The 284,033-nt window shown below is 50.2% G+C and overlaps 4 protein-coding genes across 6 annotated transcripts; all 4 read left to right on the top strand.

Annotated features, from left to right (window-relative positions):
- The first annotated feature begins 49,841 nt into the window (after nucleotides 1-49,841).
- Nucleotides 49,842-63,446, top strand: CLN8 (CLN8 transmembrane ER and ERGIC protein). 3 transcript variants are annotated; one of them, XM_068971299.1, is made up of 3 exons: nucleotides 49,842-49,987; nucleotides 56,109-56,721; nucleotides 62,651-63,446. In XM_068971299.1, the coding sequence occupies exons 2-3, from the start codon at nucleotides 56,194-56,196 to the stop codon at nucleotides 62,948-62,950; spliced, it is 828 nt and encodes a 275-aa protein (XP_068827400.1). In that variant the 5' UTR covers nucleotides 49,842-49,987; nucleotides 56,109-56,193; the 3' UTR covers nucleotides 62,951-63,446. The 3 variants fall into 3 exon arrangements, with proteins under 3 accessions (XP_068827400.1, XP_068827398.1, XP_068827399.1); XM_068971297.1 differs by lacking the exon at nucleotides 49,842-49,987 and adding an exon at nucleotides 50,809-50,957; XM_068971298.1 differs by lacking the exon at nucleotides 49,842-49,987 and adding an exon at nucleotides 50,809-51,100.
- A 25,350-nt stretch (nucleotides 63,447-88,796) lies between these two features.
- Nucleotides 88,797-170,425, top strand: LOC138078562 (CUB and sushi domain-containing protein 1-like). The gene is made up of 9 exons (XM_068971402.1): nucleotides 88,797-88,839; nucleotides 91,502-91,675; nucleotides 92,439-92,582; nucleotides 97,249-97,425; nucleotides 98,053-98,232; nucleotides 100,732-100,905; nucleotides 101,362-101,561; nucleotides 105,398-105,509; nucleotides 170,238-170,425. Exons 1-9 carry the CDS (start codon nucleotides 88,797-88,799, stop codon nucleotides 170,423-170,425), a joined length of 1,392 nt encoding a protein of 463 aa, XP_068827503.1.
- ARHGEF10 (Rho guanine nucleotide exchange factor 10) lies at nucleotides 169,936-232,284 on the top strand. Its single transcript, XM_068970311.1, has 29 exons — nucleotides 169,936-169,997; nucleotides 182,250-182,400; nucleotides 186,017-186,277; nucleotides 186,854-187,120; nucleotides 188,684-188,747; nucleotides 190,179-190,255; nucleotides 192,008-192,064; nucleotides 194,274-194,437; nucleotides 196,694-196,810; nucleotides 199,310-199,424; nucleotides 200,346-200,452; nucleotides 203,230-203,307; nucleotides 203,519-203,698; nucleotides 204,363-204,479; nucleotides 205,306-205,398; nucleotides 206,095-206,265; nucleotides 207,963-208,108; nucleotides 208,306-208,481; nucleotides 213,232-213,347; nucleotides 213,710-213,837; nucleotides 213,996-214,096; nucleotides 214,270-214,391; nucleotides 215,039-215,125; nucleotides 215,772-215,974; nucleotides 216,509-216,666; nucleotides 219,204-219,346; nucleotides 225,096-225,270; nucleotides 228,428-228,550; nucleotides 230,739-232,284. Exons 2-29 carry the CDS (start codon nucleotides 182,364-182,366, stop codon nucleotides 231,248-231,250), a joined length of 4,095 nt encoding a protein of 1,364 aa, XP_068826412.1. The 5' UTR covers nucleotides 169,936-169,997; nucleotides 182,250-182,363; the 3' UTR covers nucleotides 231,251-232,284.
- Nucleotides 232,285-254,846: 22,562 nt separating this feature from the next.
- KBTBD11 (kelch repeat and BTB domain containing 11) lies at nucleotides 254,847-256,772 on the top strand. The gene has a single exon (XM_068971401.1). It carries the CDS (start codon nucleotides 254,847-254,849, stop codon nucleotides 256,770-256,772), a length of 1,926 nt encoding a protein of 641 aa, XP_068827502.1.
- Nucleotides 256,773-284,033: the final 27,261 nt, after the last annotated feature.

Genomic DNA, 284,033 nt, shown 5'->3' with positions numbered 1-284,033 from the left:
TGATTCTAGATCCCAGATTCTCTGATCCCTTCTTAAAAGTACTCACTGAATTTGGATTAATGTTTTTATGTTTTGTATATTCATATTTTTATCTTAAAACCCCCCAAACTCTTGACCTGAACCATCCATAGGTGAGCAGATTCACCTAAACTAAATTTGCATCGGTTGTTGGTTGGAGGTGGGGAGCGTGTACGAGCCCTATTTGATCCATATTGTTCCAAAGAAGGTTGTGGGAGGTGGGGGCGGTGTGCGTGCAGCGGTGTCTGATAGAGTGCCACCGTGTGTGCAACATGACCAAGTGCAATACAGCCGTTCTCGTGGTGACATCCCGTCATGAAAGGCAGACGATAAGCCATGTTTACACGTTGTACATGTAAAGAGAAATAAAACTGTTTATACTACTTGTGTTCCTGCATCACACGAGCTGTTACAGCCACACCTGCGGGCACAGAGCACACAGCTACCCGCGATCAATTTTGTCATGTCGTGGGTGCAGTTCATCAAAAGACGATCTTCAGGCTTGATAATATGGTTGAAAACAATAACACACTGCATTCTAGGAGCATCTGTGATGGAAAGGAAGTGCCACGTTGTCTGTGATCACACACTTCCCTTCCCTGGAGATACGGCCCGTGACCATCATAACCAGGTGCCCTTTAGAATCATTTTCCTCACAACCAACACATGGATGTTGCTGTGCTGATGGCCCTACGTGACTTTCCAAATCAGAACACAAGTATGATAAACAGGGTCCTTCTTAGTGTTTAAGAAAACCCAGAAAAGGCAAGTCTCACTTGTTCACAAGTGTGCTTTCAATGTGATTCATCTCATACATCTTCACTGGTTATAGTTATCTTTAACGTGAGAGCAGTTGCTAGTGACAGTTGTTCCCACTGTTTCTCAGCAAATCGATGGGACCATCCTAGAATGAGGGATGAAGAGTTGAACTGTGGTATGATACCAAAATATTTCATTTTTGTTTGAAAGGAAATGTTGTTGATGTTTTCACCTCAAGGTTGATACTAAAGATGTCCAGCATTAAATAGGGAAGTGTGTGATTGGAAAAAAATATCAGGCTACATTGACGATTCCCTCTTTAAAGAAAAATAACCACCAAGTCAGTGGCCTTGCAAGGAGAGACTGTCCCTGCTGATGCCTACAGATAGAAGTGGCTACATTTATGGCCAGAAGACAGCACGATCCAGGGCCCACAGATGTGGGGCTGGTATGTTTCTTTTGGGGGTCTGTGTTCCTGTTCACCTTTCCCAAGTCTGTGTGGGGCAGCCACCTCTCCATCACCTTCACTGGAAGATCCCACATTGCACTTTCATGCAGGTCTTCAGCCAGGTCCAGGATGGACTTTTCTGGAAAGAAAAGGCATGGCGCAGGCATCCAGTCCAAGTGCCTGCGGGGGCACCAAGGACAGCTGTTCAGAGCAGCTGCCTGGTTCGGGCCGAAGCATCCGGTGGTGCAGAGGAAGCAGGAGAAAGGGGAAGGCCCTGCGAGAAACCCTCTGCCGTCGGCAGTACCTGGGTCCAGTTACGGGGACTGCGAGCACCCCGAGGAGCGACCCGGGAGACCCAGCCGAGGCTTGAGATGCTTTGGCTGGAGAGCCTCAGCTCCTCCAGAGTCCTGTCCACTCCCGAAGGCCCCAGTGCACGTCTGGAATCAGTCGCCAGCTCCCAGTCCAGGGGAATGGAGGCCCTGCAAACCTTTGCCATGGGGCAGGGACGTGTCCCACCGAGGGTGCAGAAAGGCAGCCCTGATGGCTCAGCCTGTGGAGGGCGTGGGACGTGGGCCTCCTGCCCTTCTAAGAAGCGGCACCTTCCTGCCATGCCCCCCAACGTCAACCAGATGGCTCCACACACACCTTTAATCCCACGTGTTTCTCGGGCACCTCCTTTCTTCTCAAAGCCTGAACTGCTGATTTTTTTTTTTTTTAATTGCATATTTAACATACGAATCAGTTGGAGACACTGGTTTTCAAACACCCGCCGCTTGGGACACCTTGAGATTCTCCTTTGTTTTTATCTGCATATTTGTTTACACTTGTTTGAAAGTTTTGGTAGAAGACACTGTTCCAAAATTTGGAAATAAAATAGAAAACCTCAAGTATAAGTGACCAAGACTACAGCTGCTGCTGGTTAGCAGGAACATTTTCACCACCGGGGCTAGAGCAACGGGTGCGGCCCTGTCAGCATCCCCTGCGCTGTTTGTCACCCACCCGTGGCACCGGGTCACATCAGAGCCCTGTGCCTTCACAGCAAGAGCTCCACCTTGTCACTTTACCCCACTGACAATTGCAATAAATGAGGGCAGTGGACATGATGCTGGGGAAGGTGCGCTTTCATGCTTAGGGAAGTGCCCTTTAGCACAGAGTGGCTGCAGAGGGCCCTGCAGTCGAGAAAGACACCCTGGAATCTCCAGTCGGCTGGCCGAGCAGCCTGGCTTCTGTTCCTGCGTCATCCACAACTTGTCTTGACCCCATGTTCCCGTCTCTCCTGTTCCTGTCATCCTCACTGACATTCTGCGAAAGACTGACGCCCCTGACATCTTCTGAGCTCCCTGGAGTCAGGCTGTGAAAGTGTCCTCATTCTTGATAAAGCGGGTCCCGCCTGCTCTGTGTGGGGTGCCTGTGGAGTCCAGTCAGATCCTGAGTCCCAGCCTCGGCGGTCCCCTCCCAGGAAGGCCATCTGGGCCCAGCACGAGGCTATCACGAGCTTCTTGAGGGCCCAGAAGCGGAGTGAGCACTGAGGGGACCTTTCTCTGTCTTCTCGGGCTTTGACAGCAAGTGTTTTTGAATGTTTCCCTGAACAAGGACCAGGTACTCCCCAGAATGAGACCGTGTTGTCACCATTGCTTGGGCACACCTGCATCTTAGGGAAAATGACAAGATCTTAACTGAAACAGGAAAGTGACAAAGAAAAAACCATTTGGAAGCAGAAAACAGCATGTGGGACCGTGCCAGGGACGCTGGAGGCTGGTGAGGGCGCCACCCCCTCGCCTGGCCTTGGCCGTGCGTCCTGACCCCTCTGTACCTCAGAGAAGGCCGGGTGGTCCGGGAGAACTCTCCGAGCAGCTGCCACTTTTTCATCCTTTCAGCATCGAGAAATTCCCGTGATTTTCCCGGTTGCTGTCCTAACCCTGGCATTCTGATCCAGCATTAAAAAGAATTATTTCAAGTTTCAATCTAAACTCTTGAAGCTGACTTCCTTGCAGAGGAAAGTTAGTTACCTACCACAACACCACTTTTTAAAAGATTTTGTATACACACACACAGAAATAACAGGGGTTTACCTCCCTACTTTCTTAGATTTTATGTGACTCTTCATTATGGGTGCTTATTCTGAACCTGAAAGCCTTGGAAACACGAGCTTTCACGTCCTCGGTGATAAAGGACCGGGCTCTGCAGCGTGTGTACACGGTTCCGTCTCTCCAGCAGACGAGATGAGAGGTCAGTCTGTGCTGGCAACCGGGAAGCAGGGACCCCCGAGGCTGTCTGTGATGCCGCCTTCTGGAGGCCACGCACCTGCTCTTCGGTTACCCCTCTCCCCGCCCCCCACGGCCCAGCCCATTGCTTTGCCATGACCACATCACTTTAAAGGGCTCAGCACGTCCGTCTCTCTCCCTTCACTTCACACCTGGTTTACCAAATTCAAAAAGTTTCCCCTCGCCAGTAGTGAACCCCAGGCTACTTTCGAACTCTGATTTCCAAATGCTGTCTCCTCCGTACGGGTCCTCCCTGCCTGGAGAGCAGTCTACACGCCCACCCCCCACGTCACATGCCAAAATACCCAGCTGTGGCCTAAGGACTAAAGGAAATGCCTCCTACAGAAATTCAAGGGATGTTAGAACCAGGAAACTAGCTGTTTTAGTTAACGTTTTAAAAAAAAGTATATATATATATATATATAGATGATATATATACATATGGAATCATATCAACCACAGAGCGCCAAATATTCTACATCTGTACAGAATCATTCTTCCCTGGAATTAAACTATTTTAGGAATTCTCCTTCTCCGTGCTTTTCTGGTTCTTTTGATAAGTCCTCTTCAGGAGCATGCAGGACGCGTGCTCTCGATGTCCAGGGAGCTGTCCACACCACACTCTCTTCCTTCTTGTGGATAAGCTCTGATCAGATGTTGGTCATCACTTCAGGGCATTGACGGATGGTGTTCCTTGGGTTCTTTTCTCTCCTGACTCTTTTTTCACGCTTTCCTAGCTTCTTCCAGGATAATGCCTCTCTCATCTGATTTCGGTACTGCTGATGCTCACCTCCTGTAAATAGTTCCGCAATTAAATTTTTCGAGAAAAGAAATGTTTACTTTTCATTGGAGTGAATCCTCGTGTGGTTTTTAAACTCAGAATCTTTATATAGACCAAAGAGTTTTATCCAGAAAACTGCCCCCTTCCCCTCAGGATATATATTTCCTTGTTGGAACAGCGTCGTCTCCTCTATCTGCTAAAAAAAATTGGACGTTTATTAAGGCGACAGGTTTCAAATGTACGCGAAAATGGCTCAGATTAAAATGAGTTTCAAACGAATCAATCTGGCGGTACTTGGTCGGTGCTCGTCTTAGGTTCCCTGGAGGGGCAGGAGCAGCGGCGGCCAGGGCGCGGGAGGGTCCGCGGCTCAGCGCGCGGGGCCGAGGCCCGGAGGGCGGCTCCTCGCCGTCAGCGCTGCGACCGTACATTCACCTGCCGGCCCCCAGAGCCCCCCCCGGCGCCACCGGCCCGCGGGCCCCCGGGAGCCCGACAGCGCTGCCCGAGCCTCCCTGGCCTCCCGCCGTCCTCCCCGCGTCCCCAGGTGAGTCCGCGAGGCGGGTGGAGCGCCTCCGGCCGGATGCGCAGATGGCAGGTTGTGCCGGGAGGGGGTGTGGTGAGAACCCCTGCGGTTCGGGGGTTCTGGGCTAGGGGATGACGGACAAGCTGACCCTTTACGGATCCCTGCAGTAGGTCATTGCAGAGCACGGTGGAGTTCCCTGTGCCAGACGGTAGGTCCTTCTTACTTACCTTTTTAAATAGTAGTGTGCATATATCAATTCCAGTCTCCCAGTTTGCCCCTCCCCGCTTATGTCCCTGGTAACCATGTTTGTTTTCTCCATCTGTGACTCTGTTTCTGTTTTGTAAATAAGTTCTTTTCTACCATTTTCTTAGATTCCACATACAAGCAGTGTCCCAGGACAGTTGCCTGTCTGACCTCACTCAGTATGGCAATCTCTAGGAGCATCCACGTTGCTGCAGGTGGCCTTACATTGTTCTTTTAATGACTGAGTGATGTCACATTGTACCATATCTTACTTACCCATTTGTCTGTTGATAGACATTTAGACTGCTTCCATGTCTTGGCTATTTTAATAGTGCTGCAGTGAACATTGGGTTACATGTATATTTTCAAATTATGGTTTTCTCTGGATATTTGTCCAGGAGTGGGATTGCTAGGTCATATGGTAGTTCAATTTTTAGTTTTTAAAGGCGCCTCCATACTGTTCTCCATAGTAGCTGTACCAATTTACATTCCTTTCAACAGTGCAGGAGGGTTCGCTTTATTACACACCCTCTCCAACGTTGTTTATTGAATTTTTGATGCTGGCTATTCTGTCAGGTGTGAGGTTATACCTCATTGTGGTTTTGATTTGCATTTCTCTGATAAATTAGTGATGCTGAGCATCTTTTCATGTGCTTTTTAGTCCTCCTTATGTCTTCTTTGGAGAAATCTCTATTTCCATCTTCTGCCCACTTTTTTGATTTTTTTTTTTTTTTTTTTGAGCTGCATGAGCTGTCGGTATATTCTGGAGATTAATCTCCTGTTGGTCACTTTGTTTGCAAATATTTTCTCCCAACCCCATTCTGTGGGCTGTCTTTTTGTTTTATGACTTCCTTGGCTGTTAAGCTTTAAAGTTTACTTAGGTCCCGTGTGTTCATTTTGTTCATTTTCATTACTGTAGGAAGTGGGTCAAAAAAGGTACTGCTGCTATTTATGTTACAGATGTTCTGCCTATACTTTCCTCTAAGAGATTTATAGTGTTTGGTCTTGCATTTAGGTGTTTAATGCATTTTGAGTTTGTTTTTGTGTGTGGCATTAGGTAATGTTCTATTAATAATTTCATTCTTTTACATGTAGCTGTGCAGTTTTCCCTACACCACTTACTGAAGAGATGGTCTCTGCTCCATTGTGTCTTTTCACCTCCTTTGTCACAGATAATATCATCACCCTTTCTTTCTAACACACCTAAGCAAAAAGAAAGCTTTATACATTTTTCTTTTTTAATCCTATAATCCTTCCACGAAAGCTTTCATTCACTTGGCATGTCATTGAAAACTTTAGGCTTTAGCCACATATGGTTTAGCAGTTTTCCCAGGGCTCAATAAAAGTGTATGGCAAGCTGTACGGCATTCATTTTCGATGTGTTGATTACTGGTTCATCAGTTGTGACAGTGTACCATGTCCATGAGGTTGTGAGCAGCTGGGGAGCTGGGAGGAGCAGCGAAAAGCTACACGTGAGCTTCTTACTTTAAACTCCACTCTATTTTTCTGTGAACCAAAATGTTTCCAAAAATAGCCTATGAACTAAAACATGAAGGCAGGCTGCTGCTGCTGCTGCTGCTAAGTCGCTTCAGTCATGTCCGACTCTGTGCGACCCCTGAGACGGCAGCCCACCAGGCTCCCCCGTCCCTGGGATTCTCCAGGCAAGAACACTGGAGTGGGTTACCATTTCCTTCTCCAATGCATGAAAGTGAAAAGTGAAAGTGAAGTCACTCAGTCGTGTCCGACTCTTCGAGACCCCATGGACTGCAGCCTACCAGGCTCCTCCATCCATGGGATTTTTCCAGGCAAGATCACTGGAGTGGGTTGCCATTGCCTTCTCCAATGAAGGCAGGAAGCAATGACAAAAAGTCAGATGCCACAGTTTGGATGTTTTCAGCTTGTTTTCCATTATTTGAAGTTTTAAATGAGTTGCCTTGTGAAAAGTAGGACTTTGGAAAATTTTCTGCACCTTTATTTTTGTTTAGTGAGCTCTTAAGTTATCATCCCTTAATATGTTCAGATAATTGTAACTTGCTTTGTAATTAAAGTGAAAAGCAGACAAAGATGCTGTGTCAGGAAAGAAGCGAAGGTTTGCGAAGCTTCAAGCTGTGGCCCCAGACAAGTAACACCCCTCGAGTTCCTAGGAGTGCTCCCTAGACCTGTGGCGCTTTAGAATCCACTGATGGATTTCCCCCAAACAGTTAGAGTCCAGGGCCCATGAAAATCCATTTCCAAACCGTCTCATTACACTGCTATGGTCTTCTACGATTGAGTGTGAAAAATTCAATTTTATATCCACAGCAAGCTGTGCAAAGCTGTGATTCAGTGACAATGCAGAGCACGTTCAAAACACAGGGACTTCGTCCCCAGGGTCCAGCCTGGTGACAGACACCCCTGTGCTGAGAAACCCCCAGGGGCCTCCCTCTCCAGCCCAGGTCCTCTGGCCCCTTCCCCCTCCACCCCGCCAGGCTCTCCACACGCAGCCCCCGCAGGAAGCCCCCAGCCTGCTTGGGAGCTGGAGTCCTTCCTGCCCTTGTCAACACCACATTTCTGCCCTGGGCACCGAGCTGGAGATCCGATTAAAAGAGAGAAAGTCATGGACCTGGCCCTTGTGCTCAACTGCAGGCCATGGATTTTCCTTTACTTTGCCTATAGGCTGGCAGCTAGCCTGTTGCTGGTTCGGTGGTGCTGGTCAAATGCGAGGCTTCTAGGTTAGAAAAGCCCATTACTCCCACACAGGAGATGCGTGGGCACTGGGGTGCGGCTCCGTCACCACCTTCTGCAGGGCTGTGCAGGGCTGATGGTGGAGGCTGTGTGTGCTGTGCTGGCTGCATAGCTGGGGACAGTGAGTGAGGGGCCTGGGCTCCATCAACAGCTCAGGAGTGAAGCCCTGGGCAAGTAGGAGCACCTGCCTCGCCCTGGAGACCGTGGACAGCGGGCCGGGCCCTGAGTGATGGCCCCGGAAACGGCAGTGGGCATCATTGTCTTGGCATACCCGACACGGGGAAGGCAGGGGCATGGCTGGTCCCCAGGGTGCCTTCACAGCTTTCAGTATTGTTTTGAAACAAGACACTCAGGGTACATGCTGAGGTCATTTAGCAACAGGGTTTTTTTTTTTTGCTCTGGTTATTCCATTTCCTTTTTTCTGTGTCAAACCACACTTTTCCCCGTGAGTTCCTTCCTGTGGTCACAGACAAGATCAAGTCTCCTGGGCCACGTGATCTGAGCCGCAGGGGAGTCTGGACCCTGCCTGGTCCACTGGCCAAGCCAGCAAGGCCCCCCACCCCCTGCACCACGCAGCTGAGAGAGCGCCCGGGATGGATACCCTGTGTTTGCAGGTGACTTTCCTGAACCAGCATTAGAATCTCATTGTCAGGGGTCTCTGACCTTCTGTGGTCCCCTTCCCCAAATTCTCCACCTCCAGCCTTTCTAGGTGATCCTTCGCTCACTACGGCTATTGGATATTGTAATTCTGTAAAATCTTAGGGGAAAATTCAAATGTTTAGCTCTAGTAAGAGCTTCTCTGATAGCTCAATTGGTAAGGAATCTGCCTGCAATGCAGGAGACCCCAGCTCGATTCCTGGGTCAGAAAGATCCACTGGAGAAGGTCGACTACCCACTCCAGTCTTCTTGGGCTTCCCTGGTGACTCAGCCGGTAAAGAATCAGCCTGCAATGCGGGAAACCTGGGTTCGATCCCTAGGTTGGGAAGATCCCCTGGAGAAGGGAAAGGCTACCCACTCCAGTATTCTGGCCTGGAGAATTCCATGGACTATATAGTCCATGGGGTCGCAAAGAGTTGGATATGACTTGAGCGACTTTCACTTCACTTCAGTAAAAGCTTGTTTTAACTGTACTCAAAGAAGAAAGCAGTTTTGTAAGATATTAAACCACAGAAAGTTGTAGAACCTCCCGCAGCCCTCACCCCACAGCAGCTTCCCCAGGAAATAGTGTCAGGTCGTCTTCACTTGAAACGGGACGATGAGGCATCCAGGGCTGAGACAGGGGCCTGGTGTTGGAGCTTAGCCGTTGCCTGCACGGCTGTGCCCACATCCAAGGCTGTGCCCTCCATGATAACCACGAAGAGACAGGACAGGCACCTTCATTTGAATTAAGTAGCCGAGGCCCAGCAAGTCTGCTTTGCATATTCATGCATAAGGAGCTGCCCGGGGCCAGCAACTTGAGCAACAACTCGTCACAGTAGAGAGGGCTACAGGGGTATTTTTGGCTGCAGGCAGATGGAACTGGAGTCACCAGATCATAATGATGCAAAGAACTGACTGATTGGAAAAGACCCTGATGCTGGGGAAGACTGAAGGCAGGAAAGGGGGACGACAGAAGGTGAGATGGTTGGGTGGCATCACTGACTCAATAAACATGAGTTTGAGCAGACTCTGGGAGTTGGTGAAGGACAAGGAGGCCTGGCATGCTGCAGTCCTTGGGGTTGCAAAGAGTCAGGCTCAACTGAGCAATGAATGAACAAAAAAGGTGAAGAGCATTGCAATTCGAGAATAGTCCGCCAGAGGGCAGTAGCCCCCTACCCAGGGCTCAGCTGTAAACACAGGTTAATCTGATCTTTAAATTAAACACGGGAAGCCAGGGTCATTTTTATATTGATCTTTGTTCAAGGATGTTGAATAAACAGGGATTGGTAAAACAGTGTTATACTTCAACATGTAAACAGTTTGAGACAAGCTGTCACAAAGTTACTGTCACCCTGGAAGCAGGAAATGAGGTTTATATTCTGTAACCAGCAGTTGTCTGATCTAACGGGAGAAGTGAATCCCATGTTGGATTAGCAAGGACATCCGTAGCTTTGGGTTACATATTTAAGATTTAATTCTTGTTTTAACTCAAACTATTTTATTCTTTCAAGTTCACATTTATGTTTCAAATGTCTTAGCCATTCTACACATCAGGAAAGAAAAGGAAATAGAGAAAGAGGGGGTGATTTAGGCACAAAATGGGAAAAGTAATGAGAACCCCAGTCCTGCCGCACCATAGCCCACGCTGGTCTCGGGGCAGGAGGGTAACAGGGACCTTTTCTCCTAATGCAGTTGCTTTGTTCCTGTAGAAGCGGAAAGATCAAAGCTCTTGAGGGATTGTGCTGGGCCTTCAAGTAAGGTGACAGAGCTGAGGGAGGCCCCTGCAGGTGCTCAGCACACCCCCACAGCTGGTCCTGAAGCCTCTCCCCCCAAAACCACCTCCTCCACCATCTGAGAGCCTGCACACACGTGTGCGCACACAGACACACACCCCACACCCCCTCCCCCAGGGCTCTGACAGTGCAACCAGGACTGAATTGTTACTGACGACTGACTTGCTACTCACACATCTCTAGTCAGTTTGAAGCAAGTGTACAAAGTAATGTCCAATTCACCATTCTAAACACAAAACCTATGCTCTATTCACTGTCTGATTTAGAGGCGGCTTACCAAAAACAAAAAACCCCCGAAACCCAGCCCCTGACTGGATTCAAAGGATTTGCCCAACCCACACGCCAGCCAAGAGTTAAAGAAAATACACCCAGCTCCTCAAATCGTCTCTGCAGTATCTTTCGGTGCAATAATCAGCATCCAGTTAAAAACCTGTTGGCAGAGATAATAACAGGAAAAAGTACCAAAACCCAGGAGATAAGAACAGACGCTAGAAACAGTTCCATGGGAATTCCAGAAGTCAGAGTTAGGACACATGTTCCCTAAAAATACACGTGATTCTGTGTTCAGAGCAGATGGAACCTCACTAGAGAAGTGAAAATCATATATATGGAACTCGAAATTCTAGAAAGAAAACATGTAATGACCCAAACTGAGAACTCGAAGCAGATCACACGTTACAGAGGAGAGGAATTTATAGAAAGGGAGACGCGAGAAAAGAGGATGTGGGGCAGAGAGGAGAGCAGATTGAACCCTCCCAGAACTGGGGTCCCTCGAGAAGAGGCAAAAACGACTCCGCAGAAGCCAATCGAAGATGTGGAGCTTCAGGAAGCGCCTGGGGCGAGGAGCCTGTGAATGCGGAGCAGCAGCAGGCTCCCTGCAGGACCCCAGGGCGCAGAGCTGCCGCTGCTGGGGTCGGTGCCAACAGAGAAGGCGGGAGCAGAAGGTACTGGGGGGCCCAGGAGGGGCCCGCTAACGTGCTTCCTGTCCCCCCACCCCAAGGCCGGCTCTTCAGGGGGAGCTGGGGGTGTCCCTGCTGGAGGTGAGCCACCGGCCCCCAGCAGGCCTGCGCGCCCCTGGGCGGGGGCGGGTGGGGGAGGCTTTCCAAACACTGGCCTTGCCTTGCTGCCTCCTGCTCCCGGGCCCCACCCCCGCCCCGCCGCGCCCCGCACAGCGGTCTTGCTGGCGCTTCCCTCTGGGGTGCGGAGCTCGTGCACCCAGCAGTTTGATCACAAAGCAAAACTACTTTAAGGTTCCCTGTTTGCCAGGGGCTGAGGTTGGGGGGAAGTGAGTGTTTCAACGGGGGAGAGGGTCCGTTTGGGAAGATGGAAAGTTCTGGGGATGAGGCTGGTGATGGATGGCACGTGGGAGGGGCGCGCCATGGGAGAAGATGCAGAGATGGGATGGGGTGTGCGGAACTTTGTGAGGAGCCCAGGCCGCAGGAAGGCGGGTCGGTGAGCAATCAGATGCCCGTTCTGACAGCCCGCCCAGGGAGAGAAATGCAGGGTGACCTGTGAGCGCAAAGGCTCTCTCTAAAGCCTCAGGAGAAAACATCTCCGGGAAAACCAAACGTCTGCACGGCCGGAGCCTGGCACAGGAGGTGCCCAGTATCCTGGATGAAGCGCTGGTTCTCGAGGTGGTCCAAGGGCGGATGGGAAAGGATGTCCAGACGCAGGGCCTTGCAGATGGGAGTGAGTTTACTCGGAACAGAGAGCAGAGATAGTGTGGGGGCTGCAGGCACAGGGGGCTGACCCACTGAAGGGCCAGGGGGAGGCCCAGGTTCCTGGATTGGTAGCCTATTTCTGTAGCCTCAACACAAAGAAAATTCCTGCTTAAGGATAGCGTTTCTTTCATATGTATGGAACTATCTGGGGCCACTCCTGCTTTCTTTATTGTTCACATGCTAATCCCCTGCTTACCAGAAGAGAAGGCAGATGGGGGAATGGCTGTCTCACTTCCTCCCAGCTTCTCAGTGCTTACTGGGCAGAAGGTAGCTGATGGCTCCCAAGGAGCTGGCTTGCTTTCATCTGGGCTCAGAAATTTGCATTTGGAAGAGGCATGTTTACTGGTAGAGCATAGAGCAGAAAATATTTCATTTCACATTCCCTCCCCATGGTCGGAAATTCGACCACATTGGGAGACATTTCATGACCACTGTTTGTTTTTATCCCAGGGCACTGGGAGGCTCCTCCCAGATCAGGCGAAAGTTCTGCACTGGTCTGTCACTCTAGATGTTAATTTCCAGATTAGGCCCATTGGTAGAGAATGAAAGACTCTCTGAATCCTCTTTCTTCTAACCTAGTAGGATCCAAGAGTGTTTCCCTTGTTGCCTCTTCCCATACCTAGAATCACACTATTGCAATTATTCCGCTATTATAAACACGATCTGGTTTTTCAAGATGTTTAGCCTTATAAAATAAACAGATTACAACAGCTAATAATGTTGTTAAAATTACAAGTAGGATTTTAAGCCATGTGCTTCCATAACCAAACCATCTTCCTAAGAGATCACCAAGGCTAGGAAGTGAGTCATCAGGCAGCAACCTGCTTTTTCACGTGAGTCATTAAGTGTGTTACATCAGAGGATCATCTGGTATGTAAACACAACATTCAATTTGAATTATAGCACAGTTGCCTCCCTGAGATGCTGTAAGAATATCAAGGGCCATACGATTTTGTAATACAGCTTTTCTCATCATAAAGACCTCAGAATTTAGTAGGCTAGTAGCCTAGTTGCTATCATTTAATGTCTTTTGCGGAGAAGGCAATGGCACCCCACTCCAGTACTCCTGCCTGGGAAATCCCATGGGCGGAGGAGCCTGGTAGGCTGCAGTCCATGGGGTCGCTAAGAGTTGGACATGACTGAGCGACTTCACTTTCACTTTTCACTTTCATGCATTGGAGAAGGAAATGGCAACCCACTCCAGTATTCTTGCCTGGAGAATCCCAGGGATGGAGGAGCCTGGTGGGCTGCTATCTATGGGGTCGCACAGAGTCGGACACAACTGAAGTGACTTAGCAGTAGCAGCAGCAATGTCTTTTGAGTGAATTTTTAAGTCTTCAGTGTAAGAAATAACATTTTCCAATCCTACTGAAGGCACAAAAATAGCTGCTAAGTGATCATACCAGTGAAATACAGATCTCTGGGTCCATCGGGCTCATATTGACGGTAAATATACTGGAGTCACATCTGAGTTTGTACATAAGTGGCCTTGAGCCCAAGGGAATCCTAAAATACACCTTCCTAGCCAGCCTGGTTGGTGCAAGCCAGGGTCATAGATTGGACCCACAAAACCACTGAGTCCCGATAGGTGCCAGCCAGTATATTTCTGGACATCTGACCCAATCTGTTCCATACCAATCACCGTCTTTAAGAGAAATGGTAAATTGGTTGTTTTCGTAAGGTACCTAGCCTAATTTTCTAGTGTTATTAGATTGATCATCCTTGGTATGGTTTAATTGTTCCCAGCATGTAGGGCCTTTAGGCTTAGACTACCATAGCCTGGTGTTAGCCAGATAAATACATTCCAAAACTGAGGAAGTGTCCCCCCTAATAGTCTAGAGTTTACTTTTTTTGACTGGAATTTAGCCTTTGTTCTGACTGAGCTAGAGTAACCTTAAGGGAAAATTCATATTTATGGCCAGGGTTAGAATAAGTATGTTTGATTGGCCAAATGAGTGGGCCCCATCTAGTGATGTCAGTACCAGCCCAGACAGAACTATAATTTCTTTCTTCCAAAATAAACTTTATAAGAGCCATCCAATCAGAGCCTTGGAGGAGAGAAACCCATCAAGGTAAACCAGAAGTATTGGATGCAGGTAATTGACCCAACAATTTGACTGATCTCTAAAATTTGCACAAGATCATTCCCATGATAGAAAAACATTTGATTCATGTGCAAGAGTGCAGAAAACTAAGGAGAAAACTTACAAACAATCATACAGGTCAGGTGCAGGGTCACTTGGGTCAGCTGGCTACTTCTGATGTCATCTTCTTCTCATCCTGGTGATGGCGTGTCCTTATTATCAGAGTGTTGTTTTCAGGTGGGTTTGAGGTTAGCAGTTCTCTCTATAAACCAGTCTGGTGCAGGAGCCCTTTTGAGGTGGGAGATATCAATCCAAGGGTCAATTCCCTTTAGTTTTGCTGCACGTGAGATAGTTAAAAGAACCTAATAAGGGCCCTTCAATCTAGGCTGGAGGGAGTCATTTGAATGATATCTTTTTTTAATATACATAATCTCCTGGTTGTAGGTCATGGGACATCTGATCTTCATTTGAGGATAGATTACTACAGTAAATTTCAGAAACAAATTTAGAATGATTTGTCAATACTTTGGCTAAGCCCTTTCAATAATATATCTCCCTTAAGTAATATAGAATCATATTCATCCAGTCTCATTGGTCTCCCTGTAATTGTCTCAAAGGGAAACAAATGATGTTTGCCAAAAGGAATAGCTCTGAGGTTGAAGAGAACCCATGAAATAGCCTTAGGCCAAGGGAAGGAATAAGCAGCCATCATTTTAGCCAACTGAGTTTTCATTGTTCGTTTACCCTTTCCACTAACCCAGAAGACTGGGGGTGATGGAATGGAATGGAACAATGGAAATGTTGCATAATTGACCAAATTTTACACATTTCCTTAAGTTTGTCCAGAAAAATGTGTCCCTCTGTCACTGTGTAATTCAGAGAGGATTCCCCAGATGGGAATCACTCTTTCTAAAAGCAGCTTCCCTACTGATTGTGCCTTGGCCCTTCTTCATGGTTGAAGATTTGAGTACATCGTAGTTAAGAAACTTGGAATATATAACATTTTAGTATAATCTCTAGAATTATGCCTGATAACATTCTATCAGGACTTGTCAGATGTTGCTGCTGCTGCTGCTAAGTTGCTTCAGTCGTGTCCGACTCTGTGCGACCCCTGAGACGGCAGCCCACCAGGCTCCCCCGTCCCTGGGATTCTCCAGGCGAGAACACTGGAGTGGGTTGCTATTTCCTTCTCCAATGCATGAAAGTGAAAAGTGAAGTTGCTCAGTCATGTCTGACTCTCAGTGACCCCATGGACTGCAGCCCACCAGGCTCCTCCATCAATGGGATTTTCCAGGCAAGAGTACTGGAGTGGGTTGTCAGATGTTAGGGATTCCATGTAAATTATGAAATATCTGAATTACTGGTATTTATCTATCACAACCTAAAATTTAATTTCAATCACTTGACAATGTTTTTGAATTAAAAATATCAAATAAACGTAGCTTAACATTTATCTCTGAGTTTCCTCAGAGGTACTTCCTTGAAGCATCCATCACAGTCAGCTGGAGGCTAAAAAGCCTAGTTCTATTTTGATATTTGGGAAGTTTGTTAGAAATATCAAAAGGATTTTAAAACACAGGCTCAGAGGTCACCGAAACAATACCTCTCCATTTAACCAAGTTCACAAAGAAAATAAATACGCGTCATTTAAGGCACAGAAACTGAGTTCATTCAGTCCTTTTGTTAACCTTTGTGAAGTCAGATTTTCCATCAGAGTCCTTTAATTTCTTACTCAGTTCAGAAATTTTTATTTATCCAAAAGTCCTTTCTATAAATTTTCTTGAAAAGGAAGCATTTTTGCAAAAAACTTGGTTAGTGCTGTGACAACTCTTTAAGATAGTAACTCGAATTATTACTGATAACATTTTACCCAGACATACCAGAATTGTAGGAATTCCGGCTTCCCTGGTGGCTCAGAGTTTAAAGCGTCTGCCTGCAAGGCGGGAGACCTGGGTTCAGTCCCTGGGTCGGGAAGATCCCCTGGAGAAGGAAATGGCAACCCACTCCAGTATTCTTGCCTGGAGAATCCCATGGACGGAGGAGCCTGGTAGGTTACAGTCTACGGGGTCGCAGAGTCAGACACGACTGAGCGACTTCACTTTCCCTTTCACTTTCTTTCTAGGATATTTATATTAGTAACATTTACCATACAGTGTAACCCAAGATTTATTACTTGACAATACTTCCCATGTATTCTGCATACAAAATGAACCTGCTGCTGCTGCTGCTAAGTCGCTTCAGTTGTGTCCGACTCTGTACGACCCCATAGACGGTGGCCCACCAGACTCCCCCATCCCTGGGATTCTCCAGGCAAGAATACTGGAGTGGGTTGCCATTTCCTTCTCCAATGCATGAAAGTGAAAAGTGAAAGTGAAGTCGCTCAGTCGTGTCCGACTAGTAGCGACCCCATGGACTGCAGCCTACCAGGCTCCTGTCCATGGGATTTTCCAGGCAAGAGTACTGGAGTGGGGTGCCATTGCCTTTTCCGCAAAATGAACCTAATTAGTGTTATATCTCTCTTTGGGATGTTTTAGGAACCCTCTGAAGTTTCCCAAAGTTAGCTGGAAGTCAAAAGGGCTTCATTAGAATGATTTAGGAAGTTTTGTCAACAAATACCAAAGAGCTTTGGAACACTCAGTCTAGGTCATTGTGAAACAATAGCTGTTCACTTAGCCAAAGTAACAATAAAGAATTTTAGAGGTAAATGCATCATGCATCATTTAAGAGGTAAATAAACAAATCTATTATCAAAGGCAGTTCAACATCTGAAGAATCTGTGTCCCTTAACAGAGAAAAGTCAAATTCTCTCTGAAAAGTTTTTGCACCAGCTTACTTTTAAATTCATTTAAAGGTGAACCTAATTAAATTTATTTTAAACTTCGTCCTAACTCTTCTCAAGGTCCACGTTCCACACACCTTCTTATCACTTTTTTACCCATTACTTTGATCTCCCATCCTGAAATAGCCACCTGTCAGTCAGACCTGCTTCCTTTTCCCTTCATAAAATGCAATTCCATTCTTCATACCTTCTTTACTGAAAACACACATCCTAGTTTCCTTAAGCAACCAACCACTGACCTTTATATTAGCATTCTATAGATTGGTGAGCATAAATACCAGTGATAATTTCTAAAAACATTTGCTTTCTTATAGAGAACATCTCAGGTGATAAACATTTTCATTAATGTTCTCAAATACTTTTAATTTTTTTTATTTTTAAGTAACTGATACATCTTTTAAATAAATAAACTTTCATCACTTAGCTTAAATTGGCACAGCTTTAGAATCTTAGGTTACCGAACATCTGGAAAGATCATTTTACTTAGACATTTCTAAAATATGCATACTTTAAAGTTTTTATCCCAAAGTTTTTATCTTATTTACATTTACCTTGAAGTTTCTTCATGTCCAGTTATTTTCTTGCAAGAGATTAGTAAGGTCTTCTTTATTAAACCTAGGAACAATAAAGTATTATACTTAAATTTGATGACTCTTAATAACATCTATATTAATTTAGATCCACAGACTTAAAAATTAATATCAGGTTTCAACTTAATATTGAATATTTCCCAGTCCACGTGAACCTGAAAGCCATCTTGGCCAGTTTTCTTCAAATGTAAGCATTTTTTATTAAAATTAAATAGAGCTCTTTATAAATCCAATTCTAATAATATCTTTTAGAAGTAGAGATATCATATATGTATAATGTGTACACAGACAAAAGCAAATGAGATCTCATGGCTTTAGCTATGAACCAGGTATTAAACGATATTAACGATATAATATCGTTAATATATATAAATATATAATGATATTATAATATATTATAATATATAATATATTATATATTATATCTTTGACGATATAAACGATATTAATATAAACTTACTAGTTAACAGCTGGAAGACCTTAAAGTTGCTTGTTCAGATGATTAAGGCTTACTTTCTATAAGGTTTGGCTGAGGGAACATTCTCAGCAGTTTTGATTTAAAACTGCCATTTTTTTTCTTGGTTTCCCAGGACTTGTCTGTTTAACTGGGCTTAGTCTCAGCTCCTGGAGGCCTGTATTCATATTCTGGTTTACATACTTTCAAGACAAAGACAGTTATTTAGTTTTTTCAAAGAACAGTTCTGTCACCTGAAGTTACTAGAAGTTACTTCAGTTCTGTCACCTGAAGTAGCAAGATTTTTAATAAAACTGAAATTTAATTTACAAAGTTCTGTTTTATAACTTTCGAGTTTTAATTTATCATGTCTTCAAAGGTTTGTATAAGGCATTTCGCAAAGACTTTTCTGAGTTTATAAATTAAACCAAAGCAAAAACACTTTTTTTAAATTAACCCTTGCCTGTTAATTCCCAGTTTACTTATTTTATATGACTCAGATACCTGTTGGTATCCTCAGCACATTTAGTTAATATTTCCTTAGTGGCAAACTATATGCCTTGTCTTTCCCACAACATAATTAAATAAGAGCAGTAACCACCTTATATAAAGCCCATTTAAATATACCAATTTATATATATTTATCTAAATTCCACCAACTTCTGTACCTTTGACTTTAGTTTTCACAAGGATCCAGTCAACAAGCTTTGATCTTCAGACAGCGTTTAGAAGCTTTTGTTGTTGTTTTTTGTCTGTTTTGCCTGCTTCTGTGTATAAGGCTCTTCTATCCCCAATCAGGTAAAGCCCAGGAAGTCAGGCCCTTTGGCCTAACTGCCCCAAAATAATTGGTCAGATATCTCAATGTAAATTTTTCTGGCCCCTTAAATAGATAACTTAAAACTGGGATAAATAGAACAGGCTTGTTTAGCTTTTAATGTTAGAGACCAGTAGGGGGTTCCTCACGGTTCATTAACTTTGTTGTTGTTCTATCCTTCAGTCCACACGGATTCTCTGCAACCACACGGACTGCAGCGTCAGGCTGCCCTGTCCTTCACCATCTCCAGAGTTTGCTCAAACTCGTGTCCTTTGAGTGGGTGATGCCATCCCACCCTCTCATCCTCTGCCCCTCACCCCCTTCTCCTCCTGCCCTCAGTCTTTCCCAGCATCAGGGGCTTTTCCAGGGAGTCTGATTTGGGATGCAGTAAGCAGCAGGGAGCAGTAGCCGGAAGCAAGGTCGTAGTTTCCCAGCCCCAGAGTCCTAACCACTGGGCCACAGGAGCCAGCACTTAGGGTTAAGGTCCCTAGTCTTGCCTGCCCAGTCGAGAGGCAGAAGGTAAAGAGTAAAGTAAAAAGTTTACTGAAAACAAAACCATATTCAGAAATGAACACTGTGAGCTCAGAGAGAGTCTCACCCTTGGGAAGTTTAAGTCCTTTATAAGCCGGCGGTTTCCAGGTCTTTGTCTTCCCTCAGGCCAATAAGCATGCTTTGTCTGCGCCTCTCCACCCCCAACCCCGTCAGTTTGTCTCAGGACCTTCCCCAGGGTGGATCTCCAAGCAAGGCTTCTGGAAGGAGCAAGACTCACTGTGGCCTGGCATCATCCTCTGACTTTTGCCTCCAGCAAATCTTTCTGTGCTTGTATAGTGTCTCCCTTATCCTAAAAAGAGGGAAACGGTGTTCCCTTCATCTTTACTCAGACAGGGTTTTGCCTCTCTTTGTCCTTGCCATGATTATTTCCTTGAGATGTTTGCAAGACTGGCTATTTACCCTGATTCTACTGTTTCTTCCATTTTGGAGAACAAACAGGAAGCTGTAAATTCCTCAACTGGACCCCACCTATCTCTTGCCTCAGGAAATGCAAAAAGGAGGTTGGCTGATTGCAAATGTCCAACCTAGAGCCACTATCTACCAAGTCAGCTCCTGGGATCAGGTGGCCAAAGTACTAGAGCTTCAGCTTCTGCGTCAGTCCTTCCAATGAGTATTCAGGGTTGATTTCCTTAGGATTGACTGGTTTGATCTCCTTGGAGTCCAGGGGATCCTTGAGAGGCTTCTCCAACAACAAGGTTCAAAAGCATCAATTTTTTGGTGCTCATCTTTCTTTATGGTCCAACTCTCACATCCATACCTGACTAGTGGAAAACCATAGCTTTGACAATATAGACCTTTGTTGGCAGTGATGTCTCTGCTTTCTATTGTCATAGCTTTTCTTCCAAGGAGCAAGCGTCTTAATTTCATGACTGCAGTCACAATCCACAGTGATTTGGGAGCCCAAGAAAATAAAGTCTGTCACTGTTTCTGATGTTTCCCCATCTATTTGCCATGAAGTGATGGGACCAGATGCCATGATCTTAGTTTTCTGAATTTTGAGATTTAAGCCAGCTTTTTCACTCTCCTCTTTCACCTTCTTCAAGAGGCTCTTTAATTTCTCTTCAATTTCTGCCATTAGGGTGCATATCTGAGGTTATTGATATTTCTCCTGGCAATCTTGATTCCAGCTTGAGCTTCATCTAGCCTGGCATTTCGCATGATGTACTCTGCATATAAGTTGAATACGCAAGGTGACAATATACAGCCTTGACATACCCCTTTTCCTATTTGGAACCAGTCTGTTGTTCCATGTCCAGTTCTAACTGTGGCTTCTTGACCTGCATACAGGTTTCTCAGGAGGCAGGTCAGGTGATCGGGTACTCCCATCTCTTTAAGACTTTTCCACACTTTGTTGTGATCCACACAGTCAAAGGCTTTAGTGTAGTCAATGAAGCAGAAGCAGATGTCTTTCTGGACTTGGCTGGCTTTATCTAAGACCCAGTGGATGTTGGCAGTTTGATCTCTGGTTCCTCTGCCTTTTCTAGATTCAGCTGAACATCTGGAAGTTCTCAGTTCATGTACTGGGTAAAGCCTAGCTCCCAGGATTTTGAGCATTACCTTTCTATTGTATGTGAACTGAGTGCAATTGTGCAGTAGTTTGAACTTTCTTTGGCATTGCTTTTGTTTGGGATTGGGCTTCCCTGGTGGCTCAAATGGTAGAGAATCTGCCTGCAATACAGGAGACCTAGGTTCAGTCGCTGGGTCGGGAAGATCCCCTGGAGAAGGAAATGGCAACCCACTCCAGTTTCCTTGCCTGGAGAATCCCCATGGACAGCGAAGATGGCAGGCCACAGTCCATGGGGTCAGAAAGAGTCAGACATGCCTGAGGGACTAAGCACAAACATATAACAGTTACAGGAAGAGACCTTTAAAAAGTAAGGTTTAATCACCTGCTCCTAGCAGACTTTGTTTTTAGAATGGCTGATGGCATGCTAAGTCTGACGCAGCTCAGAAAACTCAAGTTCTTAACAATACAAGGACTTGTCTGCAATCACACCATGGTACTGAAATGTGAAAACCAATTCTATTCACAGAGCCAAAGAATGAATTCTGCAAACTCGCAAACTCTCACACAGGAAAAGTTTATTTTTAAAGGCTGGAGATACAGAGCTCTCAACATAGACTCTGAGAGGGGGTGAAGAGCCCCAAAAGGCGGGCATTACAGCAGGTTTATATCTCTACTAGAAATGATCTGTATAACTTTGATTGCTTGCGACTTTAACGTGTATCATTTTTGACCAATCAGTTTGAATGTCGCAATGTCCAGCTTGTCATTGTTATGGCTTTTTTGGACCCTGTTTCTCAGTTTCTGCAGACATTGCAACACCATCACTTGACCTTTTCTCAAGACCCCAGACCATTATTTAGGGACCAAATATATGTTTAAGAGCTAATGGTCTTCTTGGAGTTTTTTCCCCTTGAGAAACTGGACAACAGTTTATGATTATCTTGTCCTGGTGTTGTAGGAGGGGGGCCCCTCCAGGGCCCCAAGAGAGCGGGCTCTTGTCTAACAAGCGGAAAAGAATTGTCTGAGGAGACACGTGTAGACAAAGCAAGAGATTTTACTGGAAGAGGGCTCCCGGGCGGAGAGCAGCAGGGGGAGGGAACACAGGAGACCCGCTCTGCTGCGTGGCTCCCAGTCTCGGGTTTTATGGCGCTGGATTAGTTTCCGGGTTGTCTTTGGCCAATCATTCTGACTCAGAGTCCTTCCTGGTGGTTCACACACTGCTCAACCAAGATGGATGTCAGAGAGAAGGATTCTGGGAGGTGGTCAGACATGTGGTGTCTCCTTTTGACCTTTCCCGAACTCTTCCGGTTGGTGGTGGCTTATTAGTTCCGTATTCCTTACCAGGACCTCCTGTCGTAAAACGGCTCATGCAAATGGTTACTAGGGAGCCTGGCCAGGGTGGGCGATTTCAATCAGTGTGCTTCCCCTAACATGGGGTCTGAATGTTTTATGACCCTCCAGACCAGGGAGGCATTTCTCTGAATGCCTAGAAATTAGAACGAGTGAGATGCTTACTTAAGAGAAAAAATATTGAAATTAAAAAGGAACTGAGGTCTCATAATCTTATACTGTCTAGCAATTTCTGCCTCAGTGTCACCTAATTATTTCCATATCTATTCTATTTTTACTTTGCTGTAAAATTTTTAACAGTCAAAGTGGCTGTCACCATCAATGATGTTAGTGTTTCTCTAGGTATGAGAAGATATAAGAATCAGGGGTCATAAAAATCTCCTCCCAAAACTCGCATTTCAGAATGTCTGGCTGTAGGTGAGTGATCGCAGCATCGTGGTTATCTGGGTCATGAAGATCTTTTTTGTGTAGTTCTTCTGTGTATTCTTGCCACCTCTTTCTAAGGTCGTAAAGTTATAAATCATGTTTCATCAGTAAATTCAGTCCCATGTAATTGAACTTTGACTCTTAATGGCCTGCCTATATTGATTAGATCAGCAAGCTTAAACAATACTAGTATCAACTTAATATTGAATATTTCCCAGTCCACATGAACCTGAGTCATTTGGTCAGTTTCTTTAACTATATGAGCTTTGGTCTTTAGGGTGGGATTTTAGAAGGGTTTTTCTTTTTGTTCCCTGTTTTACCTACTGTTATAGGAAAGGCTCTGTGATCCCCAGAGTTGGGTAAAGAAAAGGAAGTCAGGCCCTTTGTCCTTCTGGGAAGATTAGAGCTGGGATTAGAGCAATGAGCTCAGCTTTCTGTGCAGAGTGGGGTCAGGAGGGGGCTTTGGCCACAGTCATCGGTTGCTCCATAGCTACTGCCCGCCACTAACCCTCCCTCCCAGAATCACTGCCGTCAGAAAAAGGTCCCAGCCAGCCTTGCTCAGGGGCTTATCTGACAGACCCAGTCAATCAAGGTGGACAGTCTCCAAACCTCCAGGTGTCTTGGAGGATCTCCTGCTCAGGGAGTGAGGAAGCATGCAGAAGGAAGTAAGAACTGCTCACTCTGTGGTGACACTGGGGGTTGTCCCGGCCCATGCACAGGTGGGTCATTTCTGGACATGAGGCCAAATGAGAAGAGAATGAAGTTTATTAGAGTGGGAGACACTGTTAGAACAGTGGGCCAGCTCGAGGGAGAGCAGAACCCTTTCACAGACAAGTAGCCAAGTTTTACAGCCTCAAGACAGAGAAAGTTCCTACTGGAAGGGTGGCAGTAGGTGATTGGTTAGGATATTATAGAGTGGGCTTCCCTGGTGGCTCAGACGGTAAAGAATCCGCCTGCAATGCGGGAGACCTGGGTTCGCTCCCTGGGTTGAGAATATCCCGTGGAGAAGGGTATGGCAACCCACTCCAGTTTTCTTGCTTGGTGAATCCCCATGGCTAGAAGCCTGGTGGGCTACAGCCCATGGGGTCGCAAAGAGTCAGATACGACTGAGCAACTAAGCGCAGCACAGCACAGCACAGGGTGGATAGTAGGGTGGGTGTTTTACCTAATATGGGATCAGGGAGCTGGCCAGTCTAGGTCTGGAGGCTCGTGGCAACAGTTGCTATGGGGCTTGGTGAGTTACAGAGATTTTACCCTGTGACTTTGGTTCAGGGCTCCACAGGGGTCATCAAGGAGGATTGCCTGATTCTCCCCATCCTCCCTGAGGCCATCCAGCATCCACCCCGTCGTTCAAGCAGGACTAGGGCCTTCTGTGGGAAGGACACTGTGGCTGGCTTGCCCAAAGTGAACCTCACTGCCTCTTTTAGCAGTTCACAGGTGGCGGCTACTGCTCATAAGCAGCGGGGCCGGCTGGCGGCCCTGGTGTCCAGCTGCTTTGAAAGATAAGTTATTGGTCAGGGATTCTCTCCCACCACACCCTGGTCCAGCCCCTACTTCTCCTGCACATACAATTTGAATTCTTTCTGGAGCTTGGGCAGGCCTAGGGCCATTTCAGTCATGAGATTCAGCTTCAGAGTCTCATAAGCCTTTTGCCAATCTCCCATTCAAACCAAAGTTTCAGAATCTGTACCTTTCAAAGCATGGTGTAATGGCTTTGCAATTAGCCCAAAGTTGGGGTATCCATATGTGACAAAATCCTGCAGTTCCTAGGAAACCCCAGTTTTGGCAGCTTTTTGGTCTGTGCTCTAGATTTAATTAGTTAGTTTCTCTAATTTTAAATCAGTCATTTGGCCACCACTAAATTATACTTTCACTTTTCACTTTCATGCATTGGAGAAGGAAATGGCAACCCACTCCAGTGTTCTTGCCTGGAGAATCCCAGGGACGGGGGAGCCTGGTGGGCTGCCGTCTATGGCGTCGCACAGAGTCGGACATGACTGAAGTGACTTAGCAGCAGCAGCAGCAAATTATAAAAACACCTCTTATAAGCCTGACACAAACAAACACACAATAGAACTACTTAGGAAGATCAGATAGAATATTTACATCTCAAAGACACCTAGAAATGTAACTTTAAAAAGAAAAAAGTAATTTTCACCCTGCTGCTGCTGCTGCTGCTGCTAAGTCGCATCAGTCATGTCTGACTCTGTGCGACCCCATAGTCGGCAGCCCACCAGGCTCCCCCATCCCTGGGATTCTCCAGGCAAGAACACTGGAGTGGGTTGCCATTTCCTTCTCAATGCCAGAAAGTGAAAAGTGAAAGTGAAGTTGCTCAGTCGCGTCCGACTCAGCGACCCCATGGACTGCAGCCTACCAGGCTCCTCCATCCATGGGATTTTCCGGGCAAGAGTACGGGAGTGGGGTGCCACTGCCTTCTCCAAATTTTCACCCTAAGAGGTCTTAAAAGAGTTTCCTCAAAAAAAAAAATTTTGTTTTTTTTTAATGTTTCTGATCATCTTTGTTGTTGTTCAGTAACTAAATCGTATCTGACTCTCTACAACCCCATGGGCTTCCCTGTCCATCACCAGCTCCCGAGCTTGCTCAAACTCATGTCCATTGACTCAGTGATGCCATCCAACCATCTCATCCCCTGTCGTCCCCTTCTCCTTTCGTCTTCAATCTTTCCCAGCATCAGGGTCTTTTCTAACCAGTCAGTTCTTCACATCAGGTGGCCAAAGTATTGGAGCTTCAGCTTCAGCATCAGTCCTTCCAATGAACATTCAGGGTTGATTTCCTTTAGGATTTATTAGTTTGATGTCCTTGCTGTCTAAGGGACTCTGAAGAGTCTTCTCCAACACCTCAGTTCCAAAGCATCAGTTCTTTGGCGCTCAGTCTTCTTTATGGTCCAGCTCTCACATCCATACATGACACTGGTAAAACCAGAGCTTTGACCAGACGGACCTTGTTGGCAAAGTGATGGCTCTGCATTTTCATACACTGTCCAGGTTTGTCATGGAGGCTTACCCTCATAGCTCAGTTGGTAAAGAATCTGCCTGCAGTGCAGGAGACTCTGGTTCAATTCCTGGGTCGGGAAGATCCCCTGGAGAAGGAAATGGCAACCCACTCCAGTATTCTTGCCTGGAGAATCCCATGGACAGAGGAGCCTGGTGGGCTACGGTCCATGGGGTCGCAAGAGTCAGACACGACTTAGCGACTAAAGAGAGAGAGAGAGATTTGTCATAGCTTTTCTTCCAAGGAGCAAGTGTCTTTTAATTTTGTGGCTACGACCACCGTCCGCAGTGACTTTGGAGCCCAAGAAAATAAAATCAGCCGATGTTTCTACTTTTCCCCTAGTTGCTTGCCATGATGTGATGGCATAGTATTCCATGATCTTCATTTTTTGAATGTTGAGATTTAAGCCAGCTTTTTCACTCTCCTCTTTCACCTTCATCAAGAGGCTCGTTAGTCTCTCTTCACTTTCTACCATTAAAGTGGCCTCGTCTTCAATTTCCTATTAAGTCACTGCTCATCATAACTGATTCAGGTTGCATGATGCAGTCAGCAGCAGTGAGCAGTAGCTGGAACCAAGGTCCTAGTTTCCCAGACCGGGAGTCCTAACTGTCAGGCGAGTGCACAGAAAAAGAGACCCCCGAGCCAGGCAGTCAGGCAAGAAAAGGAAATTTATTTGAGAGAAAAGAGAGGGTAACTGTCTCTTAAGGAGAACCAGTGTTCTCCCTTTCTGACAGAGTCCTTCAGTTCACTTCAGTTGCTCAATTGTGTCTGACTCTTTACAACCCCATGGACTGCAACACGCCAGGCCTCCCTGTCCATCACCAACTCCTGGAGTTTATGACTCCTGTGCATTGAGTCAGTCATGCCATTCAACCATCTCATCCTTGGTCATCCCCTTCTCCTCCCACCTTCAATCTATCCCAACATCAGGGTCTTTTCCAAGGAGTCAGTTCTTTGAATCAGGTGGCCAAAGTATTGGGAGTTTCAGCTTCAACATTAGTCCTTCCAGTGAATACCCAGGACTGATCTCATTTAGGATGGACTGGTTGGATCTCCTTGCAGTCCAAGGGACTCTCAAGAGTCTTCTCTAGCACCACAGTTCAAAAGCATCAATTCTTTGGTGCTCAGCTTCCTTTATAGTCCAACTCTCACATCCATACATGACTACTGGAAAAACCATAACTTTGACTAGATGGACCTTTGTTGGCAAAGTAATGTCTCTGCTTTTCAATATGCTATCTAGGTTGGTCATAACTTTTCTTCCAAGGAGTAAGCGTCTTTTAATTTCATGGCTGCAATCACCATCTGCAGTGATTTTGGAGCACGAAAATATAAAGTCTGACTCTGTTTCCACTGTTTCCCCATCTATTTCCCGTGAAGTGATGGGACCGGATGCCATGATCCTAGGTTTTGAATGTTGAGCTTTAAGCCAACTTTTTCACTCTCCTCTTTCACTTTCATCAAGAAGCTCTTTAGTTCTTCTTTGCTTTCTGCCTTAAGGGTGGTATCGTTTGCATATCTGAGGTTATTGATATTTCTCCCGGAAATCTTGATTCCAGCTTGTGCTTCTTCCAGACCAGCATTTCTCATGATGTACTCTGCATAAAAGTTAAATAAGCAGGGTGACAGTATACAGCCTTGATGCACTCCTTTTCCTATTTGCAACCAGTCTGTTGTTCCATGTCCAGTTCTAACTGTTGCTTCCTGACCTGCATACAGGTTTCTCAAGAGGCAGGTCAGGTGGTCTGGTATTCCCATCTCTTTCAGAATTTTCCAGTTTATTGTGATCCATACAGTCAAAGGCTTTGGTAAAGTCAATAAAGCAAAAATAGATGTTTTTCTGGAATTCTTTTGCTTTTTCAATGATCCAGTGGATGTTGGTAATTTGACCTCTGGTTCCTCTGCCTTTTCTAAAACCAGCTTGAACATCTGGATGTTCACAGTTCACGTATTGTTGAAGCCTGGCTTAGAGAATTTTGAGCATTACTTTACTGGCATGTGAGATGAGTGCAATTGTGCGGTAGTTTGAGCATTCTTTGGCATTGCCTTACTTTGGGATTGCAATGAAAACTGACCTTTTCCAGTCCTGTGGCCACTGCTGAGTTTTCCAAATTTGCTGGCATATTGAGTGCAGCACTTTCACAGCATCATCTTTTAGGATTTGAAGTAGCTCAACTGGAATTCCATCACCTCCACTAGCTTTGTTCATAGTGATGCTTTCTAAGGCCCACTTGACTTCACATTCCAGGATGTCTGGCTCTAGGTGAGTGATCACACCATGGTGATTATCTGGGTCGTGAAGATCTTTTTTGTATACTTCTTCTGTGTATTCTTGCCACCTCTGCTTAATATCTTCTGCTTCGGTTAGGTCCATACCATTTCCGTCCTTTATTCAGCCCACCTTTGCATGAAATGTTCCCTTGGTATCTCTAATTTTACTGAAGAGATCTCTAGTCTTTCCCATTCTGTTGTTTTCCTCTATTTCTTTGCACTGATAACTGAGGAAGGCTTTCTTATCTCTCCTTGCTATTCTTTGGAACTTTGCATTCAAATGGGTATATCTTTCCTTTTCTCCTTTGCTTTTCGCTTCTCTTTTTTTCATAGCTATTTGTAAGGCCTCCTCAAACAGCCATTTTACTTTTTTGCATTTCTTTTTCTTGGGGATGGTCTTGATCCTCATCTCCGATCTTGATCCTCATCTCCTGTATGATGTCACAAACCTCCATCCATAGTTCATCAAGTACCCTTGTCTGTTGGATCTAGTCCCTTAAATCTATTTCTCACTTCCACTGTATAGTCGTAAGGGATTTAATGTAGGTCATACCTGAATGGTCTAGTGGTTTTCCCTACTTTCTTCAATTTAAGTCTGAATTTTGAAATAAGGAGTTCATGATCTGAGCCACAGTCAGCTCCCGGTCTTGTTTTTGCTGACTATTGGGCTTCTCCATCTTGGGCTGCAAAGAATATAATCAATCTGATTTCGGTATTGTCCGTCTAGTGATGTCCATGTGTAGAGTCTTCTCTTGTGTTGTTGGAAGAGGATGTTTGCTATGACCAGTGTGTTCCCTTGGCAAAACTCTATTAGACTTTGCCCTGCTTCATTCTGTACTCCAAAGCCAAATTTGCCTGTTATTCCATGTGTTTCTTGACTTCCTACTTTTGCATTCCAGTCCCCTATAAGGAGTCCTTCTTATACCCCACCAATGAAAAATTCTCTGAAGGAATGGTCATGTGGCCAGAGGTCTGGAATCTGGTAGTCTCACAGCTTTGAGAAGTTAGGCGCTAGTGAGATACCTGGATGCCATTTGGGCAATTTGGTCAGTCTCACAGATCACCGTGATTTATTCTTTGTTTGTGACCCCATGTGGGCCCTGTCACTAACCACTGGACCAAAGACCAAAGGAGCCAGCAGTTAGGGCTGATGTCCCTAGCCTTGCCTGTCCATTCAAGAGGCAGAAGGTAAAGAGTAAAATGGAAAGTTTATTGGGAAGAAAAGTACATGCAGAAAGGCACACTGGTGAGATCAGAGGAAGTCTTGCCTTTGGGAAGTTTAAATCCTTTATAAGGAGGCAGAGACATTACTTTGCCAACAAAGGGCTGTCTAGTCAAACCTATGGTTTTTCCAGTGGTCATGTATGGATGTGAGAGTTGATCTATAAAGAAAGCTGAGCACTGAAGAATACCAGTGCTTTTGAACTGTGGTGCTGGAGAAGACTCTTGAGAGTCCCTTGGACTCCAAGGAGATCCAACCAGTCCATTCTAAAGGAAATCAGTCCTGAATATTCATTGGAAGGACTGATGCTGAAGCCTAAACTCCAGTACTTTGGCCACCTGATTCGAAGAACTGACTCCTTGGAAAAGACTGTGATGCTGGGAAAGATTGAAGGTGGGAGGAGAAGGGGACAACAGAGGATGAGATGGTTGGATGACATCACTGACTCAATGGACATGAGTTAGAGCAAGCTCCAGGAGCTGGTGATGGGCGGGGAGGCCTGGATGCTACAGTCCATGGGGTCACAAAGAGTCGGACATGATTGAGTGATTGAACTGAACTGAAGGAGGCAGAAAAAACTCCTTTCTGTGTCTTTGTCTTCCCTCAGGTCAATCATCTTGCTTTTTTCCCCCCTCCCCCCTACCCCCTGCCATTAATTTATCTCTGGACCTTCCCCTGGGGTGAGCATGCACACCTTAGCCAAGATGGATCTTGAAGTGAAGGCCTCTGGGAGGAGCAGGACTCATGAAAGTGAAGTGAAAGTCACTCAGTCGTGTCCGACTCTTTGCAACCTCGTGGAATTATCCTCTGACTTGGACTCCAAGGAGCCTTTCTGCACTGTGTAGGATCTGTGGTATCTCCCTTATCCTAAAAAGGAGTCAGGGGAGATCCCTTAAACCTTTGCTCACACAGGATTTTGCCTCCTCTTTGTCCTTTCCATGACTCTTACAGTAAGGTGTTTACAAGAGAGAAAGACTGGCTGTTTACCCTTATTCTGCTGTTACTTCCATTTCGGATAGCAAACAGGAGGCTGGTTGTAAATTCCTCAACTGTAGCCCACCTATCTCTTGCCGCAATAAATGCAAAGAGGAGGCTGCCTGGTTGTGAATGGCCAAGCTGAGCCCGTTTATCTCCAGCCTCAGGTCAACCAGGGTTTGGTTGGGTTTTCCCTAGGGCACTCTGAGATGGACTCTCAGAGAAAGCGCCTCCCATTGTAGTTCAGGCAGTTTGTGTCAGAAGTCTGCAGCACAAGCCAAAGGAAACAAAGCAAACCAGTCCTCGCTCGTGGGAAGTCACGGAAGACAAAGCGGACGGTGAAGAAATGCCCAGAAATTCAAAACAGATGGCAGGACTGCCCCAGACAGGCCTTCCAAGTCTCACTAAGCCTGTGACCCTTGTCCAAAGCAGCACCTTACAAACAGGCCCCCCACTTCCATAGGGAAAAACACCCAAACTGAAACTGCATCAGTTTCCTCCAAAGGAAAATGTCAAGAGGCCTTGAGGTGTACCTTGGGGGACTTAAGAAAATGCTAGCAGGTGTCACAACGACGTACCAGACGCCCTCTCTGGTCCTCCAATATTTAGTGTTTCTCGGAGTGGAAGTTAAGGTGGAGTGGACAAGAGAAGAAAAAGTGCTCTCAAGGCAAAAGAAGCCTTGGCAGCTGCAAAAGGCAGCCTCTGCCCTGTTCTCTGCCACAGTCCCAGGCTTCCCCAGTGAGTCACCAGGCAGGCCGGAGCCCCTGGCTGGCTGTTGGGGCTACCTGCCGGCGACCAGATCATGGACGGGATCCCAGAATGGTTGCCGGCCAAAATCTTGTCTTTCTCTGCCCACCAAAGCCAAGTGAAAAATACGGAGACCGAGTCTGGAGGAAATAGAAAGCTGGCTTCAGTTCTCAGCCAGTGGAGAGGAGCACACAGCAGGCTCCTGCCTCAGGAACTGTGCCCCGCCCCCGCCCCGCCCCATGAGGAGTCCAGGGCTTATGTAAGCTGGGGGCTTGCACAGGAGATGGGGGAACAAAAGGAATGGGGTCCTGATGTCTTCCTCTTGCGTTGTTTCAAAGACAGACAGAAACTGGCGTCAGTAACCCAATAACTGAGTCTGGCGGTTAGGTGGTGGCTCTGAGACCTCCTTTCTGGTATGTAACTGCAAGGGGAAGGGTGCTGTAAGTGTCAACACCGGATAGTATTTAGCACAGAGTCAAAGAAATATAGGTGTGAATTGTAGCTCCTGCTGAGCTAGGGGGCAGAAAAGCAAACTTAGTTTCAGACATTCAGAGTCAGGAGCAGTTAAAGGGAAAAAAAAGAAACTAGACATCTTCAGGCCTGTGCAGGGCTCTTTTTATCATCTTTGCTCTCAGGAAAGGAAAGAGAAAAGCTCCTTCCTCTTTTTCTCCTTCTCACGGCAACCCTTTCTGCTCACAGCCACTTGACCTTTTCCTCTCCTTCTGCCTCCAACTCCAAACAAAGGGAGCTGTCTGCAAAGGATGCCCACCAAGGCCAGGAAGGGGCAGAGGCCGGGCTCCCTGCCGTCCCCAGAGGAGGGGTGCAGGACGACAAGCAGAATTGGGCCTCCCCTCCCGGGCAGACTGCAAAGGGCCCCACTTTCTGAAGCAGCAGAAATCACTGCCCCCTCCCTGTCTGCAGCGGTGGACACGCAGGAGCCGCCTCCTCCCTGACCTGAAGGCCGGCCCACAGCAGGCAGGGCTTCCGCCCCGGCGTCTGAGCCTGAGTCATGTGTCTGCTGACGGCTCGGAATCAGCCCGAGGGGAACATGCCTTCCCTGCAGTCCTGCCTGGCGGCCCAGCTGGGTGTGCCAGGCCCTGGTGCTCGCAGCAACCCACACCAGTGTGCTCATTTTTCAATTATTTTCAGAGAAAATGTCAACTCCAAGGGTCCTGGGAGTCGACGTAAATGTGTATGAGCTCTGTACAGGCCAAGGGTGCGGCGCAGCAGTGAAGTGTCCCGAAGGCACAGCCATGCAGCCCTGACGCTTGTCAAGTTGGTCACGTGTGTGCAGTGTGAACACTCAGTGAGCAGCTGGTCTCCTGGCTCCAAAGCTTTGCTCTCAGCATCATCTAGTGATGAGTGTGATGCCACCAACATCTTGGCCTTGAAAAATACAGAGAGTTTGGAGGAGACGGAAAGGTGGCTTTAGTCCCCAGCCGACAGAGGAGAGACTCAGCAGGCATGTGGCCTCAGGAGCTGGCCCCCGCCATGCGGAGTCTAGGGGATCATACAGATGAGGGCCTGCGGCCGGGGCAGTGATGAAAATCAGTGGCGTAAGGATCTTGCGTTCTTCCTCTGGCGTTGTTTCTTGCAGGGTCACGGGCTGGTGTTAGGTAGCAGGGGGGTGGGTCTGGCAGTCTGGCAACCTGGTAGCTGGATCCATTGGCTTTTGTATTGTACCATGGCCTTCCTTCTGTAATGCAAAAAGAGAAAAACTGGGCGGGGAGGGCTTAGAAGAGTGTGCCAGATAAACGTAAAGGTCAAGTTCCAGAGGTAAAGGCAAGCTCAGTTCAGTTCAGTCGCTCAGTCGTGTCCGACTCTTTGAGACCCCATGAATCGCAGCACGCCAGGCCTCCCTGTCCATCACCAGCTCCCGGAGTTCACTCAGACTCACATCCATCGAGTCGGTGATGCCATCCAGCCATCTCATCCTCTGTTGTCCCCTTCTCCTCCTGCCCCCAATCCCTCCCAGCATCAGAGTCTTTTCCAATGAGTAGGTAAAGGTGAGCACCAGGTACAGGACATAATTAGCATGGAGCCAAAGGATGATGGGTGTAAATGTACCTCAAGCAGAGTTACAGTCCACAGACCAGGAACCTTTAATCCACCTGCAGCGCGGGAGAGCTGGGTCTGGAGACTCCCAGGGACAGAAGAGCCTGGCAGGCTACAGTCCACAGGGTTGCAGAGTCAGACACGACTGAGCTACTAAGCACATACAACAAAGTGATCTAGGAGTGATCAGGCCTGCTGACTATTCTCTGTATCTTCTTTGTTCTCAGGAAAAAAAGAAAAAGTCATTTCTCTCTTTTTTTTTCCTTTTCACTGCCACAAATTCCCCCCCATCAGTTTATTCGCTCTGTATCAGTGGAGGAAGGGAAATAGGGGTGGTTCTTGTCCAGCTGAGGAAAAAAACCTTAGTTTTGTTCTGTTTGACAATCACCAGTTGTCCAGCTCAGAGGCCCTCGTGGGTGTCCCGGAGCTTTATCAAGGGGCCCGAGGGTAAATTTTCTGATTATTCCTGCAGGATCTGTTCTGAAGAGGGCTGTAGTCTCCGCATCATAATTACGTTGATGTAAACCTGTTGTCATCTGGAGGAGATAAAACTTAACAAGTAATTTACAAAACAGAGGCCAAATATCCGAAAAAGGATTATTTTAACTAGGGGTCAGAGAAGGAGTAAGAACCAAGCTACATTTGATAGCAGTTTTGTTTGTGGTGTGCTTCCGGTCAGTGCCTGGGTCATCCTGTCCAAGGAATGGAGTCGTCTGGACTCAGAAGTAGTTGGAAGAATGACAGCCTCAATAATATTAGACCAAATAGATCTTATCTCTTTTTAGGAAATTAAGCTTGAATCCTAATGTAGACTTTACACTTCGAGAAGACTTGTAGCCAGGTAGCCAGTTGTCTAGGTTTATTTAAGTAGGTCCTAAACTTTAATGTGGCTGTTGGTCATTCAGTTCAGCTCAGTTCAGTCGCTCAGTCGTGTCTGACTCTTTGTGACCCCAGGGACTGCAGCACGCCAGGCCTCCCTGTCCATCACCAACTCCCAGAGCTTACTCAAACCTGTGTTCATTGAGTTGGTGATGCCATCCAACCATCTCATCCTCTGTCGTCCCCTTCTCCTCCTGCCTTCAATCTTTCCTAGCATCAGAGCCTTTTCAAATGAGTTAGTTCTTCGCATCAGGTGGCCAAAGTATTGGGAGTTTCAGCTTCAGCATCAGTCCTTCCAATGAATATTCAGGACTGATTTCCTTTTGGATGGACTGGTTGGATCTCCTTGCAGTCCAAGGGACTCTCAAGAGTCTTCTCCAACACCACAGTTCAAAAGCATCAATTTCTTGGCACTCAGCTTTCTTTATAGTCCAACTCTCACATCCATACATGACTACTGGAAAAACCATAACTTTGACTAGATGGACCTTTGTTGGCAAAGTAATGTCTCTGCTTTTTAATATGCTGTCTCTGCTTTTTAATATGCTGTCTAGGTTAGTCATAACTTTTCTTCCAAGGAGCAAGCATCTTTTAATTTTATGGCTGTAGTCACCATCTGCAGTGATTTTGGAGCCCAAGAAAATAAAGTCTCTCACTGTTTCCCCTGTTTCCCCATCTATTTGCCATGAATTGTAAATGGGGACTGGGTGCCATAATCTTAGTTTTCTGAATGTCGAGTTTTAAGCCAGCTTTTTCACTCTCTTCTTTCACCTCATCAAGAGGCTCTTTAGCTCCTGTTCACGTTCTGCCATAAGGGTGGTGTTATCTGCATATCTGAGGTTATTGGTACTTCTCCCGGCAATCTTGATTCCAGCTTGTGGTTCATCCAGTCCATTACACTTGTGCTTTTTTCTTCTTGTCAACATATGGTCTTAAGCAATTTCATTTTCTAAGCATATAATGGTGACAAGAAGAGACTTTTTAAAACGGAAGGTCTAATCACCTGCTGCTGGCTGACTTTGTTTTGAGAATGGCTGATGGCATCCTAAGTCTGACACAGCTCAGAAAACTCAAGTTCTTTACAATACAAGGACTTGTCTGCAATCACACAATATTGTCTCCTAGATACCATGTCCTTGGGTGTCAGAGCCACAGCTAGTCTATTTTGAGTTCAATTGAAATTTTTCCTTAATAGCCAAAGCATCTGTCAGCATCAGGCATGTTAGTGTTTCACTAGGTATGAGAAGATACAAGACTCAGGGCTCATAAAAATCTCCTCCCCAAAGTGTCTAACTATCTAAAGGCCTGTTTTGCCAGTTTTTTTCAGAGCAGAGAGTGCCTCATTCCTGACCCTGAACTCTTTTCAGGGGGTGTTGAAGGTCAGCAGCTGCAGTGGCCATGATTTCACCTTTGGAGAGGTAGATGGCGAGTGCCATTTTCCAGTTGGCAGAGCCCCTTCAGGGTCATGAAGCTGACCGTGGTTTGGGAGCAGTACATGACCATTTTGTCCCACGGTCCTAGGAATGCTCATTCCCAGGTCTTGTGAAGATTTCTTTAACAGGCCATTCAATGTGCTGTTACTGGACTGGATCATAAAACAGTACTCAGAATTCTCTGGATTACTTGTACGTACTTGTCTCTTGTGGTCCAGGAAAATATTCCCTTTTGTTGCTTCTTCCCATATCCAGAGTTACACCGTTACAATCAAAGATCTTATACAGAAGTACATATCTGATCAACCGCTTCAAGTCACCTAGTCATCATCATTTTTGTTGGAGGCCTGTTTACACACTTGGAACGATAAGAGAAAACAGTCTTATAAAATAGGATATAAGTAATACAGCTAGTAACATTGACAAAGTCATAGTGTAGTGGGGAAACAAAAGCACAAACAATTTGGAAAGAGAACAAATTAAAACAATGATTAGTGTGATTAGTGTAACTCGTTGTAATCTGTAGTAAACCATCAAATCCAAAGGAGAGCCATCTGGAGAAGCTAAATTCTGGCAGGGTCAGATAGAAAAAGATAAATATTTCATCTTTGTTTACAGAGGCATACTTTATTAACTTGTTGTAGGTCATAGCATAAGAGAAAAAGTTTTTTTGAAAAACAAAGATTTAAGTTAGGGTATTTTCCAAAGTCATAAAGTTATAAAATATATTCATCATATTCATATAAATCACATTCATTCTGTCCCATGTAACTGATTCCGGTTGATCTGCATGCATAATCAGGTTTTCCATCAGAGTGCTGTCATTTGTTACCCAGTTCAGTGGCATTGTCTAAAGGCCATCAGAAACTTATATTTGTTTAAAAGATTCTTTTTATGAGTCTTCTTGGAAATCTTCATTTTGTAAAAACTATAAAATCATGACTGTCTATAAAGGACAAACCTTGAAATAGTGTGATTAAAGATTTGAGTACAGTACAATTAGCAGAAAACTTGGATGTTTTTGCAACATAAAATATTTTAGGGTAATCACTAGAATTATGACTGATAACATTTTATCAGGACATATCAGATGTTAGAGACTACATAGAAATTCTCAAATATCTATATTAATGACATTTATCCATACACTATAGTTTATAGTTTAGCTTAAGTTGTCTGATAGTTTCTGAATTAAAAATACCAAATGTACAGTTGGACATTCCTCTCTGAGATGTCTCAGAGAGGTTTTCTTTGATGCATCCATCCCAGAGTCAGGGGGAGGCTAGAAGAGCTTTAGTTAGATTTTGGTATTTGGGAAGTTTGTTAGAAACATCAAAAAGGTTTTAGAACACAACAGGATCATAGGTCATTGAAACAACACTTATTTAACCAAAGTCACAAGACAAAGAAAACAAACACGGATCACTTAAGGGCACAGGAACTCACATGATGTATTATCAAAAAGGAGCACTTCTAACACAGAAAGAAACTAATTCTAGTCTTGCAGAAGCTTACTGAACAAAATCTAAATTTAGTAAATCCTGATTATACATAAAGCTTTTCCCGCAGTCTCTCATCAGTTTCTGTATCCAGATCAGCCTCTCATTTCCCATCTAAATAAAACCAAGCAGCTCACAGTCTTGTCTCCTCAATAAAATGCAATTCCATTCCTCATGTCGTTTTTACTAAAATCATATATTTTACTTTCTTACTGTATACTGAAATGTTTGTTATTTCGTTTCTTTAATTGCATGTTTAAATTAGGATCCTTAATTATTGAACACCTTAATTTTTAGTAAAAACTAAGAAATAAGCAATTATGAACTGTCTTTTATATTGTCATTTTATGGGCAGGTGAGCATGAACACCAGTGATAATTTCCAAAAATATTTAGTTCTTTATAGAGAACATCTCAGGGTGACAGCAAACACTTTTGTTGGTATTTTGAAATATGTTTATAATTTTTATATTACCTTTACTATTTCTAAATACATTTTTGTTATATTTTAAAATACCTTTATAAAGCTATGACAAACCTAGCAGTAGTAGTTAAGTTGCTAAGTCGTGTCCGACTCTTGCGACCCCGTGGACTGTAGCCCGCCAGGCTCCTCTGTCCATGGAATTCTCCAGGCAAGAATACTGGAGTGGGTTGCCATTTCCTTCTCCAGGGGATCTTCCCGACCCAGGAATCGAACCCAGGTCTCCTGCACTGCAGGCAGATTCTTTACCAACTGAGCTATGAGGGAAGCCCTGTGACAAACCTAAACAGCGTATTAAAAAGCAGAGCCATCACTTTGCTGAGAAAGGTCTATATAGTCAAATCTACGGTTTTTCCAGTGGTCATGTGTGGATGCGAGAGTTGAACCATAAAGAACGCTGAGTGCTGAAGAATTGATGCTTTTGAACTGTGGTGTTGGAGAAGACTCTTCAGAGTCCCTTGGACTGCAAGGAGATGAAACCAGGAAGGAAAGGAAATCAGGCCTGAATATTCATTGGAAGGACTGATGCCGAAGCTGAAGCTCCAATACTTTGGCCACCTGGTGGGAAGAGCCAACTCATTAGAAAAGGTGCTGGGAAAGATTGAAGGCAGGAGAAGGGGACAACAGAGGAAGAGATGGTTGGATGGCATCACCGACTCGATGGACATGAGTTTGAGCAGGCTCCGGGAGTTGTTGCTGGGTGCTGCAGTCCACCGGGTCGGAAAGAGTTAGACACAACTGAACAGCAATGAAAAATACCTTTAGTTTTTTTATTTAGTAATTGATGTCTCAGTGCTTTTTAGCTATTTAATAAACTTTTCTCATTTAATGTAAATTAATACAACTTTATAACTTTAAGTTACCAAGTACCTGGAAAGATTGTTACCGAGTCCAAGCTCATTCTGCTTGCTGCAGGTCAGGTCAATGAATTGAGAGATGAGGTGTTGAGGCAAGGAAGAGACTTTAATTGGGGAGCTGGCCGACTGAGAAGATGGCAGGCTGGTGCCTCAAAATAACCATCTTATTGGAGTCTGGATGCCAAGTTCTTTTATAGACCAGAGAGAAAGAAGCAACAAGGAGCTAAAGTCAAAGGGCAGAGTAGAGAGGGGAAAGTGAAAGCATCTTCAGTCTTGTGAAACATCCCCAAGGGAATGGCCAGCCTTCAGAAGGGGGTGTTAATCTCTTCTGTTCACAAGTGGGTAGGGACAAACTCTCCGAGAGCTGAACAAAGGCGCTTTAGTTTACAGTCAAGCAGAGAGGCAGGGTCCATCGAGTATACGAGTATAGTATTAAAAGCAACAAAAAAGCAAGTCAAGGAAACAGTTTGCAACATGGAGTCAGAATTGGCTTTCTCCCTGCAACCAGATCATTTTAAGTAGACATTTAAAAAATATTATTTTAAAGAGTTTATTCCAAAGCTCTTATCTCATTTACATTTAAAGTTTTATTATATGAAGTTATTTTCCATGTAACAAATAAAATATTTATTAAACCTAGGGGCAATAAAATATTATACTTAATTTTGTGACTCTTAACCACATGTCAATTAGATCAGTGAACTTTAATACCAGATATCAACTTTATATGAAATATTTTCCAGTTCCTGTGAATCTGAAATCAGTCATTTACGCCACTTTCTTTATATTTAATTTGTAAGCGAACACTTCTAAATTTAATAGAGTTTTTTATACATTTAATTTTGATACTCCTTTCCAAAGGTAGAGATATCTCATATGTATAATGTATACAGAAGCAGGCAAAACTAGAGATCTCAGGGCTTTACTTTAAAAACAAAGACTTAGTTATGAACCAGATGTTACATTATAAGTTTAGTATTTTACAAAGAACGGTTGAGATACATTAAAATTGCTTGTTCAGATGACTGAGGCTTATTATTTTTTTAAAGGTTTTGTAGTGACCCAAGGAGGAAAGAGCAGATGAAACCAAGGAGGGTCTTGGAAGCAGGAGCGGAAAGACCAGACCTGTGGTGTCCCTCCCGCCCCCATGCTGTAACTGTTAACGGATCTCAGGTCCTCCTGACCAGTGTAACCTGTCTCCCCTCCTACCCCACAGGGAGAAGGCATTTGCCTTACTCTTCCCCACCCAGTATACTTGCCTCATCGGAAATTCTTTTCCAACCCGCACCCGGACCACGACAGGTTTGGCTGAGGGAGCAATTCCAGCGGTTTGAATTTTAAACTTGTCACTTTTTTCCCCCTTGGTTTTAGGTCTTGTCTGATTGAGTTAATCAGGCTCAGTCTCAGGTTCTTGTGGCCTGTATTTATATTTTCGACCAAAATACCAAAAATCTTCTCTTCAAGATTTCTAAGAGAAAGTTGTTTGTAGTTCCCCAAAGAACTGGTCTGTCACCTGAAAGATTTTATCAGCGACAAGATTTCTAATTAGATTGAAATTTATTTTATGAGTTTTATGTGTGATGATTTTAGAGTTTATCATATCTTCAAAGGTTTGTATGAGGCATTTTGCAAAGACCTTTTCTCTGTGTTACAAATTAAGCTCAAAGCAATGTCACTATTTTTATTTTTATGAGCCCTTGAATGCTAGTTTCCACTTGCTTCCAGAGTTCTCAGTATGGTGGAGACTTGCCCAAACATGACTTCCAAGTCCCACTCAGCCTGGACCATTGCCCCAGAGCAGTACTTCTCGTCAGGATCTCCTTTTTCAAGAAGACCTCTAAACTGAACCGTAGTCCCCTTAGCCGGTGGTCAGAGGTCAAGGTGCAGCTCCGGGAGACTCACCGCAGGGGCTGGGGGTGTCTTGACTTCCTTAGCCCGGTAATTGGCTCCATTGTCTTTTGTGTTATTGTCCTGAGGCCTGCTTTCTGTAATGCAAAAAAGACAAACTAGAAGGGGTGGTCTGTGCAGAGAGTGCTGAAAGGTGAGCACCAGATATGGGATGTCATCAGCACAGAGGCAAAAGCCTCATAGGAGCGTATGCAGAGTTAGAGGGCAAAAAAGCAAACTTAGTTACAGTCTACAGGTTAGGAACAAAGTGAAAGCCGGGAGCAATCAGGCCTGCTCTCTTTTCTCCATCTGCTTTGTTCTCAAGAAAGAAAAGCAAAGCCCGTTCCTCTTTGCCTTCCATCTCTCTGTGACAGATGAGTGGAACGAGGCCTTGAGAGAGGAGACCTGGATGAGGTGGGATCCATGTGTTTCAGAGAAGGGTCCCATTTCAGGTTGGATTGCCCCCTCCCCAAATAGACATGATGGGTCCTAACCCCAGCCCCTCAGAATGTGACCTTATTTCAAAATAGGGTCTTTATAGTAGTCATCAGGTTAAAATGAAGTCTGGGGGGGGGGGGTCCTAATGGGCTATGACAGGTGCCCTTATGGAAAGGGGGGTCCGGGAACAGTGCAAGGGGAAGGGAGACGCGGGGACACGCTGGTGGGAACCAGGGGGCCGCTGCCACCCCCAGAGGGAAGCCGGGAGCAGACCTGCCCGAGCCTTCCCAGGGGGCTTAGTCTTAGATCTGTGAGAAAACAAGCTCCTGTTGCTCTAGGCTGCCCGACATGTGGTGCTGGGTTACAGAGGTCCCAGGACGCTGACGCGACCCCGAAGTGAGAGGGACCAAGTCGTGAGTCAGGCAGGCGAGCGCGTGCTGGTTTCCCAGTGGGCACCTGTCAGTGGGGTGGACACAGTTTCTCTGTGCTGCTTCCACATCACATACAACTAAATGTACACATTCTGAGTAGAGTCACAGCTGCAGACAGAGGTAACTCACGGGCACACAGTGGCTGCACCGTTGCCCCAGCTCCAGCGGTTGCAGCAGACTCCCAGGGGCTGGGGGCTTAATCCCCCGATGTTTATTTCTCACACGCTGCAGACTGGACGTCCAGCTCCCATGTCTGCTGAGGACAGGCGGTTCCTCCCCAGCTCCATCGGTGGCATCTTTTCCCCATGTCCTCACCTGGCATCAGAGCCCGGATGCCATCCAGAGGTTCCACCCTCGTGACCTCCCCCCGAGGCCCTCCCAGCACCTGCCCTCACCCAGGGTTAGGGTCCGCGTGTGCGCTGGGCACGCGCCCGCCCTCTGGAGCAGGCTGTTTACGGGACGAACTGGCTGAGGTGTGTCGTCTTCTCTGTTGAGACAGCCAGAGTGTGGGTTGGAAGGGAATTTCTAAACAGAGCATTTCAGAAGGGAGTGAGTTTATTAAGAGCAAAGGGCAGATGAAGTGGACTCTGCGAGTGCAGTGGGCCGACCTCCCGACAGACCAGGTGGAGCTGACAGTTTTCTTAGCTTAGTAACTGGTTTTATAGCCTTAAGACAAAATAAGGCTGGAAGGCTGGCCTTAGGTGATTAGCTGGGGCACTGTAGGATGTTTTCTAGAGTGGGCGTCTTTGCGTAAGTGGGAGTCAGGAAGTTTGTTAGCAGTAATTAGTGGGCTTTTGACAACAGTCACAAAGGGACTCCGTCAGCTTGGGAGGTGACCTTGGCTCTGGGTTCTGTTTCTGTGGCTGGTGCCAGGCGCACCTGTGGCTTTGGGGCAGGACTCCACATCCTCCTGGACCAGGAGCTCCTGGGGCAGAGCAGAGATGCCGCATCGTCACTGCCTGTCCCACCCCAGAGACGGCCTTGCTGCACACAGAGGACAGCGAGTGAGGCTCTGCGACGTGGGTTCCAGGGCTGCCGGGCTCACACGGAAACCCCCACAACGCACCCCTGTGCCCGGGGCCGGCCGGGAGCCTGCCCGCACATTCCGCACGGGCCCCGAGATGCTTCAGCCTCGTTTTTGACAAAATAACAGACAAGACTGTGCAAAATTCTGTACAAAGGTCACAGTTTAAGCCGTGCCTCCCATGGCTAAGCTCAGATTGGCCTAAACAGAAGTCTCTCTGGGGTTCATCCAGGCAGTCCCTGCCCTCCCTGACCCCTCTCCGAGCCCTCGCATCGCCCCACTTTCCCAGCTACACCCCAATTCCAGCCCAGCCTCGGGTCCCCCGAGTCCGCCCCTGCTCCCTGCCCTTTGCCCTCGGTAATTCAGCATCTGTTGCCACATTGGTCATCTGGAAGCTAAGCGGAAGCCTGTGTCTGAGACGGTGGTGTCGGTGTCCAAGCAGCACCCGCCCAGCGATGACCCCTTGTCTCAGCGGCTCATGGGCTCTAATTCCCAGCAAATCGTCGAGGTGGCTTGACTTGAATTTACAAGTCGTGTTTCAGCAGAAGACACGAGGACAGCAGCTCTTCAGACCTTATTTGTTTCCTCTTTTCAATTAACTTTTCATTATGCACTTCAGTTAAGAACTTAATCACTTCAACAGTAACCTTCAGCCTCGGCTCTTATAGTACAAACAAGACTGGGTACCCAGGCATCTGCGAAGGAGAATGAGAGCAAGAGTAGCCACACTTCCCAGCGCGGACTGGCCGCTGCTGGTCTGAGGGCCTTGGTCACCTAGGAGATGACCTTGACCATCTCACGGGGCCCTGTGAGGGAAGCAAACGTCACCCAGGTGTCCAGCGAGCAGGTCAGCGCTTCAGGCCCTGGACACAGGACCTCCAGGGGCAGCTCAGGAGCCAGCTCTTTACTAACCAGCCGGGGAGGACTTAGACTCCGACCCAGGAGAGCCACCCTGGTGCAGCCCCCTGCAGGTCTGGGTGGCAGGGAAAATTACTAGATGCGTTTTAAAGAAACAGAAGCAATGGGAGAAAATAATAGCAAATGAAGCAACTGACAAACAACTAATCTCAAAAATATACAAGCAACTTATGCAGCTCAATTCCAGAAAAATAAACGACCCAATCAAAAAATGGGCCAAAGAACTAAATAGACATTTCTCCAAAGAAGACATACGGATGGCTAACAAACACATGAAAAGATGCTCAACATCACTCATTATCAGAGAAATGCAAATCAAAACCACAATGAGGTACCACTTCACACCAGTCAGAATGGCTGCGATCCAAAAATCTGCAAGCAATAAATGCTGGAGAGGGTGTGGAGAAAAGGGAACCCTCCTACACTGTTGGTGGGAATGCAAACTAGTACAGCCACTATGGAGAACAGTGTGGAGATTCCTTAAAAAATTGCAAATAGAACTACCTTATGACCCAGCAATCCCACTGCTGGGCATACACACCGAGGAAACCAGAATTGAAAGAGACACATGTACCCCAATGTTCATCGCAGCACTGTTTATAATAGCCAGGACATGGAAACAACCTAGATGTCCATCAGATGAATGGATAAGAAAGCTGTGGTACATATACACAATGGAGTATTACTCAGCCATTAAAAAGAATTCATTTGAATCAGTTCTGATGAGATGGATGAAACTGGAGCCGATTATACAGAGTGAAGTAAGCCAGAAAGAAAAACACCAATACAGTATACTAACACATATATATGGAATTTAGAAAGATGGCAATGACGACCCTGTATGCAAGACAGGAAAAAAGACACAGCTGTGTATAACGGACTTTTGGACTCAGAGGGAGAGAGAGAGGGTGGGATGATTTGGGAGAATGGCATTCTATCATGTATACTATCATGTAAGAATTGAATCGCCAGTCTATGTCTGACGCAGGATACAGCATGCTTGGGGCTGGTGCATGGGGATGACCCAGAGAGATGTTATGGGGAGGGAGGTGGGAGGGGGTTTCATGTTTGGGAACACATGTAAGAATTAAAGATTTTAAAATTAAAAAAAAAGAAAAAGAAGCAGAAGCAGATACTAAACCTCACCCTACGCCTTAAATTCAGCAGAAAGTTCAAAGCGTTCTTGCTCTCACTGGCTTTGTTTCGCTCTTGGGTCTTTTTGTTGTTAGTTTTTCACAGGGTTGAAAGAACTGACTGTCCACCTGAAAATGTAGGTGTGAACTCTGGCAAACTGCCTCAGATGTGCCCTGGGTTTGTTCTGCGCAGGTCAGACAGGCAGCCTGGGAGGTGCTGTGGTGGCGGAGGACAGCTGTGTTCGCACAGCCCACGGACAGGAGGTTGGGCCCCCCACGGGGTCACGCGGGGAGACAGAAGGAATGGGGACCTTTATGGTGGTCCTCCTGGGAAAGGCAGGGCGGGCAGGGGGTTGCTGAGTCTGAACCACTTTGCTGGATCTGGCTCCGGGCAGGGGCCCCCACCGTCTGACACGTCTGTCCTGCTGATTAGGGCGCCTGTCTGGGAAGCTAGTGTCACGGGAGAGCCGGATGGAGCGGGTGGGGGAGTTGTGTAGTTTATTCGTGGTCTCCTTAGTCTGGGAGGGGCGGTCCTTCCTGGTCAGACACGCCCCAAGGTATCAAAGTGTTATAAATACAGAAAAAAGAAAACATCCTTAACACACAAACATAGCTTTAAACCAAGACTTACTTTCTCAACCGAGAATACATTCTCTTTTATCGCAATATCTCTTCTCCCTCCGGAATGGACCGCGGTTGACTGAAATGGCCGTGGTTACTTGTTCACTTGGAGCACATACTACAAAAAATGCTTGGACTTCCCTGGTGGTCCAGTGGCTCAGAATCCACCTGCTAATGCAGGGGACACGGCTTCGCTCCCTGGCCCAGGAAGACTTCACACGCCACAGAGCAGCTAAGCCCATGCACCACAACTGCTGAAGCCTGAGCGGCCAGAGCCCGGAGCCCGCGCTCTGCAGGAGGGAAGCCACCGCAGTGAGCAGCCTGCACGCTGCAGCTGGAGCAAGCCCGAAAGGCAGTGAGGACCCAGCACAGCCATAAAGAAATAAATACGTTTAAAAATGCTGATGAAACAAACTTGATGAAAAGCATCTCTGTATGGGTGTTCTTGCTTTCTGTGATACAGTGACTGCCCTAAGCTTAGGCCCTGTCTTTTCTCTTGATGCTTGTAAACACAAGTTCAGACCATCCTGTTATTTTCTTAAGTGAAAGTGAAAATCACTCAGTCGTGTCCAACTCTGCGATCCCACGAACTATTCCTTGGAATTCTCCAGGACAGAACACTGGAGTGAGTAGCCTTTCCCTTCTCCAGGGGATCTTCCCGACCCAGGAATCGAAATGGGGTCTCCTACATTGCAGGCGGATTCTTTACCAGCTGAGCTATCAGGAAAGCCCCTTTTTCTTAAGTGAATTGTGTACTAACAGGAAGGTTGCTCCCAGGTGCTTGGAGGTTGGGAGCTCGTTGATTTTCATGGTTAATATTTATTGGTAGAAAAGAACAGAAGACCAGTTGGCAGTGTCCAGACATAAAGCTGCCCTGTCTGCAGATTTTAGGGTTTTTTAGTTTATTAAAGTTTTATTCGTTATTTTGGCTGCCTCTGTGTCTCTGTGCGGGCTTTTCTCTGGTCGTGGGGAGCCGGGGCTGCTCTCCAGCAGCACGGGGCGGGCTTCTCATCGCCGTGGCTTCTCTGGTTGCGGGGCACAGGCTCTGGGGCACGCGGGCCCAGGGCTTGGGGCGCGTGGGCTTTCTTGCTCCGTGGCACATGGGATCTTCCCGGATCAGGGATAGAACCCATGTCCCCAGGTTGGCAGGCGGATTCTCATCCACTGAGCCGTGAGGGAAGCCCTGTCTGCAGTCTTGTTTGGGAAACATGACTCTGAGGTCAGTGCGTGTCATTTCACCCCAACCTGGTGAGTCCTCCCTGGTGAAGGCAGAAGCAGCCCCTCTCGGACCGTCTGGAGGCTTCGTCCTCCGTTCTGCTGCTTGTCTTTATCCTGGAATGACTCACACTAAACAGGATTGCCGGCTGGGCTCCAGTTTGGCCGTGGGGCCAGGCCACCTCGCCCCCGCTAGGCATGACCACGACCACGAGTGGCGCTTGGGCATCCCCCGGCCCTTGTGCTGGGTGACTTTCGTCCAGAGTGACTCAGACCTTGCCTGTGACACTCCCCCATGCCTACCAAGTAATTATGGAGACCAGAGTCACTCTGCCCTGGTCTCACTGAGCAGAGGACTTTGTCAGAGGATGGTGGTGGTCGTGAGCGGGACAGCTCTGATGGCTTCTCTGGCTCGGTGACTGTAAAAAGAGAGAAAGGCCTGCGAGTAGGGAGTCTGTCTCCTAATTGTGGCTGTGGTTTCTGCTCAGCTGACCCCAGTCTCACATCCTTGTCTCTGCGTCCAACACTGCAGTTCCCAGGGGAAAAAACTGAAAACTCTCGGGTGGGTTTTTGCTGTTTGGCGATTTTGCACATCCTGTCTCAGTGGGTTACTTTTGGGATTTGCCTGCTTACAATATTCTACCTGACATTGGGAACACTCAATCCTGTTTTCTTTATGTGCCTGTGTATTTGACCTGTGTATCACCTTGTGCTCTGTTTGGCGGGGGATGGAGGGCAAATTTTGAGTCTGTAAATTTGTCTGTAAAATAATAACCGAGGTGAGAGATCAAGGTCATTAATCTCTCTGTGGTATGAATCGAGCATTTCTCACAGTTGCGCTTGACCCTCCAGGTCACCTGATTTCCATCTGGTACCAACCCGAGAGGTGGAACTGGACCGACTGGTTGGGGGGCGTCTCTCGCAGGGTTTCTGTTTGTAACTAGGGCATCTCCACCCCCAGCCCCCGCAGGGCTGACGTTTCCTGTGCTTCATCTTCCTGCGAGTACAGCATCCAGGGCACGCTCCCCCACGCCGTGACAACCCAGACTGTCCAGACTTGGCCCTGAAGGGGGGTGTTCCAGCTGAGGGTGTACTTCAGTTGGCCCCAGACGCAGCCTGACTCTGCAGCGCTACAACCAGCAGTTTTCTCGAGGCGGTTTTGTTGTTACAGTGGTGTGTTTGGCCAGGGGAGACTTAAGGATTGTTTGTAAGCCAAGATAATGACAGCCATTAGCTTCCAGCTTGTCATTTGCACCAGAGCAAACCGGCTTAGCTGACACTCAAGGAGCAGAAGCCTGGATGCCCAAAGAAACTTTTTTTTTAATATTTATTTTTATTTTACTTATTTGGCTGTGTCGGGTTTTAGCTGCAGCACGCAAACGTAGTTGCAGCATGTGGGGGTCTAGTTCCTGGACCAGGGATGGATGGAACCCTGGGCCCTGTGTTGGGAGCACTGCGTCTTAGCCACGGGACCACCAGGGAAGTCCCTGGAAAAGACTTTAGACCAGTCTCATCTTCTCCTGTCTGTGGCTCAGAGGTTAATCAAGCCTTCCGAGGTCCCGGAGCAGTAGGAGTGAAACTGGCGAGAAAGAGTTGAGACCCCAGCCTGAGCCTTTAGCATGTTTTCAGACTCTTGGATCCAAGCCATAGGCACCGTGGTTGGTGGTTCAAAAATATGCTTTGCAGAGAAAGAAATGGACATAATGAATACTCAGGAGCAGGAATGACTCTGCTGCTGCTGCTGCTCAGTCACTTCAGTCGTGTCCGACTCTGTGCGACCCCAGAGACGGCAGCCCACCAGGCTCCCCCAACCCTGGGATTCTCTAGGCAAGAATACTGGAGTGGGTTGCCATTTCCTTCTCCAATGCATGAAAGTGAAAAGTCAACGAGAAGTCGCTTAGTCGTGTCCGACTCTTAGCGACCCCATGGACTGCAGCCTACCAGGCTCCTCCGTCCATGGGATTTTCCAAGCAAGAGTACTGGAGTGGGGTGCCATTGCCTTCTCCAAGGAACGACTCTAGGAAGGTACATTTTTCTGTGATAAATGTCTTTTGTTTCCAGGAAGTTTTTGTTTTGCCACAGTTGTTAAGGAGCTAGTATTCATGAGACTTAAACCAAGTGGGTGCCGTTTCGGGGGCTTCAAAGAGCTCCCGTACACAGTCCTTTATGTTTCGGAGCAGAGAGAATGGGGTGAGAGGCAAGGTGGGAGGTAAGAGGTGCTTTATTAGAATAGGAGATGCCCTGAGAACGCACTGGCTACAGTTTTACAATCGGAGGAAAAGTGGGGAGGGGAGGAGACCTTCTTTGTCTTTCTTGAGTAGAGGTCATGGTTCCATCATCAGCTCTTCCTCCGGTTTGAGCAAGGGAGTCTTCTTGACTCTACATGGTCAAGCAAGGTCCACAAATTACTGCTTTTGTGTGTGCAGAGAGCACGTCCTGGGGATCGCTAACTTGCTGAGCATCACGGGCAGGATGTGGGTCTCACGTCACCGCTGTTTTGTTGTTGGGGGCATGTCTCGTGTGTCTCTCACACGGTTCTGCTGCTCAGCAAGCCTGCTCTCTTGAGAGATCATGAACCTACAGGGGTCTCCCGTATTGCTCTACTCACAGCCCTCGAGTGGGATGAATTATTTAATTGCCCACTTTGACCCTTCACTCTGACCCTGTCAAGACTAGTTACTGAAACACAGTGACCAGCTCCAGTTCAAGGCACCACGAGACCCGTGTGGGGACCTGGAGGCCTGCGTGGTGGGGGCGGTGGGGAGGAGACTGGGCTCACCTTCAAATACAACAGGGGCAAGTGGGGTCACAGCCAAGGAGCAGGATGGCTGTGGGGGCTGGGGGACCGGATGTTCCTGGGAGGAAGCATCAAGGTCAGGGCATTCTCACTGGACACTTAACAGGGAGGCCCAGGTGATAACATGGGGAGGTGGGGCTGAGGAATCTGATAAGATATCCAGTGTGGGGGATTTTTGCTAAAGCTGAACTAAAGGTGCAAGGACAGACCCGAGGGCGGGCCTTGAGGACAGAGGGCAGCCTGGCTCGAGCTGGGGGGGCCCCCCGATCGCCAGCATAGCCAGAACCCACAGTCTGTGCTTGTTTCTGACTCAGCACAGGTCCAGTGCTTGCAGCTGTTGATTGGCAGCAGGGTGTGGGGGTGCCACTCTCCAGTGTAACATTCCAGAGTCACTCCACTCACGAGAGTGACTCCCGGGTTTAAAACTGCAGAGATCGCTCCCTCCCTCCCTCCCTTGGTTCTTAGGAAGAGAGGAGAAATCCACCCCCACCCCTCCTCGGGTCTGCTACGGTCTTCTAAAAACCTGTCTTTTTCTTGATTAAACAATGAGCGTGTACTGCTTATATGGTCAGAAAGATGCCGCCCTGGCCTCCTCCTCAAGTTGTATTTTCAGTCCTCCTCTCTATACCCTCACAGCTTGGACCCCCAAACTCGGCCTCCCCGAGCCCTGTGGGAAATGGGACCAGTCAGTCAGTTACCCTCACCCCAGCTTGGCTTCCTTACCTACAACACATGGGGAGTGTGCCTGCAGCTGAGATACAAATTGACCATTTACAGAAAGGACTTAGCTTGGTCACACACACACACACACACACACACACACACACACACACACACACACGACCATTTACAGAAAGGGCTTAGCTTGGACAGATCCAGGGCAGGAATCAGGGGCATTTCATTCAGTCTCAATTCCCCCGGTTATTTATCACTAGTTACACCTGTAATTTTTGGAAAACATGACTGCTTTTATCAGGATGCTTCAAAGATAGCAGAGCAGATGACAAGACCCTTGAAGGTGCAGCTCGCGGGCCGAGGTCGGGAGGCGGAGGCGGTGGCTCCCCCAGCGGTTCACATCTATTTCCACAGGACAGGTAGGACTCGGGGTTCAGCCTAAACTAATGAGCCAAGCCCGAGTGTGAGCGGAAACCTCCGGTGTGCTGGAGGGATACAGTGATCGCTGATACTTTCAAGGGCGGTGATCATTCCACGTCTCATTTCGTCCTCAGAGAAGTTCTGAGAGGTGGCTGAGGCCGTGGTTCTCCTCACGGGTTACCGGGGCAGGAAGACTGCAGAGTCTGCGGGCTGGGCGGCCTTCCTGCAGCTCAGTCAAGCGACCGCGGGCGCCTCAGGCAGCGGGTCAGGATGGGGCGGGAGGGCAGAGGCCGCTTCCCACGGGACCCCACGGGCTCTTTCTGCCGCACCTGCACTGGTCACCGCGAAGGTGCAGGGCACGGGCCCAGGAGCTACTTAACACCGCAGTCAGAAAATCAACAGCGAACTAGGACAAACGCATGAGAGCACAGGATGCCCAGCGGTGACAAGTGTCCTGGAGGTGGCCTCGGGGGTGAGACTGCGGGGAGGGCGCTGCTGGGGACATGGGAGCACGCAGGCGGCCAGGTGTGAGCGGGGTCTCACGGGCTCCCCCCGCTGCTCCATCCGGGGCGCAGGGCTGCCTGGCTGCAGGCCGGGAGGTGGTCCCGGCGCTCCTGAGCCCGGCCCCGTGCGCCCGGGGCGAGGCCCCCACGCTGGGCGGGGGCCAGGCGCGGGAGAGAGGCGGTGTTCACCTGCCGACCTCACGGCCCCACGAGCCGCCAGGCAGCAGTGCGGTCCCTGCCCCGGGCACGCGCGCCCGGCCGGCGCCCGGACCCGGCTGCCCCGGCGCGCGCGGGGCCAGCCTGTAGGGAGCTGGTCACCTGCCCGCCCGAGTGGAAGCGAAACTGCGCCCGCGGCCTCTGCCGGGGGTGGGGGGGGGGCGGTCACTGCGGGCCGCCGGGGCTCCTACGGGTGTCTCCGCCGAGTGTCTCCGCGGGGCGCGGCGGGGGAACCGAGGCGTGGCTGGGCCGCGTTCCCGGCGAGTGCGGGACGGCGGCCCTTTCCTGGTCCATCTCGGTTCGGGGAACCGGCCTGGGCCATGAAGGGCACATCCGCAGCTGGTTCCCTAGAGGCCAGAGAGCTCCGCCCCACCCTACGCTTGTGGTACGGCCCGCGCCCCCTGCATGCGGTGGTACGGCCCGCGCCCCCTGCATGCGGTGGTACGGCCCGCGCCCCCGCCCGGCTTGCACCCTTGGTATCGCCCACAGCCGGGAGGCCACGCCTCCGGACGCGCATGCGCGGCGCCGGGCGCGCGGGTCGTGACACCTCGGTGATCTGGTGGGCGCTGGGCGGGGCCGGGTTCTCCAGTCGGTCCGCGTCTCCTCGGCGATCTGAGAGCCCAGCGCCGCGCTGAGGATCCCCGCGCCCACCAGGTGCGGCCAGCGGTGCTTGACAGCCAGGCCTGGACTTGTGGGGGCGGGATCCGGCTCGCCCGTCCTCAGGTGAGCGCGCAGGGGGTCAGGTCGTCCTGTTCTCAGGTGGGCCGGGCAGTGGTCAGGTCGCTCCGTCCTCGGGTGAGCCGCACGGGGGTCTAATTGCCCCTTGCGCAGATGGGCCGGCAAGGATCAAGTCGCTCCTTCCGCAGGTGAGCATGGAGAGGGACAGGTCAGCCTGTCCGCAGGTGGGCCGGGAGTGGTCAGGTCGCTCCGGCAGCTGCTGAGCCGCGCGGGGCTCGGGCCGCGGTGGGAGGGGTGCAGTCCGCGGGCGGTCCGAGAGGACACTGGCAGGCCAACCGAGACCAGGTCGTGCTGGCTGTAGGACTTGTTTATATTTTTTGAATTATGTTCATTGAGAGTGTTTTCTTACTTACTTTTTGTATGTCAAAAATTAAGTTTATTCTGCTTTAAATGTTGACATAAAATGGGTTGTACCACTTTAAAACTTGGAGAACACCTCTTTCACACTGCAGATTAAAGGGATGCAATTTTGTGGGTGGAATAGGGAATAGGAGCTTTTTTAGGAGATGAAAAGTACTGAAAAGTAAAAGAGGAGAGCTGCACAGGTGAAATGGAAATTGACCAGTTTTTTAAAGACTTGGCTGGTTCTCTCCAAGCCATCAGTTGCTGCCACATCCCATCTTTAACTCTGTGGGATCTTCCTGCATGTCTTCACACAAGCTCTGCTCTGCATCCTCAAATCAGTGATATTCTTTTGTGTGTGTGTGTGTGAAGTATGATTGCTTTACCATGTTGAGCGTGTCTTTAAATTTTGGGAAGAAAATGTTTAAAAGCTGCTGAAGTATAATTCTCAAAATACAGAGGCGTAATTCCTGAGCAAACAGGGAGCACAGATCAGGTTGGACTAACTCACTGAGGAAAGACCTTCAGAGAGGACAGAACCAACTCTGGGTCCGCGGTTGGGGCGGGGGATAGTCCAGGAATGCTGCACCTCATCGGTGCCTCTGGCTGACCTCACAGCACAGTCCCTGCCGAACAGACCTGCTGTGTGCCCTGGAAGGTCAGGTGACCCTCAGGGGCCTGCAGGCAACCCAGGGTGCCTTAAGAAAGCCTACTTCTCTCTCTCTTCTGACGTATTTCCAAGTTTTGGATCAGTGTAGCCTCCAGTGAACAGCGGGAGCTGACACCTGCTCTGATGGCAAGACCCCGGTCCCCGGGACAGGGCTGTGGAAACCCTCCTCTTGAGTTTCCTAAAACGCCTGGTCCAGTGCAAGGAAGCGGCCAAAACCACTGAATCTTGTGAAAGAGTGAGACGAAGTTTGTACATAGATTGATTTCCCGAAGAAACTGGAGGCCTGTGGGCAGAATTGGGCTTTCCAGCCCCGGAGCCCCTTCCCCTCGGCTGCGGGGCCTTGGCTGCCCAGAAGCAGGGGCTGCAGTGGGGTGACTCCAGAGCCCCCCAGGATTGAAAGAGCAGGGGGTCCATGCTCCTGGGTGTGGCTCTGCAGGGGGAAGCAACAGTGACCTCGAGCTGGGGCCTGAGGTAAGGCCAGCCTGCTGCCACAGGACCAGCTGGCCCCGGGTCCCCTTGCCTAGAAGGTGAGGGGTGTGGTGGGGTGGGGGGCAGGCACTGAGCCACTGGAGCTCTGCCCGCCGCCCTCTGGTCTGTGCTGCCTTCCTGAGCAGGGCCCGGCTGCACCCTGGGGAGCCGCTTGCCAAATGGCAGCAGTGCCACCTCGGGGTTCTGGGGGCTGTCTGGCCGCTGACTAGGTTCCTGCAGACCACCTCCAACCCAAGGCCTGGACTTGTCCCCTCATAGCTCAGATGAGTCACCTCACCTGTGTGTCCCTGAGGCCCAGGTGACAGGTTGGACCTGCCCAACCTGCCCAGAAGCTCTAAGCAGGCCGCTGTGCAGGAGGGTGTGTTCGGGGAGGGCTTGAGCAATGACCAGGGTGGGGTGGATATATTGGGATCGAGTCCTGGGGGTGGAGTATGGGGGTCGGATCCCAGGGGTTGAATCCTGGGGTTGAGTCCCTGGGGTGGAGTACTAGGGGTCAGGTACTGGGGTGGAGTACTGGGGGTAGAGTACTAAGGCCAGGTACTGGAGTTGGGTACTGGGGGTGGAGTACAGGGGTTGAGTACTGGGAGTGGAATACTGGGATCAGGTACTGGGGTGGAGTACTGGGGGTGGAGTACTGGGGTTGGGTACTGGGGTCAGGTACTGGGGGTGAGTCCTGAGGGTGAAGTACTGGGGTTGAGTACTGGGGTCGGGTACTGGGGGTGGAGTACTGAGGTTGGGTACTGGGGGTGGGTCCTGGGGTTGGGTACTGGGGTGGAGTACTGAGGTCGGGTACTGGGGTGGAGTCCTGGGGTCAGATACTGGGGTGGAGTACTGAGGTTGGGTACTGGGGGTGGGTCCTGGGGTCAGGTACTGGGGTTGGGTCCTGGGGGTGAAGTACTAGGGGTCAGATACTGGGGTCGGGTACTGGGGGTGGAGTACTGTGGTTGGGTACTAGGGATTGGGTCCTGGAGTCGGGTACTGGGGTGGAGTACTGAGGTTGGGTACTAGGGGTGGGTCCTGGGGTCGGGTACTGGGGTGGAGTACTGAGGTCGGGTACTGGGGGTGGGTCCTGGGGTCGGGTACTGGGGTGGAGTCCTGGGGTCGGGTACTGGGGTGGAGTACTGAGGTCGGGTACTGGGGGTGGGTCCTGGGGTCGGGTACTGGGGTGGAGTCCTGGGGTCGGGTACTGGGGTGGAGTACTGAGGTCGGGTACTGGGGGTGGGTCCTGGGGTCGGGTACTCGGGTGGAGTTCTGGGGTCGGGTTCCAGGTCTGCACAGGGAGTTGCGTCCGTGTCTCTGATAGGTCCCACCTCGGCTCTGTCTGGCCTGGGAGCTTGTGTCTGCCTTGACTGCAGCACAGATCCTGGAAGGCCTGAGGACCTGGAACCAGGCTAAGGTTGCCCGTCAGTGACTCTGGAGGCCGGTGGTTTCCCTGGTTCCTGGGTGCTAGGAGCCGCCCTCCCCTCCACCCTGGCTTTTCCTGTGTCCTCAGAGGTGGGTGGTCGACTCTGCTGTGGCCTCACGTCTCCACTTCCCACCCTCCCGGGCCCTCTGCCCGGCCCCTCAGGACTGCACGTCTCCGTGTGCTGCCTGCTGGGCAGCAGGGAGGTCAGAGCCGGGGACGTGGCATGGGAGGTGCTGGTCCGTTCCCGGCTTTCTCTCCAGGATGACCAGGTTTGGTTTGGTTTTTAACTTGGCTCACAGTTAAAACCACCTGCAGCACACAGGAGACGTTCACACGCTTTCAGTTATGTTCCCTTGGTTAGGAAAAGGAAGCCACTAAACCACCACTTCTCAGGGTCTCAGGGCCCTAGAGCTGAGGGTACCGGGCATGTTCAGTGGTTCCGCACCTGCTTAGGGCACCTGGGCATGTCAGACACGCCCGCAGCTGGCCCTTCAGGGCAGTGAGGGCAGGCCCTGGACAGGTGCCCGGGGCGCCCTGCGTGATTGAAAGGAACAGGTGAGCCCGCGGGCGGTCTGAGCCCCCGGCCCAGCTCTGAGGACCTGGACACGGCGGTCTGGTGAGCCGGGCAGACCCCCAGCCAGCAGCCCCGCGTCGGCTCCTGCCCTCCTCTTGGCCGACCTCTGTCCTGACTCTGGCTCTTGGTTCCCGCTCCTCAACAGTGGAGCCAGGGTCAGAACCTACCGCCCTGTCCCTGGTTCTTTAGTCCCGGGGCCCCAGGGTCCGCCAGCCTTGGAGAAGGGGCCTCTGTATGAGCCACTCCCCTGGCGAGCTCAAGTTGTTTAGTCAGAGCTTTTCAGGGTCACAGGGGAAAGGGAACCCCCATTTCAAGACAGAGCTCCATGAAGTGAGGTGCTGGCTTGGAGCGCAGTGCCCAGGGGACAGGGTGAAGGCTCGAGAGGGGCTGCCTTTCAGCAGAGCTCAGGGTTGTGCAGCCCCTGCGTAGGGCTTGGCTCTGGACGGTGAGGCTTCTTTCCATCTGCCTGGCCCACTCCTGTCGGAGCTGGTCCTCACCCTGTGGGGCTGGAAGCTGACCACTGCGGGACCAGATGGCTCCGGGCTCTGTTCTGAGAGGGTCGTGCAGGTGTGGCCACGGAGGACGACAAAGCCCGTGGTGCTCACAGGGCCTGGAGGCGGGGCCCGGTGGTCAGGGGGCAGAGGGCAGGACAGAGGGGGACAGAGACCACGGCCTGTCCTTGGGTTTGTTGGCAAAGGAAGGCAGGGTGGGGTGAACATGAGACTGGCCTGTTCTAGTGATCTCTCTGGGTTTTGGGCGACAGGGGTGTTCTGAGCTGCCGGGCACCCATAGTGGGACTAGTTCAAGAACAATTGGCATGAAACTATGATTTGATCCGCAGATCTCTGAGCATCTGCCATAGTATCCAGGCAGAAGAGTGTCCCCTCTGGGGGCAGGGCAGGTGGTGGAGGCTGGGCCTGGCCAGGGGGGTTGGCACAGGTCGTGGGCGGCTCCTGGTGGGCCCTTAGTTGGTGGGGTGGCGTCTGGGGAGTCCAGATGTCAGAACATCACAGTAGACAGAAATACAGATATATACACACACACACATGTGTACACCCACAGATGTGTACACGCACAGATGTGTACACCCACAGATGTGTACACGCACAGATGCACATACAGATGTACACAGAGATACACACAGATGTGTACACACACAGATATACGTACGCACAGAAATCAGAGAGATACACGCACACACAGATGCACACACATAGATACACATACAGATGTACATACAGAGAGATACATGCACACACAGATACACACAGATGTGTACACACACACATACATGTATGCACAGGGATGAGAGATACACACACAGATGTACACACATAGATACACATACAGATGTACATACAGAGAGATACACACACACGGATGTACACACACAGATACATGCATAGACGTGCACACACAGATGAGTCAGGCCCGTGTCGTTCCCTGCCCTGTCCACACCCCCTCCATCTGTCACATCACTGTCTCTCGCACGTCTGTCCCTCCAGTGGAAGCTTTCTTGCTGTGTGTGCGTGTCACCCAGACGCAGGCGCACAGGTTGGGGCTTGTTGCCCGTGCCGTGACCCTCTCCCTGGCGTGGGCGTGGCCTGCGTGCCGCTCTGTCCGGCCAGCAGAAGGTCAGGCTCTGTTCTTCTCCAGGCTGAGGACGGGCGCATGAAGGTCCGGGGGCTGCGGCCCTGGCGCAGCGTGTGGACCCTGGCCTGGCTGAGACAACGCAGGCAGCATGAGCCTCCTGGGCGCTGGTGCCCTTGACCTGGACTACACCTCCGGGCAGGTCCGCGGGGCACTGGTGGCTGCGGGCTGTGCCTTCTACCTGGGCGTCTTCGTGGTCTGCCACTGGCTGTCCTCCTTCCTGAACGCCACCTACTGCTCGCTGGCGGCCCGTGAGCAGGTCTTCTGGAACCTGGCGGCCACACGCGCGGTCTTCGGCATCCAGGGCACCGCGGCGGGGCTGTGGGCGCTGCTGCTGGACCCCGTGCTCCAGGCCGACAAGGCGCTCGGCCAGCAGGACTGGTGCTGGTTCCACATCACCACGGCCACAGGCTTCTTCTTCTTCGAGAACCTCGCCCTTCACGTGTCCAACGCGCTCTTCCGCACCTTCGACGGCTTCCTGGCCGTGCACCACCTCTTCGCCTTCCTGGGGTATCTCGGCTGCACAGTCAACCTCCAAGCCGGCCACTACCTGCCCATGGTCACGCTGCTCCTGGAGATGAGCACGCCCTTCACCTGCATCTCCTGGATGCTGCTGAAGGTAGGCCCCCACACCTGCTCGGCCTGCTCCTCCACAGCCTCTGCGCCCGGCCACAGCCCCTTCACCCCTGATGCCCCTGCTGCTGGCCCCTTGTGGCCTGTGCTGTCCCCTGGCTGGGTTAGAGCATAAAGGCAGTAGGAAGCTCATTCTGATCGAATTCCATTTTAATAATTTTAAGCAGGCTTCCAGCCCATGGCAAAAGAAGACGTGGTGGGCGGCGCGTCTGCCGTAGTGGACAGGGTATTTTGGTAGATGCTCACTTGTCTCCTGTGTTTTCTTCATGGCGGCCTTGTGGCTCGGTAGTTGGGGCTCACAGGTGTAGTTGCAGTTGCCCCCTGATGAGTGGGATCAAACCTGTGTCCCCTGCATTGGAAAGTGGATTCTTAACCACTGGACTGCCAGGGAGGTCTCAGTAGACAGTATTTGTAAGCCCTTGAAAATGTGCCTTTTCTGTGTGTCTATATGCATCTCTTGAAGGTTCATTTCACGTTGCGTTATTTTACACACATCTTGGTGGCCAGCACAGCATTGTCAGCCGTAGGGCACGCGTGCAGCGGGCTTCTGCAGCTTACTCCTCTCCTTTGATTGAAGCCTGCTGCCTGTTGATGGGCACCTCCCCGCCGCCCCCAGCAGCCACCGTCCCCGTCCGATCTCGGGCTGCCGGACGCCTGGTCCTCGTGCACTGGTGCCGTCTTTCCCGTCCTGGTGGATGTCACCGGGTGAACGTCCTCCGGGTCCAGCCGTGCTGTCGCGCACTGCCGAGCTCCCTCCTTTTCTCGGGCTGGGGGTTCCCATTGCGGGTGTGGGCGCGTTCTCCTCGCCCGCCGTCCGTCAGGGGGCGCTCGGCGGTGCTTCGGCCTCAGTCACGGTGACTGCTGCGGTGAGCACGGGGCGCTGAGGCCCTTCCAGATCCTGGTTTCGGTTCCCTTCCTGGGCCCTAAGGCAGTTCCGGTTTTAGAAACGAACCCCCCTGCACTGTTCCCCCGGTGACCGCGCATTCTGTGTTCCCACCAGCAGCGCAGAGTTCGAGGCAGAGTTCGAGGTTCTCCACGTCCTCACCAGTGTACGTTTCCTTTGTTTCTTGGATGTTAGCTCACTGGCTTCGGTCTTGCTTTTCCCTGATGACTGGTGACAGGGAGCATGTTTTCATTTCATCTGTCGGTTGGCTGTTTATGTGTCATCTTTGGAAAACTGTTCAAGTCCTTGGCCCATGTTTCAATCAGAGTCTTTGTTATTCTTTTACTGTTGAGTGTAGTCCTGTTTTTAAAAACAATTAAAAAAAAAACAATTTTATGTATTTATCTGTTTTTGGCTGTGCTGGGTCCTCGTTGCTGCTCAGACTTTCCTCTCGTTGCAGAGAACAGGCTCTGCCCTCCAGTTGCCGTGGCAGGCTTCTCTTGTTGGCTTGTGGGCGCTGGGGCTCATGGGTCAGTAGCTGTGACTCCTGGGCTCCACAGTGTAGGCTCAGTAGATGTTGCTCAAGGCATAATTGCTGTGCAGCACATGGGGTCTTCCTGGATCAGGGGTCAAGCTTGTGTCTCCTGCAGTGGCAGGCGGCATTCTTTACCGCTGAGCCACCGGGAATCCCTGGAGTTCATGTGTCCAAGGTTAGTCTCTTATTAGACATATGGTTGGTAAATATTCTCCCGCACTTTGTAGGTTGCCTTTTCACTCTGTTGTTTCCTCTGCTTTGAAGAAACTTTTTAGTTTGTCGTCCCAGCTGTTTGTGTTTCCACTGTCTTTGCTTTTGCTGTAATGTTCGTCAGAAGATGTGGTGTCTCCAGCTTTGCTCTTTTCTTTCAAGATTGATTCGGGTATTTGGGGTCTTCTGTGGTTTCGTGTGAACTTTAGATTTTTATTGTTAAAAATGCCATTGGAGTTTTGGCAGGGGTTACACTGTACACCTCCCATGTGGCTCAGATGGTAAAGAATCTGCCTGCCGTGCAGGAGATCTGAGTTCAATCCCTGGGTCGGGAAGATCCCCTGAAGAAGGAAAAGGTAACCCACTCCAGTATTCTTGCCTGGAGAATCCCATGGACAGAGGAGCCTGGTGGGCTGCAGTCCAGGGGGTTGCAGAGAGTCGGACTCGACTGGGGAACTGACACGCTTTACACTGAACCTGTGGATGACTGGGGGCCTCCCTGGTGACTCTTCCAGTTCAGTTATTGTGTTCTTCAGCTCCTTGGTTTCGTTGGGACTTTTTTACATTTCATCTGTTCACTAATTTCCATTTTTATAAACCGTGTGTTTCTCTTGGCCACATGGGGTCTTTGCACGCAGGCGCTCTTTGGCTGCCATGTCGGGCTTCTCGTCACCGTGGCTTCTCCTGTTGCAGACCATGGGCTCCAGGGCACTCAGGCTCAGGCGCTGTGGCACGTGGGCTCCGCTGCTCTGCGGCGTGTGGGGTCCCGGACCCAGGGTCAAGCCCTGTCCCTGCACTGGCAGGCGGATTCCCAGCCCCTGGGCCACTGGGGAAGCCCAGTGTCCCACTCTGTCCGTGTGTCCTCCTGACCCTGGGGAGCATCCTGTGCCAGTCCCAGGGCCTCCCCTCAGCAGGGCTGGGGATGGGTCCTGCCCCTCTGTGTGGAGCAAAAGGTTGTGCCTCATCTCCGGGCCTCTGTTGGAGTCCGTGCGTTAGACGGAGCTGACCTCTGTCCAGCTCGCAACCAATTGGCTCAGCTGGGGCCCTGGGGCTTCTTGGCAGCATCCTCCTGGGGAAGGGCGGAGGCTATGGCTTTTGTCTGCTCACCTGTTCGGAGCCCCACGAACAAGTTGGGTGCTGGACGCCCCAGGCCCTCCCTCTTTGGCGTGAAGCAGGGAGCTGGGGTCTCCTCCTGACCCCAGGGTGCTCTGGGACATGGACCGTCCTGTTGCTCCAGGAGGCCTGTCCTGGCGGCAGGGCGCTTTCTGTGGGTCCCTGATTCCTCACGATGGAGTCTGCCAGTGGCCTGCAGCTCACACAGGCCTCCCCCAGCGCCCCTCACACGTCAGGCACTGGGGAAGGGATCTTTGGTAGCTCCTCCCGAGGTGGGGCAGCCCCCCTCCTTAGGAAGCGGACAGACCCCAGCTGTGGGGGGGATCCCAGCGGGAGAGGCACTCTGTTTGTGGTCTTTTTCCTCTGAAGTGTTTGGATGCCATTCACGTAGGATGGAAATGAAAAAGGGGGTCCGGGGATGGGACCCCCTTCTTGCAGCCTTGCTGTGTTCACCACGTGGCCAGCGGCCCCACAGCAAAGCTGTCCCGTCAGCTAGGACAGCTCAGAGCCAGCGTGTCCAGGCGGCGTGTCCAGGTAGACTAGTTCTTCTAGTTTGGGTCCTGTTGAGCCTTGGGAGTGAATGCCGCTCAGATGCTGAAACCCCTCTAAGCCTTTCGCAAAGCTGCCGAGTTCTTGCTTGGTAGGGCTTCGGGGTCCAGGCACTCTCGCCATGGACTCTGGTTTGATGAGATGCAGGTGGGTGTCAGGACCAGACGTCACCACCAGTGTGATGTAGTTTACACCCCAGATGGGCTCACACTTCTGTTTCCTCCTTCAGTTTGGTTCTGAAATGCTGTTTATAAATAATAACAAATGAATTACACACTCATACATCTAAGCTGGTTCATCCACAGAGACACTGATCCAGGTGAAGATGAATTGATATTAAAAAAAAAAAGTGAATTTATGTGTAAATATATACCAGGCACACTACCTGCTGGGACCCAAGCTAGACAAAGGAACCTTGCATGGTTAAGTCTTAGATTGTTACTGACCCAGCTTTTCTCAGAGCATTTGGTGATGATGAACGCAAAAATTTTAGTGCCCGAGTAACAGCAAAAATGCTCAGTTCCCAAGCTTGAAGTTTTCTGAACTTAATGCAGTTATTGTAGAAGTAAAAGTTCATGCTTCTGGTGTGGATATTAGTGATTTAAGATGACTGCTTTCAGCACGTGGGGAAACTGTGGAAAAGAGTACCTTTAGTGAACTTTGGAGGAGACAGCTCAGTGGATGGAAGGTGGCTTGCTGGCCGCTTGGGTGGAGAGGATGAGCAGTGGCCCCCATCCCCCAAGCATTCACAGCTCACTCTGCACTTCGTGTGTGCACCCCAAGGCACACTTAGCTCACATCCCCACTCTACAGTTTGTACATTTAATGTCCTCGGGCCAAGGCAAAGGCTAAATCTTTCTCATGTAAGGAATCTATCATTGAAAGCCTCAAACCTTACATGTTTTGGTGTTTGAGAAGCACTCTTTTCTGTCTGATCGTACAGTTTAAGGAATTTTACTTGTGTGAGTCACGATTCTGACGTAAAATGGAGAATGCCTGCCCCACACACTGGATATAAAACTGTTTCTATAGAACTGTGGTGTTTCCCTAGTACTCTGTGGTTTTCTTTTTCTTTGAAATATTGACATTTAATCCATATGAAAAAAAAGTATTTTTAAGTAAGGTGGGAAGTGAGATCCCACTGGATTTCCCAGGAAGCGAGCAACCATCCTGATGTAATTACATCATCCATCCTTTCCCTGGGGAGTCAAAATGCTGCCCAGTATAAGCTCTCCATATATTTTACTTATTTCTGCATTTTGTGTTGTTTATTTCTTGCACTGCAATCACCTTATTTCTTAAGCGTCACCACATTTCATCCTTTACTGAGGCACCTTCCATCCTCCTGGTGCATTTACTGCATGGGTGGAATTATTTAGAGTTATTTTAAAGCGATAAAATATGGAGGGAGGTATTCTCTTATTTAGACTAAATCTGGATGGATTCTAGGAGGGAAGAATGTAATGTCTTTTGAGTGTTTTCCATCCAAGAACATAATGTGCCTCAATTCATCCAAGACTTTTTCTGAAGACCTGTTAGGGATCCTGGGCTCCCTGCTCCCTGATGTTTCACTCTACCTCGTCCTTCTGCTTTTCTTCACACTCATTTCTTAGTCTAGGCTTGACAGAAGCTAATGTAAATGGAGTTTTTAATATTTAAAACTGCCGGAATAAATAGGTTGTTTCTCTGGGTATTATCTGCAGATGATTTAAACATCTCTGGCAGTAGAAGAGGACACGGTCATGTCTGGCCTAGAAACAGCAGGCAACTCAAATTTTCTGTGAAGTTATTTTTGGAAGTTCACAGTACTTCAGACAAGGAAGAAACTCATGTTTTTCCACTGTTTTAAGTTGGCCCTGGGTCACGGGTCCTGTTTCTTCTTGTCTTTCCATGTCAGAGCTGTGTGAACACCTTCTGCAGCTCCCAGAGGTTAGGGTCTTCCTGTTACAGTGTGGTCGCTCCAGAGGTCGGTGTCCGTGTCCCTTCAGGACTCGGCAGGTGCAGCTGCAGTGAAGCCACCCTGTTCCCAGGGTCAGCAGGCAGCTGCCTGGCCCGCGGCAGTGCCTCCCCAGGCCCCTCTCCTCCTGTGCGTTCCAGACGGGCCCTCCCCTGGGAGGGGGCCCAGGACGAGCCCCAGCCCCAGTGCGGCCCAGAGCAGCGAGGAGAGGCCGGGGTGCACAAGCTCGTGGGTCTGCGGTGTGCGGGCCGTCCAGGTGCAGCGAGATCCCCACCACAAGCCACAAAGTCCTGTCTCTGTGTGCCCGGTCCGCTGTGCAGACTCTTCAGGTTCCCTGTTGGGTTTTGGCTGCAGCTAGTTTTACTATGAATTTAGAATAATTTTAGGGCAAGTTCGCTTGGGCTTGTGTCCATGGGCTGCTGGGGTGACAACGCCAGAAGACAACCGGGGATACCTCTCATCCCGGGGCCTGGGAAGGTTGGTCACGGGGGATGGACGCGTCTCCCGGCGTCACTTCATCACCGGCTGTGTGCAGTGCGTGCCCGGCCCGGGGCGGGGGGTGGGGTGCGGGGGTGGGGCAGGCCCAGGGAGGGAGGCGGGGCGGCTGTGGGCGGGGCGGGCTGCGGGAGGCCCGCGGCCCCGCCCCTGACCGCACTCTGCCCCCCCAGGCTGGCTGCGCGCACTCGCGGCTCTGGAGGCTGAACCAGTGGGCCATGGTGCACCTGTTCCACTGCCGCATGGTGCTCACCTACCACATGTGGTGGGTCTGCCTGGGCCACTGGGGCCGCCTGGCCCGCAGCCTCTTCCTGCCGCACCTGGCACTCTTCGTGGTCGGCTTGGCCCTCCTCACGCTGCTCATCAACCCCTACTGGACCCGCAAGAAGACGCAGCAACTGCTCAACCCCGTGGACTGGAACTTCGCGCCTGGCCGCCCCAATGGACCGGTGCAGCCCAAGAAGGCCAGGTAGCAGCCTCGGCCCCCAGCCCGCGGCCTGCGGCCGCCCCCCAACACCAACCCCAGGCGTGTGTGCCCGCCGCGTGGTGCCGGATACCCTGGAGCTGACGTGCCCAGGGACAGCGTCCCGCCCGGCCTGTGCGAGGTCTCCCCAGGAGGGCCGTGGGGCAGCCCCCGAGGCGTCCCTGCTACCTGCTCACGGCCCTGCTGGCGTGGGCAGGAGAGAAGGCCCCCAGCTCCTTACCCCGACACCTGCCGAGGGGGCGTCTCCCGGGCGAAGCTTATCCAAGCGAGAATTTTGCTTCCCCTTTCCGTAGCTCTGCTGACACTGGAGGGAGACGTGAATAGTCACTTGTCTAGATGTGAGAGCTGCTTTTAACCGCGTGTGCAGCCAGCCCATTTCTCCTAATCGCTGTAGGTTTCGAGTCAGGGAGCCGTCGGGGGATCCGCCCCGGCAGTGCTGGGCTGCAGGCCCCGCCGCCACCCTCATGTGTTGGCCCCACAGTTTAATTGACAGTGCTGACATCTTTTTCTTGCCACGAATGTGCAATTAAAATGAAAAGCTTGTATCTGTTGAAAGTGCCCTTGAGTGTTTTTGGAAAACACGTTTATTGGTCGTGAGTCTCGTGTGCCCTGGGGAGCGCAGGGGCAGGGGGCGCACACAGGTCAGGAGGTGTAACGCTTGCATCAACTGGAGAGGCGGTTTCAACGTTAAACACACCGGGCAAACCGCGTTCCTCCTAGGGCTCCTACCCCTCGCACAGACCCTGGGGCCCGAGGCTGTTTCCACCGCCCAGAACTTGAATAAAGTGACCGACGTTCACAGAACCTGAAGGCACGTCCCTGCGTATCTCTCAGTGCTGCTCACCTTGCTTCGGAGGTTTTCTGTCTTGGAGATGCAGCTGTGATGATGTCTTCACGTGCTCAAACTCAGGTTAAGATCTGAAAAGGTCAGCTTGAGTCCCACGTGACCCTCACTGGGACTTTGACCTTCTGGGTTCGGTGTCTGCATCCCGTCCTGGCCAAGCTGGTGTTGGCTCCACCCCTACTGACTTCCGGGAAGACACAGCTGGGCATTCAGGCAGAGAGAGCCTCCTGAGATGATGAGCCAGCAGCCTGGTGCCTCTGCTGCCCGACAGCTTTTGCCCTCCTCCACCCCAAGCATCCCCTTGCTCGGCTTTGCCAGCGTTGCTGCTCTGGGTCCTGGGGCTTTCACAGTCACAGCGCTGGATGCTGAGGGTGTCTCGCTCTCTGGCACGAACCCATCCGGGGGATTGGCACCGTCCATCTTCACAGCGGGGCCTGAGGCTTGGGTGGCGGCCAGCTGGGCAGTGGCCTCACAGCGGAGGCCCGTGAACTGCGTGCAGCACAGCAGCGTCCCGCTGACCCCGGCCATCAGGCCCAGGTGCATCCCTGGTTTGCAGAGCACTGAGCGGCCGTGTCTGCCTGTCCAGGACAGGCCCAGGGTCCACCAGGAAGGGCAGTGTTAGTAGTTTGGGGTTGAGAGCAGCCCCCAGCTCAGCCCTGTGGCAAAGCCGCGTGGGTGTGGCCGGGCGCCCTGTAGGTTCAGCTGGCATCAGGGCTGGTCCGGCGATGGGCTGACGGCTGACGTTTCCTTTCAATGTGTCCGTGTTTAAAGAAGCTCAGTGGGGAGACTGGCTCCTCTCCCTCCTGCATGTGCACCTTGGAGGCTGGTCCCTGTGCCTCACGACGGCCAGAGGCTGCCCCAGGACAGGGTGCGGAGCGGGTGGACGGGGGCGGGGGCCCCTCTGGGGTCCCCCGGGGTCCTCTCCTTAGGGCCCCAGGCTCTCACCTGATCTGCCCGTCTCATGGAGGCCCCGTGAGGTGGGCAGGACCCAGAGCTGGGGGGAGCAGCTCCAGGAGGAGGGGAGCGGGTCCGAGTGAGCCGGCAGCCCAGGAGGTCCGACAGGTTTCTAGTTGTACGAGTCACGTTTGCAGCTCATCCGGAAGAGTGGTGCGCACACCCCCGTGGGTGCTTTCAGTTCACCTCCCTTTACCAAGCTTCTGCTCTAGTGGGAGAACTTGCTAATTCAACATTTCTCTTTCTAGATGAAAGTTTCCCCCTTTTCCATAACTAAACTCTACAGTGTACACACGGTTTTGCCAGATCATGTTTAGTGATGTGAAAACCCAGAAACTTGTCATTTTTCTCTGACAACTGGGAACCCAGAGAGCTCGGCGGGGACCCCAGTTGAAGCCCCCACTGGAGCGGAGACGCCACACCTGCCTCAGCAGGGCCCGGCCTCACAGCGGCAGGAGTGGGCTGGGAGCCACGTCTTGACTTCGCCTGGCGTGTGCATTCTTTCTGCTGTGCAGTTGCAGCGTCAGGCGCCGGCCTTTGCAGGCCTGGACGTTGTGCTCTGTGTGTGTCCCCACGCCTCCGCCCCGGCCACACGCTGGCACTCTGACCTCAGTGCCACCCCCAGAGGCCCTGCTGGTGACACGGGCTGTGTGCAGAATGCGACATCAGAGCTCTCCTCCATTGCATAGTTTCCTGGGGTGTGTTTTACAGAACTGGGTCGTTTTCAGTGATACTCCCACGTATAGGAAGAAAATGTGATTTTACTGTAACGTTGCTTTCTCCAAGATTCCTTGGGATCCTGGGAGAAACGGCCCCAAGTGGCTCTCTAAATGACAGCACCACAGTCCAGACTAATCTGTGAATGGGAAGCGGGACAGCATGAAATTCCTTAGCTTTTAAGCCGCTGAATCCGAGTGAGCCTTCTGGACTGGGTTTGATTATCGTCTCAGGGGTGTGTGTCTGTCTGTCTGTCTCACTATGTGAGTCCACACCCTGCTCTCTCTTCCTGGTTTTGACCCTTGTTAGTGGTCTGGATCCTGGTTTGAGGGGAGACCCCCCTGATTAGGAAAGAAAGGAAGTGGAAAGATTGAGTGTTCTCAGAGACCTCCTGAGAGGGCCCTGGTAACTGCATGTGGCGAAGACGCTCCTCGAAACGGATCGCTTAGTTTGAAGTCTGTTTCAGAGCCACCTGCAAGCTCATCTAGAAGTGCAGGGGGTGAGTGCTGTGTGCCACGCTATATCAAACCAGTCAATCCTAAGGGAAATGAACCCTAAATATTTATTGGAAGGACTATGCTGAAGCTGAAGCTCCAGTACTTTGGCCACCTGCTGTGAAGAATCAGCTAATTAGAAAAGACCCTGATGCTGGGAAAGATTGAAGGTGGAAGGAGAAGGGGACTACAGATGAGACGGCTGGATGGCATCACTGACTCAATGGACACAAGTTTGAGTAAACTCTGGGAGTTGGTGATGGACAGGGAGGCCTGGTGTGCTATGGTCCATGGGGTCGCAAAGAGTCGGACACGACTGAGCGACTGAACAACTGTCTGCTAGTTTAAGCTAAACTGGCTATTTGGGTACTGAAGCAGATCTTATCTTGAAAATGGCCAAATGGGGCTCTCTTATGTTCTAAAAACTGGTTTTTGCCTGTCCACTGAGAGGAAGTGGCTTTCTAAGAGGAACCTGCTTTTCTCCCCCAGTGCCTTTGAGCTGTACACATTCTGATGGTTCCTGAGACTGAAGGGAAAAGAGGGAAAGCAGGGAAACAGGTCTCTGTGTGGGTGTCTGTCACAAAGGCATGTCTTCAGATGGTATCAGAATTATTCAGAATTATTCAGCAATTATTCAGTGTGCAAACGAGCTCTGTGACTTGCTGAAAAGAAACTAAAGTGAAAGTGAAGTTGCTCAGTCGTGTCGACTCTTTGCGACCCTATGGAGTAGCCGACCAGGCTTCTCAGTCCATGGGGTTCTCCAGGCAAGAATACTGGAGTGGGTTGCCATTGCCTTCTCCAGGGGATCTTCCCGACCCAGGGATCGAACCCAGGTCTCCTGCATTGGAGGCAGACGCTTTAACCTCTGAGCCACCAGGGAAGCCCTTAAAGAAATTAAGTGCTTACTAAAAATACAAAAGGAACCTACCTAAATGAATTTCAGGTTCGTGTGACCTGGGAAATACTCAGTATTAAATATCTGGTCTGAAAGTTTAAGCTTGTTAAACTTAGTTAATGCAGACATGTTTCAAGAGTCAACAACTATAATTTTATTATACTTAAAGTTAATAAGATCTTATTAATTCTGTTACAAAATTCTTGAGCAAGGAAAGCAACTTGATACAATGACTTAAGTCAAATATAAATGAGATAAGAGTTTTGGGAGTTGAGCTCTTTGGGAATAACTGTTTTAGGAAATCTACTTAAAAAAAGTCTCTCCAGATTTTGGCAACTTAAAAGTTTTGTTATTAAGCTAAATAATGGGGAGTCACTGTCTGAATTGCTAATTGCTAAACAAGTCTAAGTTCACCCACTTTTTTTATGAGAGAAAAAACTAAATGTGTTTGGGTTTATTGGAGACATATCACACCACAGCGAGGGTAGAAATTTATTATTCTACGAGATGATGTGTGTCTGAAGGCTGTAGAATACATAAGTTTTCCAATCAGGAAGCATTGGTATGATCAAAAATCCTTGCTTCTGTTTTTGCTGGAGATTAAGAGAAGGCGATGGCACCCCACTCCAGTACTCTTGCCTGGAAAATCCCATGGACAGAGGAGCCTGGTAGGCTGCGGTTCATGGGGTCGTGGAGAGTCGGACACGACTGAGCGACTTTCCTTTCACTTTTCACTTTCATGCATTGGAGAAGGAAAGGGCAACCCGCTCCAGTGTTCTTGCCTGGAGAATCCCAGGGACGGGGGAGCCTGGTGGGCTGCCGTCTATGGGGTCGCACAGAGTCGGACATGACTGAAGCGACTTAGCAGAAGGTTCTTAAGGGCTGTTATTCAGTTGCTCAGTCACGTCCGACTGTTTTGTGACCCCATGGACTGTACCCACCAGGCTCCTCTGTCCATAGATTTCTCCAGGCAAGATTACTGGAGTGGTTGTCGCTTCCTTCTGCAGGGGATCTTCCCCACCCAGGGATCCAACACGCGCCTTCTGCATTGGCAGGTGAGTTCTTTACCGCTGAGCCACCAAGGAAGCCGTTTTAAGGGTGAAAGCTGTAATGTACATATACGTATATATTTCAAGCTGCTAAAATAAGCGAAACATTTCAGTATACTAGGAAAGATATGAGAAACAAAAATGCATTTTGTTAAGGGGAAAAGTAACATGGTCCCGAAGTTGGTTATTTCTAAATAGGAAAGAAAATAAGGGACAAACTAATACAGGAAAAGGAAAGTTGTGACAGGTTTGTAACAAAGGAGCCCAGAACCCAAAATGTCTAAGAGATTGAACTAGGATTGTTTGGTATGTTTAACTACACGGGAAGCACTGTCAAAACTTCCTTAGGTTATAATGTATGGGTAAGTGTTGTTATTATATTCTAGAAACTGTATGGAATTCTGAAAAATCTGTTGGTCCTGATAACAAAACTAGAATTTTGACATTTTAATTGAAGTGTTTACTAAGACTCACCTCCCAGATAGTTCCTTGTTACGTCACATAATTGTCTTTTTTTTTTATATTGAAGTACAGTTAATTAACAATGTTGTGTTAGCTTCCAGTGTACAACAAAGTGATTCAGTTATACATATATATGTATCTATTCATTTTCAAATTTTTTTCCAAGTTAGGCTGTTACAGAATATTGAGCAGAGTTCCTTGCACTATACAGTAGGTCCTTGTTGGTTATCCATTTTAAATACTGCAGTGTATACATGACCATCCCAAATTTCTTAACTATCCCAATTATGTTGCTGCTACTAAGTCGCTTCAGTCGTGTCCAACTCTGTGCGACCCCATGGACGGCAGCCCACCAGGCTCCCCCGTCCCTGGGATTCTCCAGGCAAGAACGCTGGAGTGGGTTGCCATTTCCTTCTCCAGTGCATGAAAGTGAAAAGTGAAAGTGAAGTTGCTCAGTCGTGTCCGATTCCTAGCGATCCCAATTATGTTACATAACTGTAAAGTTTAATTATGAAAAGGATACTCAAGTAAGTTTGTTTTTGCAGTGGAGGAGGGAACAGACAGAGCTGGACTCCACCTTAGGCCAGGCTGCGAACATTAGGCTACACGCGTGATCCCCCTCCCAGTGGACCCTGAACTTTGTGCCTGTGTCTGTAGAAATGGCATACCACTGGAAAACCAGACCCCCCGGATAAAAGAGCCTCAGGACTTGGACTTAGACTCTCCGTTGCCTAAAAGAATATGCTAATTATCTCTGTAACGGAACAAAGTGGTAAATTCCATTATGTTTATTGGCATATGACCACAGGCCTATTGATAAATGTCCACTGTTTATCTAACCTTGTGACACGTTTGATCGTATCTCTCTTTTACCTTGTCCAGACTAGTTTCAAGGAATTTGGGGAGGTGGGTTTAAGCAAATACACTTAGGGTATGTAAGGTTTTCATAAAAATTGGTCGGGGTCCTTGGCTGAGAGGAGACTCTGCCTGGGGCCCGCAGTGTAATAAACTGCACTCCACTATCTGCGTTGTCCTTCTGAGCGAGTTTGTTTCCCAGAATGCATGGCTTCAACATTTGGTGCATTGGCCAGGAAACTCCTCACTTTGAGGAGACAAGTCCCATTTGGGACTACTCCGAGGCCTTGTGGCTTGAACCTTCTAGAGGGGGAAGGTGCCTTGCCCTTCTGGAAGGATTCTGCTTCTCGACGCCCGGACCTCTCACGTTAGCAGGTAGTGGACGGCAGCAGGGGAACTGAGCGCTCAGGTGAGGAGGAACCCACCCAGCAGGGTGGAAGAGGGGGCCTGATCACACCCCTGGGAGGGACTAGAAGGGGCACGAACCCACAGGGGCCTGGAATAGGCAGGCGGTGATTGCTTGGCACACAGGCCAACGAGCGTGCTAGGGCTTAGGAAGGAAATTTGTGAAGGTCATTTAGGAGGTGTGTCCACGCCGTCTCAGGGAAAATTATTACCAGCTATCGCCAGGGGATTTTTAGGATAGGAAACTGGTCTTTGTATGCCCGTATTCTGCCCTCCCCGAGGAGGTGTCCCGTCTGGTGTGAAATTCTTGACCTCCTCGGAATTGTTAGGCTAGAAGGAGGGAGATACATAAGTGAGTACGAATTGGTTTTCCCGGAGATGGCCTGGGACATGGGATATTTAACCCATCTGTGTTTTCATCTGCACCTGATCAAGCCCACCAAGGCAGAACGGACTTTAAGGGAAAAACAGTCTTTGACCACATGGTGTTCTGGTTTGGCTGTGCTGACTGGCAGGTGAAGACACGCCGATCCCCCTTCTCCCTCTGGGATCTGGCAGGATTTGCACGGGGATGACCTGCCCCCTCCCAGTGCCTCCCAGTGCTCCGCCAGGACCAGAGGCCGCCTTAGTGCCCAACCCAGGGCCAGATGAAGTTCCTGCAGCAGCCGCTGCTCTTCCGCCAGCTCTCCCGGAGTTCATAGAGCTGCCGTTTTGGCAGGCTCCAATCCCGGTGACAGAAGCCTCTAGCCAATACTTCCAGGATCCAGCTCCAGCTGAACTGCCCAAGCTATACCTGCCTCTCCTGGTGAGTACTGACAAGAAGGGGAGGGAGATGTTGGAATTAAGCAGAGACGGCGCTCTGCGGCTCTGCCAGAGAGCCAGAGGGAATGAAAGAGAACAGATGAGATTTGCAATGTTAGCTTCTGCTCTGGGAAAGTCTATCTTGGACCCTCCGGAAAACCTCGTCTGCCCCAGGGACAGGACAGTCCTTCATCCGGTCCCAATGGAGGCCCTGGCCCCGTTACAGCCAAACCAGTGTGCCCGGTGCCAAGCTTTTGGCCACCGGAAGAATGAATGCCCTAAGGCAAGGAAGGAAGAGGAAGCTCCCGCAGTTGTGGGCCTTGCTGACTTGGAAATTAAATAGGGCTGCTGGGGCTCAGATACCAGGTCCCCGAGAGCCCATGGTAACCTTAAAAGTGGGGGACCAAAACAGTGACTTCATGGTGGGCACAGGAGCAGAGCTGTCGGTAGGAACAAAACCTGCGGCACCACTGTCCAGAAAGACTAGCGCTGTAACTGGGGTATCGGGAGAAGCCATGATTAAATCGTTTTGCCAGCCCAGAAAATGTCAGATGGGGGGGCACCAAGTGATTCATGAATTCCTCTACATTCCTGAGTGCCCAATACCCCTGTTGGGAAGAGACTTGCTCTCCAAACTAGGAGCACAAGTGACTTTCTCCCCTGAGGAGAGGCCCACCTTCCAGATGGACACTGTGACTTATTTGCTCTCTCAATACCACCCCAAGGTGAGTGGAGGTTGCATGAGCCTCCGAAGGAAGAACCGGGTGGGCTGGAGGAGCTTGAGAGAGAGCTAACTCAGTTATTCCCTGAGGTCTGGGCGGAAGACAACCCCCCTCTCCCCAGGCTGGCTAAACATCAAGCCCCAGTGATAATAGAACTCAAACCAGGCACCTCCCCGGTGAGAAAGCGCCAGTACCCGCTATCGATAGAGGCCTGGGCCGGCATATTGCCCCACATTAACAGATTGAAACAAGCGGGCATTCTAATAGAGTGCCACTCAGCTTGGAATACGCCGATCCTGCCAGTCAAAAAGGAAGAAGGATAGGATTATAGGCCTGTACAGGATCTCAGGCTAGTCAGCTAGGCTACTGTGACTTTACACCCCACTGTTCCAAACCCCTACACCTTACTTAGCCTCTTCCCGCCAAGGACTAAAGTTTATACTCGCCTAGATCCCAAGGATGCCGCCTTCTGCGTACTCCTCGCCCCAGCGTCACAGCCCATCTTTGCCTTTGAATGGGAAGATCCAGTTGGGGGCACCAAACAACAGCTCACCTGGAGTCCCCCACAAGGGTTTAAGAACCCCCCAGCCATCTTTGGGGAAGCCTTGACTTCTGACCTGAACTCATTCCATCCGGAAGAGTGTGGATGTTAGCTCCTACAATACGTGGATGACCTGCTGCTGGCTGCCGAGACCAAGGAAAAATGCTGGGAAGGGAAAAAGCACTGCTCCAGCTGCTGATGGAAGCAGGTTACCAGGTGTCGAAGAAGAAGGCACAGACCTGCAAGGAGGAGGTAAGATATCTGGGGTTTGTTTTAAAGAAGGACACAAGGTTCCAGACCCTAGTTGGGTCCTATATACTGATGGCACCAGCCTGATAAAACAAGGACAACGGCTGTCAGGTTAGCCAGAGCGGAAGGGGCCATCAAGACTGAAAAGGGATGGTGGGAATTGCCAAGTGGCAAATTATTGGTACCAGAGGAGCTGGCACACAATCTGGTAAGCCAAACACACCAAATGACCCACCTAGGCCAGGCTGCCTGCTCACAGGTTAATGCTGCCTCTCGGGTATTCAGACAAAAACCTCCGGGTATCAGCTGAAAGGCACGCTGCCCTTTGAACACCTGGGAGTGGACTTCACTGAAATGAAACCTCACCGACACCACCATTACCTGCTGGTCATGGTATGTATGTTCTCGGGATGGGTAGAAGCTTTTCCTGCCTGGACTGAAAGAGCATCAGAAGCAGCCCGGTGCCTGCTTAGGGACATAGTTCCCAGATTTGGATTTCCTGCTAGCATTGGATCAGACAATGGCCCGGCTTTTGTAGCTGATTTAGTACAAGTGAGCAAAACTTTAAACATCAAATGGAAACTGCACACTGCATATAGGCCCAGAGTTCTGAGATGGTGGAATGAACCAACCGGACATTAAAGAGACTCTCCAAGTGGATCATAGAGACTGACTGCTCCTGGGTGGACTTGCTTCCGATGGCTTTGCTCAGACTCAGGATGACCCCACAGTCCCAAGGTTATTCTCCATACGAAATTGTGTGTGGCAGGCCCCCTCCCATAATAAAACAGGTGTCACCAAATTTGCCTCAGGTAAGGGGGGATAGGATTTTGCAGCAGATGGAACTGGGTAAGGTAATAAATCGGGTAACTAAGTTTGTACAAGAAAGGGTGCCGTTCCCCCTTGGGGAACAGATTCATGAGTTTACGCTTGGTGACCGAGTATGGGTCAAAGATTGGAAACTTGATTTACTAGCCCCTCGGTGGAAGGGCCCTTATACTGTTCTTCTAACTACCCCTACTGCAGTTAAAGTTGCAGGTATTGCCCCTTGGATCTGTCCTACGAGGGTAAAGAGAGCATACCGTGCAGACCCAGAAAATGCTGAGTCGACTGCACAGAGGGACCCCGCTGACCCTCGAGAGATTACGACCATGTTTAACAAGAAGGAAAAGAAGATCCTGGACGAGGCCCTTGAGGATGAAGCCGCATAATTAACTCCTGCTGCTTGGCCTCATAACGTGCACATTCCTATGCGGACTCCACAGTACCTCCAGCCGTTGGGTGTGTGGGGCTCTGCCTCCGTCTGTGACGGATGGACTTCCCTGGTGCTGTCACTGCTCCGCCAAGGAGATTTTAAACCACTCTACTCTTTCCTGGGACACAAGCATAATCTCTCCCTGCTCTCTGGGTGTAAGCCAGACCTACAGTGAATAGACTCGGGTCATAGGGTTACATTTGATGTAAATGCCAGCGTAACAAAAGCCTAACCTACAAGCCCCGGTAAATCTACCTTATTTACGTGCTGGGTGGACAAGATCTGTGTTTCAGTGGTGTGAGTATATTGCTGCCTTATTCGTGCCCTCTATAGGGACAACAGATATTATGATTAAAGTAGAGCCCTTGACTAATTTCACAAAACAGGCCCTTCTAGATAGAACAAAAGCCACCCGAGCCTTAAATGAAGAGCAAATCCAAATGAGAAAAGCGGGAATTCAAAATAGAGTGGCTTTGGACGTACGGCTGCTCAAGGAGGGACCTGTGCTGTAATTAAGGTTGAATGTTGTGTATGCATTCCTGACTTATCTGGCAATGTATCGACTGCTTTAGATGACATGAAAAACCAGGTAAAATGAAAACACTCCTTTCTGGAATTCAGTCCTATCTTGGGTGACGGGCTATTGGTGGAAAACTATATTTACCGCTGTTATTGTTGCCTTGATAGCTCTGCTTTGTGGACCCTGAATTTTATAATGTATTATGAACTTTGTAACCCGAAGGTTGATGCCATTCTCCCAAATTGGCGGTTAGAGAGCCAGGGTGCAATATATCCCTAGGAGTGATGCTCATAATATGAATTGAGCATCAAGAGGGGGAATAAAGGAGGAAACAGACAGAGCTGGACTCCACCTTAGGCCAGGCTGCGAACATTAGGCTACATGCGTGGTCACGCTCCCAGTGGACTCTGAACTTTGAGCCCACGTCTATAGAAATGGCACACCAATGGAAAACCAGACCCCCTGGATAAAAGAGCCTCAGGACTTGGACTCGGACCCTCCATTTCCTAAAAGAATATGCTAATGATCTCTGTACGAGAACAAAGTGGTAAGTTCCATTATGTTTATCGGGATATGACCACAGGCCTATTAATAAATATGCACTGTTTATCTAATCCTGTGACACATGAATCATGGGTTAACGTGGATCGTATCTCTCTTTTACCTTGTCCAGACTAGTTTCAAGGAATTTGGGGAGGTGGGTTTGAGCAAGTACACTCAAGTATATAAGGTTTTCACAAATGCTGGTCAGGGTCCTTGGCTAAGAGGAGACTGCCTGGGGCCCACGGTGTAATAAACTGCACTCCACTATCTGCATTGTCCTTCTGAGTGAGTTTGTTTCCTGGAACGCGTGGCTACAACAGCAGCTTATCACAGCAGTCTATGTTTGAATAAGACTGCACACTGGACAAGGCATTTATCGGACTGTCCCCAACCTAGATGGAAGGACTCTACAAGGTCCTTTTTTTGTTTTTTTTATTAAGGACCAATGGCATTGTTTACTGAAGTTCCATCTGTGTTGTGTCAGCTGTGCAGCACGGTGATCCAGTCATACACGCACCTACATCTGTCCTTTTCCAGTCTTTCTCCTTATGGACTCTTACAGGACATTCTGTGTGGCTCCCTGCGCTACACAGCAGGTCCTGGTTGTTTATTTTTATCTAGTGGTCTGTATATGGTAACTTCAGACTCCTAATTTCCCTACCAAGTACCCTTAACTCGCTCAGGCTCAGTGAAACTGAAGGGAACTGATTCAAATTCATATGTGAGTTTTACTTGAGAGCTTTCTGTTCTGAACACCAAGAGCAACCCAGCCTACAGTGCCCTCCTGCTCACGGTCTCTAAGAAGCCTCCCTGGAAGACAGGGTAAGCGTTCAGGTGTGAGCACCACGGCACGTGCTCTTCGGGTGGCCCGCAGCGGGCGCCTTACGGACGCCTTACGGACGCCGCTCTGCCCTGCACCTGCCATCACCCAGGTCTGGCTCGCTGACAGCGGGCTGGGGCGCTCCCTTCTCACCTGCCAGGCAGCAAGGACAGAGCCCATGTCTTCATCCGCGAGTCTGTAGAGACACTCTCCTCACCTCGACACATACAAGTGACCCTTGGGTCCACTTAGAGGTAGATTTTATTCAGTAAATATCCTGGACTTTTTTTTTTGAGATTTGCAACAATTTGAAAAATCTCTGACAAACCACATAGCCCAGAAACATTGAAACAAGTCAGGAATGTCATAAATGCACGAAACATGTGTAGACAGGCTCAAGGTGAGTTGTTTAAAATTAAGGAAGTGTTAGTGTCCCTCTCGTAGTTGGAGAGACTGGGTTCCACCCATCACAGGGAAGTGTCTTTTTGTGTAGCCGTGTTTCCAGCACTGTATTAGGAATGTGGCTGTAACACTCTGCCATAAGAAATGTACAACCACTCATTCATTAGGGTCTCCGCTGCTGGCGCCTGAAGAACCTGCAATTGGAGGTGTGAGCTGAGTCTTAAACGTGGGCACCTCACTGAGAACAGCCTGGGAGGCTGCTCTGAAAGGTAAGGAGGACATCCCTGCTAGTCACAAAACCGGCACCGAGGTCCGTGATGGTCGTGCTTTTCCGTGATGAAAAGACGCAGGCACGTGGGCGCAGGGAGGTTGCACCTGCACGGGCGGAGGCTGGGCCCAGAGCATGGCTCCTTCCTGTCGTCTCCCTGCCGAGCCCGCGGACTCTGCCGGGCCAGCCACGTGGCTGACGGCCGCAGCGTTCTCCGTCCACTGCCCCGTGGTGCCAGGAGGTCTCGTGCCTGGGTCAGACGAGAAGAGGCCAATGTGTTACTTTGGTTTAGGCCTGCCGATAGATGACCTGAAATTCTCTGCGTTGGCTGCCTTAACTCATCAGTTATGACCCAGGAGGTATTCTCCCCAGTTTCTTCCTGCATCTAGAGTTGCCCTAGTACAGTATTCAGTATAAAGTTGTCTATATATCTGATTGACCGCCTCAAGACTTAGGTGGCGTGAATTTTGTTAAAGGCCTGATTACACACTGGGTAACACAAGAGAGAGGATAGCATGCAGGTAGTAACATGAATAAAGTCATAAGTAGGGATTTAAGCCATGAGATTCCAGAACCAAACCAGCTCCCGGAAAGCATCATGAAGACTAGGAAGTGGACGACTTAGGACAGGAGCCTCATTTTCACGTGGGTCATTAAACGTAGCCCATTAGAGGATCTTTCTGGTAAGAAACACAGCGTTCGGTTTGAATTACAGCGCTGGTGCCTCCTTGAGATGCTGTAAGGATATCCAGGGTCCTGTGATTTTGTGATAACCACTTTTCTCACCATAGCGGCCTCAATTCAGTAGGCTGATAGCCTGATTAGTCATTTAAGGCCTTTTGGGTGAGTTCTGTTAAGGCTTTGATGTGGGCATGTATATCTTCCAGTTCTACTGAAGGCATGAAAAATAGACGCTGAAAGGTCATACCAGGGGAATACAGCTCACTCGGTAAATCTGCAGAGTCAGGTGGCCTTGAGCCCTAGGGAATCCTGAGTTACATCTTCCCAGCCATCCTGGCAGAGGTCAGGGCCGCAGACCAGCGCCCCACTGCCTTCAGGTTCCATTAGGTGCAACCCGGGAGACTTCCGGTCACCTCTCTTTAAGGGAAATAGTAATATACTGACACTTTTTATAAGACACCCAGCTTAATTTTCTGGTGTTAGTAGGCTACTGTAAAAGCCTTTGCAATTGTTTTACCCCACGATACCATCTTACCTGGGTGCCAGTGAGGTAGCTCATGCGGATACTGAGGCTCATGCAGAAGGAGAGGCTTCCTGTCTGGGCGTATCCCCAGCCCTTGACTTGAGTTCAGCCTTCCCCGTGTGTCCAGGTCCCTTCTTCGGGTGCTGCCCCTGAGCAGCCTGTCAGGACAGCTGCTGGGAGGCCAGTGTGGCCTTGGCCACGTGGTCACTGCTGCAGAGTCGGCCTGTGATGCCACCATAGCAGCAAGTGCCCTGGGGGCAGAGCCACCTCCAGAAATGCTGCTCACGTTCCCCGTTGTGAACAGGCCCTCTCAGGTTGCTGAACGTCCTGTCCCCTCAGAAGGCGGCGGCGTCTATCAGTACCAGCAGACTTCCTGTGCACACTGGCAGGTTCTCATCAGTGCTGTTACCTCAGCCTTTTGAACGAGAAGACTTCAGACAAAACTGTTCCAGGATAGCACAGGAGAAACTAATGCTGCAGCCCGCCCCTCCACCAGGTTCTCACAGACACGAGCCACAGCGAGCGAGTAACCTGAGAGCAGAACTGTCCATCGGGCTTCCTTGAAGGTCAGTCCCAGGAGACAAAGGGTTTTCATTGCTGATGTCTGCTGCTTTCTGGGAGCCGATGCTGGGCTGTTTGTTACACCTGTGGAGAGTTTTGGTGAGAGCAAGACCACCTCAGGAGAAGGCAGTGGGCTTGGGTAATGTGTGTGATGAGAGTTTAGAAAGGCCTTCACGGAGTGGGAGACCTTGATGGTGAGAGTGTGACCTGAGACCATCCCTTCTGTGGTCGGACGCAGAGGTCCTTGGCGGCTGAAGGCGGCTTCTGGTGGCAATGCCCAGTTGCTCGGTAGGAAGTGCACTGTCACTGGGTTAAAACTCCTAGTGTGGCGTCTCTGTTTACATGTGCAAAGAGAATAAAAGGGTAAATAATTTTGGCATGCCCCAAGGCCAGGGCCTTTGCCAGGAAGTTTTTTAGGGTCTCCGTGGCTTCAGAATGTTTTTTTCTCCCAAAGAGGCTCAGCTGGGCCTTGTCTAAGGGAGTCACGTGATAGTGGGGCTGCTTAAGACAGCTTTGGAATCCAGTTCCTGCAGCAGCCTGGAAAGCCCCTGATCTGCGTGTGTCTCGGGCATAGGGAAAGCCAGTGTCTCCACTGCCAACTAACAGTCCTTCTGATGACCCGTCACATCAGCCTTAGAGACCATCATTTTCCCCGGGACACTCCGTCCCTTTGAAGCTGGCTTCTGCAGCACAGGCTGTCTCGCTAGAAACTGAACCCGACAGCAAATCACCTGCACGTTGTATCCGAGTGGACCCGGGAGGAGATGATGGGTCACCTGGCTCCGCCCTGCAGCGCTGTGCTGCCGTCCATTGCAAGTGGAGATGCTGAACAGCGCTGCAGAGACCGCGCCGAGGGGCCACCGTCCCAGCGACGGGCAGTGAGGGCTGGGGCTGGCAGTACAGCTCAGCGAGCAGTGAGGCAGCGTTGCTGCAGCCCGACCTTGACCCATCCGGGCGTTAACTGGTGGAGAGAGCCACAGGGGTGGTGCAACTGGCCCTTCTCAACGTGAGCCGGCGGCAAAGCTTTCGCTCCTCTGTGGCTTCCTCCCTCCACGGGTACTGACAAGTATCGGGCGGGGCCTTGTCTCCGGTTGGTCGGTCGTTGCAGTGGGAATGTGTTCTCCTTCTCAGGAGGGTCACGTGCCTGTAACTCTCACGGTTCTCAGCCCAGTGATCTTCCCCTGAGTCACCTGATCGTGGGTCACATAGAGTCTCGTCTTTCAGGTCTAAGAACATGCTTCCCCTTAGGAGGAAGGGGAGCCTGGCCTTCATAAGTTTCTAATCTCTTTCTATCGGGTGAACGGGGCTCTTTGTACTAAGGAAAATTCTAAAGAGCCTCAACAGGCACATTAAAACCCCACCATTTGCATTAAGCACCGCTCCTCGGGCAGAAAGAAGCCTCCGATTTTGGTCAGGTTTAAACCTGAAAAGCTGCCCCCTCCTTTCTGTTAGGGCTTTAACTGTTTTCCCCTGTGTTTTTTCTACTCCCCATGTGTTAAAGAGGAAAGACCCCCAGTGTTCCCTTGGAGCAGCCTCATTCTTGTCTAACTCTGGACTCTGCCCTGAGCTCTAGTCTGTTTTAAAATCTCTCCTCATTTTCTACAGTTCCTTCTCTAATGACTTTTCCTTCTTAAATCCACAGTAAAAGCAACTGTTAGGTTCGTTTGTCAGTCGAGGACTGAATGGGGATTTATTAATTGTAGCCTGACCTTGATTACTTCATTGGTACAATCGAAAGTACAATTTTTATAGATGTATTTTCTCTCTCAGTATTTTTGAAAAGTTGGTTAGCCTGCATGGTAAGGGCATTTTATGTAATGCTGATCAACCTAAGTTGTATTTTTTATTTAGAGCAGCCAGCTCCTCAGTGACACCTTCTAAAACCATGAAGTTAAGCAAAGAATCATTTTGACTGTTAGAAGACATTCAGATATCGTGCCAGAATAGTGTTTGAAAGCTCTCAAACCTCATAATCCAGGATTCATCTTTTCTGTGTTTGCACTGCTAAATCTTTGTCCAGGCTACAGCTTGGTGGAAAGACTTGGAGATAAGTTATTTATGAGTTAATTGCACTCGCTTTGAACCTGTGAACCATGGGAACCGAAATTGATTGAGAGGTGTTTCCACTCTGCTTTGTCTCTCCTTTCCCTCGCTTTACTTTCAGAAGGGAATAGCTGCATTAATGGGTACAGATCTGCAAACCCAGGCTCACAGGCTGGGATGTTTACCTTAAATTCCTTTGCAAATCCAAGTAGGTCCCGACTAGGATTGGGAAGCCCTCTCACCAAAGCCCTAAACTTTGCTGGAGTCCGGGTTGTGTCTGTAAGCACAGACGGCAGCTCACCTCTTCCTGTGCAGGTTCTGCCTTAAAGGGGATGTAATTACTTCTGACGGTACATCCTCTTTTACTGGGGGGTGGAAGCAGCAGGCAAGGTGATGGGGAGAGAAGGAATCAGGCAGTTCAGGACGGGGAGGACTTAAGGCAGGAGCAGAGGAAGAGGCAGCTTTGACAAAGTCCGGTTACTGTATTTTTTGGTTGATTTCCTATAAAAGTTTATCATTTCCTCTTTAGGAGCATCTAAATATCAATAAGCATTGCATTCAGACTGTCTGATCAACAGACTGACTGTTTGTTGAGATAAAAATCACTAGTGATGATCCCAGGGTGGGCCAGCCTGCTGGTTGGAATTGTAGACTGTAGCCCAGAGTCATGTCTCTACCTTCCCTAGTCTAAATCCACTGTGGGTGGTTGGAACAGACTTGCTGGCCCTTCCGTGTGTCCCCAGCCGAGCAAGCTTTTAATTCAGATGAGTGGGTTTCCCTCTGCAGATAGCAGTCCAGTGTGAAGACTTACCTCCACCACTCCCATGAGTTTCCCAGCTGTCCAAGAAAGCCACCACTGACCGGAAAAAGACAGCTCATACCAGCTTGCTGCTCCAAAGAAGGGACATCTTCGTTTGTATTCCAGTAGCCCCCGTTCACGCAGCCAGTTCAAGGGAAAATGATGCATCAGCCACACATCTAATCCCCAGTCCAGCCACACTCTTGTCTTTGACTCAGCCTTCCTCGAGTCTCTCAACCAGAGTAACCCAGGTATCTCTTCTTGAAACTAGCATGAGCCTCCAGTGAGGGATTTATCCACCAGCAAATAGGATAGGATCAGCTGATAGCAGGAGATCTGAGACCTGGGAGACTCCCCAGGGAGGCAAGTGGGCCCAGAAGCCTCCCTGCTGAGTTCTAGCGAAGGGGAGATGTCAGCTCTGGGCCCACTCGTGGTCACCAAAACCACTGACCAAAGAAAAACATACAGCTTAACTTGCAAGTTTTAGGTTATCTGGGGACCTTACTGAGGACTCGATAGCCCAGCCTCTCAGAGGAGGGTAGAGCAGAGCCAAGGTGTATACATTTTTTGCTGGAAGAAAAAAAAAATTCAAGGATTACTGCTCATCACACAGAAACCCAGACATTACAAGGTAATCATTTCAATGCTTTTCTGTGCGGGGGAAGATGCAAGACTCTGGCCTCTCTGCAGTTATTCTTCAGACATGCATGTAAGCTGTCTGGGGCTGGGGCCCAGAACCCAGAGGGTCTCTAAACCCCCGCGGGACAGCCGGCGCCGGCGGCTTCAGGGGCCCAGTGTTCTTCACTTCCTGGAGTGGCAGGTGTGTTCTGTGTCCAAACTGCCTACACCACAGTGCTGCTCGGCACTGTCAGAGTGTGAACCGTTACGTCTGCAAAATAAAGACGCACTTTCACATTGATGTCTAGTGTTACTACATGTAGAACACCTACATTGTTTTATGTCATAATATTGACGTCCTCACGGATGACTCACCTTGAAAATGCCCATCATAGTTTGTAAACATCCTCTTCCTAATGGTCTTAAACATTTTCTCTACTTACTTTATTATAAAAATGCTGTATGATATTACGACATAGAAAATGTGTTAATAAACTATGTTACTGGTAAGGCTTCTGGGCAGTAGTGGGCTCTTAGTACTTACGTTTCAGGGGAGTCAACAGGTATTCACAGGAGAGCGAGAGTTCCCGAGATGGCAGAGTAGGAAGACCTGAAGCTCACCTCCTTTCTCGGGTAGACAAAAACTACAGTTTGCAAAGAAACTACTGTTGACAAAGGGCAGAACCTACTGGAAAAGATCTACAGGATCTAAGGAAGGAACCACAGGATGGGGGCGGGCAGGGTCACAGTGTAGTTAGGACCCACGGGGAGGGGGATCGTGGAGGTCACCTCCTCCCACAAACACATCAGGACACATCCTCATGTGGAGAGCAGTTCTCATGGGAAACGAGTTGGAAACTGCCAGAACTGTGGTACAGCCAAGGCTGTCGGGTAGACACATAATCAGGTAGGACGGGAAGAAAAGCACTGGTGCAGGACCCCCAGGGAGGGGACTAAGAAGGGAGATTGCGGTGGACGCTTGCCCTTGGGAGTGAGCAAGTCACACCACAGAGCAGGCATCCGAGTTCTGGGACCCAACCTGGAGGAGGGCTGAAGGCGTCTAGCTGCTTCCACAAGGAGCACACAGGTGCTGGCTCCACTGGACAAAGTGGAGAGACAGCTCACCCGGTGGCCACCTTGCCAGGCTCCCCAACCTGAGCTGAGCAACACCCCAGCACCACACTCCACACCACAGCTTGGCAGCCAGGTCCGGGCCTGGCATGAGGGCAGATGGGTGGCGGCCGTTGTTGGCACTCAGCACTGCAGAGGCAGCCAACCCTCTGACAGCAGGGGAGCCCGGTGAACCCACGGCCTCCGACTCCCAGCTGAGCTGACCCTCCCGCACCCATGCCACACCCCCGCCTTGCACTAGATCCGGGATGACCACCATGGGAGAGACGTGACGCTGCCGCGTGTGAGCAGGGGCACAGATGCCAGTACACACCTGGGCCCCACGTGCTCCTGCAGCGGCCCCAGAGCAGGAAGCAGGAGACACGCCCTGAAGGAACAGCCGGCTCCGGGCTGCCCTCAGGGCGTCCACTCTGACCTGGGAGCAGACACTCCCCTGGCCCTGACGGGGTGGGGGCCTCTGAGCAGAGAAGTCTGGCCACCCCTGCAGAGGCTCTGCTCCTCCAGCACCACGGTGATGGTGGCCAACATACCCTGGATACAGTCTGTACAGGGACGCTCCCATGTAAGGACACACCTTCAAAGTCACAAGAGGTAACTTCCACCGAAATCCACAGATACAGAAATGTAAGTACAGTGAAGACAGGGGAACGACTCTCAATTGAAATATAGAAAAACCCTGAAGAAAATAAAGAACCCAAGGTAGTCTACAAGACAATGAATTTAAAATGCTGGTAATAAAAATGCCAGCTGAATTAAGCACTAATCTAAGCACAGATCAGATCATTTTAACAAGGAGCTAGAAGCTGTAAAGACAACCTAATCAAAAATAGGTAATTAAATCTGAGATTAAAAAGCACTCTAGAAGCAATGAGTCCCAGACTAAATGACATAGAAGAACACATAAGTGAACTGAAAGAATAGGAATCACCCAATCAGAACAGCAGACAGAAAGACAAATGAAAACAAACCAGAGCAATACACAGGATCCATGGGATTAAACAGGCTTCCCTTGTGGCTCAGCTGGTAAAGAATCTGCCAGCAATGCAGGAGACCTGGGTTTGATCCCTGGGTTTGGGAAGATCTCCTGGAGAAGGGAAACGCTACCCACTCCAGTATTCTGGCCTGGAGAATTCCATGGACAGTCCGTGGAGTCACAGAGTCGGACATGACTGAGTGACTTTCACTTTCACTTGGGATTAAACTGTGTCAGCATTTACATTATAGAGATTACCCACCAGGAAAAGAACGGGGGGTCAAGTGTACTTTAACACGCTACTGACTAGGGATTTTTGCAGAAACTAACGCCTGTGGTCAGTGATTTGTTATATAAGTGAATACTGAAAGGTCTAGTGAATAACATTTGGGTAACAAAACACATTTTTAATGCATCTCTGGTCAATAACGTGTAAGAAATTATGGCTGAAAACTTCCCAAACCTTAAGCCAAGTACAGGAAACACAGAAATTCCCAAATAAGATGCATAAAGACAGACCCACACCGAGACACAGAATAATCAAAATGGCAAAAGTTACAGAGGGTTCAAAGCAGCAACAGGAGAGCAGTCAAATACAAGGGAGTCCCCGTGAGGCTTCAGCTGACTGCTGTGCAGAAAGCCTGCGGCCTGAAAGGACTGGCGTGATGCTTGCAAAATTCTAAAGGGGAAAACCTGCAAGCGAGGGTACTGCCCCAGTAGGAGCATCACACAGGATAGAAGGGGAGAAAGAATGTTTCAGGCAGTCAAAAAACGAATTCAGCAATACTGATTCTAGTCCAGAATAAGTGCTGAAGGGTCTTTTCCAAACGAAGTAGTAAGACTCTATAGAAGAGGGAAAGCCCAACAGGAAAGGAAAATATACTAAGGATTTAAGGTCACTTAAACCAGTATGTGTATCAATGGACTGATTCAAAATCAAGGCTGTATATTGTCACCCTGCTTATTTAACTTATATGCAGAGGATATCATGTGAAATAACGGGGCTGGATGAACCACAAACTGGAGTCAAGATTGCTGGGAGAAACCACCTCAGATATGCAGATGATACCACACTAGTGGCAGAAAGTGAAGAGGAACTAAAGAGCCTCCTGATGAAGGTGAAAGAGTGGAAAAGCTGGCTTAAAACTCAACATTTAGCAAAACTAAGATCATGGCATCTGCTCCCATCACTTAATTGCAAACAGATGGGGAAAATGTGGAAGCAGTGACAGATTTCATTTTCTTGGGCTCCAAAGTGACTGCAGATGGTGACTGTAGCCACAAAATTTAAAGAGGCTTGTTTCTTGGAAGAAAAGCAATGACAAACCTAGACAGTGTATTAAAAAGCAGAGACATCACTTTGCCGACAAAGGTCTGTATAGTCAAAGCTATATGGTTTTTCCAGCAGTTACATACAGATGTGAGAACTAGACCATAAAGAAAGCTGAGTGCTGAAGAGTTGCTGCTTTCAAACTGTGGTGCTAGGGAAGACTCTTGAGAGTCCCTTGGACTGCAGGGAGATCAAATCAGTCATTCCTAAAGGAAATCAACCCTAAATGTTCACTGGAAGGACTGATGCTGAAGCTGAAGCTCCAGTACTTTGGCCACCTGATGCAAAGAGCCAATTCATTGGAAAAGACCCTGATGCTGAGAAAGATTGAAGGCGGGAGGAGAAGGGGGCAACAGAGGCTGAGATGGTTGGATGATACCACTAACTCAATGGACATGAGTCTGAGCAGACTCAGGGAGATATTGAAGGACATGGTATCCCGGCATGCTGCAGTTTATAGGGTCGCAAAGAGTTGGACATGAATTAGCAACTGAACAGCAACATAACTGTAAAAGCAGTTACAGCCACTAACAGTAAGGAGATGAACATCAAGATGTAAAATGTAGCATCAAATATATAGAGAGTGTACAAGGGGAGGAAAAAAAAAGCAGATCTTTTAGAAAGTGTTTGACCTTAAATGACTGTCAGTTTAAAACAAGTGTATAAAATTATGAGTCAACATATGACCCCCATGGTAATCATAAACCAAAACCTACAATAGATACAAGATACACAAAAACCAAAATGAAAGGAAACCAAGCATAGTATCAAAAACCAAACCTCAACAGGAGAAAGAAGAAGCGAACAGAGAACTACCAAAAAATGGAAAACAAGGAATGAAATGGCATTAAGTATGTAGTTGTTGTTCGGTTACTAAGTCATGTCCGACTGTTTTCGACCCCACGGACTGCAGCACGCCAGGCTCCTCTGACCTTCACTATCTCCTGGAGTTTGCTCAAAGGCATGTCCATTGAGTCAGTGATTCCAACCAGCCACTCATCCCATCATCTCCTCCACCTGCCCTCAATGTTTCCCAGCATCAGGGTCTTTTCCAATAAGTCAGTTCTTTGCATCAGGTGACCTAAGTACTGGAGCTTCAACTTCAGCATCAGTCCTTCCAGTGAATATTCAGGGTTAATTTCCTTTAGGATTGACTGATTCGATCTCCTTGCTGTCCAAGGGACTCTCAAGAGTCTTCTCCAAAAATAAAAAAGAGTCTTCTCCAGCACTACAATTCAGAAGCGTCGGTTCTTAAACCAGTACATTGTGACATGCTTAGCAAAGTGCCTGACACATAGTAGGTTCTCAGTCTCTCCACCCCACCTGCCTCTGAAATTTAATTAGAATCAGTTAGAATGCTTCTTCTTTATCAAATCTGAATGTCTCATTACACTTAAAAGTCAATTTCTTTATTCTTAACAGTTTTTGATAAAAGACGAACGGTAACTTTCATGTATTTGAAAAATAGTCATAATAAATTATTTTCCCCCCTGTGACCAGTAATCTTAAATTTTGCAGTTAAATTTATGCAGTTAGTAAACAAGCTGAAAACACTGAGTCTGTGCAGGACACTGAATACTGCAGTCATCTCACCTTTGATTGTCCTCTCACCTTTGTATAATCCCTTCTACTGGAAAATTTAAAAAACATGTTACTCAGAACTCTAATCAACTATGAATGCTTTTTTTTTTTTATCGTGAACTAATTCTTACCCATTTTTCCCGCTGCCAGAGAATTTGACTATAGTTTCCATTATGGAGTATCATTTTCTATATTTTTCCTGTTTGTGATCTGATTCTTAATGAGTCATAAAAGAAATTGAGAAATAAGCAAGAAACAGGAGTCAACACAGAAAAAGAAATGTAAACAGAAGTGGTAAAACAAAAAATAATTTAGGAAGATAAGGAAATGGTTCCTTCCTCCCCTTCCTCTTTCCCACCTTGTCCCTCCTCCGTTTCTCACAAACCCCTACGTCCACTGCAGGAGGTTCAGGAGCCCTCAGGTAGTTCGGAGCTCTGACCCTCAGCTACCTCTGGTGAAATCACCTCTGTGACCTCAGATGTGTTGCTGGTCGTTACATGAATGTCTTAACTGCCAACATCCATAAACAACCTCTGGGACCCCACGTGGGCTGTGTGTATATGATACAATGTTTCCCATTCTCTCCAGCTGAGGACTTTTGTTCTGTGTCAGGTTTGAACACCTGAACATCACGGCCAGGTCTCTGTGCTTAGCGTGTTGAGGGGTGTGATGCTGGGATGTGGGGAGACCCCCACAGTGAGTCTGTCACCAGTTTCACTCTGATGTGTTACCCTCTGCTAGACACTGTGTCTCCAACTAAAAAAGTGTAGCAGTTTCTGCAGGTCTGACCTGCCTGTCTAGTCTTCTTTGCACCATTAACTTGGTTGGTCATCTCAGGTAATTTGATTCCTGTGTCCACTGTGTTAACAGCTCACCTCTTCACAGGGTGTCTGGGGCCACCGGATCCCAGACAGGAATTGCACACAAAGGAGAAAGAATCGGGGCAGTAGAGTGGTTCACGTGGCTGTGAGCTGTCTTGGCTGCAGCCTGCTCTCCGTGTGGTAAACCACAGCTATTTGCAGCAATGACATGGGATATTACAGAGTTCTCTCTGTCCTGAACAAATAAGTTAAAATCTCTGCCTTATTTTTTCCCCTCGTGGGAGGTAGATAGCTGAACCCCCTAGTGGAGCCAACAGAATAAAGAGGAAAAGATATAACAGCTGTTTCTGCCTGTGAAAGTCATTTTTGTTTACTCTAGACATAGAACAGAAATCACTGCAGAAACATATTGAAGCATTAGTGCATGTTGATGGGGGCAGGGGGAAGAATTAATTCCTGTGTCCCAGGCTGTCCTAAAGCATCACACTCACATACAAAGACTTTTTGTTCTTGTTGTTCAGCTGCTCAGTTGTGCCCAACTCTTTGCGACCCCATGGACTGCGGCAAGCCAGGCTTCCCTGTCCTTCACTATCTCCCAGAGCTTGCTCAAACTCCCGTCCATTGAGTCAGTGATGCCATCCAACCATCTCACCCTCTGTCGCCTCCTCTTCTTCCTGCCTTCACTCTTTGCCAACATCCGGGTCTTTTCCAGTGAGTCAGTTCTTCACATCAGGAGGCCAAAGTATTGGAGCTTCAGCTTCAGCATCAGCCCTTCCAATGAATATTCAGGGTTGATTTCCTTTAGGATTGACTGGTTTGATCTCCTTGTTGTCCAAGGGACTCTTAGGAGTCTTCTCCAACACCACAGTTCAAAAATATCAAAGACTTTAACTTTAACCATTTGTATTTTAACATTTTCATAACATAAAAATGTAACCAGGAAAACTAATTTTAGACTTTACATTGAAGAAGCTTATTATTAGGAAGCCGTTAAAAGCTATCAGTCTCATGTTAAAATTGCTGTAGAAGCCAATATGTTGCTTGATTTTGAAGTCTAGTGGCCAAGAGCAGAAAGTGGAGCTCGTCAAGGCTGCAGGATTTCACACTAAAGCCTTTACTATGAGCTTGTCAGTGAAGGAAAGTTACAGGGCTCAAAATAGCCTGGAGTTAAAACTCCCCTTCGGTCCTCCCCACCCATTCTAGTTAAAACTCCCCTTCGGTCCTCCCCACCATTCTACACAAAACAAAGAAATCTCTCGCCCGAAGGAGAAAAAAAAAAAGGACGTTAAAGTTGATTATGCCCAGTTCCCAGCCGGTCCAGCCTCTGGCCCATCTTCAGAATTCCTTGCCCCAGCCCTTTAAGAGAGAACTACTCCCAATAACCTTGGAGAAGACCAGGCCCCCTTAAGACAGTAGATTTCCACGTATATGCCTACATACACGTACTCTTTTCTTGGGTTAGTGCAGCAGCTCGCTAATCTGACTGCTGCCCCTTCTCGCCTCATTAAAGGTGATCTGATCCTGTAAAGTGCCGGTCTCCTTCTTCTTCCGAACCTCGCCTTCTCTAACTCCTTCCCCTACAGTCATCTTACAAACTTCCCAAAACCATGAGAAGTTCACTTTCTCTGCAGTGTGTCTCATTTATAAGTGTTGTTATTTAGTCTCTCAGTTGTGCCCAACTCTTTGTGACCCCCTGGACTGCAGCCCACCGGCCTCCTCTGTCCCCCTGGGATTCCCCAGCTGAGGACACTGCAGTGGGTTGCCATCCTCCCCTCCAGGGTTGTAACTAGAGCTGCGTGTAAACTATGTGTGATGTGCTTCCCTCTGCAGTGGTGAACTGCTTGGACCCAAGGCTTGGTGGGAAACGTGTCAGGCACCTGCACCAGAGCCTCCCCGGGGGTTTTGAGTATGGAGTGTCGTGTATCAGTATTGGTGCAAGAGGGGCTTCTACCTGCTGGGATCTTCCGCCCTCACCTGCATGGCGAACGGCCTGTGGGATCGCTCTCTGCCCAAGTGTCTGGGTGAGTGGGGTTGTCTGGGCTCTCATGCCGCAGAGCCCTGAAAGAACACTGCCAACACATGTGTTTTGTCTTTTTAAGTATTCAAAAAGGTTTTGATTTTTTATTCTACCTGACCCCATTATAAATTGTATTAGTTTTTATGATATCTTTAAAGAAATCACCAAATACAACTCAAACTACTTTCAGGGAAGAAAGGCACGGGGTGCAGGCCGTTCACAAACTGGTCCCAGAGGGCAAGGGACTCGGTCAGCTCCGCCTGGACCCTGCTGTCCCTGTATCCACTGGTCAGTGCTCGTTTCCTGCTTCAGCCGGGCAGGTGGGCAGATCCTCTGGTTCACCCAGGTGCCAGCAGACTCCAGACTGTGCCTCTCACAGCACGCTGCCTCCCTGGGGACCCACATTCAGAGATACTGCAAATGGCTATAGTATGGAGTCTCCATCTACGGACCCAGTATCTGTGGCCAGAAGCATGGAGCACTCTGGGGGCCTCATTTGTCTAATCAGCACTTCCAGGACAGTCCAGTGTGAGCCTGATAAAGAAGACGGCACCCTGGTTGGCACTTCCTCCTGACCCTTAGGTTTAACCAAGAGGAGGAGCAGGGTGCTCCTCCGGGCAGACAGAATTACAGGTCACAGCTCTGGCTTCCCAGAAAACGTTATTAACAGTATGCAGATGAGCAAGGGCCATTTTCTTTTTCACCCACTAGCTACATTATTACTTTCTTTCCCTTGAAATAGCTACTGTCCTTGAGTTCAAAGAGAACCATCTTGTGTCTTGTTTAAACAGTCTGAAAATGAAGGAAAGGGAGTCACCCTCCTTGGTCCTTTAAAAATCAATCAGAAATAAAACAATTCTTAGAATCAAAATTTTTTAGTATTCATTTTGTGTGCATAGAGAAAATGGGAAATGACAATTATATTATGAATTGAAATACTGAAAAAATGTGATAGTCCATTTTACCCCTCATGATTACAGTGTTTTCTGTACATTTGCAGAATGGACTGGTGCCAGAGACTTTTCCTGCAAGTCAAGGTCCCTCAAAGCCCTTTGAATCTGCCTAGAAACCTGTATCAAATTCTAAGTGTAACAATACAGTTAATTCCTATGGAGAAAGAGAGCGATGCCTTTCAAAAACAAATGTACAAGCTTATATGACCAAAAGCACCCACATCTATGAACGTGTTGCAGTTCTCAGCATAAGTTGTGTGTTCTGGTTTTCCGTGCCTTCACACATAGGAACTTTTCAGAGAAATTAATTTTATTTTCTCCCTAAAGATATACCTAGCCTCTTACCTGGCCTCCCCGAGACTTCCATTAGTGGTTGTGATGATACCCCTCTGCCCCAGACCTCCAGGAACCAGCTTTTCACTGATCCCGTTTTCCCAGGTGGTGAGTTCCTGCCTCTGTTGTCCTGAGCCGCTGGAGTTGCCGGGACTTGGGAACAGTGCTCTCAGAGGAGTGCTTTGTTTTCACAGGCTCTGCAGTGGCTAGGCTAGCTTCCATCTCTATTTGTGCCGATTTTTTTTATTTATCTGGAACTGATCATTCACCAACCATGTCACTGATTCTGCTCTAGTTAGCTTCTTTTTAGGACTCTAGATGAACTCCTGTTCTCCGATGAGTGGATGTCAGGATGAGAGAGTGTCAGGGGAGGGCAAATATGACTCAGGGGGCACTGGGGCCTTTCTGAAACCTGCCTCTCTGGTTGGTGTCGCTCTGCGGTTGCCGATGACCAAATGCAATCTCTCTTGGATGTAAAATCAGCTCCCTTTGGATCATTTCTGGCACCCTCAGTCCAGTTAGTTGTTTGAACATGGTATACTTGTTTTTTTTAGTGGTTAACCATAAAAATTTTGGACTTTACAAAAAGAGAGATAGAAGTCTTTACCATCCTGTTGTAATCTGGATTCTAGAATTTTCCTTTTTGAGGAATAATGATCAGATGATTGGCCTCATTTGGTATAAAGAAATAAATGGAATACTTGAGGAAAAAATAAATCAGTAATTTATTATTTTTTAACTTAAACATTTTATCCTCTATTTAAAAAATTAATAGAGGATATATGTATACATAGCTGATTCACTTTGTTGCACAGCAGAAACTAACATAATATTATAAAGCACCTAGATCCAGTTTTAAAATACTAAAAAAAAGACATTTTAGATTGCCATGTATTCAAGGGAAAATTGTTAGAATGGTCTCTCTAGATGTGTGATCAGGAAGAGGGAGCAGATTTGACTGAGTTTTATCTCCATGCAAAGCATACGAACTGAAGAAATAATGGTGATAGCTTTGCAGATCTGTGTTAGTCTCTACCATTTTTATGAACACTGCTTACTTAGAATACAGTTAAGGGAAGATGGAAAAATTTAGGTAGATGACTTTCTTTTTGAAAACTTCAATGTCAATTTCTACCTTCACTAAAGCTACTGTAATAAAAAAAATAAACGAACAAAAAGCTTCTCTGATGGACCCTTTCCTGGTCTTCAGTTATGTGTGAGGGAGGGTTGTCTGGAAGTTGATGCTCCTCATCCACAGGGTACCAGGGATGTGTTTTTGTTAATAGACGGTGATCATATGAGTCTCTGAAGTACAGTGACCAACACAGAGCAGCTCAACAGGAACAATGTACTTACTGATTATTTTCTCTTCTTCTTAAGTGATATCGTGTGGACACCCGGGCGTCCCTGCCAAAGCCATACTCGCAGGAGACCTGTTCACGTACGGGGCAGTGGTCCACTACTCGTGCCGAGGGAGCCGCAGTCTCGTGGGCAACAGCAGCAGAGCCTGCCAGGAGGACAGTCACTGGAGTGGAGCCCTGCCCCACTGCACAGGTGGGCTGGCGTGGGCAGTCGTCCACCGCGCGGACACAGACTGGCGGCACCCGTCTCCAAAGTGGTTACTAACCCATTCCAGCCGAGCACACCCCTGGGACACATCACAGGCGTCTGCGGCTTCTTCTCTTTGAATGAATGCCTGTCCCAGCACGGTTTCTCCTGCTGGAGCCCCGGGAGCCTCCCACCCCAGCCTGCTCGCCTTGACTCAGCTTGCCCTCCCTTTTCTCTCCTTCTGTTTCCTTTCAGTTCTTCCACATCTTTCCTCTTTTCACCATCAACAATCACATCGGTCCTGTTTGGAAAAGAAATCATCTTAATTCTTCCATGAATGTTTCATAATAACTCAGTGGATCACACCTCTTATTTGATTCTTTTATTCCCAAAACACCTTCCCCCATCTCCTTGTGGGCGTCCTCACCAGCATCTCCAGTGAGCAATTCCTGCACCCACTGTCCCCAGTGTTTTGTTTCTTCCAAAGAATATCAATTATTGTCACTACCATATTTTAATAAACTATTTTGATTTTAGTTACACGGAAACAATTTCTTAAGAGTCTTCTACTTTTGTGCTATCATAAAGAAAATCTTTCTTACAGGATTTCTGGAATGCTATGACTGTGATCATGTTTGATACACATTTACATAAAGTTTTATTCTCTTTAAATATAACAACTCTGTTTTAAACAGCATTGTCTATTGCCAAGTGTGTTTGTGTTCTGCAGGAAATAACCCTGGATTTTGAGTTGATCTGGGGACCCCAGCCCATGGGTCTCGGCTTAGAGAGGAGTTTAAGGCCAAGAGCCTCCTGCGCTTCTCCTGTGAAATGGGCTACCAGCTGCGGGGCTCGGCCGAGTGGACGTGTCTGCTCAACGGGTCCTGGTCAGGACTGCAGCCCGTGTGCGAGGGTGAGTGGGTCCCAGCCGGAGAGTCAGAGCTGCAGGTGGAAACCAGGTAGCTCACTCTGAAATGACCAGTGACGTTCTGCAACATCTTAAGAGGTCATGCTGTTTCTACAATTAACCTGTTTCCCCCCCAAACATAAGAGAATCATCAGGAAGTCTTCTCCTGATGACCGTCTCTGTGTGGCGCTCAGGGTGTTATGGCAGGTGAAGGTGCTGTGAGCAGGGCAGGTCCTGACGGGGGCTCCCTGCTGCTGGATGTCATTTCATTCACATGTTATTTCCAGTCTGTCAGCGCCCTGGTCTTAATTTCTTGCACTTTAAAAAAAAATTAATTAACCTGTTTGACTGTATGGGGTCTTGGTTCTATCATGTGGGATCTTGTTCCCTGACCAGGGATCAAACCTGGGTCCCTTGCTTTGGGATCATGGAGTCTTAGCCACTGGACCACAAGGGAAGTCCCTCTGGCAAATTTAAACAGTGAGAAAACTAAAGGAGTTGAGAGGAAGTCATGTTTTCCGTAAAAATCTCACTTTGTTGCTGGGGTACCACACTATGAGTTCTTTCCCAACAAAACATAAATGAATTCATTTATTTGATTAGGAGAGCTTAATTGGATTTCAATTCATGATGTACTTATCCCAGACTATGCAAAGTGCTTTTTAAACAGCATTTAGTTTATCGAAATGGTGTCATCACTGACTCAAAGGACATGAGTTTGAGTGAACCCAGGACATGGTGAAGGGTCTGGCATGCTACAGTCCATGGAGTTGCAAGGAGTCGGATGTAACTTAGCGACAAATTCAGATATTCAGAGGGTTCCTATAAAATCTTTTTAAACTTTTCCCTTAAAATCTGTGTACAAAAAGAAGTTACTAAAATGTTTCAATGCTGAAAACATTTCTCAAATATGCAATGCTCCACAAAATTGGTTATTTCCAATTGCCTTGTACCTGTAAGAGGGTATGGCAACCCACTCTAGTATCCTTGCCTGGAGAATCCCCATGGACAGAAGAGCCTGGCGGGCCACAGTCCATGGCGCAAAGAGTCGCACACTGCTGAGTGACTGAGCACAACTGCATTAATTGCAGTTAACTGCAGTACAGAAATCATGGGAAGTTGTGTAAGTGATAGTTCAGTTACACTCAGAAAAACCACAAATGATGTCTAGGAATATATGACTAATCTCTTCCCACTCCTGCACACACACTTACAACTCTTAAAACTGGAGAATCTATCGCTTTTTGTTTGTTCTTGCTATCATAGGTCCGTATCTTTGGGGCACACATTATTTTCTGTAGAAAGTGGGGTTATCAGCAACTTTTCATTGCCACAAAGGTTAGCCATGACCTATGTACTCAATCCCTTGACCAAGGTCATGCCCTTCCTAATAAATTTAACTTCTCTGAATCTCATTAAAAAATATATTAGATCCTGATGGGATATTTCAATAAATTTTAAAAACAGGTTCATGAATTACAAGAAAAATATTTGAAAAATTCTTAAGCATCAAAAACCTTAAACTTCTGATAACTATTTTTATCACTTTAAATCATGTTTTCTTTTGTGAAGATCTAATCTTTGAATCACAGGCTCACTGACTTCGCTTTTCAAATGGCTATATCTTACCAAGTTATGTAAATGTAACTGCATCTTTGGGGTAACTCCTAATCCTCTTTCCCAGGAGATTATGATAAAGTTGACCTCTATTCACATAATGGACATGTGATTAAAGTGATGATAATGAAAAGGAAAACACAGTATGACTGTGTCTATACACGACAGCAGCATTTTGCACTTAGTATGGCCTCCCAGGTGGCTCAGTGGTCAAGAACCCACCTGCCAACGCAGGAGACGCAGGAGACGTGGTTTCAGTCCCTGGGTCGGGAAGATCTCCTAGAGGAGGAAACGGCAACCCACTCCAGTATTCTCGCCTGAAGAATCCCCACGGACAGAGGAGCCTGGCGGGCTACAGTCCATGAGGTCACAAGAGTCAGATGTGACTGAGCATGCACGCACATGTGTAATCTTACAACAGGGAGCAATTATCTTATTGATTTTATAATGAAGACACTACATGTTGAGAACTTGAATTGATCACTCACATTGATTTAACTTGAATGAGCAGAGATTCAAACCTACGACTAACTCAGTTTAACAGCAATCATCCTAATATAGCATGCTAAGTGAGCAATATTGATACCAGTAAACAATAATGTGTATTTGGAATAAGTATGATGCTACCTTATTACAAATTGAGTAAAAGACAATGATCTTTTACAAAAAGGAGGCACATTAACTAAATGTACTTCTAAAAAGATGCATTTAAAAAGGAATTTTAACTTGTAATTTTCAAAATATCTTGTTTTCTAGCATCCTTAAAATGTAACCTCTCATTTTGCCTAAGTGTCAGTCTTTGTATGCCTTGAAACCTCAGGACCTTGATATAAAAACAGATATGCTGACCCTGTTTCTAATCTACACTTTCATAGGCATGATCATCAATGAAAGCATCCGTTAACCATGAATTTGACTGTATCAAATACAATATTAGACGGGACTTTATAAACATCAGGGTGTCATTATTATGATGGACTTTCCTTTACTGACAATACATTTGTCTGTAAATTAAGTTGGATATGTTTCAACAGTCACCTGCTTTATTTCAGCACTAGTCTTTCACAGGTCACTTTTGAAAATTGCTGCATAGATTTTAATATTCCAGATATGACTGGAATAGTGACACGAGTCTCTTTCGTTACAAGTTGGATTGATGTGATTCTTTGCTGGGTCAGGTTTGCACCCATACTCATGAACAGTAAGGGCGTAGGAAGCAATGGACCAATGTCTGTGGACTGGAGTAATGTTCTCGAATAGGCTTGGACTTTTGCTAAGTGAAATTTTAATTTATGTCACAGCCGTCAAAGGACTTTGAGCTTTAGAGGATGTTAGGTATCGTCTGCCTCAGGACTGGTAAATATATCTCATCTCAGATGTCAACCAAGAAACCACTGCATGATCTGGGTTAGAAGGGATTGTAAGTCCAAACCCAAACTCATCAGGGAAGAAGGTTGTAATTGATTAGTTATAGCTGACGTAGAAAAGTGAAAGTGTTAATTGCTCAGTTGTGTCTGACTCTTTGTGACCCAAGGAACTGTATAGCCTGCTAGGTTCCTCTGTCCATGGGATTCTCCAGGCAAGAATACTGGAGTGGACTGCCATTTCCTTCTCTAGAGAGTTTTCCCAACCCAGGGATCTAAACATTACAAGCGGATCCTTTACTGTCTGAGCTACCAAGGAAGCATAGGCACAGGCATAAAATCACCAACAAACATACTTTTTGTCAAACAAGAGCTAGTCTGATCTGAGAGTTATGTGCATTTTTTAACATTATATGATAGAGAATTCATAAACTTCTATTATACTGACTTTTATTTTGCAATCTCTTTTCTTCCATGTTTTTAAGAAGAGTGTGTATTTGTTCACAGGCTAAGTTTGAAAGCGGAACAACTAAATAGGCCAGAGTATTTCAAATATTTTGATCATTCTCAGAAAAGGGACTCATGATACATTGTTGGCATTAGAATTCACATTCTTTGTATGTCTGTCTATTGTGCATTATTGTGGGAGAATTAAGGAGGAAAAATAACCATCTTTATGGTAAATAGGTTCAATGAAAAAAGACAAAAAACCCGTAAAGGATTGAGATCATCACATTGATACACACCCAGAAGCTGCTGAGTTTCCCTGTTTGCTAAGGAAAGAACATACATGGCATACTCAGAGGGCAGACCTGCCTCACTGCCCATCCCAGCTGGTCTTCATTCCTGTGCGTGATGACACTGTGGTCATTTGGAGAGATTAAGTTGCGGCCATTCCAAAGCCAGTGGCACTAGTGTTAAAGAACGGCCTGCCAGTGCAGGAGGCGAGAGACTCAGGTTCTGTCCTTGGGTGGAGAAGATCCCCTGGGGCAGGGAATGGCAATCCACTACAGTATTTTCGCCTGGAAAGTCCCTTGGACAGAGAGAGCCTGGCAGGCTACAGTCCATGGGGTCGCAGAGTCAGACAGGACTGAGCACAAATACAGAGCTTTCATAGACGGGAGGAGGGCGCTACCCGCAGAAACAGCACAGACAGCTCTGACAGGCATCTGCAGGGGGACCGGCAGTGGTCTCACCAGCGCCGTTCGGCTGGCTAAGTGCAGTCAGTCTTCAGTTCCAGGCCCGGTTTGCTCCCGTCTCCTGGAGGCCAGTCCTCAGCCTGTGGCAGCCTGTGTCGTGGCTACAGCCTGGGCGTCATGCAGTAACTTCTCCACCTGGCGGGGTTTCCGTTTCTGCAAAAGAGCTCACAGGACAGGCTCCCAGTTTTACCTATGGCCCTGGAGGAGGAACTATCAAAGGTCCTTGACTTAATGACTGAACTGTCTGTATTTTGTCTTGCTGGGCTGCTTTCTGTGGTTCGGCATTTTCTCACTTCTCTGATTAAACTCATTGTTTGGCTACAGTTTCTCTACAGACGAAAGGCAGGCAGAGGATGTGGGGGTGGGGGGAGGACCACAGTGTCCTTCCGATGACTTTTTAAATAAATGAGCAGTCTGTTATGCAGATGGCCCTCGACTTCTCGAGCTTATCACGTGGTAATGGGTCTCCCCTGCTGTTCTGTCTCGCCACAGCTGTGTCCTGTGGGAACCCGGGGACGCCCACCCACGGCAAGATCATCAGCAGCGATGGCGTGGTGTTCTCCAGCTCCGTGGTCTACGCCTGCTGGGACGGCTACAGGACCTCAGGGCTGACCACTCGCCACTGCACCGCCAATGGGACCTGGACCGGCACGGCCCCCGACTGCACGCGTGAGTGGACGCCATCCTGGCCAAATCCAGGTCCCCACAGCGACTCATACTTGACTGAGAAAAAGGAGTTGATTTTACAGAGGGCTGTATTGTTTAATCCTTAGGGAAAAAAGGATTATATCATATGTATGTTTGATAATATGACCACTTTCTAAGCACTTTTAGATTTTTCTTCACTTTCTTATTTATATGGTTAAAAATGCTTTGCCTGGTTGGTTGGGTTGGATATTACAAACTGAGTTCAGAAAAGGCAAGGTTCCTCCTCTCTGTAGACCAGTTAGCCTGAAGGGAAATGGTGCAGAAGCCTGGTTCTCTGATCTCAGCCTGTCTCTCTGTCCTTGACTTTGTGGGGTGACCCCTCATGACATCTAGTTAAGGACAGAGCGCAGATGACCGCTGTCATCCGCACAGACAACTATCAGTGGAGTAGAAATAAGTTGTTCCAAACGTGCAGCCTCCTGACTGCCGGCCAGCGAAACTGTCCCCCGGAGATAGGCTGGTATCACTGTGCTCAGCCAAGGCATCATCGCTTTGAAAAGCAGCTTAAGGAGAGTCAAGCAGAAACCAGGAATAAGTCATCCCGTGATGATACTGTGTCTCTCCATTTGTCTGTTTTCTGCTAATTAGTCATCAGCTGTGGAGACCCAGGGACCATGGCTAACGGCATCCAGTTCGGGACAGATTTCACCTTCAACAAGACTGTCAGCTACCAGTGCAACCCTGGCTACACCATGGAGCCTGCCACGCCCCCTACCATCTGCTGCACCAAGGACAGTACCTGGAATCACAGCAAACCGACCTGCAAAGGCGAGTCTTGGGGCTTCTCTTGTGCGTCACTCACATGCGGAGAGTCTTTATTGAGTTAACATTTTACATCAGTTTGTAAGCATCCATGTAGACCTTCTATGTGCTCAGCATTCCTGTAAATTCATTCGCAAATATTAAGTCACTTCCTTTCTTACTACCTTAATCTTGGTTTTATAGCCCGGAGACTGACTCACAGAGAGCTGCAGTAAATTCTCAAGGTCGCAGGTGGTGTCTTGGAGACATCGGGCTTCAGGGACAACTCTGGAGTCTGTGCTGTGAACCCAGCTCTGCTGTCTTGGTGTGCGTGGCTGTGTTGAGTCTGTGGCCGTCATCACGGGGTTGGGGAGGTGGGTCAGAGCCAATCATCAGATAGGGCAGAACAGTGGCAGAGCCTGCCAGTGTCCTGATGCCTGGTGGGCCTTGGTCGCTGAGACTAAGGAAGCCCCACCATGAGGAGGGAGTACAGGGAGGTTTCCGACTTGGCCGGTGGACTGTCCAGGGAGAAAGCAAGCAGGTGGAAGGGGTCTGGGGGAAGTAGGGGGGGCTGGCGGACCGCTGATGCAGGGCTGATCTGCAGGGTGAGCGTCTCCACCAGCTCCAGAGGGAGCTGCAGGCCTTCTCGGCTGGGCGGAAGGGGCAGGGGCAGGAGAGGACGTGGAGGCCGGCAGTGACCACACAGGAGAAAGGGGCACCTTATCGTTGTCAGACGAGGGACGGGGGAGAGCTGCGAGCTGGAGTAGCAGGAAACCTCAGGAGGAAGGTGTGTCCTGTCGAGTCTTGTGAGGTCAGAGGAGGCCCCGTCCCGAGGGCCATTTACCCACTTCCGGCCTGGGCGGTTTGGGCACATCCTGGTTTCCTCCCATCAGAGGGTGAGGAGCCCTGTCTCGTGTCCTTCTTTCCAGCTGCAGTTATTATCGCCGTGCAGCTCTGTGGCAGGTGCTAAGAGGGTGTTTAACACAGCTCACACTGTCCTGGTGGGAGCATTCTAGTCCAGTGAGTGTGTCCGTGGCACGTACCCCTAGAACGTCTGATCTCTGGGCTTCAGATACATTTGTGTCCATCTCATCCCTCTGGTTAGTGTCTGTTGGATTGACAAGCCTTCCACAGCCAGCCAGGCCCTCACAGAGGAGACCTCTCTCTCCTCCCGCCGGCCACCCTGTCCACTCCTCCCTGGAGCACGTCACTCATCACTGTTCCCACCTGGGGGCCTTGTCACCTGGTGTCGACCTGTCTATAGACTGTTCCCCAGTCTTCACTTAGGGGTTCTGCAGAAATCTTTGTTGAATAAGTGGATAGATGGAGAGAAGGTGAATGGCAAGAGGAGGGCCGTTTCCAGCCTCCGGATGTGCACGTGTGGTTATGACTGTGTGTCTTTCTCACGTGAGAAAGTGGGAGCACCCGTGAGAAAGTGCAGGTGAGGAAATACAGCTGAGTCTCCTCTCCCATCGCCTTCCGTGCCCAGACTGTCAGAGGCAAACCTCCTCCAGTGTGAAGTCTGGGAGCTCTTGGGTCTTCAGGGAGCTCTTAGACCAGGTGTCACAGAAAAATGGCTGGAGTGGGCCAGGCAGATGCCAGCACCAGTGGGCAAGTCACTCCTGGGAAGAGTGCTCTCCCTCGAAGCCCCTGGATGTGGCAGGACCCTGGCAAAGTGGTTTCCTACAGGGTCTTCGCTAACCACCCAAGTGTTAGTGCTCAGTTCTTCAGCAAGTGCATCAGCAGCCCGTGTATGTCTTTTGGAAACTATATGCTGCTGCTGCTACTGCTGCTGCTAAGTCGCTTCAGTCGTGTCCAACTCTGTGTGACCCCATAGACGGCAGCCCACCAGGCTCCCCCATCCCTGGGATTCTCCAGGCAAGAACACTGGAGTGGGTTGCCATTTCCTTCTTCAATGCATGAAAATGAAGTCACTCAGTCGTGTCCAACTCCTAGCGACCCCATGGACTGCAGCCTACCAGGCTCCTCCGTCCATGGGATTTTCCAGGCACTATATGCTACGTTTATATAATGAAAAAAGTACAGATAGAGAAATTCTTACCATCTGTGTATATAAACTCAAACATTTGTACTCACGTCATAGGACCACATTATAACTGGATTTGCCTCTGGTAAGGGCATGGAAACCCACTCTAGTATTCTTGCCTGGAGAATCCCCATGGACAGAGAAGCCCGGGGGGCTACAGTCCATGGGGTCACAACGAGTCGGACACACATAAAAAGACATCAATGGAATAGCATTCTTTCTTTCTTGGTCTTATACATACTGAGACTGTTGTTTACTCCACTTTCATGGTATGAAATGTTTTGACTTTGCTTTTGTAGACTTGATCTAAATTAATGAGGAAATACTGGAGAAAAGTTTTATTCTTTTGATTTACTCTCTTCCTCAGTAATTTCGCTACTAAAAAATTTGGCCCCTTGTAGATGTCATTTGCAATGACATTGGAGCATTGGGTTGTGGTGGAAACTCTAGACTGTTGAATCCTGTTTGTTCTCTGACAGCTGTCACGTGTGGCCAGCCTCCTCTGGTCCAGGATGGGAAGGTGGAAGGAACGGACTTCCGCTGGGGTGCCAGCATCAGCTACAGCTGCACCCATGGCTTCCAGCTCTCCCAGCCCGCCATCCTCTCCTGCGAAGGCCGAGGGGGCTGGAAAGGCGAGGTCCCCCAGTGCCTGCGTAAGTCCTCGGGAGCACAGACCATGGCACACAAACCTCAGGCTGCAGTCTAAGGAGGAGAGTCTGTGGGACTTGTAGCCAGGGTGCAATAGGTTAAAGACTCCATGTTTGAGACCCGCTGCCCAAGGGCAGATTCTGTGCTTTTCTTCATCGCTGATTCCTAAAAGAATTTAGTGTATGTGCTTTGTGACCCATTGGACTTTGGCCCTCTAGGATCCTCTGTCCATGGGCTTCTCTAGGCAAGAAGACTGGAACGGGTTGCCATTTCCTTCTCCAGGGGATATTCCCTACCCAGGGATCGAACCTGCGTCTGCTGCACTGCAGGCTGATTCTTTACCCACTGAGCCTTCCGGGGCTTAATGGGAGGATTTAATGGAAAGCAGTTAGAGAAGCTGAATAGACTAACGTGACCCAGGGGCACAGACTGTGCACTGACCTCCTGGCTGTCTTCTCTAGCTGTGTTCTGTGGGGACCCCGGCACCCCTGCCGAGGGGCGCCTCAGCGGCAAGAGCTTCACCTACAGATCCGAAGTCCTCTTCCAGTGCGAGTCGCCCCTCCTCCTGGTGGGGTCATCCCGGAGAGTCTGCCAGGCAGACGGCACCTGGAGTGGCGTCCAGCCCACCTGCATCGGTAATGATGGCAAGACAGCCCTGGGGGTGGGGAGAGGGCGTTTCATTCTAAAGCTGGAGCGTTTGTGGGCACACAGGTGATGCTCTCCTGCGAGATGCTCCATGCAGGCGCTGACCAGCCACGCTGATGGCAGGCTCTTTTAAATCCTGCCGCAGAGCCTGGAGTTGACGTCGACAAGTCATTTAAAAACAGCTCCTAGACTCTCTTACCCTGGCAGCCCCCTCTCTGCCCACGTCAGCTGACAACCGTGATCTTCAGGGGAAAGACCAGTTTGCTGAAGATCTCACTGTTGCCGTGGCACCAGAAGGGCCCCCCACTTTAGAGCCTGACACCCTCTCCCCCAGCCCACCCCCGCTCCCCAGTAAACCACCTGCTCTGTCAGCCACGGCTGAAAGGGCTACAGGGTCAAGCGAGCTCTGTTGACCTTCCAACATGAAGTGAAACGTACAAGTTAAAAGAGATTCTCTACATGACCTAAACCCTTCATTTTTAGACTAAATCTCTGTCTCTTAGGAAGGGTTCAGGTGGAAATTATACTGGTCGACAGTCACTGCGTCAGTGACACAGGAACCAGGACCCTCCCTGCCTTCCTCCCAGCCTCCCTCCACCTTGCCCTGCAGAATAAGTGAGTGATGGCCGGCCGCTCCGCACACGCTGCTTCCCCGAGCAGGAGAGGGCCTTCTGCACACACGCAGCAAGCAGGGAATGACTTCTATCCCTGGTTGTTTTCTAAGAAAGTAAATATATACTTAAAAATACAGTGTCAACAATAATTTCTTTGAAACACTGCTTTTTCTAATAAAAGTTTACTGCCATTGGGCTAAAACTATTGCTTTGCTTTCAGTTCAGTTCAGTTCAGTCGCTCAGTTGCGTCTGACTCTTTGTGACCTTATGAATTGCAGCACGCCAGGCCTCCCTGTCCATCACCAACTTCACCCAAACTCTTGTCCATTGAGCCGGTGATGCCATTCAATCATCTCATCCTCTGTCGTCCCCTTCTCCTCCTGCCCCCAATCCCTCCCAGCATCAGAGTCTTTTCCAATGAGTCAGCTCTTCGCATGAGGTGGCCAAAGTACTGGAGCTTCAGCTTTAGCATCAGTCCTTCTGAAGAACACCCAGGACGTGATCTCCTTTAGGATGGACTGGTTGGATCTCCTCGCAGTCCAAGGGACTCTCAAGTCTTCTCCAATACCACAGTTCAAAAGCATCAATTCTTCGGCACTCAGCTTTCTTCACAGTCCAACTTTCATAGCTATTTCTGAAAAACTAAAAAAAAAAAAAAAAAGTTTTCTTCTCTTCCCAATAGGTTAGTTTCTCTTGAAAACATACTTTTTAAAAGTTATCCATTTTGTTTTCCCATCAGCAGCTGGAGAGCTGCCGTACTGAAGCCACTCATTGATTGCTGAAGTACTATAATTTTTTAGAAAAATATCACTGTTGGTCTACCATATGCTTTTATTTTGAAGCATTAAGTATATTCCCCATTTTGAAATCTTGAGGAAAATTAGTTTAAGACATTTAGAATAATAGATGACCAAATGAGATGGCAATTAATTAAATCAAAAAATAAAAGGTCATAATAGGTAATTATTGAAGATTACATATCATTAACCAACCAATACAGTTATGTATTAAACAGAGAATGGAGAAGACTATGCTTCTTCTGACATAGAAAATAGTATTCAGGGCAATTTAGAGTCTGATAAAGCAGTAAAGATTAACAGCTAAAGAAGTCAGAAAAAAGATGAAAATAGCAATTTAATTTTTTAACTTTCTTGTAAAACATCTTGCCCACTTGTCAAAACACAATTTTCTGAATTCTGAAAGGCCTTTTAGTGAAAATATTAGAATTTCTGTAACAACCATATCTGGTTCTGATTTTTTTTTAATTGTCAGTTTCAGATCCTGCTCATAACACCTGCCCAGACTGTGGTACTCCACAGTTTGGAATACAGAAGAGCTCAGGAGGATATGAGGCATTCCATTTTTATTTTACTATGTTTTCCATGTCAAAATGTAATTGAACTTAAATATACATGTGTTTATGTAGCATATCTGATTCATGTTACATTTGCCCAAATATAGTCCATTCAGAGAGGATTTCTGCTTATTATTTTAACTGTTAGAACTGAGACAACTGTATCTTATTCACACAGGATTAACTGGTATATGCATTTCTGTTTGAAAGCATGCATATTTCTTTCTGTCTGCTGAATTGACACAGCAAATCTCAAATCAGGGTGATTTTCCATTGATTCACATAAGAAGACCCCACTTGGTGACCAGACAGAATAGGTGAATAACATTAAATTCCAGAGACAAAAACAGAAGAAAATGCCTTCAAAGTACATTAACACGAGTATCACAGAAATACCTGAAAATGGAAAGTACAGAAGCTTGAAATAAAATATTTCCACATCTTAAGCAACTGAGTGACTTCAGGCTCTCTGATCAGATGGCTTTGAAAGCCAGAGCTAAACAAACACACTGCTTTCAGGTTGCTGCTCCCGTTCACTGAGAATAGCAGTCTCTCTTCAGCCACTTCTCCTTTCTCCTGAAGTGTGGACTGTCTTCATTTGATTGCCCTGATGTCACCCTGGCTCCTCCTGGCAGCCTTGGCTCCCTCTGCAAGGACAGCCTCACAGGTCCCCAGGGTTAAATCTAGCGCATTTTATGCAGGGTCTCGTGTGTGGCCTTACAGCTTCAGGTAACATTTTCTGGCATATGATGAACATATTGCAATACCAGAAAATATAAGATGTGGGTGTTCTCACTAACTCACCATGAGAAACCCAAGCTGTGGTCACTCCTGGTTCCAAAGATCTCTAACTCGCCTGCATGTGCCTGTGGTAAGTGAAGCTTCATGACGATTGCTTTCAGTGACGCAGTCCTGTGATTTGCTGCGGGAAGCTAATCGGGAGGGGTGAGCCCACCATTCCCGTTATGATACAGTAGTTACACTATCCTGGAAAACAGGTTGGACCCAAGGCAAGATTTACTAATCATTTTAAAACCCAGATGCCATCTTTTAAAGAGATGACTGAGACCATCAGAAGAATAGTTCTGGATGATTCTACAATGGAGTCTTGTCAATCTCCAAGCCAGTTCCCGCAAGTGCTAAAGTAACTTGCTAACAAGCACTAATTGCTTAGAATAGGACTTGTTGTTTAGTCTCAACGTCATGTCTGACTCTTGCGACCCTAGGGACTGTAGCCCGCCAGGCTTCTCTGTCCATGGGGATTCTCCAGGCAAGAATACTGGAGTGGGTTGCCATTTCCTCCTCCAGGGGATCTTCCCGACCCAGGATCGAACCCAGGTCTCCTGCACTGGCAGGTGGACCCTTTACTGCCAAGCCACCTGGGAAGCCCAGAATAGGACTAGCAGAGGGGAAAAAAAACAGAAAAGGAAAAGAAAATTATCACAAACTAAAGAGAGACAAGGCTAAAACTAAAGAAAAAAGGTATACTTTTGTTACCCAAATAAACTGCTTCTAAATAATCATGAGTCACTGTATCTAAGACCTCACATGATCCATTGAACAACCTGTACTGTGTCTAACACTGCCAAGCAGGAGATGTGGGTTTGATCCCTGAGTTGGAAAAATCCCCTTAGAAGGAAATGGCAGCTTAATCCAGTATTCTTGTGTGAGAAATACCTTGGACAGAGGAGCCTGGCAGGCTGCAGTCCATGGGGTCACAAAACAGTTGGACACAACTGAGCAACTGAACAACAAGAACAGCTGTGTCTGGCACTGTGACCCGCATTTTACACACACACGTTGACTCAGGCCTGACCCTGGAGCTGCTTCCAGCCCGAGTGTGTCCATGCCACCTCTGAGCTTGCTGCTGGCTCTCCCCTCCAGGTTGGAAGCATGGTGTTTTTCCGGTGCCAAAAAGGTTACCACGTCCAAGGCTCTACAACTCGAACTTGCCTGGCGAACCTGATGTGGAGCGGCATCCAGACAGAGTGCATCCGTAAGTGTGACCCTGTGCAAGGGCAGGGCCTGTCCGTTCTCCAGCATCTGGAAGGATTCACCTTCCTGAGAAACAGTGAGGGGCTTATTTTTGTTTGCTTTCCATTCCCTAAACTCATTTCTCAGAGTCTTATCCCCTAGAAGCATCAGCAGCAGCACCCAGAGTTGGCTGAAGTTGGAATCTTGAGTCCCATCCTGCACACCCCTGCGGTATCTGAGGCTCTGGGGGCCAGGGGCAGGTCGGGTGAGGAGGAGCAGGGGGACCCCAGTCTGTAGTCCCCAGGCACCCCCGGTGATACCCAGGCCCCAAAGCCTGAGAAACTGTCCTTAACCAAAGACCGCTGAGTAACATGCTGGTTAACATCACTGAGAGAAAACGGGTGTGTGCTCCTGCTCCCCTAGGAAGTTCACCTCGGGCCACTGAAGACCATGCGACTCCTCAGAGCATTGATGCAGGGGCTTAAACTGTTCTTTTTGGAGTCTATATGAATTGATAATTCAAATACTTAGGACCAAGTTTTCTTTTGTGATTTAATCATGAGAATTAGGAGAAATGTAATGATTAGTAATCAGCCTTTCATCCTCTACCAATCTAGGGCAACGTAGTATCTAACTCTTACTAGGTTAGCTATATACAAGGATCTTCTGTGTATGTATGTTGTGAATTTTGTGTATTTATGTATCAGTATTTATTTCAAAGCTATCATCTCTAGTCTAAATATCTACAAGAATTCTCTATGTGAATATTATACAGAGATATCACACATACATGCATGTATATGTATGTATATACATAGGTGTCTGTGTATGTGTGTGTGTAGCTTGCTAACATTAGGTCTTCATTACCTTGAAAATTTGGAGAAGGAAATGGAAATGCCTCCAGTATTCTTGCCTGGGAAATCCCATGGACAGAGGAGGCTGGCAGGCTACAGTCTATGGGGTCACAAGAGTCGACCTAGCAACTAAACTACCACCACCTTCAAAGTCTGTCAAAGTGAAAAATATTACAATACTTAAAAAGATTGCATTAGTGACATTAATCATATAAAGTTGTTTTATAATACTTGGCCAAGTCCTATATTTGAGATGTAAATGTGTACTCTATAAAGAATGATAACTTATTTGAGATCAAGCAGGGCTTCCCAGGGGGCGCTAGTGGTAAAGAACCCACCTGCCAGTGCAGGAGACATAAGTAAGTGACATGGGTCTGATCCCTGGGTCAGGAAGATCCCTGGGAGGAGGGCATGGCAACCTGCTCCAGTATTCTTGCCTGGAGAATCTCATGAACAGAAGAGTCTGGCGGCTACAGTCCATAGGGTCACAAGTAGTTGGACATGACTGAAGCAATTTAGCACAGCACACACACAGCACAGCATGTTACAACCTTGGGGGTCCCCTGGTGGCTCAGCAGTAAACAATCTGGCTGCTAATGCAGGAGACGAAGGTTTGATTTTGGGGTGGGAAGGACTTCTGTGGAAGGAAATGGCAACCCACTCCAGTATTCTTGCTTGGAAAATCCCATGGAGAGAGAACCCTGGCAGGGTACAGTCCACGGGGTCACAAGAGTCAAACACAACTTAGCAACTAAACAACAAAAACAATTACAACCTTATTTACTCCTAAATGATATTTTTAAAGGAAATAAGAATCTATATTTCAATTAACTTTCTAAACACAGTGGATTTTGACCAAAATTAATTATTCATTTAACTGAGCAGCAAATTTTCTAGTTGCCACTGGACAAAAATCAAAGCATATTTTAAAGTACACATTAATCTGTGTTTAAAGTACTGCTCTTTTAAGGAAATTTAACATATTATTTATGTTAGGTAAATAATAACCATAACTAAATAATAACCATATTATTTAGTGTTAGTTGCTCAGTCATGTCCAATTCTTTGCAACCCCATGGACTGTGGCCAGCCAGGCTCCTCTGTCCAAGGAATTCTCTAGGCGAGAATACTGGAGTGAGTAGCCATTCCCTTCTCTAGGGGATCGTCCTGACCCACAGATTGAACCTGGGTCTCCTGCATTGCAAGCAGACTATTTACCACCTGAGCCACCAGGGAGGCCCCATTTATCTTAACAGTATGTCAGAAGTGTTTAAAGCTATGATTCCTAAATTTATATAACATAATTACATACACATGTGTATGCAAAGAAGGAGACTAGACAGATAGATGATAAATAGAAGACAGACAGATAGAGACAGAGAAGGAGAGAGTGAGGGAGGGGTAGGGGGAGAGGAAGAGAGAGACCTGGCAACACCAAGACTCTGCTGTGCTGTAAGCTGCAGAGACCAGAATGTCAGTGATCTGTAAAACTCCCATATTCTCTATTTTAAATGTAAACTAACTTTATAGCTATTTCCATCTCTTTCTCTGTATTTCCTTTGATACATATGCTTAGGCTCCAATGGACTCACTAATGGACTAAATCCCATTTCAGCTCATGCCTGCCGCCAGCCTGAAACACCAGCCCAGGCAGATGTGAGAGCCATCGACCTCCCTACCTTTGGCTACACCTTGGTGTACACCTGCCATCCGGGGTTCTTCCTAGCAGGTGGATCTGAGCCAAAATTCTAAGAAACAGAATCCAACAACATATTAAAAAGATCACACATCATAACCAAGTGGGTTTTATCCCAGGTATGCAAGGATTCTTCCATATTTACAAATCAATTGATGTGAATCACCATATTAACAAATTGAAAGATAAAATCCATACGATTATCTCAACAGCTACAAAGAAAGCTTTTGACAAAATTCAACACCCATTAATGATAAAAACTCTCCAGAAAGTAGGCACAGAAAGAACACACCTCAACACAATAAAAGCCATCTATGATAAACCCACAGCAAAGATTATCCTCAATAGAAAAACACTGAAAGCATTTCCTCTAAAATCAGGAATAAGACAAGGGTGTCCACTCTCACCATGGGGATGGTCCTGATCCTTGTCTCCTGTATAATGTCACGAACCTCATTCCATAGTTCATCAGGTATTCTATCTATCAGATCTAGGCCCTTAAATCTATTTCTCACTCTCACCACTACTATTCAACATAGATTTAGAAATTCTAGCCACAGCAATCTGAGAAGAAAAAGAAATAAAATGAATCCCAATTGGTGAAGAAGAATTAAAACTCCCACTGTTTGCTGATGACACTGACCCTCTACATAGAAAACCTAAAGACACGACCAGAAATTACTAGAGCCAATCAGTGAATACAGTAAAGCTGCAGGATATAAAATTAATCCACAGAAGTCCCTTGGATTCTTGTACACTAACAATGAGAAAACAGAAAGAAAAATTAAGGAAACAATCCCATTCACCATTGAAATGAAAAGAATAAAATAGTTGGGAATAAATTTACCTAAAGAAACAAAAGACCTATATATAGGAAACTGTAAAACACTGATGAAAGAAATCAAAGATGTCACAAATAGATGGAGAAATATACCATGCTCATGGATCAGATGAATCAATTTAGTGAAAATGAGTATACTACCCAAAGAAATCTATAGATTCAAAGCAATCCCTATCAAGCTACCAACAGTATTTTTCACAGAACTAGAACAAATAATTTCACAGTTTGTATGGAAATACAAAAAACCTCGAATAGCCAAAGCAATCTTGAGAAAGAAGAACAGAACTGGAGGAATCAACCTGCCTGACTTCAGGCTCTACTACAAAGCCACAGTCATCAAGACAGTATGGTACTGGCACAAAGACAGAAATATAGATCAATGGAACAAAATAGAAAGCCCAGAGATAAATCCACACACCTATGGACACCTTATCTTTCACAAAGGAGGCAAAAATATACAATGGAGAAAAGACAACCTCTTTAACAAGTGGTGCTGGAAAAACTGGTCAACCATCTATAAAAGAATGAAACTAGAACATTTTCTAACACCATACACAAAAGTAAACTCAAAATGGATTAAAGATCTAAATGTAAGATCACAAACTATAAAACTCCTAGAGGAAAAATAGGCAGAAGACTCTCTGATATAAATCACAGCAAGATCCTCTATGTCCCATCTCCCAGCATAATGGAAATAAAAGCAAAAATAAACAAACGGGACCTGAGTAAACTTAAAAACTTCTGCACAACAAAGGAAAATATAAACAAGGTGAAAAGGCAGCCTTCAGAATGGGAGAAAATAACAGTAAATGAAACAACAAAGAATTAATCTCCAAAATATCCAAGCAGCTCATGCAGCTCAATACCTGAAAAATAACCCAATTAAAAAATGAGTCAAAGAAAAACAGACATTTCTCCAAAGAAGAGAGATGACTAACAAACACATGAACAGATGCTCAACATCATTCATTATCAGAGAAATGCAAATTAAAACCACAATGAGGTACCACCTCACGCTGGTCAGAATGGCTGCCATCAAAAAGTCTACAAACAATTAATGCTACAGAGGGTGTGGAGAAAAGGGAACCCTCTTACACTGTTGGTGGGAATGCCAACTAGTACAGCCACTATGGAGAAAAGTGTGGAGACTCCTTAAAAAACAGGAAACAGAAAAAGAACTGCCATACCACCCAGCAATCCCACTGCTGGGCATACACACTGAGGAAACCACAATTGAAAGAGACATGTGTACCCCTTTACTTATTGAGCCCATCTTTGCATGAAGTGTTCCCTTGGTATCTCTGATTTTCTTGAAGAGATCTCTCATCTTTCCCATTCTATTGTTTTCCTCTATTTCTTTGCACTGATCACTGAGGAAGGCTTTCTTATCTCTCTTCGCTATTCTTTGGAACTCTGCATTCAAATGGGTATATCTTTCCTTTTCTCCTTTGCTTTTTGCTTCTCTTCTTTTCACAGCTATTTGTAAGGCCTCCTCAGACAGCCATTTTGCTTTTTTGCATTTCTTTTTCTTGAGGATGGCCTTGATCCCTGTCTTCTGTACAAGGTCACGAACCTCTGTCCATAGTTCTTCAGGTACTCTATCAGATTTAATCCCTTGAATCTATTTGTCATTTCCACTGTATAATCGTAAGGGATTTGATTTAAATCATACCTGAATGGTCTAGTGATTATCTCTACTTTCTTCAATTTAAGTCTGAATTTGGCAATAAAGACCTTATTATCGGATCCAGAGGAGGAGCATAAAGATGGCGGAGGAATAGGATGGGAAGACCACTTTCTCCCTCACAAATTCCTCAAAAGAACATTTCAACGCTGAGCAAACTCCACAAAACAACCTCTGTAGGCTGCCAGAGGACAGCAGGCAACCAGAAAAGCAGACCATTGTCTTCAAAAACAGAGAGAAGAAACCCAGCTCCACCCACCAGAACTCCAACACAAGCCTCCCTAACCAGGAAACCTTGACAAGCCACTGATAGAACCCCACCCACAGTGAGGAAGCTCCATAATAAAGAGAACTCCACAAATTACCAGAATATAAAAAGACCACCCCAAACGCAGCAATATAACCAAGATGAAGAGACAGAGGAATACTCAGCAGGTAAAGGAACAGGAGAGTTGCCCACCAAACCAAACAAAAGAGGAAGAAGTAGGGAATCTACCTGAGAAGGAATTCCGAATATTGATAGTGAAAATGATCCAAAATCTTGAAATCAAAATGGAATCACAGATAAATAGCCTAGAGACAAGGATTGAGAAGATGCAAGAAAGGTTTAACAAGGACCTAGAAGAAATAAAAAAGAGTCAAAATATAATGAATAATGCAATAAATGAGATCAGAAACACTCTGGAGGCAACAAATAGTAGAATAACGGAGGCAGAAGATAGGATTAGTGAAATAGAAGATAGAATGGTAGAAATAAATGAATCAGAGAGGAAACAAGAAAAACGAATTAAAAGAAACGAGGACAATCTCAGAGACCTCCAGGACAATATGAAACGCTCCAACATTCGAATTATAGGAGTCCCAGAAGAAGAAGACAGAAAGAAAGATCATGAGAAAATCCTTGAGGAGATAATAGTTGAAAACTTCCCTAAAATGGGGAAGGAAATAATCACCCAAGTCCAAGAAACACAGAGAGTTCCAAATAGGATAAACCCAAGGCGAAACACCCCAAGACACATATTAATTAAATTAACAAAGGTCAAACACAAAGAACAAATATTAAAAGCAGCAAGGGAAAAACAACAAATAACACACAAGGGGATTCCCATAAGGATAACAGCTGATCTTTCAATACAAACTCTTCAGGCCAGGAGGGAATGGCAAGACATACTTAAAGTGATGAAAGACAATAACCTACAGCCCAGATTACTGTACCCAGCAAGGATCTCATTCAAATACGAAGGAGAAATCAAAAGCTTTACAGACAAGCAAAAGCTGAGAGAATTCAGCACCACCAAACCAGCTCTCCAACAAATTCTAAAGGATATTCTCTAGACAGGAAACCGAAAAGGGTGTATAAACCCGAACCCAAAACAATAAAGTAAATGGTAACGGGATCATACTTATCAATAATTACCTTAAACGTAAATGGGTTGAACGCCCCAACCAAAAGGCAAAGACTGGCCGAATGGATACAAAAACAAGACCCCTCTATATGCTGCTTACAAGAGACCCACCTCAAAACAAGGGACACATATAGACTGAAAGTGAAGGGCTGGAATAAGATATACCACGCAAATAGAGACCAAAAGAAAGCAGGAGTGGCAATACTCATATCTGATAAAATAGACTTTAAAACAAAGGCTGTGAAAAGAGACAAAGAAGGCCACTACATAATGATCAAAGGATCAATCCAAGAAGAAGATATAACAATTATAAATATATATGCACCCAATATAGGAGCACCGCAATATGTAAGACAAATGCTAACAAGTATGAAAGGGGAAATCAACAATAACACAATAATAGTGGGAGACTTTAATACCCCACTCACACCTATGGACAGATCAACTAAACAGAAAATTAACAAAGAAACGCAAACTTTAAATGATACATTAGATCAATTAGACCTAATTGATATCTATACGACATTTCACCCCAAAACAATGAATTTCACCTTTTTTTCAAGTGCTCATGGAACCTTCTCCAGGATAGATCATATCCTGGGCCATAAATCTAAACTTGATAAATTCAAAAAAATCGAAATCATTCCAAGCATCTTTTCTGACCATAATGCATTAAGATTAGATCTCAATTACAGGAGAAAAACTACTAAAAATTCCAACATATGGAGGTTGAACAACACACTTCTGAATAACCAACAAATCACAGAAGAAATCAAAAAAGAAATCAAAATATGCATAGAAACTAATGAAAATGAAAACACAACAACCCAAAACCTGTGGGACACTATAAAAGCAGTGCTAAGAGGAAAGTTCATAGCAATACAGGCATACCTCAAGAAACAAGAAAAAAGTCAAATAAATAACCTAACTCTACACCTAAAGCAACTAGAAAAGGAAGAATTGGAGAACCCCAGAGTTAGTAGAAGGAAAGAAATCTTAAAAATTAGGGCAGAAATAAATGCTAAAGAAACAAAAGAGACCATAGCAAAAATCAACAAGGCCAAAAGCTGGTTCTTTGAAAGGATAAATAAAATTGACAAACCACTAGCCAGACTCATCAAGAAGCAAAGAGAGAAAAATCAAATCAATAAAATTAGAAATGAAAATGGAGAGATCACAACAGACAACACAGAAATACAAAAGATCATAAGAGACTACTATCAGCAGTTGTATGCCAATAAAATGGACAACGTGGAAGAAATGGACAAATTCTTAGAAAAGTACAATTTTCCAAAACTGAACCAGGAAGAAATAGAAAATCTTAACAGACCCATCACCAGCACGGAAATTGAAACTGTAATCAGAAATCTTCCAGCAAACAAAAGCCCAGGTCCAGACGGCTTCACAGCTGAATTCTACCAAAAATTTCGAGAAGAGCTAACACCTATCCTACTCAAACTCTTCCAGAAAATTGCAGAGGAAGGTAAACTTCCAAACTCATTCTATGAGGCCACCATCACCCTAATACCAAAACCTGACAAAGATGTCACAAAAAAAGAAAACTACAGGCCAATAACACTGATGAATATAGATGCAAAAATCCTCAACAAAATTCTAGCAATCAGAATCCAACAACATATTAAAAAGATCATACACCATGACCAAGTGGGCTTTATCCCAGGGATGCAAGGATTCTTCAATATCCGCAAATCAATCAATGTAATTCACCACATTAACAAATTGAAAAATAAAAACCATATGATTATCTCAATAGATGCAGAGAAGGCCTTTGACAAAATTCAACATCCATTTATGATAAAAACTCTCCAGAAAGCAGGAATAGAAGGAACATACCTCAACATAATAAAAGCTATATATGACAAACCCACAGCAAACATTATCCTTAATGGTGAAAAATTGAAAGCATTTCCCCTAAAGTCAGGAACAAGACAAGGGTGTCCACTTTCACCGCTACTATTCAAATAGTTCTGGAAGTTTTGGCCACAGCAATCAGAGCAGAAAAAGAAATAAAAGGAATCCAAATTGGAAAAGAAGAAGTAAAACTCTCACTGTTTGCAGATGACATGATCCTCTACATGGAAAACCCTAAAGACTCCACCAGAAAATTACTAGAGCTCATCAATGAATATAATAAAGTTGCAGGATATAAAATCAACACACAGAAATCCCTTGCATTCCTATACACTAATAATGAGAAAGTAGGAAAAGAAATTAAGGAAACAATTCCATTCACCATTGCAACAAAAAGAATAAAATACTTAGGAATATATCTACCCAAAGAAACTAAAGACCTATATATAGAAAACTATAAAACACTGATGAAAGAAATCAAAGAGGACACTAATAGATGGAGAAATATACCATGTTCATGGATTGGAAGAATCAATATAGTGAAAATGAGTATACTACCCAAAGCAATTTACAAATTCAATGCAATCCCTATCAAGCTACCAGCCATATTTTTCACAGAACTAGAACAAATAATTTCAAGATTTGTATGGAAATACAAAAAACCTCGAATAGCCAAAGCAATCTTGAGAAAGAAGAATGGAACTGGAGGAATCAACTTGCCTGACTTCAGGCTCTACTACAAAGCCACAGTCATCAAGACAGTATGGTACTGGCACAAAGACAGACATATAGATCAATGGAACAAAATAGAAAGCCCAGAGATAAATCCACACACATATGGACACCTTATCTTTGACAAAGGAGGCAAGAATATACAATGGAGTAAAGACAATCTCTTTAACAAGTGGTGCTGGGAAAACTGGTCAACCACTTGTAAAAGAATGAAACTAGATCACTTTCTAACACCGCACACAAAAATAAACTCAAAATGGATTAAAGATCTAAATGTAAGACCAGAAACTATAAAACTCCTAGAGGAGAATATAGGCAAAACACTCTCAGACATAAATCACAGCAGGATCCTCTATGATCCACCTCCCAGAATTCTGGAAATAAAAGCAAAAATAAACAAATGGGATCTAATTAAAATTAAAAGCTTCTGCACAACAAAGGAAAATATACGCAAGGTGAAAAGACAGCCTTCTGAATGGGAGAAAATAATAGCAAATGAAGAAACTGACAAACAACTAATCTCAAAAATATACAAGCAACTTATGCAGCTCAATTCCAGAAAAATAAACGACCCAATCAAAAAATGGGCCAAAGAACTAAATAGACATTTCTCCAAAGAAGACATACGGATGGCTAACAAACACATGAAAAGATGCTCAACATCACTCATTATCAGAGAAATGCAAATCAAAACCACAATGAGGTACCACTTCACACCAGTCAGAATGGCTGCGATCCAAAAATCTGCAAGCAATAAATGCTGGAGAGGGTGTGGAGAAAAGGGAACCCTCCTACACTGTTGGTGGGAATGCAAACTAGTACAGCCACTATGGAGAACAGTGTGGAGATTCCTTAAAAAATTGCAAATAGAACTACCTTATGACCCAGCAATCCCACTGCTGGGCATACACACCGAGGAAACCAGAATTGAAAGAGACACATGTACCCCAATGTTCATCGCAGCACTGTTTATAATAGCCAGGACATGGAAACAACCTAGATGTCCATCAGCAGATGAATGGATAAGAAAGCTTTGGTACATGTACACAATGGAGTATTACTCAGCCGTTAAAAAGAATTCATTTGAATCAGTTCTGATGAGATGGATGAAACTGGAGCCGATTATACAGAGTGAAGTAAGCCAGAAAGAAAAACACCAATACAGTATACTAACACATATATATGGAATTTAGAAAGATGGCAATGACGACCCTGTATGCAATACAGGAAAAAAGACACAGCTGTGTATAACGGACTTTTGGACTCAGAGAGAGAGGGAGAGGGCGGGATGATTTGGGAGAATGGCATTCTATCATGTATACTATCATGTAAGAATTGAATCGCCAGTCTATGTCTGACGCAGGATACAGCATGCTTGGGGCTGGTGCATGGGGATGACCCACAGAGATGTTATGGGGAGGGAGGTGGGAGGGGGTTTCATGTTTGGGAACACATGTAAGAATTAAAGATTTTAAAATTTAATTAAAAAAAAAAAGACCTTATTATCGGATCCACAGTCAGCTCCTGGTCTTGTTTTTGCTGACTGTATAGAGCTTCTTCATCTTTGGCTGCAAAGAAAATAATCTGATATCAGTATTGACCATCTGGCGATGTCCATGTGTAGAGTCTTCTCTTGTGTTGTTAGAAGAGGGTGTTTGTTATGACCAGTGTATTCTCTTGGCAAAACTCTATTAGTCTTTGCCCTGCTTCATTCTGTACTCCAAGGCCAAATTTGCCTGTTACTCCAGGTGTTTCTTGACTTCCTACTTTCGCATTCCAGTCCCCTATAATGAAAAGGACATCTTTTTGGGGTGTCAGTTCTAGAAGGCCCTGTAAGTCTTCATAGAACTGTTCAACTTCAGCTTCTTCAGCATTACTGGTTAGGGCATAGACTTGGATTACCATGATACTGAATGATTTGCCTTGGGAACAAACAGAGATCATTCTGTAATTTTTGAGTGTATCCAAGTACTGCATTTTGGACTCTTCTGTTGACTATGATGGCTACTCCATTTCTTCCAGGAGAAACGCCAGACTGGATAAAGCACAAACTGGAATCAAGATTGCCAAGAGAAATATTAATAACCTCAGATATGGAGATGACACCAACCTTATGGCAGAAAGCAAAGAACTACTAAAGAGCCTCTTGATGAAAGTGAAAGAGGAGAGTGAAAAAGTTGGTTTAAAGCTCTACATTCAGAAAACTAAGATCATGGCATCTGGTCCCATCACTTCATGGCAAATAGATGGGGAAACAGTGAGAGACTTTATTTTGGGGGGCTCCAAAATCACTGTAGATGGTGACTGCAGCCATGAAATCAAAAGACACTTACTCCTTAGCAAGAAAGTTATGACTAACCTAGACAGCATATTAAAAAGCAGAGACATTACTTTGCCAACAAAGGTCCAACTAGTCAAGGCTATGGTTTTTCCAGTAGTCATGTATGGATGTGAGAGTTGGACTACAAAGAAAGCTGAGCGCCAAAGAATTGATGCTTTAGAATAGTGTTGTTGGGGAGAAGACTCTTTAGAGTTTCTTGGACAGCAAGGAGATCAAACCAGTAAATCCCAAAGGAAATAAGTCCTGAATATTCACTGGAAGGACTGATGCTTAAGCTGAAACTCCAATACTTTGGCTACCTGATGTGAAGAACTGACTAATTTGAATAGACGCTGATGCTGGGAAAGACTGAAGGCAGGAGAAGGGGACGACAGAGGATGAGATGGTTGGATGGCATCACTGACTCAATGGACATGAGTTTGAGTGAACTCCAGGAGTTGCTGATGGACAGGGAGGCCTGGCGTGCTGCAGTCCATGGGGTTGCAAAGAGTCAGACACGACTGAGCAACTGAACTGAACTGTGTACCCCAGTGTTCACTGCAGCGCTGTTTACAATAGCTAGGATGTGGAAGCAGCCGACATATCCATTGGCAGATGAATGGATAAGAAAGCTGTGGTACATATACAGAATGGAATATTACTCAGCTATAAAAAAGAATGCATTTGAGTCAGTTCTAATGAGGTGTGGATGAAACTGGAGCCTATTATACAGAGTGAAATCAGAAAGAAAAACACCAATACAGTATATTAATGCATATATATGGAATTTAGAAAGATGGTAACAATGACCCTATATGCAAGACAGTGAAAGAGACACAGACATAAGAACAGACTCTTGGATTCTGTGAGAGAGGGTGAGGGTGGGGTGATTTGAGGGAATAGCATTGAAACATACATCTCACCATGTGTGAAATAATGACAAGTCTAAGTTTCACGCATGAAGCAGGGCAGTCAAAGCCAGTGCACTCGGACAACCCAGAGCTATGGGATGGGGAGGGAGGGGGGAGGGGGTTCAGGACGGGGGTGGGGACACGTACACCTGTGGCTGATGCATGCCAATGTATGGCAAAAACAACCATAATATCGTAAAGTAATTAGCCTCCAATTAGAATAAATTTTAAAAATCTGGAGAAACGAACATTGCTTTGGTTTGATATTTTTTCAAACTTATTTGAAAATAAATGTTTTTTCAAAGTGATAATTTGTCTTTTTATTTGTAGATAAAGGAGAGAAGTTAAACTCCAGGTTTGTATACCAGAAGTTACAGATTTAAATCAAATAAGATGATCAGTTCTCTACTATACTATGTGTAGCCAAACAAATTTCTGATTCCTTTAGTCCATGAACAAATTAATGTTTCAGTTATTTAAACACCAAGCCCATACAGGTTCCTGTTCCCCTCATAACTGTGGTTTGTTAATGGAATATCAGTACTTTACTTAAAAGGAAAACCTCTGCCACTGTCCCACGCTGTTTTCCTGAAAGGAGGCTTGGGCACTTTGTAGGCAGAAGTGAACATCAGATGTTGAACAGGAATGAGGTATACAGGGAGCCTTATGAAGAGGGTTGTGCGTCTTTCCTCCACATGAGGATTGCTACCGTAAACAACACATCATGACAGCATCAGCTGAGCTTTCCAGCAGTTCAACTGTGGGATACATCCTTCCCCAAGTATCTCCATCATCAGACATCCTCTGTCTCTGATACATTAATTCTCGCTTTCTGTTGTGTGTGACACCTTGCTTAACGCATGTGGCAGCAAACAAGAAAGGTGCAGGTTTGTTTCCTAATGAAGATGTTCGTTACTCCAAATCACCTGGCCTGTTGTATGTTATAAATTTAGAGAATATTTAAACAATATAGTGTGTCCCCAAATTATAATGTAAGTCAAACTTAAAAACAGAACAGAAAACACTTAGATAAGTTGCATTTTCTGGTGTTTTCTTTATTCAGGTTTTCACACTGGTTTCTTAGACATAAACTCTGTTCCAGGATCAAATGTGGAAAGAGTATATGAAATGCTATAAGTTCAGTCACAGTTGCTGGGTTTTGCATTTAATTCTTACATGAGGCAAAAAGTTCCAACATGGCTAAAGGAATTCATGCATTGTACACCATGAACTATGAGACCTACCTTAAAATTTTTTTTCTGAATTATTCTATGTAAATGTTATTTACAAATCAAACACAGAAGTCAGTACTCTATCCAGGCAATGTTTTCTTTGATTGAAGGAAACATAGTGGATGGTGGTGTTGTGTTCTGTTTGCTGATTTTGTCAAGGTCAGTGACAAGTCTATAAGCTTTCTAAATTTATTTTTAATTGAAGGATAATTGCTTTACAATATTGTATTGGTTTCTACCAAACATCAGTATGAATCAGCTATAGTGCTTCAGACTCTACCTCAGTGTGCCCTATCCTCTCTGAAGGGAAGCACTGACGAAACGGGCCTCTTTGTATAGGCACACAGTCTAGCACCTCCACTGTGGTGGTTACATTACACTGCAAACCGCCAGCAGCAGGTCAGAGGACAAGGACCCAAAAGGACCCTCCATGTCCCCAGTGGTCACAGCTGAGCACACTCAGAGCTGCCCTGCCAACCTGCTCCTGCTGCCCACCCCGGCTGGCCCACCCGACCCGCCAAAGAGAGGACCTAGGCACATTCACAGCTTCCACGGGGTGTGTCCCTTCCAAGTTGGGAAAGTGATCTGGATACTGTTTAAAAGGCTATTTTAGAAAAGGAAGACGAGGCATCTTGGGCTTGCTGATGAAAAATGGGCCTCGGTGATACTGCTGACAACAGGCCTGCTCAGTGTCCTGATCAATCAGCAGCTGTGTCAGAGGCCTGTGTCAAGTCTCTGCTTCAAACTTGAGTTTTAAAACTATTACTATTAGGAAGTTGGGTCCATCAAAGCCCTAGCAAGTGCTGACATTGTTCTGTTGTTGGGAGACATCTTTAGGGTCAGCCTGTCTGGGAAAACAGGCAAACGTCCAGTGGAGCCGGAAAGAAAAGCACAACCAGGGACTCTGTGCTTTGACCTCACCACACGTTGGCCATAAGTGCATTTGCTAAAAACACATTTAGGGAGACAAGCATCTTTCTTTATACCTAGGAAGTCCAAAAGTACCTTCTGACCAGTCCCACTCATGGTGGATGTCGTCCAACTAAACATTTTACACATGTCATGAGACAGGGCAGAGAGAAATTTAGTGGATTCACTGATGCATATTTACACCAATTCCCCTGTAAAATGTCATAGCAATATTGTAAAATAGAATTTTAAACATAGCAGAAATGCGAAAAAGTTTTTTTTTTGTGTGTGAAGAGAATAGCTCAATAATCTTTGTAAGAATTCCTGTCCCAGATGAATTGTAATATTTTAAGAAGACAGTTTGCCTTTGGTTTTTGACATCATTTAGTCTAGCTTTCTTACCAATTCTGGACTATTTCTCATCAGGGGGATTAGAGTAGTGCAGAAGAGCTAGATGAGAGATTGGCTTTACTTACAAAATGAAGATCTTGGGAAATTAAGCATCTTTGTTTCCGTAAGCCGGGTCTGAGCAGTCAGAGTGGTGCTGTGAAATGCAGCCTTTCTGAGGGCAGAAGGGCCCTGACAGATGTCAGTTCCTTTGATCCTCCTAAGTCTTCCCACAGCAGGTGGACTCGGATAGTCAGTGACACAGCAGTAGCAATCTGCAGGTCAGTCTGACTGATGAGACCTTACCTAGTGTCCGCAGTCCCAGTTCACTACACACGCTGGCCCTGGCGGATCTGGTAACACAGGTGCGCTGGCATCCACCCCAGTGACAGATGACTGTCTGCACGTCACAGTAACCTGCCTGCTACCGGCCCGGCTCACCTGACTCTTACAAACCTGCTGTGAAGGGAAGCAGAGACAGGTCTTCTTCGTCATCACCATCGTCACTGTCGTGCTGTCTTAATGAGCAATGCTATGCCTTCTGTGTATTAAAACGTCTGACGTAATTGTTCTGTGTGTGCTAACATTCATCTGTTTACGCCCCACAGCTCCTTCAGATGTGTTTTTCATCCATTCAGTGAGGAAGGGATAATACGAATATTTAGGGAAAAGACAGCCTGCGACCCTGTTGACTGGTTCAATGCAACTAACAGCAAAGAGGATATAACCATCACTGAAGCCTCCCAAGGGGAGCTGAAGTTGACAGTAGGTACCCAAGGGTCTCCTTCACCAGACCCGCTGCTAGTCTTCTGGCTGAGGGGGCACCAACACGGGCCAAGTGCTGGCTGATGTTACCAAGGCTTTGCACCTGCTGCCTCTCACTAGGTCATCTCAGTGACCGAGGCAGGATGGCTCTATAGCCTCACTTTGAAGGTTGCAAAACCAGTAGTGAAAAACAAATTAATTTCCTGCAGATTACACACAGATTTCACTGCAGATGGTGACTGCAGCCATGAAATTAAAAGACGCTTACTCCTTGGAGGGAAAGTTATGATCAACCTAGACAGCATATTAAAAAGCAGAGACATTACTTTGCCGACTAAGGTCCGTCTAGTCAAGGGTAAGCTTTTTCCAGTGGTCATGTATGGATGTGAGAGTTGGACTATATGGATGTGAGAGTTGGACTATAGAGAAAGCTGAGCACCGAAGAATTGATGCTTTTGAACTGTGGTGTTGGAGAAGACTTTTGAGAGTCCCTTGGACTGCAAGGAGATTAAACCAGTCCATCCTAAAGGAGATCAGTCCTTGGTGTTCATTGGAAGGACTGACATTGAAGCTGAAACTCCAATACTTTGGCCACCTGATGCGAAGACCTGACTCACTGGAAAAGACCCTGATGCTGGGAAAGATTGAGGGCAGGAGGAGAAGGGGACGACAGAGGATGAGATGGTTGGATGGCATCACCGACTCAATGGACATGGGTTTGAGTGGACTCCGGAAGTTGGTGATGGACAGGGAGGCCTGGCGTGCTGTGGTTCATGGAGTTGCAAAGAGTTGCACATGACTGAGCGACTGAACTGAACTGACGCACAGATTGTTACATCAGATATGTAAGACTGATGTCCAGATGTTCACATCTCCAAAATTCAGTTCTGATATTCTCTTGCTGTCATTCTTTAAAGCTTGTTTGCTCCTAGAGAGCTTTTATTGATGTGTCTCAGTTTAAAAAGGCAATTTTTTTTTAAAGGGCTTTTCCTCTCAGCATGCATCAGAGAGGCCTTGTGAGGACCTAAGGGGAAGACATCCCTCAGTGAGACCTGGGCCACACTGGCACCCTGACCTTGGACTTCTAGACTCCAGAACTGTTATCTTGTTCAGTTTGTCCACAAGATGACTGACAGGGAAACTGTATTTGATCTGTGGAAAGAACCAACAAGTTAGCCACACATGTAGCGTGATCACAAGAAGAAAGATCTGGAGAGATCAAGCCCTGAAGCGCTGACTCTAGGACCCCAGACTACCAGAGAGCTAACCCTTGGCAGCGTCAGACAGTGAGAACTCACACAAAGGAAACCACTTGAGCACAAGGCCTGGCATCACCCAACCACCAGCAGCACCCTGTGCAGGATGCCTCATCTAAACAGCAAACAAAATAAAAACACAAACCTAATCATCAGCAGATAGTATTACCACCTCACTCAGCTGTGCCCATCAGAGGAAAAACAAACAAAACACTCAGGACAAATCTCACCCTGTACGAAACTTACACAAACCACTGGGTCAACCTTAGGAGGGCAGAAACCAAAAGGAAGAAAGAATTCAATTGTGAAGCCTGGGAAAAGGAGACCTCAAACACAGTAAGTTTAGGAAAAAAAATAATTAAAAGAAAAATACTACACAAATGAAGGAACAAACTAGAAACAGAGAAGTCCAAACAAATGAAGAGGAAATAGGCAATCGATCTGAAAAAGAATTCAGAATAATGATAGTAAAAGTGATCAAAAACCTTGAAAACAGAATGTAGAAAATGCAAAAATCAATTAACAAAGACCTAGAAGAATTAAAGAATAAACAGACAAACAGCACAATTACTGAAATTAAAAATACTCTAGAAGGAATTAATAGCAGAATATCTGAAGCAGAAGAACGAATCAGTGAGCTGGAAGATAAAATGGTGGAAATAACTTCTGAAGAGCAGAATAAAGTAAAAAGAATGAAAAGAACTGAGGATAGTCTCAGAGACCTCAGGGACAATATCAAATGCACCAACATTTGAATTACAGGGATCTCAGAAGAAGAAGAGAAAAAGAAGGGGTATTAGAAACATTTTGAAGAGATTATAGTTGAAATTTTTCCCAACATAGAAAACGAAATAGTCAATCAAGTCCACAAGGTACAAAGAGTCCCACACAGGATAAACCCAAGGAGAAACACACCAAGACACATACTAATCAAACTAACAAAATTAAACACAAAGAAAGAATATTAAAAACATCAAGGAGAAAGCAACAAGTAACATACAAGGGAAACCCCATACATTTAACAGCTAACCAACCTTTCAGCAGAAAATCTGCAGGTCAGAAGGGAATGGCAGGATATATTTAAAGTACTGAAAGGGAAAAATCTACAACCAAGATTTCTGTACCCAGCAAGAATCTCACTCAGAACTGATGGAGAAATCAAAAGCTTTTCAGACAAGCAAAAGTTAAGAGAATTCAGTACCACCAAACCAGCTTCACAACAAATGTTAAAGGGACTTATATAGTCAAGAAATACAAGAGAAGGAAAAGATCTACACAATTAAACCCCAAACAATTAAGAAAATGGCAACAAGAACATATATACCAATAGTTACTTTAAATGTAAATGGATTAAATGCTCCACCCAAAAGACACAGACTGGCTGAATAGTTACAAAAACAAGACCCATTTATATGCTGTCTACAAGAAATCCACTTCAGACCTAAAGACACGTATAGACTCCAAGTGAGCAGATGGAAAAATATATTCCATGCAAATGGGAAGCAAAGGAAAGCTGGAGTAGCGATCCTCATATCAGACAAAATAAATAAAGAATATTACAAGAGATAAGGAGGGATACTACATAATGATCAAGGGATCAATCCAAGAGGAAGACATAACAATTATAAATATCTATGCATCCAACATAGGAGCACCTCAATACAGAAGACAAACACTAACAGAAATAAAAGGAAAAATGGACAGTAACACAGTAATAGTAGGAGACTTTAACACCCCAGTCACACCAATGGACAGACCATCAAAGCAGAAAATTAATAAGGAAACACAAGTCTTAAATGATACATTAGATGAGATGGATCTCATTGATATCTTCAGGACATTCCATCCAGATGCAGAAGAACACACCTTCTTCTCAAGTGCACATGGAACATTCTCCAGGATACACCACATTATGGGTCACAAATCAAACCTCAGTAAATTTAAGAAAACTGAAACTGTATCAAGCTTCTTTTCTGACCACAATGCTATGAGACTAGATATCAATTACAAAAAAAAAAAAAAACTATAAAAAAACACAAACAGAGATTAAACAATACATTTCTAAATAACCAACAGGTTACTGAAGAAATCAAAAGGAAAATCAAAAAATTTCTAAAAATAAATGACAATGAAAACACAACAACTCAAAACCTATGGGAAGCAGCAAGCACAGTTCTAAGAGGGAAGTTGATAGCAATACAATCCTACCTCAAGAAACAAGAAAAAACATCGAATAGACAGCCTAACTTTGCACCTAAAACAACTGGAAAAATAAGAACAAAAAAACCCCAAAATTAGCAGAAGGAAAGAAATCATAAAGGTCAGAGCAGAAATAAATGAAAAAGAAATGAAAGAAACAATAATAAAGATTAATAAAACTAAAAGCTCATTCTTTGAGAATATAAACAAAACTGACAAACCTTTAGCCAGACTCATCAAGAAAAAAAGAGAGAAGACTCAAATCAACAAAATTAGAAATGGAAAAGAGGTTACAACAGACAGTGCAGAAATACAAAGGATTATAAGAGACTATTAAGAACAATTATATGGCAATAAGATGGATAACCTGGAAGAAATGGACAGATTCTTAGAACAGTTCAATCTTCCAAGACTGAGCCAGGAAGAAATAGAAATTATGAACAACCAAATTATATGCACTGAAATTGAAGCTGTGATCAAAAATCTCCCCAAAAACAAAAGCCCAGGACCTGATGGCTTCACAGAATTCTATCAAACATTTAGAGAAGAGCTAATCCCTATCTTTCTAAAACGCTTTCAAACTACTGCAGAGGAAGAAACACTTCCAAACTCATTCTACGAGGCCACCATCACCCTGATACCAAAACCAAAGACAACACAAAAAAAGAAAACTACAGGCTAATATCATTGATGAACACAGATGCAAAAATCCTCAACAAAATTTTAGCAAACAGAATTCAGCAACATATCAAAAAGCTCATACACCATGATCCAGCTGGGTTTATTCCAGGGATGCAAGGATTCTTCAATATATGGAAATCAATCAATGTGACCCACCATATTAACAAACTAAAACATGAAAACTATACGATAATCTCAATAGATGCAGATTTTCTGCATCTTTACAGAAGCCTTTCAAAAAGCCTGTCAAGCCTTTGACAAAATTCAGCACCATTTATGATGAAAACTCCTCAAAAAGTGGGCAAAGAAGGAGCCTACCTCAACATAGTAAAGGCCATATATGATAAGCCTATAGCAGACATTATTCTGAATGGTGAAAAGCTGAAAGCATTACCCCTAAGATCAGGAATAAGACAAGGGTGTCCACTTTCACCAGTACCATTCAGCACAGTTCTGGAAGCCCTAGCTATAGCAATCAGAGATGAAAAATAAAAGGAATCCAGATTAGAAAAGAAGAAGTAAAGCTCTCACTGTTTGCAGATGACATGATGCTGTACACAGAAAACCCTAAAGATAGTAGCAGAAAATTGCTAGAGCTAAGCAGTGAATTTAGCGAACTTGCAGGATACAGAATCAATACACAGAAATCACTTGCATTTCTATATACTAACAATGAAAAAATCAGAAAGAGAAATTAAGGACTCAATCCCATTCACCAATGCAACAAAAAGAATAAAATATCTAGGGATAAACTTATCTAAGGAGACAAAAAAAAAAAACTGTACACAGAAATTATTACAAGACTCTAATGAAATAAATCAAAGATGACATAAACAGAGAGATAGTCCATGTTCCTGGGTAGGATGAATCAATATTGTGAAAATGACGATATTACCAAACACAATCTATAGATTCAATGCAATCCCTATCAAATCACCAGTGACATTTTCACCGAACCAGAGGAAAAAATTTCACAATTCATATGGAAACACAAAATTCCCCGAAGAGCCAAAGCGGTCTTGAGAAAGAAGAATGGAGCTGGAGGAATCAACCTTCCTGACTTCAGATTATACTACAAAGCTACAGTCATCAAGACAGTATGGTACTGGCACAAAAATAGAAATATAGACCAATGGAACAAGATAGAAAGCCAAGAAATAAACCCATGCACCTATGGGTAACTTATTTTTGACAAAGGAGGCAAGAATATACAATGTAGCAAAGACAGCCTCTTCAATAAATGGTGCTGGGAAAACTGGGCAGCTACATGTAAAAGAATGAAATTAGAATACTTCTTAACACCCTACACAAAGATAAACTCAAAACGGATTAAAGAGCTAAATGTAAGAGCAGAAACTGTAAAACTCTTAGACGAAAACATAGGCAGAATACTCAATGACATAAATCAAAATAGGATCCTCTATGACCCAACTCCTAGAGTAATGGAAATTAAAAAAAGTAAGTAAGTGGGACCTGATTAAACTTAACAGCTTTTGCACAGCAAAGAAAACTATAAGCAAGGTGAAAAGACAACCCTCAGAATGGGAGAAAATAATAGCAAATGAAACAACTGACAAAGGATTACTTTCCAAAATATACAAGCAGCTCATACAACTCAATACCAGAAAAACAAACAACCCAATTTAGAAGTGGGAAAAAGATTTAAGGAGACATTTCTCCAAAGAAGACATACAGATGGCTAACAAACACATGAAAAGATGCTCAACATTGCTCATTATTAGAGACATGCAAATCAAAACTACAATGAGATATCACCTCACATCAGTCAGAATGGCCATCATCAAAAAGTCTAATACATGCTGGAGAGGGTGTGGAGCAAAGGGAATGCTCTTGCACTGTTGGTGGGAATGTGAATTGATACAGTGGCTATGTAAGACAGTATGGAGATTCCTTTAAAAACTAGGAATAAAAGCACCATATGACCCAGCAATCCTACTCCTAGGCATATACCCTGAGGAAACCAAAATGGAAATAGATACATGTATCCCATTGTTCACTGCAGCACTATTTACAATAGCTAGAACATGGAAGCAACCTAGATGCCCATCGACAGATGAAGGGATAAAGAAGTTGTGGTACATATACACAATGGAATACTACTCAGCCATAAGAAGGAACGCATTTGAGTCAGTTTTAATGAGGTGGATGAACCTAGAGCCTATTACACAGGGTGAAGTGAGTCAGAAAGAGAAAGATAAATATTGTATTCTAAAACATATACAGAATCTAGAAAAATGGTAATGAATTTATTTACAGGGCAGCAGTGGAGAAACAGACGTAGAAAATAAACTTATGGACATGGGGAGAGGGGAGAAGATGGTGAGATGTATGGAGAGGGTAACATGGAAACTTACGTTCCCATATGTGAAATAGATAGCCAACGGGAATTTGCTGTATGTCTTAGGAAACTCAAATAGGGGCTCTGTATCACTCTAGAGAGGTGGGATGGGAAGGGAGATAGAGAAAGGAAAGCACCAGCTCTGGGTGTTTGTAAGCAAGGGACACTATTTTAAGTGCTTTATATGGATTGTCCCTGTCCTTCTTGCGTCAGTCTTGTGATTTAAGTAATCGTATTAAATACTTAAAAAAAAAAAAACTGGTTAAAAAAGAGAAACACCCAGGAAAACTAAGCAGTCTTCCTAAGTGACAGAACAGGAGTAGGATTTGAGCTCTTTGGTCAGAATCTCAGTGATTAGAATCTGGAGCCCAGCTCTCAACCCACAGGGCACAGAATCACCTTCAGACTGAATGTACTGCCTTCTGTTTTTAAAAAATTATCTCACTTCTTATAACAATGTATCCTTTTCTATAGACTAACTCCTGAAGTGTTCAGACTCTGAGTTATCCACAAGCCCCAGCCCTGGTTCTGAACATAAAGGTCCCAGAGAGGCACAGAAGCAAAAGATATTAAGAAGAGGTAGCAAGAATACACAGAAAAACTATACAAAAACGGTCTTCATGACCCAGATAACCATGATGGTGTGATCACTCACCTAGAACCAGACATTCTGGAATGTGAAGTCAGATTTGCCTTGGGAAGCATCACTCTGAACAAAGCTAGTGGAGGTGATGGAATTCCAGTTGACCTATTTCAAATCCGAAAAGATGATGTTATTAAAGTGCTGCATATAATATGCCAGCAAATTTGGAAAACTTAGCAATGGCCACAAGACTGGAAAAGGTCAGATTTCATTCCAATCCCAAAGCAAAGCAATGCCAAAGAATGTTCAAACTACTGCACAATTGCACTCATCTCACATGCTATCAAAGTAATGCTCAAAATTCTCCAAGCCAGGCTTCAACAGTACATGAACCGTGAACTTCCAGATGTTCAAACTGGATTTAGAAAAGGCAGAGGAACCAGAGATAAATTGCCAATATCCGTTGGATCATCAAAAAAGCTAGAGAGTTCCAGAAAAACATCTACTTCTGCTTTATTGATTATGCCAAAGCCTTTGACTGTGTAGATCACAACAAACTGTGGAAAATTCTTCAACAAATGGGAATACCAGACCACCTTACCTGCTTCCTGAGAAATCTATATGCAGGTCAAGAAGCAACAGTTAGAATGGGACATGGAACAACAGACTGGTTCACAATTGGGAAATGAGTTCATCAAAGCTGTATATTGTCACCCTGCTTATTTAACTTATATGTCAAGTACATCATGCAAAATGCCGGGCTGGATGAAGAATAAGCTGGAATCAAGATTGCTGGGAGAAATATCAATAACCTCAGACACAACGAGGACACCACCCTTACGGCAGAAAGTGAAGAACTAAAAAGCCTCTTGATGAACGTGAAAGAGAAGAGAGAAAAAGCTGGCTTAAGATTCAACATTCAGAAAGCTAAGATCATGGCATCTGGTCCCATCACTTCATGGCAAATAGATGGGGAAACAAAGGCAACAGTGACAGACTTATTTTCTTGGGCTCCAAAATCATTGCAGATGTTGACTGCAGTCATGGAATTCAAAGACGCTTGCTCCTCGGAAGAAAAGCTATGACCAACCTAGACAGCATGTTATAAAGCAGAGACATTACTTTGCCAACAAAGGTCCATCTAGTCAAGGATATGGTTTTTCCAGTAGTCATCTATGGATGTGAGAGTTGGGACTATAAAGAAACCTGAGCGCCGAAGAATTGATGCTTTTGAACTGTGGTGTTGGAGAAGACTCTTGAGAGTTCCTTGGACTATAAAACAGTCCATCCTAAAGGAAATCAGTCCTGAATATTCATTGGAAGGACTGATGCTGAAGCTGAAACTCCAATCCTTTGGCCACTTGATGTGAAGAACTGACTCACTGGAAAAGACCCTGACGCTGGGAAAGATTGAAGGGAGGATAAGGGGTTGACAGAGGAAGAGATGGTTGGATAGCATCACTGACTTGATGGACATGAGTCTGAGCAAGCTCTGGGAGTTGGAGATGGACAGGGGAGCCTGGCATGCTGGTCCTGGGCTCACAGAGTCGGACACAACTGAGTGACTGATTTGCACTGAGGGGCACCCACCCATCACTGATGACTAGACAGACACATGGTTCATTTCCAGAAAGTATTCTGGAAATACTTGGAAATGGATATGCAAAGTATCATGTAGGATTCTTCCCATCTATCATGTCTCACTTTCCTGCATCCCTGATTGGGAAAACATCTCAAAATGGTGCACACACTCTGGATTTAGGAAAAGAAAAAAAAATGCATACTCACAGATTTTTAACAGGTACTTATTTATGAATTCATGATCCAGGGTCCCCAAAATTGCTTGTCACCTTGACCCTGTGTATAAATGAGATAGACCTGGTGCTCAAATTTAGTCCTGCATCAGAATAAACTTTGTAAAATATTCAGATTTCTTAGGCTCACCCAGGTCATTTGGATAATATTTCTCTTCATGGACTTTGGATTTTTTTTTTTTCCCAAAGGAATGCTCTCCAGTGTGACTTTGATGCATTAGGTTTGGGTTTGAGAAAGAGGTTGAATCAAAGAGCTGTTCAGACTTTGTCCCAGTGGACAGAAGTCCACCTGCCAGGTACAGTCTGATTCAGAAGTGTAGAGGGGGAAGTGGAAGCTACGCTTCCAGAGTGCCAGCCAGGACCTGGTGTCCTGTGGGGTGCTGCAATTTAATCACCATAAAACTCTCCTGAGTACATATATCTTATCTCTACTAATAGTATGTTGATGTGGGGTTCAGAGTTTTATAGGTTAAACTGGATACCAGGAACACAGAGCTGCTGATGGTGGGGATGGACAGCAACCCAGAGTCAGCTCTTCCGGTGGTACTCCTTGTCCGTTGGTCCTTCTTGTCCTTGGGCTCTTCCTGTCCTTGTGTCCTTCCCATCCACAGGCCCTTCTCACCTTTGGGGTTCCCGTTCATCCTGTGTGATTGGCCAGTGGACACCCTTCCTGCGATGTTAGAGGTTTGCTTCTCTGATCGGAGGAAGTGGGAATTAACTGCTGGAGTCCCTGAAATGAACAGTGTGCCTTCCCCTTGAACCTGTCTCTCTGCACAGATGATGTCTAAGTTCATTATTATTATTATTAAATATCTGTTCATTTCTTTGTTTACTTATTTTTTTGGTTACTCCTGCGGGTAGGGAATTAGCCATAGCTGCAAACACATCCTCCCCCAACCCCACACACACACCTGGACCCTCTGGACAAAACCATTCAGCAGTCATTCCAAGGACCTTTGTCCATCATGCCATTCATTTCATTTCAATAAGCACAGTTCATCTGTATAAGTAGTTATATTTGGGGCTATTGTTACGGTCTCTCTTTTATATTGATTTAGAAATATTTATGTTTTAAATTTTATAAGAATTTTGTACAAACTCTCCACGTGTCTTTTCAACATAGCTATTTTTATCCAGACATTGTTTAGTGATTCAATATTTTTATACATTATTCTCCATTTAAAATTATTGTAAAATATTTGGAATAGTCCTGGTGCTGTACAATATATCCTTGTAGATTATTTCTTGCACAGTAGTTTAATCCCCTAGGTTATGTCTCTTTTTCTTTTTTCTAATACATACCCCTATCCTCAGAAATGAGTAAAAACTGAATGAAAATATTGAACTTAAAAAATTAATATAACTGAATGTATATTACTTTTGTTCCTTCTGTGGGATAAAGTTGAACTGAGTGAAGTAGATGATACTTGAGACAGACGAGGACTTCAATAAGAAATGATTTTTAGGAAAAAAGAAGGATTGCAGCTAAACTTTAAAAATAAAATATTAATCTCTGTTATTGAAAACACTATCCTCTCTGTAACATATTCCACATAAACAGATCAAGTACCTACCTTCCTGACCATAAGCATTTCTACGATGCAAGAGAATGCATGATCCTTTCCTAGGTGTTTACAACAGGAGGAGGCCCACTTACTTGTAAAAGCTTTTCAGATTAAAGGCCCACTGATATTTTCGTCAGCAACTTTGAGAACAACTGGGGACTGGATGGTTATGTGAGTACTTCCTGGAGGGTTTTCTAATCGTCATGTCTGCATAGAGGTGGGGGCACCAATGGGGATTCCTTCAAAGACAACCTGGGTCCTGTTTGCACCGTGAAAACGCAGGGCCCTTGTCCTGACCTCGCAGCCATGTTATCCCTTCATCATCTGATGGAAGAAAGCAGTCTCTGAGACCAGAAAGAAACTGGCCTGGAGCGACAGGCTGTTCCTGCCAGACAGAAGAGCTTAGATGCAGACCACACACCACTGTAAGAATGGGCCCACTCTCTTCCCCGGGCCCTGGTAACCACCCAGCTCGCAATGAGAGAGATTCTAGACACCCCTTCACAGTCTCCTTTGCAAGTTAACCCTTTGCTTCTGCACTAATTCATCACCAAACTCGAGCGTCAACAGCCTCACATGACACACAGGAGACAGCAGCTGTGACACAGTGAGTTTTACATGATGCAGGCTCTGAGGCAATTCATACGTGTGTCCCCCTTCACAAAGGATACTCAACCTATGAAAGTTTAAATTTACTACGGTTTTTGAGATCAAAATGAGACAGGGTTTGTTAGTTGAAGTTCATGTCTGTATTTTTAAATTTTAACTATAAATGGGAAACTCAGAAGAATGACAAATTTTTAAAAGAATTAACCATTAGTGTCTAAATAGGAGAAATATTAATATGATGATAAAAGAGGTTATGATTAACCCTTGTTGTTTTCTTCCTTTTCACGTGTATCAGATACCATTCGGAGATGAAAGGGGAGAGTGTACTTTTCAAGGTGACATACACAGAAAAGACTTGGAAATTCAAGCTGGAAAGGCAAGATATGCTGCACTTATGTGATTTTTCTAATCAAATATCAGGTTAGTCTGCAGATGACTGAGCTGGGTGTGATGGAAAGGACATGACTTGAAAGAAACAGGAACAAAAAATAATGGGAGAGATTGATGTATTTTACAACTGGGTGAAAAAAATCCCCTTCACTGGCAAGCAAAAGAGAAAATATCAGCTGGTATAAATGCAATCAATATGCCAGACACAGGATTAATATCCTCAATTACAAAGAGATACTTTGAAAAACAGGAAAAAAAACAAAGTGGAAACTCAAAGAATAACAAACTACATTACCCTAAGAATATCATTAATTATAAGTAATTAAAAATGGCCAATAAACTATGAAAAGATCTTAACTTGAAAAATATATATTATAACAACAAAGGGAAATCATTTTCAGCTAAGAATGCTGAAGGTTTAAAAGATGAGTAGGGGTGGACTAGAAAAAGGCACCTGAGTGTTCACTTTTGGTGAGTGTGTGAGTAGATGCGTACAATTTGACAATATTCTTTTATCAAGATTCTACCTCTAAAATTTTTAATCAGAAAAGTGTGATCATTATTTTTTGCATATTCAGGTATGTGTACAGCAGGATTATTTTTAATAGTTGAAATTAGAAATGACCTAGGTATCTCACACATCTATCATAAATTGCTGCTTACATCAGTCTTATACAATATCACACTAAATAGAAGGCAGTTTAATTCAGTACATGTCATTAGAAAACAAAGATTACACAATGATGTAGAAAGGTCCTAATGATTTAGATATGAGAAAGAATTTTGTTCTAGATAGACAGAAGGGACAAATATGCCGACCTGCCTTCTTATGTCTTTCTCAAGTACTAATTAGACAAGATAAATATTTGGAAAAAAACAGCAGATGTGAAGCTTACCTCACCCACTTGCTAGTTTTGTGATCCAGGAGGAATTACAACATTGTCAAGCCTATTTTGTCATCTGAAATCTCAGTAGAGTGTCTGTTCCTGGTTGCTGGGAAGATTGAGAGTCAATATGAGGGTCTGCTTTGTGCTAAAGCTCTTCTCACACACGTCTTTACTCATGTTGCTGCTAACACAGATGAGAAGAAGCATCTCTCATGGAGATCAGATGACGAGCACCACGTTTCTCCTGAATGGTATCAGCTACTTTCTACTTTACTTACAGAATGCTACTCATGTATTAATTGTACACAGAGGAGTACCACTATGTATGATTTGACACCAAGCAGCCTGGTGGGCTGCCGTCTATGGGGTCGCACAGAGTCGGACACGACTGAAGTGACTTAGCAGCAGCAGCAACAGCCTTTCAGAGGTACATGAGTGTAGTATTTGGGGATGGTTGTCAGTGATGCACTCATTTCATAAATTCTTTATCAATATCCTGAGGGATTCCAAAGGAAATATATACCAACCTGTAATAATCACACTTGAAAAACAAAAAACTTGACCAAAAGGGATAATTAATCAAAAAATACTCTAAACCCACCTTTCCAAATTAAGAACTTGTATATAGAAGAGCTTTAAATTACAATGTCAGCCATGGCTGAGATGGAGCTTTCAATGGGGTTATATTATTTTGAGATAATGAAAATAGGCCGGCACTAATGATGGTGAAGTTTTCTCTTGCTCTGAGCCAAACCCTGTGGTTATCTGCTCTCCTTTCTCAGAGGCACATGCTCTAGTAATTCAGTCTAAGGACACTCCAGTGAGCCTTGCACTATACTCTGTGGATGTCGAAGTTTACTGATCCAGTGAGCCTGACCAGAACCATCATTTTGCTGTTAAGAATTTTCTTTGCACTGCTCCATTTCTTTTTAATCTAACAAAAGAACAGCTTGTTTTAACAACTAATTTTTCTTCTCATGTGATGATGTGCTTATTGTCAGGAAAAACAATTTGCCTCACAAAATAATTTGAAACACAAGCAAGTCTCCCATTCAACTAATGAGAAAAGTTTATGTGTAAGTGATGTTTCAATAACAGCCATTCATTTCAAAGTTATGGCTCCACTGTTTTTATGGATAAAAATAAACAACGTCTTAACTATCTCCAGTCAGTAGATAAACTGAAAAAAAAGTGATTATCTTTTAGTTAAGTTCAGTTTAGTCGCTCAGTCATGTCCGACTCTTTGTGACCCCATGAACTGCAGCACACCAGGCCTCCCTGTCCATCACCAACTCCCGGAGTTTACCCAAACTCATGTGCATTGAGTCGGTGATGCCATTTACCCATCTCATCCTCTGTCGTCCCCTTCTCCTCCTGCCCCCAACCCCTCCCAGCATCAGGGTCTTCTCCAATCAGTCAACTCTTTGCATCAGGTGGCCAAAGTATTGGAGTTTCAGCTTCAGCATCAATCCTTCCAATGAACACCCAGGACTGATCTCCTTTAGGATAGACTGGCTGGATCTCCTTGCAGTCCAAGGGACTCTCAAGAGTCTTCTCCAACATCACAGTTCAAAAGCATCAATTCTTCAGCGCTCAGCTTTCTTCACAGTCCAACTCTCACATCCATACATGATCACTGGAAAAATCATAGCCTTGACTAGACGGACATTTGTAGGCAAAGTAATGTCTCTGCTTTTTATTATGCTATCTAGGTTGGTCATAGCTTTCCTTCCAAGGAGTAAGCATCTTTTAATTTCCTGGCTGCAGTCACCATCTGCAGTGATTTTGGAGCCCAAAAAAATAAAGTCTGACACTGTTTCCACTGTTTCCCCATCTATTTGCCATGATCTTAGCTTTCTGAATGTTGAGCTTTAAGCCAACTTTTTCACTCTCCTCTTTCACTTTCATCAAGAGGCTTTTTAGTTCCTCTTCCCTTTCTGCCCTAAGAGTGGTGTCATCTGCATATCTGAGGTTATTGATATTTCTCCTGGCAATCTTGATTCCAGCTTGTGTTTCTTCCAGTCCAGCGTTTCTCATATGTACTCTGCATATAAATTAAATAAGCAGGGTGACAATATACAGCCTTGATGTACTCTTTTTCCTATTTGGAACCAGTCTGTTGTTCCATGTCCAGTTTTAACTGTTGCTTCCTGACCTGCATATAAGTTTCTCAAGAGGCAGGTCAGGTGGTCTGGTATTCCCATCTCTTTCAGAATTTTCCACAGTTTATTGTGATCCACACAGTCAAAGGCTTTGACATAGTCAATAAGGCAGAAATAGATGTTTTTCTGGAATTCTCTTGCTTTTTCTTTACATGAATATTAAACCAAGTTGGGCTTCCCTTGTGGCTCAGATGGTAAAGGGCCTGACTGCAATGCGGGAGATGAGGGTTCAATTCCTGGGTTGGGAAGATCCTCTGGAGAAGGAAATGGCAACCCACTGCAGTACTCTTGCCTGGAAAATTCCATGAACTGAGGATCCTGGTAGGCTACAGTCCATGGGGTCACAAAGAGTCGGACATGACTGAGTATCAAAAAAAAAAAAAAAAAAACCAAGTTAGTTTGAAAGGCAACTCAACGCAAAACTGGTGTAAGAAACAAAGATAAATTGGTTTTTCCATTAAAATCAAAGCTCCCTGGACTTCTCTGGTGGTCCAACGGCTAAGACTCCATGCTCCAATGAGGATCCAGGTTTGATCCCTGGTCAGGGAACTAGATCCTATATGACACACTAAGAACCAGCACAGCCAAACAAATATATAAAAATAAATAAATACTAAGAATATTGAAGCTGCAATCCTACCTGCCCTGCCTTGCCCACAATCAGAATGGGAGAAAGTGCAAGCCATGTGTCTACTCAGGGACTTATATCCAGCATATGTGAACACTCATGGCTAAATAGTACACATTTAGCAGGCAAATAACCTAACTAAAATGCAGGCAATTAATTTGAATACACATTTCTCCAAAGACATAAAAATGACCAACAAGCAAATGAAAAGATGCTCAACATCATTAATCATTAGGGAAACAAATCAAAACCACTTCACACCCACTAGGGTGGCTCAGACCATAATGACAAGAAACAAGTGGAGGCAGAGATGTGCAGGAACTGGGACGCTTGCACTGTGCTGATGGGAAGTACTGATGGTAAGGCTGCTGCGGCAAACAGCCTGGCAGTCGTTCATCGGGTAGTTGAAACGTGGGGCTACCACAAGGTTCAGCAGTTACACTCCAACACATACAGGCGAAAGGACTGAAAAACTATGTTCACACATAAATCTGTACATGAACGTTTGTATCAGCACAGTGTTACTCCCGATTATCCAAACGTCCATCAACTAGTGAAAAGATCAACAAAGTGTCGTGCATCTACACAATGGAACATTATCTTGAAAACATTATGCTAAATACAAGAAGCCATTCACCAGAGGAACACATATTGAATGACTGTATTTACAGGCAATATCCAGAGCAGCCAAATCTATACAGAGAGTAGAGCAGTGGTTGTTGAAAACTGGAGTCTGGCATAAGGAGGAGTGACTGCTGAGGGGCCCTGTCAACTGTAGGGGCGACAGCAGTGTTCTCACATAGGTTGTGATGATCACTGCAGCATCAAACTCCCACATTTTTAACAGTAAAAAGAAAAACCCTTGAAGTATATGTGTGCGTTAAAAGGGTGAATTCTATAGTATGTGCATTTCTTTCAGTAGTGCTCCAGCCTATAACGCGAAAAGACACTCACCTTCATTCTTAAGAGGCACAGCTGAGAAAATAGCTGCACACTGCATCTGATTTCCTAGGGCAGCAGCAGTGGTAATAATGTGCAGAAGGGGGGCAGCGAGAGGCAAGGATGGAGGTGGGGGGCGTGGGCGGGGGGAGATTGGACAGAGTGTCCAGGTCTCTCCTGAGATGGGTTGGGAGGAAATCGGGACGCCACTTTGGAGAGAGATTAGGTAAGACTGAGCAACACTACAAGGTACACGTTCTGTTGGGCAGCTCTTCTCCTTGTTAGAATCTATCCTGTAAATTTAGCCTCCTGCTGATGCATCTCTGTAGAAAGAGGATTTCATGGTGGCATCACAGAGAACTACTAGAAATGGCCCAAATATTTTTCAACAGCAGATTGGCTAAATAAATTCTGGCTTAGCCAATTAATAGAATACTGCACACCTGAAAACAATTACATTCACATGTGCAGACGGAAGAAACTCACAAATATATGGTTATGTTAAAGAAGGCAAATATAAATAATGTAAATAGTATCCCCGTGTTTTAGGAAAGTAAGAACAAAGAAACAGTCATGAATATTAATAGTACACTGGCTAAAACACCCAGCGGCTAAGACACCGCACACTCCATGCTGGGGGCCCTGGTTCCATTCCTCATCAGGGAACTGGATCCCGCATGCCGCAACTAAGACCCGGTGCAGCCAAAGAAATAAATACAAATACACACACACACACACACACACACACACACACACACACACACACACACATAGCCACTATACTAGTACATTATGTGAAGGATGTTAAAGCACAAACAAAAGCAAAACCGAAGACCTTGTTAATTATAAACAGGGAAACTAGTGCAAAAGGCAAGGCGTGACCCTTTATGTCCATCATCTTCATATTTATTTCTGTATCTGCTTATGCCTTTTAAGTTAGTATCATGTGCATGTATTACCCTTCAAGTTATCAAAACATGGGCAAATAGCTGAAATTAATTAGGAGCTCCAGACAGCATAATAATTTCAGAATCAAGTCAGGAGTTTAATTAAAAAAGATCTTTCATATTGCCCTGTGTCATGATATGAGGTCTCCTGTGGCAGGTCCATTATCCAGGATTTTATTAATTGGAAGTCTGAGATCTATTATGGCCAAAAATACATAGTCTTGCTTGCAGATAACAGAAAGTAGCTTTGGTTAATTTAAGCAGACTAGAAATTTATCAGAATAAGCAAAGAGATGGACAGAATTATAAACAGCTGGAGAATGAGCCACGGTAACTTAATGGAAGCCAATGGATGTTGAACCACTACAAAGACAGCACCATTTTTTCATTTCTCAAATATGTACTGAGCAATTGTTATGTTTGAGGTTCTACTGTAGGCACTGGGGATTTAAGAGGAAAGCTGGCCAGACAACTACCCGGGCGTCATGCAGCAGATATTCTAGTAAGTGGGGTCCTGCAGAACTTTTGCTACGTGGCAGGACTGTTCCAAGCAACTGAGACATCCTGACATTTCATTCTCAAAACAAATCTCTGAAGCTGGGCCCTTTAAGCGGCACTGGTTCTCCTGGCTGGACAGCGCTGCCCCTGGTGGCTGGGGTTACTGCTGCACCCAGCCCCCAGACTGGACAGGCCTGCCCCGCTGCGGCTGGAACCATCACCACCCCCAGGAAGCTCTTGATGCTGTCCCCAGGGCTCTAGCCTCATCACAGCCCCGAGTCTCTGCATCACTCATGCTAACCCCGTGCCCAAGGAGGGAGCACCCTGTTGGCTCTGCTTACAAGCCTGGTGCTGAGATTTAGGAGAACAAGTATCTGGCATCCCCTGTGCATGTCAGCTGGTGAATGTATCTGAAAATGAAAAATTAAATCTGAATCATACATGCTGATACAGAAGGACTGCAAAAGGGTATGGTTTATTTACAAGGTGCCAACATCCAGGATAAAACATGCTTACCTAAGACCTGAAGGTGGTAGGGAGCAGCATAACCCTGCATCTGCTGAAGATGTGTGTGAGTGAGCTCAGTCGCTCAGTCAAGTGCAACTCTTTGCAACCCCACGGACTGTAGCCCACCAGGCTCCTCCATCCATGGGATTCTCCAGGTAAGAATACTGGAGTGGGTTGCCATGCCCTCCTCCAGGGGATCTTTCTGACCCAGGAATTGAAACCGCATCTCCTGGATTGGCTGGTGTATTCTTTACCACTGAGCCACCTGGAGAACAGGATGGAGGGTCCTTAAAAAACTAAAAATAGAGTTACCATATGATCCTTCAATCCCACTCCTGGGCATATAACCACAGAAAACTATAATTTGAAAAAATACATGAACCCCCCGAGGTTCACTGCAGCGCTAATTACAACAGCCAAGTCATAGAAGCAACCTAAATGTCCACTGACGGTTGAATGAGGAGGATGTAATACATATGTATGCATACACACACACACACACACACACACACACACACACGAGTATTACCCAGTCATTAAAAATAATGAAATAAAGCCATCTGCAACAATATGATAAACCCAGAGATTATCATACTAAGTGAAGTGAGACAGAGAAAGACAAATACATTATATTGCTTATATGTGGAATCAAGAAAATGATACAAATGGAATTTTTACAAAACAGAAATAGCAGCATAGACATAGAAAACAAACTTATGGTTAGGAAAGTGGGGAGAAAGGGGATAAATTAGGAATTTGAGATTAAATATATATACAACTATCTATAAAACAGATAATCAATAAGAACCTACTGTATAACGCATGGAACTACACTCAATATCTTGTAATGAGGGATAATGAAACAGATTCTAAAAATATATATATACAGCAAAGTGATTCAGTTATACATACATATACACATATACATGGCTGCTGCTGCTAAGTCACTTCAGTCGTATCCAACCATGTGTGACCCCGTAGATGGCAGCCCGCTGGGCTCCTCTGTCCCTGGGATTCTCCAGGCACGAACACTGGAGTGGGTTGCCATTTCCTTCTCCAATGCATTCATGCATGCAAAGTTGCTTCAGTCATGTCTGACTCTGTGCGAGCCTATGGACAGCAGCCCATAGGGTTGCTCCTCTGTCCATAGGATTCTCTAGGCAAGAATACCGGAGTGGGTTGCCATTTCCTTCTCCAAACATATATACATGTTGTTTATTAATTCTTAAATGTCATACAAGTGCTTGAGAGGTCTTGACTACCAAGACAGAGCAGCACGGCACACATAACATAAAAGCATATATACTGTGTATTCTACATGCCAAGCCATGTTTTGGGGCATTCTGTTATGTGAAAACTCTATTCTCCAAACAAACCTGATGAGGTAGACAGTTCTATCCATTTTTCAGATGAGTAAACATACAGGTAGAAATACTAAGAGTCTCTGCTGCTGTCACATAACAGAAGTCGAACTAAGATTTCAAACTTGACAGCCTGTTTTGTGTGTATTCCCTTAACCATTCATGAAAGTCAAAGTGAAAGTGGCTCAGTCGTGTCCGACTCTCTGTGACCCCATGGACTTTACAGTCCATGGAATTCTCTAGGCCAGAATACTGGAATGGGTAGCCTTTCCCTTCCCCAGGGGATCTTCCCAACCCACAGATCAAACCCAGGTCTCCTGCATTGCGGGCGATTCTTTACCAGATGAGCCACAAGGGAAGCCCAAGAATACCGGAATAAGTAGCCTATCCCTTCTCCAGCGGATCTTCCCAACTCAGGAATTGAACTCGGGTCTCCTGTATTGCAGGCGATTCTTTACCAACTGCGCTATCATCAACCACCCATATTATCTCTCTGTTCACGTTTGACAGCTTATTGTGCTATTTGGGCCAAATAAAATATTTTCTTGAATTAATATATTATTCTGGTACAGAAAATTTCACATACCATTAAATACATCTGTCTCAGATTTATCCCTTGATCTGCCTTTGAGAGAAGGGAATGGTATGCTTCTATCTTTGAATAATCTTAACTAACGTATCTCCTTGCACGTGATATTATTTGCCTATTATATATTATCTAGCCAGCTATCTTGGCTGAGTGAAAAAGAACATGTTTCTAGGAGTCAATTACCTAAACACACGTTAAAAGAACTTTTAAAAAGGAATGAATTATTTTTGATCCAACATGAAAGCTTTTTTGAGTAACTAAAATAACAGAATTATCAGAAATGATTAACAATCATTGATTTTTTTTGTGTGACACTCATCTTTCTAAGTACTTTATAGTCATATTCTGAAGTAACAGTAAAAATTAGTCCATGGTTTTACATGCCAAATAAGGCTCACCAACAAAAGACAAATTCTACCAAGTCTTAATGGTCAATTAGGTTTGTTTTCAGCTAATCAATAACCTTCAAATATTGTCCTGCAGAGAGCTAAAAATGTCATTCAAAGGATGAAATGCAACAATATTTAAACTCATTCTCACTCAGTTTCAAATTCTCCTTTGGTAATTGAGCAAGATCTGAGGATTGGGGTTGCAGACTGTTTGAATACAGATAGAGGATGTCAATTATAATTTTGCTCATTCTCCAAACAATCATCTCAAGGTTAATGGAATCACACTGAAAAATGAAAGAAAACTCCTAGACACATTTTATTTTTTTAAAAAGACCTCTTAAAATTCAATTATATATGTTCTCAATGAAGAAGTTTAACTCAATTATAATGACTCATCAAAAGTGTGTAAAATGAATCATTCCAGGACTCTAAATTCATTATGGAATTATTCTGAAATCTGCTAACTTTTAAAATTATGTTTGAAAACCCATCACTATTAAGATAGCATTAATTTTTTAGAAATTAGTAAGACAATATTTTTGCAAAGTAACTGTCTCATTTTAAATTTTAATAATCCATTAATAAAAATGCAGAAACATTATGATTTCCTTTCTCTTCTAATTGTGGAGTAGACAGGTAGTCATATTCATGGTTAGGGGCATGCAATCATCATATCTTGCACACTGAATTTTCCTAATTTTTCTCCATGTTCCACAACAATATTATTCTCCTACCTGTAGTAACCTATTCCTTTACCTAATAATTATTCTTGTTACCAACCTACTATGTGCTTTACTTACATGTATAATTATCTGCTAAAAAGGTTAAACTATCTTTGAGTCACTCTGGGTTCCAGTGATGATATTTCTCACCTTCTAACTTGCACATGTATTTTGATTCTGATTGGAAATTTTTTCCACCTCTTGACCAAGCTGAAGCCCTAATCATTATTCAGGATTTAAGAGAACACTTTTTTTCAAAAGAAAGCATATTCTGAGGTTTAACATGGCTTTATATGTGATTCTTTATCCTTAATCAGATTCACTTCAGTTCAGTTACTCAGTCATGTTTGACTCTTTGTGACCCCGTGGACTGCAGCACTCCAGGCTTCCCTATCCATCACCAACACCCAGAGCTTACTCAAACTCATGTCCATTGAATCAGTGATGCCATCCAATCATCTCATCCTCTGTCATCCCCTTGTCCTCCTGCCTTCAATCTTTCCCAGCATCAGGGTCTTTCCAAAAAGTCAGTTCTTCACATCAGGTGGCCAAAGTATTGGACCTTCTGTTTCAGCATCAGTACTTCCAATGAATATTCAGGGTTAATTTCCTTTAGGATGGGCTTATTTGATCTCCTTGCAGTCCAAGGGACTCTCAAGAGTCTTCTCCAGCACCACAGTTCAAAAGCATCAATTCTTCGGCACTCAGCTTTCTTTATAGTCCAACTCTCACATCCATACATGACTACTGGAAAAACCATAGCTTTGACTAGATGGACCTTTGTTGGCAAAGTAATGTCTCTGCTTCTTAATATGCTGTCTAGGTTGGTCATAACTTTTCTTCCAAGGAGTAAGCATCTTTTAATTTCATGGCTGCAGTCACCATCTGCAGTGATTTTAGAGCCCCCCAAAATAAAGTCTCTCATTGTTTCCATTGTTTTCCCATCTATTTACCATGAAGTGATGGGACCAGATGCCATGATCTTAGCTTTCTGAATGTTGAGTTTTAAGCCAACTTTTTCACTCTCCTCTTTTATTTTCATCAAGAGCCTCTTTAGCTCTTCTTCACTTTCTGCCCTAAGGGTGGTGTTATCTGCACGTCTGAGGTTATTGATATTTCTCCTGGAAATCTTGATTCCAGCTTGTGCTTCATCCAGCCCAGCATTTCTCATGACGTATTCTGCATGTAAGTTAAATAAGCAGGGTGACAATATACAGCCTTGACGTACTCCTTTCCCGATTTGGAACCAGTCTGTTGTTCCATGTCTAGTTCTAACTTGCTTCTTGACCTGCATACATATTTCTTAGGAGGCAGGTCAGGTGGTCTGGTATTCTCATCTTTTGAAGTTTTTCTGGAACTCTCTTGCTTTTTCGATGATCCAATGGATGTTGGCAATTTGATCTCTGGTTCCTGTACCTTTTCTAAATCCAGCTTGAACATCTAGAAGTTCATAGTTCATGTACTGCTGAATCCTGGCTTGGAGAATTTTGAGCATTACTTTGCTAGCGTGTGAGGGTAGTTTGAGCATTCTTTGGCATTGTAGCCTTTCTTTGGGATTGGAATGAAAACTGACCTTTTTCAGTCCTGTGGCCACTGCTGAGTTTTCCAAATTTGCTGGCATATTGAGTGCAGCGCTTTCACAGCATCATCTTTTAGGGTTTGAAATAGCTCACCTGGAATTCCATCATCTCCACTAGCTTTGTTCATAGTGATGCTTCCTGAGGCCCACTTGACTTTGCATTACAGGATGTCTGGTTCTAGGTGAGTGATCACAGCATCATGGTTATCTTGGTCATGAAGATCTTTTTTGTATAGTTCTTCTGTGTATTCTTGCCACCTCTTCTTAATATCTTCTGCTTCTGTTAGGTCCAGACCATTTCTGTCTTTTATGTGCCCATCTTTGCATGACATGTTCCCTTGGTATCTCTAATTTTCTTGAAGAGATCTCTAGTATTTCCCATTCTATTGTTTTCCTCTATTTCTTTGCACTAATCACTGAGGAAGGCTTTCTTCTCTCTCCTTGCAAATCTTTGAAACTCTGCATTCAGATGGGCGTATCTTTCCTTTCCTTCTTACCTTTCGGTACTCTTCTTTGCACAGCTATTTGTAAGGCCTCCTCAGACAGCCATTTTGCCTTTTTATATTTCTTTTTCTTGGGGATGATTTTGAGCACTGCCTCCTGTACAGTGTCATGAACTTCCATCCATTGTTCTTCAGGCATTCTGTCTATCAGATCTAATCCCTTAAATCTATTTGTCACTTCCACTGTATAATCGTAAGGGATTTGATTTAGGTCATACCTGAATGGTCTAGTGGTTTCTTATCAATCAGATTACAACATTTTTATACACAGAATCTGATTATTTCTGTATTTTGAATTCCCTGTACCCTCATCTCCCTCTATCACTAAGTTATAAGGTGACTGACCAGATGGCTTGACTACTAGCAGTTCACAGGTACCCAGCACAGAGTAGGGCTTCAATAATATCTAATAAATAAATATTGTATCTGTGACACTTCAACATTACTGCTTTCATCACATAAGGCCCCTCTGTGACCTGAACCTCCGGCTCTGTTTACAATAAGTAACCTCAGTTAATCTGTAGATTGAATTTTTTCATTTTGCTCCAATTTAAAATAAAAGGTCAGAGCCTTCAAAAACATTCAGTAGTAGAGAGTACCTAATATTTTTAACATTAAAAGAGTGATAACAACAATCTACTTTTAAAAAATTTATTGAAGTATCGTTGACTTACAATGTGTTGATTTATGTTGAATTGCGCTGATTTCTTCTGAACAGCAAAGTGACCCAGTTACATATTTATATATTTTTTCATATTCTTTTCCATTATGATTTATTATAGGACACTGAATATTGTTTCCTGTGCTATACAGTAGGATCTACTGTTTACCCATCCTGTATATAATAACTTGCATCTGCTAATCCCAAACTCCCAATCCTTCCCTTCCCACCAGTAGACAATGATATACTTTTGACAGAGAATTATTATAATGGGGAAAAGTTGTTTTCTCTTAAGATTTTTAGAACTTTACAGTTCCTACCAATTTTATTTCAATTTTCTTTCTAAATGTCGTAATGGAATAAACACAGAAATCAACAACTATGAAACAATAGGCCTGTATACATAACTTGGGGAATTTATTTTATTATAGGTGAATTACAAAAATAAAAATGCTTTGGTAGTTATTGCATTTGAAGCTCTCTTAGGGACTATTGGGCAAAATGCTTGTTTCTTTAAACTTTTTATTTTGAAGAGAGTTTTTTAAATAAAACTTTTACTTAAATGTGTTTTCCTACTGACATTTCACTCTGAATATTAGATTAAAAATACACATTAAAAATTCATACTAAAAAGTGAATAAATTGTTGCTGTCTCCTTTAAAAATAAGTTTCCTCATGACACATGCATATGTAAGGTTTGCCAGCCTTCTGACATCCACTCTCCCCAGCAGCTGAGGCCATTTTAAAATTATTTAAATAATTATTTCCAGTTATTCCTGACATACCTGTAGCAAACCAATCAAGAGACCAACAAAGCTGTACTATTGAGTCTTGGTCACTGCATTTTAGGCTGAATGTATCCACTCAGTACTGCAGTCAAGCTGTGTATTATAAAATATATGTACTGTATTTTATATCACTAGTGTTAGGGAAAAGGAAATCTGTAGTTAAAATCATTACCAAATTGGTACTTTGAGGGCCCACCTCTATTTGCCAGTATCACCTTTGGTCCTGAGTGTTCAAATACTTCTGAGTTGAAATCCACTTGTAATTTTAATAGCTGTGCATCTTTGCCGGTTTATATCAAACTCTGTTCATCTCAGCGTCCTGTGTAACTGTGTTGCTACACTCCTCCCCTGAGAAGGGTTCATTACAGGAGACAAGCTGAAGTGAAATGACCAGCCATGGGCTCTCCGCTGACCCTACTCAAGCCTGGTGTCACTCTGCACTTTCAATCTTAATAAATATTGTCACTACAAAAATTCAAGGGGCAGGCTTAGTACTTTCTAGGAGCGCGCGTGCTTGTGTTGCTCAGTCATGTCTGACTCTTCGCAATTCCATGGACTGTAGCCCACCAGGCTCCCCATCTCTAGAATTCCCCAAAGAACACTGGAGTGAGTTGCCATGCCCTCCTCCAAAGGATTTTCCCAACCCAGGGATCAAACCTGAGTCTCCCACATTGCAGGTAGATTCTTTACCATTTGAGCCACAATTTACACTTTACTGAAGAGCTTGAAAATAGTGATGGAGTCCATGTGGGTGAACCTATATGATGGTGGAAAGACAAGAAGGAAGACAAGCACACCTGGAGATGGGTGCTTGTGCTGTGACCTGAGCTGTCTCCACTCTGATCACTCGGTTCTGCACGGTCAGGAAATAAACACAGGCACTGCTTGTATTTGTACCACGGCCTTTCAAACATAATTTTATCCTAAAGGTAAGATACATGGATGTAACAAAACAGCAATAAGCCAAAACTGCATTTAAACAAGGTAATTATGAAAGTTCAGAATTAAAAAGCTTACCTTGTTTGTATAGCAACTAAGGATCTTCAGACACACTGGGTTTTACTCTTAAGGACAGCAACAGGGGTTTCACTCCTGACTGGTTTGGGACAACATTTATCAGGGCTAGAGGGGAGTCAGAAACACTTTAAACAGCAGGTCATTTTCTCAAGCAGGTTTCTGCCTGTAAGCGGTTCCTGTTGTTCTTTTCCCCACAACAGGATGGGGAGTCGGACAGCTACTGGGGGCCACCGAGTCCCACAGAGACCCCCATGGATGACGGAAACCAGGCTGTGACCCGACAGCCAGGAGGGCTCAATCATTCCTGTAAATGTGCCCACAGTCTTCTGTTACGAGGATAAAATCAAACATAAATTGTCCTCTTAGGGTCCTAAGCTGACCATCTGGTCCACTGCCCACAGCTCCCCACCTGCCATCTCCTCCTCAACTGTTCATCAGAGAAGTCTGGAAACCAACCGCTTCCATGAACCACAGGGCTATGGAATCACAGAGAAATACTCTGCAGTGAAAATCATACCTTCTGTGTGCTACTTCATAAGTTGGAATCAATTTTGGTTTCCAACTGAATGCGAAAATTGCAAAATAGAAAATCTTTAAAAATCCAGTTGAATTCTGCCTAATATACTAGTTATGTGGTGGTAGAATCTCTTAAGACAAAGGAGGGAGTAAATTTCCTTTCCATAACTGTATGTGGCGAAACACTTAAATTAGGCAAATAAGTGGATATAAAAACCCACCTCAACCCAACCAAACAAAAAAGCCATTCGTGCTATCTCTAAACTTAGAAACTGATCTCTAAATATTTGAAATCATCATGCGAAAAATGTAAGCTATGGAGCCAAATGTTGAAATAGAGTCTTGATCTCCCTGGTGTTTTCAGAACGCTAAACCAAAACTGTGGTGCTGGGGAAGACTCTTGAGAGTCCCTTGGACAACAAGGAGATCAAACCAGTCAATCCTAAAGGAAATCACCCCTGAATATTCATTGGAAGGACTGATGCTGAAACTGAAGCTTTGGCCACCTGATGCAAAAAGCCGACTCACTGGAAAAGACTCTGAGGCTGGGAAAGATCGAAGGAGGAGAAGGAGACGATAAAGGATGAGATGGCTGGATTACATCACAGACTTCAGTGGACATGAGTCTGAGCAAAGTGCAGGAGATGGTGAAGAATAGGCAAGCGCTGCATGCTGCAGTCCTTGGAGCTGCAAAGAGTTGGATATGACTAAGTAACATCTATATATACATATTTAGATTATTCCATCCAAAAGCAGAATACACAGTCTTCAAGTGTACATGGGACATTCTCTAGGATACGTGACATGGAAGGCCCCAGTACAAGCCTTGATAAGTGAGAAAACGGAAATAATATCAATGATCTCTTCTGACCACAACACTATTGAGACTAGACGTCAACAGGAAAATTGCAAAAAGCACAAAACCTTGGAGGCTAAACAATATGCTACTACGCAGCCAATGGGTCACAGAAGAAGTTAAAGAAGTAACAAAATTAATAAAAATACCTGGAGACAAATGAAATGATCCAAAAATCTATGGGAGGAAGCAAAGTTCTAAGTTGTAGTGATACACGTCTGCCTCAAGAAACAAGAAAAACCTCTAACAATCTAACCTTATGCCCAAAGGAATAGGAAAAGAATAAAGGAAACCCATATTGAGAAGAAAAGAAATATTCAATATCAGAAGAGATAAGTGAAGAAAAAAATTGAAAAAAAGATAAGATCAAGGAAACAAAACAGCTGGTTTTGGGAAGAGGGAAACAAAACTGATAAACCTTTAGAAAGACTCAATCATGAAAGAAATGGAGAGGGCCTTAATCAATTAAAAAAAGAAAGAAAGAAATGAAAAAGAAGCTATAACTGGCACCACATGAATACAAAGGATCATGAGAGACTACTGAGTTACAATAAGTTACATGTACGAAGTAACTAAGTTACATGAGTAACTTCTAGTTACTATAAGTAACTATACATCAATAAAATAGACAAGCTATTAGAAATGGACAAATTCTCTGAAATGTACAATCTCCCAAGAATAAATCAGGAAGAAATAGAAAACACCAATAGACCAATTACCAGTACTGAAATTTAGCCAGTAAAACTCTCAACAAACAGAAATCCAGGTCCAGATGGCTTCACAGGTGAATGCTACTGGACACTGGAAAAGAGTTAATAACAACCCTTCCAAAACCATTCCGCAAAAACTACAGAGGAAGGAATGCTTCCGAATTTATTCTGAGGCCAGCATCACCCTATAGCCAAAACCAGACAAATAAACCACAGAAACAAGAAAGTCACAGGTCAGTAACATGGATAAAATAGCTGCAAAACCCTCAATGAATTAGCAAGGAAATCCAGGAATTCATTAAAAGGACCACACATCATGATCAAGTGAGATGTATCTCAATATTCATCTATCATGGTGATACACCACAGTAACATATCAAAGTCAAATTATTGTCTCAGTAGGTGCACAGAAAGCTTTTGACAAAGGTCAACAGCCATTTATGATATAATCTGAAAGCAGGTATAGAGGAAACATACCTCAACATAAAGGCCATGTACCTAAAGTGCACAGCTAACATCAGACTCAGTAGTGAAAAGATAAAACAGTTTTTCTAAGATAAGGAACAAGACAAGGATGTCCACCCTAGCCACTTTTATTCAATATAGTTTTGAAAGTCCTAGTGACAGCCATCAAAGAGAAAGCAATAAAAGGCATCTAAATTGGGAATTAAACTGCCACTGTTTCCAGGTGACATGGTACTACACACAGAAAATCCCAAACGTGCCACTGGACAACTATGAGAGCTCAGTGAATTTGGTAAGTTTGCAGGATACGAAATTAATATACAGAAATCTGTTGTAGTCCTGCTAACAAGCTATCAGAGAAATTAAGGAAACAATCCTATTTACAATCATGTCAAAAAAAATGAAGTAACTAGGAATAAGACTACCTAAAGTGGCTTAACACCTGTAGCAGGGAAACTATAAAAGACACTGGTGAATGAAATTGATAACAGCACAACTATATGGAAAGACTGACCGTGTTCTTGGATTAATCATTATTGTTCAGATGATGATTACTTACTACTCAATGTCACCTGAAATTCAATACAATCCCTATGAAATATCAATGGCAGTTTTCACTGACTGGAGCAAATAATTCTGAGGTCTGTATGAAAATACAAGAGAACATGAATAGCCAAAACAACCTTAAGTATGGAGGTGTCCGATTTCCTGACTTCAGACGGTACTACACAGCTAATCGAAACACACAACACTGGCCAAAAAAGGACACACAGACCAATGGAACAGGACAGATTCCAGAAAGTAACTCATGTACTTATGATGAATCAACAAAAGAGGCAAGAATATATACTGGGGAAACACAATCTCTTCAATAAACGGTGCTGGGAAGACTGGACAGACACAGATAAAAGAATGAAATTAGAACATTCTGTAACACCACTTAGAAAAATAAACTCAAAGTGGATTAAAGACCTAAGGGTATGACCAGAAACCATAAAATTTCTAGATGAAAACATAGGCAGACATGTAAATCACAGCAATATCTTTTGTGATTTTCTAACAGAAACAAGCAAAACAAAAACAAAAACAAAAACAAATGGGACCCAATTAAATACTCTTGCACAGGAAAGAATACCACTGACAAAACAAAAAGACAACCTGCTGAAAAGGAGAAAATATTTGCTAATAACATGACCAATAAGGGGTTAATATCCAAAGTATATAAAACATACAACTCAGTATCAAATGGACAGTCGGATTAAAAAATGGGCAGAGGACCTGAACAGACAGTTCTTCCAAAGAGGAAATGCAGATCGCCAAGAGGCACATGAAAAGATGCTCAACATTACTGGCTAATCAGGAAAATGCAAGTCAAAACCACAGTGAAGTTTCAGTTTGTACTTGTCAGAACGAAAAGTAAAAATTGTTAGTCACTCAGTGGTGCCTGACTCTTTGTGAACCCACGGACTAAAGCCTGCCAGGTTCCTCTGTCGTTTGGAATTCTCCAGGCTAGAGTACTGGAGTGGGGCAGCTGTTCCCTTCTCCAGGGGACCTTCCCCATCTAGGGACTGGACCCAGGTCTCCCGCACTGCAGGCGGATTCTTTACTGGCTACCCTCAGAAAGACAGGAAGCACTGAGGAGGCTGTGGATTAAAGGGAACGCTCCTACAACTGCTGGTGGGAATGGAAATCGGTGCAGCCACTATGCAGAACACAGTAGTGGAAAAAATAAAAAATAGAACCAAGAAGAGACTGAGCAATCCCACTCCTGGGTACACATACAAAGAAAGCGACAACACAGACATGCAGCCCACAGCTCACAGCAGCGGTATTTACAAAAGAGGCAGCTAGGGAGATCTGAGCCCGCATGGGAGTGGGGCTAGGCGATGAGCCCCCCCGGGACCGCCGTCACAGTAAGAGTGCATGCCCTTCCCTACCAGCCTGGTGCTAAACGCTCAGCCACCAGCCACGGGCCCTCCTGCGCGGCTCTGCCCTCTGTGCTGCCCCTCAGGCCCCAGCCTCTCCCGAGGGTGCAAGGACTCTCTGCACAGAAGAGAAGGTCCACAACCTTCTCACCAGCGTTCCATCGCTCCACCTGCCCCAAGGCGCCTGGCCCGGCCTCCCCGACCTCTTCCCACGGGTGCCCGGGCCTGTCCAAGCCTCTCCGCAGCACTCCTCCGCCGTCACGTGACCACGTCCCTGCCGGCCAGCCCACAGACGTGCAGTGACGGTTCCCAGCACTAAGACCTCCTGGATCTCACTCCTTCGGCAGCCACTTTTCCTCTTCACAGAGAGCCCTGAAAGGGCCTCCTGTACCCGCAACCCCGTGTCCCCGGCAGCCCCCACCCCATCTCCCCCACGGCACGCCACCCACCCCAGCACGGCGGCACTCGTGTCTGACGCCTCACAGCACTCACACAGTCGCTTCCTCTTCTCAAGGCTCCTCCTTGGGGGTCTGGGACACAACTCATCTTGCGAGCCCACCCTGTCCCGGGGGGTCTCAGCCAGACCTGGCCCCTCCAGGCTCCCAGGTTTTACGTCTGCTCCAGCCGCACAGCCAGCTGTCCCCAGGTGTCTCCAGGGTGGCCGAAACGCATCGAGCGCCACTTCACCCCGAACCTGCCTCGATCCGTCTCTCCTCAGCCGCCTCCGCCTCCGTGAAGGGCACGGCTTCCCTCCCTGGTGTTTGAGTCAGTCCTCCCGGGATGGCCTGGACTCCACCCCGCCAGCGTGTTCCGCGGGCTCCACCTGCAGGACGCGCCTGGATGCACACCTCCGCCTCCGCCCCGGCTCCCCAGCACAGCCCGGTCCACACGGCAGAACCACTCCGTGCCTGAGTCACCACACGGCTTTTCTCGGCTGAAGACCCCCAGGGGCCCTGCTCTCAGGGTCAGAGCCCCAGTGCCCACAGCCCGGCCGGACTGCCCGCGCAGCTCCCGAAGTGGCAGGTCCCACTGGCCCCGGGGCATCATCCCCGCAACTCCTGTCTCCTCACTTAGGGAAACAGGGCTCCAGGCCCTGGTCTGGTATGACCGACAGATGATGGAACGGGTGTGAGCTCTCCTCACTACTGAAGTTCAGGATAAACTGGCAAAAATATACAATAATTTACACTTATCAGTGAACGGTTGGTTTTGGAAAGCAGTTCTCTTAAGACAAGAAATGTTTTGTCACTATGTAACAGGTTTACTATATTTTAATGGTCACAAGTGAAAACCGAGACAAAGCATGGCTCCAGTCCAGCAAATCGCAGCCCCACACTCGTCACTTCACAGATGTGAGGAGCCGCCAGCTGGGACGCACGCGGTGGCTCCCCATCCTCAGACCCCGTCGCTGTCTACCCCCAACGCTTGTCAGGACAGAAGGAGAGCCAGGCAAGAGGGATTCATTCCTGCTGTGGACTTTCCCAAAGGGGCAAGGTCAGGCTCACCTCCCCCTCTGGAGGCGACCCTCAGGAGCAGGTGGAGCCGTGGCAGGAAGCTGGTGAGAGGGACAGCAGGGGTGGGGCCATCTGCTGAGCTCCTGTCACAGCAGGACCACGAGCTGAGTCCTCAGAGCCTGCAGGATGGACGTCCAGGATCAGCACGCAGCAGACGCCATGTCTGGTGAGGCCCCTCCACAGTGCACACGTGGTACCTTCTCCCTGTGTCCTCAAGTGGCGGAAGGGCTGGGGCACTCTGACCCCATTCATGGGGGCTCCACCCTCATGATCTCATCACCCCGCTAAGGCCACACCACCACCCCGGGCGTTTGGATTCAGCCTGAGTTTTGGGGGGATACACACTCAGACCATAGCAGAATGACCCCACTGAATGACGTACAGGATTTGTGCTGAGGGCAGGCAGGGGCTCAGACCTCATTATCTGGGGAAAGGGGATGAGCAGTCCGGTCATACGCTGAGCCTGGGGAGCTCCAGCTAGTCTGACTCAACAGGAATCTTGCTAAAATGGGACAATGAAGAGACACACCTCGAAGCCTGAGGAGTCAGGACCTCGCTGGGAGCCACTCAGAGGAGCCCAACTAGAGCCTGGTCCAGCAGAGACTGTGGCCCTCCTCTGCTCCAGCCCACACTGGCCCAGACTGTCCCTTCTGCACAGTGCAGAGGGGCCCACAGCATTCCCGCACCCCCAGTCCTGCTCCCAAAACTCCACAGTCTCCCCCTGAGGCAAGTGGCAGGCAGACCTGGGAGAGAACCCAGGTTTACACCGGTCACCAGCACTCGATCACACAGTGTGAGTCATGTGAACTGGTCGGTGTCCCGTGCGTATAAAGCTCACTAGCACCATGCTTCAGCCTGTTATGTGTACAGACTTATGTCTGAGTGGTGCACACACTGTTAATACTTCACTGCTAAAAAATGCTAACCAGCACCTGAGCTTTCCAAGTCATTCCAGTAAGATCACTGATCACAAAGAGCAGAGTGCACCTGCGTCCACGGGGAACCCCCTGCACAGGCAGCAGCTGCCCGGGAGAGACGTTTGCTCACTCCACGGTCCCCTGGGGAGCATCCACCCTCCGTGCAGGACCACCCTTGACCCCCTGTCCCCTCAAATGATGGCATTTCCCACAGCGGTCAGGGGACTCGGCCCTCGTCCTTCAAGTTCAGAGTCCACCGAGTCTAGAGAGCTGGGTCTGGAAAAGCACTACTGACGCCTGTCTGCACCCCATGGATTTTGGTCACACAGAAGTCCTGGTGCCCTGGACCTCACTGACCTTCTGCCCCCACTCAGAAAGTGCTCCAGCCAGGAGGGAAGATGGCCCTGCCTCCAAGTTCTGAACTGGAAGACTAACCACTTCTGATGACGAGTTACAGGGTCTTCAGGACTGAGTGGGAAGGCCTGGCATCTGAGGATGCTGAGCCCAGCAACACTGGGTTGCCCGTCAGGGGCTTTCCGGGGATGGGGCGTGCAGGAGCCCTCCTAGAGGAAACGCTGTCAGTGCTGTGACTCTTAGGGGCCAGGTCACCTGCCGGTGCACAGCCAGCCAAGACACTGAGATGCCAAGGTCACCAGCAAGAGAGCTTTCTCATGAGGCAGCCAAGATCTCAGGTCTTCCTCCCAGAAGGTGCGGGACTGGGGCATTGATAGCAGAGTGAACAGGGCTGTGTGGGCACCGTGATAAAAGAGGTGCCTAACTGTCCTTGAGCACAGGCGTGACTAGGCTCCAGGCCTCTGCACGTTCACAAGGTCACCAGTGCACGTGCGGATCCAGGGGAGTGGTCAGTGCTCCTATCCCATCTCAACCAGCTCAGCCCAAACTCAACAGAGCTGCCTCCAAGCTCCTAGAAGACACCTCAGTAAATGCTTATCAATAAGGCCCTGCACTGCTGGGAGGACATGTAAGCCTTCACAACCTTGACTAGGGATGGTGGGGAGAACAGGTTTAGCCCACAGGTTCTGGGTTCAGTCCCCCCCCCCCCCATCTTGTGATCGTGCCTCAATCTGGGGAAGAGGGGAAGAGGATGGTTTAGTTACTTTCTGCTCATAAGGCCACAGACCCAACAAGGGCTTCGAGAGTCAACCTGCTCAGCACTTGTCTGAGTGTATTCTCCTATCCCCGGTTTCACTGTAACACTGACCCCAGCGAACAAATACCTCCTGTGCACCAGCTGTCAAGGCAGCCACAGGCCCAAGGCTGGTAACTGAGACTGCAAAGACACACCCTCAAGGGGCACACAGAAAGGAAGCCACAGGTGATGTTCAGGATGTTCAGGGGTTTTATCCAGAGAAAGGAGGGGACAGGTGATCAGCCCAACTGATAGGTTACATCTGAAGTCAGTGAAGTTAGCTGTGGTCAGAAAGTTGACCAGCACAACCAAGGGGTCAGCACGATCTGGTTTTGGAAGAAACCAGGTTCTGGAAGACAGAACCATCACCAGAGAGATTACCCTATTCTACCAAAGTGCAGAAATCCTCATCATAACATACTTCTGTCAAAGCAGAAGTCCTTCCAAGCCCAGGAGGTTAGAGACAAAGGACTCACAAAAGAACACATCCTGCTCATAAACTAGAAGTTGCCTTCCAAAGGGTGTGACTTGAACAAGGCCACCACTGCAGCAAACCCACTCACCTTGGTTTCTTTCTTGTAGCTTTTTTTTTTTTTCTTGCAGCTTCTGAAAAGCAACTTGAAATCTGTCGGGGCTGCCCTGCCTCTGGGAGAAGCCAGTGTCGGGGCTGGGGCTGGAACCAGAGAGGTTTGGACGACTCTGATCAAAGTTTTCCTTCTGCTGCACGCTTTCCATTTCCCATCACAGTTCTGAGGGCCCATCCTGCAGAGATGCAGCCAGCCTTCCAGATGTTCATCTTTCAAGATTCTAGCCTAGAGGTCTCCTGTCTCCTCCTTTAAAAGCATCTCCAGAAGGGTTTTGCTGTGAGTCCAGAGTTGGGGGTCCAGGTGTGGCAGAGCCCAGTCACTCCCAGGATCCTGACAGTGTCTTCTGGTGGCAACTGGTTAGAGCTTCCCCACCCCCATCAGCAGGCAGCTCTCTGTTCTTGAGTTCAAAACCTCAAATATTTAAGAGCAGTGAAAATCTGCCTTCTTCCTGGACACCTTACAGCCTCATTCAGCCAAGAAGTCTGAAGTCAAACCTGAACCTGGTCTCAGATATCCTCTGTCTCACTGGTGCCCAGGCATCATCTGCATCCTGGAGCAGGGTTTAAGGGTTCAAGGTCCCCGGAGTCTGGCCAGGACTACTCCAGTGAGGAACTCATAAGGCCCTGAGGAAGTGCTGTCTAGCAGTACTGTGGTCTAACTCCATTACCTCTATCTTTCCACTCGAAAGCAGACTTGGGATTCAAAACTCAAAAGTGTGCAGGAAAGGCCTCCTTCAAGTCCAAAACGGTCACTCAACAAGAGACCCAGGACAAAGTCACAGGCAGAGTATGGGTTAGGGAGAGCAATGCATTCCTACAACCTATTAAGTGCTCTTCAATCAGACACTCAGATGTGGACCAGCCAATCACAAAGTGACCAGCAGGAGCATACTGGGTCACACTGGAGGAAGGTCATTAGAAGTCCACCCCAGTCTTTGCTTCCTCCTCTTCATAGCTACTGCATGACATCTGGGATGCCTGCCCCCTGCAGAGCCTGCTCTGTACAGCTGTGGCCATCTCCCCTCTTTCCAGCACCCCATCTGCCTATCCCCCAGACTCGCCCTCTGGGGTTTCTCTACCAGAACCGCCATGGCAGAGCCTGCAACTCGCAGATCTGCTCTAGTGGTGGTTTAACATCCACCTGGTATCCAGGTGCAGAGGCTACCCTGGCACTTAGTTCATTCACTCTCATACCAGAGGGGAAGCGAGGCCATCAGGCAAGGACAGAAAGCCAACAGGAGCTCTTCCCCTGCTGGAGAAGAGCTTTTCTTTAGGGTCCTCTGACACCCCTTGCTACTAACAGTCTCAAAAGAAAGTTTAGAAAGCTGGGTAGTTAGAACCAAGTTCCCAGACTCCCACATAGTGATTCCCCTCTGTTAAGTCACCTAGGGCTCCACGTGGGAGGCAGCGATGACTCAGCAGCATCACCCTTGGTCACTGCCATGGTCAGTTACCTGGGGCACTGGGTATGCCACCTGCTTACCTTCTTTAGGGCTTCCCTTGTGGTTCAGCTGGTAAAGAATCCACCTGTGGGAGACCTAGGTTCAACCCCTGGGTTGGGAAGATGTCCTGGAGAAGGGAAAGGCTACCCTCCAATACCCTGGCCTGGAGAATTCCGTGGACTGTATAATCCATGGGGTCACGAAGAGTCAGACATGACTGAACCACTTTCACTTACCTTCTTTAAGAGTCTAAGCGTGGGACACTACCCCAGGGTCCCCTCTGCCTGCAGTAGGCACGTTACTGTGGTCCCACTATAGGGTGCCCCATTCGAGTGATGGTTTGAGGCCTTCTACCTTTTGCCAAGTCCCTCACTGGGCCCTCAGTTTGGTCCACTCTTCCCTGGGTTCAGGCAGCCGCCAGCACAATGGCTCATTTCGTTTTCCATTGTTTCCTTTTCTCTTGAAACTGGTCCCTGCAATTACAAACTTAAGGCCATTTCAACAAGTTGAGATGTCAGCATCTCTAAAGCCCCTCCCATCTCTTGCAGCTTCTGTGTGTCAGTTGCTCTGATGAATGAGAATAAGGCCCATTTTAAATTCTCTAGGTGCTTATGATCTGTACCTGTACTGCCAGTAGGCTTTACAGACCCTGTCTAGAAATTCTGAAGACTGACTTCTCATTCAGTTTCTGTTTTATCTTCTATACTTCATTAAGGCTTCTTTGTTTTGCCCCCCTCTTAACACACCTGCAAGAATGCAATCTCTATAATGTTCACGTTTCAGACTTTCCCCAGCGTTCACAACCCAATGTGAATCTGCTTTTCATACAGTTATGCTTTCTGCAGCCCGAGCTGGGTCACCAAGGGTTTCTGTATGAAGCCCAAATGCCTCCTTCTGAGCTTTACCCTGCACTATTCTATGTTCTTCTGAAGTGAGAAGGGTGTTTAATACACTTTCGAACACTTGTCCAAATCAGGTCATCAGGTCTTGGGGTCATCTCTGTAAGTTGGCATACTGTTCTTCCAAATAAGTTCAAAGTTGTAGAAGAGTGGACCCAGATCCAGCCCACATTACCTCGCATTCACACTCCCAAGGGAAATTTGCTTTAACAGATGTTGCCCCACCTGAGTTTGGGTAGCTTTCTGGCCCAATTGGGTAACCAAGTGGGTTTGATTGACAGCAAGTTGTCCACCTTTTCATTAGGACCAAGCAAAACAGGTTTCTTTCCTTCCTTGCAAGACTTTAAATCTTCTGCTACTGCTGCTGCTAAGTCGCTTCAGTCGTGTCCGACTCTATGTGACCCCACAGATGGCAGCCCACCAGGCTCCCCCGTCCCTGGGATTCTCCAGGCAAGAACACTGGAGTGGGTTGCCATTTCCTTCTCCAATGTATGAAAGTGAAAAGTGAAAGTGAAGTTGCTCAGTCGTGTCCGACCCTTAGCGACCCCATGGACTGCAGCCCACCAGGCTCCTCTGTCCATGGGATTTTCCAGGCAAGAGTACTGGAGTGGGGTGCCATTGCCTTCTGGGCACAGGTTTATTCTGATATAACATGAGACTATAAAAAAGCATTTCACCTTCCCATTTACAAAACAAATCTGGTTGAAAAGTTATATTGTAACTTAAGACTCCATTTCCAGGCTGTTTTCTTGTGGATAAAGGATGTTATGGCCATGCAGAGAATGAGTGTGAGTGTGTGTGTGCGGGGGCTGGGGGGGGGGTGCCTGGGCGCGGGGAGGGAGAAGAGTAGGAAGAAAACTACCTCTTCCTTGTGCGTGGATTCATAAGTCAAGGTCACCCAACTTTGGCGAACACAGTCTAAAGGGAATCACAAGAGGGAACCTTGGGATAAGCACCTCCCATTCTGAAGCAGCTTTGCTTCTAGGGGGTCACAGCAACGAAATGTAAGGGTCTTTGCTGTGGTCATCAAGAAGCTTAGTTCTCAATAGCCAATTCTTGTTTTTCTTACAGAAGCTTTACTTATTATAACACAAAACAGGAAACGACCCAGACGTCATTCATTAGGTAAATAAACTCTATACAGCCATACAATGATACAGTACTTGGCAATGAAAAGGAAAAGACCACTGAAGCACTTAATCTGTGTGAATCTCCAAATTACTGAGTGAAAAAAGCCAAAGGTTACGTACTGTATGACTGCATTTAAACATCTGTGAAAAGGGGAAATTACAGAAGTGGAGATAAGGATGAATGATGTAGCAAAGACAGGAGGAAAGCAGGTGTAACTGGTAAAAGGCAGGCAAGAAAAAGGTCTTTGTGGGCACTTAAAACTTGATGAAAGTGAAAGTGGAGAGTGAAAAAGTTGGCTTAAAGCTCAACATTCAGAAAACGAAGATCATGGCATCCAGTCCCATCACTTCATGGGAAATAGATGGGGAAACAATGGAAACAGTGTCAGACTTTATTTTTTGGACTCCAAAATCACTGCAGATGGTGACTGCAGCCATGAAATTAGAAGACGCTTACTCCTTGGAAGAAAAGTTATGACCAACCTAGATAGTATATTCAAAAGCAGAGGCATTACTTTGCCAACTAAGGTCCGTCTAGTCAAGGCTATGGTTTTTCCAGTAGTCATGTTTGGATGTGAGAGTTGGACTGTGAAGAAGGCTGAGTGCTGAAGAATTGATGCGTTTGAACTGTGGTGTTGGAGAAGACTCTTGAGAGTCCCTTGGACTGCAAGGAGATCCAACCAGTCCATTCCGAAGGAGATCAGCCCTGGGATTTCTTTGGAAGGAATGATGCTAAAGCTGAAACTCCAGTACTTTGGCCACCTCATGCAAAGAGTTGACTCATTGGAAAAGACTTTGATGCTGGGAGGGATTGGGGGCAGGAGAAGGGGACGACAGAGGATGAGATGGCTGGATGGCATCACTGACTTGATGGACGTGAATCTGAGTGAACTCTGGGAGTTGGTAATGGACAGGGAGGCCTGGCGTGCTGATTCATGGGGTCACAAAGAGTCGGACACGACTGAGCAACTGAACTGAACTGAAAGGTTCCGAATGTGACTGGATAGTGGTGCTTGTGGTAAAGAACCTGCCTGCCAACACAGGAGACATAAGAAAAATAAGTTCGATCCCTGTGTCAGGAAGATCCCCTGGAGGAGGGCACGGCAACCTACTCCAGTATTCTTGCCTGGAGAATCCTATGGACAGAAGAGCCTGGAGGGCTGCAATCCATGGGGTCTCAAAGAGTCAGACACGACTGAAGCGACTTAGCATGTGACTGTATCAGGGTCAGTATTCCAGTTGCTATGTTTAACTACAGTTTTTCTGGGTGTTATTATGAGGGAAATTGGGTAAAGAACATACAGGATCTCTCTACTATTTCAACCGTCCAATTTCAACAATTATCCACAAAGATTAATAAAAGAAGCTCTCCACATCAGCCCTTTCATCCACACACTTCTGTACTCTAGACAACCTCACGCAAATTAAGGTGTATTTTCTTAGTTTGTATAATTACAGTTGAGTGGTATATTCAGTTTATTACCATTTTGGATAACTGTTTCTTGCACAGAACCGCCATTCTCAACAGTTAAGACACAGACAGATGTGAACACAGACCGAAAACCAGCGCCCGGGCCTATGGCACCGGCGCCTCTGCCGCCGTGTGAGCGCTCAGTTGTGGCCAGCTATTTACGGCCCCATGGACTGTATCCGCCCGGCTCCTCTGCCCACAGTATTTCTCAGGCAAGAATATTGGTGTGGGTTCCATTTCCTCCTCCAGGGGACTTTCCTGACCCAGGGATGGAACCTGCGTCTCTAGCCTCTCCTGCACTGGCAGACGAGTTCTTTACCACTGAGCCACCCGGGACGCCCCTCAGCTGCCGGACTCTCCCTAATTGTCTCCAAACCCTCCAGCCTCGCCCCAGTCAGGACCTGCCACCGACCTGGCACAGGCGTGTCTCTTTAACCAGACTACAGCCAGAAGACGTCTTCCTACTCGAACCCCAAAACCACTTTTCTGCCACAAAACGAAACCGAGCACCAGGGGTCAGGGTGCCTGGTGGGGACCCGAGGGGCAGCCCTGGAGCAGAGGAGCCCGAGGCTCACGCTGGAACTCTCGGTCCCTGTGAGGCGCCAAGTTGACGGGCCGGGGTCCCCGGCACCCCCTCCCTCCCGGCCCGCTTCCAAATTCATCACCAAATTCGCCAAAGTTTCAAAACGCCTCAGCAAAGCCCAAGGGCCCAAGAGAAGCTGCAGACGGCTGACCTGGGCACGCAGGGCGTGAGGGGCGTGGATGTGGGGACGCAGGGGGGCGGGCGTGGATGTGGGCACGCAGGGCGTGAGGGGCGTGGACGTGGGGACGCAGGGCGTGAGGGGCGTGGACGTGAGGACGCAGGGCGTGGGGGTGGGGACGTGGGGACGCAGGGTGGGGGGCGTGGATGTGGGGACGCAGGACGTGGGGGCGTGGGGACGCAGGGGGAGGGGGGCGTGGACGTGGGGACGCAGGGCGTGGGGGGCGTGGACGTGAGGACGCAGGGCGTGGGGGGCGTGGACGTGAGGACGCAGGGCGTGGGGGTGGGGACGTGGGGACGCAGGGTGGGGGGCGTGGATGTGGGGACGCAGGGCGTGGGGGCGTGGGGACGCAGGGGGTGGGGGACGTGGACGTGGGGACGCAGGGCGTGGGGGGCGTGGACGTGAGGACGCAGGGCGTGGGGGCGTGGACGTGGGGACCCTGGGGTCGTATTCAGAGCGGGGAAGGGCCGGAACCCTGACTAAAAATGTGCCCGGCGGCCCTTGTGTGCAGGCACAGCTAGGCTCCAGGCCTCCGAACATCACAGGATCTCTCCAGTCTTGTGCAGACTCAGCTGAGGGGTCAGTGGTCCTACCCAGGTTCAGCGTCCAAGCTAGGCAGCTGAGACCCCAAGTGCCTGGAAAACCTGGGGCAAACAGCTTGTTGTGGAGGACATTAAGTCTTATAACAGCCTTGATTGGTGGGGGCAGCTGCAGTGGGTTTCAGCTTGAGCATCCAATGAGTGATGGGGCTGTGATCCTTAACTTACAAGGAGGTGTTAGAAATGGCTCAAGGGACTAGGGCCACCAGGGGACATTGGATTGTGAGGTTGAGACCTGGCCTTACTACTAACAGGCCCTTTGTGGGAACAGACTGTGTCTCCTGCCTGCCTTCCTCTCTGGCAACCCGGAGCAAGGCCTCTGAGGGGTACTGAATAACTTAATATAAGAAAGCAAGTACCTCGACTTAATTTCTTATCTTAAAATGACAGCCGGCACTTCCAAGGATTAGAATCTCAGGAACGAAAGTGGCCTTAAAAATCATACAAGCAAAGTTTAAAATGTTTTTTAGACTATCACATAAGTAAACAACCTGACTCATAGGAGTTCAGAGGAAGAAACCACCAGATGGGAGCACCGAGGGCACAGGTCTGGCCTGTATGGATGTGCAAGTTGTTGACTGCACGAGGGACTTGTGGCAGCTAAAATCCAAGAGCTCCACTCACCAAGCCCTGTGCTTCCACTTTGTGGACTGCAAGAACAGTAATGAACCTTGTATAGAGGAGAGACTCCATTAGTGTGGGTTTAGGGGGAAGGGTTGAATCATGTTCTAGAAACAGGTTTCATGGAGGGAGAAGGTGGCTAATGGGGGAAGTGGACTGGAGGCCAATTTCAGTGGAGATGAAATAGGACTCTACCCTGCTTTGCAGCAGTGCCTGGCAAAACAGAATCCCTTAGCACCTCTGGGTGCAGGTAACAGTGCTGCAAGCAATAAGTAGCGATACAAGTGATAAATAGTAGTACAAGTAAAGGGAAGACATGCTTCAGAGACTTTAGAAAATGGTCACGTTTCTCCCTTCAAATTAGTGTGTTCATTTTATTCATCTGCAACACAGTGCTCTTGTCTAAGTTTCATGTGGGAAGGAAATAGGAAAATGACAATGAGTGAGCACACACTGAGTCATAGCTTTTCCACAAATGCTTTCAAATCTTGGCCAGATCTGACCCATTAGAGGCCAGGAGCTAGAAAGGGCGTGGCTTTTTATTTTTGAGAGCAGATTCTTTGTTGTCTGTTTGTTGAATAATTCAGTCATATTAAATTTGGGAACAATTAAGTGAAAAAAGTAAAAAGTGATAAAAAGCTAACTAAAAGATGTGATTTTGGATGTACAAGGAAAACTGAATTGGTAACTTGCCAGTAGGAATGGCACCTTCTGGGGGAGGATCTGATGGACTGAGTGTCTCTAACCTGAAGGTACCTCGTGACAGAACTTCACATTCTGAGCCTTAGTTGAAGTAAATATCTGTGACAGTATCGCTCTGATTGTTGCTTTATACCCAGGCAAGCTCACAAAACCTAACAAAGCTACCATACCGTGCATTTGGAACTATAATATGAAATATGCTATTTCTACACCCACAAGTAAGCCAAAGTGAAAATAATTGAAGATACTAGAACTGAAAATAAATTACTTAAATTTTATATTAAACATTACTGCTGCCCAAAAGTAAGTTTAATTACAGAGGGTGGAAGGAGAGCCTTGGAACTCTGAAAGAACCCGCAGGTTTGATGGACTTGAACACTCAAAGTGTTTCTTGATCACATTAAAACTCACTTCAAATTCTGCCTCTTCTTGATCTTAATATCCTATTTACTTAAAAAAAAAAAAAAGAACTCCCTTGAGGGACAATTTACATACTATCAAATGAACGGGCCCATTTAAAAAGTACAGTGAGATGAGTTTAGAAAAACACATACGCTCGTGATACCAGCATCCCGGCCGGCATCTGCATCAGCTAGATGACCCCAGGGCTCCTCCCAGGCCCTGGATCTTATCCGAGGTTTCACTGAAGATTATTTTTGCCTATTGAAGAACTTCACATACTTGGGAATACAGAGTCTAGGTGTCTCATTTCTTTCAGATTTGTCAACAATGTTCTTTTTTTTAATACCAAGTGGCATTCCATCGAGGGCTTCCCTGATAGCTCAGTTGGTAAAGAATCTGCCTGCAATGCAGGAGACCCCAGTTTGATTCCTGGGTTGGGAAGATCCCCTGGAGAAGGGAAAGGCTACCCACTCCAGTATTCTGGCCTAGAGAATTCCATGTACTGTATAGTCTATGGGGTCTCAAAGAGTCGGAGATGACTGAGCGAATTTCACTTTTCACTTTCAGCATTCCATTGCATAGATGTAACAGTATTTGTTTATCTGGTCACCTACTGATGGGTTGTCTCTCCAAAGGCAGTGTTTTGAATAAAGCTGCCGAGAACACTCCTTGTACGTCTTGCAATGCAGGTTTCTGTAGTTGGGATAAATACCTAGTGGAATTGCTGGGTCAGATGGTACTTACACGCTTAGTTTATGAGACTGCAGATGGTCTTCCTGATAAAATGTTCTATCTACATCCCCATAATCAACACGAGAATTCCAGTCACCGCCCCCTCCCAGCCTTGTCAGCACTTGGTGTTGTCAGAATTCTCCACTGTATCATTCTCATGAGCAAACATCTCCTTTTAAATAAAGATCAGGGTCATTTTTGGAAGATTACAAGCAGGATGAAGACTGGGACACTGCAGTTAAGGGCTGGGTCCCACAGATGTCCAGCTTACACACCAGGCAGGCCTCTCCCACTTCTGACTGACCTGGGCTCCCTTCCCAGGGTTAAGTAAGTTGCTCACGGAACTCAGGGAACACTACATATGTTTACCGGTGTGTTACCTAATACAGGAAAGGATGAGGTTGAAAGATACAGACAGACGGTCAGATGACGAGGCAGAGAGGGCAAGGTCTGGGAGTGTCTGGGGGACAGGAGCTTCCGCCCCTGGAGCTGGGGCTGTGCCCACGCTCCTGGAAGCTCTCTGAACCCTGTAGTTTGTGGGTTTTGATGGAGGCTTCATCTTGTAGGCACAGTCACGATGCATCATGAATTCAGTATCCAGCCTCTCTCCTCCCAGGGGAGGCGGGTGGGGCTGGAAGTTCCAAGCTTCTTATCTGGCTCAGTGACTTTGCAGCCCCCCTCCTGAAGCCACCACATTAGAACAAATGCGCTCCCAGCACCCAGGAACCCCATGGGATTGATGGTTTCTGAGCTGGCCCCGGAGCAGACACACTTCTGTCCCCTGGGTCACAGCTCTGTGACCACAGTGGAAGCGCGAGCATCTCAGTGGCGTTCAGCAGAAACAGACCCCCGGCAAAATTTGTGGGAAGGGTCCCAGGCTCAGAGAGGGTCTGGAAGTTGGGGAGGGGGGCTGGCAGGCTGTGGCAGCAGAGCCTGCAAAGTAGCTGAGGTGGCCTCAGGCAGGAGCGGGGACTCCTGGTTCCCAGAGAGGAGCTCACGTCCTTCTGACATGGGTGGGAGTGGACCCTGCAAATCACCCCGCCTCCGGGCTCTCGGTGCCGTGGGAGTCAGCGTCTTGCTGAGAGGGGGAGGCAGTGGGGGGCGCAGGCCAGGGGATCCTTCAAGTCTGGGACCTCCCCGAGGTGGGTGGGGATACCCTTGAGCAAAGGAAACATCCTGGGGGGAGGGTGGGCGTAGGGGCAGGCTCCAGGACCAGGTGGGGAGTTGCAGCTGGGAGCACGGGCGGGGGTCTGCACCCCTCTGTCCCCTGCAGGCCCCTCTCTCCTGCTCTGTCAGACCACCTGGCTCTGAATTTCCAGGGCCCAGACCCAGTCCCGTCCCCCTATCTGGCAGGTCCTGGATAACTATGTGCAGGTACTGCCCAGTTCTGAGGGGCAGTGGCCTCTCTCAGGGTGGGATGGGGGCTGCGATGCCCTGCTTCTCCCCTGCAGAGGCCCTCAGGCCGTGGGGACAGGAAAAGGAGTGGGGTACCGGCCGTGTCTCGGGGCTCCTTGAGCCATGGCACCTTCCTGACTGTGTATCTTCTCGGCACCTATGACCCCTGTGCCCACCCTGCTGAGAATCAGAGCTTGTTCTGAGCAGGACCAGGGCTCTGAGAGCAAGGAAAAACGTTCTACAGCACCCATCCTCTTTCTCTGTCCTTCTTTGACATTCCTTCCCAGTTCCAGCTCCCCGATTTTTGAACTGTTCTGCCAGAGGAGAGGAGGGGAAGGGGGGGGAGGGAGGGAAGAGCACAGCCCCCCGGGGGCCCTCACACCTCGGGTGTCACCTGCTGACCCCCAGGAGCCTGCATGTGAGCCTGAAGCACTGAGATGGAGGCCCCTGTCCACCCCCACAACTCTGCAAGGCTGGGGGGTGGCCTTCCCTGCTCCGAGCATGGCCTTCACCTCCCCCGCTGAAGACACAGCAAAGCCAGAAAACAGCTTAGTCCTTGTTGCAAGTGCTCTGGGAACAAAAGAGTCCTGTCTCCTGCCTGGAACAATGCTTCCTTCTCCCCCTCCAGATTCCAGTGACCAGAAACAGCAGCCGCATAACCCCGCCTCACTTATCTCCCTGGGTGCCTCTGCCTCCTCTCTGCTTTCTGGGCTTTGCTTCCCGCCACCCCATGTCCCCTTGGCCTGCCAGCTATTGCAGGGGATATGGGTGGGGGCAGGGTGGGAAGCAGAGACGCTTCAGGCAAGCCCAGGAGGGGAGTGTGGCTCATCCAGGGAGGAGGCCCTGGGCACTACAGTCTCTCTGGTCCAGGCCCTGGGGCTTGGGCTGAGAGAGTGCTCCCCCAGACACTCTGGTGGTCATTTATGCAGAGAGGGACACGCAGTTTTGGGCAGAGGGTTTGCATCAGGCCTGCTCGTTTTCTCCTACAGTGCGAGGGCCTTGAAGCGGCTCATCTCGGCTACTGGCTGCAGCTGATTCCTGTGACTGCTATTCTTTGTTATACACTGTCTTCCACTGTGTGACTGTACCACACTCAGTCGATACACACGCCCCTTGATGAAATTTGAATTGTTCCCAGTTTTGAACTATGTACTCGTGAACAATTTGAAATGTTATGAATCACAAACTCTTGTAATGGTCTTTTTATGGACTTGTGTTTTCATGTACCTTGAGGACATAGCTAAGAGTAGGGTTGCTGAGCCTGTCCTACAAGCAACTACAGAACGGATGTTCTGAGTGGCTGTACCATTCTCCACTCACATTAGCAATGTGCAGTTGTGACGGTTCACTTTATGGGGCAACTGACTGCCATGGGTTACCCAGATTGAACATTACTTCCAGGTGCTTCCAGAGGAGATTGTCCTTTCAGTCGGTGGACTCAACAAACCGCTCCCACTCATGTGGGTGGGGATGGCCCAATCAGTTGAGGGCTTGACTGAAACAAGATGGAGGAAGGATGAGTCCCTCCTTTGGTGAGCTGGGTCATCTCACGTCATCTGCTCCTGTCCTCAGACTGGGATTCACATCATCAACTCCCGCAGTTCCTTGGCTCTCCGGAGTCAGACGGCGCATCATGGTGCTTCTCAGCCTTCATACCTGTGTGAGCCAGTTCCTCATAATCAGTCTCTCCTGGCTTCTCTCTCCAAACATGCATAGAGTAGCCCGCTGGTCAAAGGCAGAATTGCAGTGGAAACTCTCGTCTTTCATCCTCTTCCACAAAAGGGCTTACAGAAAATGGTGATGTATCTGAAGAACACCAGTATACACTAGACAGGACTGGAGGCCTCAGTCGGAGTTCCTTCTGCCCCAGCACCCCACCCCACCCCCTTCTGCATGCTCTTCCCAGTGAGCATGCTCTTCCCATTGAACACGCTCTTCGGAGCTTAGGGGTCAACAGGGCCATTGTGGAAATGGGGCACTTCATTTCGCGCTTCTAGTTACGGTGCTGCTACTGTACTGTCCCCATTGGTCCAAAATAACATGATTTCTGAGTGAAAAATGATGACAATGGCAGCCTCTTGAACTTCCCTAAGTTTTTAAACGTGAACTTGTGAGCCATCTATTAGAAACCCTGGTTCAATATGTTTTCCTGCTCCTGAAAATTATGACTTAGTGAGCATCTGCTCTTCCCAGACACCGCAGTGTTCTCTGTGTAGTCCTCCCTTTCAAGTTTCTTATCTATGATATAGACACTATTAATCACATTTTCTACAGAATGAGAGGGAAGTTCAGAGACTTGTGTAATTCACACAGGATTTTACTAGTGTTACAGACCAAAACAGGATCCCCAAATCCCTTGTTTTATCCATGCACAGTATAATTTCCTTCTTATTTCTGCTCCACTAGGTCAGAAAACACGTATCAGGATCTTCTTGGTTGGTGGTGAACTAGAGCTAATTCACTTGGGCTTTCTATCTCTGTCCACCATGGTTACTAAGAAAATTGGGTAAGAGATCTTTGAATAAGCTATTCAAAGAGTCCTAGGAAAAGAGACCCAAAATAATTTTTCCAACATTAAAGTCACTGAGAGGAAGTATCTTTTTCAATTGATTCAGGCTCTATTATCTTTCCAGGGTTCTCTAAAACAGCTCAATTTTTTCCCATAAAATTAGCAACCTCTAATAAAACAGATTGCTAAAATATTACCTTGTGCATGTGTGTGTGTGTGTGAGTGTGTGTGTGTGTGCGTGCTAAGTTGTTTCAGTCATGTCCGACTCTTTGAGACCCTGTGGACTGAAGCCCACAAGGCTCCTCTGTCCATGGGATTCTCCAGGCAAGAATACTGAAGTGGGTGGCCATGCCCTCCTCTAGCAATCTTCGAGACCCAGGGATTGCCAAGTCTCTTCTATCTCCTGCTTTGGCAGGTGGATTCTTTACCACTAGCGCCACCTGGGAGACCCTAAAATAATATCTTACCTACTATTATTTTCCCCCAATCATTGTATTCGTTTTATGGTAGCTGTGAGTTACATGAGCTACATTTTGCAGGGAAAGGATTTTACAGAGCATGGTGGCTTTAGAGGCATTTGATGTTTAAATTAGCTTTGTGACATTTAACTATATTATTGTCTCCCTTCTACAAACCTAGTGGATGTCACCCTAGACCTTTATGATGCCTGGAAGTTCTAAAATTCTGAATTAAATTACTTCTATGATTGAGAGATTTGGACAGGAGCCTAGGGTGTGACTCACTATTTACCGTGTTGACCAGGTAACAGGCAACATTCCACAGCTGTCATTTTGGTTTGTATTCTTCTCTGGCATTTTGTCCTACAGCAAAAATTACAGCATATGCTGTAATAATACGCTTCCTTTTCAAAATTATAAAACGAAGAAATGCTCCTTGCAAATAATTTCAACAGCACATTAGGGAATTCTTTTTCATCTTAAGGCGCTTTTGTGAGGAACCAAGCATATATGCAGATTTTCACCTCAAATGAGCTCATAGTAGAAGGATGCTTTTTAGGCTCAGACCCCGAAGATTCTACCTGCAAAGCAAGAGACCAGGGTTCAGTCCATGGGTCGGGAAGATCCCCCTGGAGAAGGGAACAGCTACCCACTCCAGTATTCTTGCTTGGGAAATCCCACGGACAGTGGAGCCTGCGGGGGGGCGGGTGGGGGGAAGGCTACAGCCCACGGGGTCGCAAAGAGTTTGACACTACTGAGTGGCTAACAGTTTCCCTTAGGCCCTATTAGCATTGTCCATTCAAAGGGTGACACCGCAGGCTTAACCTCTGCCTCTTAAGTCATTACTTTTTGGCTCCTAGAGGATGAATTCTAACCCATGTTCACCGGCAAAGTGAAGGTGAATATGAGAACCTTTCAGTAAAAGGTAAGCTTTAAAAAATGCCTCGGAAATGTGAGAAATCTTTGCTTTTCCAAACCCTCAAGACTTGGCGGGTCTGAGGCAGCTGACCTCCAGAGGAGCCAGGAACGCCCCTGCAGGCAGGGCCAGCCAGCAAAGGGAAAGGGTGGAAGCTTTGGGGACGGGGAGGGGGTTGGGAAGCTGGGGGAGAGATAGGCCGGAGGACCCTGCCCACAGGTGCCCAGCCCGAGGGCTCCGCGGGGAGAGACGGGGGTCCGGGGGTTCCGGGGGGTCCGGGAAGCCTGCCCGCCCGGCGCCGCGAGCCCACGCGTGCGCAACCGAGCCGCCGGGCGTTGGGCAGAAGGAGGGGGCGCGCGGCCACGTGGCTCCGCAGGAATGCGCGGGCGCGAGGGCAGGGCACAGCCGAGGAACGGGCAGGCGCGACAGCCAATGGACTCCCGGAGCTGAGAAACTAGGCCAATCACGGCGCGTGGGCGGGCCTACCTCCCTGTGGGCGGGGCCGGGGCGCATCCCGGGGCGGCTGACTCGGGGCTGGGAGAGGGGTCGTCGGAGGGACGGCGGGCGGGGGTCCCGTCCCGGCTGCAGGGTGAGTGCGGGCCAGGGAGGACAGGGTCCTGTGGCTTGAGTGCGGGCGGGGCGGCGGGCCGCTGCGGGATGAGAGCGGACAGGGGTGGGGTGGGAGTCCTTGAAGGGCGCCGCCCGCGAGCCCACCTATCGCGGAGCTTGGGAGTTTCCTTTTTTCCTTGGGAAGCTTCCCTTCTGCCCAGCTCCCTCGAACTGGCCGATCCCACCGCACCTTGCAGTCCGGGCTGCCCGCCCACCCCAGATTTTGGGGGACAGTGCGAGGGCCGCTCGGGGCACACGCCGCCCCGGGCGTGGACAGTGCAGGTGGCGGAGCTGAGGCCCTGGAAGCGCCCCACTTACCGAGAGTCCCGGGATAACGGCAACGGATCGAGACCCACCGGCCATCCGGAGGTGCAGGAGGCACCCGGGCCCGGCCTGGGGTCTGGATGAACCAGGCCTCAGTGAAGTCCCCTGAGGAGTGGCCAGTTGGGGTGTTTAGGTCGGGAATAGTCGTTTATATTTTCCTATAAAGGCAAAAGCCCTTGGCCCACTTTCGTGCTGCTGCTGCTGCTGCTAAGTCGCTTCAGTCGTGTCTGACTCTCTGCGACCCCATAGACGGCAGCCCGTCAGGCTCCTCTGTCCCTGGGATTCTCCAGGCAAGAATACTGGAGTGGGTTGCCATTTCCTTCTCCAATGCATGCATGCATGCTAAGTTGCTTCCGTTGTGTCTGACTCTCTGCGACCCTATGGACAGCAGCCCACCAGGCTCCTCTGTCCCTGGGATTCTCCAGGCAAGAATACTGGAGTGGGTTGCCATTTCCTTCTCCTTGGCCCACTTTAGGGTGAAGGTAATTGCTACTTTAGAAACCCTCCCTCCCATCTTGCATGGCTGGGAGACAAACAGGTGCGCTGCCAGCCGGCAGAGGTGACTCCTCATCCCTACCTGGCAACACTTACCCTCTGAAAGACCCTCAGTTTGAAGGTAGAAATCTGAGTAAATGTTTGAGCTTTTAACAGGACGTGAACATTCCTGAGAAAGCAGCAGACATACTTGGTGCAATATAATATTTACATTTCAATTACTGGAGGTGAAAAATCTCATAAACTTAAGTGCATTGGATTTTTAGCTTTTCTTTGGTTGAGCCACAAAGTCAAAATAAAGTAGCTGCCAATGTCCTGGATCTTATGCAAGAGTTACTTAATATCCCTCCAGGTAGAACATTGCAAGGAATAACATTTTTACTGTTCATCAGTTAAAATACATATTTTGAACATATTTTCAAGGATATAATTTTTTTAATAAAGGAAAGATGAGATATACTCTGTGTAATATTAATATATTGATATAATGTATCCCTTAAGCTCTCACCATGTTTACTTGACTGGCCCTGGGGTATGGTTTGGTTAAGTGACTCCATCTGCAGTCAGTATTTCAGTAATTGAAATATCAATCTCAGATATGCAGATAGCACCACCCTTATGGCAGAAAGCAAGAGGAACTAAAGAGCCTCTTGATGAGAGTTGAAAGAGGAGAGTGAAAAAGCTGACTTAAAACTCAACAATCAGAAAAGTAAGATCATGGCATCTGGTCTCATCACTACATGGCAAATAGATGTGGAAACAATGGAAACAGTGACAGACTTTATTTTGGGGGGGCTCCAAAATCACTGCAGATGGCAGCTGCAGCCATGAAATTAAGACACTTGCTGCTTGGTAGAAAATCTATGACCAACCTAGACAGCATATTAAAAAGTAGAGACATTACTTTGCTGACAAAGCTCTGTAGAGTCAAAACTGTGGTTTTCCAGCAGTTATGTATGGATGTGACAGACAGACCATAAAAAAGGCTGAGTGTTGAAGAATTGATGCTTTTGAACTGTGGTGTTGGAGAAGACTCTTGAGAGCCCCTTGGACAGCAAGGAGAACAAACCAGTTAATCCTAAAGGAAATCAGTCCTGAATATTCATTGGAAGGACTGATGCTGAAACTGAAGGTCCAATCCTTTGGCCACTTGATGCGAAGAGCTGACTCATTGGAAAAGACCCTGATGCTGGGAAAGATTGAAGACAGGAGGAGAAGGGGATGACAGAGGATGAGATGGTTGGATGGCATCACTGACTTGATGGACATGAGTTTGAGCAAGCTCTGGGAGGTGGTGAAGGACAGGGAAGCCTGGCGTGCTGCAGTCCATGGGGTTGCAAAGAGTTGGACATGACTTAGTGACTGTTGTTACAACAACAACAACATCTGCAGTTAGGTGGCTGCGTGACTGTTCATAGTCAGGTGTAGACTCCCATGGTTTCCTGAAATAATTAGTTTCTCTCTCTCAGGCCAGGTATTATCAAAGCAGTTATAGACAGTTAGGGATGAGGTAAAATCCAGAGCTATTAAAAATAGTTTTTTTTTAATTTGTTAAGGTCAAGGTTGACTGTTTTATTGAATTTGTTTTCTTGATATTTTGATGTTCTCTGAAGTTTTTCTGGTGAGGCTAGACGGTTAGAAACTTCTCTTTGGAGATTCTTGGAGATTGAGGTGTTCTGGTGGCATTCAGCCCCTGGGCTGAGTTCTGGAACAGCATGCTCCCCCGACCCTGGGAGAGTCACGTCCCCTGTAGAACCTCAGTTTACTCACTTAGGAAATTGCTGGAAGGCAAGTTGTGAAAATGCATTTTAAAGCAAGAATGCTCTGCATGGGAGCAAAATGAAAATGCTGTGAGTGTGGCTGTGTCACTGTAAATTAAAGATCCATATTGAATAATACAGTATTCTTATTGCACGAGGCATGATAGAAACGCTGCAATGAAAATCCAGATCTTGAGATACTCAGAGCATGTTAGTGTTTATTTCACACATTACTCATAGTTTGCCCAGGTAGAAAGGGAGTGGAATGAAACGAGACAGAAGGGGATCACAGGCATTAAACATTTATGGGCAGGATTACTGCTCCCTCAGTCAAGGCTTCTGGAAGTGTAGTTTGGGAAGTTCTGGGGCTTAGCAGTACAGAGGGGCACAGGGTCTAGGGGTGTGGGCCGGGGCCCACAGTGGGGGCTCGGGCCCTCTTTGACCATGATGGCTGTGGGAGTGAGGCCCGGGAGAGCTGGCACGGGACCCCTGACCCGCCACCAGCCCCACCCAGCACACACCCCTCACTGGGACTCCTTCCGAACTCAGACTTCAGAGAAGCAGGCCTTGAAGTCGACTTTTGCTTCTTTACATCTTTGTTTCTTTGTGTGCCTTTTCAAAACTTTGATGATAAAAATGGCCAGTCACGGGCACTGCTGTTATTCTTTCATTTCCTGTTCTTCTTTATGTCGGGAAAGTAATGGGTACCTGCTAGTAGAGTGCTTTCTGTGGGTTGTTGATGTTTTTTGGTTCCATTAAGCAATGTTCAAAAGATTCTTTAAAAGATTTTTAGGAGTTTTTTGTTTTAGATTTAAAGTGTTTCTCTTCCAGGAGCCACTTTCTGATACTAGAAATTGCTTTTTAAAGTAAATGTGACATCAGAGGTTGCTGCAGCCTCACGGTGCCCTTGTGAAAGGGAGCAGGGACAAGGCCCACGGGGGTGGGGGGAGGCCTCCGTGCTCCCAGGAGGACGGCTGAGCCAGCCTTTCCTAGGGGGCCGCTGGCCTGGTGGCCCAGGTGAGGCTTCAAGACCTTGACTCAGTAGTCGCCTGGGTTCCTGAACTGGGCATTTTATGAAGAAAACAAAAGGAATAGATGAGGGTGCCCAAACAGTCCGCCCACTGGTAACTACGCGAAGCCAAGGATGTCTCCACGCGCGAGGAGGTCGGGTCCTGAGGGCAGGGGCTCTGCTTCCTGGACTGAGGCTTCACTCTTGATTCTTGGGCTGGAGGCTGGCAGTTTGCGGGGAACCAGAGCCTGGCAAGTGGACATCATTTTTTTTTTTTTAAAGAAAGCACTGTGGACATTCGGGCTTCAGAGTCAAACAGATGTGAACTTTGAACTTGAGTCATTTCTCAACAGTGTGGAGACCAGGCTCTCAGCGTATAGGACAGGCTGAGGAGTTTTAGTAGAAGTGCGCCATGCACACTCAGTGTTTCATTCTGTTCTTCACGTTCTTTCTCTGAAGGGAAGAAGGGGTGGTGACTGACTTGAGGGAGCTTGAGAGTGTTGAGCTGAAAGGGTTGGAGCAGAGGTCAGTACCCATTTCCACTGGGCCTGGAAGGCCTTGGTGGGTGTTATGGTTCAGTTGCAAGGTTGTGTCTGACTGTTTGTGACCCCTTGGACTGTAGCCCACCAGGCTCCTCTGTCCATGGAATTCTCCAGGCGAGAATACTGGAGTGGTTGCCATGCCCTCCTCCAGGGGATCTTCCTGATTGAGGGATCGAACCTGTGTCTCCTGCATTGCAGGTGGATTCTTTACCCACTGAGCCACCGGGGAAGCCCAGGAGGCCTTGGACCCTGGAGGATGTCGGGGTCTCCAGCGCAGGGAGTTGGGTGGGTGCTCTGCCCGTCGGGCCGGCTCTGCCTTGCTTCAGCAGTGGCATGCAAGGGCTTGGAAGTGCAGGCATTTGCCTAGCGGTGGGGATGGGACGCCTGTGTGGACCAGTGCAGAAACAGCCCAGGATTTCCAGAGTTAGACGTGATTCCAAGTCAGGAGCCAGAGTCCGCTTCTGGGCGAGGAGCGCTGAGCTCTGATGGAAGGAATTTGGTGTGTCTTTTCACTCCCTGCGTGTGCAGGTCTGAGCCTGGCCGAGATGCCAGGAGGGCAAACGTGGAGCTGGAACTCGGGCTGGTGCAGCCGTCAGCTCCCCCTGGGGGACGTGACCTTGGCCCCTGGCCCCGGCGGCCCGCTCGCTGTGAAACTGATAAGACATCAATGCACACTTTGTTCTCAAGCCCTGGACTGGGCAGTGGGCAGTGGGCAGCCTTGACTCCGTCCGTCAGAGAAGCTGAGTTGGATGTTGCTTGCGTGGCCAGGGACTCAGCCTGCAGGCCCTTCTCCCCGATGGTGCGGGGGCCAGGCCTGGTGTCAGAGTTCTTGTCCCAGGGACATGGCCTTAGTCACTTTTCCGTTGGAACTAAAATCAGACCCAGGCCAGGGTCTACGGAGGACAGAGTCCTGCCTTGGGTCCAGAACTGATTGGGGCCTGGAGGGAACCTGATGGGCCTGCCGCTGGCTTCTGTTCTGGAAAAGCGTTTAGACATGCGCTGCTCCCGGTGATTTAATAGGAAGGAATGAAAGGTGCAGCGTTTGCCAGACGGCAGGAGTGTTTAGGCCGTGAATCGCAGGTAGTCGAGGAGGAGAGATTGTTTCCAGGGTGTGCGTCCCTGCAGCCCATCTGGGCCGACAGGAGGCCAGGGGACCCTGGCGCCCATCTTCCCTGTGTGTGGGTGGGGGTGGGGACCCAGGGGAGGCCAGGCGGTCGAGGGCGTCCTGGGCTTCACAGCAAGGAGCTCCCCCCGGTACCCCCCGCAGCCTGCAGGGTGGTCCAAGCCGGGGTCGGGTGGGTGGGCGTCCATAGGGAGGGACCAGGTGGGGCCACGCTGCCCTACACTGGGTGGGCCGCTGCGCCGACACATGACGGAAGGCTCCAGTCTGGGGGGACAGCAGCTTTGCCTGCATCTGCCTGATGTAATCGCACGTGCACACGGCGCCCTTCCTGCTCTGCGGGAGGAGTTACTTGCGTTTCCCGTAAATAAGGGGGCATTCCTGCTGCAGCGTGACCCCTCAGGGTTGGTCCACCAGGTGGGCAGCAGGTGCCCGTGCAAGGAAGGCAGGGGCTTGGATGTCAGCCCAGGGTTTCCCCAAATTCCTTCCATCCCAAGGCGGGAAGCTGTGTCTATCAGGGTGATTTTTCAGAGCTGGAATTTACGCCAAGAAACTGCTGGGCGTGTGGGTCCCGGGAGGAGGTGCGGGTGGGGGTGCGTCTCCGGCCTCCTCCCCTCCTCTCTGCTCCCCTCCTCCCTGTCCGTGGGGTTCTTGGCCCATGCACAAGTGCTGAACTGCCCCTGGCGGGTGTGCTTGGGGCCTGTCCTTGGTCAGGCCGTGTGCTGGGGGAGGTGACAAGGAGGCCTGGACAGACGGACGCAGGCTCCAGCCAGTAACCAGGGCCTGGGGTGTCGCCCCGTCAGCGCTGACCCCCTCGCAGGGGTAACTTTCTCCCGTTTCATGACTGTATCACTGGCTTTATGAAAAGATTTCTCAGAGATGTGGCCGAGTAAAGGCAGAATTAACTTCGTCCTTGGTGAGTTCTGAAAGGAAGGGGTCGTGTGTCTGGATGGTTCTGAGAGGAGGCTCTCGGGCTGGACTGCATGGCCGTGGACACCCATGTTTGTGCCTGGAGGCTGGAGGGCTTCAGGAGCCCATAGAGGGGGTGTTTGGGCTGCAAGTCTGGGCCCCTGGCCCTCGGGGGGCGGCGGGGACGCGGTCCTCCTGACTCTTGAGTCTGGCTCGGTGCCAGCGTGGGGCAGGGCCTGCTGGGTCTGGGGCACCCCGTGTCCAGTCCTGTGCAGGCCGCTGGTTTAGGGGTTTGAGGGGAGGAGAGCCAGACCAGGAGGGGCGAGGAGCATCGCCCAGGGCCGCCCCGCCCTCAGTGTGTCTGAAATCAGTCCGTGCGTCAGCTACGGCTCTGGGCTCTGATCCTTGTTCGGAGGCCTTGATGAATAGTCAATGCGTTTCCATGCCTGTAAACCTGCGGATGATGGCGTGGGCGGCAGCCGGAGCTCCACAGGCCGGTTCCTGTGGTCCCGCGTGTCATGGCCTGGGGCCTATAGGGACCGCGTCTGGGGAGGTCCAGGTGACTCCCCGGGGAGGGGGGACACCGTGGATAGAGCTGTCACCGCCCCCCGCCCCCCATGTCAACAGGAGTGGCAGAGCTCTGTCCTGGAGCCTGCACCCTGAGGGGCTGGGCAGACATGGGGATGGGGTCAGCGCTGCTGTGGAGGCTGGGTTGGCAGTGGGGCTCCATTTCCTGACTTTTGGCCAAACCTGTGTCCTCCCAGCCATCTGTCCCCTGCTCCTCCAGCTGTGTCCCCAGCCCCACAGCATCCACCTCTCCTGTCCCTGCCTCCCCGTCTGCTTCCCTGGGATTGAATCCTGTCACCAGACCCGCCCAGGATGGGCTTCCCAAGGAAGGGCTGTGTCCCTTCCTGCTGGCTGAGCAGAGAGCAGGCTGGAAGGGGGAGGGGGAGACACAGAGACAGGACCAGAGACACCGAGATACGAGGACGGACACAGAGAGGGAGAGACATAGAGAGACACAGAGACACAGGGAGACGCAGAGATGGGGCCAGAGACACCGGGATACAAGGATGGACACAGAGAGGGAGAGACATGGAGAGACACAGGGAGACACAGAGACACAGAGACGGGGCCAGAGACACTGGGATACAAGGACAGACACAGGGAGGGAGAGACATAGAGAGACACAGAGACACAGAGACGCAGAGGCAGGAGCAGAGACACCGAGATACAAGGACAGACACAGAGAGGGAGAGACATGGAGAGACACAGAGACACAGAGACGTAGAGGCAGGACCAGAGACACCGAGATACAAGGACGGACACAGAGAGGGAGAGACATGGAGAGATACAGGGAGACACAGAGACGCAGAGACACAGAGACACTGAGATACAAGGATGGACACAGAGAGGGAGAGACAGAGAGAGACACAGAGACGTAGAGGCAGGACCAGAGACACCGAGATACAAGGACAGACACAGAGAGGGAGAGACATAGAGAGATACAGAGACGCAGAGACAGGGCTGGAGACACCGAGATACAAGGACAGACACAGAGAGGGAGACATGGAGAGACACAGAGACACAGGGAGGCGCAGAGACGCAGAGATACAAGGACAGACACAGAGAGGAGAGACATGGAGAGACACAGAGACGCAGAGACACAGAGACACTGAGATACAAGGACAGACACAGAGAGGGAGAGACAGAGAGAGACACAGAGACACAGGGAGATGCAGAGACGGGGCCAGAGACACCGGGATACAAGGACAGACACAGAGAGGGAGACATGGAGAGACACAGGGAGGCGCAGAGACGCAGAGATACAAGGACGGACACAGAGAGGAGAGACATGGAGAGACACAGGGAGACACAGAGATGCAGAGATGGGGCCAGAGACACCGAGAGATACAGGACAGACAGAGGGAGAGACATGGAGGGACACAGGGACACACAGCAGGGAGGGAGGACGGGAGCTCAGTCTACAGGGTGAGGGGATTCGCACCCGGGAGTGTGCACGAGGAAGTTGGTTTGTAAGGATTTGAGACCAAGGCAGCGGAGCCAGGAGGCGCGGGTGTGGCCGGCAGGGTGCGGGCTGTGGTTCCCAGTGAGCGCCCTCCCAGGAGTTCTCAGGGGTTGATCCCCAGGGCGAAGGACCGTTTGGAAAAGACAGTAAACATTTGCTGGTTGGCTGCTGTCACAGTCTTCGCCGCATGGAATAAATTGCTTCTATTCACTCTTTTTTCATTTTTTGGGGGGGAGCGGACTCAGGCCCCATGAAAGTGGCCTCAGTCTGATGTGGGCAGAGAGAGGCGACCCAGGACACACCGCAGTGGGGCCCTGAGGGTACTCGGCACCCCGTGCCCTCCGTGCTCAGATTTGATGGTCACCAAGTAGACGTCCCCCGGCAGCTGCGTTCCCGGCCTGGCTTATGGGAAGACCTGCTTTTTCTTCTTTCCCCTTCCTCTCTCCACTCTCCTTCCTTCATTCTTGTTTCTGTGAGCATCACGTTTACTTAAAAATCTACGAAAACATTCAGTGAAAAGGCTTGTTGTGTTTTTGACTTAATTTAGAGTTAAGTTCATGGAGCCTTCCCAACAAGACGTGTGAGCTTGTCACCCTTCCCTCCTGGATCTCCGCGTGGAGGTAGATAGAGCCTTCCTCCCGTGAGCTTGCTCGGAAGTTTGTGGTTTTAGACAGAGACGGGCCTGGCGGCCATGACCCATCAGGATTCCGTGTTCCAGCGTCCCCAGGCCCTGTCCCCGGGCTTGAGGTGTATTGACTCCCACTCATGGCTGATGTCCAGTCCTTGTGGGGGACCCTGGGTCCCCCAACAGTCTGCAGCACAGTCTGTGGTGGGTGGACTCTGTGGGCCCAAGCTGGTGGGTCGGGGACGGGTTCAGCTTATAATTTGTGCCCCACCTCGTGTGACTGGGCGGCACCGATGCCAGGGGGTGAGTACTGTCGGCCCCCAGCCCCGCGGCCGCTGACAGGCGCCCCTTCATCTCAGTTCACAGTGAGGATGCTGGGGCCCTGGGCCAGAGGGGAGCCCCAAGCAGGGTCTCCCCAGACAGGCTCCCGCATCCTGGGTACTTGTGCTGTTTCTCCGCAGGGATGACCTTGGTGGCGACTGCCCCCCCCTCCTCACACTCTGGACCCCGAGCCTCCAGGGGAAATGCCCGCTGGAGAGGCAGCAGGTCCCAGACCCGCGGGGTGTCCATGGCACTCCCCCTGCAGATCTACAGAGACCGCTCAGCTGCTGGAAACCTCGCTGAAGCAAAGACTCAGGCTACTTCCATGAAACCGTGACAAAAAAAAAAGGCTAGTGATGGGGGCACTTCCATAGCTGCCCAGGCTCTGGGGCGGAGTCCTGGCTGCACCTCGGGCCCGCCCCGTGCCCTGCCCGGCTTTCCAGGCGGCCGCTTCCGTCGCAAGTGCCGTCTTTTGTTGGAAACCACAGCCCTAAGCTGGAGAAGGACAGTGATAGTCCCCAGGGCCCAGCAGCTCAGACCAGTGTTACCTCCTGCTGCTCGTCCGCCGGGGGTAGGGGGGCTTGTGAGAAGGCCAGGCTCGTCCTCCATCCCTCGGTCGGTCGTGGGCCAAGTGGGCTCCGTGTTGTCCCCAAAAGCACTGTCTGCAAACCCAGTGGGCAGCCAGAAGGCAGCAGGCTCTGGCCTGAGGCTGCGGGGCGGCCAGAGAAGGTGGGAGGAGGCCCAGCTCTCACCCACCCAGCGTCGGGGAGCTAGCTTCCCGGGGCGATGCCTACGCAGAGCAGAGCGCGGAACACGGACACCCAGGCTCCCAAACCCAGAGGCAGGTCCTGTGTGCGTGAGCTTCCTGAACAGCCTCCTTCTCAGGAAGATGGTTTCCCGCCCATGCTGGTTTTGGAAGTAAACAGCCCCTGAGTGTCGTGATCCTTCTGAAATCCATACACGTCACACACACAGACTAGGGTGCCGGGGCTGGTCCTAGTGCCAGCTCTGCCCTGGGGACGAGCCCCGGGCGTCCTCTCGTCCGCAGTAGGAAGACTAGGATGGCTACGCGGTGCATCTCGGTGTCCTGGGAGCTCAGCAGGTGAGCGGTGGTGGTTCAGTAGGATCAAGCTCCAGAGTGAGACAAACACTGGCGTCTTCTTTTGTTTTGTCCCGTGTTAGCAGTGGAAAAGAGGAGATCACTTAGACTCTCTATTATGCATTTTAAGTAGGACAGATAGCATTAATGAGATTTGTACAGTGTGGTTTAAGATGAGTAAACGATGTGATAGAGAAACCCAAGGAATCTGTAACACTCGGAAAACCCTGAGGTCCAGTGCGCCTGTGCGTCTGGCTTCTCTGGATTAGCCCGGCCCTGGGCCAGTGGTGTCTGCTCGATGGACAACGGGGCTAGGGTCCCATAGAGTGGTGCTCAGGGGCTGCTCTGCCCTGATGGCAGCCCCAGGGCCTGCGCGGGTCCTCAGATTGCTCTGGACTTAGCTGCTTTGCACTGGGAGAGGGAGGCAGTGCCTCCACCCCTGACTGTGGTGAGGGTATGGAGTGATGCAGCAGCCCCTATCACCCCAGGAGCCCTGAGCACATCAGGTTCTTCTTTCCTCGATTCTTCCCAGGCATTTTTGAATTTCTTCTTGGGAAATGATATATCACCTGATGTCACCCCTTTCTGTGTTCTCCTGACTGCAAGTCCTCCTGACCTTCCTCCTGTTCCCTCCTTGCAGCTTCCTGGGCCTCCGTGTGCATGTGCGTGTGTGTATGCACACACCTCTGTGTGCGCATATGTGAGCACACAAATATATAATGTGTTCACACAGCTCTTTGGGCATGTGTGCGATCGCACATATATGTATATGCATGTGTGAGCACATGTGTGTGCATGTGCATGCACACCTCTGTGCACATGTGCGAGCACACATGTATGTTATGTGCGCACACACCTCTGCACACGTGTGAACACATGTGTATGATGTGAGCACACATGTATGTAATGTGTGCACACACCTCTGCACATGTGCGAGCACACATATGTATCTGCACACACCTCTGTGCACGTGTGTGAGCACATCTATGTATGTGGGCATACATCTGTGCATGCATGCATGCATGCAAACACTCCTATATGTATGTGCATGCCTCTGCACGTGTGAGCACCTGTGTATGTATGTGTGCACACACCTCTGTGATGTGTGCTATCCTGCTGTGACTGTGCAGAGCAGGACACAGCAGGTGTGGGCTGAGGGTCTGCTGACTTTATATGGAAGCAGTGGTGTCATACTCACTGTCAGAAGCCAGTGTCTGCTGGTGAGGGTGAAAGGCTCAGCTTGTCTGCTCACTGTTCCAGCTCCTCCAGGACTTAAGTCCCCTGACCCTTGTGGTCTGCGCATGTTGTCATGATGGTTTGGAGCCCGTACTCGGTCCCTCTTCCAGAGGGTGCCGCCGAGTGTTGTGTGGCATCTGTGGGGGCCTTCCCTGGGCCTCATCCGGGACCCCGAGAACCAGGAAGGTGCATCTGTCAAGTTTATCTTCCCATAATAGTTCTGGTGGAGCCCAGGCAGTTGTTTGGGGGTGTCAACACTGTAAACAGTGTCGTTGGTTCACAGGATGCCTCCTAGGGAGCGTGGGACCAGACCTCCCGTGGCCTGCCTGGTGTGGCACGTATCTCAGACCACTTGTGAGGAAACAGGAAGGCAGGAGATAGAAAGGATGAAGCAGGACCTGGGATGCAGCCCAGGCCGGCGGGTTCACCCACGCGCTTGCTCCAAAGGGCTTGAAAAACAACTAGCCTCCTCAGTCCTCAGAAATTAACCCTTCACCCCAAACTGGTAAAGATTTAGTTGAAGGAAGAAGAAAAATGCTTGGGCTTTCGTGTCCATTTCCCCCTCAGCACACGTGTGAGGTTCAGCAGGGACTTGGCATCCCGAGCAGGGAGGGGTCCGGCCAGTGCCTCCTGCCTGCGGTTCCAGGTGCCGTCAAGACACCGGGAGTCTCTTCTCCACCTCGCTTTGCCCTGAGTGTTATGCCGAGGAGGTTACGGTCCTCACTGCAGCCACCAATGAACACCCACCTTTTCCTCCCCTCAGGTTGTCCGCGGGCACCCAGTGGCACCAGGGCCACCACCACCTGGCCCTGACAGCTAAGCCTCCTCCCCGCGGCCCTGCACGGCCCGAAGCCCAGAGCGCAGTGACTGTGGCAGCATGGATCAGCCGGGCCCGCCGGCTCCCGCCCGGGAAGGTAACGGGCTGTGTGCGGGCGGTGGGGCAGGTGGGTGGGCACGTGTGGGCTCTCTTCCAGGCGAGGTCCACCTGCGGGGGTTCCCTGGGGAGCCTGGAAGGTCGTGTGGACGTAGGGCGCTGGGTATGCAGGCTGCTAACCCACGCCATCTCACGTGGCTGGTGGCTGTTTCCTTGCCTGGCCACCGAGGCTGAGACCAGGGTTGAAGCGTGTTGGTGCCACATTTTAACGTGATAGTACTCTAATCCTTACATGACTTTCTGGGTAATTAACATCTGTAACAGTTAGCAATGGGGCTAATAGACTGGCTATGCTGTGTGGCCTGCGGGGTCTAGTTCCCTGACCGGGGATCAGACCTCCACCCCCTGCACGGGCAGCGTGGAGTCTGAGCCGCTGGGCCATCAGGGAAGTCCCCTTCTTAATGATTCAGCGACACTTTAGGTATGATTTGCCCCATTATGAAAGTGAAATTGTCCTCCTAAAAATTCCCTCGAATGTGAAGAGGGAGCTAAAAATCATCAAGGTTGTGCTTCCCTCACCACTGCGACACCTGTATTTTGATCAGCTTTCTGTCTTTTCATTCGTATTTCTTTTCCACATGATAGCAGCTGTTGAATATCCATTGTTAAAACTGCTGACCCTACATTTTTACATTATGCTTAAGACTTGATTATTTTCCGTGTCAGTCCGAGGCTCTCACAGCTGTCATTTCCAGTGGCGGCATAGCGTTCTGTACATAGTGTCATACGTTACGTGTTCAGGTGGGAAAGCTCCATCCATGTCCAGCCTGCCATCAGGGACCTGGGCCTTTTCTAGAAGCTTCCTAGGCACCAAGTCAAATCGTCTGAATGAAGCAGGATTTGGGAGGAAGTTGTGCGGCAGAGAAGCGTGTGGCTTTGAGGGTTTCCCAAACAGCTGCTCAGGTTTGAACGTCATCCTCAGGACACACGAGCAGGATGACTGAGAACATGTGTGCGTCTCTCCTGGCATCAGTTTCCCTCCTCCTTGGGATGATAGAACTGGAGTAGCCCTGACCTCAGAAGGTAACATTCCTAAAACTCTTAGAGGTGGGGCCCCTGGAGGCGCTCAGAGAATCAAATTAGAAGATGCAAGTCCCAGATGCAAACACCATTACAAGGTGGTCCAGGGTGTCTCAGGATGCAGATCTCAACGTTTGATGGTAAATTGAACTGTGGTGCTGCAGAAGACTTTGAGAGCCCCTTGGACAGCAAGATCAAACCAGTCCATCCGAAAAGAGATCAATCCTGAATACTCATTGGAAAGGCTGATGCTGAACCTGAAGCTCCAGTACTCTGGCCAGCCGATTCGAAGAGCTGACATATTAGAAAAGACCCTGATGCTGGGAAAGATAGAAGGCAGGAGAAGAAGGGGCGGACAGAGGATGAGATGGTTGGATGGCATCACTGACTCAGGGGACATGAATTTGAGCAAACCCCAGGAGTTAGTGAAGGATAGGGAAGCCTGGCATGCTGCCGTCCATGGTGTCGCAAAGAGTTGGACACAACTTAGGGACAAAACAGCGATAATAAGCCACCAGAAACCAAAACCTTTCTGTAAAAAAAAGTGAATCCTGGCAGGGAAAGGAAGTCATCAGTGTCACCATATCCATGCTGATTCAGGACAGTCCTCGTCCACTGCCTGGTGATGTGCAGTGAGCTCACACAGAGGCAAGGACAGTGGGCAGTGTCCAGCGGGGGAGGGGCCTGGCCTTCGGTGGAGGGGCCCTGCTCCCCAGGGACCTGCTCCCAGTTGTGACACGCAGAGCCTGGAGGTGGCGGGGGACCCACTATGAATAGCCCCTTGTTGGTGGATCTGTTTGCAGCCTGGTCCTTCTTAAAGCTCTTCTTCATAACAGTAAAAGGAATTAAAAACAAATAGCCTTTATCTGAAACAGGAGAAACATCAAATGTTGGGTTAAGCTTGCAGATTTAATCAGCTATGGTCTGAGAACCCAGGAACAATATACATAGCTTTGATCTCTGGCCTTAAAAATGACTATTCTTTTAGTCTTTTCCCTTAATGTGTTAATTTGTGACAAGTCTTTTAAAACCATTAATGGGTCAGCGGTGCTGGGGTTATCTGCTCAGAGGAGGGACAGCCTCCCTGGCTTCCTCCCTGCCAGCCAGCACGCCCAACTCCCAGGCTCTGGTTACTGTGTGAGCTGACTGTGGCATTCATTCAGTCCTCATCTGCCAGGAGCTGCGGGCAGCTGGGATGGGCTGGGCCTGACGGAGTTCTCCCCATCTCTCCCTGCAGCTGCCTGCCTGCCTCCTTGCCTTTATTTTTTTTTTTGCTAAATCATTAAGTACTCAGTTTATTCACTGAAATAAACTGGTGAACACGTCTTAGAGCAAGAAATCTCTTCAACAGAAACATGAAATTTTCCAGAACATTTTCCAAGTGCAGTTGTCATCATTTCCTTAAATTCACACTTGCCAAATAAACGTGACAGGGACATAATGCCAGTTAAATACCCTGACAAAAGTGATGTTTCGACTTAGCAATGTCATGGATCATGCCGGGCAATGTGGAGGCTCACGACAGCGCGAGTCAGAACCACGTGCTGGCGTTCTGTCGGCCTTCTCGTTTGGGATTACACCGTGCAGCTGCTGGACTTGGAGAATTAGATAAAGCACACCTGAAATCAAACAGATGAAAATTGTTACAAAGAGAAGAGTTTTATAACTTATTGAACTACTAGGCCCTAAGAGCCTGGGAGGAGTCAGAACAAAACATGAGCTCTGGGACCTGAGACACAGGGTCTCCCGAGACCACCTTCACTCATTTCTTTTTAGAACAATGCATTTTTAAGTATAATTTATTTAGTATTTTTATACTTAATATATAGAAAACTCAGGTAGACACAGATGAATTTAATGCCATTTCACATTTTAATTCCAGCATATACTTTTTTTTTCTTGTTTCTTAGAAAAATTTTAGAGACCTTGTAGTGATCTGAGGTTACAGCAGATGCAGTGGTCTGGTCCTTTAGATTCAGCTGACTTTTTTTGTTTTTCCTTTAAAAGTCTGCATGAGGGATCTTACTGTTTGTAAGAGTCATGTAAAAACTCTTGTATCAGCAAATCTTTGCATCTCCTCTCTTTCCCTCCAAAAGAGCATAACCCAGCTGACACAGGTAACTCACAGCTTTACGCTGAAGACGGCATGCGCCGCTGCCAGGATGCACGGAACAGGCGAAGTCATTGCCCTGATGGCATAGCAACCGCTGAAGTGAACGTCACTCCTTGCCTGGTGGCTTACTTAGTGTCACTCCAAGTTGATGTTCACTAGTGCGGTTCTAAGCCCAGAGTGTAAAACGTAGCAAGGGCTTTTTCTCTTCCTTTCTGTCTCTCCTGCTTTTTCTTCCCAGCCTGTGAGTTGAGGGTCCTTCCAAGAGGAAACCCCAAGCCTGATGGTACCGACTTTTCCCAGTAGGAAGGCGGGGGCCCAGAGGGGGCGGGGAGCGCTGTCACACCTCCGGTGCCCACCTGGGTGCCCGCTGCTGGCTGACTGCCTGCTGTGTGTTCAGGAGAGAGAAAGTTGTTCTCCTGGTAATAAACAGTAACAGTGTGATTTACGTGACCTTAAACTTCAGAGAATGAAGTCAAGTATGACACTAATAACAACGAGGAGGAGGGGGAACAGCTCTATCTGGACAGCGGAGACGAAGCTCCAGAGGCCGACAGGCAGGCTCCAGGCTCCGCCGAGGCAGGGGACACGGGGGCAGATGCTCCTGCCACCGCCGCTTCTGCCACCGCCGCCCCCGCCGCCGCCGCCGCCGTGGGAGCCTGTGCATCCTCCAGCCACCACCCAGGGACCAGCCAGCCTACCTGTGGGTTGGACCGTCCGGGGGAAGGTAGGGTCCAGGAGCCCAAAATCTATCCTGTGTCTGTGATGTGCTGTGGACAGAAATGACTTGATTCAAGTTTGGCTGAGATTCTCTCCTTTGTTCTGTTTTCCGTGGTTTTCAATCTTGTCCATCCACTTTTCTGTTTATGTTCTGGAGGAAACAGGTATGTTTTTTCCTAATAAAAATGGCCTCATCATAGTTTGTCACTATGTTACATGAAACATTATTTCAAAATAATGCTATTTGATATGAAACATACAAGTTTAATTTGTGTTTTAAAGTTTGGAGGTGGAGTTGGTCACTTTTATTCACTGACCGACGGTCTGGTTGGTACCTTCACCAGCTTTCCATGTGGTTAATGATCCGCCACTTCTGGCAGCTTCTACCCTACTCATCTCAGTGGAGGAGCCACCCTGGGCTCAGCCAGGCTGTGTGCCTCCGGTCCCCAAGGTCGCGCTCACCCCTCAGGTGCCCCAAAGCACGGTGCTCCCTGGCCTGGGGTTGCCCGGGCAAGCAGGGTGTGTCGGCCGGCCGAGTCCTGGATGGCCGGGCGTGTTTGCCACGGTCTCCTTTCATCCTCAGGATGTGAAAAAGGACCAGGAGTGGAACCACTGAAACCTGGGGTCCTGTCAAGAGTCAACCCCTATTCTGTCATCGACATCACGCCCCTCCAGGAAGACCAGCCGCCACCCCCAGACCTGGACGCCGAGGGGGAGGGTGGGGGCCTGCACGTGCCCAGCGGGTACTCGGTGCCAGTGCCCTGCGGCTATGCTGTGCCCTCCAGCCTGCCGCTGCTGCTGCCGGCCTACACCAGCCCCGTGCTGCCCGCCCCGCCCGCCGACCCTGCAGGTAGGGGGCCCTGAGACTGTGCCCCGGCTGCTCAGTGGGGACCAGTCAAGGAGAGACTCGGAGTGTTGTCTGCAGTGTTGTGGAGCAGCCTGGGCTCCGTCTCCACCCCAGCCTCCTTCCCCCAGACACCGCCACACCTTGTGCCTGCGGGCGGCACTGTCCACGTCGTGTGCCTCTGTGCCCTCGTGTCGTCCCTTTGCAGGCGACAGGCTCTCTGCCGTCAGACTGTCCAGCTGGAGCCCCGGTTCGTGGAACCAGGGCTGAGGGGAGGGACCTGGGAGAGCAGGTTGGTGTCCGGGAGAATCAGGAGGCTCCTTGAGAAGCGGCGGCATGGCGGGCAGGTGCAGGGAGACGGAGCCCGCGCCTGTGACAGGGCTGTCGGGCCCGGGTCCCCACGGGTCCCAGGTCTGTGAGGCTGTCACGAGGCACAGCGGCACCTCTGCTTAGCGGGGAGGAGCTGGCTTGCAGCTTCGAGGATGTGACGTGGCTCATGGAGCCGGTGTCCATCATCTCTGCAGATGCCCCTTGGCTGTGTTGCTTCAGCTTCAGCTGGTTGTGCCGGGCTTGGGTTTTCAGGTTTAAAAGGAGATTGTGTGTCTGCCCAAGTCACATGTTGAGACCTGGCCCCCGAAGTGATGGTGTCAGGAGGTGAGGTTCCGAGGGTGCAGCCCCGTGTGTAGGTTTAGCGCCCGATGGCACAGCCCACCGAGCCCCCAGCTCTCCTCACGGGAGGACACGGCGGGAATGTGGTCTGCAAGACGGAAGGGGCCTGAGCAGACGCTGGCGCCTTGACCTTGGACGTCCAGTCTTCAGGCCGTCGTCCGTGAGCCCTCAGGCTGTGGGGTTCTCTGGGGGCAGCGCCCTGCTGTCCTGGCTGAGGCCCTCAGGCAGCGGCTGCGTCTCCCCCGGTGTCCCCCGAGTCACGTGTCCGGGTTCGAGCGCAGCGGGTTCTGTCCAGGATGGGCCGGTGCTGGCGTCTCTGCTGAGCTGTCCCACTCTCACCAGGTCTGTTTCCCTGTTCTGTGTCAGGACACACATGAGGACCACCCCGGGCTAGACGTCCTGACGGCAGGAGCAGCCCCGGGGGACGGTGGCCTCTCAAACGTGCGTCAGGACAGACGTGTGTAAAGTCTGAGGAAAGCGGTTTTTTCCCGCCAAGTTAAGACAGCTGAGGGGAACACGCAGTTTGGTTATCAGATTTCACCAACTGTAGAACCTTTGACCCTTGAGAGTCTTTCGAGCTTGTCCTGTGGACACGTTTTCAAGTGAATCATAATTGCAGGTCCCCGTGGTGTTAGTTTTCGATTCTGGCTTGATTCGTTTGGGCACCACTGTTGCAGGCTGGTTCATGAGGCCTTTGGGTGTCAGTTTGCATCATCATCCTGTTTGGAGTACATTTTATCTAAAAGTCGAAGAGTGTAAACCTGTCAGTTGATCATCTTTACAATAAGATAAGCCTCTCACTGATGAGAAAGGAAAGTGCGAAACCATTTAAAGGGTAAAAAGCAAGTTCCCAGACGTGTCTTTCAAGCGTGAACAGTGTGCACTTTCCTCTCCTGGCAGAGACTCAGGAGGTGGCAGAAGACAGCCAGCTGAATTCCTTGAGTTCTGAGGATCCAGCAAACAGGTATCTTGCTTGTGTTCCGCAGGCGTTCTGAGTCCTGGACCTTCCCTGACGTGCCGAGTGCTGTGAACCCGAGCTCACTGCCGAGGCCCCTCCCCACCCCTTGGTCCTTCTGTCCACTGTGCCCTCTGCCCTCTTGCCCAGGGACCCCCAGATCAGGTCTTCCTGAAGCCCAGGACTCTTTCAGATGTTAATGTGACACTTTGTAGATAAAGAGAAACTGGGTTCACGACCAGATAGAGCTGGACAATGTGCTTGACCTTGTTAAGTTTCTCAAGAGTCCCAAGGGGGAGAAAGGATGTTTAATTTTGTCTGACCCGGCTTTCATCTGAAATCCTTGGAACTGATTTGATTACGGGTGTTTCTTTCATGCTGCTTGCCTTCACAAATGCTGCTTCATCTGCTTGAAATTACCAGGAAAATCCCTGCCTCCAGGCAAACTCCTGCTCACCCTCCAAAACCTAGCTTAACCGTCTCGTTTCATGAAGCCATCCTCCTCTGTGCTTCCAGAGCCGTGTGCACACACCTGCATTGTAATTGATTGCTTTGTGCTCTCACCGTTATCTCCTGTGTTCCTTTCTGCTACCAGACTGAATTCTTCAAATACAAAGACCAGGTTTTACCAAGTTCTAGAGGACCTACCGCCTAGCATGGCAGCGTGCTCGCTGCATGGTAGGTGTGTTTGCTTTTAAGCAACTATCGAGTTGTAATTCGTATACCATACTACATTTCACCTATTTAAAGTGGACCATCCTGTAGTTTTCAGTATATTGTATTATTCATTTTAAAAGTACGATAAAAATACATACCATAACGTTTGCCATTTTTAACCATTTTTAAGTGTAAAACCCAGTAGCATTAAATTCATTCACAAAGTCATACAACCATCACCACTCTCTGCCTTTGAAACATTTTCATCGTCCCGATCAGAAGCCCCGCCTTTCATGCCATAACCCACAGTGCCCCCTCTCAGCTCCCAAGGCCTCTGTTCTACATTCTGTGAACTTGCCTGTCCTAGGCACTCATATGATCTGAATCGTACAGTGCTCGTCCTTCCGTGTCTGGCTCATTGGCTTGGCATCGTGTGTCGCGGGCGATCCGTGCTGTAGTGTGTGTTGGAATCTCCTTCCTGTTGAAGGCCCGGTACCTTCCATTGTGCACACGTACCACATTTCGTTTCTCTTCTCGTCTCGACGGACACTGGTCCCTCCCACCTTCCAGCGGCCGTGCTAACGCTGCTGTGGACGTTGTGGACAGGTGTCTGTCAGGCCCTGCACACCCAGGAGTGGAGGCGCCAGGCCACATGGTGATCCTGCGTCTAACTTTCTGAGGAAGAGCCAAACTGTTTACCACCACAGCTGCACCATTCTTCATCCCACCAGACACATGTGAGGGGCTCTCAACATCCTGATGTTCTTGTGTGTGTTCTTTAAGTGAGGATCCAGACCAGAAGGAGGACAGCGCCCTGGCCCGCTGGGTTGCGGATCCGGCCAACACAGCCTGGATGGAGAGTGAGTACCACACCAGGGCCCCGGGACTGCGGGTGTTCGTCAGGCTCCGCTGCTGTTCTCCTGTCCTGTACCCATTCATCTGAAGCACCGACCGCCGCTGACTGCAGTTGCTTCCCCAGGCCCTGTGAAGCCGTGGCTTTGTCTCCCGTCAGCTCATCTCCGCTTTCTGCATCTCAGCACCCGCCTCGTCCTGGCTGATGGATTTATTCCAGTACTGATCTGTCTTTTGTCATAACAGTCAGAGATCTGGGGACGGAGGCACTAACAAGGCATTCTTTCTTGTGATCCCCAGTGAGATGCTTTCTCATGGTAGCATTTTGAAGAGGGTTGGTGGGTGTTTAGGCCAGCCCACAGACCAGATGGCGTGGCATGGCAGACCTTCTCTTCCACGTGTGGTGCAGAAAGCAGAACTAATTTTAGCCAGGCTTGCTTTTTAATTTTTTTTAAAGTAAGCTTGCTTTTCTGATTAGCCCTTTCACCATCCACTGGCTCACTAATGTCTGTGTAATTGTCTTATACGATTGACTCACCAGGTAGGACCATCTAAACATTCTCCTAATTATTAAATTCTCCCCTGGAATGTTTCATTTCTGTTTTAATTATGACATTGTCGAAACAAAGAACTCCGCAAATGTAGATGCTTCCGCGAGCGGGCTATTAAATCTGGATCATTACAGGATTAAATTATCATCTCGCTGTCCTAAAGCAATTTTATTTACAAAGTAGAAGCTGTCCGACTTTTTCTCCCATGACTCGTATTCATTAGTGGAATAATTGTATTTGAATGTGAGGTCTGTACACCAGTAGCCGCTCATGTGCTCTAATAGGGGTAGAAATACTGTGGTCGCAATCGAAACATATTATTTCGGGGCAGCAGGTGGCTCTGACTTGGGGTTTGACAGCAACACAAGAATATGCCGGGTCTTGGCCCTGTGTTTACCCCGGGAATGTGGGAAGGGACAGTGGCTGCATGTCAGAGAAGAGGGAGGCTGTATTTACCTGGTTTTGTCTCCTGTTGCTTAGTAACCGTCACTCTTGTGGGTTCCTGGATGGAGTGCACTGTAGTTCCTTTGGTCTACCTGCGGAGCAGGGAGCCCTCACAAATACGTACATGAGCTTCAAACAGTGTTCTCCTGTGGGACCCCTGAGTCAGGCACATGCAACGTCAGCCATGGAGGATCCCTCCTTTTTTTAAAAAAGAGAACACTTTAAACAGTTTCCTAGGATACTAATGTTTCATGTAGTAGCTTTAGAGGTTTTTGTCCTAAAAGTTACGCATCTTTATATGTGCACGTGGCTGCCTTGCATCTGCAGTCGCGAGAAACGAGATGACGCTGTCGGCTGATTCCTACTCAGAGCAGCAGTGAATTTATCCCTTTGTTTCTGAGACTACACGCCACCTTTGTGTGTTTTGCATGTCAGAAAACATTAATTGCAATGACTTTAAAATGTTTATAAAGATGTGTAATTGAACGCAAAACAAACAAAGAAAAAGGATACGTTGGCCTGGAGGCCATAAACCTCTTCCTGGAGATATTTCACAGCCGCTCCATGTAGAGCTGTCGTTCTTCCCCAGGAAGTGTTCCGCCATAAGAACAATGCCTGCACTCCGGTGGGGCCCCGCCAGTTACCATCCCTGTAAAACGAACTTCCGAGTGGCTGAAGCCTTGCCAGAGGCCGTGGGCCCCGTGAATGCAGACTGCTCTCCCTGCGTCTGGGTCAGTTTTAAAGTCTCTTTTCCTTTACTTCCAGATCCGGAGGAAGCCATTTACGACGATGTGCCAAGAGAAAATTCAGATTCTGAGCCAGGTTTGGTTTTGTCTGGAACTGAGTTTAACGGGCTGCAGTTTACCGGCTTCCTGCTGGATGGAAGCGGGCAGGTGGAGCCCCTAGGCCCACAGCCCCTGCGCGTCTGTGGTCGCGTTTTGTAGCGTTTCAGTGTCTTGTTGATGCTGTGGGGGTAGAACGCTGTGTGTGCACACCTGTGCGTGTGTTCACATCCAACCCTGGAGGTTGGATGACTATCTCCAACCTCCTGAAAGAAGCAGGAGGAGTTAAAGATGTAAAAATACAAATGGAAAGATAAGGCGTGGAGGCTGGGAGGTAGCAGGTGACACACAGGAGGTCACGGAAGAAGGGACTACTAAGAATTTTCTGGAATTACAGACGTAAGCTCCCAGATTATACAAATACAGATCCAAAGCAGGGTCACGTGTGAATGCACACAGAGGCGCATACAGCTGAGCCGGCCAAGCACAGCCCCACCGTGGCCATCGTAGCAGCAACGGGGGAGGAGCCGCCGCCACCGGGAGGAGCTGCAGCTCGGGAAGAACACATACTTCCTGACAGGCAGATGGTGTTCCCAAACTGCTAAAGAAAGTGCAGTGTTCTGACCCAGATTTCCACATCCGGCCAAAGTAGTGTCCCGTTAGAGAGACACAGGCAGCATCAGACACAGGTTGGGGAGCTGGACCGCCTGCAGAGCCTGGAGGAACGGGCCATGCTGCGTTTCATGGGGAAGGGGTGCTGAACCCACAGAAGGCAGCAGAGAGCAGTGACGGGTGACCCTCAGAGGTTGTTAGCTCAGACTTAGCGCCCCTGCATTCAGAAAGCCTGATGCCGAACGACCCAGATGGAAGGTCAGGCCGTCATGCCCAGCAAGCAGGCTGAAGCCCATCCTAGCCCGGGGGTGTGTCTCCAGGGCTCAGGTGTCTTCCAGCATGGGCTGGTTCAGTGTCGTTTCCCAGGGGACCAGGTGAATGACAGAAATCATATGCTTAGAAGGCAGTTGGTGCCAAAAACTCCTGACAGAACCTTCCAGCCTCATAGAGGACACATTCTTAAAATCGACAGCAAACTTCCTATTTAGAAGCATGGACTCGTTTATTCATCCCCAAAGTGTTCTGGAGGCGATCAGGTCCCCAGAGCTGCTACAGCCTCAGCTAACAGAGGCTGCCTCCCGAGACCCGGCAGGACGGGAGCCCTTCCAGCCTCTTTATAAACAAACCTACTGGATCTTTAAGTGTGCTCCTGGGCAGTTATTTAAGTGCCTGCTACAAGCAACATGGGGCCAAGGCCTAGTTTCTGTAAAGCCAGGCTTGAACTGCATTTGGGGATAATTGGTCCTCCCTGGTAGGCTTCTCCCAGCACAGACAGGATGATCTGGGGTCTCAAAAACCAAATGCCAATGGCAGGTGGCCCAGTAGTGGCGCTGCTGAAGGTGTCGGCCGTTCTGTTAGGCCAGGTGCCCCCTGTGCGGACAGCACCTTTGTCGTGATCTGGAGGCGTGAACAGACGTGCTCATCACTAATTTTGAAATGACTGATGTGATAAAGACATTTAAATGCAGTAATAGTTTATGGGCTTCCCCAGTTGTTCAGCGGTAAAGAATCTGCCTGCAAAGCAGGAGAACCAGGTTCGATCCCTGGTTCAGAAAGATCCCTTAGAGGAGGGCATGGCTACCAACTCCATTATTCTTGCCCGGAGAATCCCATGGATAGAGGATCCTGGTGGGCTGCAGTCCATGGGTTTGCAGAATCAGACACGACTGAAGTGACTGAGCATGCATGCATGCAACAGGTTATAGGTTTTATGGGCTAATTTTAGCACAGAAGCAGAATTCACGGTTGTTTGTAATATGCTTCACTTTCGTTCATATTTGATTATCATCTATCGGTGATCTGCCAATCCGTGTAATCTGTTTATATTCCACGTATCTATCTAAATATCTTTCCTTCATCAAAAGTTCTCTATGGGCAAGAAATCATTTGGTATAATCGTGGTGGCTTCTCACAGACCAGTGGTCCTCTGGATGTGGATGGGGCTGGGGGTTTGTCAGAGCTTTGTTGCCCCCGCCCATCACTGCCAGGGGTCTCCCCCTGAGGCCCCACCACTGTTCCTCCAAGCTCTTCCTGGGTGTCTCCTCCCCAGCTCTCAATGACGCTCTCACTCGACAGACATGCACAGAGTAGCCAGGAGTTCTGCACTTTAATTCTTCATTTGGTGTTTTTGCACTCAGATGAAATGATTTATGATGACGTGGAGAACGGAGATGAAGGCGGCCACAGCTCTCTCGAGTACGGGTGGAGCTCCAGCGAGTTCGAAAGCTACGAGGAGCAGAGCGACTCGGAGAGCAGGAGCGGGGTCCCCCGCTCCTTCCTGCGCGGCGACCACAGGAAGCAGGCAGGTGTCCTGTCTGTGTGCTGGGGGACAGCGTGCTCACACGGGCGTATGGCCAGAACTGGAAGGGGTTGCCTTGTTCATGTCGTCTTTACATAATTGTTTTCTAAGATGTTGATGTGTAATTTGAGGAAAGCACCTGATGTTAGCAAAAGAGAAGAGGCCCCTTATCTCATACAGTACAGTCCTGGCAGGTTGGGAAAATGAAATTTACATAAATGGAATCCCTCAACAGGCCCCGAGCGAGCTCCTTGTCTTGAGCATTCAGGAAGTAAGGAGGCATTCCCTGGCCGTCTGTGCTGTGTACACACAGTGCTGCTGGTGCGCAGCCGGCTGTGTGGAGAGCCAGGCTGGTGGACACAGCGCAGCCCGCTGTCCTCTACGGGATGTTGTGGTCCTCGGCGTTCTGAGCACAAACAGGAAGAAGTAAAAATAGGTGTTATAGAGGATGTTACAGGACAAAGGCCCCACCCCACTGGGCACTCTCCTCCCTTAGCGGGACAGTCCTGAGACCAGGTCCGGGTTGAAGGAGTGGATTCCGGGCTGATGCCAGGGCCAGCGGGTGTAGGTGGGGACCGGAGTGCTGCTCACTGAGGGGCCTGGTGGTCAGTGGTGACTGGCCATCCCCACTGCTGTGTCGTTGGCGTTTGGGCTGTTGGTGAAAGAGGGATTTGTACAGCCATCCACGGTCATGTCCAAGGGCGCTCTGTGCTCTGTGTGACACGGTTGACATGCAGGCCGCACGTGGACAGAGGCTGCGGCCAGTGCCTCACGACGCAATCGATAAACCACCATGAGTCACGGCCGCCTGAGGCCCTATAACCAAGCTGGTGGGCTCCTGGAGTGGCCTCCATGTGTGTGGCTTATAGGTCATTCCGGGCACTAGGGTTCACCGGGTTCTGTAACCTCATCCTGAAACTTAAGAAGGCTCTACCAACTGCTGGTGGTCAACCCAACTGCCTGATGCTTACGTCTGTATGTATTTTTGGCCACATGGCTTGCAGGATCTCTAGTTCCCCCGACCAGGGATCAAGCCCATGGCCCCTGCATGAGAAGTATGCTGTCTTAACCACTGGACCGCCAGGGAAGTCCCCCAACTACTCAACATTACTAACAAGCTTTTCCAGGAACCTGGCTCTTGTCTGTCACCAGAGTTATTACAGCGGAGACTTAACCAGGAATTGAAGTTACAGCTGTAGTTTTAATCGCAGCTGGTGACTAAGGTGACACTTGGCTTGTTCTAGCTGAGCCCAACGTTCCAGATTTAAATGGAGGTTTTCAGTATGGTGCTGGGGCCTGATTTCAGCAGGATGAAACACCCAGTGGGGGCCTTGGAGAGCGGTTAAGAAACTCCTAAATTTTGTCTTCAGTGGGCAGGGGGTTAGTGCAAACCGGCTTGGTCCAGCGATGGCCCGTGAGCTGCGAGCACAATTTCTGGGCAGAGACTCTGCCCTCCTGGCTGTCCAGGCGAACCCGTGCTCCCAGATGCACCACGTAACATGCCGGAGGGGGTCGGGCGGCCGCGAGCGCAGAGCCCTCACAGGGGCCAGTCGGCAGCGTCCTGGGACAGGACAGGTGATGCTGTAACAAGTCCCTAGTTCCCTAGTTTAAAGAGTCACGTTTCAAAACCTGCCAAAGAAGACTGATCTCCCAGACAGTCTCAGATTGGATCAGAAATTGCCCAGATGTCCTTGTCTGGGGAACATGGGACACGCTCACTAAGGCGCAGGCCTTGGGTTGCACGTTGGAGACGTCTGTGATGATGCGAGGACAGAGTTTTTGAGACCTCACCCCATCCCTGGGAGCTGCAGAGGAAGTCACGTCAGTCTGGAGGCTTAAAAGTTTACGTGGCTGTTACCAAACCATGCCCCTTTCAGTGTTGAACTCAAATTTCTTCTGCTTTGGTGCTGACATAAAGAAATAATTTTATATGTATTTCTACAGTTTGGGTCATTTTAAATCCACTAAAATGTAAACGCATGCTGGTCCCCAGATTTTTCTGTGCGTTTACTTGCTCTGGTTCAGCACAGAGGAGTCTCCAGCCTGGCTCACTTGGAGTCTGCCCTCTGCTGACATGTTTTACTCACTTGTGTGTTTATTTCCCGAGAGCCGGAGGGCTAGGACGGGGGGCCCGGGGCAGGAGGACGTTGGTGCGTGAACGTCACCCACCAGATGGGGCTCAAGTCCGCTCAATGTAAGACTGCCTGAAAGCGCCGGGAAGAGCGTGTTGTGAAAAGCTTGTGTCTCTTTGTGCTGTAGCTCTCCCATGACCTAACCCGCTTAAAGGAGCACTATGAGAGAAAGATGAGAGAGTTGATGGCAAACACGGTGGGCGCGGTAGAGATTCAGCAGCTAAAGCACAAACATGAACTGAAGGTGTGTGGTTCCCGCTGGAAATGCTTCTGCAGAAGCAGACTGTTGTTTAATGAGCAAGCTCACATCTGAGCTGCGGCGGTTCTCACGGTGCGGTCCAGGGGACCCCAGGGCCACCCAGACAGTGGATGGGCTCTGTCATTTCCGGGACCTCCTTTGCCTCCGTCCTTCCTGGCTTAATCCTCTGACTCCACACCAGACTCGAGGCAGGTTCCCCCATGTGCAAACCAATGCACTTTTTTTGTTGTTTTGGAAAACATAGTAACTTATCATAAAATGTTACTGGCTAAGATAAAGGTAAATAGTTTTGTTGTTGATAAAATTAATATTTAAAAAATATTCAACATTTTTTCTCAATTTTGACTCCTTAGACAATAAATACAGACAAACGCACCAGGTAAGCCGAAGCCCTCTGGGCTGCTTGGTGACTTTGTAAGCGTGAAGGGCTCCTGAGACCGCAGAGCTGAGAACTGCTGGCTTGAATGTCGTGGCGTCTGCTGTCTGAGATGGTTTTTAAAAGAGCACTGTCAAGTAACTTCACTTCAACTGGATTGCCGTCCTTCTGACGTTTGTCATTTGTTCAGGTGTTGACAGGCACTTGCCTGAGGCAGGTGTTCATTCAGAAACGTCCCTGTAAATGCCACCGCTGTGTGCTCCACGATTTTCAACTCAGGAGCGAAGCCCCCGGAATCATAGCATCTCCTTTGGCTCGGCATCAGGCTGGTCCCTGGGCAGGAAACAGGTGGCAGCCCCGGGGACAGTCGGAGGCCGGTGGGTGTTTCCGGGCAGTGCAGGGCGGGGTGTGAGGGAGACTGGCTCAGCAAAGAGATGGACACACTCAGGAAAGGACAGTGGGAAGTGCTGTGAGCGGCAGACTGGGACCACTTGTCCAGGGCGGCCACACACCTCTCCTACGCTGGCGATTGGGACCCGGCGTATGGCTGGTGGCCGTGGGGCCCCGGTCAGCTGTTGCCTCCCCATGGACCCCAGCACCTGTGTGGCTTCGCTCGGAGGGAGCATGGACCGAGCCGGGTCGTAGGCCGTGTCTGGCAGGAGGAGGGAAGATCCAGGGAGACTGTGGGGAAGGAGCTAAGGGGAGGCGCCCGGCAGCTGAGCAGTCGGGTGCACCAGCAGGGTGCAGGCACCGTGGAGAAGGGGGTGGCCAGCTGCCGTCCACGGTGGTCTCCGGACGTGGCCAGGTTTGGTTGAAGGGGTGCAGGAGCGGAGGCAGAAGTGGCTTGGCCATGTTTGACCTGGCGAAGGCGGGTGGTGGTGGGGTACAGGACACTGGGGTTGGGGTTGGCCAGACAGCATGACCTGGGCTTGGTTTCCGTCGAGTTGGCTAGGAGGCCAGGCGCACATCAGGGAGGCCGGCTAAGGCGCAGGGACAGAGGGGAATTGGGCTGCAGGTATGCGCATCCAGCACTAGACTGGCGGCCCCAGGAGTGGGTAACCCGCAGGGGCATGGCTCTTAATCTGGGGCGCACATTGGGCTGAACTGCTGGGTCAGCCGAGCCTCAGCCCCCAAGAGCCCCTCGGCCGGTGGCACTTTGTACAGATGCACAACCAGGTGGTGGCCCTGGAGGCCTGGCACTGAGATGCCCCAGCCGCAGGCGCGGGGGGTGAGCTTGCAGGTGTTGAACAGCCGCCACCCCCCGGGGAGGATCACAGGAGGACGGGTAGGGAGGCATCATGGATGGACTGAAGGGGTTTGTGTTGTAAGAGGCCATCTGGGTTTTCTCTAAACAATAATCACTTGGTGCCGGATGGCCGGTACTGCCAAGATAAGCTTCCAAAGGACAAGAAAAGTGGATAAAACTCAGGGCACATGGCTGGGCACTTTGAGCACTGGTGGCCAATCTAAGTACTGTGCCAGGACCTGCCCCCGGGAATCAGGGTGAGCACGCTCCCCTGTGGTGGGCGGTGGTCTTCCTGACTCTTCAGTCCCCGCAGAGCAGGGGCTTTGCCGGTCCTTCCTGCGGGCTGGCCATCTCTCTGTCCACATCCTGGCAGGTATTCCCACAGGCGCAGTGGGTTCTGGGAGTGGTCAGTATGAAGAGCCTGTGAGCCGCCAGGCTGGGCGGGGGAGTCTCCCCTGTATCCTGTGATCTGCCCTTTAACCTCGGGCAAACCCCCTGACGTCCGTGCCCTCAGTTTCTCCACACCCAGGCGTCTCCAAAGCTCTTGGCAAGTGTTTGTAATAAAAACGAAGGTCAACTTTTAAACACCGAAGGACACATTTTAAAAACTATGCTAAGAAAGGGCTCTTTTTTAGAGTCTCTTTTTCCTTTTTTTTAAACCAATGAAAGCAAAACAGCCCCAAACCACCTCCCTATCCCCCCACCACCCCACAACAGCCAAGAAAGCTCTCCCAGATCAAAAAGCCAATTTCAGATGATGTTTCAAGACCAGACTACTTGACAGTATTCTTTTAAAATGGATTAAGAGCAAGGAGGAGTTTTCACCGAACTGCCCCGCTCACCTGGTCCCCCTTCCCTGCAGATGCAGAAACTGGTGAGGGCTGCGAGAGAGGGCACCAAGGACGGGCTGGAGAAGACAAAGGCTGCCGTGAAGCGGGGACGCTCCTTCATCAGGACCAAATCCTTCGCCTCTTCAGGTGTGTTTCCTCACTGGGTCCCCTCCAAGCGGGCACTGGGTGGGGAAACTCTCTCCCCGCAGCAGAAAGTGGGGGCATTCTCCCAGGTGGTAGATTTCGCCACCCCCAACCGGTTCCTCCCAGCAGTCGGGTGATGGGGGTCCCTTGCTGTCACTCCCGGAGCCCCTGGGTTCTCAGGATGGTCGTTCCATCATAGAACATGATCACGGGTGTGCTCACCATGCTGGGGCCCCTGGGCGCGTTTCCTGTCCCTTCTGGACTGTGGCGGAGCAGAGAGGCTTGGATCACGATGCTGTGTGCTGGTTTTTTAAAGCTCCTCTGACAGTTTTCTGAATTAGAAAATCTCAATATTACCTGAAAATTCCCATGTTTTTCTGGTTTCTAGCCATTCTGTGGATTCTTTAGATTACTCAGCTGCATCTAAGTTCTTAGGAATGAATTTAGTTCTGGTCTAAAATTTCTGATGTGGGGGGAGTTGTGCTTTATCAGAGTTCCAGTGAGAAAGGCGGAAAGTCAGGAGGCTGCTGAGCCTGCCTTTGGCTTTACCTGACTGTGGAGTGATGGTTCTGAGTAGCTCAGAACTGCCTTTCTTTGCTTCTGACTTTGGTTTATGTTACAGATTCAGAAACTGAAATATGTGTTTCTACTCTGCCATCTAGGTGTTCAAATGACACCTCTGCCTTTTTGAAGTTAGATTTCAAGTATCAAAAACTTCAAATATTGACAAACTCTGTGTTCCCCTTGTGGGAGGGGCTATTTTCTGGGTTTGTTAAAGCTTCACTTGACTCATCGCTGGGTGGGAAGGACGCTTGGGGCTGAGGTGTCTGCCAAGGGCGCCACTCTGACGGCAGCTTTACTGCCCTGCAGTGTTATAAACGCCCCATTTCAACATCAGACTAGCACGCTCTGTCTTCCTTTAAGACCACAGATCCTGTCTTGAAGAGGAGCAGAACGTGTTCATCGACGTGGACTGCAGGCACCCCGAAGCCATCCTCACCCCGATGCCGGAAGGCTTGTCTCAGCAGCAGGTAGGGCTTGGGGCGGGGCTGGCACGGCAGGGCTACGCTGACCTCTCCGTCCGCCTGGCCTCGGGCCTCCCTGTCCTTAAATACGTTAGGTGTCCCCGCTGTGTGGTTGTGAGCACGCGTGGAAGGTCTGCTTCTTTCTGACTCACTTATGCTCATTCATGTTGACGGTCAAGAGACCAGGTGTGAGTGTGTGAAGAGTCTGTGCGATGGTGAGGTTAGAATACAGATTTCCAGTAACTCCTGAACTTAGCCAAATGTAAACGAGTTTCTTAATCGCTGAACATAGGTAGCAGAGGGGGAAAAGTTCAGTGGTTTCCATTGACTATGGTTGGGTGAAAGGGGAGGAGGGCGTGAGGGGCGAGGGCATGCCCCAGAGCCGGGGGCCTTCGGGGGAAAGGGTTGCTGGTCCTGCGGGCATGTGACTTGAGTCTTCCCACATGGGCAGCATGGTGCAGTTCATGGACGCTGAGAGAGACGACCGACGGCCTAGGGAGATGACAAAGCTGGACAGACGTAGGCGGGCAGTTAGGGGATGGTCGACATAGACGCACGCATCGCACACATGAAGCGCACGCATGAAGCGCACGCATGCGTATGGCGTGCAGACCATGAAAACCCTCCGCGGTCAGTTCAGAGTCCGACAGGAAAGGTGGCGGGCTGCCGCGAGGAGACGGTCAGCGACCGTCGGGTGAGGGCGCGGCCGAGGCGAGCGGGCTTGTGCTCGGGAGGCCGTGCGCGAGTGCGTGAAGAGGCTGTGTGCAGGAGGCGCGTAGGTAGGGAAGGCATGCATGATGAGGGCTTGCGCGAAGAGGGGAGGGCGCGAGGAGGCCGTGCGTGAGCAGTGTGTAAGCGCCGCCTCCGGACAACGCCCCGTCAGCCGTGCGTGGATTGGGAAGCCTGAAGGGGGTGGGGACCTGCCCCGGGCGTGCTGTCCACATGCCGGGGTTGACTGAGGGGTGTCCTAACCTGCGGGGGCCCTCCAGTCGGGGCAGATTTGGGGTTTTATCTTAATTTTCCATTGTTTTGATACAAATTCCAGGCCCTTTGACCTGATGCATCAGAGTCATCTCAGGACTTAAGCAGAGTATTTAATACCTGGGTTCAGTTCAGTTCAGTCGCTCAGTCGTGTCCGACTCTGCAACCGCATGAACCGCAGCACGCCAGGCCTTCTTGTCCATCACCAACTCCTGAAGTTCACTCAAACTCATATCCATTGAGTCGGTGATGCCATTCAACCATCTCATCCTCTGTTGTCCCCTTCTCCTCGTGCTCTCAATCTTTCTCAGCATCAGGGTCTTTTCCAATGAGTCAGCTCTTTGCATCAGGTGGCCACAGTATTGGAGTTTCAGCTTCAGCATCAGTCCTTCCAATGAACACCCAGGTCTGATTTCCTTTAGGATGGACTGGTTGGATCTCCTTGCAGCCCAAGGAACTGTCAAGAATCTTCTCCAACACCACAGTTAAAAAGCATCGATTCTTCGGCGCTCAGCTTTCTTTTATAGTTTAACTCTTACATCCATATACGACCACTGGAAAAACCATAGCCTTGACTAGACAGAGCTTTTTTGACAAGTAATGTATCTGCTTCTGAATATGCTGTCTAGGTTGGTCATAACTTCCTTCCAAGAAGTAAGCGTCTTTTAATTTCGTGGCTGCAGCCACCATCTGCAGTGTTAGATCCCCCCAAGTTCCCAGATATTCTGACTCCAGACTTGAGACAGTGTCTGGGACTCTGAATCTGACCGTCTATAGTTTGGGGGCAGGATCTAGAGCAAGGGGTCTGTGGGCTTATAGACACATCTGTGTGTGCTTTGAAGCATCCGCCCTTTAAACCTGTCACTCTGTTCCTCAGGTGTCCCTCAGGGTTGGTTTTTGCCTCCATCTCGTCCTGTGGAAAGGAGTCACGCTGACGCAGCCAGGCGCGGCTTCTGCCACCAGGTGGTGCCGCGGTTCCTGGGACGAACATCCCACTGCGCAGCTGGGGGTGGGGAAGAGCAACCTTGCTATGCTTTTTACGCTCTGCTTCCCGTGTACTGGCAAAACCAACTTTCCTAACTGTGTGTCACCTGGACAGAAGTGCCAAGTGTCGTCCCTGGTCTCCAGCAGGCACCTTGGGGCCAGAAGCTTGTGCTGGCATGCCCTCAGGTCGTGGGAACAAACCCCAAAGTGATGTCACTACTTGAAGTGCAGGCGTCTGAGATCTGAGGGGGCGGGGGCTGCTCCTGAAACGACTTTGGTGATTCACTCGCTGCGCTTCTAGCCTTGAAGGCTTTGAATGGCCTCAGAACAAAACAGATCTACACCTCCACCTTCCAAGAGCTTTTAAAAAAAACTTTGGAATAATGATTTTAGATAAGTGTTGCTAATACGGTTCTTTGGGGGAAGAACGGAAAGTTTTTTTTTTTCTGAACTTAATATGTACACGGAGTATATATTAACCCCATGTAGCTCCACGCTGGGCATGCAGAGCACACAGTCAGTTCATTTTTATTGTATGAGTGAATGAAATTGTTATTAATGCCATGATTTTGCTATGTTGCTCGAGTTGTGGTTTATAATTTGTTGTTTTTAAAAAACAACAGAATTGTAGTGATGGGGAAGTATGTCTTATGCCCATCATGGTAGATCGTTAATATATTTTAAGGCCTTGGGAGGTTTCACTTACGTACTGTTTTGAACACGGAGAAACTTCATCAATAAGCCTCAACAGAAGTTAAATCTGTTTGCTGTGTTTTCCGAGGCAGTTTTTAACCATTGTGTTTTCAAACTCCCAACAGGTCGTAAGAAGGTACATTCTGGGCTCGATCGTTGAAAGCGAGAAAAACTACGTGGATGCTCTTAAGAGGATATTGGAGGTACCCAAATATCACACTGTTTTGTCTTTTATGAATTATAAAATACTCAAATTTGCCAAGTTCTTAAACGACTCTGAGAGTTGTGCCTATGCATTGACATCGAGAGTCATGCGGTTTATTTGGACACACGTGTAATTATAGGGCGAGCTTCTCTGTGTTCCTTGTGGAACCTGAGAAAAGCCTGGGCCGTGCTTGTTGGTCTCTGCCTCAGCAATATGAGAAGCCGCTGTGGGAGATGGAGCCCAAGGTGCTGAGTGAGAGGAAGCTGAGGACCGTCTTCTTCCGGGTCAAGGAGGTGCTGCAGTGCCACTGCCTGCTCCAGATCGCGCTGGCCGGCCGCGTGGCTGAGTGGGACTCGGTGGAGATGATCGGAGACGTCTTCGTGGCCTCGGTAACGGGGCTGGTGCACGTGGAGGGTCTGCAGGGCTCCCTGGGCTCCAGGGCCCCCTCCCTTCTTCCTTGGATGCCTCAGGGTGGGTCTCCTGTTGGTGCAAGCCCGGCTGACCCTGGCTGAGCCTGGACGGACACTGCGTACCTCCCATGGAGGCTGGTCTATGGTCAGGAGGCTCTGCGCCCTTGTGTGCACCTGGGGAAGGATGTGGAAACATCACAGGCCCAGGTGCCCCGATGCGTCTCAGACCACACAGTGTCATCTCCATGTCAGGTCAGGAACCCAGGACATCCACACACCGAGGCGCCCGACCTTCTGTCCACAAAGTGCCGGTCAGCAGCAGTTTAAAGGAGGACGTCTGTGCTTGTCATCTTTATATGACTGTAGTCAGGAACTTTCTTAACTGACAGCCAAACTGCCACGGCTTTGAGCTAGGAAGCACTGAAGTACCCTGGGGTCAGCAGAGTAAGAGCCACAGACTCCTAACAAGTCTGCTTAAAGAAAAAAAAAATCACTCTTAGTCATAATGAAGTTTATTCCGTGAAAAGAGCACGGTGACGGAGAGGTTGCTGTTAGTGCAGGTTTCGCTCTTTCACCCTAAGCTTGGCAAGGAGGCAGTGAACTCTACGTTACTTTCATTTCTCGATTTTCTCTTGTGTTACAGTTTTCCAAATCCATGGTGCTGGATGCTTATAGTGAATATGTGAATAATTTCAGCACAGCTGTGGCAATCCTTAAGAAAACGTGTGCTACAAAACCTGCTTTCCTTGAATTTTTAAAGGTAAATACTTTAAAATTTTTTGTTTTTTAACATCCTTTTGGCCTTCTGATGCAAAGAGCTGACTCACTGGGAAAGACCCTGATGCTGGGAAAGATTGAGGGCAGGAGGAGAAGGGGACGACAGAGAATGAGATGGCTGGATGGCATCACCAACTCAGTGGATATGGGTTTGGGTGGACTCTGGGAGTTGGTGATGGACAGGGAGGTCTGGCGTGCTGTGGTTCATGGAGTCGCAAAAAGTTGGAAATGACTGAGTGACTGAACTGAACTGAACTGATAACAGGTTCGATGCCAAGTACTTTGTAGTGAAATTTTACCAAGTTTCCCCTCTAAATGTATAACGTTATTTATTGTAATGATTTTAGCACTAATGGGATCCTCGTTATTGGATCAGTACCAGAAATAAAGATGAATTTTTAGTGGTGAAGTAGCTTCTTGAAAACCACCTTTGTCTGCACATCCTTAGAAGGATGCAGCCAGATGGGTCGAGGCGGAGACTGCAGACCAGACCCCAGACCCAGGCCTGGCTGCTGCTGGTGACCTCAGGGTCAGGCTCTGGGATCTGGTCAGAGGGCCCCTTGGTCTCCAGGGTGGGCAGGGAGCAGACCCCTGAGGATGAGCCCCACGGAGCTGGAAGGGCTCCGGGGTCTGCCCCTCCTCTGACCCTGGGGTGCGCCCCACCCTCCCGGGAGTGGCTGCGGGAAGCCGTGGAGGTCCCTGGTGGGCACTGTGGGTCGTGTGCGCTCCTCCCCGGGGCTGCGTCCCGCAGGCGAGTGGGCAGGTGGGCGGTGTGGTCTGAGCTGGGGTGACGGGCCTTGTCTCTGCAGCAGTGTCAGGAGTCTAGCCCTGACCGAGTCACACTGCACAGCCTGATGACGAAGCCCATCCAGAGGTTCCCGCAGTTCATCCTGCTGCTCCAGGTGAGGCACCCGCCGCTCCTTCGGGTCCTCGGGGGGATGGCAGGCTCTCAGCCCCGCTTCATCCTCCAGGTCGCTTATGTCAGGGCGGGCCTGGGGCGGGGGGCGGCGGGACCAGGGAGGGAGGGCAGTCTGCGAGGTCTCCAAGGTGACAGCGCCCGGCTCGTAGATGGCCCTCTCAGAACCTGACTCGGAGTCTGGAGCTGGGTGCCTGGGTGCAGGAGGTGACCGCACTGTGCCCCTGCGGGGCCCTCCCTGTGCCCCCCAGGCAGATGGCACTCAAAGCCCAGTACTAGGACTCACGCCTGGAAAGGAGATCGAGCGTCTGTGGGTCCCCTCGCCACGCTGTTGCTGAGACCTGCACCCTGACCATTACCAGGGCAGAAGTTCCTGAGGTCTCGGCGAGCCGGTGGTGGGGTCCTTCCCTGGAAACGCGATCTTGTTTCCCTTCCCACCCCCGATTAATGAGTCAATTTTGTGTTTGCAAAAGGAGCTTCGAATGTTCAGCCAAAGCATGATTCACTGAGTTGGTTGTCCTTTCCCAGGGCTTATTTTATTCCCCAGAAGCAGCGGTGCCAGAACCCTCCTCTCCCCCGCCCATGCTGGAGCCGTGCGATGAGGGGGCGGGTGTGCCTGGTGACCATCTGCCCCCTACCCGGCCTCACGTGTCAGCCTCCCCCTGCCTTTTTTCTCCTGAAGGACATGCTGAAGAACACGCCCCGGGGACACCCTGACCGGCTGCCCCTCCAGATGGCGCTGACAGAGCTGGAGACGCTAGCAGAGAAGCTGAACGAGAGGAAGAGAGACGCCGACCAGCGCTGTGAAATCAAGCAGATAGCAAAAGCCATCAACGAGCGGTACCTGAACAAGGTGGACGCTTTTCTGCTCTGTAGGCTGTTTCTGCTTGTGCTAATGAGCTGTGGCTCTCTGAGCCACTTATTATTAATCCCCTGGGACCTTGGTGGCGCATCTCTCTGGGCCCAGAGCTGCTGACCAGGGTCCACAGAGAGCCCCTGGGTCGCACACCCTGGAAAGCGCACACAGAGCCCACCTGGTCTGAGCACTTTTCCTGGAAAGCGGCTCCTAGGCTGACCAGGTCCTCGGATGGACCCAGAGCCCAGGGAGGGTTAAGAGTCGCTCTTCTAGCTGAATTTTACTTTCAAAACGCAACGTTCTTAGTCCTGCTTGAAGCATGGATGTCCACAGAAGCATAGGCAGTCACACATGGTCTTACCTACCTCGTCCATGCTGGACCAAGCTGCATAAGTCATGCAGAAGGGACCCAGAACTCAGTGTAAAGGCGGCTCCTCTGCAGAGCTATGTCTCAGCTTCGTGTTTACAAGGTCGTGTTCCTGCCACGATAATCCGGTTTCACCTAGGCTGTGCCATTTTTATTTGAAGCTCTTGTTTGCAGGAAGCAGTTACTGGATATGAGCCGTGTTGAAGAATTACGTATAATAGTCTCTGTTGCTACAGTCACCTTTGTTTCTGTCAGCAGGGGTCCTTTCCTACCGGATACAGACACCTAATAATCTAACTGCAAGCACTTTATGGTCGTACATTTTAAGCTCAGGTTTATAAGCAGAAAGTAGCGTTCACAGATGTTCTCAGCAGGGTTCGTGTTGTTTAAAGTCCTGCTTCCCCGTGGTACCCGAACATGTGGGAACCCAGGGCAGCCGGCGTGCTCTGAGAGCGGTATCACTGATGGGTGAGTCAGCAACATTCAGCTTCGTCCCCGTGAGGTTGGCCAGCCGGGGTGGGTGTCTGGCCCAGGGATTCCTGGTTTCCTGCCAGGCTAAAGCGCTAAAATAAGTCTGCCTCCTGCATGAGTTAAGTCATTTTACCATTGAACCTGAAGCACCTTTCCTTTGGAAACAAAGAGTGTCTTGTTTGGCTCAGACAAGTTAACACATGGCCAACCACGAGCAGTCAGGATGTTACGTCACTACGATAGCCTTTGGGAGAAGTAAAAGCAGAGAATAAAGACTCCCACAGACTTTCCAGGTCGAGACGGCGTCCTGAGTAAAGCAAAGGTGGGGGTGACCATCCCTGAAGACTGGAGTGTGTATTCTGAGGAGTCATTGAAAGAGAAGGGTTGCAGTGAATGACACGGGAAAATAAGTGAGCCTTCTGTGGCTGAGTCAGCATATCTTGGCTGGAGAAACTGTGCTCGAGGAAGGAAGTTAGATTCCCGCCACTGTTTAGATTAATTTAAAAAAATTGCAAGACTTCTCTGGTGGTCCAGTGGTTGAGATTCCACCTTCCAATGTGGGTGGTGTGGGTTCAGTCCCTGGTCAGGGAGAGAAGATCCTACATGCGGCAGGGTGCAGCAAATAGTAAATAAGTCAGTTAAAAAAGAATAGCATGGTTTTAAGGGAAAGGAAAAATGTTTTTAAAAGAGCCACTTTCTGAGCTCTATGCTGTACATGCACAAAGTGTGGTTGGAAACACAAGGTTTCTCTGTAAAGAAAAGAGAATCTATAAAACTTGGACACTATCTGCTCATGTCTCTCATGAGGCTTCTTTCTCATCTCTTTTCTTTTCCTTGATGGATTTTGAATACCTAGCTTCTAAGCAGTGGCAGTCGCTACCTCATCCGCTCTGACGACGTGATAGAGACCGTCTACAACGACCGGGGGGAGATCATGAAAACCAAGGAGCGCCGGCTCTTCATGCTGAACGACGTGCTCATGTGCGCCACGGTCAGCACCCGGTGAGTGGGCGGCTGGGGTCAGCCCGCGCGAGCTCTGTGGTCACGGGCGGAGCAGGTGGCGTGTCCCCTTCCCGCGGACACTGTACAGAGCCCAGCTGGTGAGCATGTCGGGGGTCTCTGTGGCGTCTCCCGGGAAGAGAGGCCTGGAGACGCATCCCCGTGGTTGTCGCTGAAACCAGGGCCCCCGCTTCTCACAGCGCTTCCCACGACAGCAGCGCGGTGACGTCGGGCCAGAGGTACCTGCTGAAGTGGAGCGTCCCGCTCGGGCAGGTGGAGGTGGTCGAGTACGGCGCCGGCGAGGGCACGGCAGAGGGCGGCCGCTGTCCCGCGGGCCCTGCACCTGAGAACCTACTGGCAGCCGGTGCCAAGTCCCGTGAGTGATGCTTCCGGGGCTGAGGCAGGAGGCATGGGTGTCGCGGTCCTTACGGGGGATGTGTGGGGAGTGTGGACACACGCCAGCTGGCGGCTCATCTCTGAGCGGTCCCCTTTAGGAGTTGGGAATGGGGGCCTGCCCTTGGGATGTCATCAGTCTTTCTGATCCCCATCCTGAACTGTGCCCCCCACCCCCAGAAGCTGGGATGGGGCCCTGCTCTCTGCAGAGGGCGTGTCGTGTGGCTGCAGAGAGAGTCCCAGCGGGTGTGGGCTGGGCTGTGGGTTCAGCTCTCTGCCCTGTGTCTTTCTGTCTCCATGGGGGTCATGCCTGCTTGTGCCCCTCACAGAGGACTTGGGGAAGGGCCCAGCACTGGGCGGTGCTCAGCAGTCCTGCACACAGTGACTATTAGGAAAAGGTCTGCGGACCCTAGAATTCGAACTTGATGTCATAGTCGTAGTCGTTACTTTAATCTTCTGCTTTTTTTTTAGTCTAGGTTAAAACCCGGCTAAATTGTACTCACTCACTGGCCTCAGCCCCTGAATTGTGGAGTACTTAAAGTACAGTGAAGGGAACTTCCCATAAATTGTTTAGAAAGGTGTAGCATTTCCGAGTGAGCACGCATGTTCACTTGGGTCTAGGGGGACAGGAAACAGGGCCTGCTGGGTCCCTGCTGACGTGGGGTCTGCTCACTGCTTGCTCATCTTCGCCTGATGCTAACAGTCACGCATCTGGTGACCTGCTTGAGGAGCAGGCTTCATGAGCACGTGCTGTTAGACTCCTGAATTGCTGATGAAAACTCATGCTACTGTTTAAACAGTGTGCGTACTGTCTCAAGTAGTAACCAGAATACCAGTAATAACCAATAATAACTTTATCACAGGTTTTCCTAAGGAGTGGCCAGCTGAGGAGTAGGGGGAGGGAGGGAGAAATAGTCTCCAAATTAACTTGATTACTAACATTTTCACTTAATAAAGAGCAGCATGAAGATGTGAAAGTTCTTAAAAATTTAGCTAAATGACTTGGAAGGATAGCAGATCCTCTTACGTCTTGTTTTTGTGAACAAAAATAATGTTTCTGTGCCTATTACCATGGAAGCAAGCCCAAGATGTATTTGTGATCACGATCACCTCATTGTATTAGATCTCCAGGGATGCCTTCGATCCATGAAATAGATGCTTTCCTGGGAACACTGCGTTCTCTTGTTCATCTTCTAATTTATGGTTCACGTTGAGCCAGCTTAGGATAGGAGTCAAGTCAGCATGTTAAAAAGCAAAACGCAGGATGACTTGATTTTTAAAGTGTGACACGCAAGAAAAAACCCAGATTGGTTCACTGCTGCCCTTGAGTCCTCGGTGATATCAGAAACTTCTCACCTGCCCCAGCAGATCAGGCACACAGTTCTCACTGTCCATCAGGAGACAGTGCGTCCTCTGCAGAGAACACCTTGGCTTTCATTCTGAGTTTAGGGTTGTCCAGCTGCTCAGCTCTGGCCTTAACAAGGGCAGTACTGGCAAGTCTTTAATAGGACCGAGACCACTGACTGGCCCCCAGGTAGACCCCGGGACCGAGACGTTGCCATGGAGATGGGCCCCTAGATCCATCCCCATCCAATGGGCCTCTTCCTCTTATGGTTTCAATTACACACATGGTTGGACGCTGGAGAACAAAGCCTAAGGTTGGAAAAGGAAAACGTGATCGTTGCTGATAAGGTAGTAAAATATCTTCTCTTGGAACAGAGGCAAGCAGGGTGACCCTGACTGCTAATGCTGAGGGAATGCCGGCCTCTCGGGTAGAAAGGTTAGCCCGCGTGTCCCCGGCGGGCCCGTGTCACGCGTGAGTGGTGACGGCCGGCCTCTGACTGCAGGAGAAAGGTTAGCCCGCATGTCCTCACCGGACCCGTGTCACGCATGGGTGGTGACGGCTGGCCTCTGACTGCAGGAGAAAGGTTAGCCCGCATGTCCTCACCGGACCTGTGTCATGCATGGGTGGTGACGGCCAGCCTCTGACTGCAAGAGAAAGGTTAGCCCAGGTGTCCTCAGCGGGCCCGTGTCACGCATGGGTGGTGACAGCTGGCCCCTGACTGCAGGAGAAAGGTTAGCCCGCATATCCCCAGCCAGCCCGTGTCATACGTGGGTGGCCTCTGACTGCAGTTTCCGGGTGGGGAGACTCCAGGTCAGCGGGAAGGCGTGGTCTCGGCCCAGGTGTCCCAGGGACCAGCGCTTTGCAGAGCTGCCACCTGTTTAAAAGTCTCGGTTCTGTGTTAGATGTGCTACTTTTTAAAGCATTTATTAATTTTAAAAATTATGGTACTCTCATATAGCACAGTTCACCCATTTTAAGTGCACGGTGAACAGAAGGTGGGGGGCCAGGGTGTGCCAGGTGCTGAGCCTGGAATGGGGGGCTATGCTGACTTGGGGTCCTCAGCACACAGATGTGGTCAGCACTGTGGGCCTGGATATTCACCTGGGATTAGTGTGGGAACCTCTGTGGTTTCCCCAACTGTGGAGTGGGTCTGATTTCTAGCTCTGAGCTGTGAAAGGTGAGTGGGGGAGTAAATGGTCTTTAAAAGGCCTTCTCGGTTAGAACTGAGGTCTGCTAATTCTGTAAGTGTGGGCCGATGGAACTCAGGTCAGGGCCCTCTGGGGCTTTTCCCAGCTCCGGGACAGAGCGTGATGCTGTCCGGCACTTACAGAGATGCTGAAAATGGTCCAGGTGTTTGTCCCATGGCAGCAGTGATGAAGGATTTGTCCAGGTTCACCCTGGAGGGAGGGCAGGTCCTGTGGGGTGGACAGTGAGTTGCCCACGTGGACAGGGTCCGCCCCTTGACCCCAGCGCCAGGCTGAGCGTGGGGTTCCTCCGGCGGGTCTGGGCAGCTGGGAGCCGCCTGTCCATGAGTCGCTCACGGGCCTGCCTGCCTCAGTCATGCTGGAGTTTTCACAGAACAGCTGCAGCGCCCTCGCTGATGTCTCTCCTGATGCTCCCGCGCTTCTCATCCCAAGCTATTTTGAGAAGCTGAGTTAGAAACCCTGCTCCCCGATGTTCACATGACTGTTGTGCTGTTTGAATGACTCTTTTCTGAAGTTCAGCACTGCAGGCTGGGCTGCTGTCGAGCGGTGGGGACAGCGTAGGCCTCCCTGCCTGGCAACCACAGCTGTGGGAGGAGGGCCCTGCAGAGCCGGGATGGAAGGCACCTCCGCCTTGTACCCTGCCTCTCCTTGGGGGGGTGCCACGTGAGGCCTCAAGCTTTCCACTAGGTGTGGAGCCTTGCAAGCCAGAGGCCCTCGGCTGGTTTAAGTTCAGGGAGTTATTTTGCAAAATTCTGTGCCCACCACGTCTTAGTTTAACTCTGCTTCATGCTATCGCAGGAGGCGGGTTTATGAGGAAATAAATTTCCCTTATGGCAAAAATAAGGTGTCACTGGATTCTTCATTTAGGATTCTCATAACCTCAGTGCAGTTTCCACAAGTGGCCTTTAGACCACCCTCAGTTTGCAAGAAATTGTGCCAGGTGGGCACCGTGGTGGGTGTTGAGGGGCTGTGTCCACAACATGGGCACTTGGGGGGCCTTTGGGGCAGGGAATGAGCTGTCAGACCCTCAGAGACATGTGCACAAGATGGGGAAGGCGTTGCCACCTGGCCGCAGGCCTGTTCTGAGGACAGGTTCCTGAAATGTTTCAGCAGGCGGGAGCAGTTGTGCAAATTCTGATGCACGTCATTTTTGAAAAATCACTCCCATTGATTTCTGTGTAGTTACTTAATGCTCACAATTGGCAGTGAAAACGAGGCATGGCTGGGCCTCTGTCCCAAGGGGAGATGCGCGCTCGGGCTCGGGCACGGCCGCAGCTGTGGGCAGAGGAGCTGTGCGGGGCACCGGCAGCCACTTGCGGTGCCTCCCTGTCTGGGAGCAGGCACAGACCAGGGAGACCTGCGGTGGATTGGGGTGACATGCACGTCAGGAGCCGGGGGCACCCCCACCATCCCTGCTGGCCTCTGTCTGTGGCCTCCTTGTTGCCCGGTTCCCCCCGCCTGGAGAGTCCTGGTCCTGGAGGCCCCCGGTACCTGGTGTGTGCTGGGTGCCTGGGGTGACGCAGGGCCCTCAGGCACAGAGCTGCTGCCGGACGTGTCTGCCGAGCCCCAGCCTGCGCCCCTGGGGGTCTCTGAGCACAGTTGCTGTGTCCTTGACCACACGGACTCCGCTTGGCTTTCCAACCCTGAGATTTCAAGCCTGTCGCAGTTTCCATGGAGACGGGCTGGGTGAGAAGCCGTCTGCTTCCCAGGAGCCATGAGGTCTGGGTGGGGCCACGCTGGTCAGTGTTGCTCCATCCGCGTGATTTCCTGCTTTGCGAGGATGCTTCTGTGGTTCTGACCCGTCACCATCCAGCACCGGGCGCAGGGAACTTTGTGCTGTTAGAGCTTTTCTGGAAAGTCTCAGATTACTTCAGAATGAAAGGTCAGAAACGGAAAAGCATCTCCTTACCTGGAAACAGTCACCTTAAAAATCTCTGGGTGCGCTAGACTCCGTTCTCGAGTCTCCTTCCTTGAGCCCTGGCGGGAACACGCTGGGATTTGTGTGCAATAGTTTTCCAGTATCATTTGGCTGCGCCGAGTCTTCGCTGCCGCACTTGGGATCTTCCGTTGCAGCCTGTGGGATCTAGTTCCCTGACCAGGGGTGGAGCCTGGGCCCCCTGCCTTCAGAGCCACTGGAGCACAGGGCAGGCCTCAGCGTGCGCCTCTTGCCGCCTGTGTTGCAGACCGAGTCTATGTGGGGCCGGGGCAGCTGTATCAAGACCTCCAAAACTTGCTGCATGACCTCAGCGTCATCGGCCACATCACTCAGCTGGTCGGAAACCTCAAAGGAAACTATCAGGTGACGGCCGAATGTTGGGTTTAAATTCTGTTTTAGTTTCCCAACCATCATCAGCATGGTTCCCACCACCCAGAAGAGGGGACTGGAGTTACTCCAGGCCTTGATCTGACTGTGTCTCCCATTTCCGAGGAGCTGAAGCCTTCCAGCGTAACCTTCTTTGCCTTGAGGCTGACTTGAGCCTCAGTTCTCTTAGAACCATCCTGGCACCATGTGACCCTCCTCCCAAAGGAGCCTTTTTCCTGACGTGAGATGTGTCACTGGTCTCCCTGGGTCTCTCATGTCACGGCATCACTTTCCTCCTCTCCCTCGGTTCGGTGCTGTCTTCTTAACACCTTTCCGTGCGCTTGTGTGTCTCCTCCTAGAACCTGAACCCTTCGGTGGCCCAGGACTGGACGTCCGGCTTACAGAGGCTGATTCTGAAGAAGGAAGAGGAGATCCGAGCAGCCGACTGCTGCCGGGTGCAGCTGCAGCTCCCGGGGAAGCAGGACAAGTTAGTGGGCCTCAGTGGGGGGCCTGCGAGCTCGGTCCTCTGTCCCAACCTGCTCGTCCTCACAGTTTGGGGACCGTATCCTACAGGCAGGCCCCAGGGCTGAGTTTCATGCGTTGGAGCCCACTTGCGGAGTGAACGGCCTTCCCTTCTCCCTGCAGGTCCGGCCGGCCGACTTTCTTCACCGCCGTGTTCAACACCTTCACTCCCGCCATCAAGGAGTCCTGGATCAACAGCCTGCAGATGGCCAAGCTCGCCCTGGGTAAGACGGGTTGAGGTCAGCTGATGAAATGAGGGGTGGCATGCATTCCTCTCTTATGATGGGTGCACGCCCGGGAGGGTAAGACCGTGGCTGGGAAGGAAGCTTGAGAAGGGGTTCATCCGGTCACCCGTAAGAACGTCCTCACCTCTGTCCGTTCTCCCTGGTGGCTGCAGAGGAGGAGAACCACCTGGGCTGGTTTTGTGTGGAGGACGACGGGAACCAGATCAGGAAGGAGAGACACCCACTCCTTCTGGGACACATGCCTGTGACAGTGGCCAAGCAGCAGGAGTTCAAGGTGGGGCCCGGGCAGCCTTGGGCATGGCTTCTGGGCTGGCGTGTGTAGAGATCCTGCAGGGCTGGGGTGCTTCAGGGCAGAGCCTGCTCATCTCGGCCGCTGCCCCGCCCTCCTCCCAGGCCCCTCGCCCAGCAGCTGGGCTCCCACGTGGGTCATCGTTGGGAGCCCTCTGCCGGCCTGGGGTGTGGGGCCCACTCTTTACTGAAGCAAACCCCATCTCCAGGTGGCCTGGTACTGGTGTGCCTGTGCTGTGTGTGTGCACTCAGGCAGGATGACCAGCGACCTCTGTGTCCGCTGAGACACGTGGGTGCGTCTTTCTTTAAGAGACATGTTACTATTTCCCATGTGGTCTCTGGCTGACACTCAGACCTGGAGCTGCCTCGGTTTATGGGGACCCCTGCAGTGGCAGAGCCTGCTCCCTAGGAGAGGCACGGGCCTGTCGATGTGGCCTCCCCTGTGGGGATGCAGCCCCCGGGCACACTGAGGCGTTTGCTTCTATCTCTGCAACTGGTACATCCATCTTTTCCTCTCTTAGTCTTGTCATTTCCGTGAATTATGTCAGACACTGTCATCTGTTAAAAGACTTGCCTTCCAGCCTCCTCTGTGTCCCATTTTAAATTCGGGTCTTTGATTTTATTCCCCTTTAGATTGAATGTGCTGTTTATAATCCTGAGCCATACCTGAATAATGAGAATCAGTCAGACTCGTTTTCCGTGGCTCACGGTTTCCTGTGGGTAAGACGCCTTTGTTTGTTTTTAATTCAGGTTCGTGAATAATCCGTATCCACAGTTAATGAGATGAAAAAATGACAGGGCCATCCTGTAGATTGCTGTTACTGGTCAGCGTGCTATAAACGTGGAAGTCCCAGATGGGAAAAGGACAATCCTAGAGTGAAATGTTTCTCTTTTTTCTTTTTCAAATAAAACTTCTCCAGATTAATTTCAGTCCAAAGACAACTAACTTAAATAATAGAAGTATTTAAATGTTTTTCTTTTTTTTTCCAACTGGGGCAGTTCTCGCCCCTTTTCTCCTCTTATATCCTTGTTTTCTCAGGTAAGGCCTGGTTTAAGATTGATTCTAGTCCATATTTCCAGACTTTGAATTATATATCAATGGGCCTCTACTATAGTGCTAGGTGTTCAGGTTTTAAAGGATATAAATGTGACTTTTACAAGAGCAAAACTGTCCTCTCGTTACTTAAGTAAAGGAAAAGGTTACCCAATTGAACACAGAGGGTGGCAGAGGGAGCGTACGTGGAAGGCCATTCCATGCTGTCGGGAGCTGGTTCCCACTCCAGAGCCGGGTCTCGCTGTGGCCGTGGGGGGTCGGCTGTGCCGGCACCGTGGGAGCCCCCTGCTCACTTCTCCCCCCGACCCCCAGATCGGCAGCTGTACCAGTCAGATGGGGCAGATCGCCATCGTCTCTTTCCACAACTCCAGCCCCAAGGTCATCGAGTGCTTCAACGTGGAGTCCCGCGTGCTGTGCATGGTGTACGTGCCTGCAGAGGACAGGCCCCGCGAGCCTGAGGGCGGGGGCCGGGTGCTGGGCGTGCCCGCTGTCTGCCTGGGGACGGAGGAGGGCAGGTGAGCGCCTCCCCCGGCCCTGGGCCTTGCCACTGCCCCTCCCTGGTGGCTCTGCTGGGGTCTGTGCGGTGACGGTGGAGCAAGCTGGGACTCAGCTCTGAAGGAGCCCCAAGTGTGGGACGTTCCCGGGGAACCCCAGGGGGCGGCAGCGCCTGACGGGGAGAGTTCTGGTTCTTGCTGCCCTTCGCCGCGGACGCGCTTCCTGCTGATCACACCTCTAAGTGCACATCACTCTGAGACTTCGGGATGAAACAGCTGAGCTCTGCGTTAACCTCACACTGAGCATCATTCAGAGTTTAAAGGGAAGTTGCGTTGACTTTCCTAGTGGGAAGTCCCTAGATCTGTAGGAAGAACTAGGCTTAAAAAAGAACCCAGAACTTGTCTTTTAAAAGAGAAGAGAGAGATCAGAGGTGCAACCAGGTGTTTGCAGAAGGAGCGGGAGGTGGGGAAGGGCGGGCTGGGGTGACGGTTCCCCTGCTCGGTGGTCGCGCCCTTCCGTGTGAGCAAGCGCCCACCGGGTGATGCATCTCACAGCATCTCCATCTACAAGAGCAGCCAAGGCTGCAAGAAGGTGCGGCTGCAGCACTTCTTCACCCCGGAGAAGTCCACGGTCATGAGCCTGGCCTGCACAGCCCAGAGCCTGTACGTCGGCCTGGTCAACGGCACCGTGGCCATCTACGCCAGAGCGAATGGTGAGTGTCCCGGGGTGCGCCTGCACCGAGGTGTCACTGCTGCCTCTGGGGTCGGGGGTTCACTCCAGGCCAAGCGGCAGTCCCATCAGTACCTGCCACCCCGCATCCCGAGGCTCCTGTGACTCAGTCGGTCCTGACGTGGACAGAGGCATCTGCTGTTGGGTTAGGGTTAGGCCGCTCAGCACAGCGCCAGCTGTTGGGTTAGGGTTAGGCCCCTCAGCACAGCGCCACCTGTTGGGTTAGGTCAGTCAGCACAGTTCCAGCTGTTGGGTTAGGGTTAGGCTTAGGCTGCCCAGCACAGCGCCAGCTGTTGGGTTAGGGTTAGGCCGCTCAGCACAGCGCCAGCTGTTGGGTTTGGGTTAGGCCGCTCAGCACAGCGCCAGCTGTTGGGTTAGGGTTAGGCTTAGGCTGCCCAGCGCAGCGCCAGCTGTTGGGTTAGGGTTAGGTCGCTCAGCACAGTGCCAGCTGTTGGGTTAGGGTTAGGCCGCTCAGCACAGCGCCAGCTGTTGGGTTAGGGTTAGGCCGCTCAGCACAGCGCCAGCTGTTGGGTTAGGGTTAGGCCGCTCAGCACAGCGCCAGCTGTTGGGTTAGGGTTAGGCCGCTCAGCACAGCGCCAGCTGTTGGGTTAGGGTTAGGCTGCTCAGCACAGCGCCAGCTGTTGGGTTAGGGTTAGGCCGCTCAGCACAGTGCCAGCTGTTGGGTTAGGGTTAGGCTTAGGCTGCCCAGCACAGCGCCAGCTGTTGGGTTAGGGTTAGGTCGCTCAGCACAGCGCCAGCTATTGGGTTAGGCTTAGGCTGCCCAGCACAGCGCCAGCTGTTGGGTTAGGGTTAGGCCGCTCAGCACAGCGCCAGCTGTTGGGTTAGGGTTAGGCCGCTCAGCACAGCGCCAGCTGTTGGGTTAGGGTTAGGCTTAGGCTGCCCAGCGCAGCGCCAGCTGTTGGGTTAGGGTTAGGTCGCTCAGCACAGTGCCAGCTGTTGGGTTAGGGTTAGGCTGCTCAGCACAGTGCCAGCTGTTGGGTTAGGGTTAGGCCACCCAGCACAGCACCAGCTGTTGGGTTAGGGTTAGGCTGCCCGGCACAGCACCAGCTGTTTCTCACACTTCACTGTGTCCCAGAGCAGAAGCCCGTGGCCCCGGGCAGGGGCGGGTTAAGGCTGGCACTGAACTCCTGCAGAGGATGAGGGGCGCAGCAGGATCCAGGGCCCCTCAGGGAGATTTCACTCTGCAGAGGACCCATCGTTTCACTCCTGCTTGGTGTGATTTCGTGTTTAAATACACATTTATTTAGAATCGCAAGAGTGTTTATCATGGGATTCTCTCTGCTTCTCTTCTCTGCGACCTTTGGTCACCATTACTCACTCAAGTTGTTTTTTCTGCTGCTCCAGTAGAGTTTAAATTTCATGGGAACTATTGACTATTTGAAAGTTTGAAATGACTATGATATATTTGGTCTCCAACTTGATTTGGGGTGTCTATGTCCATTTCTTCCGGTGTTACGAATTTATTCAGGCTTTATTTTTGTTTATTGGGTGAACTTAAACCTACCCCCCAAAGTTTACTGAGATATGACTGACATATAACACTGTAAGTTTGAGGTGCACCGTATCTTGACTTGATACACGTACATGTAACAAGGTGGCCGCCACCGCCTGCTGGCTCTCACCCCCGTCGCATCATATGCTAGCCATTGCTCTTTTTGTTCTGAGAACATTTAAGGTCCTTTCTCTTAACAAGTTTCAAGTATGTTGTTAACTGTAACCATAATGCTGTGCATTAGATCCTCAGAACTTTTCGTCTTATAACTGAAGTCTGTGCCCTTTGGCCATCATCTCCCTGTCTCCGCCACCCCCAGCCCCTGGCAACCACCCTTCTACTCCATTTCTATGAGTTTGGCTTTTTTAGATTCCACATATAAGTGAGACCGTAACAGTGTTTCCTTTTCTCTGACCCATTGCACTTAGCATCGAGTCCTGCTGGTCCATCCATGCTCTCACAAATGGCAAGATTTCATTCTTCCTTATGGCTGAGTAATATTCCATTGTGTGTGTACATATCACGTTTTCTGTGTCTGTTCATCCATCAGCAGCTTCGGTTGCTTCTGTGTCTCGGTTGTCGTAAATAATGCTGCAGTGAATGTTGAAGGGTGTGTTATCATTTCAGAGTGGTTCTGTTCTGTGTGGATTGATACGTGCCCAGCAGTGGCGCTGCTGGAGCGTGTGGTAGTTCTTTTCAGCTTTCTGAGGAACCTCCATACCTTTTTCCACGGTGGCTGCACCAGCTTACATTCCCAGCAGCAGTGCACAAGGCTTGTCTTTCCTCTGCATCCTCACCAGTGCTTGTTATTTCTTGTCTTTTTGGTGATGGCCATTCTGACAGGTGTGAGGTGGTATCTCACTGCAGGTTTGGCTTACATTTCCCTGATGATGAGTGATGCTGAGCATCTTTTTATGTACCTGTTAGCCATCTCTGTGTCGTCTTTGAAGAAATGTCAGTTTGAGAAATGAATTTGAATGAAATTGAAAGAAATATTTTCTTTTAAGATGGATCCTGGAATTCTGAGCCTCAAACGGTGATTAAGTTAGGCGTCCTCCCAGTTCGAAGTCTGCTCTTGATGGAAGACACGCTCTGGGCGGCATCTGGAGGTCAAGTTTCCATCATCGGTGTGGAGACTCTCGCTGTGGAGGTAAGTTGTTTTAAGTGGCGACGCCGTGTGGGAAAGACGCCGTGCACCAGTGCACTGACTTCCAGGCGTGGCTGAGGCACGGCCCTCACCTGTGGAAAGCTCAGGCAGCGTCTTGCCCGTGGCCACTGCGCTAAGGGGAGAGCCCTCCTCGTTTGGCATGGGAAGAAGGATTAACTCAAGGATCCCACAGCCCTTTTCCAGCCACACCCATGGGATAATTATGCATTGCATACCTGCTGATTAGTATTAATGTTACTTTAAAAAATGTGTTCAGTAGGAACATAGCGGGAAGTCTTCAGGGACATATGGAAGCTTAGTGTTTGATTGAAGAGCTGTTTCTCATCAGTGCGGTAACGATTTATTCAGTAGAGATGACAGCTGTGGAGAAATCAGAGCTGGGTCTCAGACCCCAACTCTTTACCCTGGAGGCATTGTGGACGGAGGGACGTTAGAGCCCAAACAAAGCCACAGACACGAGGCACAGACAGTGGGGTGTGCTGGCCATTGGACCACAAGCCGCTCCTCCGTGCTTCTGACGTGACCTCCCCGGGGCCCGCAGGACAGAGCCTCCTCAGGTGACAAAGGGTCAGCGCTCAGCAGGAGAGGAGACGGGGCTGATGGCAGGAGCAGAGGCAGGAGAGAAACCTGGCTTTGCCCAGTATTTCCTGTTTTTCATTTGGCTGTGCCGCACAGCTTGTGGGATTGTGGTTCCGCTACCAGGGATTGAACCCAGGGTCCCGGCAGTGAAGGCGCTGAGTCCCCACTATTGGCCCTCCAGGGTGATCCCTGCTCAGTGTTTGTGTAGTAACTTGTTTCTGCTTCTACGCATCTGCTCCTTCTTACTTCACGCACCTCAGGGTAGTAAGACACCCTCAGTGAAGCATGAAGTCCCTGACCACAGCGCCTGCTCAGGAGACTCATCAGCGTGGAAACCTCTTGCTGGAACCACGTTTTCCCGCTGTGCACCTCAGCAGCATCACCTTATCAGTCAGCTAGTGAGAGTCAGAGTTCACATCCCAGTCAGCCCCACACTGCACGGTGGTCGTATTTCAATTTCTTTTCACACAGAAGGAATAATAATATAACAACCTTTCATTGGAAGAGGGGTCCCCAACCTCCAGGGTCTAGTGCCTGCTGACCTGAGGTGGGGCTGATGTGACGACAGAAGTAGTGTGCACAGTAAATGTAACGCGCTTGTCTCCTTCCAAAACTATTCCCCCTCGACCCGTGGAGAAATTGTCTTCCATGAAATCGCTCCTGGTGCCAACAATGCTGGGGACCGCTGCTTTAGGACATTTCTCCAAAACCTGTGCATTAGTTTTGTCAGAAGTTCATACCAAAAGCCAGAAAGGTGGTTTCTGTGGCCACCACCAGGGCAGTTCCAGGCTAACATAACAGTACCACCTTATAATCATCAGAATATATTCCATTCAAAAATTTCAAAGTGTGTGTATGCTGTAAATCTTGGATACTCAGAAATAGTATATTTGGATTTAAGTAAGAGCCTCCTTTCTGTGCATTTTTAGTACCAAAATGAGTAGATGTATTTATATAGAGAGAAGCTGTTATTAAAAATGTAACTTGTCCCGTGGTTCCGTCGTGCCGGGAGACCACAGTGGGCTGTTGGTGTAGCTCTAGAGATCTGAATCACGGTGGTCTCCACCCTCTTTGGTGGGGGTTGGGGGTGTAGGGTAAATGTGGGCAGCTGCTGCTGGGAGAGTTCCCGAAGGTGCCGTGGGTAGTCACGGCGTGGTGCCGTGACGGTCATGAGGCTGCACTCTTTCTGGATTGGGTCAAGCAGGAGGTGAGGTACGATGTACATTCAGAAGGAAAGGGTGTTTGAGGTTCAGCGGCATACGAGTGTGCTTGCAGTGACCTCTGCTCGGCGGTGGTTGGCCCGGTTCCAGGTGGTGGCGAGGGTGCAGGGCCAGCTCAGGGTCCTGGTGCTGCCGTGGGCAGGCCGTGTGCCCAGTGCTGCGGGAATGGAATTCCCTGCCTGCCCGCCACCGGGTCAGGGAGAGCAGACAGGGAACTGTGAATGCTCAGTGTGCGAAATGGAGCTGCGTCACTTGGATTTGGGGGTCAGGCTTCTTTCTCCCTCCCAGCTACGAAAGCCGCTCTTCTGGGACTCATTTCATGCCTTTTAGGAAAACGTCGAGCTTCGGGAACACAGCTGCAGCTCGGAAGGTAGCCTGACCTTTGGGAGCCTGCGGAACGTTCCGGGCTCTGCAGGTGCTGACCACGCAGCTTTGTGTCTGGGAGCTGCGGTTTAATTTCGGTCTCAGTTTTCCTACTGGAGCTCTTCCCATTGAGGCCTGCTCTTCCTTACGCTTGCCTGCAGCGTGCAGTGCTCCTGACTGCAGACAGACAGGCAGAAGGAAAGAAAGACAGAAAGCTTTCCTTTACCCCCACCCCCGATGCTGAAGGGGAAAATGGGAAGAATGAAACGGAAAAGTGATTAAGGTAGCAGAGTGTTTTCTGAGTTGATGCGTCTCTTCCGAGTTAATTCTGGTCACTCTGTAGAAAGACGGAATGCAGGGCACAGTGGGGACAGTGCTGAGCCCATGGGTGGGCCGGTTCTGAGACACCCACTCAGGGTCGGGACCCTGCCTCTCCGAGGCTTCTGGAGTTTGGAGCCTCACGACCTCGTGGTAGAAGGGGACTCAGGTGTCCTGTTGCCCACACTTCCCGTTTTCAAACAGAAGACCAGGCCTCTGAGATTGCAGGAGGCAAGCGAGTGTCCTGAGACGAGCTCTTACTCACAGTGCTGTCACGCAGGGAGCCGTGTCCTGCGCTCACCGTGTGCAGAGCGCAGGCACACAGGGAGAACTCACGGGTGGGCCACGGTGCCTGGGGTGGGTGAGGGCAATGCTGGCTGCCGGCCCTGGGGGGCTTGTCTGGGTGAGGACAGCTGTGGGTCTGCCAGGCCCCACGTCCTGCCTCCAAGATGCCAGCTGTCAGGCACTGCACCACGCAGGGGCCCTCTACGCAGGGACCTGACCCCCAAAGCGGCCCTGTCCAGGGGAGGGGGCGGGCTTCCCCAGAAGAAAGGACGCACAATGTCCCAGGGCTGGGCTGATGGGTGCCAGGACGTGAGCAGGTGGTTCTGGGCCCTTATGGCCCAGAAACGGGCTGAGCGTGGGCGTGGGGGCGTGAGGGGCATAGGCTGGGCCGGGGCGCTGAGGCCTTGCCTGGGTTTGGGGGCTGTCAGCCTCTGGCCCGTGTAGGGCTTGGGGGCACGGCCCACCTGGGCAGGGCTGGCGAGGCGGAGGCTGCGGCCACTGTGCTGGGCTCTGTTTCCGGAACCAGCTGCTGCGTGACCCTGAGCTCCGTGCTGAGCTCCAGAGGCAGTGGGCGGGTAGGGATTTAAACTCGGACCAGATGTGAGGAAATCTGTCTTCTGGGAGGATTTTCTGCGACGCGTTGAGGGGAGGGGGGTGAGGTTGGCCGCAGAAGACGCACTGAGAACGTCACCGCAGAGCTCTGTGGGAAAGTTCCCGTGCCTGCAGGTGGAGGGCAGCGGGTTGGGGACTGAGGCCCTTCTGGAGGGAACGTGGCGCTGGTGGGTGCGGGGCCCCAGGGGGCACCAGGACTGGCCAGTGAGTTCCTCCTGGGAGATACGTGACTGGAGGACCTGCAGGACGGTGGTCCCAGAGAAGCAGCAGGCCTGCTCCGGGCGGGGCGGGGGCGGGACCAGCCGCCTACCCAGGCTGCGGCCTCCGGGCTCCCTGCAGAAGCCTCAGCGCTGAGCTGAGACAGTCGGCCGCCAGAGGGCCGCGGGCACGGCGCTCTGTCAGGCTCTGGGAGCGCGGGGACGGCCCCGCGGCGCCCTGTTCCTCTCTGGGGGGCCCCTGGCCCTGTCTGCCGGGGCGGCCCCGCTGTCCTGAGCTCTCCCTTGGAGGTGACTGGACACGGGAGATCAGTGTCCGCACGTGGGCCTCAGGCCGGCCGCCCACCCTCTCGGCGGTGCGCGGGGCATGGGGTGACACCGGGCTCCCGCTTCCTGCAGCCCCGTCTGGGCAGTGGGCTTCCCGAGGGATCTGTGCCGGTTCACAGAAGAGGGAGGGAACCACTGTGCCTGTCACTTGACGGCGTGGGTGGGGCAGCCCAGCCCTTCCGCAGGCTGCCAACAGAGTGGAAAGCCGACCCTCGGGAAGCAGGACGTACGGACAGACTAGTCACGGACCTGCCAAGGATGTGCAGCGAACGGCTCACGTAACTGATGGCTCAGCAGTCGGAGCAGGAATAGCCCGGTTCAGAAGTGGACCGAGGGTCTGCACGGACCATTCCACAGGGAAGATACCCAGCTGGCCCGCGCACGCAGGGAAGGGCGCACAACATCGTTAGTGCTCAGGGAAACGCAGACGGAAGCGCCCGCGAGACCCCGTGTCGCCCCCGGGGAGACAGCAGTGGCAGCAGAGGAGCAGTGGCGCACCGCAGACGGCGTGCGGGAGCCGAGCCCCGAGCTGCTGCCGGAGCACAGGCGTCCTTCCCCGGAAGGCGGACCGTGGCGTTCCGCGTGCGCTCAGGAGCGCCTCTCCCTGAGGCCTCGGGGCGCCTTCCTGACCGCACGCCGGCGCAGCCCGCTGACACGTTTAAATTGCACGTGCGGGAGACTCTGTGGGAGGCGCACATGCGCCTGGGAGGGGCCTGCCTTTGGAGGGAACGTGGCTGTGGCTCGCAGAGGCGCCGGAACTGCGTGCTCCAGCTGCCGGCTGTGGCTTGCGGCGGCGCCGGAGCTGCGTGCTCCAGGCGCGAGCGCCGCGGCTCCAGAATCTTGGTGGTGCCGCAGTTCTGGCTTCAGGATGACCCCCGGCCATTCCTCCCCAGGCTCTCCAGCCCCTGTGCAGGGCCCTCAGAAGCCCCCCAAGCCGCTCAGGGCCACCTTCACTTAAGACGGGGTGTGATGCCTAGGGACCGGAATCCCCATCCGAATAAAAGCACACTTGCAGGTCCGCCTCTGGTCCAGCTCGGGGGTGCCCGGCGGTGTGCGTGCGGCGGGAAGGTTTGCCAGCAGACCCTTCCCGTGTGCGTGCGAGGACGGTATGCAGCCCGCGTCGCGGGTGGTGAATGCCCCCTGCTCTCAGCGCTTGAGGAGCAGCCCCAGGACAGGGGTGAGCCTGCCTCCTAGCCTTAGGGGGTCTTCAGTGACCTCTCTCCAGGGCAGGGAGTGAGGCGGGATTGTGATCCACTCTGGACTAAGGGGGCTTCTGTGGGCATGCTGTTCCTTCTCCCGGAGTCGCCAGGCTTCACCCCACTTGCCCCCCAGTCCTTGGCAGTGACCGCAGCTGCCCAGCACCAGCTGTCCACTGTGGGGACAGGGTGCAGAGGTCCTCCTGGGGTTCTCCTAGAGCGGGGCGGTCAGGATGGAGGTGGGGGCACGCGAAGCCCCGAGGCCTGGGGGGACCCGGCCGGACGGAGCAGCAGCAGGCGGCCGTGCAGGGACCAGAGTGGGGGACGCGGAGGGGCGCTGAGAGCAGGCGAGCGTCCCGCTGCCTCCCGGGTCTCCCCCCGGGCAGTGCAGCCCCTCGCTCCCTTCAGGTTGGGGGCTGATGGGTCCACACGCGTCCAGGGCCCGCTGCTCAGCGCCCCTGGGTCTGGGGTGACAGTGCCCTCGTGGCAGGTGGTTGACGGGAGGTGAGGTCTGGCGCTGGCTGGATACTGCACACGGATGGGGGGATGACAGGCCGCCCGAGACTCAGCACGCAGCGCCCGACGCCACGCTGTGTCCGTTCCCTTGTCTCCGCAGGGCCAGCTGGAGGCCCACCAGGAGGAGGGCATGGTGGTCTCGCACATGGCCATCGCCGGCGTGGGCATCTGGGTCGCCTTCACCTCGGGGTCCACGCTCCGCCTGTTCCACACGGAGACACTCAAGCACCTGCAGGACGTCAACATCGCCACCCCCGTCCACCACATGCTGCCAGGTGGGGCCTTCCCCAGGGCTGGGGCACGGGCCAGCGAGGAGCCCTCCTCAGAGCCAGAGCCGAGGGTCAGGACCATTCCTTGCAGTCAGCAGGTCCCGGGGTAGGGGGGGCAGGACCTGAAGTGAAGGAGCAGATGGGGAGACCGGCTGGAGGGAGTGGGGTCCCTGGGGAGTCACAGAGCGGCCCCGGGGGGAGGGCAGGACCTGAAGTGGAGGAGCAGAGGACGGGGGGAGACTGGCTAGAGGGTGTGGGGGCTCTGGGGAGTCACAGGGCGGCCACACTGGGCTCCACCAGCCCCAGGAGGGTGGGTGTTCCCACAGCGGGACTCAGAGCAGCCAGCATGAAGAGCGGGGGGCGTGCGGGCCGCGTGTGTGTGTGTACGCATGTGGCTAATAGGTATATACATGTGCTTGTCGTGTATCAGCACGTGGCCCGTGTGTATGAATGTGTACGTGCGTGTAGCATGTAGTAGTGTGTTGCCTGGCACGTGTGCATGTCTCCGCGGGCTTTCTGGAAGCACGCTCACACCTCGGGCGTGTCCTGTCCTTCCCCACATTGGCTGCCTCTCCTGGCTGCTGGCAGAGCAAAGGCCACCCTGCGCGGTGTGAACGGATCTGTGTAGGCCCCCAGGCGCCCTGGCCCCCAGTCCCCGAGGGTCAGAGCCCAGGAGGCCCCTGGCCCATGTGTGCTGGGCTGCGGGTGGGCCCCATCTCGCTCTTTCCCCCTCCCCGCCCCTGGCTAATGCCCTGTGTCTCACCCATCAGCGTGGCTCCTGCCGTCAGGCTCAGGACCCACATGGCCCTGCCCACTGTCACGGGCCCGCGCTTGCCCCCCCGCCCGCTCCGCCCGCGTGCTCCCGGCCTGGGTCTTTTCCTCCTGAGCTGCGGCCCGTCAGGGCAGAGTCTCTGGGTGGCGTGGGCCCCGTGTCAGCGTGACGTGTGAGACATCCTCACCAGCTCGGTGGCACCCGGGGGTTTGCGCTCTGTCTGCGTCTTGTATCTTACTCCTGGACTGGGAGCCTCCAGGCGTGGCGGGCCGTGAGGAAGGTGGAAGTTAGAGCAGAACTCGGCCACAGCCTCACCGATGGCGGTGCTGGGATGTTCAGACAGCTCTCTGCCGCGGGTCTGGTTCTCCGTACACCGGTGATCTGGGAGCACGGAACCCCTCTTGCGTTTCTTCTTGAATCGTCTTACCCTCGGGCCAGCGGTGCCCAGTGAGTGCCTCATGGTGTTCTGCCTGACACTCAGGCCTTCAGTCAGTGCGTCTGTGCCCCGCGGGCCCGTGGCATTGTGGGCCTGTGGGCTCCCATCACCCTGGACACGAGTGTGTGAGCCTCATTCTACAGCTGTGTTCCCAAGGCCACCGAGTGGGCTTTGCTTTTTATGCAGAAACGGCAGTAACACATAACCTGTCTTTGTGCTCAGAATGTGTGATCCCAGTAGCTTCTAGAAATGAAGACTTTCCAGGCCAGGAGGAATAAGAGTTGGAAAAAAATATATACTGTAACTCACACCTGTTTTTGTCACAGTGTTGATGACCTGTTTAGTTTACAGGGGCTTGGCTGGCGCCCCTGTGGGCCAGGTCTCTGCAACGAGTCACCTCTTTCCATCCTCTCTGGAGCTCACTCTGAGCATCGTTAGTGCCACACATTTGCCATAAACCACATTGGATTCAGCAGACAGTGGATGGTGGTGCCTTGGGTCAGCACGCACGTTCGCAAGGGCAGCCGATCAGCCTTCCCAGCTCCGCTCTGGGGGTGGGGGGTTCCAGCCAAGGTTCAGAGCGTGGCGTGTCCTCTGGGTCACGAGGGACACCAGGATGCAGCTGTTTCCGGCTGTGTCCAGGGCAGCAGGGCGGGTGGAGCGTGCTGAGTGCGCATCAGATCAGCCTTCGCAGGGCCCGAGCAGCGAACGCAGGGCCCGAGCAGCGAACGCAGCGCCTTCCAGGGGTGACGCCACCAAATGAAACAGCCACGTTTTCTATCTAATCAAAAAGTCACTGTAGCTTTTCTAAGTACCATCAGTCACGTCAGAAGGGAATTCAGCAACTTAAACCAGACTCAAGAGTGACTGTTTATGAGCTAGGGAATAGACTGAGGTACAGGCAGACATGCCGGTCCTAGGTGTTGCCAGAGCCCCAGCCGCCCCCACAGGCATGCATTCAGGATTCCTGGGAACTTTGTACACTAGCGTTTTAAAGACCACATGCCTGTTTAGAAGTAAAACCAGCTCTTTGGCTTACGTAGCTGTTCTTTTAGTTCGGTGGTGGTTGTTGCTGCTAAAGTAATCATGAAGGGACTTCTGTAGACATGCTGACCTGCCTTTGGCTTTTGAGTTTAGACCATTCATTTTCACACTGTTTATCTAAGGGGAACTTCAGGTCAAATGCAGAGAAGCTGGAAATGACTCGTTTCTGGGGAACAGAAGGGTCCAGCTGTTCTTAAGTGTCCTCCTGGCTTCCTGGGAGCAGCCTGGACGGTGGTCTTGTGCTTGAGTGCAGCACTGAAGGGAGCTGCTGGATGTACCTGGCTGAGCTCCTGCTGGAGGCGCTGCTACTGGGGGCAGGGTCGCAGAGAGGTGGCCATGGGGCCCGGAGTCAGCCCTCCCTGGGACTCCAGAGCCTTGTCTCAGTGTTTCCCAGAGCTGCCCAGACCTCAGGCCTCTCCTGTCCCAGACCTCTCTGTGCAGTGTGCAGTCGTGTCTTCCCTGAGAGGCTTGGGGTGGGCTGCCCTGTGAGCCCGACCCACAGTGGGGTCTGCTCTGTGCAGGTGGGCCCTGGCTCACGGTGGCCGCTGTCTGACGTGTGTGTGTGTGTGCACGTGCGGCTCTGCCTGGAAGTAGATGGTCTCCCTGCACGGCTCTGGGGGATGTGCTCGGCTCTGGAAGCACCGGCCCAGCGGTGCCCAGAGTGTCGTGCCTGGATTGTCCCTTGGCCACGGCCGTGTGGTCCTGGCGCAGCCGGGACGTGCCCACCCCTCGGAGTCTTCCTCATCTGGCCGCAGCATCGTAGTGTGAGCTTAGGGCTCTGGCGACACCTGCTGCCTGGGAGGTGTGGCTTGGGGAGCGCTCGGGGGATCTGCAGTGTTTCTGGGCAGTTCCCGGGACCGCTGCCCCGGAGCGTGGGCTGCGGGCACAACCTCTCCTGTCCCTCTGTCCAGGGCACCAGCGGCTGTCTGTGACCAGCCTGCTCGTCTGCCACGGCCTGCTGATGGTGGGCACCAGCCTGGGTGTCGTGGTGGCCCTGCCCGTCCCACGTCTGCAGGGAATCCCCAAGGTGACCGGTGAGTGCACGCCGCACGTCTGCGCCTCTGGGGCCTCTTCCTGTCCTGGATGCTCACTGAGCCCACGGGTCTGTGTCCAGCTATGGCTTCACTTAGTATGAATTATTTCGGTGGTTTCTCGCTCTCTTTTCCTCCCACCCTTCTTTCCTTCATTTCGCCCTGTAAAGACTGTGTTTATCAACTTGGATTTCATCAGGTCATGCTTTTATTTTCCTGTTTCTGTCATCAGTGGTCCAGGGAGACCCTCATCCTCTAAACGTGTTTTCATGTTACCTCTTTCTCCACCTGTTAGTCTCTCCCTTGCTATTCGCATTTACTCAGTGAAGATGGATGCTGGTATGCTCTGCAGCAGAAGAGACCAGCACCTGAGCAGGCTCGGTTGTGCTTTTGTGCAGTGTTGGGAGGCGCTCCAATGGGCACGGCCTTTTGGAAAGCACTTGGGTGTCAAGGACCTGAAAACGCTGTAGCGTCAGGAGTCAGGTTTCCCCTTCAGGAGCCTGTCTCAGGAAGCAGCCAGATGGAGAAGCAAGGCCTGATGCAGAAAGAGCAGGAAACGACCTGCAAGGCCAAGCTCAGGGCTGGGAGACGTGTCTCACCTCACTGGAGTACGGAGGGAGCAACAGCCACAGCAGAGAGTGCTCTGAGGGGAATGCACGTCTAAACAGAAATTGGAAGGACACCCTGTTTTTTTCAGTTCAGTTCAGTCGTTCAGTCATGTCTGACTCTTTACGACCCCATGGACTGGGCATGCCAGGTCTCCCTGTCCATCACCAGCTCACAGAGTTTACTCAAACTCGTGTCCATTGAGTCGGTGAGGCTATCCAACCATCTCATCCTCTGTCGTCCCCTTCTCCTCCCGCCTTCAGTCTTTCCCAGCATCAGGGTCTTTTCAGATGAGTCTGTTCTTCGCATCAGGTGGCCAAAGTATTGGAGTTTCAGCTTCAACATCAGTCCTTCCAATGAACATTCAGGACTGATCTCCTTCAGGATGGACTGGTTTAATCTCCTTGCAGTCCAAGGGACTCTCAAGAGTCTTCTCCCTAACACCACAATTCTAAAGCATCAGTTCTTCAGTGCTCAACTTTCTTTATAGTTCAACTCTCACATCCATACAGGACCACTGGAAAAACTGTAGTTTTGACTAGACGGACCTTTGTAGGCAAAATAATGTCTCTGCTTTTTAATATGCTCTCTAGGTTGGTCATAACGTTTCTTCCAAGGAGTAAGCGTAGTTGAATTTCATGGCTGCAGTCACCATCTGCTGTGATTTTGGAGCCCCCCAAAATAATCTATCACTGTTTCCATTGTTTCCCCATCTATTTGCCATGAAGTGATGGAACCAGATGCCATGATCTTAGTTTTCTGAATGGTGAGTTTTAAGCCAGCTTTTTCACTCTCCTCTTTCACTTTCATCAAGAGGCTCTTTAGTTCTTTTTCGCTTTCTGCTGTAAGGGTGGTGTCATCTGCACATCTGAGATTATCGATATTTTTACTGGCAATCTTGATTCTAGCTTGTACTTCATCTAGCCTTATTCTTGTACCCAAGTGAAACTTGACCTTCTCCGTTTGTTGCGTGAAATGTCTCTTTACTGCTGGATGGTGGACAGGTAGTGGGAGAGGATGGAGTGAAATGAGTGAGCGACCATGTTAGGTGCCAGTTTGTAAGGAAGAGGTGGGAGTCATGTTAGAAGCGGGCTTCTCAGGTGGCGCTAGTGGTAAGGAGCCCAGCTGCCAACGCAGGAGATGTAAGAGACTCAGGTTCGATCCCTGGGTTGGCAAGATCCCCTAGAGGAGGGCATGGCAACCCACTCCAGTATTCTTGCCTGGAGAATCCCATGGACAGAGGAGCCTGGTGGGCTCCATGGGGTCTCACAGATTCAGACACGACTGAATTGATTTAGCACATGGAGCAGGTGAGAAAGCTCTGATGCAAAAAACAAAATACCTGTTTTATCACTTTAACCATTCTAAGCAAGTACCAGACTGAGATACCGTTGACGAAAGCCGTGGCTGTACTTTTTTAAGCCGTGGTTCTGAAGGCGTTCTTGGAGTAGCTGGAAGTGCAGAGGACTGTGGCCTGGGCGCAGTTTTCCTTCTGAGCCGCTGTGTGTGGGGCATCCCGAGTGGTGGGTGGCCGGGGAGTATGGGGTCCTGCCGGGAGGGCCGAGCTCACCCTGTGCCCTTGCAGGACGGGGCCTGGTCTCCCACCACGCGCACCACGGGCCTGTCAAGTTCCTGGTCATGGCTGCAGCCTCCCTCAAGGCCGACAAGGACAGGCCCAGGGACAGCCCGCCACCCGGCGCTGACCCCCAGGACGATGAGCAGCGGGATGCACCCCCCAGCGAGGGGCCAGGGCTCTGCACGGGCCGGGGCGGCCCCGACGCCGTCTGGCTGGGCACTTCGCCGGGCTCCATCACCCAGGGCAGCGACGTCTCCTCCTCGTCTGGGTCCCCGACCCCTTCCCAGGGCTCCGGCTCCCTGGAGCCCCGGCCAGAGGAGAGCCTCGCCCAGGACCTCCTGCGCCTGCCCTGCACATCCCCCAGCCGAGGCCGGCGGGCCCGGAGGCCCAGGGCCAGCTCCGTGCTGGTGGCCTGCGGGGGCCAGGGCCACCGGCGTGTGAGCAGGAAGGCCAGGCCACAGCGGCCGGAGGAGCTGGCCTCGTCTCTCATGGTCTGGCAGATCCCCCTGCTGCACGTGTGAGCCAGGGGCCCGTCGGGGCCTTCTCGCCGAGGCCAACGCCCCGCGTGGGCTCACTGCTGCTGCGCTGCTTGGGGACGGATCCCCGACCGTCTGTGGGGCCGAAATGTGCAATACCGTCCTGAGGGCATCTCCAGGCAGCCCCCAGCTGCTCCTCGCGCAGCAGAGCCTGGGGTGAACGCTCGTGGAGCTGAGGGTGCTCCGCGTCTGCCCCGTTACCTGCAGACTTGGAGCTCCCAGGAAGTCTCGCAGATGCGGCCGTGGAGGGGTGTTAACAGTCTCAGAGCAGGTTTACTTGATTCAGATTCACTGCTTTTATTTATGTTGTATATCCTTTAACGCCAAAATAGACTTTGTAACAATGAAGAAAGCTGGTTAAAATCTACCAGTCCAGGTGGTGGTATTTGCTTTCTGAGTTGAGCTGGGTTTTCCAAAGTGCTATAATACGTGTATTGTATATTTTTAACAAAGTAGTATTTTTATATCGCAATTTTCTATTAAAAAAATTAACAAAGTTTTAGTCAATATATTATGTGTAACATTTCACAAATAATGTTTCCTTTGAACCAAAATGCGCAATTCCTGTCAATATTTAGAGTCAAGTGTCGACACCAGAATACCCACGTCAGAGATGCTTGTGTCTTTGTGTCACCGGAGATGGGCAGACGGCGTTTTGGTCCATCCTTCCCTGCTGTGTTGCACCTGTCGACCAGGAGCACTGTCTGGCTTTGAACGCGTCCTGGAGGATGCATGGTGCTGGTCAGGGGGGGAGGCCTTGCTGGCGGTGGACACAGGACACAGGCGAGCTGGCCCTGGCACACAGGCTGCCTGCCTCGGTCACCGTGAGCGAGTGACCTGGGTTCCCTGTGCTCCACGTGTATCTGTCTATCGGTTTTACTCACTGGATGGTTAAAAAAAAAACAACAACACTGCAGGCATTCACCCGAGACAGATGTCTCAGCACTTTACAGGTGACTAAAAATGCTAATTTTGTGACCTAGCCAAATATTTTCCAAGGTGCATATGTGCCCCCGTGTGAAGTAACATCTCCCCAGGTTTCCTTAAACTGCTAGCTGCTATTTTATTTCATAAATAAAGTCTTTTTATTTAAAAATACAACATCCAACAGCATGAGTTGCCTTTTTTCCCGTAAGACACAGAGGGGACCATTATGTTGGCAGGACCGCCCACTGGTCCCTTCCCAGAGGCGGCACCAGGCCCCTGTGGAAAGGTGCTTTCAATTCCCAGTCGCTGCTGAGAGACTCCAGGGACGCAGTGGAGAACCTCCCAGTCTTATTTTTAGTGACGTCGTGCAGACGTGCTCCCGGGGCCCGCGTGCCAGCAGGAAGTCAGGCCAGGGCCACGGGGTGCAGGGAGGCGGGCGGGCGGGCGCCCCGGGGCTGCAGGCAACACCTGCGGAAAGTCAGGCTGGGGCCAGCCTTCCTATGCTCCCCAGGTCTGGGACGACCGGGCTGGACTCATGGAAGGAGTGAGGGGAGGGCCGGGGCCTCTGCTGGAAGCGGCTGCCTGGAGCGTGGCCAGGGCACGGAACCGGCAGACAGGGCCAGGGGCACAGACCTCAGAGCCACCCGCAGAGCTGATCCCGGAGCCCTGCCCTCCGTGTCAGCTGGCCTCGCCAGCAGTCACTGAGCACTGGTTAGCCTGACCGTCCAGCTGGGAACTCCGTCCCCCAGAGCGTCCACTTGGATCCAGAGGACCTCAGTGCATCAGGCTCACGGACCCGCTTGTCTGCTGTGCGTGGCCCAGCGTGTAGGCTGCCGTTTGAGACGTGACCTTCCCAAGTGGCTGAGGTGTGTTTGCTGCCGGACAGCACGGCCGAGTCTGCGGGGAGCATGAGTGGAAGGGCGGGGGGTGCGCAGAGCAGAGGCCTGCCCCGCCGTGGTGGGTGCACGGCCGGGGGGCCCCGGGAGGGAACACGGCGACCACCTGGAAGAGGCAGGAGGCTTCCTCCCCGGTGCCCGCAGCTGCAGCGTTAGGGCGACACCTGCTCCAGGTGAGGCAGGCCACAGAGGGTGTGATGCCCTCGTCAGTACGTAACGGGGCTTATTTCTTCTGCTTATCCAAAATAATTGTTGGTTTCCTTCCTTGTTGCTAACCTACAGGATTCCTGTTCTGGCTTCGGTGGTTCTCAGTCAGGGCAAGTGCCCCCTCCACCCAGGGGCTGGGGGGCAGTCTGCTCACCACCTGTGGGGGCAAGGGTGCCGCTGGCGTCCCAAGTGTGGGGCCAGGGATGCTGACAGACCCCCGGGGCAGAGGGCACCCTGAGTTCCCCGGGCCGAGGCAGGTCTCGGTGGCTCCTCCTCCTCTCCTCTCGGCCCCAGCAAACGTCGCACAGCATGGTGTCAAAATTTTCTGGTACGAACATACGGGATTCCTGTTCTGTTCTCAGATGTCCTCGACTTCTCACTGGTCTGTTTCATTTTAGCACTGCTTTTCCAACCAGAGTATAAAAACACCCTGTTTAGGTCCTGAAAATGAACTTCTCATGCAGACTAACATGCAAACAAAGGCAAAGGGCCCATGTTCAGACACCATCCCTTACATTGGTCTTTGAGTAAGATGTACGATAGTGATAAGTCTGTAGCCTAAAGAAGATTGGGATTCACACTCAGCCAAAAGAGGAACCTGCCATGGCGGGAGACCCCTAAATGTTCCGTGTTTTAAGCAAGTTCGATATACGCGCATTCAGATTTATGAGCACGTCAGGCGTGGACTCTGGCTTCTGCATCAGCTCAGCCTGGCGTTCCTCGTGCACAGACCGTGGGGAGATGAGGGTTCTCCATCCAGATTTTGTGGCTCCATAGGGTCCACGGCTGACATCAGGCTGACCGCTGTGCCCTGGGCTCTGCTCCCAACCCCAGCCCCAGGAGAAACCCCATCCCCCATCCAGACTCGCGGGCAGACAACTCTGGGAAGCGGCTTTGCTGGTGCGTGAAGTCTGCCGGTGTCTGAATCCCATTGCAGTGAGTTTTCCGGAAACACAAACCAGGGGTGAGAGCACTCGCCGTGCTCACCAGACGTCCAGCTGGGGGCTCATTACTTCTAGAGCCTCCGTTTCCTCATCTGTTGGAGCATCTGCACAAGGTTACCAGGAGATTCAGATGAATAACAGGTGGAGGGCTTCACTCAGTGCCTGGCATACACTTGGTGTCTAATAGGTAAGGCTCCTTATTTATGCTCTAGAGGTTTACTCGGTAGGCCTTCATGTAGAGATGACTTGAAAAATTAAGCACTGTTCTGCAGTCACTGTATGACCAGCGGGGAGGCCAGCAACACAGAGGGTACCTTTCGATTTGGATTTCTGTCCTGTTCAACCCTGCAGATCATCAGAGCCATTTTTCATACTGCTTCCTCGGGGATGACAGGGCTTCTCTCGGTCCCGGGACCCCCTTGCAGGCAGGATGTCCTGGGTCCCTCCGGCTGCGCGGTGCTAGCACCAGGTTTGCGGGCTGGCCTGGCTCCCTGGCTGCAGCATCCTCGTCCCGCTCTGTCTCCTTCTAGAGTCACGGGCAAGCCTCCTGACACTCCTGTGTGGAATCATGCATCATAAACCAGGAGTCATGAGCTAGACGACAACTTGAAGAAGACCCCTCTCAAGACACACAACCAGCCCCCTCCCCAAGGGCGTGCACGCCCCAAGGTTGGTCTCTGCTCACAGCATGAAACGTCTCTGGGGTAGGCACTCAGTGCAGTGAAAGAAGGTGGCATTGATTTCATTTCTCACACACGATTCCTGTTACACCGACTGTGGCTTTGTGCTCTCCTAAGCCTTCCTGATGCCACCCTTATGGCAGAAAGTGAAGAACTAAAGAGCCTCTTGATGAAAGTGAAAGAGAAGAGTGAAAAAGTTGGCTTAAAGCTCAACATTCAGAAAACGAAGATCATGGCATCCGGTCCCATCACTTCATGGCAAATAGATGGAAAACAGTGGAAACAGTGACAGACTTTATTTTTGGGGGCTCCAAAATCACTGCAGCCATGAAATTAAAAGACGCTTACTCCTTGGAAGGAAAGTTATGACCAACCTGCTGCTGCTGCTAAGTCGCTTCAGTTGTGTCCAACTCCGTGTGACAGCCCACCAGGCTTCCCCGTCCCTGGGATTCTCCAAGCAAGAACACTGGAGTGGGTTGCCATTTCCTTCTCCAATACATGAAAGTAAAAAGTGAAAGTGAAGTCACTTGGTCATGTCCGACTCTTCACGACCCCATGGACTGCAGCCTACCAGGCTCCTCCGTCCATGAGATTTTCCAGGCAAGAGTACTGGAGTGGGGTGCCGTCACCTTCTCAGTATGACCAACCTAGACAGCATATTAAAAAGCAGAGATATTACTTTGCCTACAAAGGTCTGTCTAGTCAAGGCTATGGTTTTTTTCAGTAGTCCTGTATGGATGTGATAGTTGGACTATAAAGAAAGCTGAGTGCTGAAGAATTGATGCTTTTGAACTGTGGTGTTGGAGAAGACTCTTGAGAGCCCCTTGGACAGCAAGGAGAACAAACTAGTCCATTCTGAAGGAGATCAGTCCTGAATATTCACTGGAAGGATTGATGCTGAAGCTGAAACTCCAATACTTTGGCCACCTGATGCAAAGAGCTGACTCATTTGAAAAGACCCTGATGCTGGGAAAGATTAAAGGCGGGAGGAGAAGGGGACGACAGAGGATGAGATGGTTGGATGGCATCACCGACTCAATGGACATGAGTTTGGGTAAACTCCGGGAGTTTGTGATGGACAGAGAGGCCAGGGGTGCTGCAGTCCATGGGGTCGCAAGGAGTAGGACACAACTGAACTGAACTGAACTGAAGCCTTCCTGATTTGCTCTCTGGAGCATGGATTCATTCAATCATTTGGGAGGGTGGTATTTCACTGTGAACATAAACCAGGGCTTTGAGGCTGAATTACAATTCCTGCTCCACCTCACACAGAATGAAAGAGATGATGATGAAAGCCTCTGAGAGTTAAATTTCCTCAGCTGTAAAATGGAAGGAGTCTCCACCTCCTGGGGTCCTACGTGTGTGTGTGTGTGTGTGTGCATGTGCGCACGAGTGTGTGTCTCTACAACTAGTATTTTGCAGAATTGTACCTCTGCTTACATATAGACATACTACATAGATTTATGTGAAATCATACTTAATTGCAGATAACTTGCTCAAACATTATGAATTCATACTTTGAAGATACTTTAACTAAAATTTTTATTTCTTTTCCAAAAGAATATTTGCTAGGATCAATACTAATAAACATATTGGCCATCTAGTGATGGTACTGTTTACTTGCTTGACAAGGATTTAGTGCCTCCTGGTAGCTTGCAGTCTGCTGAGAATAAATGTGTGCACAACAGCTGACATGGTCCACGCAGACCAGAGTGCAGGGCGATGAGAGGCCCAGTGAGGTCACTGGATCTCTGACTCAGCAGTGACTGAAGATCACAGTGGTGACCGTTACATGAGGCCACAAAGACAGGCTCTGCTGTCATACTGACGTCAGGATAACCAGGGCATGAGCGTGGGCCAGGCACTATGTATGGTGTGAGATGATTGCACTGGCACAACCAGGGCACCGTCCATGTGGGCGCCCTGTTCAGTCAGGAGTCAGCGGTGCTCCAGAGAGCTTGGCAGCATCCTCTGTTCTGAGCACAAGGCTCTAGGCACCAGAAACACTCAGACATGAAGAAAGGACCCGCCACTGGTCACACGAAAGGATGGAGATGCACCCGGAGTCAACAGAGCTGAAGGGAGTAGTCAGGCTGGGGTTGGGGGAATACAGGGACGCAACCAGGAGCAGGGCTTGCCTTTTGTACAATGTGCACAGAACTCGTAAATGAACCAGGGAATGCGGTTTCCACGCCAACACACAGATATTCTAATTAATTTTTCATGCCAAGAGACTCAAAGTACTTTGTAGTGATTGGATCAATTCCTGACAGCCGCTGGAATTTAATTGCTTTTTTTTCCCTTGTGGAAGACTGGGGGAGCGTGTGAACGCAGGGCTGCTGAAAGGAAAATGCTCAGGGCTATTCAAGGGAAAATGCCCTGCTGTCTGTACCAGCACTCCAGGCTCAGAACCAGTGGCTGTGACCCACCAGCCACCCCCTCTTCCACGCATGGTGAACTCTGTGGGGGAGCACAGAGTTGGGGAAGCCAGGTATTTGTTAGAAATCACTCTGAGCGGCCGTGACAGAATTAGAAGTGACAAGGGTGAGTCTTGCTCCCCTAAGATTATGACCTACGGCACTGAGTGCATTGTAGCCAGCATCTTGGTTTTTTCCCCCTAGGAGGACAGTCACACCTCACTTTATAGAGAAGGACAGTGAGCACAGAGGGTAAGGATCTTGTCCAGAATTCACAGTACTTGCAGTGGTGAAACGTGTTAGAAACCCCACCAGCCGGATTCCAAAGTCTCGTTCTCCCCACTGCTCCACGAAGCTTCCAAATGTGGCTTTGAGCTCCCCCCACTGCCCCCAGCCTGGGACCTGGGTCCCCTTCAGGGGCCTGTCAACCATCATGACCAGGATGATTCCATGAGCTTTAACTTCGATTTTTCGGGCACAGTTTTGCACAGTGATACATTTGCACAATTGAAGTCAACTGTCAAAAGCAGGCTCTCCCTGAGCCATGAGAATTTAAATAGCAAAATAGTTTTCTTGAAAGACTCTAGAAATAGATGTTTTTTAAAAAATATTTAAGACAGCTAGTGCTTCTTGGCATTTTTATACCCCAGGTTCAATTTCAGGAAATCTAGAGGTCCCTGGCGTTTGAATGAACTCCTAATTAAATATATGTAATGTTTTTCTGCAATTTCCATTGATCACATTGGGGCCAGAGTGCTTTTTTTTTTTTTTTTAATAAACCATCTAGGGACTTCCCCAGCTTCCACTGCAGCGGGCACAGGAATCTGGGATCCCCCACGTGGCATGGCGTGGTCAAAAAGTAAAAAATAAAACATCTGAAGTCTGAAAATCAGTGAGGTTCCCTACTCTGCTTCTCTACCAGACGGCTTAGAGGTTGCATGGGTGTTCCAAGTTAATTCATTTATTTTTTTCATGCCTTCAGTAAACGTTTATTGAGAACCGACTATATGCCAAGCATTGTAAATCCAGTGGGGAGAAAAGTTAATATGACTTACAAGTGGATCTCTGGAAGCTGGCAGAGTGGTGGAGAGGACACACCGGGACCTCAGTGGTGACAGCGCCTGTGGCTGGGGAAGGCCCGGTGGCCCCTGGAGGCTAATGCAGACCAGGTGGACGTGGAAGCCAGATGGTGCTGTGAGACCACGGTCAGGCCCGCTCCTCTTGAGAAGATTCGGGGAGAGGATAAATTTAAACTCCCCTCCAGATATCTGCAAATCATGGTGTAGGGTAAGCTTGTTACACGCAGTCTCTGTGTAAAAAGGTAAACAGATGCACTGAAATGACCCTAGAAGATTCTAAAATACTTCTGACATCAGCTGGGTAAAATAAAAATGGTGCAGGATAGGAGTTGTTTCAGCATCCAAAGGTCTGCATCCACTAGAATTAACTGATAAGGATGTTATTTCCCAATAGTTTGCTCTGTGTCTGCCGCCTTTAACCCAAATGCTGAAGTATTGTACTTAGTAATTAAACGAAGATCTTTTGAATGATGGTCTCAGGGCATTAACTCTGGTACTGAAAACCGAAGAGTGCATTAACATTTAACTGGTGGAGACTGACGAAGGCAAAATTTTTTAAAAGAAAAGTAAAGACATAAGCTTTCCGTGCCTTTGGAAATTTAATCATTACTTTGCACAAAACCTTTAAAATAACACTGACCCTCAGGGGTCCAGTCTTAACCAGAGCTGACCCTGCAGGAGAGCTGTGTTCAGTGACGGAGCAGCGAGGCTGGGGTGGGGGTGGGGGGGCGCACCTCCCCGTGCGCTGGCAGGCCCCTGGCCCTGCTCCTCCCCGAGGTTCGAGGTTCGGGGTTCAGGTTCGGAGGGTCCCTCGTCGCACTGCGCCCTGTCCCCGCTGCGGGGACCTGGAAGTGGGGGGCCACGCTTCTAGATACAAGAACAAGTTTCAGCGTTTCCTCTACTTGAGTGTTCTCAATGTTGCCTTTTTACTCCGGAGTCTGGACGGATATAGGCAGCTTTTTAACCACTAAATGTTTCAACAACGCATCGTCCCTAATTTTCCAAAAACTTAAACTCTAAATTCCATTATTTTATTTTATATATATTATTTTTTCTGGGGGGATGGGCGGACTAGGACACAAAAGAGCCTGGTCTTTGGCGGGGACCCCGCCAGTGGGAACCTGTTTCTCGCTGGGCGGTGGCGGAGCTGTTGGATTCAAACTCAGGATGTACGCGGTGCGAGGGGTCCGGGCCGCAGCCCGCGCCTCCTGCGCGTCCAGCCGGCTGGCCGCGGGCCCTCACAGCCCTGGAAAGGGTTAAGCGAGCGGCGATGGCTCCGGGCAGCCGGCCGGGGGCCGGGGCGCGCCGGCGCGCTCCCGAGCACGCGCTCCCGGCTCCGGGCTGCGGCCGCCCTCCCGCCCGCGTCCCCGCCGCGGCGCGCTTCTCAGATCCGCCAGCGCCCGGCGCGGCCTCCAGGACGTGGTGAGTGCCGGGCCCCGCCGCCGCGGCGGCCGAGCGCGCGCTGCCAGGGCCGGGGGCGCGGGGGGCACTCGCTGGGCAGGCTGGCGTCGCTGGGCCCCGGAAAGACGCGCGGGCCCCCACGGGCGCTCGCGCAGGTGCGCGGGAGGCAGCCCGCCCGCCCCCGGCGTTCTTACAGGTGCGGGAGAGGCCGGCGCGCGCGCGTCGGGGACCCCGGCGAGGGCTCCGCACCCCGAGCGCGGGCAGGCACCGGGTGGAGGGCGCGGCGAGGACCTGCGAGGTAGGGGTGGGCCCCCAGGGGCAGGCAGCGGCTAGAGGGGCCCAGGAGGCGGAGGGTAATTGGGCCCGGGGTCCGAGAGTGGGCACTGCCCGGGACAGGGGTGGCCCTCCGGGCGGGGACGGTGGGCAGCGCGGGGAGACGGCCCGGTGGAGTGTGGGGTCCTGCCCGGCTCCGGGGCGCCTAGTGGAGGGGGCGGCGCGGGGACTTCCCGGGCGCTGCAGCCGGAAGCGGGGGGCGACCAGCCCCTGCGCCGTGCCCTCGGCGACCGCCTCCGAGGACACAGCCCCAGGGGCGCCGTAGTGTCCGTCGTTCCCGCCGCCGATCGGGCTTCGGCGAGCGCAGCCCAGCCAGAGCCAGCTCGGGGGCGGAGCAGCCGGAGCCGGCGGGGAGGAGCCAGGCCCGCGCCCCGCGCCCCGCGCCCCAGGCCGGACGCTCCTTGGGGAGGCGGTCCCGGCCCAGTGGCCACGTTTGCGGCCGGCAGAGCCGGCCACTTCCCGCTCCCAAGGAGTGCCTGGCCTGTGCTCAGCGCCGCGCGGGCCTGGCTCGCGGGCGGCCATGGCCGGGCCGCGCTGCCTCCGAAGCATCCGTCTCTGGGCGCCACAGGAAGCGGGTGGGAGGGCCCTCCCGGACCTGGGACCGCGGAGGGGAGGGACGTGCCGGAGGGTGTGCGGAGGCTCCTCGCTGGTTTGCCCCCATCACCCTTTCGACTGCCCTGCGGACCCCCGGGGCCCTCCGCGACACCCCGGGCCCCCTTCCTTGTGCAACCGGCATTGCTGGGGGCTCGCGGGGTGCCGGGCTGGTGCACAGCGAGTTCTTTCTTTTCTTGGAGTCTTTGCCCCACTGACCGACCAGACGGGCCACCAGCGGTGCTTGTCACTTGGGTTGGAACGTGCCTGACATCACGATGGCCGGGGGTGGGGCGCGAGAAGAAGCCGCATTTCAATAAAGACAGCGTGTGGCCGGCTCACGTGTCTGAAGGGGAGGTTAAATGCATTTCCACGGGAAGCTTGCCGCCCGCCCCCCCCCCCCCCCCCCCCCCCCCCCGACCCCAGCCTCCGGGTCGGGGCCGGCAGGGTCTGCCACTCTGGCGTGGTTGCTGCTGTAGCCTTAAGTAAATTAAAAAAAAATTCCCCCTCTTCTTAGGTTCCTACAAAACCACATCCTCTATCTCCACCCACCCCCACATCTATTCTAAGGGCAAGGAAAAGAACAAATCAATGTAAAAAGCTTTATTTCTGCTCAGAGCACTGAAGGCGCCTTGCAGGCAGATTTTAAATCCCTGTGCAGCCCCTCAGTGGGGGTTGGGGGGTGGTGAGTTCACTCTTCCCAGCCTGTGATCAGGCCGCCTCCCTCCTTTTCACATCAACCACAGGTACTCAGCTTCCAATTAGGACCCTTAATGGACTGCCAGTGTTCCCCTGGCCTGAGCTAATGGTGCCCTATTATTAAGAGTCCTCCTCCCTACCCGGGAAATGAAGGGAGCACCCCATCCCTCAGATTTGCCCAGAGACAGTCCCCTGAATGCACTCTTAACTGGAGGTTCCGGCTGTCCTTTTGGGGCCTAACAAAGCAAATGTTTAAAGAAATAAGGTCTTTCCACCTTGTAATGTCAATTGCACGGGATATTGCTGATAATATAATTAGAACACAATGAAAAGAGTTCAGAGATTTTGCTTACAGGCCATAAGGCCCTCTTGGGTTTGGGAGGAGGGGAGAAGACAGTGAAGTGTCCGTGGTTCATCAGGATGAGCCGCTGGGGCAGCCTGGCTTTGTGCGGTCCCCTCTGGTCCCAGTGTCTGGGTGTTCCTGGGGCGGGACCATGCCGGCTGCTGGCTCCAGCGCTGGGAGAACAGAGGGTCTGGGAACATGGCGAGGCTGTCCCTTCGTCCCCGAGCATCTTCCTGGCAGCCCCATCACTCCGTTTCTGCATGTGCTCATACAAGCTGCCACGCTGGCACTGGGGAAGCAGGAGGCTTCCTTTTAGCTCCAAGTCCACTCTCGTCCCTGAGCTGAAACCAGGCGGCGCTCCGTGCTGTGGGGCCTCCATCTGGGATCCTGTTTCAGTTTTTTCCTAAATACCAACAGCATAAATTGTCTGTAATCACAGCTCTGCGGTGAATCTGGAACTACTTAGGCGGCTGTAATGCCCCTCGTCCTCCCTAGTTGGAGGCACGGTGACCCAGGAGGACGGCTGCAGGGCGTCCTCCCCTGGTGGCCCAGGGCAGATTTGTTCTGGGGAGTTCAGGGATCACTGTCTCCACTGGGGCCTTGACTCGGGTTTCTCTCTTGGAATTATTGTAATTACTCTAAAATGACAGTGTTGGCACCCGCAGCTCTTTGTGAAATAGTTAACAATGAGCTTTGGCTTTTGGGGTAAACCAAGAACTTCCAGGAGTTTGCCTTTTGCCAGCAAGCCAGCTCCTGCTAGAAAGAATATTAAAATAAACAGCACTTTGGAAATTGAAGCCGTTGCAAGTCTTATACAATATTTGATGGATTAAAAACCAATTTCTTCTTTTCACAAACATCTATGGAGTGTCTGTCCCACCCAGGTCAGGCACAGTTCTAGGTGCTGGGAATACAATGGCATTTAAAACTGATACAGCCTCCGGCTCCCACAAACTGTCTCCCTACAGCTTAGGTTCTGATACGGTGAAAGCGATGTTAATTCGTGTGTGGTAACAAGCAGGCAGTGTCTCTGAAGGAAAGGAACAAACCCCTATGAAAGCACGTGACTCAGGGATTGTGAGTTGGGGTTTGAAGGATGAAGCTGAGCAACGGAGGACGGCAGGGGACACCCTGCAGAGACAGTGGTCAGACTCACTGGCGCGTCGGAGAAAGAAGGCAGGCCGATGGGCACCCTGGCCATGTCAGAGATTTGTGACTTAATACACGTTTATCCCTCATTAACTGTGGCATTTCCTTTGTAAATTTGACGAAGCTTTACACGCTAGGCCTTGATGGAGCAGGACATGGATTAACTTTGGAGAGCTGAGACTGCGTGGCTCACAGAGCGAGACTGGGGGAGGACGTGGCCGAGCGTTGTGTAAGCGAGAGCCCCTGTGCTGAGGGGGGGTGCCCTCAGCGCTGGCCTTGAGAACCCTTAGTCACGGGGCCACGGTGCAGACGCAGAGCCGCTGCCTCTGTTCAAGCCAGGGTCGCCTCCTGCTCCCACCGCAGGCACCCCCCTGGCCCCCATGACCAGTTCCTCAGACAGCCGTCAGAATGGTCACTGAAAGGCACGGGACTTGTTCCGACGCTGGGTGGCCAGTAGCTTCCAGTGGGCTGCGGTCCACAGCACAGATAACAGGAAGCTCACTCCAGCTGGTGGGGTTGTCTGATGACCAACCCACAAACAGTGGCTGCTGCAGACTGTTCCCCAAATTCACATGCTGTGCCCAACCCCCAGGTGATGGTCTTAGGAAGTGGGGGGCTTTGGGAGGTGATGAGGTTGTGAGGGTGCAGCCCCCATGATGGGGTAAGTGCCCTGATAACAGAGACCCCGTGGAGACCCCAGCCCTTCCTCCAGCTGAGGACACAGGAGAAGACGCCATCTGTGAACCAGGGAGTGGGTCTCAGACACTGTGAAGAGTAGTCAGCTTTCCTTCAAGTCTGCTGGTCTAAATATTAATCTCAACTAAAAATACCTTTACAGAAATACCTTCTAGACTGGCATTTGAGCAAACACCTGGGTGCGGCAGCCCAGCCAGGCTGACGCATCGCCACTGTCCTGTTCAGATGGGAAGGGCGACACGCAGCGGCCGCTCCATGGGCAGCCCTGCAGGTCCATCGGACACAAGTGGTCTCAGTTCCAGCTCTGGGAGTGATTCTCAGATGCTCCTGGCTGTGCCGTCTTGATCCTCTAAGTCCTCCCTTTTTCATAAAAAGTGCCTGGTGCTTGCAGCTGCGTGATTTTCTCAGCCTGCCTCCTGGGTTCTTTGAGCTGATCTGTCCCATTGACGCCAAGCTGGCAGAATCTCTTCCTGTGCAATTATCTTAAAAACATCGTGGGCTTTCTATGGATCTGCTGGGATTGAAGCCATTAGACAGAGGTGTCATCCACAAATCCACTCAGTCCTTTCTCCACCTTGGACTCCCTGCAAGGCTGCTGTGAAAAGCATCCTTAAAATTCCTAGAAGCCCTGTTGTTTACTGCAAGACCCTTCCAGGGCCTCTGCCTGGTGCCCCTCAGATACCAGGAGGTCCTAAGAGAGATCTGATTGAGCTGCTTGGACCGATCTTGGCTCTGAAGCCCCGTCTGAATTCGACAGTCTTGGAGGCGCTGGGGAGGAGAAGAGCTTCATCTGTGAACCCAGTGAGCCTGCTTCCTTTATGTTTCCTCCAAATTGCACTTGAAAACGGAGCCCTTCCTTCTGCAGGTCCCCTCTTCTCTCAGGTCACAGAGAGAGCACTCAGCAGGGCCACCCCGGCCCCCCGGAAGTCTCCACTGGCGTCATCCTGCCCACCGGAGAGCCCTCCGTCTCTGGCATCGTGGGGCCATGGCGCTGCTGAGCCCTGCTGCCCAGTGCCCTGCCCACCTGTCCTCGGAGCCCTGACGCGTCTGCCCACTGCCTGCCCAGCTGCGGCCACCGCGCTATTCCTGCCTTGCTGGCAGCCCCATCCAGGTGGCTCCATAACTGACCACTCCAGACCTGCCGGCTCAGAACAGCAGGGCTGCGGTGCCCTGTAGACGTACAGGCTGGGCAGTCTGGCGGGGAAGCTCGATGGATGCCCTTGAGGCCGCCCACATCTGCTGCCAGCTGGGCCCCCTGGCAGCACTGTCTCTGTGGGCTCCAGCTGCGTCCCCGGAGGCCCCGGACTTCTCACAGGTCGGCACCAGGCCCCCCGAGTGTGGGTCCTAAGAGCAGGAGCAGTGTGATTGCCCTTTTCAGCACAGCCTCCTTCACCGCAGTGACCAGCGTTGGGGATCCTGGGGCCGGAGCACACCCGTGGGGGGCCGCCGTCACCCAGGGGATGACCGCCCCTCCTCTTTCATCTCATCCACGCACCAGGCTGCACCGAGGGGCCCCGGGGACCATGAGCTGTGTCCTGCGCCATCCTGCCGCGCCCCCTCCAGCTCCTTCTGCCGGCCGGCGGGGCTGCGGGCTCCTGGGCCCGAGCTGCCCTCCCTGTGGTGCTGAGTGCAGCCCTCTGCCCGCCCTCCTGTGGCCTGGCTCCTGAGCTCTTGAGGTCTGTGCCCCGCGGAGGCTGGGTGTCCCGGTCCAAGCACAGGGGCCTCGTGTGGGGACAAGGCTCAGTCTTGTTGGCCCTTTGGTCTCCGAGGGTGGGGTCGTGCGGGGCAGGGCTGCCCGGCAGAGCTCCAAAGAGAACAAGGCCAGCTGCCCAAGCGGAAGGCCTGGGAGAGAGGGCTCTGCCCCCGGGGTGCGTGCCTGTGGCCTGGGCCCTTGGTGTGGTGGAGCCCAGGCCTGCCTGGTGAGGGCCCGCTGTGCGAGGGGCTCCCAGGTTTGGCTGTGCTGGGACGGGACCTGAAGATGCCCCCCACCCAGCCGGGCTGTGCAGCATCACGGCTGCCTCCTGAACGGGATGCGGCCACCTCCTTGTGGACTTCCAGACTCCAGAAGACAGCCGTAAGGGGCGATGTGTGTGTGTGGGGGTGTCACACCCTCCCCAGAGTCACCACTGCCTGACCTCCTGTGGTGTCTGCTCCAGTGGGGGTGCTGTTTCTCAAAATAGCCTCTTCCTGAGACATATGACCCCCTCACCCTGACCTCACTGCAGCCCTGACTCTACGCCCACACTTGCGGGAAATCCAGTGGAAACCCGTATGTTGGCAGCCTTCGCCTGTAAACTCTACTTAGGCAGATGCTGGCCTTCCCGGGTGGCTCAGTGGGAAACAGTCTGCCTGCGATGTAGCAGATGCAGGTTCGACCCCTGGGTTGGGAAGATCCCCTGGAGGAGGACATGGCAGCCTAGCCCTGGAGAATCCCAAGGGCAGAGGAGCCTGGAGGGCTACAGTCCACAGGGTCAGAAAGGGTCGGACATGACTGAGCAACTAACACTTTCACTTTAAAAGAGTTTGCAAAGACAGCAGGTTAATAATACTTTGGGCTGGCCAAAATGTTTGGGTTTTTCCATATAATGCAACAAAAACCCTAGCTAATTTTTTGGCCAACCCAATAGTTTCCTTGGATTGAGCCTCAGGATCACTTAAATATTTCATTTTTGCATCCACTTATTCCTGGCGGTCTCAGGACTGTCCTGAGGGGAGAGGCCTCTTTGACGCTCACATGGAGGGACACTCACATGGAGGAACTCCCACTGACAGAACGTGTCTGGATTTCTGCTTCAGAAGCCGGGTGTCAACAGTGAGAGACGAGCTGGCATTTTATCTGCCTCCGCGTCCCGTCCGCCACCCTCGTTGCTTAGAGGACAGAGATCACATGTTGAATTTGGATGAATTCCTCCCTGTAAGCTCTCTGCCAGGTTCCTTGTCTCCTGACAGCCAAACAGAAGGCAGTTCTGCTCTGCAGCAGTTTCCAGGCAAGACTCGGGCCCTTTCCCAGGACCTGCTGAGGCGGAAGGGGCGGGCCTAGGTTAAGAGCATCGCTTCTAGGAACTGGCAGGATACCTGAGGACATAGGTGGGGGCGGGGGGACTCTATTGTTACGTCCTAACCACAGCAAAGCAGGACAGAGGTCAGAGACAGGGCTTTCTAGCTTGTGGTCCATTCATGCCAACAGTGATAAGTAAACAAGTGCAGTTAGTAGGAGAGGGATCTGGGTTCCAACTTGCCAGTAACGGGTGTGTGTGATGTTAGATAAGTCTCTGTATAAAACCAAGAGCTTAGAACTTTGAAAATTGTAAAATGTGAGTTTTTACTTAACTTCCCTACATTTCAGTTTGACCTTGACTTGACTCACGTACTCGCAGCATTAAGAGTATGGCAACTTAGGAGTCTTGTTACCTAGTGAGTGACTTAATTATGTTTCAGACTGTGTGGCTTCCGTGAGAGTCAGTCGCAGTCCAGACAGATTATTTAATTAATGAATACTGACTACACATACGGGATAACATTTTTAAGTTGTAAGTTATAAAATAATCAAACACCACTAACAATGTGATTAAAATACCAATGTTATCCCAGTGAGCTTTAATACATGTTATCATCTTGCCGTTTACCCTTCAAATCCTTAGGAAACCAGGTGTTACACAGCAGGGGGACAGCCCCTCCCCACCCCCACCCCCAAGCCTGTCTGTTCACACTTCCATGAGTGATACGGAGTTTTTTTTTTCATGTTTAAATGTACGTAAATAGTATTATGGTGCATCCCAGGTGGCTCAGTGGTAAGGAATCCACCTGCTAGTGCAGGAGACACAGGAGGCAGGTTCAGTCCCTGGGTCGGAAGATCCCCTGGGAGAGGAAATGGCAACCCACTCCAGTGTTCTTGCCTGGAGAAGCGCAGGGACAGGGGAGCCTGGCAGGCACGGTCCATGGGCTCACACAGAGTCAGATATAACTGAGCACAAGCAGGAGCAGAAAATCATATTATACGGCATCTTTCTGCAAAGGGCAGACCTTCAACAATTCAAAATTATGTGTTTGGAATTCATTCACACCGATACAGGTAGATTCAGTTCATCCATTTTAATGTGTGTGATCCTTTTGGCAGTGATGGAAAATCAGTCTAAAAGAAGTTTAATCAATCTTTGTACAAAAGGACACAAAGCACTCTTTCTGAAACAGGAGACAGATTGCATGGCTGCCCTGTCACCTCCCTTCCCTTCTTTGAAGCCATCAGAGGATTCCTGTTGACATTCGGATGCGAGGGTGGGGCCTGGCCCTGCTCACCCTGGGGCTCCTGGCCGTGCCAGGCTCTCCAGTTTCTGAACTGGTCAAGCTTGTTTCCAACCCAAGGAGTCTGTTCTCGCTTCCCCTGGCCCTGTGTCTGGCTCCCTCCTGCTCTCAGGAATCTTCCCCGATGCCAGTAGAAACCAGGTCCATCACACCTCCCAGACCCTTGTTTATGTGGTTTGTAATTCACTAGAATTCATACAAGGATGGCTTAGGTTTGTTTTCTCCCTAGACTGGGAGCTCCATGGGGGCTGAGGTCAAGTCTTTTTGGTTCCTGCTCCCGTCTAGGACCCAGGGCGCTTCCTGAAACATTGTGGGTGTTCATCTATATCCACTCAGTATGTGAACCAAGTAAGTGACAGAATACTATTAATTATTTATCACCGCTGATGGCACTTTAACACATTGAAGAACCGGGGGGAAGTGTGAATTTGTTCAGCCCAGGCAAGTCTTTCACTTCTGACTCCACCTTTCCATCCCTGGTGGAGAGCTCACCTCTAATTTCAAAGGATGCACAAGACAGCTTTATCTTAGAAGAGTTCAGGTTACTCAACCGTTGCTCAAATCTGGGTCTCATGGCTACAGGTCTCCTGGTGGGACTGTGGTCCATGCGCCTCTTTCCAGCCCCAGTGGCTCCTTGTGGGACCGCGGTATTCACAGTCTGTGGCTGCCTAGGTCAACACCTCCCGAACCCGAGCCGCAAACAGAGGCACGTGCTTCTCTTGCAGCGCGTTCTGGGCTTGTTCCCTGAAGGTGCATCTGGAAAGCAAGGGTATTGTCTGTACTCAGCTAACTTGGGAGTCTTCCAAGTGACGAATGCACACCTTTATCTCTGTGTTCTCCTTTCAGTCCCTCGGGGTGTGTGACTCCACGGAGCACAGGACCGTGTTGTAACGGCACCAAGTTGGGTCCTGTCTGTGATGTCATGTTTGGTGGTGACTGAAGGCACAGGCTCCCTTGAGCCCGCAGCAGCAATGCCCCCGAGTTCCCCCGCCCTAGTGTGCTGACTACGGGAGTGAGAGTCCATCTCCTACCAAGGGCTGTCTCGTGAGTCACGATGCTCTGACACCGTGTGTGTCTCTCAGATTAAAAACAAAGACTGGCGATCTGATGAGGGAGGCGGAATGGTGAAGCTCTGTTACAGATCTTCCTGACCTAGTTGTCCTGTTGGATTAACGTACACCTCTTCCCTTCACCCTGGGCATCATCTTACCCAGATGGCTCGTCACTGGTGACAGCCAAGGGCACAGAGACGCTCCCCTGATTTTGGCTCTCTGACCCGCAGGGCCTTTCTCCCGCATAAACTGAGGCAGTGCCGCTGCAGCAGGAGGACCTCGGCCGTTCTCTTGACGGCACTCTGGGAGGGCGGGGCGCAGGGGCTGCACACACAGGCACGCCTGCGTGGGGTGTGCACGCACACACAGCCTTGCAGGGCTTACTAGGGCGCGGGGTCTGCACGCACAGGCACACCTGCGTGGGGTGTGCATGCACACACAGCCTTGCGGGGCTCACCAGGGCGCGGGGTCTGCACGCACAGGCACACTTGTGTGGGGTGTGCACACACACACAGCCTTGCGGGGCTCACCAGGGCGCAGGGTCTGCACGCACAGGCACACCTGCTTGGGTGTGCACGCACACACAGCCTCGTGGGGCTCACCAGGGCGTGGTGGCAGTTCTGTGCTCACCCCGCATGTGGAGAGGCCTTTCAGGCCGAGGACAAGGGCCGAGCTTGGGGCAGACCTGGGAGCAGACAGCTCAATGCCTTGTTTTCCAGCCTAAGGAGTTTGGACTTTGAGAACAGCTATTACGTAAAGGCTTTTCTTCAGAAAATTCTCTAATTTTACTTCCTCCAGTGCAGCTGTGCCAGAGAGTTAGCCTGCTGTTATTCCCCTAAATCACGCCCACACAGACAGCCCCAGCGGGCCCGTTCCCGCTAGACCTGCCTGCGTCTCCATCTGCTTCCCTCTCAGGGCTGGGACAGCCCCCGCCACCAGCATCCTGCCCCCCAGACGCACTGGGCAGCGGACCAGACCCACCAGCGTCTCGTAGGCGTCCCTCAGTCCAGCGCGCGGATGTGGCAAAGTCCTGGGCTTCACCTTCAAAACTGGAACAGACAGGAAGGACCTCCCTGGTGGCTCAGTGGTAAAGAACCCGCCTGCCAACACAGGAGACTCAGGTTTGATTCCTAGTCCAGGAAGATCCCACATGCCTAGGAGCAACTGTGCGCCACAACTGCTGAGCCTATGCTCAAGAGCCAGGGGAACCGCTACTACTGAAGACTGCAGGCCCTGGGGCTTGTGCCCCACAACAGGAGAAGCCATTGCCACAGCTAGAGAGCAGCCCCCATGCACTGCACCAGAGAACACTAGCACCCTGCAATGGAGACCCAGCACAGCCAAGATACATAATAAAATTAAAAAAACACACACACACACACTAGTAGCAGACAGAAGGACCCAGAGCATTTGGCGGGTACTGGGTGGCATGGATGCTGGAGCCAGGCTGTGGGCCCTGTCTGGCTCAGCCACCTGCCAGGTGCAGGGCTAGTTAATCGTATAAACTTGGTGAGATTGCTTCACATCTCATTTCCTCTGGCAAAACTGGGCTAAAATCTACAGCCCCACAGAAGGGTTCTTGCAAGGGTCATGTATGTAACACACATGATAGCAGTGCCTGGAAGACAGATGAGACAGGCGTGAGCTGTGTCACGATCACTCCTGCACTGAGGTTGCTTTACAGTCTGCCGAGTCTTAGAAATGTCCTTCATGAAAAGCAAAAAGCAAATTAAAAATTTCAGTGCCGTAGCCTGGCAGAGTAGATTCAGGTTAACATCATCCCAGGATTCACTGGCTGCTCACTGTGTGAGTGGGGTCGCCCTGGTGTGTGGGGGTCAGCTGCGGGCAGGGCTCAGGGAGTGGTCCTGGGACCCTACTGTGACAAGCAGGTGGCTGGACACTCGGATCAGACACATGGCGGGCCTGGCTCAGAGGACCCCCAGAAGGAATTGGCTACAACAACAGGCACTGCAGGTGTTTAGATAAACTTCATAAGTCTGTTCATTAATATTTTTTAAAAATTGACTTTATTTGAAAGGGAGATTCTCTTTAGCAACCTATATCATGATAATGAAACATACTTAATTTTAAATGATCTGATGTCCACATTAAGTGCATAAATAATGTCCACATTTGGAAATCATACACAATCTTTTTTAAAAAATTCATATTGAGAGAAGAACCTCATAGGAAGAGACTAAAAGCTTCTGCTTGGGTATTTACACTGTGGAGAAGAGGTGTATATCCTTCACAGAGAGTGCTACTAAGTTATATTTAAAGCAGACACGTTCCTATTAAAATATTTTCTCACCAATAGTCAGGAAGGATTCTGTTACTACTGCACACCCGCACCTCTGCTCACACATCCCTTCCTGTCAGTCACGACGATAGGCAGAGAGGCGGTTCATCTAACAGCCCCCAGAAAGGTGCTCGGAGGAGAGGCCCTTCCCGTGCCACGGCTGTCGGGGAGTCTGGTGGATTTCTTGTTGTCAGGGCCGGCGCCAGGCTCAGAATCCTCCCAGAGCCTCCGAGGGGGACTCTGATTCCAGAGCCAAGTACAACATGGGGAAAAGTCCCTTTGGAAATCCCGGACTTCCAACCAAAGAAACCTGACCTGAGCATCTTGGCAAACCCGCTAACGCCTCCGAGGACTGTTATACACAGAATGGGCTGATTCCTTCCCATCCATTTTAAGGCCAGACCACAGTAACGGGTCATTCTGGGGGAGAGGGTTTCGCTCTGAAAGTTGAGTTTCTTGAACATCATTTGGAAAAGGAAGTGGTCCTCTGCTTTCTCCTGGGGATGCTGACCGTTTGTCCTGCACGGTGTGTGTGTTGGCGGGGGGCAGGACCTGTCGGCCTGAAGAACCTTTCTTCAGACAGTGGGCTGCACACGGGGAGCTGGGGTGGACGTGCCTGCTGAGGCCACTGACCGCCTAGATTGTGTCTGTTTCATCACTCAGCTCTTGCTTAGTGCAGCTATGACAAAATTTCTGCTTTGCCTGATTCTTTCAGGCTTTAAATGGATTCTGGAGAGCTTTTAAAACACGAGTGTTCCAAACTCAGGCTTTTCAAGTGAGTCCCATGCCCTGCCTTGGCTTTGAGTCTGTGATGCCTTCCAAGAGGAGAACCCTCAGGGGTTGGGCCTGTGCACATTCTGATGAGAGTCAGGCCAGAGAAGGAACTAGGAAGTTCTGAAACTCTTTTCCTGGCGGAAAACTAGTTTTCTGAGGTCCAAGATTGGCCATACCATACAAAGAAAGTGTGACAAGAAAGAAGCAAGTCAGAGAGCCAGTTCTCTGGTTCTACTTCAGGCATGGAGGTGTATACATATATTTGGGTAAGATTTGTAAGTATGTGTTACTTTTTATCTAACTTTCCCTGAATGACTCAGCTGACTAAGAAAACACCTCTGGCATTTTGGGAAAGAGCCAGAACTTTTGCTTATAAAATCTGTGCCGGTTTCCAGTTTGTCATCACATTCCGGTCACCAGGGCCGGAGTTCATTTCCATCTCAGTGGACACAGCGCCTCCCCAGCAGCTCCGCGGGCTGGGGCACAGCTGAGTAAACACACAGCACCCCTGTGACCCTCACGCCCGTGGTCAGAGTTTCAGCTCGTCCTCACCGTCCCCACGCTGCCTTTCCACACGTCCTAGACAGCGCCCTGCACATGGGAACATGCCCCACGGGGTACTGTTAACGGTTTCTGGGAAATAGGGAGGGAGGGAGGGGAAGAGAGAGGAAGCGAGAGGGAACCAAATGTCTAGAATTTCCAACTCTGAGACACTTGTATTTCTGAGACTATGGGAAAGCCCTTTTCCTAACATGGCAGCAGGAAAGAGCCAGATAAACGTACACATACATACACTCAGCCCTGCGCATTTACAGGGATCAGGTAACAGTATTAAGTACGGTTAGCAGAGAATCAAAAGCAGCTGAGGGTAGGCGGTTAGGTGTCACTGTATCTGGTCTAAGAGGCCAGCCTGGAAGGACGGCGGGCCTGGCTGTGTGTATCTTGTGGGTTTCTCTTGTCCGCAGCCTCTTTGTAGGAAAACCAGAGCACAGCTGCCCAACCCCTTATGCCAAGACCCCCTTCCAGGCTGCTGAGCCTCAGTGAAGATTTGGCCAACTTAGGAAAGATAGTTTATTCTTCTGATTCATCTGCAGGTGTCACCTCTGCCTTCCAAGCTTATGTGGGTTTTGTTTTGTTTCGTTTTGTCTGGGCTTCTCTTTGGGGGCACGTGTGCTCTTTGGATGGAGAAGGCAATGGCACCCCACTCCAGTACTCTTGCCTGGAAACTCCCATGGACAGAGGAGCCTGGTAGGCTGCAGTCTATGGGGTTGCTGAGAGTTGGACACGACTCAGTGACTTCACTTTTCACTTTCATGCATTGGAGAAGGAAATGGCAACCCACTCCAGTGTTCTTGCCTGGAGAATCCCAGGGACGGGAGAGCCTGGTGGGCTGCCGTCTATGGGGCCACACAGAGTCGGACACGACTGAAGGGACTTAGCAGCAGCAGCAGCAGCAGTGCTCTTCGGAGCGTCCTTTCTTGGAGGTTTTCAGAGGTGCGGTGCAGAGAAGGAGCAATTCAAACGGGTTTCAGGTTGGAGCCTCAGAGGCCAAGCCCACACCAGAGCCCTCGCTCAGCACCTTTCTTCAAATACTGGCTCTAACCGAATTTGAGATAGCTGACTGGATCAGGTTTCAGGAAAACTGTCCCAAGGCAGAACTGAGGAGGTGTCATAGGCTAACCATGCTTTCTCACTGAGAGTTCTTAATTTTACACACAACATCTCATTAGGTTGGAGTTCGGAAATGGTTGATATTGACTGTCACTGATCCCCAAACCAGCAGTTATATGGTTCAACCCAGTGAATTAATATTTAAGGCCCTTGGCTAAACTGGGTCCTTCTTTACAAGCCTCAAAAATCAGGGGAGGAACAGTCTTTTAATCCTAAATAGTATTCACTGAAGTCTCTCTCCAGCACTGAAAAGCCTAAATCCCCTTCCCACCAAATCTGAAGCCTACAGCCTGTGGGGGTGCTGGGGGCAGATGTTATCATGAAATCACCTATGGAAAATGCAAACTCAAACATCCTCTCTTTCCCCGTAAACAGGAACACGAAGAGCTGGTGACATGACATGGAAACACCTAATGTTCCGACAAAGGAAGTCGCAGAGGAAGGCCCCCGGTGGATGAGTGAGGAAGAGGGGTCTAGTGTGTGCACTGACTTGTCCTAACGCCCACCTGGAGAGTGAATTACGCACCCCCGCCCGCCCCCAGGTGAACACCGCCGAGCCAGACCCGCACTCAGCCCTAATGGTGAAAGGGGGTCACACATGAGGAGAAAGCTCCCCGGGCGGCTGCCTGTAATGCAGGACTGAAAGTCAGGGTTGGGAAGCGTGGACCGCGGCCCGGCGCCGAGCGCGGACGCGATGGGATGCGGACGGATGGACGGTGACTCCGGGAGAGAGGTTGGGCCAGGTGCTTAGTACCCGACAGCTCGGCCCGCAGAGCGGGACCCGCGCCTAGAGCGGCGGCAGCGGCTGCCCGGCCGTTCCGTCCGCCCGCGCGGAGCTCCGACCGTACAGAGCCGGGCAGACAGCCGCCCGCCCGCGGGGACCGCGCTGGGGTCACAAGTTCAGCCGGGAGCGGGAGCGCGCTCCCGCCGACACACCCCTTTTTCGGGAGAGCGGGCGGGCGGGTGCGAGCCGAGCGGCGCGAGAGCGAAAGCCGCTCTAGACAAAAGTGAGGTCTGATCGCGCACCCGGAGCCCGGAGGAGCCATCGACCTTGGGCGGCCCGAGTCCGGGCGGAGTGATGCGGGGCTGCTGAGCGAGGACAGCTGCCCCAGCGAGCGCGCATGGAGAGCCCAGTGGTCCCCTGCGTCCTCTACCCGGGCGACGGGGCGTGCGGCCAGGCCGGGGGCCGGGGCGGCGCTCCCGAGGCTCCGGGAGAGGGCAGCCTGCAGCCGCCGGACGCGGCCGAGGGGGAGGGCGCGGCGTCCCCGGCGCAGACACCCTGCAGCCTCAGCGCGTCCCTGTGCTTCAGCTCCGGGGACGACTCCCCGCCGCAGTCTCGCGCCTCCTCCGCGGCGGAGGACGCAGCGGCCTCACCGCCCTCGTGTTGCAGCGGCCGGCGGGTGGTGGAGAGGCAGTGGGGCGTCGGCAGCGCGGGCGCCGCGTCCCCGGAGGAGCCAGTGTCCCCAGAAGACTCCGCATCGCCCGAGGAGCCCGCGTTCCCCGGGGAGCGCCCGCCGACCGAGGAGCCCGCGGACCCCGCGCCCGTGCCGCCCGGCGTCGGCCCGGAGCACGGCGAGCCCGACTTGCTCATTGAGGTCTCGGGCCGCCGGCTGCGGGCGCACAAGGCGGTGCTGGCGGCGCGCAGCGACTACTTCCGCGCGCGCGCGTCCCGGGACGTGCTGCGGGTGCAGGGCGTGGGCTGGGCGGCGCTGCGGCTGCTGCTGGCCTACGCGTACAGCGGGCGCATGGCGGGAGTGCGCCCCGACAACGTGGCCGACGTGGTGGCCGGCGCGCGCCGCCTGCAGCTGCCCTGCGCCGCGCAGCGCGCCACCGACGCCGTGGCGCCGCAGCTGAGCCTGGCCAACTGCTTCGAGGTGCTGAGCGCGGCCAAGCGGCAGCGGCTGGCCGAGCTGCGCGAGGCCGCCTACCGTTTCATGAGCGACCATTACCTGGAGGTGCTGCGCGAGCCCGCCGTCTTCGGGCGCCTGTCGGGGGCCGAGCGCGACCTGCTGCTGCGCCGCCGCCTACGCGCCGGCCGCACCCGCCTGCTGGCTGCCGCTCTCGGGCCGGCCGGGGACCGCGCGGGCAGCCGGCCGCAGAGCCCGTCAGGGGATGCGGAGGGCCGCGGCGAGGCCGCCGTCTACTGCTTCCACGAGGCGGCCGGCGAGTGGCGCGAGCTGACACGGCTGCCGGAGGGCGCGCCGGCGCGGGGCTGCGGCCTCTGCGTGCTGTACAACTACCTCTTCGTGGCCGGAGGCGTGGGGCCCGCGGGCCCCGATGGCCGCGCCAGGCCCTCCGACCGGGTCTTCTGCTACAACCCGGCCATTGATCGCTGGAGCACCGTGCGGCCGCTGCTCCAGGCGCGCTCGCAGCTGCAACTGCTGGCGCTGGACGGCCACCTGTACGCCGTGGGCGGCGAGTGCCTGCTCAGCGTGGAGCGCTACGACCCGCGCGCCGACCGCTGGGCCGCCGTGGCCCCGCTGCCCCGGGGCGCCTTCGCCGTGGCCCACGAGGCCACCACGTGCAACGGCGAGATCTACGTGTCCGGGGGCTCACTTTTCTACCGCCTGCTCAAGTACGACCCGCGGCGCGACGAGTGGCAGGAGTGCCCGTGCAGCAGCAGCCGCGAGCGCTCGGCCGACATGGTGGCCCTGGACGGCTTCATCTACCGCTTCGACCTGTGTGGGGCCCGCGGTGACGCGCCGGCGGCCGTGCCGGCTGGGGGCGTCAGTGTGCTCCGCTACCACTGCCTGGCCAAGCAGTGGAGCCGCTGCGCCTCGCACCTGCGGCCCCCGGGCGCGCCCTCGGGCCTGCAGCCCTTCCGCTGCGCCGCGCTGGAGGGCACCATCTACTGCGTGAGCCGCGCGGGCACCTGGCGCTTCGTGCCGCCGGGTGAGGGCGAGCCCGGCGCCGGCGACGCGGGCCCCGAAGGCAGCTTTGAGCTCCAGTCGCTGCAGACCCCGGCGGACGCCCGGGGCCTGCTCTTCCCCTTCGTGCTCAACTTGCCGGAGGAGAGGCCGGACCGAGGGGAGGAGGGCGCTGTATAGGATGGGCCAGGTGGTCACCCGGCGTGTCCCTCCACAGCCCGAGACAGGGAATGCGCCGTGGGCCGAGGTCCCAACTGGGAACCCGAAAGGGCGCAAGGGGAGCGGAGGCCGGGGGAGAGGGTCGGGGGTGGGCTCTGCCCACGGGGATAACTTAGGAGGTAGTGCTTGTCACTACCGGGCCTGGCAAACCGTGTGCAACGCTGCCTTAAGGCCCCCTTTCTACTCTGCATTCCTTCTGCTTTGTTTTGCTTTGCTTAATGGGGGGTCGATGGCTTAAGATGCAGGATATGAGCAAATAACTTTGCAAATAAGATACAACATATCTGAGAAAGAAGGAAACAGAATCAGAGACTGTGCTTCCGGGTGCAGTGGGTGGGCCCTGTGTACCAGGGACGCTGTGGCTCAGCCGGGAGGCAGGCTTGAGTGCTGCGGGGTGCCAGCCCCCTTGTTACTGCGCGCTGAGAAGGCCCTGGGAAACGCGGGGGGCTCCCCAACTGGAGTCCTAAATGAGGCCAGTGTGAACCATATTCCTGGAAACCCTTGAAAGAAGGTCATACTTTTTTTTAGCTTGGAGTTTAAAATTGTAACTGATAAATCAAGCTCTTAAAGCTTTTCTAATTTAGTTTAAAAGTTCCTGCCCTATGTGTCAACTCCGAATGTAAGAAATATTACAGATGAAATCTTTGATTCCCAATAAGGTCTCCTGTCCAGTGAGCACGGGAGATATTTCCTGTCATCCCAGGGCCCCCGGACGGGGTCAAAGGTCCACACACCTGAGAGCAGGTCCCTCTCATCACCTAACTGAGGTGGGTTTAATACTTTCAGTTTCGAGGATGTTCATCATTATGTTCAAAGGTGTAGCAATGATTGACTGTTGCTCGGGTTTTAGATCTTTTGTGAGTGTTTGCCAGAGAGCGTATCGTCCGTAGGCGAGGCTGACAGCGGCCGTGGTGCTCACCTGCTTTGAAAGCAGGGCCAGGTGTGCCCAGCCGCTGTGATGTTTTATAGTGGGCTTGAAGAGAGTGGTATTCTCCCTGAAAGAGGACTAAAATCCTTTCTCTTTTGAGAGTTCTAAAGAAAAACATACAGGTATAGTTTGAACCCACTAATTGTGATGTTTTAAGCTGAAGCTCCAGTACTTTGGCCACCTCATGCGAAGAGTTGACTCATTGGAAAAGACTGATGCTGGGAGGGATTGGGGGCAGGAGGAGAAGGGGACGACAGAGGATGAGATGGCTGGATGGCATCACTGACTCGATGGACGTGAGTCTGAGTGAACTCCAGGAGTTGGTGATGGACAGGGAGGCCTGGCGTGCTGCGATTCATGGGGTTGCAAAGAGTCGGACACGACTGAGTGACTGAACTGAACGGAAATATTCGTTCTGTAACTCTGAGGGAAATTTATTTTTACAACCGTTATTCTAAGAAAGTGTGGCAGAGTGACAGCATGTTGACACGAGGGGGAGCATGTGTTTATAAGGTGGTTTGGGGCTTTCCTGGTGGCTCTGCGGTAAAGGATCTGCCTGCCAATATGGGAGACTCGAGCGAGGAAGATCCCCTGGAGAAGGAAATGGCAACCCACTCTAGTATTCTTGCCTGGGAAATGCCATGGACAGAGGAGCCTGGTGGGCTGCAATCTATGGGGTTGCGAAAGAGTGGGACATGAATTAGCACCTAAATAACAACAACATAATGTAGTTTAGCAAATGAACTACTTTTGTCTAATTGTGAACTCCAAAATACCATTAATAAAACTAACCTGAAATTTCACTACTGTAATAGGGCACAAGGATTAAAAGGCAGGGTGTACTATTTATTAAACATTTGAGGATAAAATATATGTTCATAAAGAGAGGCCAACTGACTTAGATTCTGAATCCAATCCACTTTTTTTAATGACAGGAAAAGTGCCCATTGAAGGTTACTGGCACAGAGGTCGATGGAGTCATGTGTAGCTTATTATGATTTCCTCATGAATCAGTGATGGGAGGGATCCTCCCTGTGCGACCTGTGGGTGTGCGGGGAATAGGTTATGCTTCCTAAAGAGGCAGTGGTTGTTAGAGTGGTCAGTTAAGCATGCTTAGAAATTCAGCATGATTCATGCTTGTCCTGAGGCCAGGGCTCTGCCGTCTCAGCCTGTGTGTTCTTGGAACTTGTGCGCCTGCCCGTGACCGCTCCTGACACGACAGGATGTCTTGGCAGCTCGGGTCAGCATCTTAGGAAAAACCAGGCTCCAGACTGCCTGACTTTTTAGGAGCAGACTGGAGACATGGCAGGAGAAGAAGTGAGGTCCAAAAGAAACACACTGTTCTCGTAAAGACACGAGCGTCTCACATGCCAGTTCATTTTTCTCCAGACTTTCATTATTTATGCTCAGTTTTTATTTGAAATGGAACCGAGGTGATATTTTCATTCCTTCAATATCAAACTCATGAGATATGATCACTGTGATTTTACTTGAGAAATCATTCCTAGGATGCTTACCATTGAAAAACACAAATCCTAAAGTGGGCTTCCAAAGTCAACTCTCCCCGTTGGAGATGGGAGACATACTAGCTGTCAGACAGTGGACAGCCAGACGATGACACACCCTGCTGGAGTGTTTGGATATTATTTCATCCTTGAATTGAATGAAGGGACGCCTGGCTGAGATGCAGCAACGCTTCCTGTGGGAGCTGGCCCCGAGCCCCGGGGAGTTGTCAGGATGAGATCCCGGAGGATATCTAAGGAGGGTGGTGGGCTTTGAACCTTGTAGACCATGTTTCTCATGGCAGCATCACCGAGAACAGGTGCCAGAGGACCTGTGTGCTGCGAAGACCAGTTTATTTTGTTTAGGGGCCAGTACCTGGGGTGTCGGGCCAGTCAGGCAGTGCGCCAAGTGTGCGAATGGAAGAGCCCACCGCCCAGGACCCTTCTGCACAGGACGGCTGGGCGAGGGGCAGGCCTCCAGGGCTGACGCTCCAGGGCTTGTCCCATTGCTGAGCCTGTGTCCAGCTCTGTAGAGAACCAGTTGGTGCAAAAGAATCCCTGCTCTCCTTTCGCTTGAATCAAATGAGGGCAGTGCATATACATCGGTAATTCTCATGAAATTAAGAAACCCCCAAACACTGACATTCCCAGACATTCGAAAGAGCAGCAGGGCATTTTCAGGGGACACGTAATTCGCGGAAGCTTAATCTTTTGGTTAGTTGACAGTAATGATGACTTCTGTGTTGTGAATCAGGGTTCGTTTGGAACCCGAAGGATTGGGGTGAAGTCATCTTCATTTCCTTTCTGTTTTTCCTGCTGGTCAGGGAGAGCTCTGGTGCCAGCGCCAGCGTGGACTCCGGCCGCTTTATGAGGCTGGCCTGGGACCACGGTGACTTTATTTCTGCACCAGTTTACTTTCCTTTCAGAGAAGGACTGCTGCAGAAATTCTTTGGCTGCTTAGTGACAACTCCCTGTATCTCTTTTGCTGCAAATACTTAAATCACCTGGTCCGCTCTTGTTACTTTCTGGTGTCAATTTAGTGATTCTTTTAGCCACTGTTTAATTTGTTGGTCTCTTGGGTAACTTCCTCTGAAATGTTTTGAAACGAAATGTGTTTTTAAGTCTTTGCCTTTTCCTTCTAAGATGGTTTCAGGACATTATCTGTTGTAACACCTTCCTGGGTCGGAATGTAAACAAAAGTGCTCTTTTGCGTTGTCTTATTGTAGACGATTTCCTAGCTTACAAAATGTTTCATTTTTGATGTCTTAAAAAAAAATCAGTGTTCTCCTTTCCTCCTTTCCTCTGTGACATCTTTATTCACGGGAAGATAACAGGAACTAAGGATGGGAACGCGTCGTGTTCGGGCTGCATCTGAGAGTGCATCAGAGCCGCGTTCTCTTTGCTTCCCCGCATCCTGGAAGGCACCGCGAGGCTCCGGCTCCTAGTGTGTGAACTGGCATGGGTGAGAGCCTCCTACCTGCTTGGTGAACTGGTGTGAAATGAAACAAAAGACCAGATTTGGCCTCCTGTGAGACACAAGCTCCTCTGAGGCTTTTGAAAGCGCTAAGCAGTGCTGTGATGTTGCTGGGTGTTGAAGACAAACAGCCATCTTGAAGACACAGCTTTGCCCAGCTGATGCTGTACTGATCAGCGCTCGTGTTCGAGTATTGAGTGCCAACCCTGTAAACCCTGTCCATCTGCCTGTTTATGCCGAGGTGAAATAAATCACTGGGCGATGCTAGCTGTCCTGCAGTCTGCGAGGCTGTCTTTGTGTCTTCTCGCCGGAGCAGAGCCCTGGTGGCGGGCCTCTCCTGGGAATGAGCTTCGGGGCTGGAAGATTCTGGCTTGACCTTCGAGGGGTGGGGGGCGGGAGGCGACCCCTCTGTGAATGAGGAGTGTGGAGGGGCTTCCAGTGACCAGATCCAGGCATGGGGTCCCTTCATACTCCTCAGGCATCTGTGGGCACCTCTGCCTACCCTCCCCACCATGCCCCTTCCAGCTCACTGCTCCCAGGGGGCAGCGTCTATGCTGGGACGTTGCCCATGGGCCACGGGCGGACCCAGGGCTGGGCCGGGGGGGTCATCACACTCGTGGCCCCGACAGGGGTCGGCACACATCTGGACAAGGACGCAGTGCAAGGGGAGCGCTTTACTGGGGTTCCCGTGGGAGGGGGAGGTGGGGCTGAACAGCAGGCGCTGGCTGCTCTGAGCAGTCTCGGGGGCTGTCGGGGGTCCCTGGGGCACCAGGCACGGGGGGGTGAGTGAGGCGGGCTGGGGAGGCCGGTTGGGGGTGACTGAGTCTGGGAGTGCTGGAGGCCAGTGGCCGTGGGGCTGGGGGCAGCCTGGGTTGGGGGGTGTGGGTTAGAGATGGGTAGGGACCTTGGTGCGGGGAGAGGAAGCCCGCGCCCTGGAGGGAGGCCCTCCTGGGTCAAAACCTCCCAAGAAAGCAAGAAGCCAGGTGGGCACAGCTGTGGTCTGCGGTTCAGCCCTGCCAAGGGTCTGTGGCCCAGGGGCGTCGGGCGAAGCTCAGGGCACAGTCCCTGCTCCCTGGGATCCTCCTCCTTCCCTGAGAAGCATCTGATGCCACTCAAATCCAGAGAACAGAGTCCCCAGGGTGTCCCCCCGCTCCCCTCTCTGCCCAGCGAAGTCACCCCAAAATGAGAAAGAGGCTCAGGGGTCAGAGCACACTTTCACCAGCACAGGAGGGGAGGGGAAGTGGGGCTTGGGTTACTTGGCCAAGAGTGGCTGGTACCCGCCTCGTGAATCACTACCTGGGATGCAGGCCTGCAGACCCTCGGGAATGGGTGGGCTGTATCCATTTAAAGTTGTCTCCTGTGATGTTCTGAGAGCTGAAATCCCGCCTGGTGGGCACATACCCCCGCCCCCCCACCTGCCAAGGGCCCAGGAACCGCCTGGGACCTGTGCCAACCCCCCGGGCGGGCCCTGCCCCCGAAGGGGACACTCCTCTGCCTGAGTCACCCTGGCCCGGTGCCCGGCAGCTCGGAACACCCCAAAGCCCAGCAAAATCACGAGAACAGGCCAGTCTCATGTTCACCCCACCCTGCCTGCCATTTCCTGCAAACCCCAGGACAGGCCGTGGCCTCCGTCTGCCCTCTGTCCTGTCCTCTGCCCCCTGCACACACCCCGTGCCCGGCAGCTAGGGACACCCCTGCGGCCCAAAGCCCATCAACATCATGACAACCGGCCAGCCCCGCGCCTCATCTCTAGGGCTCTGCAAGGAGCCTGGCATTTCCTTCATCAGCTTCTCTGTGCTGCCACTGTCCCCTCTGCAGGCTGAGACCTGATGTGGGCATTGGGTACAGACGGGAGCTGGCCCTGGCAGGGGCAGGACCCACAGAGGGAGCTCAGGGTGTGACGGGCAGGCCTGCCCCCGATCCAGCGCTTAGCGGCCCTCCCCTGGGCAAAGGGGGCAAGGAGCAGACAGACCCCAGGCGTGCCCCTGAAGACGCCCTCTGCGCAGAAGAGGCGTGGAGAGGACCATCCAGCCGCAGCCTTCTCCCAGGTGTGCTGGGAGGAGGAGACTTTCAGAGGTTGTCCGTGGCGCTTCGCCTGGTTTCGGGCTGGAGTCGGATGGGCGCACCAGACACGGGCCGAGTGGATGAGGTCGCTCTCTCTCTTGGTTCTGACCTGACTGCTCGGAATCTCCAACACACCCCAAAGAGCCCCAACCGCAGTCCGGCCCCACGCTGCACAGGCTGCCCCTCGCCCCACGTGCCAGCCCCGCCGCCCCGCCACGCTTCTCAGGCACCGGGCCTGCCTTGCTGGGCCTCCCCTGGGCCTGGTGGGGCCCACCCTATGGTGTCTGCGCTGTCCCCTCTCTCCTCCCCCAGCCCGTTCACCTCTTTCTCTCTCTCCTGCCCCAGGACGGCCTTCCAACGCCTCCTTCCAACTTTCGCCCCCTCCACCCCAGCCACTGTTCCCTCGATGCGCTCTGCTTTTCTTGACGGCTGTTGTAAATATCTAGCTCAGCGATGTCTTTGTTATTATTTCCCATCATCTGTCTTGTCCTTATTGTTACTGTGCAGTGTATCACATGTTTATTGTTACCATGCTGTTCTATCAGACCCTTATTACTGCTCAGATCAAGTCTTCATTGTCAGCATCCCTCATGTCGCGTCTTTCTTTTTGTCCACTTGCATCTCTGGTCTTAGCCGTTTAGAGCGTGTTTCTGTTGTTAACGCCCAGTCAGAGCAGTTCTCTGTCTGTCTGCTGCGGTGGAAACCAAGCTCTGTGAAGACATGGGTGGGCCTGGTTGTCAGGACCCTTGGCTTCCAGATTCACGGTCAGCGCCGGGGACGGTGGCCACTCAGCTGAGTCCACTCGTGAGCTGTGGGCACCGCAGGCGGGCACGGTATTGTCTGTAGGACCGCGCCTCCCGTCCCGGAATCCCCACCTCCAGGCCTGAGGTTGTGGGGTTCAAGGACACTGCCTGGATGGTGGTGTAAACAATGGGGCCCCAGCAGGGACACGGCACTGACTGGCCGGTTCCTCTCTGGAGATCCGTGTTCATGTGAGCCCCTAGAGGCTGTTATCTGAGTGAACAGCCCCTGGGGGTTCTGTAGGAGGATCCACCAAACCCCAAACTCACAGACACACGTGGCCACACAGCGTTTTTCTCTGCCGTCTCCTCATACCTGTCAGTCATCCAGGTCCGTAGTCCCAGGCCCGTGTCCACGCTGTCTTGGCCCAAGACTCCTGCATCTGCGGCCTCTGATGCCCACAAAGCTGCCGAGCCGCTCACCACCCCTGAGTGTCATCAGGACGTCGCGGGGGCCGCTGTCCCTCCTCCACATCAAGGCTCGGGCGTGAGTGCAAGTTTCCTGGCCTTTGGAGCCAGTCGAAGACAAACACAGCTGGACGTCCGTTAAAGCAGATTCTGCTCAGCGCCGCCCACGGCAAGAGGAGCCAGCATCGGGCTCAGCCAGGTCACGGTGCCTTCGAGGGGGTGGGAAGGGGCAGCAGACAACGCCGGGGCTGCGATGGGGCTGCGTCTGAAGCTGCCAGCTGCTGAGGAAGGGCTCCGCCTCCCCCAGGGCTGGGGGCCCAGCTCGCCTTCCTCAAGCTTCCTCCGGAAGGTGTGGCTCACAGGCCCCTGAGAAGAATGCCCCGAACGGTGGGAGCACCCAGGTGTCTCGGAGAAACAGAGGACAGGCCCACACGTGTCAGCCCTTCTTAGTGAAAGCTCTGGAAGGTCAAGGCCCGGCCGGGCACAGAGGGAGCGGAAAGCGCACCCCTCGCTGCAGCCCGGAGCTTCCCGGGAGGCGCTGCTGCGGGGCTGGTGCCCGCAGGACCTCCTGGTGGGCGGGAGGCCCTGCTTGGGTTAGACCTGGGTCCTGGTGCTGAGTTCCGACGGGGAGGTGGGTGCCCGGGGCCCCGGCCTTCAGACAGACAGGGCCGCACAGCGATACCCACCCTCGGTGAGAGCCGAGTCCAAGCCACTGCTATCTCTGTGGGTTTCTGACGCACTCTGGAGACATTTTCTTCTGCTTCCAGGGCTTAATTTGAGAACTCGCTGAAATTGAGCAGCAGTGGTATAACTGGGACTGCACACTCGATGGAAGGAAGAGTCTGATGCATCAGAAAGATACATCCTGCCCATGCCTGCGGTCGCAGGGGTGTGTGATGCTTTAAACAGACTGCCTGGCTTCCGCTTAGGTTTAGACTACAGGCTCCTGCGGAGCTCCTACGAGTAACCCAATTACTGAGGCTGCTGCGTCCCAAGGGTGCTTTCCCTCCAGGGGGTTGGGGGACTGGAGTCCGGGCCTGCCCCTGCTCCAGCCCCGTCTGCCCCACAGCTGCTGCCCCTTACAGCCCAGCGCATCTGCCCTTCAGGTGAGCTGTGGCTCTGCAGTGACTCACACACGGCTGTGGGCAAAACGCCCTGCAGGCTGCACGGTGCAGGCGCCTGTGGAGTGGGCAGGGCGGCGGTCGGGGGATATGTGGCTGAGAATCCGGGGCTGGCCTAGGGCCCCCGGGGTGCACCGTCCTGGAAGGAGGCTGGGGGACAGGCGGGCCGGGCACCTGCAGCCAGCCCGGGCCTCGGGGCTGCCAGGGGAGCTCTGTCCACCTCCAGGATGGTGGCCGGACGCCCCACCAGCTTTCTCGGCGCTTCTGTGTGCTTTTCCCTGCAGGCTCTGTGCCACCCTGGGGCCCGCTGAGCCTGCCCCATCCCTCTGTAAACAGCAGAGCAGTGTCCGCGGCCCTTTGTGACACAGCGGCTGTGGGAACTGGCCCTCGGGCAGACAAAGGCTCTTTCTCTCCGCCGCTTGCTCTGAATCTTCTCCTGTCCCCGGGCCGGTGGGTTGGCGTCCCTGAGGTGTCCTCGGCAGTTAAAGTCTCTGCGTTCTTTTCAGAAGGTCGTGGCCCGGGGGTCTGTGTCTGGGTCAGGGAGGCCACTCTCTGACCTTGGCCCTGAGGAATGGACGGGCCCCCCGGCCCCCACCCACCCTGTCCAGTTACTAATCATTTACTTGGCACAATTCAGATCCATTAAACCTGAATAGAGTTCAGGATCTAGGGAAGGATGGATAATAGAGACATGTAATTAGGAAGGGATGGATCATAGGAAATCATAAGTGGCAGCTGTGACTGGGGCAGCAGACAGAATGAGGGCAGCTGGGGGGTGGTGGGGGGCAGCCCCCCCCTCTGTCTTTTCAGCCACCACCAGCCCGTCACAGCCCAGTTCTGGAATGCTGACTCAGTAACCTGACTTGGGCCATTGTTTCCCATCTATTTGCCATGAAGTGATGGGACCGGATGCCATGATCTTCGTTTTCTGAATGTTGAGTTTCAAGCCAACTTTTTCACTCTCCTCTTTCACTTTGATCAAGAGACTCTTTAGTTCCTCTTCACTTTCTGCCATAAGGGTGGTGTCATCTGCGTATCTGTGGTTATTGATATTTCTCCCTGCAATCACCTCATGGCAAATAGATGGGGCAACAGTGGAAACAGTGACAGACTTTATTTTTGGGGGGCTCCAAAATCACTGCATGGTGACTGCAGCCATGAAATTAAGATGCTTGCTCCTTGGAAGAAAAGTTACTATCAATTTGCACAGCATATTAAAAAGCAGAGACATTATTTTGTCAACAAAGGTCTGTCTAGTCAAGGCTATGGTTTTTCCAGTAGTCATGTGTGGATGTGAGAGTTGGACTATAAAGAAAGCTGAGTGCTGAAGGATTGATGCTTTTAAACTGTGGTGTCGAGAAGACTCTTGAGAGTCCCTTGGACAGCAAAGAGATCCAACCAGTCCATCCTAAAGGAGATCAGTCCTGAATATTTATTGGCTGAAACTCCAATACTTTGGCCACCTGATAGAAAGAGCTGACTCATTTGAAAAGACCTTGATGCTGGGAAAGATTGAAGGCGGGAGGAGAAGGGGACGACAGAGGATCAGATGGGTGGATGGCATCACCCACTCAATGGACACGAGTTTGGGTAGACTCCGGGAGTTGGTGATGGACAGGGAGGCCTGGCATGCTGCAGTTCATGGGGTTGCAAAGGGTCAGACACGACTGAGTGACTGAACTGAACTGAACTGACTTGGTCACCCCTTCCTTTTCCTCCTGCTCTTTGCCCAGGGCCCCCCACACCCCCTTCTCCTTCACTGGGGCCCTGGCATCCACCCTGGTTCCTCACTTCCCTCTGGCCTCCGTGGGCACCTTCTCCTCTCAGCACAGTTTCGACCTTTCCACATTCTCCCCACCTGCTGTCACTCCAAAGCACTGCCCACCAGAGCCAACGTTAAATTCATTAATGTCAAGAGGGGGCCGACCTTCTTTTCCCCTCTGTCCTGTTCTGAGTCTGTTTGTAAAGGTGACTGCATGATGGCAGGAAGTTGGTTGCATGTTACTCGCAGTCCCCAGGAGAGAGGGGAACTGCCGGACGTGTGGACGCGCCGGGGATGGCCTGGGGTCGGGGGCAGAGACACGACAGAGGCAGGATGGAGGCCACTGGCTTCCCTGGGTTCCAGGATGGAGGGCAGGCGTCCATCCTCAAAGGATACAAGGGGACTCAGTCTCAGGGCTGCAACCCGCAGGGGGCCTGCAGTCCATGGAGGGGGGTTCAGAGCCGCTGCAGGATGCTGGGGGTGGGAGGGGCTGCCGGGACACCCCTGCCTACCTGGAGCTGCTGCTTCGTTTTGTTTCTCAATTCTGACAGTGAGCCCTTGGTCCCACCCCACACAGTCGGGCAGCTTCTACGAAACAGCAAAGCCGGGAGGAATCAGCTGTCTTTGGGATCAGTGTTCTCGGACCTCAGGCTATGACTCACTTGTCAGGAAGTCCATGTGCTCATGGGCAACTGCACACACGAGTTGAAATAGAGCCGGATAACTAAAGTCAGAGCTCCTCTCTCCCCCTGCACCCACACACGTGCTCACACGTGTCCCCCGAGACGACGGGCAGGGGCGTTTGATTTCACACATTCTCTCCCCTCCTGTTTGGTGTCACACCTCCAGCGATCTTTGCATTATACATCATTTCTAGTTTGAGGACAAGGAGGCTGAGTCAGAAAAACAGGAGCAGTAGGAGGTATAGAGATAGATAGGTAGATACTGGACAGATGAATGGACGGATAGATAATGCTGATAGTGTCCGGGTAAACATACATACTTGGGGCTTCCCTGGTGGCTCAGCAGTGAAGAAGCTGCCTGCGGTGCAGGGGCTGCAGGGGGCACGGGCTCGATCCCTTGGAGGAGGAGGGGCGACACAGGCTCGATCCCTTGGAGGAGGAGGGGTGACCCGCTCCAGTGCCCTTGCCTGGAGGACCCCAGGGACAGAGGAGCCTGGTGGGCTACAGTCCAAGGGGTCGCACAGAGCTGGACCCGACTGAAACTGCTTAGCATATACGTATCTATATAGATTCTAGAAAGATCATCATAAGCTGTCTGCTCACGTGAGGCTGGAAGATGAGCCCTCTGGGAGCTGGCGGCCAGCGCAGCTGATGGTGCAGCCTGGAGCCTGCGTGGGCGCTGCCGGGCAGACCCCAGTCTGAATGCGAGGCCAGGTACCTGGGAGCCCAGGACAGAGGCTGGGCACGGGCAGAAAGGCAGAGAGGCGCACCCACCCTGCTCCGTCCACACGGGGTGGGATGATGCCTCCCAGACACGCCCGGAAACACGGCTCAATCTGCCATCAGAGTGGCCACAGGCCCCTGGAGGCGACATTCGAGGCCGCCCGTCACAGAGGTGCCCACACCTAACACACAGGCCCGTGAAGGCGACACTCAAGGCGGCCCGTCACAGAGGCACGCACGTCTAACACACAGGCCCGTGGAGGCGACACTCGAGGCCGCCCGTCACAGAGGCACGCACGTCTAACACACAGGCCCCTGGAGGCGACACTCGAGGCCGCCCGTCACAGAGGCTCGCACACCTAACACACAGGCCCCTGGAGGCGACACTCGAGGCCGCCCGTCACAGAGGCACGCACGTCTAACACACAGGCCCCTGGAGGCGACACTCGAGGCCGCCCGTCACAGAGGCACGCACGTCTAACACACAGGCCCGTGGAGGCGACACTCGAGACCGCCCGTCACAGAGGCACGCACACCTAACACACAGGCCCCTGGAGGCGACACTCGAGGCCGCCCGTCACAGAGGCTCGCACAGCTACCACAAGCGGTGCAGCCCTGGGGGCAGAGAACCCGCAGGGCGGCTGGCCCGCTGCTGCTGCTTTTCCGTTTAGAAAGGAGGTTTATACCCATCCCCGCGTGGGTCTCTGCAAACCTGCGTCTTTGGAGCCTCACTTGGTTAACTCTCAAGTGGGTGACAGTTTTGTTCGGTTTCTTCCGATTTGGGCCGTGGTTTACGGCTCTCCGAGTCCACTGCACCCCCTGAATTTCTGGACCTGGACTCTCGCGGTGGACCGAGCAGGGGTCAACGCCCAGGCCTCCTCTCAGATCTGCGACTGGCGGATTTCAGGGTCTGCGGGTCTGCCTCGGATCCCGGGCCTGAGCCCAGACCGTCACGGGCAGCGCTGCCGCCATCTGGTGGAAAGCTGCAGACATTACACTTTAGCCCAGCGTGAACTAAATACTCAGTACATTGAATTGGGAAAAGATCAGAAGGTTCTAAATTATACAGCTACTATAACATAGATGAGGGCACATAAGATACTTGTGAAGCCCTTTTATGTGCATCCAATATTATTTAAAGTGAATTCACACAATAGATGGTTGCTAATTAAAGGACTGACATGCATCTCTACTCTCAAAGGTGACACATCCCAGGACAGATCAGATCCTCCAGTGACACACATTTCTGGCCGTAACATGACACATGATTGGCCCCTTCATGCGTGTGCACTGTGGTGTGTGAAAGCCACCCTAAGGGGTGAACAAATGAGGATTCCTGCTGTAGTAGGCACCTTTAGGAAAATCCCAAATAACAGCCCAGAGTTATTAAAGAGGCCAGAACAGTTATATCTAGCATCCAGAGTATAAGAAATCAGGAACCTTAAGTGGAAGGCTCTTGGAAATGCTAACATTTGCAACCACAAGTTCATGTAACATTGAGAAAGGATGTCTAATTTCTTCTGACCTGGCCCTTCCCTCCTCCATCACCGTGTCCAAGACAGCAGCCCCACCCGGCCCCAGCCTGGCTCCAGCCCGGCTCCAGCCCTCTCCCTGCTCAGCCCTCAGAGTGCAGCCAGCACCAGCATGTTCCCGTGGGCCCCTGGTCCTGGCCTAGTGTGGCCTCTGCAGGCCGGGGCTCTGGCATTTGAACACAAGCACACATAGCACCTGCCCAGGGGAGGGCACGGTTCAAGGTCTGGGGGCGGGTGTGGGCTTCGGAAGTCCCCGGTGGCTCCCAGGGCCGGTCAGCAGAACCAACAGGATGTAACACAGAAAATCACCGTAAGAGCCAAGCTAGGGTAGGGACCCGGCTGACACCACTGCAGGCCGGCAAGCCCCAAATCTGCAGGTGGGCGGCGGCAGAGCCCAGGCGAGGGTTGTAGTTCGGGTCTGAAGAGGGTACGCTGACAGAATTCTCTCTCTGGGGCCTCGGTCTTTCCCTATGGAGGCCATCAGCTTATCGGGCAAGGCCCACCCACACTGTGGATAATCTGCTTCCCTCGGAGCCCACGGATTTAAATCTTAATCCTTTCCAGAAAGGGCCTTCACAGGAACAGCTGCGTGGGTGTTTGACCAAATATCTAGGTGCCATGGCTTAGTTGAGTTGACAAAATTAACTGTCCCAGTGTGTGTATACACACACGCACATACATCTTCAGATTTTTTAAAAACATATTTTCAGTGTAAGAGTTGCTATAAATAACTAACCTGACGTTACTCAACTTGGAGATTTTTTTACACTGATATGCTCAATGGCACCCCACTCCAGTACTCTTGCCTGGAAAATCCCATGGACGGAGGAGCCTGGTAGGCTGCAGTCCATGGGGTCGCGGAGAGTCGGACATGACTGAGCGACTTCACTTTCCCTTTTCACTTTCATGCGTTGGAGAAGGAAATGGCAACCCATTCCAGTGTTCTTGCCTGGAGAATCCCAGGGACAGGGGAGCCTGGTGGGCTGCCCTCTGCGGGGTCGCACAGAGTTGGACACGACTGAAGCGACTTAGCAGCAGCAGCAGATAAAATTACTGTGACTAGCTGGAAGCATGTTAGGATTACTATAATTTGTTTCAACACTGAAAAAGATTATTGTTAATACAATTATTTAAGTTTGCATTTAGTGTTTTTCCTCTTGGAAAACGCTTTCAAATTTCTTGAAGAAACTGGTAATTTTTGGATGGTCCTGCCGGGTTGGTTCGCCCTCTAGTGGATGTAAGTTGAATATGCACTTGGTCAAGATTTCAAGGGATGGTTTGCGGCTTTAGCACTTCTGAGCATGGTCCGGAGTCACCTGGAGGTTTCTGATGCCGCTTACAGAGACTGGGCGTCAAGAATCATTCTCATAACACTGATGAGGTTGTTGGGTGTATCAACAGTGTGAGCTTTTGCTCCTGTATGATGGAATTTGGAAGATCTGTGTAAATTCAGGGAACTCATTTTCCGAATGGCCAACACAGGATGTCACAAACTGTGGGGTGTAGATGGTGCGTCCAAGCTGCAAGGGAGATCACAGGATGTAACAGGTGTGGAAGGTGGTGGCTGTGGTTTCAGGTTCCCTGTTGTAAAGAAGCTTTAAGAAATCACCAGAGAGCATCTGACTGCAGTAAAAGAAAAAACTATTCGCTTCTGAAAAGGCTGTGAAGATTCCCCTCTCCTGTGCTGTGTGTCTGCAAGAGCCTGGATCTTCTCCACATGTTCCAGCCAAGAACCAGGCTGCAACAAACTGAACGCAGGAGCAGCCCCAGGTGACTTTCCTTAAACCAAACATCAGAGAGAGTCTTAAAAATATAAAGAAGTGCCACTCTATTTTTTAAAAATATATATTTATTTTATGTAAATATGTTATTTGTGTTAGCATAGAATGGGTTAGATTTTGTTACCTTAAAGTGAAGTAAATTTCTCATGTGGTAAATATAGGTAGACATAACCCATGTAACTAAGAACTGTTTGGGATATTTTTAAGGGCACATGGGGGTCCAAAAAGTTTGATTAAAATGTTCAAGAAATCTTGGGCTCAAGGAGTACTTGATAATCTGCAGATAATCAATAGTCAAACATAATGTTGAATTTATAAACTAGAATGGAGTAATGAATGATGTCTATATGTTGACACAAATAGTAATGATGTCTATATGTTGACAGAGATAGTAATGATGTCTACATGCTGTTACTTTTTTATACTTTAATATTATTTCATCTGTACCTCTAACAAGTCAAGAGTTGATACTTGTATCTTTACTTTTCACAGGATTAAAGCAGGTTCCACTCCTGCCGTGACCACATCTCTTAACTCGGTTCATTTAATTTTCTTCCAGACAACAAAATCAAGGAATATTTATCAAGCGTCTGTTCTTGCCAGCCCCAGGAATCGTTGTTTAAGAAAAGAGAGAATGAGACATGGTTTATGTCTCTCCCAGTGTAGAATAGCAATAGCTTTATTTATGTACACTTTTGAAAATAATTTGCTCAAATTTCTAAAATCATTGCCAAATTAGACTTCGGACGGTCGTCTTTTGATTTATGAGTATTTGAGTACTCTTAGATCCTAGGCACTGTGGTCTGCAGTTTCATTCCTAATTGGCCAAAGTTAGAATTTTATGTAAATAGCCGTTGCATGAACTTGGGCCATTTCAGCAGCGGGGGATTGTCTGCACCCTGTTTCTCGGCGTCTTCTCTGTACAACAGTCTGTGATGATGAAAGGGGCCTTCGCAGGAAGAGCACCACGGGAAGTTCAAGTCGAACGAGGGATCCTGTGACGGCTCTTCACAGGCATGGAAGTAAAGTGCAGGAGCTCGCGGGAGAGGCGCAAAGCTCCATGAGCTCGGCTTTGCATTCGGCTGGAGGGGAAAACGAGGGTGCGCCTTTCAGGTGTTTCATTTTCATGGGGCAGGTCTGGGCCCCCATTTGTGGGGTGAGCGTATGCTGGTTGTAATTAGGGTGCTGTGGTCAGCGTGCTCCAGAGAGACAGCCAGTGGGATAGACAGATGGGCAGATGGACACAAGGGGAGTTTAAAACAGGAAGTGGCCCACAGACTCACAGAGGCCCAGAGGTCCCACCATCAGCCTTCGGCCTGTCTGGGCCTGTTTCTGCGTTTGCAGGGGGAAGTGAAGGGCCGGGGGGTGACAGCCAGTGCTGTCCGGCTCTGGGGGTCCTCTGAGGCCGACCCTGGCCCGTCTCTGCCCCCCGCATCCACCCCGGAGCCGGGGCCCACAGCTGGCTCCCACCGCACACAGGACATGCAGCCCTGCCTGCTGAGCGCTCTTCCCACCTGCTCTGTTTTGTGACAACCGCTATTTTAGAAACACGCGCTCGCGGTGAGCTTGGTGAGCTCCAGGCCATGAGGCGCTTACCGAGTGGAATCCTCTTGGCAGGCGCGTCCTGGGCTCTGTTCCTGTTTCCTGGATCCTGTTCCGGGCCTGGCTGCAGGGGACCCTGTTCATGGGGCTGCGCTCTCTTCCCCGGGCGCTGTCTTTCAGGACTGAAGTCACGGTGAATCAGGGCTTAAACAAGGACCATCTAATCCGAGTCTTGCTCTCCCACCGGGAAGCCAAGTCCCGGGCGGCGGAGCCTGTGCCCAGGGCACGCAGCTTCAGCCGCAGATTAACAGACAGGAAAACCAGGCCAGCGGCCAGTGCCCTTGACAACGGCTCAGGGTGCCCCGGGCAGTTCTCTCCTCCTCTGGCCCTGCCGTGATTATTTAGTGACAGGGTGGAGATAAACTTCCCATTAATTGAGGGCCATATCTGTAAACAGAAGCCTGTAAATAGAAACTACAGGACAAAGGCCATGCTCTCCCGGTTAGTAAACACGTCTTTATTGAGCTGGACGATGTGGAGGCCCAATTCGGTCAGAGGGAGGGTGCAGGTGCCAACCAGCTCCTGTCCCGGGGGTGGTCCTTGGGTGCTGGGGACAGTGGGTTAGGAGAAGGGCCCACAGGGTACAGTTCTGCTGGTCAGATGGCAGTTCTCAGCTTAAAAACACAACCACGAATACTACATTCAGGATTGAATTATAATTTTGAGCTTTACCAAGATGTAGAAATCTGTGGTTGCCTTGACAACCATAACCCACTTCAGGGCAGCTCTTCCCCTCCCATGTGGGTCTTTGGGGCCTCTCTGGGTTTCCTACCTGCCAAGACAACTTTTATTCTCTAACTGGTTGGGAAGAACCTCCTGAGTCAGGAAACGTCAACTCCCTGGGGGAGCTGGGCTGCGGGCCACCCAAGGCCCCAGGGGCTCCGACACCCCCGTCTCGGGGAGGGCGAGGTGGAGGTCACACTGAACAGAATGTACACACGACCCTGAAGAGATGCGGCCAGGAGCTGGTGCCAGGTTTCCTAGGATTAGTTCTGATTTACAAAATATGGAAAAACTCCGGGCTCCATTACAGACGCACTGAGGAATGCTCCAGGCACCCGCTCTTTGATGTCAGGGAAAGCGCGGGTCGGGTCACACCTCCGTGTCTTGCTAATGTTGAAGGAGGCCTGTTAGCTAGTTTGGTGCGTTCATCAGGAAGCAGCTCTCTGTTGAGCGTATTTTCCCTGTGGGCCTGGAGCTGTTTTCACGGCCAGCTGGGTACCTGGTGCTCAGAGGCTGGAGGGTAGATGGATGGGCCAGACCATCGCCCTGGTTACCACACATGTACGTTTACAAACCACGGTGAGGGCTCTCAGCGGGACGTGACAGAGGAACCCGACTTAGACGGGGTCAGGGAGAGGCGCCCGAAAACTGGAGCTTGAGGTGGAGTCTGGATGGGGTTAGCTAAGCGGAAGGAGGGGGCAGCCTGGGGCCTTCCAGCTGGGACGCTTTAAGGCATGACGGGCTCTCAGAGGTTGGGGTGATGGCTCAGGTTCCACCCCGAGGCTGTTGCCTGGGACGGGGCCTGGGGAAGCCAGGGCACGTGTGGGTGCAGACAGTGGTGGTTCTGGCAGAAGGGCCCAGCTCTGCCCTGGATGGGGACAGAGGTGTGGAGGGGGCTGTCTAGGAGGACTGTGCAGGGCCAGGTGGGCCTGCGGGAGGCGCCCAGGGTCCCTGCCTTGTGCTGCTCGTGGAGCGGGGACCGCTGGACACAGACACCCGTGGGAGCAGAGGGGGCCTGGGCTCAGTCTTCACTCCACGGAGGTTATGACTGCATCCACTGTGCAGAGGAGGACGGGCGTCCACGCCGGGTACCCGCCCCCCAGGCACCTGCTCCCAGGCGGGGCGTCCATGGGGTAAGGGGGGCAGGGATGTGGAGGGACGGGCTATGCCCGCATCCCAGGGCATCTGCCATGTCTCTTCATGGTGGTCCCTGGGGTCAGATGGTGGTGGAAGTGGCGGGTCACAGCCCTGGAGGTGGTGACATGGGGTTGGGGGACTGAGGGCTATTCTGGTGAGTGACATGACGGCAGTGGAAGGTGGACAGAGAGGCCCAAGGGCGGTGGAAAGTGGATAAATGGGGAATGTGGCCACGTGCGGCCGGGAGTGGGGGAGGGCTAGGCCAGCAGAGTGCGTGAGGGCTGGGAGGCCACTGCAGGGATGCCGGGGCCATGCTGGGGCTGGAGGGCGAGGAGGGGCAGCGGCGGGCTGGGGGTCCACCGCAGGGATGCCAGGGCTGAGGGGGCAGGCCAGGGGTGTTGGGAGGGGCAGCGCTGGGCTGGGGGTCCACTGCAGGGATGCCGGGGCTGAGGGGGCAGGCCGGGGTCTCAGGAGGGGCAGCTGTAGGCTGGGGCAGTGCCTGCACCCTCTGAGCACCCAGGAGGGGCTGGGTCCCGGGAGGGAGGTGGGGGAGCAGGGCTGGGGGGGCCCCCCCATGCAGACTTAGCTGGCTCGGTGGAGAAGGAGGTGGCGGAGTCTGTGTGGGCTGTGTTTAGATCAGGCCCCTCGGGCCCCAGCCTGGTGGGGTGGGGGTTGGCTTGTGCTGCCTGGTTACTGGTGAGACCAGGGCCCCTAGGCTCCACTGACACCCTGGGTCTGAGGCAGGGGCGCCCCACTCAGCGCCCTAGCTGTGTGTGTGCGTGGAGGAGCCACCTGCATTTCTGAAAGTTGTTTGCTTTTGGCTGAGATCCCCCTATACACTGTCTCCATGAAAAGCCCTTCTCAGCTTCACCCCTCTGTGCAGAGCGGGTCCTGCCTGATGCCGTCCTTGTGATCGTGACTGCTGGCCTTGGGCACCTGGATCACCACGTGGCTGGCTGGAGCTTCATTCGTGTTTCTTGACCTTCATGTCTGCTGAGTTTCTTACACGCGTGGGCTCAGAGTTTTAGCAAACTTAGAAACATCGTGCCGGTTATTTCCTCAGGTACTTTCTTCCGCCCAGCCCCCTCCCTTGGGGTCCCTAATGACTCCTGTGGGACCACGTGTATTACCTGCCTCGAGTCATCCTGCAGCTCTCGGAGGCACTTATCTTTCCCCGTCTTTTCGCTCTCTGCATTTTATCTTGCTCAGGTTCTGTTCTTGTATCTCCAATATTCAGTGAGGTTTCGATTCTGAAGTAATGTGGCCTCAATCCCATCAGTACTTTTGTTGCTGTGTTTGAGCTGTTCAGTCATGTCTGACTCTTTTTGACCCCATGGACTGCAGCACATCAGGCTTCCTTGTCCTTCACCATCTCCCGGAGCTTGCTCAAACTCATGTCCATTGAGTCGATGATGCCGTCCAACCTCTGTCACCTGCTTCTCCTCCTGTCCTCAACCTTTCCCACCATCAGGTTCTTTTCCAAAGAGTCGGCTCTTTGCATCAGGTGGACAAAGTACTTAACATCAGTCTTTAACAGCTTTAACATCAGTCCTTCCAATGAATATTCAGGATTGATTTCCTTTAGGATTGACTGGTTTGATCCAGTCAGTCCAAGGGAATTTTAACAGTCTTTGCTGTCCAAGGGACTTCTAAGAGTCTTCTCCAGCACCACATTTCAAAAGCATCAATTCTTCTGCACTCAGCCTTCTTTATGGTCCAACTCTCATATCCTTACATGACTACCGGAAAAACCATAGCTTTGACTAGATGGACCTTTGTTGGCAAAATGTTGTCTCTGCTTTTTAATATGCTGTCTAGGTGGCTCAGATGGTAAAGTGTCTGCCTACTATGTGGGAGACCCATGTTCGATCCCTGGGTGGGGAAGATCCTCTGGAGAAAGAAATGGCAACCTGTTCCAGTACTCTTGCCTGCAAAATCCCATGGACAGAGGAGCCTGGTAGGCTACAGTCCCTGGGACCTCAAAGAATCAGACACAACTGAGCAACTTCACTTTCACTCTAGGCTTTTCATAACCTTTCTTCCAAGGAGCAGGCATCTTTTAATTTCCTGGCTGCAGTCACTGTCTGCAGTGATTTTGGGGCCCAAGAAAATAATGTCTGTCACTGTTGCCATTGTTCCCCCCTCAATTTGCCATGAAGTGATGCGACCAGATGCCATGATCTTAGTGTTTTGAACATTAAGCTAGTGTTTTCACTCCTGGTGGTAATTAGGTATACGTGTGTGTTGCTAGAAGCAATGTTGGCGGAGTCATTCCTTTTGGATCATTGATTAAAGTTTTTCATCAAATTGGGGAGGTTTTTGGCCATGATTTCTTCAGAAACCAGCAGTTTTGCTGTCAGAGGAAGCAAATTTATGGCTTGTGCCTTTATAAGTTCAGTGTGCTGAGCAAAGTAGGAAACGGAATGGGGAAGCCCTCAGCTTTGCTAGCCTGAGGGAGCAGACCCAGTGAGGGGAGCAGTGGGCCGCCTGCACTGGGCCAGCAGCGGGTAAGGTATTTGTGGAGCTCTGCTAGGACACGCCTGCATCAGTGGAGCAGTGGCCTCCTGCCGAGGACAAGGTCCAGGGCAGGGAGTCCAGGAGGCAGAGCCCGAGGGGAAAGCTTGCAGCCCCCACACAGGCTGGCCAGCAACGTGAAGGGAACGGGATGCACAGGGGTTGTGATGGGCACAGATCCCTGTCCCCCGTCGTGTGGCCCATCAGGCGGCATCCGCAGGGCGCGCGCCCAGTCTCCAGGCTCAGTACGGGCCCAGCAGGGGTCAGCTCTGGTGAGCTGCAGTAAGAATGTCAGGATCACTTTCTTCAGTGAGAAGCAAGGCCTTCAGCAGCAGAGGGGTGACCCACCTAGGGGAAGAGCTGGGTTCTGGGCTTGGGGCTGGCTCTCCACGGCCCCTGCTGGCAGCATCTGTTGGTGGGGACCCCCTGCAGAGGTGAAGGCTGAAACGCGTGCCCGGTGCCACTGCGCCCGGCCCTGGGCCTTCCGCTCTCGCCAAAGCCTGGAGTCTCCTTTTGATGGGCCTTCTTCCTCCGCAATGTAAGACAGTCACCAACGTCTGGCCAGCTGGACACCTGTTCTCTAAACTGTGTTGAAACATTTCTTTTGCTGCTTTCTGAGACAGAATATACAGAAATTAACAAAAACCCTTAGAATATCATGTTACTTTTTTCAAACATTCAAACAGCTTTCTCTGAAGGGAGCATCAGTGTTGGCCCTGTGCTGTAACTTCGAGAAATCCTTACCACTCAACAGATGGGGACAAGGCCCCCTGGCCCAGCAGCCTGGGGGCTGGTGCTGCGGCTGGGTGGGGCCTTGGAGATGGGGGTCCCCCGCTGTCCCTCCTCTTGGCGCCGGGCGCCAAGTGGCAGCCGGGGCTCGATTGTGCCAGTCGTGTGTTATTTATATTTGGACTCGGGCCTCAAGAAACGACGGGCACCCTGCAGTCATCTGGGCGGGTGAGATGCCACGCACGCCTGTGGTAATAACTATAAATAAGACGTAACTTGCCGACTAGGCATGGATCTTCTTTTAGGTGGAAGTTCTGGGTAAATCAACCCCAGGATGAAACCTGGGGTGAAACTCCCAGCTGGAGTCGTCTCTGAAATAAACTTAAAAACCCAGCCAGAATCTCCCCTGTCCGCCCCCCGCCCCGCCCAGGCCACCTCCCTGCACCCACAGCTCAGGGCCCTCTCGGGGTTTGGAGCCCCAATGATTCAGTGTTCACTGCAGTCCACTCTCTGTGAGAGAGCTGTCTAGGGGCGTCCATTCATGAACCGGAAGACTTTAGCTCAAAAGTGCTGGAAATAGGTCTGTGGACGCCTGTGCAGAGGGAAGCTGGTGGGGGAGGGCAGGAAGGCAGGGGGTCGGGCCCACGCTCCTTTTCTGGGTCAGTTGCCTCAGTTTCCTGAGTGTGAAAGGCACACCTGTTGAGTGTGAGCGGATGCTCTCAGAGTTTCCATTTTTCCAACTTGAATTGGACCTTTTCCCTCCTGAGATCAGGCTAACGATTTACGACACAGGTAGCCCCGTGGGGCCAGGCATCCCGGGGTCTATAAATAGCATCTCCTCGGCCATAAATGGACCGTGGCCGGGTGTCAGGAGGCAGCCGTGCTTAGCTGCCCCAGCAGATCCTGCGGCCCTGTGAGCCCTTTCCCCTTGGCCAGCCCCTTCTGCGGTGAGTCCCCTCTTCTCTCCTCTGCTCGCGGGAGGCTGGGCAGGGAGGACTGAGGCGTGGGTAGGAGCTGACCGCACTCAAACTCCCAGTGGGTGTCGGGGGAAGAAAGGTGAATCAGAGCAGTCCACTCGGCACAGACAAACGTCAGCCAAGAGTTGGAGTCAAACTTTGAGTTTCTGTGCCAGGATTTGAAACTTTCTGTGCTGTTAGGCACTTCTGAGCCCGTCCCAGCCCTCGCACCTTAGCCTGGATTTTGCAGCGTCTCCAGGTTCCCCAGTCGATTGATGGATGTCTGCAACTTTCTGGAGCCTCAGAAATGAGAGCCTCTGGCAGAAGAGGGCAGGTTTGAAGTGGTGTGAAATAAAGCTGAATATTTTCTTAAGAGAAAAAGAGAGCCCAGGGCCACTGAGCTCTGATCCGGACCGCAGCGTCTCGGGAGGGGACAGCTCCGTGCTTCTCGTCACTGTTTCCAAGAGCTCCCATCACAGCAGAGGGCTGCTCCCCGTGCTCTTCCGTGCCTTATGAGCCTGCACGATTCCCCCTCGGTTCCCCTGAGAGAGCCGGAGTGCTGGTCGTGCTCTTGAAACGCTGCCCCAGAGGAAGGCAGTGGGGTTGGAAGCCTGCACCCAGGAGGTCTGGGGTGTGGGGGCGGGGGAGCAGTGAGGCAGGAAGGTGGGAGCTCAGTGGTTGGAATCCCATGGGAGGACACAGTCTCAAGCCCTGGTCCTGGCCGGGGAGGATCCTGCATGCCGCATGGTGCCACCAAGGAAACACAGAAATGCTGATCTCCCTCCATCTCCTGATCTAAGGTCCTGCCCTGATGAATACAGCGGTAACACAGGCTTCCAAGAGCACTCAGGGCAAAGCTCATTGAGTTCTGTCCTAGACTGAGGCTGGATCGTATGCGCAGGGCATCTGTGTGAAGCTCACGCTGAACTAGGGAATTTGGCCCACGTGTTCTTATGGAGACAAGGAAACCAGTGGGTAAAATTTGTGGGATGAAATCTCCGGATAATCTCCTTTGTTTCTAGTTCTCTCCGTTTGTGAAAACTGAGGCAGGCCGCTGGGCTGCTGGAGAGGGCAGTGCTCCTGTCCAGGAAGCAGCGCCTTATCCTATTTCTCCGTCTAATTTGATCCTGCTTAATCGCCGGGGCGGTGTGGACCAGCTCCCGGGGACTGCAGCAGCAAGGAGGGAGCTTCTAAGACATTCAGTCCCGGGGCTCAGAGGCTATTTGGGGAACACTTGAAAATCTGGCTGCCAGACATGAGGCGTCAGGCTGCGTCGGGGGGTGAGGATTTGAAGGGCTACTCTGTGCTCTGCTGTTACACTGACTTCTGGGCTGAGTAGCTTGGAAAGCCTCAGGGAAAGTAGCCCGTGTCCTGGGAACTGGGGTGGGGGCCGGCCTCTGCAGGGTGGGGGCGGGGCGGCTCCGCGGGGTGGGGCGGGGCTCCCAGGGGTGGGGGCGGGGCGGCTCCGCGGGGTGGGGGCCGGCCTCTGCAGGGTGGGGGCGGGGCGGCTCCGCGGGGTGGGGGCCGGCCTCTGCAGGGTGGGGATGGGGCGGCTCCGCGGGGTGGGGGCGGCTGTGTGCTCTGTTTCTCTGGAGGTGCTCTCACCTGCTGTGCTCGTGGACTCTGACCACTTTAGCTGCACAAACCACACTTTCTTTTACTACACTGTCTTTTACACTGATTAAAGTCCTTCTAGGGACACGGGTGATGACTCTGGTCCGTCCTTACGGGACGGGACCAGGGTGGAGCCTGTCACGGAGGCACGTCCCTACGCTCGAGGACGCTCGTGTTTCATTTCAGGGTCACGATCCCCAAACGTGTCAGGAACACCCGTGGTTGGAGAGCGGTGGCTCCAGGTCAGACGGAAGCTCGGCTCTGCTGCCGGGAGCCCAGGAGCGGGCGGCTTATTTTCATCACCTGAGATGGCTTCCTTGCAGGAAAGGTCGCGACTCAAACCGGGACAGAAGGAGAGCACGGAGCTCGAGTTGTGTAAATTCACTCACAGTTGAAAACAGCGAACCCCGTGTGCTTTGACCACGGTTGACTGGTTGACTGTGTGCCTTCGGTACGGAGGACGGTCAGTGGTCAGAGCGGGGTGTTGTCTCTGGCAGTCACAGAGCCGGGGCCGCTGGTGTGCCCAATGTCCCTTGCCCCCTCCTCCAGCCCCTCTGATCTCCGTGAAGGATGCTGACCCGGGTGGGCGGCGGGGTTAGAGCTGGAATCTGGCCCCAGTGCCTCCTCTCCCGGGACTCACTCCCCTAGGCTGTGCTGGGGGTGGCTGAGGGGTCAGTGCGGGGATTGTTTTCCTAAAGAGGAGAAAGCGGAGGGAGGTCTGTGCAGACAGCCCATCACCCCTTCCTCTTGGGGGATCCCCAGAGGGCAGCTGGCTGTGTCCCCATGGTCCCCTGAGACCCCGGGGCCACAGCTCTGGAGCAGGCGCTGGGCCTGCAGGCTCGTTTCCACGGGCATCCTCCCCCTGTCTACAGGCCCTGGGTGGGCAGGGACGGGCACGGTTGGGCAGGTTCTAGAGCCCGAGGCCCACCGAGCGGTGCCTGCGCAGGGCCTGGCATGGGCTCTGGCTGTGTGGCAGTCCCGCCGGCACGGGTTGCAGGCACAAAGGTAGGAGTTCACTGCCAGCCGGGAGCAGCCATCCCCAAGGCCTCTGTATCCTCCAGACGCAACAGGCCGGGGTCCAGTCTTGGCTGGCACAGGCAGGTGTGCCCGCTGTAGGCAGGGTGGATGCAGGGGAGCCTCCTGGATCTCTGGGCAGGATGTCTACTCAGTGAACGGAGAAGCATGTGGGCTGGGGGCTGGGTATCGCTGGGCCCCCAACATCCTGGGGGACGAATCTCTGGCAAGTCCACAGTCAGAGCAGGGGAAGGGCAAGCACTCCACTGCAGCCCTGTGTCTCCATTACCGCAGAGGGCTCGCCCACAGCAGGAGAGAGAGGGCTCGCCAGCCACCCGTCAGCCCAGTACAAGCTGGGCGCCCACTGCACGTAGAGCCCGCAGGGCGCTGGCTCTGAACAGGACCGGGGTCCCGCCACGGGGCGGCTGCCTCTTTGGGGTGCTAGCTGCCACACTCTGAACACATCCTGACAGCTTCTTCTCCCCTGTCACCTTGGCCATTTTTGGACTCTTCCCTCTGCCAAGAAAGGCGACAGATTTGACGGGTGGCTCAGCAGAGACATGTACATATCACGATGGGACAGGACGCCGGTGCAGCAGCAGCTACAGGGTGTCCTGGCCTTCTCTGCTGCAGAACTCTTCCCCACGAGTGCACAGTCAATGGGAAAAGGCGTCTCGGAGATAAAGCTGGCTCCAAGTGGTGACCCCTGGTCCCCAACACATGGACTCAGCAACCCGTTTCCAGAGACGAAGTGTGTGCCTTATTAGAGGGGAAACTTTCCCTGAAGATTCGCTCTGAGTCACTCCCTGGAAAACTGGAAAATCCCAGGGATGCTGTTGAGGGACTGCAGATTTTAAAATGATAAGTGCGTGCCTTCAGATGCCCTGTCCTGCCTACAGAGTTAAGCTTGATGACAACAGACACTAGTGTGCCAGGCACAGATGGCCACTGGTGTCGGTGTGTGTTCCTCCTTGTGGAGCATGCACGTTCAGGCGGAGGTCCGGGTTAGAGAGAGAACAAGAGCGCCAAGGCCATGCCGAGCACTGGAGGGCCGAGTCCCTCCCAGGGCTGCAGGTGTCGGAACCTGCGCACTTGACCTCAGCGTCATGACACCTCTTTCAGAGCTGGGTGGGATGGAGCGGCTGCGTCTCCATCGGCTCCCTTAGCCGGAAGTTTCCGTTGTGTGTTGAAAGTCAGACATACGCCACGTGCCACCCTCTGGACCCCAGGGATCCGTGGTGGTTGGTTGACTAGCTAGCCTTTAGGGGGGAATTTGGAGATGAGTTAGTGTAGAAAAGTATAAAAGGTCCAGGAAAAGCAGTCTGGTGGCATCTGGACCGGGTCTTCTGTGTGCACACAGGGCGTTTCTCTTTGCTTTTGGGAAATCAGCCCCCTCTCTGGCCACGGGGGCGCCTGCCCATCCTCCCCCAAGGGCAGGAGCTTGGCTGACCCCCAAGGACCTTTCCAAGCTCTGCAGTTCTGCAATTCTGGGAGATCACAGTCTGAAGGGACCTGCTTGAGTCCCAGATGAGTAACAGACCCATGTTTGGAATGCTTCCTTGCCTCCGCTCAGGACTGTGGGTGGCGGTGCGGAGTGGGGGGCCTGCCGCAGGCAGGACCCCGCGCTTGCCCCTTGGCTTTCACCCTGTCCTGTGGGCTGTACTCTGGGCCAGATCACTCCAGTTTGAACACAGAAGATGAGAGTGGACTGGGGTTCAGGGGGTCCTTGAGCCCCTCTGTCTGGAGGTCAGCAACCACAGGGCCTCAGGGATGCTGTCTGCGCCCCTCAGAGAGGCAGGCAGCTGGGAAGCTGGTGGGCTACCAGCTTGGCCGGCATGTGCAGCACACGCCGCTAACACGCCCCACCTCAGACCCCCACATTCCCGCTGCAGGGGGGCCCCTGTGTCTGGGATCTAACGCTTGATAATCTGAAGAGCTGATCATAGGTATAAAGTGCACAATAAATCTAATGCACTTGAATCATCCCCACCCTGCCCCCTCCAGTCTGTGGGAAAACTGTCCTCTTCAGAACTGGTCCCTGGTGTCAAAAAGGTTGGGGACCGCTGCTCTAGCAGACTTCTTGCTTGGGGAGTATTCCCGCAGGCTTTGAGCTGGACTCCGTCCCCAGGCCTGCTCCCCGCATGAAGTGAGCTGA

This window comes from Capricornis sumatraensis, chromosome 4 (genome assembly GCF_032405125.1).
Source record: "Capricornis sumatraensis isolate serow.1 chromosome 4, serow.2, whole genome shotgun sequence".
Classification (NCBI taxonomy): Eukaryota; Metazoa; Chordata; class Mammalia; order Artiodactyla; family Bovidae; genus Capricornis; species Capricornis sumatraensis.
This window is presented reverse-complemented; position numbering and strand designations above follow the sequence as displayed.

Coding starts and splice junctions, on each gene's coding strand:
- KBTBD11 (XM_068971401.1), top strand. CDS start 254,847: ATGGAGAGCCCAGTGGTCCCCTGCGTCCTCTACCCGGGCGACGGGGCG.
- ARHGEF10 (XM_068970311.1), top strand. CDS start 182,364: ATGGATCAGCCGGGCCCGCCGGCTCCCGCCCGGGAAG. Junction 190,256..192,007: donor CAACACAGCCTGGATGGAGA/GTGAGTACCACA, acceptor CTTTACTTCCAG/ATCCGGAGGAAGCCATTTAC. Junction 228,551..230,738: donor GGGAATCCCCAAGGTGACCG/GTGAGTGCACGC, acceptor GTGCCCTTGCAG/GACGGGGCCTGGTCTCCCAC.
- LOC138078562 (XM_068971402.1), top strand. CDS start 88,797: ATGGCGAACGGCCTGTGGGATCGCTCTCTGCCCAAGTGTCTGG. Junction 98,233..100,731: donor CAGCAAACCGACCTGCAAAG/GCGAGTCTTGGG, acceptor GTTCTCTGACAG/CTGTCACGTGTGGCCAGCCT. Junction 100,906..101,361: donor CGAGGTCCCCCAGTGCCTGC/GTAAGTCCTCGG, acceptor TGTCTTCTCTAG/CTGTGTTCTGTGGGGACCCC.
- CLN8 (XM_068971299.1), top strand. CDS start 56,194: ATGAGCCTCCTGGGCGCTGGTGCCCTTGACCTGGACTACACCTCCGGG. Junction 56,722..62,650: donor TCTCCTGGATGCTGCTGAAG/GTAGGCCCCCAC, acceptor CTGCCCCCCCAG/GCTGGCTGCGCGCACTCGCG.